The sequence below is a fragment of the Callorhinchus milii genome, unplaced genomic scaffold (genome assembly GCF_018977255.1).
Source record: "Callorhinchus milii isolate IMCB2004 unplaced genomic scaffold, IMCB_Cmil_1.0 Scaffold1, whole genome shotgun sequence".
Classification (NCBI taxonomy): domain Eukaryota; kingdom Metazoa; phylum Chordata; class Chondrichthyes; order Chimaeriformes; family Callorhinchidae; genus Callorhinchus; species Callorhinchus milii.
In genome coordinates, this window is record NW_024704742.1 from 58,406,913 (window position 1) to 58,695,270 (window position 288,358).

The 288,358-nt window shown below is 40.2% G+C and overlaps 2 protein-coding genes across 4 annotated transcripts in view; one reads left to right on the plus strand and one right to left on the minus strand.

Annotated features, from left to right (window-relative positions):
• Positions 1 to 7,601, plus strand: part of dctd (dCMP deaminase) — a 27,037-nt gene extending 19,436 nt beyond the window's left edge. The window contains exons 6-7 of the mRNA XM_042341571.1: positions 4,760 to 4,856; positions 7,024 to 7,601. Coding sequence (XP_042197505.1) covers positions 4,760 to 4,856; positions 7,024 to 7,129 — 203 coding nt within the window. The 3' untranslated portion in view covers positions 7,130 to 7,601. The remainder of the gene's footprint in view (positions 1 to 4,759; positions 4,857 to 7,023) is intronic.
• Positions 7,602 to 49,059: 41,458 nt separating this feature from the next.
• Positions 49,060 to 212,492, minus strand: tenm3 (teneurin transmembrane protein 3). Of its 3 annotated transcripts, XM_042342611.1 has the most exons (29): positions 212,441 to 212,492; positions 203,191 to 203,406; positions 188,285 to 188,522; positions 168,938 to 169,176; positions 157,822 to 157,935; positions 148,765 to 148,979; positions 143,465 to 143,675; positions 142,988 to 143,089; positions 142,367 to 142,561; positions 133,400 to 133,600; positions 125,934 to 126,119; positions 114,682 to 114,708; positions 110,867 to 111,013; positions 100,290 to 100,506; positions 97,582 to 97,701; positions 95,072 to 95,333; positions 92,883 to 93,150; positions 91,417 to 91,560; positions 83,304 to 83,553; positions 82,110 to 82,130; positions 74,586 to 74,818; positions 71,848 to 72,002; positions 68,672 to 69,546; positions 65,227 to 65,402; positions 62,604 to 62,839; positions 60,417 to 60,713; positions 57,692 to 59,303; positions 53,226 to 53,356; positions 49,060 to 50,725 (listed from the first exon to the last, which is right to left on the minus strand). In XM_042342611.1, the coding sequence occupies exons 1-29, from the start codon at positions 212,478 to 212,480 to the stop codon at positions 49,970 to 49,972; spliced, it is 7,884 nt and encodes a 2,627-aa protein (XP_042198545.1). In that variant the 5' UTR covers positions 212,481 to 212,492; the 3' UTR covers positions 49,060 to 49,969. The 3 variants fall into 3 exon arrangements, with proteins under 3 accessions (XP_042198545.1, XP_042198552.1, XP_042198549.1); XM_042342618.1 differs by lacking the exon at positions 133,400 to 133,600; XM_042342615.1 differs by lacking the exon at positions 82,110 to 82,130.
• Between the last annotated feature and the right edge of the window lie 75,866 nt (positions 212,493 to 288,358).

Consider the following 288,358-nt stretch of genomic DNA (forward strand, 5'->3'; position numbering starts at 1 on the left):
GTTGCAGTGCAAAAAGACCTTGAATATATATTTGAAAGATTACTGGGGGAATTATATGGTTGCAGATGGATTTGGTTGGGGCAGCGCACTTTGTGATCAATTTATAAACCGGACAAGATTGCAGTCTTAAATTATATACTCATAATTTCCATACATGCTGTGGTGGAGTTCCAAAAGCTGATTTATTTACAACTATTGTATAATTGTATTCAAGGTTTGAGAAGTTTTGACATTTATTTTGTTAGACTGTAATAAAAAGGTGTTAAACTCTCCTGTTTAGATAAGGATTTTCAAAGGTAATAATTGGGCCTATTAATCTGCTGCTCACATCTGTATTGTTAAACTACCTCCACCCAATTGTCAAAGGATCTTCATCTAACAAAGAGTGCTCTGCAAAAACGAATAAGTAATATTTTTGCTTAAAAGGGTTGAGAAGTCTTCTCTTGCTATGATGATCGATGGCTCTTCCTCCTCTACTGAGGGCATTTAACTCCTTTTCCTTCTGGTGTCTGGTTCTTTTCGTAACTTGAATGCAGGATCATCATTCATGTGTTGAAGTTTCCCGGTGATGGCTGGTAGGCTTCTCGAAGGGCATTCCAGCCTTGATCGTATATACTCACACCTTCAAACAGGGGTCTCCAAATAGTGATCTGGAAGAGGAAACTTGGCTGATTTTATCTCCTTTTTTAGGCCAGAGACCAATTGTGGTACCCCAAGTCTGAATGACTCAATGCTGCATTGCACTGATACAATGATTTTAAGAATGCGCACTTATATTTCCCCCCTTGTATTCTTGGGTGTATCACGTAACATTGGTGCAATGTCAGATTATTCTAAACTCAGTACCTCAGTCCTTGATCTGTGCCATGCTGCTGGTAGACTGGGTTATTCCCCAGAGGTAGAGGGTAGGAAGAATATCATCACTTGCCACCTCATGGTCAGCTGAAGAGTGGTAAGGGTCACAGGTCTGGGTTCTGGTTAAGATCCTTTGGCTGCAGTGGCTTTATGGCTCAACAAAATCTCTATTATGGAAATGGGGGAGCGGAAGGTGGGTGGGGTGGTGGGGAATACATATCTACGGATTCCAGCATTTATTTTGTAGGAAATGTTTGAAGGAAAAAGATGACTAATGTACTACAGTAAAACTGGGTTAGATAGCAGGGCGTGGGACTGCACAGCTGCTGCAGCTCTCTACGCTAGCTTATTTCTAAGTGCTACTTCGTATATTAATTTATTTCAAACAGGGTAAGTTTTAATAAAAAAAAGCTTGGTAAAACATTTATGATCACATATTGAGAGCAGTAGATAATTCGTCCAATATCACAACAACCATCTCTGGATGAGACTTTAAACCAAGGTTTCATCTGCCTTTTCAGGTGGATGTTAAAGATCCTATGGAATTATTTGAAAAGAGAAGGGAGTTTCTCCTGGTGCCCTGGCTAATGATTCCCCCCTAAAATAAAATTTGTCACTCCATAGCTGTTTGTGGAACATTACTGTGCACAACTGGCTGCTGCGTTTCACCCACAAAATATACCTTACAGTATATCCTGTGAAGCGCTTTGATACGTCTCACTGACATTATAAGTTGCTGTATCAAATGAAAAGATTATTATTGTATTAGTGATAATGCCACCAACAGTGGGATCAACTACATTGAAAGATTTTTATCTGCTCCTTTTGAAGTAAGTTTTTTTTAAAAAAATCCTATTATTGAGTAGTGAGGGCACGAGGCAATCATGGAGCGGGTGGTAGACATGCAAGAAAAGCAAACTGCGGTGAGAACTGCGGGGTCAATCAGAATATCACGGCTTCAATCCTTACTTTGCCTTTGTGCACTCAAAGGATTGTAAAATGAGCAGCCTCTCACTGCCTTGCCACTGTGCCTGTGATCTCTCAAAGCCAACAAGAGTAAATGTAATTTTAAAAGGCAGCTTTCACAGCAGAACTGTAATTGTCATCTGCAGAATTTTATTTGAAAACTTGAAATGAGCGAGATCCAAAAAATTATTATAATGGTCTCCCGAAGATCCAGTGGGTAGAGTCCTCACCCAGTGCAGCAGATGGGTGCTGCGTTAGCTGATCTCAGCCTGGGCAGCAAAAGAGGTACAGTAACTGAGCGAGGAGGGGGAAAAGCAGCTGTATCTCTAGCTGCATGGAGCTGCATTTAACTGGACGTCGATGATCCACAGGTTCGATCTCTGCTGTAATGTTCCGCATTCCCTCTCCCCTCTGAGAAATCCATGCAGTTACAGTGTGTGTGTGTGTCCGTGCGTGTGAGCAGTTAACGAATCTGGACAGCTTCACCAGCTGCAGTCAGGATGAAGTTGGTGGAGCACCTACACACATCACAGTCAGTAAACCGTCACTCTGAACTATTGTTTTCCTGTCGTGCTGCATTTTCATCCAGGAAGTGGGGTGCTGTGTGCAGTCTTTGCATACCAATGTTCTCCTCGCTGTGTTGGTGTTGCTTTGATTGATGTCGAGCCAGTAAGTTTGGAAGCTGAACACTGATTTAGACCATTGGATTTATTCTTCTCTGAATGTTATGACATCCTTCTTTTAGGAAACAATTACTTAACACTTTTTTTGTATTGGCAAATTCAAGATTGGGGATAAGATCTCTGTCTGATCGACTTTTTCACTGCAGTAAAAGTGCACAAGGGAACAATGCAGACAGCTTGGTGTGTGAACTGTGTGCATACAAACCAAACGGATACTTAAGCCACCTGTTAAGACAATAATTGCCTTATAATGCTTAAACTTATAAAATTCATGTCAATGGATTAAAGAAATGTTTCCGTTTATTTGATTCGGAAACCATTTTCAATATTTATCATATTTTTCAAGCGATTTTTCTTTACCTTTCACACATTCCACTTTCATACCATTGGTGACTCGAGAACATACTGTTCCAACTACAGGACAGTGTGATAGAACACTCACTGTTCACTTTAGAGGGTGAAGCTACTGTGGACTCGTGCCATGTAGTCCTGGTTTCCAGGTCAGCGGGTCAACACGAAAACCCCTTCCTCTGTATCATCACTTCCTGCATGAGCTATGCAGCGGAAGGGATGCTGATGTCACTTTACAACGGATGTGATGTCAGCAGAACTTCCTGTTCATCCCTGCATCAGCGACGACCTGTAAGTGGGCCATTTTGTTGTATTTCATTGTCACGCCCCCGAGATATTGGAGCCGGACAACATTATCTTAAGTAAATTCCAGCAGCCGTGTTCAACAGTGGAACACTTTGTGGCGCACGGTACAGTTACAGTCTGCCTTTTATACATTTCCTTTTTCCCTTCCTTCTAAAATGTTCTCTTGCAGATGTCACATTTGCAGGAGCCTTAAGCAATGTTTGTTCTGCAAGCTTCCGTGGAATTGCAGTCTGACACTGATGAGAAACTCAGACTTCCACGGGCCTAATTGGAAGTCACACAGAGGTGTTGAACCTACCTGTAAAGAAAGTTCCAGCATTTAGTCAGCCTCTGGTACCCTAGAGAGCTCAAGAGATTGTTTTAATACAGATACATGAGAAATCTCGCCTATTGAATCGTTCATCCAGTAATACCTCAGCAGCCAGGACAGAATTCGCTTCAGGCGCCCTAGGAGTTTTACAGTACACTGAATTCTGACCTATATGTTACTTTGGTAACCATATCTTTTTTAATGATGTGTCAAAGATTTATAATAATAATATGGTGACCCTGTGGAATCTTGTAGCTCAGTGGTTAGAGCACTCACAAGCGAGAGACCTGGGTTCTCTTCCCGGTAGGGCGAAACCTTGGGCAAGTTTCCTTATTACACATGCCTAATAATCCCTCAAGGAAATAAATAAAATAACAATTTGGTCACTCAAACCATGACTGTTTTGAGACACTTCTGTACACAATTGGCTGCCGTGTTTCGCCCACAAATATACAGTCAATTCACTTTACAGTATATTTGAAGCGCTTTGGGACGCCTAGAAGATGTGAAAAGCACTATATCAAATGCAAGGGTTATTATTATTATACTCTTTTTCCCACCCCCAACCCAAAACAAAAATGTGTTGTAATATTTGAGCATTAACGGGTATTAAATTCTAGTGTGGAGTAAGCTGTGGGCTGTACAGATAGTGAGGGAAAAGGCAAGGTTCAATGGTCTTTTGGAAAAACATGGAATCCAAGCTTTTTTGTCAGAATTTTACAGTTTGCTATTATGTGTCAGTCTGCCTCAGTCGGTAACACTTTGCCTCCGCGTCGAAAGGTTGCGGACTCAAGCCCCATATCAGGACTTTGAACTTGTATAGTCGAGACTTGACACTTCAACACAGTGCTGGGAGTGTGCTGCATTGTTGGAGGTTTAGTCCTTCGACTGAGTTAAAACTGAGGACCTGTCTGCTTGTTCAGATGGTGGCTAAAGATCTCATTGCACTATTCAAAAACAGAAGGGCGTTTGCCCTGATCTGGCCAACTATCCACCAAATAAAATTAGTCATTTACTTCATTGCTATTTGTGGGACTTTGCTGTGCACAAATTGCTGCATTTGTCTACAAAATACAATCACTACACTCAAGGCAGTAAAATCCCTTGAAGCACTTTTAGATTTCCTACCATCAAATGTAATTATTATTACCAATTGTAAGTCCTGCGTGTTATGTCAAATCATATTGAATACAATATATTACGAAATTCGCACAGAATGCAATCTGAATCTCCATTTGAGGGTGTATTACATCAGCATTTAATGCATTTTTTTGCATTTTTTGTCTAGGCATAAAGAAAATTATTTACATGTCCGATAAGTATTGTGAAATGGCAGAAATGAAGGCCTCCAAGCGTCTTTTAGATATGGCTGGTGTAGAATGTAGGTAAGTAGAAGATGCAGTGTTGGAAAGCGCAATAGTGACATATGATGAGCTATGAAAATCCTCCAGGTGTTTTTTGAAAGATGAAAATTGTGATATGCACAGAGATACACTTTTGTGCTATTATTCCGATTTGTCTTTTTAGGGAGAATACATCTTCCTACCAATTCATAGTTGTGCAGAGGTGACGTGAAGAAATCCGGAGAGGACCATTTACAGCATGTTCTGGCTGGTTCCTTTTTCTAAAATAACATTATCTTTTCATGGGATGGGGGAGTGGAGTGGAGGGTGGAAAGCTTGAGTTCTGTTTCTTCCTCCCTTCGCTCCCCCTTACTTTGGAAGCAATTTTAGCACCCTGAATCCTGTCCAGCAGAGACCAACAACTTGCATTTGCATCAGTAACCTCACGTCAACCCACAATTGAATTCTGCAGCTCTATATGGCCTTGGCTTGACCTAGCAAGTCATTGATAGAGCCGTACGAGCATTGCTAATGGAGTTTACAGGGCAAACATTTGCCTCTCGTAACTACATTAACATTAGTAACCAGTTGTTTTTTCATTGATTTTTATGGCAGTCTTGCAAGTAAACATTCTTTTTCTTAACCTGAGCTCTCCTCAGTTATCTAAAACAATCTTGTGTCCTGTGTGTCAGTTACATCTCGGCTGCCTTCACTTCCCTTTTGTTTGAGTAGAGGTCATGGCACTGTGCAGTAGTCAGATGAAAGCAAATAGTTTAAAAGAAGCTTTCCTTTTTAGTTGAATAGTAGCAGTGGGAAACTGATCATAAAGGTCCCTAGTTTGATCTGAGTTGGGGGTGGGGCTTTAAATGCTATGATTGCCCTCAGCCTTCCGGGCTAGGGAGAGAAATATCTCCTGGTTACTGGGAAATATGGATGTTGGGTGACGTTCCACAGTTGAACTTTCAATCATAAATCACTTTCTAAGTTTGCAGGTTAATGTTCTTGTCATTTGTTTCAAGAACAAATTAGATAGATTTCTGCTAGAAAATAATATCTCAGGATACAGTATATAGTTAGGGACACGACATGTCAAGCGACTGCCAGGGTGGTGGAAGGCGAACTAAATGGATCTTGGTCTTCTTTCACCTCGCAAATTCTTATGTTTGTATGTTAAAAATTCATTGGGCGGGGGAGGTGATAATGAACTTCATAAGTCCTGACTCAAGTATAAGTTGATCACCATGAGGAGAGGAATAGACAATCTGAGAAATGTCTCAGTGGTGGAACCTATTAACTCCTCATCAGCACAATTGACACTGAGAGCAAATCAGAAGTGATTTTAAACATGGTGCAGTGTGTTAGGTGAGTATGATTACCATCATATGGCTGTAGTACTGTACAACATGAACCATAGTTTTTCGAGCCCAACACTGCAGACTCACTTGCAGCAGGCATGAAAACAATTTGGAAGCAATGCCAGTTACTCAAGATTTTTTTTTTGATAATGCTTGCCTAAGATATTGTTAAGAGATAAGCCTATAAAATAACTGATTCCATTGCACACACAACTAACTGCTGGCATTTTGAACTCGTTTCTAGGCCTCTTTTCTTCAAAAGGTAACCAAGATTAGCCCTCAAAGCATTCTAACCCACTAATAAGTGTTGTTGAGGATACTTTTCCTCTTTGGACTTTCCTCTTTATTCATCTGGTGTAAAGGCACTCTGTATAGGCACTTACCTGTAGCCCGTTTTGGGGGGAGCTGGCTGCATGTGCATCAGGTGGGAAAGGTTATTTAATTAGTTTCACAGAGTGCCAGGATTTGACTTTTCTGCAGCCTAAACTGCTGAGAGATTATTTTCATTTCTGCTATTCTAACTAAATTTCCTACACAAGGAAAAAATTAGGGAACCTTGCTGTTGATTCCTATCGAGCGACACCCCTGCTTGTATGGATTTCTGTTAAGAATAGGAGATGTCTAAGCTTTGCTGCCTCCCAAGATTGGGTAACCTTCTCATTCCCACAAATATGGAATGGCTACTTAGGTCAGGAACCAGAGCAAGTACTTGTGAGTGTCTCCAGATTACCGGCTGTTGCTTGTTGTGTTAATCTTTTCCGTCAATACATGATGAAAAGTGACAAATTTCATCCCATTTGAAATCTGAAATTATTTTGTGTACTAATCTACTTTTTTGTTTTTGTTTAATGCAGTCCATTTACTCCGAAGCACAGAAAGATTGTCATCGATTTTGATTCAATAAACAAGATTGAAAATCGTGACATAACGTGCTCCACTGCCCCTGGGTGTTCCCACTGAAGCCTCAAATCCTCCACTGCGGAGAAACTCAATTGCTCCTTTTTATATCTTGAATTGTATTTTTAAAAAAAAGTTTAAATGTTGGGTTAGGACTAAACTGCTGTTAGATGTACGTAAGGTACTGTAATGTGCTTTTTGTTTCCACAACAAGAATTTCTTTCATACAATATTGTTAACAGAAGGGGTGTGAGAGGAAACTCTGTGAGATTTATTTTTGAAGCTTGTTTTAGAAAGAATTCTACAGAGGCAAATGTTATTGGAGGAGGGTGTTACATGTTGCATATTTTTTAAAACAAATGTATTTGCTAAAACAAGCAAAAAGCACTCCGGGACACTGCCCTGCATGAGGGGTGCTATATACATGTAAGTTGTTGTTGTATACACTTTGGTTGCTTAGGAATTGTATGTGGGAAATTTTGTTTTCGTTTACTTACATTTGACTTGTGGGAATAAAATACAGGTGGAGATAAAATATTTTATTTATTAAATAGATAGGGTGGAGTGGGGGAAGAATCCCCTTCACCTTTGCATCCAGGGGTGGCTTAGATAAGCAATGAGCCCATTTCAGGGCTGTGCTCGTCTCATTGTGTTAACCTCAGTAAGAATGCTCCTTTCCTTTTCAATAGTGCATCATTTTACATTCAATATCAATTGTGGAGTCCTGTAGCTCAGTGGTTAGAGCACTCGCTTTGCAAGCGAGAGACCTGAGTTCAATTCCAGGCAGTGCGAAACCTTGGGCAAGTTTCCTTACTCCACACGCCTAATAATAATCCCTCCAAAAAAAACAAAAACAATAATAAATTGGTCATTTTCAATCTACGACTGTTTGTGGGACATTGCTGTGCGCAATTGGCTGCCGCGTTTGCCCACAAATATACAGTCAATTCACTTTACAGTGTGTTCTGTGAAGCGCTTTGGGACGTCCTCCCGACGTGAAAAGCGCTATATCAAATGCAAGGATTATTATTATTATTATTATATCTGGAAACATCTGTTATAAGCTCACGTGATAACGTGTGTGTGTGTACATATATATCCTCAGAAACCTAGATCTACATATCACTTAGACTTAATTTCAGCTACTAAGTTGGATAGTAATATCCATTTTCTGAAAGTTAATGTAAGTGATTCATTTGTTGTAATCACAGGGACATGCTATTCAATAAAATCTCCGGTGATGGGCCATTTGTAATGTATGCATCACATTTACTCTACAGCATCACTGAGAAGAAAATGGAGGTAATTGTTAATGTTATTATCCGTCTAAACAAAACAAAATCCTGGAGAAGAAGAAAAGGAAACCACATATGGATGGGATAGAACTTGCTAATGAGGAAGCTGAAAGAAATCTATGGGTGTTAGGTGACTAATTGTTCATCATGTCAAAGGAGTGTGAGGCAACAATAAATGAGGCAAACGGGATGTTGGGCTACATCCCCAAATCAGTTTGGGATCAGTTAATTCAGATTAATGAGCTATAAGCTTAGCTTCTTCAGTCTTAAAGGGAGAAATCTCAGACAGAACCTTATATGTGTGTAACATTTTAAATGTGATTGAAGCAGTAAACTTGGAACAATATTTTCACATGCACAAGGATGAACAAGAACTAAGTTTAGAATTCCAAAGAGCAATTTCAGGACTGACATTGGCAAGTATTTCTTTATCTAGAGAGTAATTAACGAATGGAACAGGTTACAGGAAGAGTGATTGGGACCAGGAAGCTGGAGTCGTTTTTAAAAAAACTCAATGCTGTGATGGGAGGATGTAAGGGGAGTATTCAGGAAGGATGAGATCAACTGAGCTGAAGGGAACTACATCCAAACTGATCTTGTAAAGACCAGAAAAGAAACTCTTTCAGAATGTATGACGTCTTTCTAATGCTACTTCTAACTCCATGACCTGTCAGAATAGGTGTCTAGAGATTATGATGGAGCATTTTGTCAATACTGCATGCTGAGAACTTATATTTAAATTCTCATTGATTCAGAATTGATGCTTTTCATAACTAATGTTTAAAGAAAGTGCAGGTGTTTAACCTTTGTTTTATCAATATTATGACGTTGACAATCTAAAAAGGTCAGCAAACTTCAAAACAGCTTTATTTGCTGACAGGCTTTTGTTATAGAGAAACGTGACCTCAATACGTTGGAGAGATACTCAAAAAGCATGTACTTCAACATCTGTCCAAAACTGCAATAGAGGGCTAAGCTATCAATTACCTTCACTTAAAAGGTAATGAAACCTGACTACGGTAAATTAATGACATATATTAGAGGCAGTGATAGCACCAGCAATTATAGCTCCTGTGGCATCTCAGAATGGGAGGTAAACGAGTCAGCAACTGAGTTCCATTGGAATTGTTCTGGCTTACATTTTTTCCTGCCCTTAGGCACAGTTCATATATCATCCCTGCTGCTGCTCTTGATTTTAAAATTGAATTAGTAGGTCACGATGCATACAGTGCAAAGCATACTGACTAGCAGATATTTTAATGGTCTGAGTCCCATAGCCAGACTCACTGAAAAGTTCCTGTGCTTATACCACTATAACATGCTCAGTCTCCACCTATTAGGGAAACCAAATCATGATTTTGGCCTCACAGTCTAGGTTGCTACTCCAATGCTGGGGGTGTGCTGCATTGTTGGAGGTGTCCGCTTTCAGACGAGACGTTAAACCGGGGATCCGTCTGCCTGTTCATGTGGATGCCAAAGATCCTATGGCACTATTCAAAAAGAAAAGGGAGTTTCTCCTGACACTGGCCAACAATCCCCTAAATAAAACTGGTCACTCACTTCATGGCTGTCTGTGGGAAATTGATCCCTGTGTGAAGGGAGCGATATAAATGCAAGTTGTTGGACATTGCTGTGTGTAAATTGGCTGCCAAGTTTACCAACAAATACACAGTTTCTACTATGCTTCACAATAAAATGTGTGGAAGTGCTCTGAGATGTCTTGACGACGGGTTAGCTATACCAAGTGCAACATTTATTAGATTGAATGGGTGGGGAGAGAAGCCTTTTGTTGCTTGAATAAGGCTGCTGAAACTTTAGTGAGAAGTCAGCGGGTTATTGTGGAATACATTGTGCACAAACGGCTCACACGTGTGTTTGAACAAGTCAATACCATTGCCAATAAACTAACAAATGAGCTTTGTACACCGTAACCAGATGGAGGTTATTGCTTGATTCTAGCAGTTCTTTACATTTCTCTCGTCAAACACCAAGCAGCCAGTGGTGTGATTGGCACGCAGGGACTGATCAGCACTTCCAACCTTCTGCTGTGGATTTCGACACACTATATCTTATTTACTCTTTTACTCTTTTGAGAGGATTTTTGATTAAGAGGAAAGGCAACAGGGAAGGCGCTGTAACTTAAAAAGCTTATAAGCCAATGGGAGGAAAGAACTGGCAGTTCAAGTGTGAAGGTTAATAAATAATCCTTACATTTAATAAAGCAAACAATCACATCAGAAAGCATATTGGAAAATATTCTGAAATGTACAGTGACTATAGGTGAGCACTGTAGCCAATCTGAACACAGTTCAGTCCAGCAAATAATCAAAATGATGACAAAATATCTCAGGTGGGGGGGGTGGGATTAATTGTCAGGACATCAGAAGAGAATTCACCAACTAATACACACTACACTTTGCAATGTATCCTCTGTGATGTCCTCCCCATGTGGAAGACACTATATCAAATGTTGGGATTATTATCCTTATGTATAGTGTGACGGGATCTTTAACATCCACTTGAACAAGGAGGCACAAGACATTGGTTTAGTGTCTCATCTGAAGGTGAATGAATTTGATAATGCAGCTTTCTTCCAGCACAGCTGTCAGTCTAGAGTCCAAGAGTTCAAAGATCTCCAATGACACTTTGCGGACTATTGCAATGTCAAATTGGCTGCCATGTTCGCTAACAAGGTACACAGTCACTACACTTACAGATATTCCTATGAAGTGCATTGAGACTACATCAGATATATTTTCACTCATTATTTTCACTAATTATACATATTTTCGCGTTTAGCACAAGGATCTACCCACTTTCAGAAATTGTTCCCTCTGCAGAAATCAGCTTGACTGTTGAAGGAGAAACACTTCTTCAGTCAAACAAAGCAACTCGTCTACAGTAACTAGATTCGCTCAGGGAGGCTAGAAAATGGATGGCTTTGCAAAGTGGCAAAGACTGCTATCACCTTCTGCGATACAGTATTTAAAAGTAAAACAATTGCAAAGTGTTGGATTAATCTACCCTTATTTTTCAGTTGACTAAACTGAATTCTCTGCAAAAGTTATTCAGATACTGTTTTTTTTGCTGCAGGTTCCATTGCTGAATTGTGTGTTTGGATCTTCAAGTGTCAGGGTTAACTTGATCTTTTATAACTTCCACAATTTGTATTTTAGGTTCTCAACAGGTGGGTTTCATGGACAAGCTGTTTTGTGAGAACAGTGCAAGTTCAAGCATTTTAGCACTGTACAGTCAAGGTGGAAAGTTTGAGAGCATCGCACGGGACCACGATCGATTATTTTGCGTTATTTTGCTGCTTAATTGCACAGTGGAACCTCAGCACAGTTTTACAAATCATTACAGTCCATCTTTCAAGCCTCAAACTTTATTTCAAGTAAAGTAGATGACCCCAGATGGTTTGGGTTTGATTGGCTCTGATAGGTTCACTGGGGATTTGGGGTTTAACACAGATGCTTCTTTTTTTTAGTTTTTCAAAAAGACAACTGCTTCTTTGACCAGCGCCTGAGTTTTTGTAAAAGGCTGCCTTTCATCTTAATGAGCCTTGTGTTTGCTTGACTCCATTTATGGGCCTTGAGCTGGGTTTCACTTCACTGAACTTGAAAAGGAAGCTCAGATTCTCCATTGCCTGCTTCTAGGATTGCAGCCGGTTAAAATACCTTTATTTTGTATTATTTAATGCTGTGGTAAGAAAAGCAGGCTAATCTTTAAATAGGCCTCCTAAGATAATTCTGTCCTGTGAGGCAGCGAAAAAGCTCAACAACTGCAGATTCTCAAGTGATTTACAACAACAACAAGATTCCATTTATAGAGCGCCTTTCACGTCGGGAGGACGTCCCAAGGCGCTGATTTAAGAGGCATTCAATAAAAGCTACATCTTATTTTCCTGGGCAGTGCAAATTTTGTGGTTTGTTTCGTAGCTTACTACAAGACGCTATGTCTTTTTGGTGCCAATTTTCTATTTTCCTCCACTGGCACTGGCATCTCTCAGGTACTTTGCTCAATTCTTCATCCTTGCATTTTATATAGTGCCTTATCACACTGTTGGGGCATCTCAAAGCGCCTCAAAGAATATACAGTACTGTGAAGTGAATTGACTATATTTTGTGGGAGAAACACAGCAGCCCAATTGCTCACACCCAAAAACAATTGTGGATTGAATGACCAATTTATAATTTTTTTTGGACACTAGTGGGCATAGCACCCAAGCCCAATACTGTCCTTACTTGCCCTCTACACATATTTTCCAACAGGGGCCACCGATTCATCAACATCTTTGAGGAAAGCTTTCATTTTACCCTTTTTGACTATCATTGTGAATAGTGTAATCGCATTTTTTAAAAGAGTTTTGCAGTTACATTAAACTCCTGATAACTCGACCCTGGCTTAACTTGTCACTACCAACACTAACACTTAAGTCATCATGCTGTAAATATCCCAACATTTATTCATGTATTTACACTTATGCCTAACTCGCCGGCTCAGATAAATTGTCACTGAGTCCTTTCCCCTTGGCGTGACGAGTTATCAAGTGTTTACTATATCATTTACACATGGAAATGTTCCTGTATCTGGAATGTAATGTTCACTCACTCCCTGGAGGGACACCAACAACAACAAATTACATTTGTAAAGCACCTTTCACATCCCAAAGCGCTGGTCAGTCAAAGATTTGGACCCGAGCAGGTGGTTGAGATCAGGAGGAAAGGAGGGCAAGGAGGTTAGGGGTAGAAGGGTGACTGAAGGTGTGATCGAAGAGGAAGCTTTTGAGATGTGCCTTGAAGGAGGCAAGGGAGGGAGTGAGGCGAAGGGACAGTGTGCTGGAGTTCCAAAGGGTGGGGCAGAGAGGCTGAAGGCCCAACCGCCGATGGTGGAGCAGGCAGGGTGGGGGACATAGAGCAGAGCAGAGCAGAGCCTGCTGAGCAGAGGGAGTGGACAGGTTGATATGGGGTTAGCCTGTCACAGAGGTAGGACGGAGCAAAGCTGCGGAGGGCCTTGAAAGCGAGGATGAGGATTTTGAACTCTAATCTCTGAGGAATGGGGAGCCAGGTGAGGGTGGGTTTGGTCGGAGTTATGGAGCCTGGTACGGGAGAGGATCTGCAGCTTGTGGAGGGAAGATTTGGGAAGGCCGACAAGCAGGGAGTTGGTGTAGTCGAGCCTCGATGTAATAAATGCATGGATGAGTGCGGCCTGAGGATAGAGGCGGTGGCAGAGACGGGCGATGTTGCGGAGGTAGAGAAGGCAGAATGGGTCATGGCACGGATGAGGATGCAAATGCAGTTGAAGATCAAACAAGACAGTTGAGGGTTAAACAGAGATATGTTTACCTTACCCTGTTTACCTTACCCTGGAGTGTATTAGGTGCAAGTTGGCAAGAACCAATACTGGAGGATCCCAGAGCCTATGTTTGAGCACTGTTGGAGTTTAACCAACTAAAATCACATGTTTTAGTTATCAGTGTGAAACGGTCATTTTTTGTTCTTTGCCTGACCTGCCCCTTTTTGTTCAAAACTATTTGCAGATGTTTAAAGCAGGTTTTAAGTTGATATTGTTTTTAAAGATACCCACAAAATATACAGTCAATTCACTTTACAGTATATTCTGTGAAGCGTTTTGAGATGTTCTGAAGACGTGATAAGGCGCTATGTCCTGTAGCTCAGTGGTTAGAGCACTCGCTTTGCAAGTGAGAGACCTGAGTTCAATTCCAGGCAGAGGGCGAAACCTTGGGCAAGTTTCCTTACTCCACACAGAGCCTAATAATAATCCCTCCAAAAACAATAATAAATTGGTCATTTTCAATCTACGACTGTTTGTGGGACATTGCTGTGCGCAATTGGCTGCCGCGTTCGCCCACAAATATAGTCAGTTCACTTTACAGTGTGTTCTGTGAAGCGCTTTGGGACGTCCTCCCGACGTGAAAAGCGCTATATCAAATGCAAGGATGATTATTATTATTATCAAATGCAAGGATTATTATTATATTATATTATGCCTTGGTGCTGTGGTGTATGTCCATCTCTGATGATGTATATAGCAAAGCTGGGAGCTCTCTTTTTTGATCTAAATCATAATTTTTTAGACTGAGTATAAGAATAAGGAGACTAAAACTCCCCTTATACTTTATGCAAAAAAACATAAAAATAAGTGCTTAAACAGTGAGTGAATAGGTGAAATGACTTGTAATCCACCTGGATTTAATTCAGCAAATATCTATTACCCTTCTCAAAGTCTGCACTTCAATTGCTTGCAGACGCTGTTTTATCTGACTCTCTGGGTGATCAGGGGCCAGTCTATTTCCTCTGGCAAAAAAAATGTGAGGTTTGCAGAAGAAAATATCTTTCTTCTTCCGGGTAAGTGAAAAAAAGTCTTAACACTGAGAAGTAGATTTAATATATTGAAATGCCATGCATCATTCCTGAAAGACAGTTATGATAACCTGACACCTTCAGCAAGGATAAATGACATGATAATCATTTTATCCTCAGCATCAAGCCTAGCCATTAAGATTCTGAAGTAGGAAATTACTTCCCGAGGGAAATAAATATGTTATACTTTTAGGTTTTGTTTACTGGTTCATTACAATGTGAATGATATACAACCAGGGCCAAGTCTTTGCAATTCCAGCAATCTGTTAACAGTGCTGGGTAATTATCTCCCTTTTTGTTTCCAATGTAACAAGAGCAGAGAAACGAAACCTCTTTGCATATTTGTCAAATCTCCTCAAATTGGCTCCTGGCCTATGAGAGTTTCATTATATACGGCAATTGGCATATGAACTGCTGATAATAGCTTTCAAATTCCATCTAACCTGTGCAATTGCAAAACAGCATTCTGTTCACTTTTCAGTCTTGGTCTAAAGTGCATTTATTTTGTGTCTTATTAATATCTATGTGTTTTGGTGGCAGAGATGAAAGACCAGTCAGGAACAGGGATACTTAATCAAAGAATGTTTGCTTTTTAAACATTTTCTGTATTTAAACGCTCTGAAAGTTCATCTTTTAAACTTACACAATAGCACTTTTGAAATCCTATTGAATGGTGTATTTCTTACATGTTCAGTGGAATTGTGCTCATATCAGAATTAATCTGCAAGGAGCTTCCTACTATTTTCCATTGAATACCTTTTTTTATTTGTACCAGGAAGCTTTCGAAACCTCAACGGCGTCTGTGGACGTTTTGCACCAATTATAAGTTGGATGCGTATTTATTTATTCTGGAGAGAAGTATTTACTGAAAAGGGCAAGAAAATATGTGCAAACATTACTAACCGATACACTGTAGCATTTGTGTCATTTATCCCAATCTGAGCCACGATGTGTTCTAATAGGAAGATTTGGGACTATAAACAAGTTGCAAAGAGTTTATAGGTGCAAGTTTACGAATATGCAGTCACTACACTTCACAGTAAATTCTGTGAAACTCTTTGAGACATGATAAGGCCGCTCCATCAAATGCAAAGATGTTTTATAAGTCACACTATTTAGCAGAGATCAGCTTAGTTTAGGCTGCCTAAAATTAAAGCAATTCTTAGAGTTTCTAAACTACCATCTAAAATACATAAATATGTAAAGCAAACAAGTGAAACAATTTACAGTAAGTATAATATTAAAAATGCAACAGGATATAATGTTAGATTGTATCATCTCTTCAGAAATTCTCAGAGACCTCTTTATGCTTCTGAGTTTATATATAACCCAGGGAGAAATCCAGCTATAGATTCAATGGATAATTTATATTCCAATTATACATTACAGAAAGGATTTCCCCCCAATCACAGCAAATGGGAAGAAATCCACCCTTAAGGTGTTCAGGTTGGACAACCAGTCACTGTGATAAAATAAGTAAAGCTTTGCATAGAATTGAATGTCTACCACCAGAGGTCACTACTATAGCAAGTACTAAATCATTCCAGATTACAGAGACATCTGGTGCAGAACATTATTAATGCATCAACCTTTTCCTTAAAGTAGGGATGAAAATGCAATATTTGTAGCAGGACGTCGCAAATAGTGACTCCTAATGGTAACTAGATATGCTACTATTATTACCTTCTTGTTACAAATATTGCGTTTTAGATTCTGTTGAATCCAATAGTATTAATCATAGCAACAATAATCCGTACATTTGATCATGTCCTCGAAACGCTTCATGGGATTTTACTGCAGGCAAACACGGCACAAATTTGCATGCTATAGTGACCTACAGAGGTCACTAAGAAGTAAGAAATGAATGACCAATTTTATCTGAGGGATCTTGGCCAGGAAGCTAGGAGAAATTACCTTCTCTTTTGGAATAGTGCAATGGGATCTTTATGACCAGCGAAACAGATAGACAGAACCTCAGTTTAACATCTCATCCAAAAAATAAGCACCTCCTGCATCAACAACAACAACAACTTGCATTTATATAGCATTCCTCACACAGGGCAGGATCCCAGAGCGCTTAAAGTCCTGGAACATCAGCAAAGATTATGAGCCTCAAATCCAAACATATTCTGCCTCCACTCTCTGTATTCTTGAACTATATCCTCTGTATCTGTCCTTCAGACGAGATATTAAACTGGGGTCCCATCTGTCTGTTCAGGTGGCCGTTTAAAATCCCATGGCACTATTTGAAAAGAGAAGGAAGTTTTTCCTGGTGTTCTGGCCAACAATCCCCCAAATAAAATTGGTCACTCACTCCACAGCTGTTTGTGGGACATTTGCTACGTGCCACTGGCTGCTACATTTCACCCACAAAATATAGTCAAAAAGCATTTTACAGCAAATCCTGTGAAATGCTTTGAGACATCTGGACAACATGATAAAGTGCTGTATCAAATGCAAGTATTATTATTATCATAATTATGTCTACATCTTGTAGTCCCTCCAACTTGCTGCCTCCCTCCTCTCTCAAGGCATGTCTCAAAGCATACCTCTGACCGTGCTTTCGATCATCTTTACCCTCCCCACATCCACACTGCCACCCCCAACTCAGGTACTAATCCAGCACTGTGAACCAGTTTGAAACATCCTCCTGACATAGATAATTATTTGGGGAGGACAAGTTTGCAGCGCTATGGGAAGAGAGCGGGGGAGTGGGATTGAATTGGATAGCTCTTTTCAAAAAGCCGGCACAGACACGATGGGCCGAATGGCCTCCTTCTGTGCTGTGTGATTCCACGATTTTATGAAGGGAGCTAAATAAATGTAAGTTGTAATAAACCCACTCTTTTTGACTCAGAGGCGAGAGCTCTATCAAGACAGACATTGACTTGGGAATGGATGCCTCATCTAAAAATCCTAACAGGCCTTTCCATTCTACTTGGAATCCTGTAGCTCAGTGGTTAGAGCACTTGCCTCACAAGCGAGAGACCTCGGTTCGATTCCCGGCAGGACAAAACTTTGGGCAAATTTCCTTACTCCACACACCTCTGTTTCCCCAGCAGCAAGTAGGATCCCAGTTGTTAATCGATTAGCGAATCGCTTTTCTGGGGATAATAATTCCTTAAAAAAAATTATAATAATTTGTTCACTTAATCCACGATTGTTTGTGGGACTCTGTTGTGCGCAACTGCCTGCCACAAAATATACAGTCAATTCACTTTACAGTATATTCTGTGAAGTGCTTTGAGACGTCCAGAAGACATGATAAGGCGCTATATCAAAAGCAAGAATGATTATTATTATTTGTTGTACAAGTTGTTGTTGTACTTCCGACTTGCAGAACAAACATTTCTAACAGGAAAATAGTATGAAGTTCAGTCTTACCCTTAAAAATACTAGGCAAACTTGCACATTGAGAGCATTTCCACTACATGCATATAGTGGAGCTTATTCAGGAGTGTACTTCAATATAAATGTCAGATGTAGCTTCTCCCTAGGTTTGGTTTCACTCTTTACTACACATACAAATATGTAAATTTTAGTAGCTTGTGAACCCATTTTGCAATGACTAATTTATTTGCAGATTACTGTTTACACACACAGCCATCAGATTCATGTGCATATTATACTTTCCTTAGCAATAATGGAATTATGTTAATGATACATAATTTCTGAAAAGGGATTTCTGAATAAGGAACAACCCACCAATAAGTGCAAGGTCGAATGGTAGATTATGTATTTATACATATATTAATATTTAGCAATCAGTTTCATATAATTTCTGCCTGCTTTCAGTTTTTCATCAAATTTTTATTATATTAGGCAAGAATATTCATAAATACTAAAAAGGACAAACAGCAATAAATACGGAATTTGTATACAAACATTGCACATAACACATAAATAAGTCCTTTGGAGCCCTGTAACTCAATGATAAGAGCACTTGCCTCGCAAGTGAGAGACCTGGGTTCGATTCCTGGCAGGACAAAATGTTGGGCAAGTTTCCTTATTCCACACCTCTGTTTACCTAGCAATAAGTAGGAATCCGGTTGTTAATCAATTGGTGGATTACTTTTCTGGAGATAATAATTCTTTCAAAAAAATAATAAATTGTTCACTTTAATCCACGACTGTTTGTGGGACACTGCTGTGCGAAATTGGTTGCTGTGTTTCACCCACAAATTATATAGTATATTCCGTGAAGCACTTTGAGACAGTTTAAAGATGTGATAAGGCGCTATATCAAATGCAAGGATTATTATTATTATTATTATTATTATGAGCCTTTTTTAAAAATCCTTCAGGAACAACAACAAGACTTTGGGATTTCTTTTCCACACCTAACGTGTCTAAGGCAGTGGTGGCCAACACGTGGCCCACGAACATTTGCATGAGTCTAGGTAAGTTTGTGTTCGATTGGGAGTGTGTTCCAGTTTTCTCTTCATAAATATTTTCAATTTATGGCATAAATCAAGAAATATTGAATCAAGAAAATTTATTTTGTTGGCCGACCGTAAGAAATTATTTAATTTGCCTTGAGAACGAATAAGCTGCTTGGGCTAAGGGAAGCTGGACCCTGAAGTAAATAATTCATATCGGGAAGAACTGAACGCTTGTTTTCAAGCTGTGAGACTCTATCAAGCCGTGCTACAATTACAAAGATAAATCTATTGGCACACCAGCTACACAGCAGCAGCGAGTGTAATATCAGCACTATTGGAACCCTAGTGACATCAATAAGGCCCCGAAGGACATCAATAGAGCTTTTGTTCCATTCTACAGAGTTTTAGACTAATGCCGTTTCCTCAGGGGATGGGCCAGAGAAGTTAGGGGATCTTGGATTACCATGGATGAGTGACTTATAGAGTACCTTAGTGTTATTGGGCCAGTCGCAAGAAGTAAGATCATAAAGGCTCCTTCACTTTCTGGGCCTTTGTTAAATTCTGAAAGTGCCTTAACCTTCTGGCTGTACTGGCATAGTAATGGAGTTTGGGAGTCTGGTGCACTCTGCAGGGCGCCATGATTTCTCTGATTTATAAGGAGGGCGAGGATCCATTAAACTGGGCCTCCCACAGCTCAATCTGTCTTCACAAGTCTGATGTTCAGACTCCAGCTAAGTTCTTGGCTCCAGCAAATGGAGGGACAAGTTGAACTAGCCTTGGGTTCTAGATGAAACTACCAAAACAAGCATATGGAAGAATTAGGATGAAAAAGATCTTCAATGAACTGCAAGGAAGGTTTCAAACATAATCTGGGCAAAATTAATTTAACATACCCAACTAGATATATGAGCAAAGAAATGAAATTAAACCTTTCAATAATAATAATAATCATCCTTGCATTTGATATAGTGCCTTATCGTGCAGTTAGGACTTCTCAATGCGCTTCACAAAATATACTGTGGGCGAAATGTGGCAAACAATTCTGCACAGCAGTCAATTGGACAAGGCATTTCAAGAAGGGCAATTTGTAATTTTAATTGGCTTCAAGTACCTAAGTTAATGAAAAATTACCGAAAGATATGGTTGAATATTGTAGGTTCCTGAACCCGTTTTAAATGCTAGAATTTTTATTTCTGCCAGGACTATGACTCAATGGTCATTTTCAAGGTGGAGAATTGATCTGTCATTATTCTGTGTATCATTGCAATAATTAATTTGAGTTGGATCAATATTTTTTTTGAAACATTCTAATTCTAAATGTTTAGATTTTGAGCCTGCTTTCACATCACCCTCTATCGATGGCTAAATTTATGATCCTGCTTTTGATCATGCCATCGTTCAGCCCCCTTCCCCTCCCCTCGCTTCTCCCTTCCTGACCCCAGCTCGGGTCTGAAATGCTGTACACTGTCCAGCGCCTTGGGACGTCCTCCCGATGTGAAAGGCGTTATACAAATGTAATCTTGTTGTTGCATTCTTGAACTTTCTCCAAACATCCCTTCACCTTGCTCCTTCTCTCCTGCCTTTAAAGCTTTTGATACAAAAATGTATCTGTTGACCATGTCTTTATTCAACACCCTCAAACTCCCCTCTTTTTTCGAGTAGTGCCACTGATTTTGATCTCAAAGTCCATTGAATAGGCAGTTGAGGCCTTGGTTTAACGTCTCATCCAAAGGTTAGCACCACCAACAGTGCAGCACACCCCCAACATTGCATTGGGGTGACAGCCTAGACTATAGAAAACCCTAGCTGGCCGACTAATGGGGGGTGGGTGGGGGGGTTGAGATCCAATCCGATGAGCCTGAATTTTCAGTTAAGTGTCATTAGAATGCGTAATGCAAAACATGCATATGCAGTGCCAGAAAATACCAGTGATGTATATACCGGTATTATCCGGAACTTGTATATGCATTTCTACCGTTGTGTAAAAAAAATGTTGTGACTCACCCACACGGACACTGGACACTAGAGAAAGGACGGTGAGGCGGGAAGCTGTGAACCACATGGGCTGAATGCGAGGAGAGTTGGGCCAGCGGGAGTCTACTTGCGAGCCCATGGAAATATTTGGTCCTTGGAGCTTTTTAAAAAATGTTTTTGGTTTTGGGCCCAGTCTGGCTAGGGTCCAATTCCAGATATTATATAGGTGTACTATAAGGAGTTCTAACATAGCAAATTAACCTACAACCTTTGACTCAGAGGCAAGAGTGCTACCAACTGAGCCAAGTATTATTCTAGTGGTTGGTGAGTCAGCGACTAAAAAGCATCAATTTAAGATAGTTAGCAAATAAGCAAGCAGTAGGTCAGGAGAATTTTTTNCGGCACAGAGTAGTTTGAATACGGAATGGAGTGCTGGTTGATGCAAAATTCATATTAGCTTCAAAAGGAAACTAGATAAATATCAAACAAGTATTTTATAGTATATTCTTTGAAGCGCTTTGAGACTTCTGAATGACATGATAAGATGCTATATCAAATGCAAGGTTATTACTATTATTAAGAACAAACAAATTATGCGGAAAAGGCAGATAAATAGGACAGGAAGGATTGCTCTTAAAAGAGCAACTTTCTATGGTTCTATGGTTGGGAGAGAAAGGCAGGATATATTACACAGAGGCTGTACACATGGTTACTCTGTTAATGAAAGAGCCAGAAAAATATTAGAGGTTGAAGTAGATCAGATGTTTCTCTGTGTGATACTGCATCTCATAAGCTATCTTTCACAACACATCTTCTTTCCTGTCTGGCTGGTGTTCTGGAACAACAGGAAGTTGTGCATCACAACACTGCATAATGAAATAGGAAAAACACACAAGTCACAAACTGTGCCAGCACGGCAGGGCAGAGCTCCAAATGTAACAAATGGCTGTTTTTACAGATAGTCACAGTTCGGAAGAAGCTATGAAAGGTGATAATAAATATAATCTCGATGATTGCCAGAGGAAAGAGACAAGATGCTCGAACTTTGTGAACTGCGTTCACACATCACTCTAATGTTATGTCAATTTTGTTCACACTTGGCACATTTCCATGTGCATCTTCCTATTGACAGAAAAGATGTATAATTTTGCGCTCCCTCAGTCCCTATTAGCCTATAATGTAAGAAGGTTCACATGTTTGATATTCAGTGCCTTCACAAGCAAGGTACCCCACTGAAAGAGTGATCTGATTGTCTTAGACAACACATCTGTTATTTCCTAGTTATGAACAAACAGGTTGTGGAAAAAAGGCTTTGGATCATGACAGATACATATGGGGCAATAAAATCCCATTGCAGCAGCTATGCTAACATCTTTTCAGTTCATAATGGAGTGCATGATTTATATCCATTATATGTAATGCACGTCCATCTTCGAGGTTGCCATCTTGAATTCAGAAATGTCATCTACAATTGGATAAAATTGCAAATGATATTCAGCCAGCTTCTGCTCTGCAATAAAGTTGTTAGATCTGTGAACAATTGAGAGTGAGCTGTTACTGTGTTAGGCTTTGTTAAACCATTATCATTTTACAGGCGATCCAAGTATAATCTTAATCTGATGTTATTGCTTCTCATATTTCGATATATCATTTTATGTATCTTTTTAAAACAATAATGACTCTGTATTTTTAACAATAATAATCCTTACATTTGACATAGTGCCTTGTAATGTCATTGAGACATCTCAAAGCGCTTCACAGAATATAGCTCGGTGGTTAGAGCATTCGCCTCGCAAGCGAGAGTCCTGGGTTCGGTTCCTGGCAAGGCAAAATGTTGGGTAAGTTTCCTTACTCCACATGCCTCTATTTACCTAGCAACATGTAGGAACCCGGTTGTTAGTTGATTGGTGAATCGCTTTTCCCAGGGTAATAATCCCTTAAAAAAAAGAAGAATTTGGTCACTCAATCCACGACTGTTTGTGGGACATTGGCTGCCATGTTTTGCCCACAAAATATACAGTCAATTCACTTTACAGTATATTCTGTGAAGCGCTTTGAGATGTCTCGAAGACGTGAAAATGCAAGGATTATTATTATTATTTTTGTATTAAGCCTTATCTAGAGATTTAAAGCAGTCTGTGTAATTCGGCAGTTATTGGGGCCACGGCTGTTATAAGACAACAGGATTGTTCTAATGCAAACCTTGATGAGCAGTAAGAATGTGAATTTACATTAATTTGAAGTTGCATATCGACTTCTTGGACAAAGAAAGAAATAGATGCCACAGGTGCTCCATTGTTTGAGCTGATATCCTTTGGATGAGACATTAAACTGAGATCTCCTCTACCTGTTCAGGTGTAAATTAAAGATCCCAGGGAGGCTCGCTCAGTGTCTTGGCCAATAATCCCTCAAATAAAATTGGTCATTCGGCTTTATGGCTGTTTGTGGGACATTGCTATGCACAAAGTGGCTTCAAATTTCAACTGCAAAATACACAGTCACTACTCTTTACAGTATTTCCCTGACCATCTGTGACCAGGGCTCCCTCTGTCTCCTCGTCCTCCTCGACCTATCGGCAGCATTCGATACGGTCGACCACGCTATCCTACTCCACCGCTTGTCCTCCCACCTCAACCTTCAAGGCACTGTCCTTGAATGGTTTAGGTCGTACCTTTCTCACCGTCTTCACTTTGTCTCGACGAATGGCTTCTCCTCCACCCCCCGTACTGTCTCATGTGGTGTCCCTCAGGGCTCTGTCCTCGGTCCCCTCCTCTTCACCCTCTATATGCTCCCCCTTGGTGACATCATCCGCAGACATGGAGTTAACTTCCACATGTATGCGGATGACACCCAACTCTACCTTTCCTCCTCTACTCTCAACTCCACGACCACCGATGTCCTGACAGCTGCCTGTCCGACATCGAGTCCTGGACGAGAGACAACTTTCTTCAGCTCAACGTGCGAAAAACCGAGGCCCTCCTGATTGGCTCACGTCAGCGCCTCCGCACCTCAGGCGCTGACACCATCAGCATCCAAGGCTGCACTCTCCACCTCTCAAAGCCAGTCAGGAACCTCGGCGTTTTGTTCGACCCTGAGCTGTCCTTTCTCCCTCACATCCGCACCACAACTGGCACCGCCTTCCATCACCTCCGGAACATTGCCAGACTACGGCACTACCTCACCTCTCACGCTGCTGAAACTCTGGTTCACGCCTTTGTCACCTCAAGGCTGGACTATGGGAACTCTCTCCTCGCCGGCCTTCCCGGCACCTCCCTCCACAAGCTGCAGGTCATTCAGAACTCTGCAGCTCGTGTACTGTCCCGCACCAGGACCACATCACTCCCACCCTCGCTCGCCTCCACTGGCTCCCCATCCCCCAGAGGATCGATTTCAAGATCCTCATCCTCACCTACAAGGCCATTCACGGCCTTGCTCCCTCCTACCTCTCCAACCTACTATCCCCCTACCTACCTGCCCGTACCCTCCGTTCCTCTGGCTCCGGTCTGCTCCACGTCCCCCGCCCCAACCGCCCTACCATCGGTGGTCGGGCCTTCAGCCTCTCAGCCCCGAGGCTCTGGAACTCCATCCCCCAGTGCCTTCGCCGCTTCCTCCCTTTCCTCCTTCAAGGCCGGTCTCAAAACCTTTCTCTTTGACCGTGCCTTCAGCTCCCCTCTCGACTCTCTTCCCCTCCTCGCTCCCTCCCTTCCCTCCCCTCACCCTGACCATTTCCCCCCTCCTCGCTCCCTCCCTTCCCTCCCCTCACCCTGACCATTTCCCCCCTGCTCGGGTCATGACCCAACTGTGCAGCGCCTTGGGACGTCCTCCTGACGTGAAAGGCGCTTTATAAATGGAATCTTGTTGTTGTTGTTCCCGTGAAGTGCTTTGAAATGTCCTCTTCAAATGAAAGGCACTATATAAAATCTAAGGATTATTATTATTCCCTTACCTCCCTCAACTAAAATATGTTGAAAAGGCACATTTACTAGATCGCCATAGGAACAGATGCATAGCCAGTAGGCCACAATGTAAATTAAACAGACTGGATACACACACATCAGCAGTAATACAAATATATAGATAAATATACATACTGTATATGTGATTTTTTCTCTTCTGAACTTCTAAGGAAAAAATGTACAAATCATTGAGTCACACAAATTCTTGCCATTTTGATTTGAGGTTTTAACTTAATTTGTTCCAGGTGAGGTTAAACCTGATTTAAAATAAAATTAGAATTTAAGACAACAATTTAACATGAATAAGAACTTTAAGTATAATAACACATTATAGAGGCAATATTTTATCTTTGAGATAATATGTGGCAACCAATCTAGATCACAAGCAAGGTTCAGATGAACAAGGCTTTTCAGCCTATTCGATCTCATCCTTCCAGAATATCCACCCAACCATCTCTGAATGACAGCATCAAGCTGTTTCTTAAATGTATCCATTATCCTGCCCTCAACCACTCTTGCTGATAATCCTTTCCACCTTCTCCCATTTATCATTTTAATTACTTCTCTATAAGGACTCCTCTGAGATACTTTTTTTAAAAAACGATTAAGAGCTTGAGTTTATTAAGTTGTTCGTCAAAGTTCATAACAGTGAGCAGTGTTTATAACTTATGAACAATATTCATAAACTCATAACTAATAATAGTGGGGATTAGCCTTATTGTTTTCTTCCACATTGCCTGTACAAGAAATCCCTCCAAGTCCTGGTGACGAGGACTGTTTGCAATATTCAAGCTGTGACATAACAGGTTGAGGAATTTAATTCGATTTGGCAATGTTTTGGCATCTTGTTGGTCTTTATTGCTGCCTCAAAATATTTCGACATGGGATTGTGACAAATTTTAAATCCAGTACCTTAATTCCTTTTAAATGGAAGTTTTATTTCAAAAAGTTTTATTTAAATGTAAGGTTAAAAGGTGAAGAAGACATACATTTATGATCACAGGCTTCACCGAGGTGTAATGCGAGAAGTTTGAGCCAGACTCAGTCAGGGAGTCTGTGGGCTTCTCTGACGGTATGGCGGGACAATGTAAAATGTCATTGTCTGGTGTGTGATCATGTTACCTGTTGGAGTTGTCTTTTGAAGGGTTGAGTTAATGGATTTGACAATCATAACATTTTTTGAAAATGCTCTCTTAAATTTTCTTTTTGTATGTAAATTCCTCCATGGTCTTGCTCTGTGGCATCCTGCAACTCTACCATTCAGCCGCTCCCTCTGCTCAGTGAACACTGTCTTGCTTCATGCATCCTGCTTGACCCACCCGACCAACCACTCAAGAGCTTTGAATCACTCTGCCCCAGTGTTCTGGTTTGCCATCCACCCCGCCTTGTGCCATCCCGCCACATCTTTGAAGTCCATTTTAAGACTTTTCTTTTCAACCATGCTTTTGGTCACTTTTCACGCCCACATTCCTCAGCTCTTCCCAACCCCGAACTCGGGCTCCCAGTCGGCTCTCTTAAGTGCTACGTGACATTCTCACAATGTGAAAGGCAATATATAAATGTATAATTGTTGTCTTTGTTTAAGATACTACTTTGTTTTGCTTATCTGGTCAAGAATCACATTGGAATTCCTAGTAAATTTCTAAGAGCATGTAAAATATTTATAAATTTGGTATTTCTTTTTTTTGCCAGTTGACTGTGGACCTTGAATGGAGGGGAGATCACTTCCTTTGTTACAGAGAAAATTTGGTTATCAGTTGCCTCTAAGCTTCACAAGATCACAAGATTTGTTTGGATGAAGAAGGCCCTTCTACCCATCTGCTCTCATCCCTCAAGAACTCCTACCTACTATCCACCCATCACAGTACCAAGCTGCTTTTTAAATGAGTCTGGTGTCCCGGCCTGTACAAATGACTCCCAAACGAATCTTGATCAGCTCTTTGAAGCATCCTTCAGGCAGTTAATGTTCTTGAAAAGCTGATTGGCAGACTATCATCTTAAAAAAGTGTAATCTTGTGTTTCCTTCTCCAAATTTCTTTCCTGCTGGTAGCCATTTCAAATTATTTTGAGCAGTATAAATGGTGCATTAGAGACAGTTAAGGCCTGCTGCTTTCATAGAAAAATGACAAAACAGCTTGAGTGCTTTACCTTGCTTACAACTACTTGACTTCTCACAGTTGGTTAAGTCCTATACTGTATTTATCTTCCATGTCTAAATAAATCCTCAATTGTTAATGTGTCTCTCTCGCTGTGAGTGCTTGTACTAAGATAGCGTGCAACATGCAGTAAGGCATTGTTTAACAAACAGCTGGAGAGTACATCCTGTTTTATTCTTAACTGAGGCATATCGCTTTGTTAACTTACATAATAAATAATAAAGACATAATAAACTTGCCTAAGTACCTACAATGATTATTACAGATTGGATTGGTTTTATCTTGCAGCATTTAAACACCTTTCAATCCTTCTCACTTAAACACTGGGTGAATATTCCTCCTGTCAATACATTCTCTGAAAAAAAACTGAAGATTCAGTTTTGGAAGAAAGTGTAGATTTTGGTTGAAATTCATATAATTAATTCTGTGTTAAACTGTGAGGAAATGCTTTCCACCTAATAATTAAACCTGTTCTGGGATCCCCAAGCCTTGGTTGGGTCTTGTCAACCTGCACCTCATTCTCTCCATTGTAAACCTTTCTGTTGTGCATTCTAATCCATACACAGGGGCATTTTTATGCATAGGTGACATGAATGTGTGGAATTCTCAGTCTGGTTTGGAAGATCCTGCATGTGCCAGACATCCAGCTGAACCCCTCAAAAAATCTCAGCATACAAATGGGCAATTAGTGACTGAGAACTGAAGGCTCAAAGCAATTTTTTGGCCCAAATCAGTTGAAAATAAATTATTTATGTGAGTATTTGTACAACGTACAGTATGTGCCAGCAACGCATGCAACAGTATGACCATGTGGTGAAACTTTGAGCAGGATTTCGCACCACTTGACTTCCCTTGTCACATGCACAGCTTTGGAGATCAGCATTGTTTCTCTTTGCAAGGTTATACTTGAATTATGCAATTTTAAATAGCTTCTATACCAAAAATCAAAAGAGGTACCTGAAGCCTTTTCCCATCTCTCTACTTATTTCATGTAATTAGATAATATATATATATGTGTGTATTTGTATGTTTTGCCTTTGTTTACTATATTTGTATTCTCTTCTATATGTTTTGCCTCAGTAAAGATAATGCACATTTTCCTTATAAAACTCTATGAGTCATCTTGGACTGGGATTTGTGATTCAGCATTTTATGAATCTCATCAAGTTTTATACTATGATATTTGTAACAATGTACCTTGGTATAGTAATTCAAATTTGGTTTGTGGATATTACACTTTCGTCACCAATATTTAAGGAAGTGGAGATTGATTAGAGTAGTTGTCTTCAATCATGGGCCACTCACTTTTAAAGTAAGTCTTCACAAGATTAGTTCAAATGAAGAAAGCCTTTCATCTTGTCTAATCTCATCCTTCCAGAATATCTATCCTACTGTTCCATTAAGCATTAAGTTATTTTTTAAATGAGTCCAGAGTCCTGGCTTCAACCACCCTTCTACAATCTATTGTAGTTGTTAATTAACTGAAGGGTAAATAAACACCAATGGGTTAATTAATTAATTGAGGTCTGTTCTGAAATTGCTCTTTGCCTAAATCAATGTCCTCTTGTTCCACTGTTTTGATACTGTCTTGATGCATCTTAAAGTTTGTTCCTGAGTTTTCTTTTTCAGTCCTATTTAAAATAAGATACACTTCTATAAGATCTCCATTGAATCATCTTCTCTCAAGACTGAAGAGCCTAAACTTATCTAATAACTTGTCTAATTGTTGCTCATAGCTCATTCCTCTAACAATGAGGGTCATGCACATTGTTCCCCTCTGCACTATCTTTGGGGCTTGGGGAGCCCCTTTATGTCACGGCACTGGAGCAGTGCTGTAGGTTGCCCTGACAAGAGCACTCTTCTGTTATTTTTTTCTGTCCACCTGATATACTTTGATGTTGTTGAACCATTGCCCTCCAATCTTCTGAAGTTCCGCTCACTGTACACACTTTGCTAACTTTCTTTGCAATACATCAACTTCGATGATGAGTTGCAGCTGTTGGCAGTGGAGTTTTGTACTCCAACTAAATCTTGACATTTAACAAACTGACAGACTGACTGATGAGTCACTTCATCAAAACATTGGAAAAATATTGTCTTTCGCTGTGCTTCAACAGTGGATGGCAATTTTTGCTCCTCTCTGCCTCGTGAAGAGTGAGAGGGGGAAGAACTAATTTTCATAGGTTGAGTGGCTCATTTCCTCGAATTGAATCCATTCACTGAAGAGTCATTCTAATTAGAAATCTTATTTTTCCACCAATTTTGATTGCTGCACATTGATGTATTAGAGGATTCTTTTTGTCCTTTTGCATTTGATAATCCAGGGAGACTAGTGAGTGCATTTTTTTCTCCTTAAAGCTGGTTGTTAACTCATGACTTACGTGACTCTTCTCTGTTTTCTCACTGTAGTATTCTGCCACTACACCCCATGACTCCGGAATTCTGAGCTTGAATCCTCTGCCTTGTCCCCTCCTTGTTCATCTTCAGATCACCTTCCTCTTCGACCATGCCTCCCATCTTTCGCTGGCTCGGGCTCAAGTTCTACCATTGTTAAGTGATCCGAGTCGCTAACCCATATGAGCTATATAAATGCTAGTTGCTTTTTGCTTGCTTTTTATTTGAAGCTTACACTTGTATGTTTTATGGTTATTTTTGAAAGATTTAATTTTAGCCTTTACAAGCTGCAGATCGGACATAGAGCTCACAGTCTAAGTCAGGGTGGTCCAACGTTTTAGCTGCTGAGAGTCAGATGCCGAATTTGAGAAACATTCACAGGCTGCATAAGTAATATTTTTGTGTTTCGCTTCCAGAAACATAACCAGTAAGAATCATATAGAAATCCTATGTTTTAAATTGTGTCCCTGTCTCACTTAATTTCACTATATCTTAGTTACAATGCAAACTTTAAATAGGAAATGTAAAAATTCATAAAACTTTTAAAACAATAATACAGCTTTATGAATAAAGTACATTTATGCAAGAATATCATTAAATCCAGAGTAAACAATGAAAGCAGAAGAAATGATTAAATGAATTAAAATGCACATAATTTAATTACCCTAAGAATAAATAAAATAATGATAATCTCAAATGGAAATAATGTATGCATCAAGTTAATTTTTATGTATTAAAATCAAAACACAAGCTATCAATTCAGCATATGGAGACCCCAACAAAGAATGCTCAACAAAACCAAACCTGCTTAATCCATAATAGCAAAAACTAACTAACTAAATAACGATGCACAAAATATAATAATTCAAAATAATATCAAGAATGAAAAGAATTGATTTAGAGTGGATTGTATGAAAAATTGTACATAATCAAATTTTCTTTTACTTAATATCCATTTCCTCGACACTTAGAAGACCATTAATGTAAGCACCAATTCAGAAACTCAACGTGAGTACAGAGCTATCAACCTTATAAAACTGCCAAGACACATGAGAAAATTCTATATAGTGTTGAGCCTGGACCTCTCCTCATCACTGGCCTCTGATTAACCAGTTCTTTTGCCAGGCAGAACCGGAGCCTCTGGTGACCATCTCCTGACTGGCTCAAGGCTTGCGCGTTGCCTGTATTTGCTTATTGGACAATGAAGTTGGCAATGGCTCATGGGCCCGATTAAATAATCCCCTGGGCCGGATACAGCCTGCAGGCCAGTTTGACCATTTGGTCTAAGCTGACATTCCAATACTGGGATGTTAAAGGTGTTGTCCTTCGTTTGCCTCCTGTTCAGTGGATGGTAAACATGCCATGGGTCTATCACAAAAAATAGAAATGAGTTTTCTTCCAATGTCCTAAGATATTGTCACTCCAAGGGAAACGAGCTCAGTGACACGATATCCGTGGTGTCTCTATAGACATGAGTTCTCTGGCATCATTGAGGGGCGCTATGACCAGGTGGACTCACATAGCACAGAGCACAGAGCGAGCAGCTGTCACTGTGATAGAGCGGCCCAGCCCCCACAACTGTCAGTTTATTTGTTAAAATTTGTTTAAGTTAAGTATAGTATAAGTTTATGTTTAGGCACGTGTGTCTTTAAACACAAGTTGTTCAGTTCTTTCATTTTAACCACCTGAATCCCTCAGACTTTAACAATCAGGCAGAACCTCATAGAAAGTAAGGTCTAACATTTCTACTCACAGAGATCTTGTCACAACAGTCAAACTAGCTACCACATGGCTGGCTGAGCCGCGCGCAGGCGACCGTTTTTCCTTGGTATCATTCCAATGATACATAACGATATTTTTATTTACTGGGATGGAGAGAATGCGACTTTATATGTTATAAGCGAGTGCTGAAACAACAACAATAACAACAAAATGACATTTGTAAAGCGCTTTTCACGTCGGGAGGACGTCCCAAGACACTGAACAGCCAGGGATCAGGACCCAAGTGTGGGGTCAGGGTTGGGATAAGGGAGGGCAGAGAGGTTAGGAGGGCAGCTGAAGGCATGGTCAAAAAGGAGGGTTTTAAGTCATGCCTTGAAAGGAGGCATGGGATGGAGCAAGGCGAAGGGATTGTGGGATGTAGTTCCAAAGAGTGGGGGCAGAGAGGCTGAAAGCCCGGCCACCGATGGTAGGGCAGGTTGGGCGGGAGACATGGAGCAGGCTGGAACGTGCTGAACAGAGAGAGCAGACAGGTTGATAGGGGGTCAGCAGTTCAGAGAGGTAGGAGGAGGCAAGGCCATGTATGGCCTTGAAAGTAAGGATTTTGAATTCTATCCTCTGAGGGTTGGGGAGCCAGTGGAGCCGGGCGAGGGTGGGGGTGATGGGGTCACGGAGCCTGGCGCGGGAGAGGACCCGAGCTGCAGAGTTCTGTATGATCTGCAAATTGTGGAGGGAAGAGTTGGGGAGAACGACGAGGAGGGAGTTTCCGTAGTTGAGCTTTTAGGTGATGAATACATGTATGAGGGGAGCTGGTACCTTATTCAGATTTTGCATAGGAAACGGCCAGGATATTGACAGCATGATGATATGTCATGTGATGATATAAGCCAAGGTCTTATTATCAGGAGTTCACCATATTAAAATACAATTTGTTGTTCCATCACGTGCTGATAGTTTGTTTCACACACCAAGTGTGATATGATTGTGCACCATACTGAAATATCATGTTAAGTGGCCTTGGTGATATAAAAGAACACGGGACATTTGGATAACAATTGGGGTGCCAGATTAGAGAGGAATACTTGGTGCATATTAACATGAAAACACACCTTAGAGATATAAAATACAGATGGCTAATGCACCTTTTAGATGTGTACCATTATGGATAGCAGGTGGCTAAGAGTAGCTTAGAGAGATATGGAACACTTGAGGGGGTTTGAGTGATATTCTAAAACCTCATGCGCAAAGCTTAATCACTTTATGATTGTAGCACTGTACTATGAAGACACTCTCAAACACTCTACTTTCAGTTACTCCCTTATAGGTTGAGATTTGGGAGGAAGTCAAATAGAAATTAGAACTTGTTTGGACATGAGTGGTCAGAAGCAGATGGAAAAAATAATATTCTGATTATATGCTACACAGGGAAGAAAATAACAAAAGGAAACATTGCTAGGAAATGGGCAGAGAAGAAGTTGACAAGAAAACCTGAAATGAAAGTGTAAAATAATACTAATAATCCTTGCATTTGATATAGCGCCTTATCATGTCTTCAAGACATCTCAAAGCGCTTCACAGAATATACTGTAAAATGAATTGACTGTATATTTTGTGGGCAAAGCGTGGCAGCCAATTGTGCACAGCAGTGTCCCACAAACAGCCATGGATTGAGTCACCAAATTATTATTATCTTAAAAAATATTTTTCTTAAGGGATTATTATCTCCAGAAAAGCATTCCTCCAATCAACTGACAACCAGGTCCCTACTAATTGCTAGGTAAACAGAAGTGGGTGGAGTACGGAAAATACATTTTCACCCTGCCTGGGAATTGAAGCCAGATCCTCCTCTTGCTTGCAAGGCGAGTGCTCTATTCAATACTCTACAGCGCTCATAATGCAGTATTATGAAAGGCAGGGTCTTCGGCACTAAACCCACAATAACACCGAGTGCAAATGTAGACCCAACACCAAATCCTATCCAATGGGAGGTTCTCATTACCTACATTCTGTATTTGTTTTGCAGCAGCATCCAATTGTAACAATATGCGCAATAATGCTCCAAGGAAGAGTTACAAAAGATATTTGTGGGTAACACAAAATCTGGGGGACTTTTCCAAATAAAACAGCTCAGTCACTTCCTGGCTGTTTGGGGGTTATTGCTTGAGCCAAGTGGCTGCCGCTCTTCACCTACAAAATAAACGGTTACTACACTTTACAGCAAAATCCGGTGTATTGCTTTCAGTCGTCCTCCTGATATGTTAGGTGCTATGTCAAATGAAAGAATTGTTATTATTATTTCCGTTATTCTTATATTTTGCTTTAACTCTCTATCTTGAAATTTTTCAATGTGGAATAACAAAGAGTCACACAGACTACGGGGAAGATAGTGTATGTTGGAACTTTACAATCTGCTGAAACTGTTAGCAACCGATACTGTTGAGGGGAGGCTGCAGCCTTCTCATCATTAGACAGAATGGATATTAGCCACTTGACAAAGGTTGCCCAGCAGCTATGGAGATTGAAGGAAAAGGAGTCAAATGTCTTCATGAGCAATAGAGAGTGTAGTTGAGAGAAAAAAAAATGATGCAGCATCACCATGTGAATTTGTACCTTATTAAAGCATGTGCATAAGTAAAATAATCATTTACTCTATAATTTCCTGCCTTCCCAGAAACCAGTCCATTTATACTGATGTTAGTGAAGACCATTGTGGAAATAATCTAACGGGAAGAATCACTTTTCACATGGGAGATGGCTAATTGTGAATTAAAAAATGAACTCACTTACAGGAAGGTTTGAACTTCATTATGTTTAACCGAAGGAACCATAATAACAACATCCTTATATTGATTTAGTGTCTTTCATGTCTCCAAGCATTTCACAGAATGTGTTGTAGAGTGCAGCAACTGTGTATTTTTAACAAATATGGTAGTTGATTTTACACAGTAAAGTCGCACAAACAGCTATGAAGTAAATTGATAGATTAGGGGTTAAGGATCACTAATATGATTTTTGAGAGCATTCTCAGGTACTGCTTCAATTGCCTGTATTTAACAACAATAACAACAACCTGGATTTATATAGCGCCCTCCATGCCGGACGGCGTCTCAGAGCGCTTCACAGTAATGGATCCCGGGGCCGAGCCAGGGAGAGGGGGAGGAAGGTGAACAAAGGCACAGTCGAAAAGAAAGGTCTTCAGCAGAGACCTGAAAATGGGAAGGGAGGGAGCGAGGCGAAGGGAGTGAGGAAGGCAGTTCCAGAGCCTCGGGGCATAGTGGCTGAAGGCACGGCCGCCGAGGGTGGAGCGGAGGACTCAGGGGACGAGGAGGAGGCCAGACCTGGAGGAACGAAGACAACGGGTACTGTTTGAGGAGAGAGGAGGTCAGAGAGGTAGGGGGTGCAGAGTAGTGCAGGGACTTGAATACAAAGGTGAGGATCTTGAAATTGGTCCTCTCTGGGATAGGCAGCCAGTGCAGTCTGTATTTAGTACTGTATCTGCAGTATATGAAGACACTACAAAAAGTACCTAGTACTATTAGGTTGCTTTACGATTGCCACTGAGTCATGGCTCCATTTCCATTTAATTACCTAATTTTCGTTCTTCATGTTCTAGAAAATTGTTGCAAAATTACTATATAATAACTTTTGATTCATCATTTATTCTCTTCATAATTGCCAGAATCATTGCTGAAAATTTATTCAGTCACCGTTTATCTCCGTTCAATTTGTTTTACATTTTTGCATCTGGCTTTAACCCCATGTCAGGACTTTAAATTCACAATCCAGATTGACTCTGAGTGATGCAATGCTGTGGAGTGCTGCATTTTAGGATGTGTTATCGTTTGGATGAGACATTAACTTGATCTACTTGTCAAGATTCAACGGCACTATTTAAAAAGAGAAGGGCATTTCTCATGTTCTAGCCAATAACCCTCCCAAATAAAAGTGGTCATTCATATGGACTGTGAATTCAAAGTCCTAACATGGGGGTCAAAGCCAAAGGCAGAAGTACATTGATCCAAGTGGAGTTCCCACAGGGTTGATGGCGTTAGTGTCTTTAATGCATTTGTGTGAGTGTGTGTGTATGAGGTGTGTTTGCAGTATGTAAAGTGTGTGTATGTGATGTTTGAATATGTGGATATTTAACAAGAATAACAACAACCTGGATTTATATAGCACCCTCCACGCCGGACGGCTTCTCAGAGCGCTTCACAGTAACGGATCCCGGGGCCGAGCCAGGGGGAGGAAGGTGACCAAAGGCACAGTCGAAAAGAAAGGTCTTCAGCAGAGACCTGAAAATGGGAAGGGAGGACAGTGTGTGTGTGTGTGCTACATTTGATATGTGTGGTGTACAAGATCCCATTTGTAACTGCGTCCTGCAAACGGTGGCAAAATCCTGAGGTGGGGAAGCCTTGGTCCTTTCACCAAAGTGGAGTGCGCAGAGACAACCCACTGCCACAAGGGCAGTGGGTTGTCTGTCAGTGGGTTGTTATTCTGTAACAGAATAATAACATGTTGCGACTTCCTTTCTGTAACAGGTTCGATACTGTCTGAGACAAATAAATATATATAATTTGATTTAAAAAAATCCCTGAAATGACTTCCTGCAGGTGGGGTTTCAGAGGTATTCACTCAATCCTTGGTTACACTTTACCTTTTGTGGTGAAACAACGCCAAAATTGTCATTTACAGACACTGCATTAAAAGAGCCCTGAGTCTTGATTTGTACCAAGCTTCTAGTTGTTTATGTGTAATAAAATAATCGATTGACTGATCACTTTCTGGGGGTAATAATCCCTTCAAATATAAATAAACAAACAAAGAAACATAAATAAATAAACAAACGAGCACAAAACAAATAAACAAATACAAATTTGGTCACTCAATCCACGACTGTTTGTGGGACACAGCTGAGTGCAATTGGCTGTCGCATTTTGCCCACAAAATATACAGTCAATTCACTTTGCAGTATATTCTGTGACGTGCTTTGAGACGTATCAACGAGATGATAAGGCATTAGAACAAATGCAAGGATTATTTTATCCTTTTTGTTTTTATAATTCCTGGTAGCTTCTCTTTACAACTTTTAAGAAGGCAAAGATTGATTGATAGAGAAGCCATTCACCTGGTACAAGGTATAATTTTTTCTGTGTAAGGAAAGGTTATAATTCGTAAGTACATCATTCACAGCTTATGATTTATGTTATGGTATAACCATAGAAAATAATGTTTGGATATGGAGAAGCACATTCTCTGGAGAATTGTAGTGCCTTTGATTGACTGTTAAATCAATGCAGTATACGCTCTCTAGTAAGACCTAACCAACCCTCAGTTCACACCAGATGCATTTGATGCATCTCCAATGTTAACATCAAGTTAGCTAAGCCTTTGTCTACTTTTGCTAAGAATTCAGTTTCAGTGTCAATTGATGGAAAATTCCAAAGTGCTTTGGAGCTTACTCTAATTTGGTGCTCTCACTACATGCAGGAAACAACTCTCAAGAGGTGTGTTTGAATACATTCAGAGTGGTTAAGCAGACCGCAACCCTTTAGATAAAACAAAGTTTATTTTGTGGAATCCTGTATCAGAATGTGCCTCTTAATAACCCTTCCACTTGAAATGCTTAGTTTAAGATTCATAAATATGCCAAGTTATATTGAACCAATTATATGTGCCTTGAGAGAGAACTCCATCATTATTATTTTTTTTAATGGAATCTGCGCACATTATTGCAATCTTGCTCTTATTTCATATGCTCTTCTCATTACTGAGTACCTTACAATGCACGGAAGTTAAATGATTTATGCCCAGAGGACAATTGTAGCTTGTTACCAGACTGGCTTATGCTGACGTGTTGTAGAGTAAGCAAACATGTATAAGGCTTTTCTTGTTCTATCTTACAGCCATTAATTTAAAGCATCTGAGGTGAGGCCTCAACATTGAAATTTCTCAATCTTAGGATAAAGACTACTGTCTTAAAATGTAAGATTATCCAGGAAAATTTAGAAGATTCTGACATTCAGCCTTAATTTGGAAGTTGGTCTCTGGAACTCTGGTGTGTGTGAGGGATAAAGCCAAGTGCTGTGAAAACCATGTTATCACATTGTATAGAGCAATCTGCACAGCACGGATCTGTTAAACACCAAGCTGTTGTAACGTATAATCTGTTTAAATATTTTTATTTGGTGATCTTGACTGGGAGTCTTTGAAGAGTTTAAGAGTTGGATCTCCAGGAATGTATTTTTTAAGGATAAAGAGGAGGGGAAAGTATGAGCATTCCAAATGTGGATGTCTCTAGTACAGGTACAGTTTGGGGTTAGGATTTTTGATATGTAGGCCTCATGTACAGATGCTGAGTCATTTGATTAATGCATTCTGAAGCCCAATGTCTTTCATGCAAGTGAGGTGATTGAATGTTTTTTGTTGTCATGTTAGGGATGCTGTGTCAACCCTGGATTTTATTCACTGCAGGTAACCAAAACAATGCAGAATACGGAGGAGGCATTGGGTAATTGGACATCGTCTTTTCAATGCCTCTCACTGATGGAAGCCTGGATGGGCCTCTGTGGATCACAATGGACTCAGTTTGTGCTAGTATGATTCTAGTATAATTTTGGCCAGAATGTTTATGATTGTGAATTTAGAAGGGAGATTAATCTCTAGAAAGCATTGTCCAATGATTCTTTGCCTTTCTTGAGGATCAGTGAGATGCTTTCAATCTTCTACGTGCTCTGTGTGGTGCTAATGTCAATGCATGGTTGTGTGTGACATGCAGCATTGGTTTAGCTTCTTGTAAGACTCCAACGGTTGCTTGTTCAGGCTGCTGAGGGCAGGGACACTATCATTTTGGATACGTCTTCTTGAAAGATGGAGGAGTTGAGTCATCACTCCTCTCATTTAGGTAAGTGAAAGTTTAGCCAGATTGTGTTCACATGCGCTCAGGTTAATGTATTGAATTCTTGCAAAGTATACAATTACAAAGGGTCTTAACAAATTCCCTTTAATTCTGTTTTGGTATCAGAGGTAACCAAGGCAAAATGAACAGTGTATTTGTTCTGAATGCTCCTACCAGGCTGTTAATTGCATAGGGCAGAGGGCCTGTCTTGCCAACCGGCTTGTGCACAAGGCAGATCAACAGCTCAGCTTTGGTCATGAAGAGGGAGTTCAGTTCTTCCCTGGCTTGTTCCTCTTTTGTTGTAACAGTTTCACTGCAGGTTTGTACGGTTCTGTGATACTCTTCCAGTGTCTGTGAGAGTCTGGAAATTGAATGTGCTCTCCTTTGTACACCAATGAATGATTTCCTGACATCTATTGAGGTCTCTCTAATCCTAGAGATCAAATTGAACTGCTCAGTTACTGTTCATGTTGCAAATAAAGCTTTTCACTATAAGTGCCATGTGAATTGACTTCTGCTTCCTCTGGCACTGCTGTCTTCTACATATCTATTGCCATCTACAAGTAAATTTGTGGGCAAACTTGCATTTGTATTGTGCCTTATCAGATTGAAATATCTCAAATGGCTTTACAGCAATTCTTGTCAAGTAGTGTTTGGGTTTGTATATAAATGTAATAATAAATAAACCTACAACGAGCCTTCCATTTAATATACTGTATCACCTTTCGTGTCAAGAGGATGTCTCAAAGTGCTTCACAGGAAAATAATATTAAATAATAAATCCTTACATTTGATATAGCGCTTTTCACGTCTTTGAGACGTCTCAAAGCACTTCACAGAATATACTGTAAAGTGAATTGACTGTATATTTGTGTGCGAAACTCGGCAGCCAATTGCGCACAGCAGTGTCCCACAAACAGTCATGGATTGAAAATGAACAATTTATTATTGTTTTTGTTTCTTCAGGATTCACTGTAAAGCAAAGTGACTGTATATTTTCCAGGCGTACGCCTACAGTGTACAAATGTAAATTAAGGGTTCTATATAAATGTAAATTAAAGGCTCTATATACATATGTATTGTATATTGTACATATAAAGGTCCCACAAACACAAAACATCTGTTTCATTCACCACATTGGGGCCTAGATAAATTATTGTATTGTCGAACCCAGGATGTAGTCACTATAGCTAGGATTAAACGACCACTCACAAACAGAGTTAGCTCAGAAATATAGTTTATTCAAATACTTGCAGCAAGGAGAGGGAAAGCGAGAGGCAATACAATAGCACGTCTCTCAGAAGAGTCGGTACTCTCCCTCTACCAATGGGGCAGTCCCATTAGTTTATATACATGATTATTTACAATCACCTCATGCTTAACTGGTGTCTCAAACAATTCTTGCTGTTGGTTGACAAGCATTCAATCATCACAAGTTTGATTATACATTTGCAGACAGTACAAGGACACTGGTTCTGCTCTAATTATCTACAGCTGTTGCTCAAAAACAACTCTAATCTTATCATTGTCGAGACACTCTGTACTTTACGTGCTTTAGTCCTTTTACATTCCCACACTATCTCTAAATAACACACAAGTAAACATAGCTTTGAAATAGAAATCAGTGAATGCCCAATTCCTGCTGCTGGCTAAATAATAGAAATAAAAAAAACCTCACACTTTATAGCGCCTTATGAGATAAAAACTTGGTTATTTCAGAAAGGTCCCTCCAATAACCATGCACAATGTTTTTCTGGAGGACTGTTGGCCAAGACACTGGCAGAAACTCCTTTCAAATTTAAAATTCAAATTTTCATGTGAACTTTAACATCTACCTGAACAACAGTCAAATGGGACCTCAGTTTAGTTTCTCATCCAAAGGACTGCACCTGTGACAATGAGGCTCTCCCCCAGTACTGTACTTCACTAAAGTGTCATCACAGAGCTCTGACCTGACGTGGGGCTTGTATCCATTACATTCTGACCCAGAAGTGAGCGTGCTACAAACTGAATCAAGCTTACAGGTATTGCATACCACATGTGTAAAGATGGCCCATCAGGTATGTACATTCTATGTAGCATGGAGCATGAGCATGATGGAAATCCTATGTTGAACTTGCACAGCACTTAGCTAAGTGGATAGTCAGTAAGGGAGAGCAGTTGTGACAATTCATATTCAGCCTCTGATGGCATTCACTTTTGCTCCACCCTTCATCCACTACAGGCACAGCATCAATTTCTCACTTGTGTGTAAAACTTCGAAGGAGAGGATTAATATTTGAAATAAAAATGTCTCACCCCTATTTCATTGCTTCACCACAATAATATTTAGTAATTAGCCAATCGTTGGTATAAGATATGTCATTGTTAACATGTGATAATCAAAAAAAGTACATTTCTAGCTTTTAATGATTGTTAAAACAGTCAAAAGTGTGTTCCCATTTTTTTATCAGCATTGCCAGCGGTGCAAATTTATTCATCCAGAAGTGATCAATCTAAACTTGTTTTACAAAACCACTTAGTCATTACAGTGAGGAGATCTACATGCCATTTGTCTGGCCTAGATTGGAATCTATTGTGGTAACACCAGTTGCTGAATAATCCTTTGCTGTAGTTCATTTATATAATAAATGAATTCTGCTATCAGTCTGGCTCAATTGGTAGTGCTCATACCTCCGAGTTAGAATTCACTGCCACGTCGCCTACACAATAGTCACTATACCTCACAGTAAATGTCCAGTAAAGCTCTTTGAGATGTTTGATGACGCAACAGACTATACCAAATGCAAGGATTATTATTATATTATTATAAATACACCTGGATTTGAGAAGCATATACTGGAAATTCAATGCTGGAAGGAAAGTTAAATACAAAATAATAATAACAACAAGATTACATGTGTATAGTGCCTTTCACATCAGGAGAATGTCCTAAGGCTTATGTCCTAAGAGTACAGCATTTCAGACCTGAGCTGGGTTTGGTGGGGGAAGGGCGGGGAGGGGAAAGGGAGTAGCCGATAGCATGGACGAAGAGGACGGTCTTGAGGCGGGACTTGAAGGAGGCTAAGGAGGGGACGAGGCGGATTGACTGGGGGATGGAATTCCACAGGTTGGGGGCAGAGTGGCTGAAGGCTCTCCTGCCAATGATGAGGCGGGTGGGGTAATAAGGGATTAAATATGAAACAATATTGCTGAAGTTTAATTTCTTAACTTATTTCTTGAGAAACATGCGATGGTTGAATTTTACATAGAATTACATAGAACAGTGCAGGGCGGAACATGGTCGTTCAGTCCAACTGGAGTGTGCTGGTGTTTATACTCCACGTAAGCCTCCACCCCTCCTATCTCCTCTCTCTATTTCCTTCTCCCTCATGTATGCATCAAGTTTCCTCTGAAATATGTTGATGATTTCTGTTTCCAGCAATGAACTCCACATTCTCACCAACCACTGTGTAAAGAGGTTCCTCCTACACACCCTTTAAGAACTCCCAACTCAAGACCCTCCTCTTCGACTGTGCCTTCGGTCACTTTCCTACTCCTACCCTCCTTGCCCCCCATCCCTCCTGATCGCAATCCCCAGCTCAAGTCCAAATCCTTGATTGTCTAGCGCCTTGGGATGTCCTCCAAATGTGAAGGATGCGATACAAATGCAATTTGTTGTTGTCGTTGATGGTGGCTAGCTGAAATTTATCCCAAGTTTTGGACTCACCACCAAACTAAAACAGATGATTAATGTCGGAAATGGCCTTTGAACATTCATAACAAATTTCGTAAACATCGAATATGCTGAAGAATGCATTATTATTATGTTTCTAAAACAGAATTCCTTAACACGTTAGACATTCATTATCTACACATTTCTAATTAAGAAATTGGTTAAAAAAACTACAATTTTGTATCCAATATGCTTCAGAACCTAAAAATCCTTCTGTCCCTTTCCCAGGAAAAGAGACACCAGTCCTTAACTTTAGAAAGTTGGTCACCCCTCCCCACCCCCCGCTATCATGTATAGGTTTAACTTGTGGTTGGAAAATAAAAAACTCGGGAAGAAATCATGATTGCCTTGAGCGTTAAGGCACTATTTCAAAACTCTGAGTCTCCTGGTATATCCATAGAGTTGGAAATTAGGTTAATTAACTGAATCTATCGTGATGTGTCAGAAACCACCTTTAAAATTCTCCTTATATCGAGTTATCTAAAGGTACTGGGTACATGTCGTCTTGTTCCTAATGAGATGGATGATCAGTTGCTGTTGTAAATGTAACTGCTACACATCTCCCTGCACTGTAAGAGGTAAGCTGAGATGCAGAAACAGGTATCTTTGTGCATTCGCCAACACTCAAATGAGCCACCTGGGGCTCATCACCCCAGAAGAGTTGTGAAAATTCTTAAACACGACACATGCTTAATCCCTTGTGTGTTACTTAAGTAGCACATAGTCTGAAGTATCTATAAAAACTAGCAGATCTGCTATTCTCAAATGGATTTACATAAATACGTTGGTGCAGATTTGGCTATCGATTCTTTGTGCAGCCTAATGTGAGATACAAACATCAGTTAAATACATTGCACTTGGAAAGAAAACAATTACATGTACAGTTCATATTATCCCACTCATCTGTAGGTGGCCAACATCTGCCATATTGTTAGAAAAAGCTATTGGTCACAATAGTACTTATGTTTTTTCTTCTCGATTGGCAGAGAGGCACTTCAAATATACATCAACCTGAAACCCACTTTCCTCTCTCCATAGATGGTGCCTGACTTGCCGAGTGTTCCCAACAACTTCTGTTTTTATTTCAGATTTCCAGCATCTGCAGTATTTTGTCTTCTATGAATACTGATGTGTTTGTGAGTGAGCTCCAGCAACACTAATTGAAATTTTGTGACAAACCCAAAGTTTTGAAATTCAGTCAAATTTGTGTGTTTGGCAAATGCATTATTAAGGTCATTGGAAATTGAGTTCAGTGCTCATTGCTAGTACACCTCTTGTCATAAGTAAAAGCTTACTTCTTCTCAATCTCTTGCAGACAACAGGATTCCACGAAAATAGTATTGCTTTAAACCTCCTCTATGAGGTACAGAAGATTACATTTATGGACCTGAAATCCAATGTCAATCTATAGAGATTGCTTGGATTGAAAATCCAGTATCAGTCATTGCACCACAGGCCAATTAAACCACTGGTATCTGCACATAGTTTATTTTGGTACAATGCGTTTCCCATTGGAGGTGAATGCAGGTTAGGAATAAAATGGGAACTGACGTAGGGAAAAGATACAGAATATTTGTTGAGATTTAAGTGTTGGTCCCTGACTCTCTAAGCAATTTAAACCACATTGTGGAGATTAAAAACTCCAAATGCTGCAAATGAGCATCTAAATGTTACAGACATGTTTTTTTGTTTGTATAGCCAAGACCACCCTCGCCATTAGAGCTTCGGTTTGCAGGGTTAACAGGAGCCAAATGGGAAAAAACCCTGGCCCCAATGACCAGACATCTGCTCCACCAATTGTTGTTGATCAGCTTGACTGACTGGTCTGTCATCAGCAGTACCTTGGAGTACTGTAAACCCACCTGACTTAGGAACTGGACTATTGAGACTGCCCAGCATGTTATGTTGGAACCAGTTAGACCCAGCTATGAGAGGCATGAAGGGCGCTATATAAATGCAAGTTGTTGTTGTAGCTTTATTGCGATAGATAGATACTCATTGGTCATTTGACATCTAACAAGCACAGGTTTGAGCCCTCACTAGCGGGATAGCTGGTACCAGGAATTCCATGACAGCCTGTTGGTGATCAGCACTTCAGCATGAAATGGATGAGAGCATTGCCACCATCCTCCAGTTCACAACTCCAATACACCCCGAACCAATCACCAGTTAGAAGTTCGAAGCTTGAGCAGCAACCTCTTTCCTCCCTACACACCAATCAAGCAAGCCCGAGAATCCTGGATATATGAGCATGTGTTCACAAACTTGTACATGAGGTAACAAGTCAGCTTGAGGGATAGATAGACAGAGGGACCTTTATAGAATAGAGCATTAGGCATGACTGGCATCTATTTTAGAGAGATAAAGGGTGGGACTAAAAATATTAACCTATTTTTCTTTTACTTTTTTTCTTCGATTGACTTGTTCTGTATTTCTCAAACCGTCTGGTTTTAATTAACGTGTTAACTTGACATGGAACGAAAAAGAAGACAGCTTGAATGTATATAAATGGACTCATAAGGCAATAAATGACTTGAAATAAGTGACTGTGTAGATAAAACCCAGATTTACAACTGCAGCTTCACTGCAGCATAATGCACATTTTTATATGGATTTTTAAATTAACACTGCAGGATTGTCGATCCAAATACACTTATGTTCTGTTTTAAATTGTATCAGAGGAAGAACTGAAACGCACTGGGGAGATTTACTGGGTTGGAACTTCGATGCGTTCAACCAAAATGTGATTGGTTCATTTACAAGCCTGGCCGATACCAAATCAACTTCTTCATCCTAAAACTGGATTAAAGAGCAAGAAACACAACCTCCATAGCAAAACAGCAGATGTTTATTTCTTACTTGCTGTAATTGGGTTTCACTTTGTACATGGAAGCCTTGCATCTGTTATAAGGAAAGGTACAGAGATGAGGTTTGGAAATAAACTACAAATTAAATTGATTTGCCAAGTATTTATTTATAAGCCCTTAGTGTTTGCTACAATTTCTCTCAAATGTAACAAAATAACCATATGTTACACATTTATATCTGTTTTGCTAATGTTTATGGAAAAGTCTGTTAAATGCAAACAACTGTATTCAGTCAGTAATTTAATGTCGCATTAACAAACCCCCCCCAAAAAACCTAATTCCTACAATGAATTATTAACCAGGCCGTAGCTGAAATTGCTGTCAGTATGTGTATTTCCACACTGCAGCTGTCAGCAAGATGAATAGTAGGGCTCAGCCCGGCACTTGGAAACTGCAATTTCAGATATTTTATTTTTGTAATGAAACTACGAATGTAAAACTGCTAAAATATGACAATTCCCTAAGCAACACACAATGCTCTCCCACTCTAATACTCTGATGAAACTGACAATCTAAGAGCAGTTTATTTTCTTTACACAAGTAACATAAAGCACGTTTAGGACAAGCTGTCACAATGCTAAATTTGTGTGGCTTGTTTGAAGGAGGTGACTCTTTGGTTGAGTTTTTTTATTTCTCTCTTGCCAATACCCCCAAAATACACCCAACAAAATACACAGTCAATTCACTTTACAATATACAGTATTCTCTGAAGCACTTTAAGACATCTAAACGACCTGATAAGGACGCTATATCAAATGCAAGGATTATTTTTATATATATAATTGAACTTTTTTTAATGAAGTTTCACTGGCTCCACTAATAAGTTACTCCTGCAAATTACAAATAAGATAATAATCCTTGCATTTCATGTCATTGAGAAGCCATCTCAAAGTGGTTCAAAAGATTTTGCTGTGAAGTGTAGTGACTATTTTGTAGGCGAACACAGCAGCCAATTTGCACATAGCAATGGAATTGCCGGAGAATTTATTTTAGGAAAAGGGTGAAATAGGATATTGGCACAGCTAAGTGGTGGGACAAGCAAAGGATTTTTGAAAAGGGACTGGATATGTGCCTGTTAACTGAAGGATTAGTGTTATTACATAGAATAATATTGCATGGAAACAGGTCATTGAGCCCAACTAGTCCTTGTTGGTATTTGTACTCCACAAAAGCCCAATCCCTGCTATTCCTCTCTCCCGTACACCTCTATTCCCTTCTCCCTCATGTATGAATCAAGTCTTCTCTCAATGATGCTTTTTGCTGCAACCATATTTGCAACATTCTGCGTGAAAAAATTCCTCCTAAACTTTAGGTCTGCTAGATTTATTAGATTTAGAGAGATAAATTGAAGGAATGCTGTGGGAAATTGGATGATTGAGCTGGAGGGAATGATGGTTTGCTTTTGTTACTGTGTTGCTGTTTATAGTAAGATAGATATCTGTGTGTCAGTACCCATGGGCTCAGTCAACACGCCCTCTCAGTCAAAGAAAATATTGTAACATTTATTTTGAACTGAAATAGATATCAAAATAAATAAATGTTTCCTCCTCTTGCGAAGATTCCGGATAATACTGTGCTGCGAACCCAGAGACACCAGGCAGACTCTTGACATCTTGTTCCGTTAGCCAACCCTCATGCATGAAGCTCGTCGGTGAGGCTATTGAAGCTTAGGAGCATCACAGGAAAACCTGATCCTATCCTTACACAACATCCAGACAATTTTTAGGGTGTGGAAGGCATTGTCAGAAGTGGCTACTGAAGCTGGATCAAATGGATTGGGAACTGGATAAGCACTTGAGAGGTCAAAAACATTGAGGGATATGGAGAAACAGTGGGAATTGTGGGATTAATGAAATGTACAATTTAAAAACAAGTTAACAGTGCCATAGCATTAACGGCCAAATGGTCACATCCTCCAGTTAAATTTCCTATGTTTCTATATAATTTCCGTCAAAGATCACTGGACATCAATCCAGAGAACTTCAGATGAAGTTGTTCTCTTCTTTGGGTTGAAGATGCCAAGGCCATTCTTTACAACAACAACAAGATTCCATTTATAGAGTGCTTTACCACTGTTCTGGTTGAGAACAGATATCTTGGTATGGACCAGGATGTATTTCCTGCTCCTTATTGAGTTTTCAGAAGGATGTAAGAAAGAGACATTTATTTGAAACTAATGATAACTTCCAGATTAAAAGACTTTTTAGATTGCATTTTAAATCTAGACATACAACTTGATGTTGTAGATGATGCAATTGCAGCTACTAACCCAATAAGTTAGTTAATAAGTAATAAGTTAATTATTGACTGGCTAGTTGGGGCTTGAATGAGAGTGACCTCAGCATCCTCATGTGGAGTCCTGTAACTCAGTGGTTAGAGCACTAGCCTTGCAAACGGGAGACCTGGGTTCAATTCCCGGCAGGGTGAAGCCGTGGGGCAGTTTCCTTACTCTACATGCCTGATAATAATCCCTCAAGAAAAAAAATAACAATTTGGTCACTCAATCCACAACTGTTAGTGGGACACTGCTGTGCACAATTAGCTGCCGCATTTCGCCCACAAATATACAGTCAATTCACTTCACAGTATATTCTGTGAAGTGCTTTGAGACGTCTAGAAGATGTGAAAAGCACTTTATCAAATGCAAGGATTATTATTGTTATATGCAAACCACAACTTAATTAATAATAATCCTTGCATTTGATATAGCACTTTATCACATCTTCGAGACGGCTCAAAGCGCATCACAGAATATACTGTAAGTGAATTGACTGTATATTCTGTGGGCAAATTCAAGGCACATCTCAAAAACTACCTCTTGATTGCACTTTCAGTTATCTTTCCACTTAGTACCCCCTTCGACTACCATCCCCAGCTTGGATGGGTACCCATCCAGCAGTGTGAAATGGATTGAGACATCCTCCCGATGTGAAATACGCACTATAAATGTAAATTGTAATAGTTATGTTTGCTCTGTATTTGCAAATGAGCAGAACCTGAACTTGCAGCTTTTCAAAACCGCTTGCTTATTTCACGCCTGCCAGCATAAATTGGGGAAAGTTGGAAGTGAAACGTAAAATCCAGCATCATCCTTCAAACACAGATGTGTGGTGCCAGTACTGTGGATTCAGCTGGAACAAAACAACAGCAGTGAGCAGAGTATGACATTTAGAGGCAGCAGCATCTTAGCCAGTAAAAGTTTACCAGCCAATTGAACTGGGCCATCTGTAGTTGCTGGAAGTGCATTGCATAAAGTGAAGATTAGAATAAGAGGATGCCCTCAGGAATTGATAGAAATGGATAATTATTATCTGTACTGATCTGTTGTTTCCTTTCATGAAGACTGTTTCAGCAGATGTCAGCAGGGCCCCCAGGGGTTTCACACCTTGTATTTGCACCAGTTGTGAAGGATTCGAAGGGGAGGAAATACATTTTGCCAGCAAAGCTGCTTTGAAATTAAAACACAGGTCCATTTAACAAGCACAATGTGCACTGTTGTCCAAACAGGAAGCGTTTAGCTTCTGTCTTTAACCAAACTGATGTAAGGACAGAGAGGTACAGCAAAAGTTGGGGTCCTAATGTCCAGCCCAACCACTCTGGAGTATTAACTGATGCTCAGAGACAAGGAGCAGACGACAAATGGAAATTCAGTCTCCGTTGCACACTCATGCATCTCATTCACTGCATTCTCTCACCTCATTCACTCCATTCTCTCACCTCCCTCCCTCACCCCTCTCCCTCCCTCACTCACCTCCCTTCCTCCCCCACCCAAACCCAACCACCCACCAACCATGGCCACAAGGACACTAGCAGTGATCGCAGAGAGTGTGTGTCTAGCAGATTGGACAAGTACAGCAGTTGTTATGATAATAGTAATAACAATCCTTCCTGATACAGCACCTTTCAAGTCAGGAGGATGGCTCAAAGTAATTCACAGGATATAGTGCAAAGTGTATTGACTGTGGATTTTGTGGACAAACAAAACACTCCCCAACACTACATTGGGTTGCCAGTCTGGACTATAGGAGTTCAAAATTCTGATGTGAGGATTGAACCTACAACCTTCCGACATAGAGGGCTAAGTTCTACCATTTGATCTGAGTTGTTTTCACAACAGAAAACATTTTGTGTCATAAGGTTAGATGATGCGAATGAGTTTTACATGTTCAGCAATGAAAAGACTGACAGGAGGTTTAACAGGAAATATTCCCCAACCGAGTCAGCTTGATAAAGAAAGGATTCGGGTTTAACACAGCATTTGTATTTTAAAGGTTTTATTTTCAAGTATAAACTTCTTTGAAACACTTTACATAAATTAACATCTTTGAGACTAGTATCTGGTGAACAGTAAACTGGAATTCATATAAAAACTCCATAAAGAACTGGTCTCACACATCTTACAAAAAAAAGTTTTCCTTTGCTTTGCTGCATCAGCGATTCTGTACATCGCGTTGTTTCCCAAGGCAAAACATTGTAAAATTGATGATGAAATTTTGTGTCATTATCATGGTCGAGCTACTTAGCACAAAGTGTCCTTATATAAAGCAGCACGGTGAAAAGAGCGGACATTGGTCCACAGTAGAATCTGGGGATTATTTTTCTTGCCACGGGTCCAACTAGTAATATCACTTACTGCGAGGAAAGATTAAGACTACTTTTGGTAAGCAAAGGTCACTCATGTAAATACACAGTTTTTGTATCTGGACACTTTGATTCTAATGCTTAATACAGTGTTTCTTAAACAACAGAAAACAGTCAACAGATTTGGCCAAGTACAAAACAATTAAGCAGTATTTTTTTTAGTTTATTTTACACACATTTCAGTCCAAGCTCTGGTCTGAACCTAGTGGCATCCACTGTAAACGATTTATGTAAAGCAGTCGACAACCCTGTATATAAAGGGAAATTTGTAGAGCTTTTTTGTTTGCAGTAACCATCTTTCTTCCCCTTTTATGGGCTCCAAATGAGTAGAAAAAGAATTCCATCAAGTCCAACAGTTTTAGGAGAGAAATTGTGCTACAGATAGATCTGAGCTTCAGGCTACAGTGACATTTCAGGTTTCAAAGTTTACCCTGTGGTAGCTATTGGCAGCAAAAGTAAAATTCTGCTCCCCTAGAAAGAGAAGTGTTGAGTTTGTCTCTTTGGCAGGTACCAACTAGCCTGTGTGTTACCTCTTTCCTATTTCGTTCTGTCTTAGGAACTGAATATTGCTCACACTGTCTGCCAACTCTGGGTATTGCTCCACAGAGAGTACATAGTACCCATCGTATCCTTGCACTTTTGCAGCACTGAGGAGCTGGCGTTTCTCTCCTTCTGTCCATAACCTGACACCGTCCTCACCATCCCTCACTCTCTGTTGTTCTCTGGCCCAAGCACATCCCAGAGCTCGTTGCCTGGCCTGTTCCAGTATTCGGGCTTTCTCTTCATCCAGGGTCATTCCATAGCGGACGTGGATGGACAAGGCGCTGTACTGCATTTCTATATCGGCAAACCTTCGAGTCCTGCCATTCACCACAGTGGTTGACTGCGAGACAGTAACATTAATGCCATTTTCCAAAGACTTGCGTCCACTGGTCAGCCTCAGCGTTCCAAGATCGTTTTCAGGTGAAGCAGTTTTGACGAAGTAGTGAGTGTCTTTTCCTTCAATGTTATAATGCAAGTTTTCCAGATAATATGCACCATTTAGCAGCGCAGCGACTTTGATGCAGTCCTCATTAGCAATATTAAGCACGTTAGTTATCACTTTTCCTTGGGTGATAGCAAGCATCACCCCTTTGCCGATGAGAGAGTTGACCGTCGCAAACCAAAGCCATGGTTTCTCTTTGCTGGCTTTATGTTTGCCAATTTTAATGTCTGGCATATTTCCCACGCTTATGAAGGCCTTTGCTTGTCTTGCTACTGTTTGCTGTACACCAGACAGAGGCTAAAGATAAGACAGAAACAAAATATATATATGTGAGTGAAGAAAAATTCCCAGTATATTTATTGACGCAGAATATTAAACAGGCTTTGTAACTGTGATGCTTGAGAAAACAGGACACTGAGATACACTTCCAAATTTAAGATAGAATTAGTGCAACACCACGCAGATTGTCATGTATCCAAATCATACTTTGCTAAAGTGTGCAAATTTTTACTCACTACTCCCATTATCTGGTTATTAATGTGATTTAAAATATATATCACAGCAGATGTTTTAATACCATTCAGTGATTCAAACCCGTAAGATTGCTGGTAAGTCGAAGAAAATTCCTGTCTGTTTGGGCCGACTGGTTTTGATTGATTACAGCTCACTCCCCACAATACTGATACAGTATCGATGGTGGTCAAGTGTCAGGTATCAGATTTACTGCAAAATTGACCAAAAATTGTTTTGGAAAATGGAGCAACTTTCCAGTAACTGGGCTTTTCTCAGTTGAATATGAATTGCAGAGGCATTTATTTATGATAGGTTAAAAGACCAGACTTGGGACAAATTTATTCATATGTGGGCTTTTGCTTTTTAATTTCAACCTCCAGAACACCCACCCTCCCATCCGTTCATCACTTTGTCAAGCTGCTTTTTAAATGAGCTATTGGCGATCTGCACTCCTCATTGTAAACTTAACTTGCGCCGCTTGAAAGGGTTAACACATTGACAGAAAATGGCCAGGTACATTAGAGTGTATGTCCTACTTTTCCTCAGAATGCCAGTCACACAATATCTGATGCATAAGATGGAAACAATTTAGAAAGCTGCACGTTTTAATTGAGAAAGAGCAGCGAGGAGTAAAAAAAAAGCCAGAATTCATATCGGGATGCAGAGCACCATTTCTGAAATTGAATGCTTTGTTGTTTATTTTAAACAAAGGGAAATTGAGATGTACTTCTGCATAGCCTTCCTCCTCTACTATGTAAATCTTTACTGAGGAAAACCTGCCACTCACTCACAAGTTTCACTAGTGCAAGAAAGAATATTTCCAGCACTAGTCAAAACAACAGTCTCTGATCGCAAACAATCTGAGACTGCAGTTATATACTATATGCGTATGACTGTAGTTACATACCTTAAACAGTGTGTTTATCCTATGGATACATTTTCCACAATAGTTTTGATGCTGTTTATTTTGACAGAAAGTAAAGGCCTACAAGAGATTTTCACCATCCTAGGATCACATGGTCAAACCCTGTAAATTTATCGTCCCACAGAGATTCATCCTATGATGTTCGCAGTCTGGATTGAATTTAAATAGAGGCCATGGAAAAATACATTTGTGCCACACAAAGAAATAAGCTTTCCCCTAAACAGGACGAATATTTAAAGCAAAGTACAACTTGCATTTTATTCAGACTATGAGCATAGAATGAAAGAAACATTATTATAGGTAAAAAAAATTAACTTAATGACTTTATTATTGCCAATTTATTATTTTTACATGCAATTACTTTGCAAAGTGACCCAGAATTTGCACCGCTACGTATTGTTCAACCTTTGAGAATTTATGTCAATGTTTGGGTTTCGGTTCTCTGGGGAGGCCAACCCAACTTGTAAATCGAAAGACACACAACACTTGATATAATTAATTTCATTTATTAGCAGGTTATCTAACACCTTATTCTCCTTGATAGTAAACCCTCAGTAATGAGTATTGACACTTCAGGGCTAATTCTCCACTTGTCATAAATTTGCTGACTGGTGTGCGAAGAGATCTTATTCGTCGCTGCTTGATTCTAAACTGCACTTGGCAGTGTCATTGTAAAATGGGAAAATCTCATTGCTAACACTGTCTTAGTTGATAAATTTCATAACTCTTTCGTGTTGGTTTGAAATCAGGTTGGGGGCAAAATCTAGTTTGGGTTTTCCTAACGAGTTGAGTTTTAAGCACTCCAAGGCACTGCCCTGCATGAAGAGCACTCTATAAGTGCAAGTTGTGTTGTTCAGAAAACAACCCGAAGTTTACAATTTACATTAAAGAACTAAGATGCTATGTTGCTTATGTATGCAGCTTTCAGCTGTTTGCACTGCAGTGGTACTCTCAATGCACACTCCAAGCCAAGCCTTGGCTCTACCCAGTCTGCACCTGACACTCTTCAGAACTGGGTAAGCAGGAACACAGGAACAGGAGTAGGCCATTCAGCCCCTCAAACCAGTTCCACCATTCTGGTAGATCATGGCTGATCTGCACCTCAACTCCAAATACCTGCCCTTGCCCCCTATCCCTTGATACCGTGACCTAACATAAAATATGTACGTCCCTCCAGAGAGTAAGCCCATTGCATTACAGAACCAGGGAAATTTCCGTGCGTAGGTGGAATGCGTATGTAGAACTCTGGGTTTGGATACTCCGAAGCATGGCGATGGGCTTCCACATGTGTCGGGACATGCGGGTGACTGAAAAAAGAAATAGAATAGAAGGGCTGATTATTTTCTTATGAGGTCTTACCGTCACGTCGTCCCACTCCTGACTCTTTACAAGCTCATATGAAGGTTCTGACACGCCCTGCCTAGGGATGGGGAAACCAGGAATAACGTTGTGAAGCTGGAAGCCAAACGTCAGGAGCCAGGTGTTAACATCTGTAGAAAGAAGGCAATCGGGTGACTTGGAGAATACACTGCTGAAAATGTGATGCGTGCCACAATGTTACGTTCTTTCTGTGAAATACATGTGATTCACTAAATCCTAATGTTCAGTTCATTTGATGGGTGACTGAGCATTTTCCTGTTCAAAATGTATGACTTGGAAATAAATCCTTTCTCACTGAAGGACAGCAGCTCCTCTTATCTTTTAAAAATAACATTTTGTTTGTCCCTCATTACTCGGCTGCACTGCCCAATATCAAGGCAAAACTTGCTTGAGAGAGCAAGGACGTTCATCCCAAACTTTTTCCATTTGTTCTTTGATACTGGTCTGCTAAAGCAGCCTGGGAATTATCTGCATTTGATTCTCCTCTGACTGGAGTTGAGAATCACAAATCCTTCCGCACCACAGCGACATGCCACACACAGTTTAATGTAACAAAGCTACCAGTAAAGGTCATGGAATCAAATTCAGAGCGAAAACAAATCACGACTTGCTCTCAACATGAATTGCTCTCAACATGAATTGCTCTTATGACGCCCTTCTGCAGCGTCAAATGCCTCTCTCAAATCTAGTACCTTGAGCATTTTAATTGTCATTTCAAAATTGCAAATAATAATATTCCTTGCATTTGATATAGCACTTTTAACGTCTTCTAGATGCTTCACAGAATATGCTGTAAAGTGAATTGACTGTATATTTGTGGGCGAAACGCAGCAGCCAATTGCGCACAGCAGTGTCTCACAAACAGTCGTGGATTGAAAATAACCAATTTTTTTTTGGAGGGATTATTATTAGGCATGTGGAGTAAGGAAACTTTCTCAAGGTTTCGCCCTGCCTGGAATTGAACCCAAGTGTCACGTTGCAAGGCGAGTGGTCTAATCACTGAGCTGCAGGATTCCAAATCCTTGCAGGTTTACAAATGGTAGGTAAGCGCTCAGTAAACAAAAGATGTAATAGTGCTGACAAATCTTCAAATATGTTGGCTCCCCCAATTTTAACTTTGTATTCAGTTTTCAGCTAATTTAAATTGTCATCGGGAGGCAAAGGTTGGTATATTATTATTTTTTTTGTAACATTGAGGGTGTTTAATGTGTTCAAAGCACTGCAAAATAGTAATTTATACACGTATATTTTTGGAAGTTTTTGTTCCAACGCATCACCTTCCTCCCAATGTGGTCCATCCCTCTGAGCATCCTTTGTTGTTGCTATCTATCTCTATTGTTATCCATTTCTTTCAAGTGAATCTGGGTATTGGGACATAATTGCAGACTATAGGTTTCCTATGCAACCACTTATCCAGGGAGGGTCAACAATGTTATTGGAGTGTCTCTATACTGAAGCTAGCAATCCTGCCACAGTATCCAGAGATTTTTAGTACAGAGAAACTGAAACATCTCAAGAGGGAGTAAGACCAACTCGACTCACATGGAAATTATATCTCCTACAAAATACACAATCACTGCACTTTAAAGTGAATAATGGATAGAACATTATATTAACAAAAGTTGTTTTTAAAAAAATCTGTCGGGGACTTAAGCCCACACCCTCTTGACTCAAGAGGAAGCTTTAAAGGCTGAACAGATTATATAGAAATAATAAAAACTTGATAAGTTTAAAGATTTATTCCATTTCAGGTTCGGTTGCTAAAAGCTGTAAAGGCTCAACAGATACATTTGATGATACACATTAAATAGGATAACCATTAAAATAAAATGACTGATTTATTTCTTCTGGCAGCTCTGGTAAAAGAATTTCTTTGCAAAATACACAAGGGTATTGTTGTAATGTAATAAAGCAACCTGCTTTTATTGCTTAGTGAAACATTCCTTTCCTGACAGTTTATGCGACCATAAACCTTGTCTAATGCCACACTCTAATGTGAGGGTGTTTTTACAAAGCTCTTCACCTCCCTTTTGACTCAGAGGTTAAAGGCAGCATGAAGTGGTGAGGCAGCCAGAAATGGGCTGCCACAATTGGCCACTGGGTCAAAGAGAGGGGTGGGAGGAGGTGATGTGATTAAAATCAGTCAATGTGCTTGCTCCCATTTGCTACCAGTGACTGGAAACTGCATTTTGTGGAGGTCATGTGAAGAAATAACCTGAATCAGCTGTGACACCAAAACATTTGAACAATCTGCTAAGATTCGGTGTCCAGTCTCACACATGCTAAACAGGGTTAGATACACATGGCAATGGACCAGCACTTGTGGAACTGTAGTCGAGCACCACCAGTCTCTGACTTTCGTAAGAAAAAAGGTGGAGAAAACTGGAGTAAAGGAATGAACAACCTCTTGCCATCATGCAATTCAAAGCTTTACAGCACGAGTGGTCATGAGAAGATTTATCTTGTTTCTTCCAATAGTTGTTCTTTACTTCTTTTATAGAGCATTTACAAAATCTTTCTAGAACCCTGTTGTACAAACTAATAATAAATAATAAAACAAACTGCACATTTGATATGTCAGGTCAGGAGAACACCTCAAAGAGCTTCATAGGACTTACTGTGAAGGGTAATGGCTGCATATTTGGTAAGTGAACTCAGCAGCCAATTTGCGCACAGCAGTGCCCCACAAATAGCCATGAAGTGAATGACCTATTTTATCTGGGAGATTGGTGGGCAACTCACAGGGAGAAATTCTCTTCTCTTTTCAAACTGTGATAAGGGATATTTAATGTGACCCTGAACAGACAGACGGGATCTCAGTTTAATGTTTCATCCGAAGGACCAATGTCCAATCAATGAAGGCCAAGCATCAAGGCTGAGATTTTGAGTATTTTTTAGACGAGGAATACAGTAAACTCCTGGTAATTCAACCCTGTCTTAACTTGTCACAACCACCATCATGCTGTAAATATTCTGACTGCATTTATTTATGTATTTATATGAATGCATAACTCGTTATACCAGGTAACATGTAATATTTCATTTTCAATGCAGTGGTTCATCTTATGAATATTAATAGGAACTGAGAGTCTAATCTGACAATAATGACCTTTAATCCACTTCCAAATGTAAAGTCTAATAGTTTTAGTGACACAGGAATCAAATTTACCAGAACTACTTTAGGAAATTGAAAACATCACAGAATTGTGATCTGGGTTCCCTAAAACAATTTCAGAAATATGTTGATCCAAAGAGAAATCTGCTCTACCTTTCACTAAGACAGTAAGTGTGTGTGCGTGTCTATGTTTAACCAGAGTAACAAGCTTTCTAGAGAGACCCTTAGAGAGGGATAAACAGCTGCTTAGGCGAACCACCAATGCTTTGGTGGTAACAAAAAAGACTTATCGCGTGGGCCAATAGAAACGTGCGGCCGCACTTTTTCCAAGGAACCTGCCACAAACTCCCCAACACCCGGCTACAAACCCACTATAATCATAGTTTCTGGCCCACGGGCCTCCCGACTGTTTATCTGATGTCAGTGTGGGCAGGGTGGCTCCAGACATGCGTGTGCGGTGATGTGCAAGCGGCAAATGGGCTTCACTCGGAGGCCCCGCTGTTGTGATTGTCTGTGTGTCTCTCTGTGTGAGTCTGTATGATTATCTGTGTGTATGTCTCGCTATATGCATTTGTGAGTGTGTGTCTGTGTGTGCGTCTCTCTCTCTCTCTTTGTGAATGTCTGTGTGAGTATGTCTGTGTCACCCTCTCCTCCATGTGTTTGTGGCTGTGCCTGTGTGTGTCTCTCTGTGTTTGTGAGTGTTTCTATGTGTGTGTGCGTCTCTCTCTGAGAATGTGTGTCTCTGTGTCTGTCTCTGTGTTTCTGAGTATGTGTATCTTTCTGTGTCTGGGTGTGTGTCTCTCTGTGTCTGTGAGTGTGTGGGTCTCTCTTGGTGTCTTTGAGTGTGTATGTGTGTGTCTCTCTGTGTATGTGTCTCTCTCTCTGGGTCTGTGTGCGGTCCTGAGCCCTAGAGCTCCTGTCGCCTCGCTGGTGTTTTTGTTAAAGAAGCAATTAAGTTTTTTGCAACAATCTAAAATGTGTTATTTCCTCATGTTTAGTTTTTATCAAAAAAGGTAGGTTGGCAGTAAAAGGTATCTCAATAGCGCCAATCAACCCCCCACCATTTTCTGCAAAATGTGTCAAAATTTTGCACGCAATTTTTGGCAAACAGTTCCACACTTTTCTATTGGCCCAATTTATCCCATCAATTAGTAGATCCCAGCAGGACCCCAATGAAGACATCTATCATCTCCCGCCATTTGTAATTAACACGCTTCTGTCCACAAGAAAGAAGTAACTTTTATCATATCACACCACTGGTACTTTGCACACAGGTATTTAATTGTGTTTGTTTCAATGATTATTATTTGGCTCGGCTGTTCTTTCTTACCTGTGACATAATCCATCACGTTCTGAACTTTGCTGACGGGGTTGTTTTTTCTGAACATGTACAGATTAAATGGTGCAGGATCTCGCCCGATGTTTTTCCAAATGCTAATGTCAGGCGTCGTCCAGCGTCCTGTCAGAATATCGTAGTCTCTCTCGCCAAAGTGTATCAGTTTAGTCAAAGAGTCATAGAGGCCACCATGGAATCCTATTACCAGGTGGAAGTCAGGGTTGGAGTCTAAGTAGATTTCTCCGTAGGCAGTATATTGAATTTGCTTAATCATCAGCCCATTGCTGCTGAATACTGCTAATGGTGTCCCAGTGTTATCAGTAGCAATGTAGAACTCTTCCCCACTGCTGATTTCCATGGCAAACAGGTGCCCCTGAAGGTCATAGTAGAGGGATGTTATCTCAGAGCTGGAATGGTTGTAGACATGAGTTATTCGGTTCGGGTAGTTCAAGTCAGCATAGAAAAACTGAAGGTGTTGGCCAGTGCTGATTTTGCTGGAGACTCGTCGCCCGAGGCCGTCGTAGCGATACTGTATGTTCCAGCCACCAGCCTTGCTGTAAACTCTAGTCAAAAGGCCCTTGGAATTGTATTCAAAAAGATCGCCCCCTCTTTGATGCAGGAATCCGTCTTCATCAAGTCTGTACTGGACGTCACCTAAGCGAGTGATGCGGTCTCTCAGGTCGTATCGCAGTGGGGTCAGACGTGCACTGCTGCCTGGGTTCAGCAAATGTAAGTTGCCATTCAGGTCATAGTTGTAGCGCCACATTATTTTATCATTCAAGTAGACTGTCTGAAGCTGTCCATCAACATCATATTCGTAACCGTATTTGGTGGTGTTAGCAAAGGGCCCAATCTTCATCTCCCGCCGTGTCACACGACCCATGTTGTCATACTGAATGGTTATCCAGTACATGAGTGACCTGAATATTTCATACTGAATCTCCTTGATTCGTCCGTGAGTGTCAAAGTGCTTGGTGTACGTCATTACTGCGGTGGAAATGATCTGGTTGATATCGTAGTAGATGACCCCGAACTTCCCAAACTGCTCAAACTTGCCCGAGATGTCATCGAACTGGTACAGGTCAATCGGCAATGGGGTCTCGTTGATCACGGCTTGCATGCTAGTCACTCTGAAGTTGTTGTCATAGCTGTAATCAAAGCGGGCGTTCACCATCCCGTCTTCGCTGAAACGGAAGATCTGCCTGTCAATCAGGGGGCCGATTTGCCGGTATCGGATGGTGCAGATGAAGCCCTCGCTCTGGAGGTTAACGGTTTTCAGGACCCCGGCGGTCTCATCGTAGGTAAAGCTGACACGAGTGCTGTCGTACAGCAACTCGGAAAGTTTGGACATCCGCTTATACTTGTACAGGATGCGACGGCCTGTACCCAGGTATGCTGTGTGGAGGAGCAGCCCTTCCTCATTGTAGTCCACAATCACAGAGGCATTGCTTTCAGGAGGGTTGTAAATATTGCGATAGTAACCAATGGAGCGAATAGTCTGCATGGTATGACGGGCAACGCTGGGCATGGTGACAGCAGACAAACGATCTAATAAATCATACTCAAAAATGTACTGGCGTTGGCTGTGAAGAAGCAGCACCATGGACTGTAAAGAAGACGAGAAGATAATTGCACGCTTAGGAAATAAAATGCTAATTTTATGATAAAATAAATTAAAATTTCATCCTGAATGATGATGTCTTTGTTTAATTAAGTTATCCTTGACCTACAAATCCTTAGCAATGCTCGGCATAATTTATTTGGACACATATATCTGAAGATTATTAGTTTCAACCTCATAAAACACAACTCCATTTAAGCAAGCGAGGCTCAGTTTATGTGTCAAATACGTTCGGAGATCAACACTGAGTTGAGGTGCTTTGTACGCCAAAATCCAGTTAATAATAATAATAATAATAATAATCCTTGCATTTGATATAGCGCTTTTCACGTCGGGAGGACGTCCCAAAGCGCTTCACAGAACACACTGTAAAGTGAATTGACTGTATATTTGTGGGCGAACGCGGCAGCCAATTGCGCACAGCAATGTCCCACAAACAGTCGTAGATTGAAAATGACCAATTTTATTATTGTTTTTTTTTGGTTTTGGAGGGATTATTATTAGGCGTGTGGAGTAAGGAAACTTGCCCAAGGTTTCGCCCTGCCTGGAATTGAACTCAGGTCTCTAGCTTGCAAAGCGAGTGCTCAACCACTGAGCTACAGGACTCCAGTTAATTCCAAACTCCGCGTCCGCTTACACATCCACACTAACTCTGTACCCCCACCACATCAGTTCCAGCTAGGCTCTGCTGGCTCCCTATCACCGAACGGATCAATTTCAAGAACCTCACACTTGTCTTCAAATCCGTTCATGCCCTGGCACCTCCCTACCTGCTTACTCCGCAACCCACTACCTGTTGCCTCCGTTCAACTGACTCTGGCCTCCTGCATGTCCTTCGTGCCCCCCATTCTACTATCGGTGGCCGCACTTTCAGCCACTACGCACCAAAACTCTGGAAGACTCTTCCTCTATCCCTGCGCCTTGCCCCCTTCTTCCTCATCCTCTGGTCGTGCCTGAAGACCTTCCTCTTCAACCGTGGCTACGATCACCTCCCCCCTCCCCAGCGTTGTGCTCCGCCACTGACAAGCACTTTGGGACTCTACCCCGCGTGAGGGGCGTTCTATAAATGCAAGTTGTTGTTGTTGTCTCATTCCTCACCTTGTCCAGGTACGTGTAGCTCCACGTTTTACCGTCAGCCAGCACACGGGACACAATTCTCCCTTGCGAGTCGTACTCAATTTTCTCACCAAGTGGGCCCCGCTGAATGCCCGAGATCTGTCCAGTGGAGGAATAAGTGATGTTGACGGCAGTGAGGCGACTGCTCGGCAGCCAGAGAGTAGGATGGCCTGATTGATCGTAGAGAATCCGCAACTGAAATTTACGGTGATCATCATAGATCTTCTCTGTCCGGGTCGTTCGATCAAAGTCAATAGAAAGGAGGTTCCTGCCATTCACCTTTGGAACATTAAAAACAAGCAGGATGAATCAATTACAGGCATTTCAGCGCCCACTCACTTATTGCTTTTTAGACAACTTGTTATTTTCTAAACAGAGCGTTCAGAGTGATTGATTCTTCCTCAGTGCAAATTACTTGACAGACTTTTTGATGTAACTGAGCACACGAGTTTAACGGGCTTTCATTACATTGAAGGACAGCTTGGCTTCAGTTCAAACCATTCTGCATTAAAGTGCTGGAAGCTTACTTGGCAATTATTAGCAAAACATCTGAGATTATCCACTTTCAAACCTTCCCAGGGCACCAACATGCCTGAGATTCATTAATATATATGAGAAGCATGATGTTTTCAGACAGAGAAAACCAGGGTGTTCAAATGCCTGATCCATTACTGACTGTAATTCACGCATAAATAACGTGGAGAAAAGAATGCAATTTTGCTTTTTTTTAAGTTACAATAAACCACACATTGCATGATGTGTGCATTTTGTAATCATTGACAAACAGCAGTTTTGGCTTTCACTTAATAACAAAGGTAGAGGCTAAGACCCCCGTCCATAAACACTTAGTATGTAGAATGCAGAAAGGCCTTTTGGCCCATCAATAATAATAATAATCCTTGCATTTAGAACAACACCTTAGCACATCGTCAAGACATCTCAAAGTGATTCACAGGATATACTGTAAAGCGGATTGACTATGTATGTTGTGGACACTTAAGTCTGCAGAGATGTTTTTCACCACATGAACCAATATAATAATAATCCTTGCTTATGATATAGCATCATCAAGACGTTTTAAGGATACTACTGCGAAGTGCAGTGACTGTGTACTTATGTGAAAAATCCCACTCACTCTCGCCCTAAACATTTTTTATTCCTCTTCTTCAAAGAACATAGCATTGATTTAAATGCTGCCTGTACTTTCATAGAAAAGGCAATGATTTGTTACCGAAACTAACAAATATTTGGTAAATTTCACCTGCTTGTGCAGGATTTAAGTACAAGCGAAACATAAATCTGAAAAATACAATCACAAACTTGTTTTATTTATTTTGATCATATTTAAGGTAAACATATCTCATAATAATTCCAAAATACGTTTCACTGGGAATCGTTACAGAACAATTATAATTCTGCTTGTTGCTCTGATTGGTTGGGCACAGTGAGATCTGAAGTGATCTCTTTTGTAGCCTGTGTTAATCACGCTTGGCATATTCTGTAATATCACCGCCAGTTATCAAATCACTGTGTAACCTCCTAAATTCTAGGGCGGCTCGCTCATAAATAACAAAATCTGTAAACTCCGAGAGTCTGTGAACATCACAGTGGTCAGGATGAGGTACATTATCTAGTTGAAACACGCAATCATGTAAATTAATAATAAAAATAATAATCCTTTCATTTGATGCAGCACCTTATCACAACGTTGAGCTGTCTCAAATCGCTTCGCAAAATATTTTGTAAAGTGGATTGATTATATTTTGTAGGCGAAACGCGGCAGTCAATTGAGCACTGCAGTCATGGTTTGAGTGATTATAATTTCAAAAACTTGATATATTTGGATGCCCCCAAGTGACAAGTGGAAACTGGAAGAATTACAAAAAGGTCCCAATTTCTATGATCTGTGTTGACATCCTCACATTTTAATTGTTTTAACAGCTGACTGCTGGCTCTCCAAGCTCGCCTTTATCCTGACTAATTTTGTCATCTCCACAGCAGTCAGAGTCAACAGAAGTGCTCTTTGCCTATTATTTGACATGTAATGTTTAAATTGTTCAATGGATGTTTAAATGGTTCAATGGATTTATAGTCATTACTGGCACCAAAACGGTTTCTGGGAACTCCTGTAAAGACCAATGATTAATTAATTAACTCCAGACTGTTTACCCTCAATTTGCGTCCAAAGACACTGATTTTCCCTCTGATTTGTTCCTTTCTGAAACGCCACTCCACCAGGTTCAGACTGTTTTCCACAGGAAGAGAGATGTTGCGTCTGGCGATGATTGGGTTCACTGTGCCGGCCAGAATGTGGGGCTCCGTCTGGAAGCTGGTGTCCATACCGTTGGCATACATAACCCCAAGGGAGCTGTCATAACCAACCTGGTAACTGTTTTTCAGCTGATCTAAAGCACAAAGTGAATATTAATAATGTTTACATAAGGATAAGTATCCGTATTCGCAAAATGTTAGTCCTGCAGATTTAATACAATTCTGCATTAGCCAGTCACGTGCCGTTATTTTCATAGTCACTTATTTAAAATCAATAAAATATTTAGCAGAATATTTTGGTGTCTCAGATATTCATGTAAAAATAATAATCATTGCATTTGATATAGCACCTTAGCACGCCATTTGAGAAACGCTTCCCAGAATATACTGTAAAGTGAATTGACTGTATATTTTGTGGGCGAAATGTACATAATGGATCTGATAATAGTGGAACCCAGACTTAAACCAAGTACAACAAATCTATGATTCCAGGTCCAATTCCACTGCAACTCCACTACAATAACTTCAAATTACGCAGGTTATTTCATTTCTGCTAGTCTGACAGAAATCTCAACGGCCTTCACCCTCTGGGTGACTCATGAGCCATAATAACTAGACGAGAATTTTCAGACAAATATGTGAAAAAAAGTTCAAAATGACATTTAAAAAAAATGACATTAAAAAAATCCCTAATTTAAAAAAAAACAAATAAAGCCTTAGAGAAAGTACATTTCTGGCTTCAATAATTCCATTTGCCTCAGATTGCAATCTGTAACTTCAAAGCACATTACCATACCAATAGTATTAAGGTACTGGCTACATAGCAACCAAATGCTAAATGTTTTGATGCAAACCTTATGTATTTTATACCCTTTGGAATTCTGAATATATGCCCCCTGTCTTGCTGCGTTGGAGTTTCTGTAAGTATTGTATTGTGCTTTGCAGACTGTATCGATAAGGATCTATCGGGTATCCTCTGCTAGAGTGAAATTAGGAGGTAGTTTTTTCACCCAAAGAGTAATGGAAATCTGGAACTCTCTCCCCCAAAAGGCTGTGGATCCTGGATCCATTCACATCTTCAAGAGTGAGGTGGATAGCTATTTGTCAGGTCAGGATATTAAGGGATACGGGGCAAGGGTGGGTAATTGGAATTGAGGTAAAGATCACACCATGATCTTATAGAATGGTGGAACAAGCTCGAAGGGCTGAATGGCTTAACCCTGTTTCTATGTTCTGTTTCTCTGAGATAACTGACAGTTTTTGAGTCTGAAGAGCAGTATCTTTTCCAATCACTCCTCATAGGAGTCTATAACACTGGGCATTAGGCTTGATACTCTCCTCTGTACTGCCTATCGAGGTATGGGAGGCCTCTTATGTAGCAGGGACCAAATCGGTTTCAAAGCTGTAGATCCAGCCTGATCAGAAGACTGCACAGCTTGAGAATGACTTATGGCAATCTGAATTCAGCTGATATAGAACATAGCACATATCCTATTCAGTCTGTTTATTGCTGCCTTATACTGTTTGGACATAGTGAGTTACTTGTCAGCTAAAATCCTGAGATTTCTTTAAATTAGCACCTCCTATAATAGGTTTACCTTCTCCTGTTTACCCCCATTTTCAACTGTCTTTTGGTCCATTGCAGTTTTCATTTGCTCCCTAAAACCCATTGCTATTGTAACACATTATAACAAAATCAAGAGTTTATTTTCATCAGCTGTTCTCTCTTTTTCATTTCTCGCTCAATCTTTTTTCTACCTGCTTCCAAATACAACAACAACAAATTATACTTGTATAATGCCCTTCACGTCAGAAAGACATCCCAGGGGGCTGGACAATCAGGGGTTTTGGATCCGAGATGGGAGTTGGGGTCAGGAGGGGTGGAGAGCAGGGAGGATGGGGTTGGGAAGGTGGCCAAAGGCACAATCGAAGAGGAAAGTCTTTAGACAGGACTTGAAGGAGGCAAGAGAGGGGGTGAGGTGGAGGGATTGCAGGATAGAGTTCAAGAGTGTGGGGGCAGAGATGCTGAATGCCCCACCGCCAATGATGGGGTGGGAAGTGCGGGGGACTTGGAGCAGGCCAGTGTGTGCCGAGCGGAGAGAAAGGACAGGCCTATATGGGGTTAGGAGATTACAGAGGGAGTGGGGCGGGAGCTCGTGGAGGGCATGTACTCTGCCAATGGATGGCCTGCTCCGGTCCCTTCTCACTATGTGCTTGTTAAGCCTTCGTCTTTATTCTTAATATCCCTTTCAATCAATTAACCTTCTGTTACTTCTGCACACTTCCCTTATTGTATGTCCCTACATAATGTTTCTGACGAGTGTCCATATGAATTTGAACAGTTTTGTGATAACATGTATTTTCTGTGTTTACTATTCCATAAACTGTAATCACACCGTGGTATTGAGGATAGCACAAAATATTTGCCACACAAAAATAAATCCTGCCTCTGTCCCCCCTTTTATATTTGAAGTCATTGGCGTAAAATATTTGTGGTGTCAGCAGTAAATAGAATATATACCTTGAACAATGGTGTAGAAGGCATCCACTGAAGAGAGATTGGTAGTGATGGTGACATCTTCGTCCCGGCTGGATGTTTCAATATTCACAGTGATTGCCTTCTCCATCTCACCATGGAGACTTGAGACCACACCAGTAGGAAATGTAACATTCGTCAGTCGGCCCTCGCTGTCGTAGCTGAATAAAACAATTATCAAAAGTAGTTCTTTAAAACCAGGACACTTAATGCAAGTGCCTAAAGTGAAGAATTAACATTATTTCTTATCTACACCATTCATTAAAACTAAATTTAAGAGCAAAATGTGATCCTGGATCTCAAACAGCAAATTCCTATTAAATTTTAACGGGTGGAAGCCACTTGAGATCAACTCTAGTAAGATAAAATCTCGCTTGCAGTTTTAGAACAGTTACTGAGCCCAACTGGTCACAGTGGCATAAAGCACTACAGTTAAAACCCAGTCTCTGAAATGCAAACCTACTAACATCGGCTGACCGAGCTTATAACCCAGAGGGTTGTTGTTTAAATTATTTAGTTCCCTCATACAACTATTCAGTAGATCCTTTTATGCATATGATTAATCTATTGGCTATTGCTGCTTCCTCCAACATACACTGCACTTTGCAACATACCTGGTACAACCTGACACTGCATGTTCCAATAGCTCGTCTACACCTGAGACTGCATAATCCAACATACTTGTACCTTATACAACCTGCAAAGCACATTCTTATAGATCACTTAAAATGACAAGTTGCATTTATATAGAGCCCTTCATGCAGTATAGTGTCTTGGAGTTCTGAGACTACATTTGAGACTGCATATACCAATACATCACCTACACTTGAGTCTGCATGGTCCAACCTTGAACTGCACATTCCAAGACAACCATATACAACCAGAGGCTGCTGCTACCAACAGGTCATCTACAACCTGACAGTGCTCCTCCCAACAGGCACTTGCTGAAGCTTCTGAAGGGCTGGTTGGTATGAGGATGGGCAGAGGAGGAGGAGGAAGAGGAGGAGGATGGGGATAATGTTTGGAAAGGTTGTGTATGATGAGATGGAGTAAAGCTGTGTAAAACTGTGAAAAGTTTACTGGTAAAAAGTTAGTGCAACATTCAGAATGCAAGCTACCTAGACAAGACACATTGAACAGAAACAGATAGTGATGAGTTTTGAATCTATAAACAACAACAACAACAAAATTACATTTGTATAGTGCCTTTCACGTCGGGAGGACGTCCCAAGGTGCTGGACATTCTGCCAGGATAGCAGTGGTCCTGGAGTCAAGGGTGGAGGCAGAGAGATAGAGTTTGATGTCATTTACTTACATATGGAAGTTGAACCCATGTCTATAGATAATGTCACCAAGAGGGAGCATATAGATAATGAAGAGGAGGGAACCAAGGACAGAGCCCTGAGGAATGCCGCATGAACAGGTGCTGGGGCTAGAGGAGAAGCTGTTTGTGAGATGAGGTGAAGACGGCATGAGAGAGATAGGATCTGAACCATTCAAGAACAGAACCATGAAGGTTGAGAGGAGGTGGTGGAGGAGGATAGAGTGATCAACAGTATCAAAGGCAGCAGGGAGGTCAAGGAAGACGAGAAGGCAGAGGGAGTCCTGGTCGCAGATGGACAAAATTTAATTTGTCACTTTGACCAGGGCTGTTTCTGTGGTGTGGGTGACATGGAAACTTGATTGGAGGGGTTCGTGAAGGGAGTGGCGAGAGAGGAAGAAGTGAAGCTCGGAAGCAACAACTCCTTTCATAAAAGATATGAAAACAAGAATCAAAACTGTCACATTTCATTGTATAATATCTGAGAAACAAGACATCACTGCTTTTTCAATGTGAATCTTTTTGTCGATGATCAGTATATATGCACCAGCATTTGCGATCCATGAAAACATAAACCAAGGATTGAGAAATGACCACTTGCTTGATCAGGTCCATACCTTCAACCACTCAAACATGCAACATCTATCCTATCATGAGCTTCACTCTATCTATTCAATCTCTTGAGGGAAGGAATTGTACACATCCAACACAAGTCCAAAGATGATCAAGCAAAGCATTTCAGAATAAAGAATAAATTTTGCAATTAATACAGTGTCATCACTCCCCAACATCTCAAAGCACTTCACACAATAATGAGTTACTAACCGTACTCTTACGTAGCAGCTAATCTGCACCAGTAACATTGCATAAATGGCAATGGGATGAACAACTCATATTTCGCCCTTCACGTCAGAAAAGCTACATAACAGTCAGTACCAGTTCAAAGTAACTCATTATTGTGTGAAATGCTTTGAGATGTTGGAGAGTGATGATGCTATATTAATTGCAAAATATGAATGTAAACTAAATTGAATTGTATAACCAAAACTTTCCTAAATTCAGTCACCTTATCAATAGGATGCCAGTACACCAGGGAAACTCATTAAAATTGTGCCTCAGGGATCCTTAATGCCCATCTGAACCACTGGAGCAGACAAGTGGGGCTCAATGGAAAGACAATGAATATTATACTGCCTCCACTTTTCAAAATGTGTCCCTTTCCTTACAAAAAACACATCCCGTCACCCTGCTCAGGAGCATAGAAATCAATGTGTCTGGTGAACTATTTGTTCATATCTCAGCTGGCCTTATCCTGACTTCCTTCAATCCTGTTATTGAGCAACAACACAATCAACAAAGCCATTCGTATGCTTTGAACTTGTAAAAATAGAAATGCCGAGCACTCTCATGTCCTCATCACAATGTTCCAGATCGCCGTTCTTCGGTGATCGAGAGAAATGATGACGCACAATTAAAACAACAAAGAGGTCACTGAACATGAATGTGAGTTGAATGTCAGCCACGAACAAAGTATATTGCATTTCTCCTCCATCTGCTTGTGCCCTCAACTAGGACATCTGGGGAAACGGGGAGGGGTGAAAGCGAGAGAGAGAGAGAACAAAAGCAGAGAAAACAGTCTCTTACAGTGCTCGGTGATTGCCCATCCTATTGATAAGGTGACTGATTTAGGAAACATTTTTGGTTATGCAATTCAATTTACATTTACATTTCGCCCTTCACATCAGAAAGGCTTAACAAAGCTGGTTACATTTGGTTTAAAGTTCCCTTTCTTCCCAGCTGAGATCAGCTACCGCAGCCCATAGTGGGGGTAAAACTGCAATTACTCATAAACCCTTTAGAAGCCCTTGACGCTTCACTGGATACAAAAGTGAGATGTGTTTTTAGATGGCATTGAAAGGGAAAACGTAAGAGTAAATGGAAAATATCTGACACCAAAATGTAACATCAAAATCCCAGTTGTAGCACATTTGATCGAAAATGTTTACTTCAGTGATGGTGATAATTTTTAAATTGTACTCATCTGAAATTAAATACCAAAATAATCAGAGTACAAAGAAAATCTTAACAAGAGCATAAAGAAAATCTTACTCGAAAAAAGTTGTCCAACCGGTCTTGTCACTTTTTGTTGCCATGAGCCCACTATAGCTGTGGTAAGTGAATAAAACCAGCTCTTGACCCTGGGCTGTCATGCTTTTCAGTCCTCCATTGGTGCCGATGGTTAGCCATATCACCTGGTTATCAGGGGATACTATTCTCACGGGCATCCGGTTGGGATCCCTTCGGATTCGCAGGATATTCCCGTTGTTGTCCGTCACTGCTGTGATGTCGTTCTCGTTGCTATAGCTGAAGTTGTAGAGGTAGTCACTTGTGATGAGGCTCTGAGTATACTGGTGAGTGCCATTGATATCAAAGATGTACAATTCCTGCTCTGAAGGGGAGGCTATCTTGTAATAATTCAATGAGTTCAGCACTGGCTTATTCTTGGAGGCTGCCCGGATACGAATGTTGCCCATGTCTGCAATATACAATGTGTCATCTGGAGAAACTGCCAGGGAGGACGGTGAGTTGAGCTTGGCTTCTTTGGCGTAGCCATCGCCAGACTGGTAACAGTCACAGCTGACATCATTCTTGCAGTCACAGTCTGAAGGCATGCCTGCAAGCAACGAGATCTCCCCATCTGTAGTTACCTGCCTCACACGGTTGATCTTCTTTTCATCCGTCTCCGCAATGTAGAGGACCCCGCTGTAGGACACTGAGATAGCACTGGCAGACTCGAGCGCCGTGTGAACAGCTCGTTTTCCGAGTGAATATTCCACACCTGGAACCTGACAGTGCATGGGCCGGCCCGCAGCAATACGGACTTGGTGATTCTCTGTAATCTGAAGCACTATGTTGTTGTCTAGTATATAGAGGGAGTTGTCCATTGGATTAATGGTCAGGTCTGTGGGCCATTCCAAGCGAACCTGAAATTGGAAAGGTTTATTTTAATACTGAACTTCACATGGTCATAAGGAGCTACTCCAATCACATTAAAAACACTGGTTATATCTTCATATCTGCAAACAGACATTGACAATCACACTGCTTTTTTTAGACAACTGATGTAAAGGCTTTTTCAATAAACTAATTGACATCTCTATAAGATATTAAATGTATTTTAAACAGTAAAAAAGCACTCCCACAGTTTATGAACTGCTGAATCACTCTCCCAGAAAAGGCATTAATTTTCAACGTAAAGATTTATTGAAGGTAACTAATAGGAGCATTAGAAAAAATAGGACGCCAATACAAAACAGATTATACAGAGTAAAATGAGGAATCCAGAGAATATCTTTAGTTATTTTAGCAATAATAATAATAATTATTGCATTTGATATAGTGCCTTATCACATCAGTAAGACATCTCAAAGCACTTCACACAATTCATTGTAAAGTGAATTGACGTATTTATTTTGGTGGGCAAAACTCGGCTGCCAATTACGCACAGCAGTGTCCCACAAACAGTGGTGGATTGAATGACCAAATTGCCCATTTTTAAAAATAATAATAGGCAGTTTGCTAAAGCACAAACAGATTCTGTTTTGTATACATCGGGAAGCAATGTTACAAAAAATTATGATGTGGCAGATGTACAAACATTTCAGATCCAGTTGGTTGTGACAGATGTAGGCAAACTATTTGACTTATAAATTGTGGGAGCATGATTAGAGGGTCCAGGTTCAAAGGGGGATAAAAATCATGTGGAATCAGACTTTGGAATTCTAGTGTGTGTTGGAACTGGCTAAAACTGCACAGCTCACAAATGAGATCACTGTCTGGCAGGCTTCCTGCTGCTTGTTCAGCTTTGTTCACCCTATTCATTAGGGTTTTGCCTAGTAACATTGACAACAACAACAACAAAATTACATTTATAGAGCGCCTTTCACGTCGGGAGGACATCCCAAGGCGCTGGACAGTCAGGGGTCAGGACCTGAGCATGGAGGAGGGGTGGGGAAGGGGTGAGGGAAACCAGAGAGGTGGGAGGGCGACTGAAGGCACGATCGAAGGGGAGGGTCTTGAGACCGGCCTTAAAGGAGGCAAGGGAGGTGAAGGGACCGTGGGATGGAGTTCCAGAGTGTGGCTGAAAGCCCGGCCACCGATGGTAGGACGGGTCGGGCGGGAGACATGGAGCAGGCTGGAGCCCGCTGAACGGAGGGAGCAGGCAGGTTGGTAGGAAGTCAGCAGGTCAGAGAGGTAGGAGGGGGCAAGGCCATGGTTAGCCTTGAAAGTGAGGACGAGGATCTTGAATTCGATCCTCTGGGGGATGGGGAGACAGTGGAGTCGGCCGAGGGTGGAAGTGATGGGGTCACGGAGCCTGGTGCGCGAGAGTACACGAGCTGCAGAGTTTTGGATGATCTGCAGCTTGTGAAGAGAAGAGTTGGGAAGGCCGATGAGGAGGGAATTGCCATAAGCGAGCCTTGATGTGATGAAGAGTCAAGAGGGAAGAATCCCTGCTCCCAGACTGTACTTCGAAATCCTGACAATGAGCTCGGCTGGCTGGTCTGACATCAGCAATGCCTTGGAGAAGCGGATCTGCCTGGCTCAGAAACTGGGCTACACAGCTTTCCTCCAGGAGATAAAGTGAGTGGGGTGGTCTATTATAAGGGTAGGTTTTGAAATGATTAGTGGAGAGAAGGTGCTTCAAGGCCAAGTGTTTTTCATTATTCTATGCTTCTTTATTACTGTATGCTCTGAAAATCCTATTGGTTTGTATGCCAGAAATTACGTTTGTTCACCATCAGATGGCGCTCTAACCATACTTTTAAGAAATCACTTCACCAATTCATTACAGTGTGTAAAGAATTTGAGCTTTTTCTTGATTATTCAATTTCATCCATGAGGACACAGTTGTCCAGTTAGATTTCTTTTCTCCTCACCACTCACAGCTTTCCAGACCTTAATCCAAGTCCACATTAGTCCTGTCTTGAAAGTTATTTGAATATTACAAGCTAAGCTTCCATTTCCCTAAAGAAGGCAGTGGTAGATTTATGTTGAATAAAACATTATTTACTTACACAATATGAAAATTGGGATATGTCTGTAAGATAACTTCAATAGTTACCATAATCTGTGCAGGAAATAGCTCACTAGAACAATTGTCTTGAATTGATCAAATACTAAAGTACCCCATCTCCCAAATTTTTACTTTTTACTGCCTCAAAAAAGCTGACTTAAATTTCATTGTTATTTAAAACTTCACTGAAGGCGAGAACGGTAGCAAATACCTGGCTTATATGCATGGTGGTGTCACAAGTCAAGGGCCGAGCTGACGTCAGGTCATTGGAGCCCAGTAGGGTGGATATTATTCCGTTCTGGTCCACCTTTCGGATCATGGTTCCATCCACAAAGTACATCAAACCATTCTTGTCGATGGCAATTCCTGGTATCGAGACGAGAGATCACGGTAATAAAACACTGGCTTTGCGTATGGCTTGAACGTAACCCAGTCCGCTCTGTGGAGCTACTTCCCGGTAGTGGAACTCATTTTATTGTGGTAAAAGAAGAGGAAAAATTGGCAGGGTTGACCCCACCCTAACTGCGTGCATCTCCTCGATTAGGAGTGGGGATGGGCACTGATATTAAGAACCCTTACATCGGATGTTGCACCTTATCATGTCGTTGAGGCATCTCAAAACTCTACACAGGGATTTTACTGTGAATTTAAGAACAGCCAATTTAAACACAGTAATGACTCACAAACAGCTATTAATTCAATGATCAATTATATCTGGGGAGATTGTTGGTGAAGGCACGGGGAAAAACTCCCTTCTATTTTTGAATAGTGCTGTGAGATCTTTAGTTGTCCATCTGAACAGGCAGAAAGGACATCTCAAGCGAAGGAAGGTACAGACAATGTAAAACAGCGTTGATCATAATGTTAATAATAATAACAGTTATAACAACAACAACAGCAATAATAATGATTGTAGTGTTGGCTGAGTTCCAAGTAGCAAAGCAGAGTTTGAACCTGACCTTTCTGACTCAGTGGTGAGAGTGCCAGAAACTGGGCCAGGCTCAAACACTGGCTCCCTGACAGCCTGTGGAGACTCTCGTCTGTGTCCACTATCTTGGTGTTGAGCTACAGAATCTTCAAAATGGGGAGGCAACGAAAGAGAATCTTTAAAACAAAAATCTGTGATCTCAGTTCTAACCTGCAAATGATCTCCTTGTGTAACCTCTCCTTCCCCTTTCCCCTCTCCCCCCATGCCATGTAAAACACATCCGAGTTTGGGTTCAGCTTCAAAGCATAACCAAATTCCAAGATATAGTAAATGTACTGACTATGAAGGGTTGACTTACTTTGGCTTAAATTCAAATGATTTGTACCATCGAGCTTTCATGCTATGGCAAGCTGAAATCAATATGTCAGCACAGTTTTGATACATACTAGTTATTGTTACTGAGTTTATTAGAATGACTGAACTTTGCCTATGACTTCTAACCTACATCATAGATCAAAGTCATTGTAACTTAAGGATGGAGAGCAAAACTACAAGATTGAACATGCTCACTTTAAAGGTGAATTACTATTTTTAATCCAAACTGACGGTTTCCCCCTATAATTTCTCTCTTTCAGTCTCCCAGAACGACAGTCTGGGAGAACAAGATGTCAGTGACAGGCATCTCTTCAGCTTCCACCATTTACTAAGAGGCCTTGGAGTGTGACAAAAAGTGAAATCTCTGTCGTCTCTCTTCCTCCTTGGGAACCAGTGGAAAATCATTGTGTTCTTAGTCTTAAAACTGCTGCTTTAAAATATAAGATCTGTGGGATTGTGGAAATATAGACTTCATTTGCAAGTCTTGTTTTTCAAGTCTCGAAAAAAGTGGTTTCCAAATAAAAATTGAATTCAAGGCTGTTTTCCAAATTTACACACAATCTTAACTTTTTAAGACAATTAATGTTGAGCCTAAAGCATGAGGAATTTCAGTCTCTGTGCAGAGATCCACCCAGGTTGCCTGGCTTTCAGCAATTGCTCCCTCTTCTCCCTCCAATTATCCCTGTAAAAGTTATTGAAGTTGCAGACACATTGCAAAGCATAGAGCTCTCAAATGCTCTGGATTCCCCCCCACTCAGAACTCTCTATAATGCTCTATTCAGTGCACACTCTACACAATGAACCTGCAAGAATGGCACAGACCATCTATGAGTGAGCAATTCATGGAAACAAATCCTATCCTCATTATAAAACTTACTTGCAGCACTGAAGGTCTCCAAATGAAAATACATGCAGCAGCACTCTCATTATAATCATCTCATTTATTGTGCTAACTTTGTTTCTCAGTTACCGCACTGTGGCCTCTAACTCTTTCATGTTCCGCAAACATATGAAACTTTCAACACAGTATGGGCCTCATTAGAACACACCAACTTGCTTGACTATTTATGATCGATTCACTGTGAACACAGAGGCACGCACATTTCTCTGCTACCCACCTTCTGCACCTCACTCTGCTCAGTACCAAGATGGCCATTCTTCTTATAAATTCCAGGCTATTTGACTTTGAGGATCAGGGCATCACAGCAGAGCCTGATTCTATCACCAGTCAGAAACACACTTCCCAACAGCGGTTGCTGGGCAGCAATCAGGAGTAGGAACAATAAACGGTTTGACTTCTCCCAGCTCAGAGGAGCTGAGGTCAGTTGTAATGTCTTAACTGCTACCTTGGCTGAGAGCAGCAGACTCTACACAAGGGATCAAACTTGTGACCTTCTGATCTTTATGATTAAGTGGTGGACCAGACAATGACTTTATCTATTGGGTCATTCATTGGTGGAGCCAACCTTTTCGTAAAAGTTTTTCTAAACAGTAACAAACTGGTTGAGAGCAGGTTGCATGCAATCCTATTTTCAGTTTGCTCCAGGCACCAGAACAAGCAAAGAATTCTCGACAACGTTAAGAATCCAGAACTTTACGACTGTGAGTGAATGGGATCGTTTTAGAGAAAGGGGAGGGAAATGTACCTTTCGGACTCATCAGAGAGGCTTCGACAGCTTTGCCACCATCACCACATCGAGCTTCATCGAAGGGCAAACATTGTTCTCCAGTCCCCGCTATCACTTCCACATTTGCCGTCAGATCTTTAGCACCAGTCAGCGACTTTGGGTGATAGATGCGCCGAGTGTTGGTGTCCGAGATGTACAAGTCTCCAGTGACTGGATCAGTTGCCAGGAAATATCTGTGAGCTGGGTTATTGCTGTGAATATAATATTTTTTATGGGGGGTGAGGGGGGAAAAGAGGAGAGAATGAAGATAATGAAGATAAATTGAAGCTGACTGGCTAATTGTTTATGAAAACAATATAATAATAATAACTCAAACAGGCAGAAGAGACCTGTGTGTAACATCTCTTCCAAAGGACACTATCTCCCACAATGCAGCTCCCCCCATCACTATTTGGTCTCATCTATTAAATTTTGGTAAAATGCTGAGCAGAACTCTGGCATGTAGCAATAAAGAGCTGAATGCAGCACTATCAGAACATTACTGCTATGGAGCAGGGTCGCATATCTGAAGCAGACAGATAAAACCTTTTCAGCTCCCCTTCCTATTTGTGGCCAGATGTAATGTAATAATCAACACCGGCAACATGTTACCAGAAAGTTCCATCAGCATTAAAAGAGTGAGACACATCAGGAAAACATTCTAAGAGCATGACTTCTTCAACTGTTAGTAGTGAGTTACATCAAAAAGGTTAAACTTTCAACCAAATGAGCGAGTCCCATCTCAAAGGAGTGACACAAAATAGTCCTGCATTTTCCCACTGCACTCAGGCAATGTATTTTGATTTTCCTGCACGGGTTTCAATGAAGGATGTTTCTATTCGCTCATTTTAAAAAATAAACTATCATCAGTATAATAGTGGACTTTCACTTGATTTTAAAAAAATCTAAAAGTTGAGCTCTTGTACTCAATGTAAGTGTCAGAAAGATTGTTCTAAATATATTCAATAACTGTTACATTCAGATACCCTTATATAACAGAGGTAACACAGAAACAGCAGCACAATCTCAGAATCCTAACACAGGAACAGTAGCACACATCTTAACTGATTAAGGTAAGGTAGGGCTTCAGTCATGGAAGGAGGTGTCTCAGAGGGGACCTTACAGAGATACATAACATTGTAAATGGGATAGAGAAAGAAAACCCAGGACAGTACTTTCAGATATACCAATGCATTAGAGGAAGAGGACACCGATTTAATGGTGAAGGGCAATTTTACAAATTACACAATGAAGTATAGTAGATCTCTCTTTATAACACGATAATTGGGTTTTGTAAAATGCCAAACAGCACTACATTAGGGCGCGATCGCCAGTCAGCACATTCGCATTCACTGTAAATGTGAGCAGAAAGCCTGTTCGTTCCAATGGCTGGTTGGCTATTAAAAGGCTCATTTCCGTGCACTTCTTGCAACACTATAAATGTACAAACACTATCAATGCAGTGCATCCAGCATCAATAGCCCCTTTAAATTTTGCAATGTTCTTTGAAGAACAGGCTACACCCCTGGGTCTAATAACATTAGATCAGTGCTGACTGACAGAGCTCTGTCTAGTCACTTCATTGTGCATGCACAGAATACCATGAAGATCACGACAAGGGAGATTTTGGAGCAGGAAATATAACTACTGTTTCCTCCATCATATCCTTCGACTTCAAATCACTTCTAGCAGTATGCACAAAGACAGGTTGGAGCTGTGAAAATTAGCCATAGCTTGTGAGGGAGTTGGAGTAACAGCAGAACAGTCACTGTGTAACTGAATCAATTTCGCTCTGCAATCCGAGATATGAATATTGTAGAAGAACAACTTGCAACAACTTGCATTTATTTAGCGCCCTTCATGTGGGGTAGTGTCTCAGAGCGTTTAACATTGATGGAGCTTGAATCTGAGCCAAGGAGACAAGAGATGACATTATGCATGGTCAAAGAGGAAGGTCTTCAGGTGTGATTTGAAGACAAACAAGGAGGGGGCAAGGCAAAGGAATCGAGGCAGAGATATTCCAGAGCATATAGTTCCAGAATATGCAATCAATTTTCTATTTTGCACTGTTATACTATTTTTCAAAATCCGAATTTGTACATAATTTCAACATGTTTATTTCAACATTAATATTCAAGATATTCAATATTGCATTTAACTGAAGGTGAAACATTGAGAATAAAGAAATTGTCTATTATTTAGTGCGTAGCTGGGCAAAGAGACTTTCCCCTTTTTGTTTACCTACACATAAAGTCACAGAAAAATAGAAAGATTCTCAAAGACGTTGTCAGGAAACAATTTTGGTGACAAATAGGATGTAATGAGAAATGACTCAATGGTAATTAAATGTGAGTGTGCATTGATGATAGATTCAAATTTATTGAATCATGTTCATTCCAATCATTTATCTTTCAAATCACTTTAATATCTCATGCTGACATCCAAGTGAAATGTGTGGCTTAATGGCTGCAACAAATCATTGGCACTGGCTGACCCTCTGACTATGTAGCAACACATCAGCCACCTACCAAGATGTGAATGTGTCTTCATTTTATTTAAATTTTTTGTTTCTGGAAAATTCTGGGAGTAAGCAAATTAAGTTTTTTGGCAAAGGACTGGCAAGCTGAAAGTTGGGTGCTCATTTCCCACCACCATTTGTATCTGAGTCTGTAGAAAGACCAAGTTCACAAAATCATAAGATTGGATAAAGAAGGTCCTTGACCCCATCTGATCTACTCCTTCCAGAATACCTACTCAACAGTCCACCATCACAGCATCAAGCTTTTTAGAAAATAAATCCTGTGTTATGGACCTCAATCACCTGGCAACCTGTTGTTAATTACCCTCTGGGTTTAAAAAAAAATTGATGTCTGTCCTGAAATTACCCTTTTTCAACTCTAAACCGTGTCCTCTTGTTCTACTATATTGGTGCATCCTGAAGTTAGTGTTCTGGATTGACTTTTTCAACCCCACTTAGAATTTTAATACACCTTTATAAGGTCCTCTATGAGAGTGAAGAGCCCGAGCTCAAAATTGAACGAGTTGATGTGGAAGAGAAAGTGGAACAAGGGTCCTCCCACTTACTGATAACAATACATCTCCAAGTAGCAGAGAAAGCCAGCATCAGGGGGAACGTTAGAAAGAGGTCAACAAGCATCTGTGTCTCTCTCTCTCACCAGGCCTGAATTGATGCAGGATAAGTTACACATAAACATTCAGGAATATTTTCAATTCCTTATCCTACACAAATTCAAAACAGTGGCAGCTAACAATTTGTAACAATCAGTAGTCGGGAATCGTCTGTAGACTATAATATGGGACAATATAAATTCTCACTTTGAAAAATATGGTTTAATAAAGGACAGTCAACATGGATTTGTTAAAGGCAGATCATGTCTGACAAACCTAATAGAATGTTTTGATGAAGTGACTGAGGTTGGATGAAGGTAGTGCAGTAGACATAGTTTATCTAGATTTTCAAAAGGCATTTGACAAAGTGCCACATAAGAGACTTATAAACAAAATAGAAGCCCACGGTATTAAAGGGACTGTGGCAACATGGATCCAGAACTGGCTGGGAGACAGAAAGCAGAGAGTGGTAGTAAACGGTTGCTTTTCTGACTGGAGTGAGGTGTGTATTGGTGACCCTCAGGGGTCGGTATTGGGACCACTGCTCTTTCTGATCTATATTAATGATCTGGGCCTGGATATAGGGAGCACAATTTCCAAATTTGCAGACGATACTAAGCTAGGAAAAGTAGTTAATGGTGAGGAGGATAGCACCAGACTCCAAGAGGATTCAGACAGATTGGTAAAATGGACAGAAATGTGGCAGATTAGATTTAATGTGGAGAAATGCGTGTGTTCCATTTTGGTAGGAAGAATGAGAGGCAGTATAAGCTGATGGTACAATCTTAAAGGGGAATGAACAGAGACCTAGGGGTCCACATAAGCAAATCTCTGAAGGTGGCAGGACAGGTAGGAAAAGCTGTTAAAAAAGCATATGGGATACTAAGTTTTATAAATAGGGGCATAGAATTCAAAAGTCAGAGGTTATATTGAATATTTATAAAATGCCGGTTAGGCCTCAGTTGGAGTACTGCGTTCAGTTCTGGGCACTGCACTTTAGGAAAGATGTTAGGGCATTGGAGAGGGTACAAAGGAGGTTTACCAGGATGGTAACCGGAATAAAGGATCTTAGTTGTGAGGAGAGGTTAGGGAAACTAGAATGATTCTCCTTGGAGCAGAGAAGATTAAGAGGGGATTTAATAGAGGTTTTCAAAATCATGAGAGGATTTGATAGGTTGAACCGAGAAACACTGTTTCCATGTGGGTCAGTAACCCGAGGACACCGATTTAAGATAATTGTTAAAAGAAACAAAGGGGAGGTTAGGAAAAATGTTTTCACCCAGTGAGTTGTTTGGATCTGGAATGCATTACCTGAAAGGGTAGTGGAAGCCGATTCAATAACAACTTTTAAGAGAGAAGTAGATGGGTATTTGAGGAGAACAGGATTGCAGGGCTATGGAGAGAAAGCGAGCCAGTGGGATTGAGTTGGATTGCTCTTTTCGGAACTGGTGCAGACACGATGGACCGAATGGTCTCTTTCTGTGCTGTATGATTCTATGATTCTCTATGATTCTATGTATTTTGCTGATAGAAGGACTTTAAATGGTATGAGAATGAGAATTTTGTTAGACTAAGTGTCTCATATAGAGAAAAACACCAGGGACATGATGGGCTGAATGGCCTGTTTCTATGCTGTAACTATTCTATGATGTACAGAAGCTGGAGATCTGAACTACCAGTAGAGATATTGGAAATCTAGAGCAGGTCAATCAACATCAGAAAGATAAAGACAGGTTAAAGCTTTTGGATGGGATTCAGTTCTTATCAATGATCATACCCAAAATACGACCCAGTTTTTGTTTTTCATTACTGCTGAGCCTGCTGTGTTATGTTTGTGTGGGACGAACTGATGGACTGGGGACGACGACGACTTAAATGGACACAACGACGACTTAAATGGACACAACACTTTGAGGACTTTGAAACTCTGCATTTTGAAACACTCTTTTTGTTTGCCTGTGTAACAACATAATTAGATTTTTAGCACACTATAATAATAATAATAATAATCCTTTGTATAGCTCCTTTCACAATGGTAGGATGTCTCAAAGCGCTTCACAGGATTTACTGTAATGTGCAATTGCTTTGTGTTTACTAGGCAAACCCGTGTGTGCCTTTGTGTGACATTAGCAGAATACATGTCTGGGTAGGACCCAATTAATGTTAAGAGTATGGCAACCATTTGGGAGAAACACACTCCAAATGAGGTTTGGAGCAACAAGCAATTTTGTAGGCTGATTTAATTGTCATACAATAAAACCAAAATGTGCTCAAGCATTAAGCCAGTAATCGCATCAAACTCAATTAACACCTTATGAATGATACTGAATCCATTAACACGGCAACTGAAAGCAGAAGAGGGCCCACTGAGACAGGCTAGCAAGGCCATTAATGGAGGGCAATGATTGGTGCTATGTTGGCATGGGGTCGTTTTCTTTTATTCACACTGTTAATAAAAAACGAATTACAGAGAGAGCAGAATTTTTTAAAAAATGCTCAAATCATTAAAGGTGCATTAATTCCTGACCATCTGAGTTAAAATAAAGTGCTTTATGCAAAATCCAGTAGTCATTTACTGATCCAAGGGGCTCAGCTAAACATCAGCCTGTCTATTTTTGACTACTGCTGTTATGCTATTGTCAGCGCTTAAGAGGCAAAAGGAAAAGCGAGCTGCCTTCTTTTAAAATACATGACAGTCAGGCTTTCCTTTCGTCAAAACCAGAAAAGCAGCCTCCTGCACTGTAAAACGTAGATTAAAAAAACCATCATCTGCAGTCGGCCACTACTCTCAACGGGCGAAACACAAACCAGATGTATTATGAGTGGGTAAAAACAAACAACTGTGGGCCTGATGGACACTATCTCACCGGTGAGGTAAAATTCCACCTGGCTCCAGATTTAATCTATTTCTGCAGCATTTTAGAGGTGCAGTGTTCTGTTGAATTCACTTTTAACTTTGAAGTCCGTTTTCTGTAGTACTTAAAAGAAACTTGCAGAAAAACAGCTTCAAACTAAAAGACTGTATTCAAGAATTTGGGAAACTCTAGATGTTCTGAAATGTTACATTGAAGGAGTATATTTAGACCATGGTGGAATTTTCTACTGTTAGATCTGACACTTTTTCTGCAATAATGTAGCAGAGATGGGGGGGAGGAAGGATCTTTTTGGTGTCTTGACACGCGGAAACCCATCATAATGCTTAAGAATCTCCAAACTAAACTGCTGAGGGTTTCACTGTGTGTATGGTATACAAGGTTTATGTTTGTGACCAGCTCCAATTGCCAGGATCGTGAGTGTTTTTTTCAGATTGTATGTTTGTTCTTTTAAATTGTTGAAATGATTCAACAGGGCAGATAATTCAAATTTAGCCTGGGTTGTACATTTAGTTTAAACGTTACAATGGACAGCCAGGATTGGATTAAATTAAATCCTAAATAGTCATTGTGTAACTGATTAAGCGCTCTGAGATCTGCCCCGCATGAAGGGAGCTATACAAATGCAGGTGATTATTGTTGTTGTTGTTGATTCCGCTCTGTTGAGAGATTTGGGGTGAAACGCATTTCAAAAGACAGTGAAAAACTTTGAAGGGAAAGAGAAAGCAAAAAGTATGGAACTGCGGTCCCCCAGGGATGAACAGAGAGAGACAGGCCAGAAAGATGAGGTCAAATCTGATCTGAAGGATTGCAGGGAAGCACAGGGGAGAAAGAGAGAGGCTGACAGGACTCATAAAATACAAGAGAATGGAAAAAAGACAAACGAGACATGGAGCAATGCAAATGAATAGCACAAAATAAAGAGGCATAATTGAAATGTGGCCACTTCTGAGTGGAACTTGCAAAATTCATTCATAAGATAACAAATTTAGAAGTAACAATTCCTGATTGAAGAAAGCCATGAACAAAAGAGTAGCTAAAACTCCTGCAAGTAAGGTAAGGATTTCCACAAATCCTAATAGTAAAAATTCTACTTTGTTGCTGTTTGGAATGGCGTTGGAAAGAAGTGACTTTTTTGTGCCTTGTTATCAAATTTATCTAAAACACAATATGGTTTTAAAATTTTCCCATGGTCCTCGCTCCTTGACAGATCGACCCCAAAGGATTTGAAAACACTATTTGCACACTCCTTGGTCACTGAATTTGAAATATAATACACCTGAAGGTCTGAAAGGCAAATTCGATTCAGTGCAGATGTCCAGGATTGGGCCACCGCAATAGGGTTATGAAAACCCTTGACTTACAATCTCAGAATCCCTGTTGTTTTTGGTAGGCAAGCAAAATTACAGTCTGCGCATGGAGTAAGTTTAAAAGATGTTAAGCCATATAAGCAGAAACAGACAGCATAAAAAACCGAGATCCTAACATTAGTATTACTTACCTATGTCTAAAATCTTTATTTCTTAGGTAGCAATAAAGAGAAGGAAACAGTGAATTAGGTTTGGATAATAAAAGAGGTCTTCATAAATAAAGTGTATCAACAGCACCATCTCAAAGAAGTTTAAATGGTTAAATTATATCAGACGAACTGCAGTCACATCATTTTAACGTCATGCAAACAGCAAACAGTTTCCAGGCAAATCAGTTTTGCCTCACTGCAAGCATGCACTAATGGAAACCTGCAGTGTAAATCGACTTTGACGTGTGCCTCGGCACATTGACCGGACATTTGTTCATTTTATCCTTCACAAGAGGGCAGACAGACATTTTTGAACCTGATGGGACTGGTGTTAATGTGTGACCAGCAGTGACCTGAATTGCTGTTTCACTGTGAGGTTTCCTTATCAAGTCAATGAACTTTCATCTTCCTGCAACATTTCTTGAAAGGGCACAACAAATGAATACAGTTTAATCGGAAAGAAGTTGTACAATAGTAAATAGCAAATGGATTATTGAAACGATGCAGTTTAATTGGGTGCTAAGTCGGCATTAACTCTAGTAATCCTACATGCTTAGAGAAATAGTCAAATTTCAGAAGTGGTACCACATGAGTCCCGAAAGAGACTGTGCTTTTTAATGTCTACCAATGGCTTCAGTGCAGGGGATTGTGTTCATGTCTGGAACAGGGGCTTCAAGATATCTGTAGCATTTGGCAATCACCCCTTGCCTTAGTCAGCTCCCCATCCCACTATTGCATAATTGAACATTTGGGTTCACGTGGCCCTGTCAGACAAGATTCAGAGACAAGTAAGAGCTGGCCAGGACCCAGTACAGTACAGAGAGCTCCTGCCGGGCACATCTGCCCATTACGGGATTAAGGGAACAGTCTTTCTCTGTAATATTTTTTCAATTTCCAAGACTTAAAAGGGACATAAATGATCTTCACTTCTTCGTCTATCCAAGCTTAAGCTAAACAGTGCTATCAACATTATTCCTGAAACTCTGTTTCAGTTATTCACCTTGTTTTACCCCTGGATGCACGGTTCCTCCTTCCACAAGTACTAATTTACCATGCGGTCTCTCATATTCTATGTATCTTTTTAAAACATGCTCGCTGCTTATTGAAGCTTTGTTTTTTTCAAAGTGATGTAGACACAGTGGCGATGCAGGACAAGTGATATTACTCTGGACCTACCTTAGCTCCAGAATGCTCGTCACATTTCCTGAAGGGTAGATACGACGGATGTAGTTAAAATCACCGACGTACAAGCTGCCGTCAATCCCGCACGCCAAAGCTACAGGTGCCAGAAGCTTGTTCCCATCGGCTTGGCCATTGCAGCTTGGACATGAGATGCTGCGTCTCCGTCCACTACCCATAATGCTATGGATCACAGCTGGCTGCTGAGATATAAATAGGTTCTCTCCATTTCCCTTATACAGGATACCTAATGTGAGAACGATAAGACTAACTTTATCACTGCCACAAACAATAAGGCATTTCTCTTGATTGCAAACTCATCATCATAAATCACAGCGCACGATTTCAATTTCACATTAGACCACACCAATCAAATCAATTGATTAAGACAGTCTCTGCCTCAAGCACTTCAGGAAAGAGAATACAGATTAAATCACCTCCGACTATGAAGGCTGCATCAATCTTCAAATACTAAACTCATTAGACATTCACCTGTTGGTTTAGCCACTGCTATAGCATAAACAGCGAGATTCAATATCAGACATGTTGGCCAAGTGCACTGGATGAAGGTGGCGTTTATATGTCGGGAAAAGGAAATTACATTTAAAATGGTATTTCAATTATGGCTGCTAATTATACGCAGCCTACCAATTAATTGTTCCAGGAAACGCTGTTCTCAAAGCAATGACGGAGAACAGCAGGGCCAAAATTAACTCTGATCGAACACAAGAGTAATCGACTTGGTAAAATGTTTTAATATTCCTTGCATTTGATATAGTGTCTAATGTCATCGAGACAACTCAAAGTACTTCACAGGATTTACCCTGAAGTGTAGTGACTATTTGTAGATCAATACAGCAGAAAATTTGCACTGAACAACCTCCCAGAAACTGCCATGGAGATAATTACCAATTTTAATCTGGACGATTGTTGGCTTGGATAATGAGAAAAACTACCTTCTGTTTTTGAATTGATTCTGTTTGGAATCTTTAGCGTCCACCCGAAAAGGCGGACAGGACCTTGGTTTATTGTCTCATCCGAAGGTCTAACAACACAGCAAATGCCCAGCACTGCACTGGAGTCTCGGCCAGCCCTAGATTCTGACTTCCAAGTCTTGACGTGGGGCTTGAATACATCCTTCTGACTCAAGAGGTGAGAGTGCTGCCAGCCAAGTTTTGTGGTTACTGCTGGACAGGATTTTATTTTTTAAAAAATGTATTAATTTTAGTCATTCTTGGGTTGTGAGCAACACTGGCAGAATCTGCAATCAAGAGGAGAAACTGTGACTTATATTTCCAAACCTAGCCAGATGCATAAAGGTCAAATTGTGTTGGGCCTTACTGGTTGAGATCAAGTAACTCAGCACCGACCAGGTATGAAACCAGGTCTGCATGATTCTGCATCACACTATATGCGCTGTTTAAACCTCCTGAGATCTGTGTGTTGAGGATGTACACTTTGTATATTTTGGAAGTTTTTTTGTTTTAAAAAAAGCTTTTCATTTTCGTCCTATGTGCAATGAGACGTCTGCTGAAAGAGACACGTTATGATTAGTGTCCAACGCAGTTGCTAGCCAAGCAAGCTTCAGCCTGAGAAACCAGTTACCTGAGAAACTAGGTCAGCCGGGGAAGAGAGGGGATGTTGGTGGAGGGAGGGACAGAGAGAGATGAACTGCTGATTGATAACCTGAAGATAGGATCGAACACTACAGAGCTGATTTTAAACCAGAGCACATGCTACAAACATTTCCTCTTTTAAAAGATAGCGGAAAAATAAAATTTAGTTGCAGAATAATTTCCAGTTGTTGACAGTAAAAAAAAATGCTGTGCCAGCAGGATCCCAGAAAGTTCAAATAATAGCTGGTCTTTTCAATGTGCTTTAATAACATTTTATTGGCTGGTAAATCAGACCACATTGGGTGGTAGGATTTGCTTAATGCTAGTAGACGTTTGAACAACTCTTTGAGAGCCGCAATAAAATACTGCATCAAAAATCATTTCCTATACATTTGTTTCCTTGTAGAGATTTAGAAACACAGTAATGTGATGCTGAGGGTTTGCCACAGATTTTGTAAAGATTTTTCTGTTGTTGAGCATTAAATCACTGCCCATCATATTAAGAAAGCTAACAAACACAATGTATTTTTCAGTTGATTTACAAAGTAGTGTGGATGAAGGCATGCTTTGTCGTTCAACGTTTGTTGAGAATCTGGAAATTACACATAAGTATTTTCTCAGGTGATAATAATCTTTGCATTTGATATAGTGCCTTATTACATCATTGATCCATCTCAAAGCTCTTCATAGACTATACTGTAAAATAAATTGACTGTATTTTATGGACAAAATGCAGCAGCCAATTGGTCACAGATATCCAGGGCAGAAAGATTTCTTTTAGCTTACTGAACCAGTTGCAGTGTTTCTCGCCCTGGTTTTTACAGCCCGTCTAAAAGGTTCAACCTCAGAACAGAACAAATCAGAACATTTTGCACATCGCTGCCGTGTGTGCTAAATTTAAGACTGACCATCCTGCCACAGTGCTCAGCATGCAGTCCCTGATCTGTGTAGGTAATAAAAACAGCAGCAACATCAAACTGACTCGAGATGCAAACATCATGTTCACTATGAATTATTTAGCAGTGCGAGTATGGTATTCTGACATTGAAGTTCTCCTTTGAAGACGAGAGAAGGAGCAATCTTCAGAGATGTCTTTTTATCATCACCTCCTGAAACAATTCAGTCTTGTTCCCACAGAGGGTGTGTACCATACACAGAGTCTGCTTTGACCCACAGCTCGTCACTTCCTGATTGTGTAGTTACACTGCTTGCAGTGCATAAAACATTCCATCTCCCTAAACCAAATCTGTGAGTGTCCACAAGAGATAATGATAAATGTTAAGCAATTAAATTGGATGCTATCTCTGGATACTATCTGGATACTATTTGGGTTCTATCTTGCTTTCAATTTATGCATGTTCCAATATATTGAGGCAAGGAATGAGTTTCTTAAGTGAAAGATGCTGCATCAAATACAAGAATTATTATCAAAGATTATTATTATACAGCCTGTGCACATCTACCGAGTCATAGTTTCATTGATTGTTGAATCCAGACCCCCTAAAAAACAACTAATTTTTATATAGCGTCCTTCACAATTGCATCTTGGCATCCCTGAAACCCAGTCTTCTGTACGTGAGCCTGGAAAAGGAGGCAACCAGCGGTGTACTGGTTGTTTCTGCAGGGAAATACATCAGCAATTTAGACAACAAGACCACACAGACAGTCATGAGATGAATGATCAATTAAACTGGAGAATTGTTGATCAGGCAAAACTCCCACTTTTGTTACCAATTAATAGATAAAGATTCAAGGTGCTTATTTGGACCATTTATTGTTTTATAGGTTGCCTACAAATGTACATTCACTACACTTGAGAATAAAATCCTTGTTTAGCACTTTTAAGATGTTCTGGCAATCTTATAAAGCACTATATCAAATGCAATGATTTTTTTTTACAAGTTGGCTTTGCTACAAGGTTAGCCGAAGGCGAGTCACAGTAAAAATCCTATGAAGCACTTTGATGTGTCTCAGCGATGTGATAAAGCGCTATGTCATTGATAAAATGCAGGGATTAAAATAAGGTTATTCCCCAAAAAATACTTTTCACAAAATGGTACAGTACATTGATATAAACTAGTTTTCAAAGCATCTTTCAAAATGTCAAGTGAAAGGTTGAAAGCTGCCAATTAGAGTTTATATTTTCATAGCAAATATTGATAGACTCAGTCAGTTCATGATCAGCAGCCTGTCAAATTTCCTCCCCATTCCCACTCAACGTTTTAAAGTTAATACTCAGATTGCTATTCTGTTTAGATCCCATCAAGGTGTAATGTGTTGCAAATGCTGGTTTTACAGCCATGCATGCTATAAGACCAGGTTCATACTCTGAACACACAGGGGAGCAGAAACCTCATAATATAATTTATTAATTTCTAATCAAACCCATCAGTTCGATGATTCATCCAAGGTGTGAAATAAAGTGTGATCTTCGCAATTGCTGCTGGAGCATCTATAGCCCTCCATTTAGAAAATATCAAGTCTGAAACTGATATCAATAAGCCTACAGAGTCATTCAATAATGACTTCAATTATAAACATCTTCAATAAATTTTCCAAACATAACTTGGTATTATCTGGCTCTGATTTCAAAATTAACTCTGCACTAGATTGGTGTCCGTTAACAGAACTGAAGATTAGTGCTGTTCTAAAAATAATAATTTGAACACAGTACATTCAGTTATTCTGATATTGTATTATTGCCCATTGAAATATTGTTATAATTCCCTTTCAATTTTGTTGGTACAAAGGCCCCCCTATGTAGCACCGCATCGCCTGCGGGTCCTGCTATCTGGAAGTATGATACACCTGATTTGGTGTATTTCCTAAAAAATTGACAATTTCCGGTTTATCAAATCATCATCGTATCACTTCCTGCACGCTATGCGCAGGAAGCGTCACTGATGCCACTTCTTATGCAACTTCCTCAGCAGTCTCTCATTTCCCCCAGTCACTCAACCGTTTAGAGTTAATACTGAGATCATTTATTTATAAAAATCCCAGGTGTAATGTGTTGCCGAAATGCTGTTTGGTGTTACAGCTACAACAATAAATTGGTTTTATATAGCACCTTTCACTCGGGAGGACATCGCAAGGAACCTACTTGTGCTACAAGCCTAAATTCAGACTGTACCTGGAAATAAAATATTGTTTTGTGCCTCTTTTTATAATGCAAACAAAGAGATATCGGACCCAGTCAACTAAGTTATAACAGGGTTTCCCGGTACTTTAATAATAATCCTTGGATTTGATATGGTATCTTTCATGACTATGGTGGTTAGATGATCCATGATTGTCAAGTGATAAGGACACAATAAGTAATCTAGCCAGGAAGTGGAATGACCAGTGAAGGTTGCTGTTCCTGATCACTATCCAGTGACTGCTGCTGCAAACTGTGTATGTGTGGAATTCAAGGAGGGAAGAAATGGTTTTAGGCTTAAGGCCAACACCTTAAAAATTACGATCACGACAAGTATCCATAAGAGCACAGTTTCCAAAATAAGTCAAACTGTAGACTTTCAAGAGTCTGCACTTTCTTAAATTTTAAGATATTGCTTCTTAAAGAGGGGAGAAAATATAACATAATGGAATATTAATTCACGGATTGTTCGTGCACTTCTTTTTTTAAAAGTGATAAATCGGATAAATGACATTTCCACATTTGCTCCAAATAAGGCCTTGTTGAATTAATGTAACCCACTAAACAGCTTTGAAACAGGCTGTGACCGGCTTCTGGTGTACATTCACGTCACCCAACTGTGACCATTACTTTTCTCCAAATAGCTGAGTTCCATAATTTTCAGCAAAAGAATCCTTCATGTCAGCACAGTCCATTATTACACCTGATTCATTCTGTAATTATTATGAAAAATTAGTGCCTTACAAGTCCCCTCAATAAAATATAAATGGGGCAACGAACAATATTTTATCGCCATTAGAATATTTATGACCGCTTCTTCTGGGTGTGAAAACATCTGCCATTTGCTGAGCTTGTCGTAAGAGCTAATCATGTCATTCATTCAATTAGTTGCAATTCACGTTAGAAAGTGATTGCCTGTCATTCAAAATCCCGGGATAATATAAAGCATCCACTTATCTGCGCAAGAGTGAGTGGCACTGCCTTTATGCTCCTGATTTTTTTTCTTGGCGAATGCTCCGTGGGTCAGGATTCATTCGGTGACAAGATTTGTTTGAACGAAGAAGACCCTTCGACCAATTTGATCTTGTCCTTCTAATGTACCCACCCTACTGTCCTCTCATTATAACATCAAGCTGTTTCTTAAATGAGTTCCGCATTCTAGCCTCAACTACCATTCCTGGTAACCTTTTTACATGTGTTAATAATCCTGTGGGTAAAGATTTTGCTGTGTAGCGACTGTGTATTTGTTGGCAAATGCAGCAGTTTGTGGGACATTGCTCTGTGCAAATTGGCTGCAGTGTTTGTCCACAAAACAGTCCACTCCACTGTGAAGGCATTCTCCTGATGTGAAAAGCGCTAAACCAAATGCAAGGATTATAAGGAGGATTATTATTAAAACATTTGTTTAAGAAATACCGTATGTTAGACCCCATTATTGAGCATTCCGTAATAGACATATATACCATGTCAGTAAACAGAGAGATTTGTTGGCGCTGTTTCTATAATAGGACTTCCCACTGTAAACAGATAATGCTAAGATTGTTACTTTACACAACTAATGCACCTCAATATATAACCTCTGATAGCTCAATCGGTAAAGTAACTGCTCTAGGTGAATCTGAAGCAAACAAACTTGGAAGATCCCAAGTTAGATCCCTGAGCTTACTGATCCCAGCAACAGGTTCCCCTACAAACTGACTTCAGGGTCAATGAATAAAGATGGGGTGAAAAATCAGCCAGGATTCATGTTCTGATTACCAGCCAGTGGCAGTGTGGGTGAACATTGGGTGAGGAGAGATGTGAGGCTCAGTGTGATGTTTCCCATGGTTATATAGCTAATATGGGTTATATAGATGAGCTCACATTCAAGAATGCCCATTTGGAGTCGGTTAAAGAGGGTGGCTTGTCTCTGTGGGACTATAACCAGCAAAGAGTCAACATTCTCAGGACAGGAAAAGAGAAACATGGATCTGGAAAATATGTTAGTCATTCGCCCTGTCAGTGAACGCAAAATGTCAGACATGCCTCACAGCAACTTGTTAAGATCTGGCAATATGATAGTGGCAGCTGTGCTGTGTAACACTCCACAGAAATGGGAGTTGGACTCCAAGGTTGCAGGCCAGAATGCTCAGCGCATTCTGGATTGAGGTTCAAATAGCTTATTTTCTTGTGCAAATTTTATGCATGGCGTTATATTGCCAGATTTTACCTAATACGCTAATTGGAGTTCCAACAAAGTAATGCTGCTGAAAACTGCTCATTTAAATGGAAAATAAAATTAGTGGATTTATAGCAGGAACATTATTTCTACTCAGTGGGGTAGGTTTGATAACAGTGTTTTTAAGAATGATTGCCCGCCTGGACCCAATTGAATTACTCCATTCTGACAAGTTAGTGAAAGGCAAATTGAAGTTCTGCCTCGTTTGAGTGGTTTTAATGCACGTAATTAAAATTGATCGCTTTCTGAAAATAGTCTTTGTAACACATTGAGATTGTTTTCCCTCTCCTGCGTTTCTCAGATGTGCAAGAGTACAAGACCCAGCGAATGAGTCCTACATCCATTGGCAACAGCTCCTAGCACTCTTGATCGTTTCAGTAAATTGTATCCACCGCACAAGATTGAGAAAATTAAAAAGAAACAAATGTGAATGCTGGATATTGAAATAATAAATAATAAATAATAATAATGATCTTATATCTTATTTGATATAGTGCCTTTTGGGATCCGTCACAGGATTTTACTGTGAAGTGTAGCGACTGTATTTTCCAGGTGAACGCAGCAGCCAATTTGGACACAGCAATGTCAGTACAGACATTCATAAAATGAATATCCTCATTTTATTTGGGGATTGTTGGCCAGGACACTGGGTAAATTCCATTCTCTTTTTGAATAGCGCCACAGGATCATTAACATCTACCTGAACAAGCAAATGGTACCTCGGTTTAACATCTCATCCAACAATTATGAATTTGAGGGGTAAATCTCTTTAATTTTCCTCCTACTCTTGAAGCCAATCCCAAACTGTGGCTCAGGTTGATTCACCAACTTCTGTCTTACACATGTGTCACTGTAATATATCCTTAGGTGGCATGAAAATTAAAATTGCATGTGCTTCTGAACAGAACTATTGCTTAGATAAGGATCTCCATGTTGGGGAAAGAGGTCAACTTGCATCAAACAAACCGCCCAATGGAAAACTGAAACTTTCAATGACTAAACACTTCAAAGCTACAGAGCCAGGTTAATGAGGCAGAGCTGCTATGAATAAGATCAACAAATCTGCTGATTCTTGCCCATCTATATCAAATGGTACAGATGGCCAGTGCTTTTCAACATTCAAATACAGTAACTTACCATTTTGAACATCTAAAACGTGGTGCTTGTTGATTGACCAGCCGCCCATGTTTGAAGCATCCAGTTCGTAACCCTGGAGAATAGCCGTTCTCTTCTCCCAGAGGATACGATCCAGGCAGGATTCATATTCATAACCAACAGAAACTAGCGGGGGAAAAAGATCATTATTGAACAAATAATATTTTGTGCAAACTTTATAGAAACTAAAACATGACATGATAAAAACACAACTAAAACAGATATATTCAACTAGAATTTCTCCTGGTTAAATAGCACTGTGCTCCTGGTACATGTTGGCATTTCAAAATAAAAACACGCTGGTTTGTTTCTTATTTTTTCACCTCTTTGATCTATGTTATTATAATGAAGACAAGCTAGCCAGCCACTGTTGTGTCCCGAGGCTGCTCTATTTGCCTGCGTTAAACCAAATGCATCTCAAGATCACAAGATAGGTTCAGGTAAGGAGGCACTTCAGTTATTTGATCTCATCCTTCCAGAATTCAAATCCACTACATAGCAGGAGGAAAAGATCAATTTGGACCCATGCCTGTCCCTTTTACAATGTTCCGAGAACCACCTTCCTGACTCACAGGAACTCGCTTCATGTTAGTGCACCAATTTGCTGTCCAAATGAATAGTTCTCAATTACACTGAAGACTGGAGATTGTGGGTCCTAGCCTCCAAGAGCTCCAACACATGAATAATGTAAACCCATTTAATTTGATGCCTGTTTTGTTTTCCAGGAACAGGCCTCAAACTTGCTTTGCAGCCCATATTTTCACACAAAAGCTAAGGGTTGTACTTATCCAACCCATGACAGTGAAGGTAAGTTTTTATTTGATTTATTTATCACGCAAAAACATCCGAACGTCGATGTAGCAGAAATTGAATGGCTGCAAAAGATACTGGTCACACAGTATAAAGATTGTTAATCATACAATACTATGGATCAGCTTCCGGCTGAGTTCATTCATGCCTTCCATTGTTCTTTGGTCAATGATTCCCTAGATTCATCAAACCTCATCTAGAATTGTCTGCCTAACTGCAACCAAAGAAAATGATCGAGCCAGACAGCTGTGGGAACTTGACAGAGAGGTACAGCATTGCAGCAGTAAATCGATTAAAGTCTTCAAAAAAATACTTGAATAGACTTTCATCACCATGAGTTTTGTCTTCTCTGAAAAGGTGCAACGTCTCTTTGGTTCTGCAATCTCAATATTCTGTTCGCGAGTTCTGCAGTATACAATTGTCTGATTTGAAAAGACAGCTACTCAGTTAAAAATATTAAGATCGCCACAGAGATTCTGCAGGCTAGATTCTCAAAGTTCATGCCATTAATTAACATAAATGAGGAAAAAAGGCTCTTTTACATAGCTTTAGGTAATGCTGCAGGGATCTGGGGAAACAGATTTTTTAAAAAATCGACATTATGACTTTTCACAGGAGAAGTTCTCCATCGAACTTACCCACGGCCTCAGACAAGCCGTAGACTTTTTGGTTGTAGGCATCGGTTTTATCCCATGTGAAGATGTACGATAGGTTTGGTGACGCTGGGAACCATTTCTGGAACAGTCGGCCCACTACGGCCACCATCAGGTGAATCTTCATCAGGTTGAAAGGGATCGCATTCTGGGACATGGTGACTTTCAGAACTGGTTTGTACCCAGCAGCGCGTGAACTCAAGTAGGTAAGCTGCAAATCCGTGCCAGGAATCTCCGTCTCTTCATGAAGCACCTAGCGGGTATCAAGTGAGACTTTGTTTACAGCAAAAGCAAAGGCCATGACTACGCACACAATCACTGGGGAGGTTTTAATCCAAAAATCACTTATTACATAGCTTTCATTTCAACTGTGATTTCTCAAGGGCAGGGATTACCTGCACTCCATTAAACAGTACAGATGGGGCTGTCGATATGGAACGGGGAAATTTGATTGAAGAATGTAATTATGTCTGCACACAGTGCCGTGAAGTTTATATTGTATCACAGACCACAGGTGTGTGAACGTAAACCTTTTAATAAAATAAGTCATCAGGGTATGGTGGCGTGGTGATACCGCATGTTGGAGCATGAATTGACTACGTGGCACCACGGCGCAGGAGGATGCAGGTGTAATCCTCTCTCATTCAGTCCAGCACCTTGGGATGTCCTCCCGCCGTGAAAGGCACTATACAAATGTAATTTTGTATTGTATTGACTGAGTTCCCAATCTCAGCCTTGCTGGTGAAGTGCATATGTGTTAAGCAGAGGCCTAGCACCTCCTTACTATGGAGGTAAGAGGAGAAAGAGAGTGAAAAATCACAAGGGGAGCATTATTTTCATGCTACTGTTGTCCAATTTCTAACAGCTGGCTGGGAATGGTACTAGCACAGATAGGCAACATGTTATCCGCATGGTCCTCAGTCACAATGCATGAACGACTCAAGCAGATGAGGGAGAGAACGGAGGAATATAATGTCAAACATAATCACACATTATATTGTGTGTGATCATAGGTAAGGAGCTGGATCATGTCATTAGCAGATAAATCCTCTATCTTTTCTTCATTTCATAAATCACAATATTTTAATACTCATGTAAACTAACTACTTCTACTGTTATATGTGATCCTCTACTACTTTATTTTCTCAACCTCAGTGGTGTCCTGCGCTACAGTACATGATCTTTCACTCATTTCTTTCAGTAAACAAAAGATCCTGGCTGTCCATCACCCCACTGCAAAGCTTGAACTATATTGTGTGGCTTCATGGCATTAGAACATTATTAGCCACACCAGAGTTCATAACTTTTCTTTCTTTCGTGAGATGGAGCTACCTTTTCGCTCAGAGAGTGATTTGGCTGTAAAAGATTTGTCAAGTACTTGGCGAAGGACTTACAGTCAGCAGAGACTAAGCAAAGCTAACACAGTCTTTATCAAGTGGAGTTGTCTTAATGTTTTCATTATTTTTCACTGATTTTTGTGGTCTTTAAAGTCGAAGGATGTCAATTCTGTGGGATAGTGGATTTGCTCTATTTTGTTTACTTACTAAAGCACAAGTCATATACAGTACAAGACTCACTCTTACACTACGTAAATGATGCACCTTAAATCGTGAGCTCAGTGTAACGTTTTTATGGTTCCGACAACAACCAATTGATCTATTTTCCTATGGGGTCAATTGGAAGATAGAGCATTCCTAATTTCTTGTGCATAATTGACAGTGAAAGTGTTACCGAGCTCCCAGGTACTGAACCGGAACAGATTCTTGCAACCCTTGTCAACTACTGAATCATGAATGGGGTCATAGTGAAACAATTGCCTGGTTTCTTCAGGTGGGATTATAGCTCACGTTCCCACCATGTGATCACATTTACATGATGTGCATCAAAACGATCATTTCACTGGGATTTGTTTTGTTTGTGACAGGTAAGCAACTTGACAGAATTCAGATTCGGGAAAATTGTCCTATATTATAAAGTGAAGTAGGATACAAGAAAATTCATCCTAGTTCATCAGATTCCAAATTAATTTTAAACGTGAGTGAGGCAACAAACTTAGTGCCAAATCATGGCAGTTTTGACTTGTGGACTGATGCCTTAAGTGTCTAATTTCACGTAGGGTCGTTCTAGTCAGCCAGCAGGGAAAGGAGGTGAATTTGATAAAAAGCGTTGGATACCTGTGTTTCAGGAATAATGGGGCTCTCTGAAGGAGATGAACGGAAAAAGGTGGATAAAGGAGAGGCCAAGATGATGGGATTTGGCCTCACAAATCCACTCAAGTCACAGCTGGGAATTTCGTTCTCTTCCTTCTTCATGACCATAGTGTCCATAACATAAAAAACGTTCCATGGAATCCACACTGTGCGATATTGGGTAATGAACGGAACACGTTCAAAGCTAAGGGTTAGAGAGGCACCGCCATTTGCCACCAAGTCGAACCTGAACATAAGGAGCAATGAGAATAGAAAATCAATACTTTGCCAGAGACAACCTGCATCACATAACAGAATATACAGTGCACCAATACCTAGTAACATTCCATTACAATTATCTTTAGAGAGGTGGAGTGGGTGGGTCGGGGGGTGGCACGATCAATTTCCTGGTGGATTAATCAATTACCTGGTTTGAATTGGGGTGGGGGGGGGGGGTGGGGAAACTCCTCTTAGGTGTGTTTGCAGGTCTGGTCACCATTTTACAAGAAGGATATTGTAGCATTGGAGAAAGGTCTGTGTAGATTTACAAGGATTTCATTAATTACAGTTAAGGGATACGGCTAAGATTGGACAGGTTGGATCTTTTCTTTCTGGAGATGAGACCCGACAAATGTGCTTGTGAATTATAAAAGGATTAAATAAGGCAGATGTTGTTTCCCCTTGTTGGTGAATCCAAAACAAGGGAACATAAATGTAAGCTAGTCAGCTGCAAATCTAAAAGGGAGTTTAGGCGGAACCTCTTTACGCAGACGGTGATGGGAATCTGGAACTCACGCCGTGAGCGGTGGATGAATCAAAAATCATCTATGTATTTATGAAGAAATGATGAAAGAAATGATAGTAGACAGGTACAGGACAGGGGTGTGTGGATCAATAGTGTATAAACACAGACTAATTGGGCTGCATAGACTGTTTCCGTGCTGCAAAGTTCTTTGTAATTCTATGCAAAATTATGGAAAAGGATTTCTCTCTGGCTGCTCTCTGTTCCTTCCTGCATTCTACTTAGTTGAAAATTGGATAACTTGCTCCTAATGGGAAGGGGAGAGGGGGAAACTGTGAGCGAATGTATTGCCGAACACTGACAAGCCTCAACATTTAAATATAGGCTCAGCATAATAAAACTGTCATTTGTTACCGACGATTGGAAAAAAACATAGTATTTAAAATTGTGGTCTAATTACAGGCAAATCCATTAGTGCCACAATATTTTGATCAGTGCGTGGGAAGAATGGCTGCAGGCTGCACTTCCAGAGGAATTTAGAAAATAATATCATTTTTTAAAAATCTATTGTCTTGAGTCCAGTGCCAGCTGGAAGAGGAGATGGCTGCTCTTTATGCTTCGCTTTGTGTCAAACTTCACATTGCATTCGAACAAAAGACACTTTTTTGTTGTTCTCCGTGCGAGGTTTTAAAATGAGAAAAAACACAAATTTTTAACTTGTAAATACAGATAGGTTTGTATTTAGCTGAAAATCTTCCTGACTTTCCAGCTTCCCAGCAGTGTGAAATGAAGATCAAATGCATCTGCCACAGAAATCTTGCAGTAATACAAAGGACTGTATCCGATATTCCCTGAAGCAAATAATATTGATGCCTTTGCACAAATCCAAACCTGACAATTTCAGTTTGAAATCTCTGAAACTCATCTATTCATATCTGTTGATGAAATACTTCTCCAAATACCAAGAAAGTGAATCCCAGGATTTACTATCCTATTGATAGGTTCACACAGACGTGGGGTATTAAAATAACAGTTGAAAATACTCATCAATGCAAATGAACTTTAACACAATATTTGTTCTATTTTCTTAAAAAAATGTTCTGGAACGATAATAGCAACAACTTGCACTTACAATAATCCGTAAATTTGGTTTACTTTTCACATCAGGGAGATGTCTCCAAGCACTTCACAGAATAAACTGCACAGTTTTTTTTTGTATGGGCAAACACAAACAGTCATTTTGCACATAGCAATTTTCCACAATGTCCCACCATAAAGTGAATGACCAATTTTATTTGAGGGATTGTCGGCCAGGAAACTGAGAGAAACTCACTTCTCTCCCTCATATGGTGTCCTTTATGTAGGATATCATCTGGCAGTGCTTAACAATGAACGGGTTGGATGTTTAGCAAAGGAGAAAGGAAAGGGGTTGGGTGAATAGGAAAATGACCATACCTGTGGTCGAAGAGATAGGTTTTCATACAGCAATTAAGAAAGCAGACAGAGAGAGCATTGGCTGAGGGGTGAAAGAATAAGTTTCCAGAGATTCACCATGAAGTAACTGAAGGTTCAGCCACCAATTGTTGGGGTAGGGGCAGGATATGCACTGAAGTCCCAAGTGAGTCAAGCAGATCAATAGGACTGATATCACTATTCCCAACTGAGCACGTATCTTGTGTTAGGTATATCTAGCTGTTGTATTATTGCTGTCGGGTCGAATCAGGGTTTAATCTGAACCCATGTGCAAACTCACATGCCATCATGCCGGGTGATGGTATAGCCATACTGTGGGTAGTGCAGAAAGGACACATTCACTCCAATGAGAGGGGTTCCATCTGCAGTAAGCACCTGTCCTCTGATGACAGAGCCAAGGCTGTGGAGAGAGAGAAATAAAACAACAAAAGCATCAGTAGAGTTTCAATTCTAGATTGTGAGCAGGCGTGTTCTATCAGATTATGCTGTTTAGCAAAAAGGCCATTAAAAATATAGAGCCAAGGACACTTTGATTGCTCTAAGGGCATTTATCTTCATTAAACACCCCTAATTTTGTTTCAGATCCTTTGATTTATTGCAGGGATTCCCTTGACATTTTATTACGATCAATAATTTTATGATCCACGCTTCAGATTCATAAAGTATACAACTTCTTTAAATCTATGTTTTGTGTTTACACACAGCTTATTTTTCATCAAAGTTTTTTAATTAATAGTGATAAAGCTCGCAGAGGACAGCAAGGGGAAAATTTATAGAATTTCGGGTGAGGAGAGGCGGACAGGAATGTTACATTTTAAACCTGAAGAAAGTGCAGAAGCTAAAATAGAACAACAATTTACATAACATCGTTCACATTGCAAGGACATCTCAAAGCATGTCATACAGTCGACTGGGAGCTTGTCCAAGGGAGGAGAACAGTTGAGGGGAGGTGGCAGTGGTCGAGGGGAAAGGGTTAAATATAGACAGAATTGTGGTGGTTGAAAAGGTAGTTCTTAAGGTGGGTTCTGAAGGCGGGGAGGGGGCAATGCAGAGGGTCTCCAAGATAAATGCCAGGAGATGGTGGCAAAATGTCTGAAAGCTCACCCACTACTGGTGGGATAAGGCGAGCACGACATGAAGCAGCCCAGTGTTTGTTGAGCAGTAGGGTTGTAGAAGGTCAAATAAGTCGGGTGAGGCAGGGCCGTGGATGGTATTTTGTAAAACACGATTGCTCTGGCCACCCCATCAGGAGGATTAGGTCAGTTGGATTCCAGGAGGGTCCCATGCTCTGCAGTAATATGGTGAACTCCAGCTCTGGGAGAAGGTAGACAACTGTTTGTGTTCTCACTTTATCTTCAGGTCATTAGAAATTCATCAAAGCTAATCAAATATAATTTGTGCCTCGTTATTACAGTTGGTTACGATGTTATTAAATTTACGCTTTACTTCATTAGTCTGCTTTAAAGCCTTGAAAGTGCTTTGAAACTTGTCCATGTAGTCTGAAGCTTGGGAATCTACATGAGGATTTGTGGATTTACAGAGGTGGTGCTCTCAGCAGCAATCTGTAGATAAATTCAATTTCTCACATGGCCCTGCCCTGCATTAGAAAACTGTAGTTAGGCTGCTTAATGCTCAACTAAATTATGTTGGCAGTGAAAAACGTAACATTTCATTAACAGATTTGAGGTGATACACAGAATGCGTTATGAACATTGCATTTCTCATCCCTTTATGCATTTTCCCCCTTCTCTCTTTCAGATCTCCTGCTGGCAAGCAGGGCACAGCTTTTCTGGTCTGTATCACATTTACTTTGTGGATAGCAACTCAGAGGTGAGCGAGTGAATGATTGGGTCCAACTTTTTTCTCCTCTATCCCTGTAGGAGAGAGTGCGTGGAACCAATGTTTTTACAACTTCTTCAACAATATGTTTGCAGAAGCTATTTTCACTTAAAAATATAAAAATTGCAATAAAATAATAACAAGCTTAAGACACAGCAGGCATCTTGGCCCTTAGCATCTATGCTAGTGCTAGCTCCCACAATGGAGTTACATGTATCTACTTTTATCAAACCCACCTGCTCTTTTTCTATAACCTTTAATATATTTCTCCTCAAATATTTATACGATTCCCTTTTAAATGTTGGTTTAGACTCAGCTTCAACATCCATTTGTGCTAATACATTCCACATTCTAACAACTCTGTGTTAAAAATAATTTTTTTCTGACCTCTTCTCTATAAATCCTTTGATGTACAATTACCTAAGGACTTGAAAATCATTCATATGCATGGTTCCTGGATTTATACATAACCAGGTGATAGGACGTAACACATTTAAAGGCTACAAGTATAAAAAGAAAATATAACACTGTAACTCTAACAGCTTTTAAATGATTTTCAGTCTGTTAATGGTAAGTTATTTCTCTTTTTGTAACTTTGTTAAAAATGCAATTTTTAAATTTTAAATTTCTAAACTCAGATCAGGAACACTATAATTTGATAGGGGTTATACTCAAAGCTGTATTTCTGATCCTTCTTTAACTGAAGCCAGTTGCATTATATCTAAATAGACATAGCTTGTGTTTGCATAGTAATGTTGCCTTTTGCTCTGTGCCTATTCCCAGTACTGTACTTCCATGTGGACTTGCATTAAAGCCAACTGGAAGGCACTGATGCGAATAAGGCAAAGCCCAGAGTTTTAAAGGAAATGTTCATATTAATGGGTTTTACACAACTCCCAATTTACCACGGAACTGCTTGTATACTGATTGCACTTTCTCTCAGAGCCGTTCTGCCCAGGGGGTGGAATAATTGACAAAAACACTGCCGGGGATTTCTGCGATTTAAAGCAGTGAACTGAAATATGCCTGAAGAACGAAAACACACTGAGAAGTTGTGAGAAATTTACAACTTTTGTAAAACAGACAACACTGAACACAACGATGTGCCATCTAATTTACCTGCACTCATTTCAGCAATAACACACTAACCTTTTGTTGAAAGGATTTTCCCCATGTAGGACATGACTGCTGTCTGGTCCAATAAGAAATTTGATGCGATCATAGAAGGACTTGGCAGCTTGCTGAGAGGGTGGCTGCTGGCTTTGACCAATAATATCTAGCGGGTCAGGAGACCCGCGGCAGGAAGGCTGTTTCTGGCAGGAACTGTGTAAGCAGCAATCAGGATCCATGCAATCTACAAGTCCATCTGCAGAATGGAAATCAGTCAAGGGAGAAATGTATTAGTCACTATTCATCCACCACATTTGAAGAGCCCCAACTGCCCAGTTGGTTTTGTTAACTCACAAAATGCCAAACATCACTAAGGCCAGTGGAAAGCAAACCTTTGTGCCTGTATTCATGGATTGTAAACAACACAATTATCTTTAAGTTGTAACAGAATGTTAGAGAGAGATCTACCTATTTTGAAAGTCATCATTTTGGAAGTGTTTTGGACTCCTTCCTGGTGACACAAAGGAGTAAATGAAGAACAGGGACCCGGCTGAAGCGAGGGTAGCTACCCTAACTACTGGAGTGTCTCAAGTTAGGCTACCGCCACCCCACCCCCCCCACCCCACCGCTCCTGCTGAATCAAACCCCTGCGGCTTCAGAAGTAAATTGTTTCAACCCTTAACACACATTACTCCCACATCCATGCTGACAAACCTAATAAATCAATGCACTTTGCCTCAAGCACAATGCAATCAAAATTGATCAATGGATTCACAAAACGCATTTGTGCATGTAAACCTTTGAATGCCTGATAAAAGCAATCCCCCCCCAAAAATAAAACTGGTTCATGCAACTATTTGATGAAAATTAATGACTACTAATAGCAAGCATTTACCTTTTAAAATGAGCACCAACAGTGAGACACTTTCACAAAATAATGAGAGACCTTCTGATGCCATTTAGCCCATTCAATCTCATATTTCCCGGATACCCATCCTACTGTGTTTCCTTAGCATTTGAAAAGATGATAAAATAATAATAATCTTTGCATTTGATGTAGTAGTTTTCACATCGAGAAGCCATCTCAAAGTGCTTCACACAATTTTTTGTAAAGCGTAGTGGCTGTATGTTTTGTAGGCCAACACAGCTACCAATTTGTACACAGCAATATCGCACAAACAGCCATGAAGTGAATGACCAATTTTATCTGGGGGTTGTTTGGGTAGGATACCAGGAGAAACTCCTTTCTCTTTTTGAATAGTGTTATGAAAACTTTTAACGTCCACCTGAACAGGCAGATGGGACCATAGTTTAACATCTCATCTGAATGGACTGTATCTCAAACATTTCCCTAGCGCTACATTGAATGTCAGCTGACAAAGTGAGTTCAAAGTCCTGACCAATAGATGCCCATTGATGAAACTGGATAGTAAGGTCTTTCTCACTGTACAAATACAATCTCAGTTGAACCTCTTTACCGGATAGAATTGTCTTGCAATTCTGGGGTTATTTCCCCAATTACAAGCTTTAAAGCGCATTGGAATTTTTCACAACAGCATTGTGTTAACAGTTCAGTCTTGTAGTCCTGCAGCTCAGTGGTTAGAGCACTCGCCTTATAAGCGAGACACCTGGGTTCAATTCCAGGCAGGGTGAAACCTTGGGCAAGTTTCCTTACTCCACACGCCTAATAATAATCCCTCCAAAACAAAACAATAATAAATTGGTCATTTTCAATCAACGACTGTTTGTGGGACACTGCTGTGCGCAATTAGCTGCTGCGTTTCGCCCACAAATATTCAGTCAATTCACTTTACAGTCTATTCTGTGAAGCGCTTTGAGACGTCAAGAAGACGTGAAAAGCGCTATATCAAATGTAAGAATTATTATTATTATAAGTGAGGTTGATACTATATCCCATTTTTTACAACAACTATAAAATTGCACAATATTGTACTTTGAAAACTGCTTAGCAAAACAGTGGGGAACAGTATCAATTATTGTGCATACCTTATAATTAACTGGTAATGAATTCAAAGCCAATTCAAGGAAACATTATTTTAATTAAAGTTCAATAGGATGAGGGAAGTGTTTTGATCATTTGGAAGTGTTGTTCAGTGTCCGTGTCTTTTTATCTTTAAACATTGGGAACAGCAGCTGAATTTTGCTTTCTTTTTCTAAGATCCAGCAGAGTTCTTTCTCGGACAAGGGAGTTTCTCCTGGTATCGTGATCAACAATCGCCCAGATAAAACTGATCATTGGTTTCATGGTTGTTTGTGGGACATTACTGTATGCAAATTGCCTGCTAAGGAACATAAGAACAGGAGTAGGCCATTGAGCCCCTTGAGCCTGTTCCGCTATTCTATTAGATCATGGTTGATCTATACCTCAACTTCAATTGAGTGTTTTGGCTACAAAATGCAGGCGTAACACTGTACAGTAAAAACCTGTGAAGCGCTTTGAGACATCCTCCCAACGAGAGAGTCACTTTATCAAATGTAAGCATTATTATGAATTCTTGTCCGGTAACCATTCCCAGGATCTTGTTTTCTGTATACCTGAATGTCAATTGGGAAAAATAGAGTAAAAATGATCAAGACCAAGAATGTGGTCTCTCTCCTCCACCTCAGTGCCATTTCCAGTCAGGGCGTGAGCAAGACACTTATATGCAAACCTTTAGAACTCTAAATCCTGTCAGGTTGCACAATAGCAGTTTGGAGTGATGTATATGTCCTTCAACTTTTACCTCCATTCTTTGTGAAGTTTTGACCTCCACTCATCCGCTGGGGTCCAATGATATTACCATAATAGAGGCTCTGAGAGGGTCTTCTTTACCAGTTTCCTTCCTCTCCACTGTCTAACCCTTTTTAAAAATAGTCTTTCAAAAAGAATAGAGTTGAAATATAAAACACCGGTATTCACTTGATTCCCTTCCTTTGTATTTACAGTGCAGTATTCTGCAGAGTAAATACAATTGCAGAACTAAAAGAGTTAATGTTTTCTTTTAGCACTGCTGTATAATTCCTCCCCCAGGAAATATAGAGAGAAGTACAGAAAGAGGCACGCTGAAATTTAGTAATTCGTCTTTGTTAGATTATGTAAAGCAAATGTACATCTGGTGTGTAGTCTGCAGGTCATAAAACTGCATGAGATTGACACCCTCAGAACTAATCATCTGGAAATGCATTTTTACAAGCTTCTCTACGAACATCAATCAGAAACAAGAATCTCATTTTCAGCTGTTGAGAAGGAGCCTGAAGTGTTTGGTTATTTTGTGATGGAGTTTATCAGCTACTTGCTCGAGTGAGTGACGGATAGCTGCTGAACTGTTTTTTTCTCGAATTGAGAAGCTATTTGTCATTGTGCAATGTGTTCAAAGAGCCCAGAATTATTTACTTGCTTTAACTTCATTGCACTGCTGTTCAAGTAGTTCAGGCAAGACTAGCTGTGCAGAATTGCATTGCAATGGGAGAATTGAGGTTTCTACTGGCTTGTCACATTGTGAAATGCACTTTGTACTGAATAGATCTTATCACATTAGAGCTATCTCCATTACAGAAACTGGTCAAAAAGCCAGGAAACTAATAATAGTAAATCTGAGATCTCAGCATCTCTGACAACAGTGGTTTTCAAATGAAAATTATGGAATAAGATAGGTACATGGAAGATTTACACAAAGATTTTGTAGGATATCGTTACTGCTGGAATGTATGAGGGGCCTTAACTACAAGAAATAGAGGCATAGAATTTTTCAATAACTGCATTACCAGCATTTTGAGGTGATCATGCTCTGTTCTGGTGACTAAACAGTAGAACGCCATATGACTGACTACTTGCATATCCGCTTATCCACATTGTGACCCTGAGATGTGGAAGGGAAGCTGGTGTGTGTTGTCAGCAAAACATTTTTAGTTTACATGTATGGCATGTGACTGTGAGTACTGGTAGGAATGCACCCTGCATACTTAATTCTGGAGAGTATTAGGGGCTGGTTAATAAGAGCCAAGGTTTGGGGACTTTAGAGTGTACATTGGGATACTACCAGAGTTTAACTAACTAAAACTACAATAGCTTGCCATTGAGAGTACTGTAAGGCAAGCTTTCTGTTGCTTATCCTATCCATAAGGAATTTGACTCGCAGAGTTAATAGAAGCTGAGAGGGGAGAGTCCCTGCTCCCAGTGACTGGATTGCCCCTCCAAATCCTGTTGATGAGCCAGACATACAAACACACACAAACAACAGAGGCCGATATATACACTTTTTCCAGTTACCCAATTAGGCCAGTCCCAATTAATGCAGATATGGCATTCACTGCTGCAGTAACCTTTACCTTTACACGTAAGACCTAACAAAACATTCACTGCAGCTGTTGAATATTGTATGATAACCTTTGGTATACTAATATGTTATAATATTGTACAGTGTCACTATTCATTTGTAGTGTGGAGATAGTTGAACCATGCATAGAAATCATTCGAGAAAGCTCCAAGGATTAGTGGCAATTCATTTGTAATACGAAGAACATACACACAGGAGTGAGTTACCAGGCTATAACACATGAGACAACACAATGTCATAAACTGTGAGAGTGAACCCTACAGCTTCTAAGTGTGCTGCCATCGGAATCAAAATATTCATATGAGATTTAGCGCTATTGATTTTTTTTGTAAATGGTGTTGGCAGTGCCAGCAGTGGGAATTAGACTGAGTGGCTGAACTGAGTGAGAATTGGCTGGAGGGATTGGGTGCATTGGCTGTCACTATTGTATGATGTTGCACAAACTGATATGATGTTACTTGACTCAAATTGGGATAGAACACATTTTCTTATTCTGGACTTGCTTGAATTGTAACATTTTTATTTCTACTATAATAAAATATCACCCTTCCCCCTTCTCTCTTGCTTGGCGTCCAACCCCGCCATTGTGAAGCGCTCCAAGACATTACCCTACACGGAAGGTGCTATATAAATCCAAGATGTTATTTTGCTGTTGAAAGGGTAAAAAAGTGCCAGACAAAAGTTTTTTTTTAGCATATCATTCTGAATCAATCGTTTGCAATGACATTTTTTGAGAAAAATGTCATCCCTTCTTCTCTGAAGGAAGTGTCAGTGCTCAATTGAGGTTATCATGCATTGCTGTGAAGCAAACAGCAAAAAGATTCAATACCTTTGCGGGAGAGTGTGCACATTCCAATCCAGCCGGCCCCACAATGAAAAATTTGCTCCTTTGTGGTTTGCATACCAGTATGCAGCCCAAGGTTATAAGCAGGGCAAAATCATTGACAAACTGAAATGCAAAAGCATTTAATCTGGAACAAGTACCGTAGCCCAACCAGGCCTCAGTAAGATCGATTAAAGAGGAATTTGAACCTTGCCTTGAGTATAATTGTGAATCCCTGGTAGTGATGGCTCAGTGAATTAGAATTGTGTTTTCAGTTCTGAAACATAAGTTCAAATAGGATGAAAATCTTTTTCTGACGGATGTAAAAGTTCTAAATGAAATCAGTCTTAAACTTGCTGCCTTCAGCTTGTATATGAAGGGCATGAAGAACAGTGCTTATAGGGTGTTCTAGCTCAAGTATGTAGCATTGGAAAGCAAGCAGAGGTAGGGGGCAAGGATGATTGGTCAGCCGGGTGACTGACACATTCAGAAACCCAACACCATACTTAAGATATCTGAAGATCCACATATGTATGCCACATACACATGGAAATTTCCTTGTGGCTGGATTGGAATGTGCACACTCTCCCTGGAAGGATGTACCCAGAATGTGTGTTGGGGTACTGCTGGAGTTTAACAAATTAAAACATTATATATAGCTTGGAATTGAAAGCACTCTCTGGCAAGCTTCCAGCTGCTTGTCCTGTGAGGACCGCCCAATTCATTGGGATTTGGGCTTGCAGGGTTAACAGGAGCCGAATGGGAGGAATTGCTACTCCTAGTGACATGGAGGGAACATGACACTCTCTTTGGCAGAAAGATGGTTGGGTAAACTGAAGGTTAGAGAGGCCCCAAGACTGGAATGGAAAATAGAAATAGCATACAGGTGCAGTGTCAGCTGCTCTTCTGATGATGTAAATAACAGTTGTTGGACCGTGAAACTCCACCCTCCATCTGACCTATGCTGTACCTGACCTGGATGCACTTAATACAGACAGTGGGTACAAAACGTATAAAAACACATTCCTTAATATTCTTTAACATTTCACTTTCATTGCTTGGGTTTAGTTATTTTTTTGATAAAACAATCCTTGCATTGATATAGTGTGATTCACGTAAGGAGGATTCCTCCAAAGTGCCTCACTGAATTTGTGCAAATCAATGCATGTCTGGACTTTAAGCTTGTGGTCTCATACAAAACCACCTAGTTGAGTATACCTAGTTAGAAGGTTATGCTTGAAGGCTTAGTTGAGGAAGGGCAGGAGGAGGCTCATGTGGAGCATAAACACTGGCATAGACCAGTTGGACCGAATGGCCTGTTTCTTTGCTGTATATTCTAATATATTCTAATGTAATGTATACAAAACGACCAGTTGAATATTTCTCTGCTAAAGTTGGCAATGATATTAATTATTTTGCCCTTGCATAACATTAGCTCACTGCAGTATTAATTTGGCTAAAGATCTGAATAGTAACTAAACCACTAACATTTCTGCAAAGCCATTGATTAATGATAAATTCAACATCCAATAGACATCTGCATTCAGGCAGAAACAATTCTGTTTACCGGGATATCTCAGCAGAGAATAAGTCAATTAAAGCTTGGTAAATTAATTGTCATTCACCTCAATATTACAGTCAATGGATCAGAAAGTCAAAATTGCCATCCCAAAAGTGCAACTGTTCACCAGCTTCTCATTGATGACTAATCCTTGACCTATTTTCAGAGGCTTCACACTTGAATTTGGAGTGCAGTGTCCCATTATTTTTATGCACAATTTGACTGGATGCAATCAAAAAAATGTTCCCTTCACTGCATTGCACAGTGTTCCCTTTAGTGCAAATGCATTCAACTGAGTCAAGTGTGTGTGAGTTATAGGCAGTCCTTTGAACTGAGCTTTGCAACCTTTAAGCTAGGGATGCAGCACTCAATCATGGAGTTCACAATTGTCCTTCAATAGTTCACATTTAATGGTGATAAGTTAAATGCACCATGAAATCCACTACATAAGCACCATACATTTGTTTTTAAAATTATTATTTTTCTAAAAAATATTATCAAGCAGTTATGCAGGAATTCTTGAGTCAAGGAGCATTAAAGCTTGCATGGTACAATTAGGGTTTCATGGTAAACAGATATATATTATCAGGTTTTATATTCAGGTGCACCACTTGTCTACAGGGCTGGTAACACCCCTAGGCCAAACAGTGGAGTGGATAAAATCAGATATTTCTGGTCCATGAACCAATGTGTTACACACAAAAGCAATTACTTTTTTGTTCTTTGTATCTCAGTTGATTGAAATCAACGTGAAAAATACAGCTTTTACACCAGTGCAACCTGAACCAACTTTTCTGATTACATTATAAATTAATTCCGTCTGCCTTGTCATTCAGGAGGAAATAAAATGAATCATCGCACTGTAATTGGCTGCTCATCTCATTGTTGTTTATGGGCTGTTGCTGGAAAAGATTAGCTGCCATGTTTGCCTATTTTACAATATTCACATCTTTCTTATAAATTTTACTTCCTAAACTCTGCGGGATGTTTATTTGAAAGGTACTAATGTACATGAGTGAAGGCTATTATCATTATTACACTCATTTGTAAGTTAGTAAAGTTATGCTACAAAATATTTCAATGTTACCAATACCTGAGGCTATTAATAATCCTAATAATAAGCCTTGCATTTGATATAGCGCTTTTCACGTCGGGAGGATGTCCCAAAGCGCTTCACAGAACACACTGTAAAGTGAATTGACTGTATATTTGTGGGCGAACGCGGCAGCCAATTGCGCATAGCAATGTCCCACAAACAGTCGTAGATTGAAAAAGACCAATTTATTATTGTTTTGGGTTTTGGAGGGATTATTATTGAGCTCAGTGTGGAGTAAGGAAACTTGCCCAAGGTTTCGCCCTCTGCCTGGAATTGAACTCAGGTCTCTCGCTTGCAAAGCAAGTGCTCTAACCACTGAGCTACAGGACTCCACTATAAGTTAAACTAATCTAAGGTGGGGACTACCCCTTGTTTGGGTAGTTAGGACCTCTTCCAAACAAATATAATGGCTGCTGGTTATATGTGTGCACTTAAGTAGTTGATAGTATGCTTCAAACTCACTAATGATGCCTCATGTATTTCTCTTAACGGGTGTCAAGAGTAATTTGCCCACTACTTTAATTCCTTGTATGTCTGGAAATGCTTTCCCCTCAAAGTAGGTCTGAAATAAGGAATGCCGTAAGGAAAAGGGTTGTAAGTAAGTACACCCTCTTAATATGTGAATGCAAACAGGAACGATGAACATACTTTACAACATTCAAAATGGGATTCTTAAATTATGGATATTGCAACTTCAAATCGAAGTCCAAAGAGAATTTATTTTCCATTGCCGAAACATTTTTTACACCTAAATATTTCTATTTTTGCCTTGACTTTACGATTTTTCTATATATTAAACCCCATCCATTGCACTTCAAAAATAACTGCTATTCCTAGTTTTTCTTCATGTCGTCCATCAAAGTGCTGAACACTAGACATCAACTTCACCAGCTAATCACTTCACCAGCACATTGTATTTAATGAAAAACTCTCAGCATGCTACTAAGGTCTGACTGATGGGGTGCCGTGTTTGAAGTTTTCTTTTGCTTATTCATTTTTAAAGGCTTCATTTCATGTGTTCTTTAGTACCAGAATACCACACAATTGCAGATTTTTGAGTGCACAAGGAAGGAAACCTAAATATAGATTAAAGCCAACATGCTAGCCAATTTATTAGCATCTAATGTATTTCTCTATTCACAACAATTGAAGATGAAGTTACACTCAAACGTAAAGGAATACGAAATGAAAGTATTATGAATATTCAAATTGTTCCAATGTTCATGTCCCTTTACTTTATAACCTTCTGTGAGGGTTTTGGAGATGGGAGTTGTAATAAGATAATACTAATCCTTGTGTTTGATGTGGGAACCAATGATGCTGTCGAGATGCCTCAAAACACTTCACAGGATTTACTGTGAATGTATATTTTGCAGGGGAACATGGTACAGCAATGTTCCACAGGCGGTCATGAAGTGAATGACTTTTTCTTATCTGGGGGTTGCAAACACTAACTAATAATTTTTGCACTCTGGATCATACCCACTCATGCCAAAATTGAAACGTATTTAATGGGGACACCCTCTAAGCTGGCAAAGAAGAATAAACACAACTTTCTTCCCATCAAGTCTGCTTTCAACATTCCATCATAAGGGACTTACAGAATCTAAACTAAATGGGGATCATGCTTTTGAGAACAGTTGTTGCAAAAAAAGTTACAAAATATTATATTTTCATCTGTAGAATGAAAAATTAGCAAATTAACAGCCGGTTCTAAGCAGCTACTTCCCGGATCCTTTCTCTGTGTTACTAATTGAAGCCAAGCTGCTGGGACACATGCCCACAATTGCAGATTGTGCTTGTCCTTGCTTCTAAAATACTGTTACAACCAAGTCTCTTACTGTGAAGGAAGTGCGCCTCCTGGGACCGTTTGTACAGGGAAATCTGTCCACAGTAAAGCCAACAGGCAAAGCAGGAAAACAGCAAAATGACAAGATTCTGGCAGAGAAATGGCATGCAGCAAAGAAACCTGGATTCCTTGTTCATAGCGCAGGACACAACTGAAATATATTACTGCTGCAGGGGATTGAGTTTGTAAAAAGCCTTAAAAAGTGAGCTTTTTTTTTAAACAGATAAGAGGTGAGTTCTTCTGTAACATGTATCAAAAAGAATGATCGATGACCTCTCACTCTGTAATGAACAATTGACATTATTAAACCTCTCCCTTAATGTTTAAGGTCTTTAAAAGTAATGACCAAGACTCATTACGTTATCTCCTACAAGCAGAGTTAAGCTGATCCAAAGCATCAAGAAGTTCATTAAAACATAATATTGCTACATACTATTAAAGAGACGTGGATTGCTGTCAACAGGGGTCTGGTGGTATTTTTTGACTCATTTGGTTCCTGCCATCAATGTTTTAACTCCTTGCAAAACAACATAGGACCCTTAACGTAGGTTAACATCTCGGGGTGTTTCACAAGGACGGGGTCGGATGCTGAGCAAGGTAGAAGGGGAAGGGATGGTGACTGTAGACACAGTTGAATAGGTTTTTGGGTGGAATCTGTAGTCGGGTAGAAAGGAACGAGGTGGAGAGGTAGAGAGATGCAGAAATTAAGGTTAAGATTAACAAGTTGCCCCTAGCTTTTTGCCGCTAAGTTGAATTTGAACTCTCGTTTTGTTTTGTCGAATGGTTTGTTAGAATCACATCTCTATTACGGGTCTGTAATCATCAGGATGCTAAACAGCTTTAAAATGCCAGGGATCATTCCATAATTTGCTTTTGTTCATTCAGGAGATTTTCTGTTGACCTCCACTGATGTTTCTACAGGTGAAGTGTTCACGTTTCTTTGCGCTTACCTCCTTCATTGTCCTTGCTGTCGGAGCAAGCAGTCTCCATAGCAACATCGCATCCCGTTCCTCTCCACCCCATCTGGCAGACGCAGTGCCAGCCATTTTGGTCGAGGGTACATCTTCCATTACTATTGCAAAGTCCAGGGCAACCTTCTGCCAATGACAAAAGGACATAGATAATAAATACCAAACACACCACTTATGTTCTGCTCTGTTATGCAAGTAAACAAGAATGAAAGAGCAGCAGCTACAAGCCTTTTTAAAAGCACGCAAATCATAATTTCACATGGATAAACTGTGGCCTTGTACAATAGAAACTGAACATTTGTTCCTCTTTGAAAGGACAAATATCTTACATTTTTCATGATGTACTGCAGAATAGTTCTAAGAGTAGTAATTGCAATAAAATGCCCAACTTTCAATGTGTAAGATTCATGTGAGGGTTTTAAGATATAGAATATTACGGCACAGAAGGAGGCCATTCGACCCATTGTGCCTGTGCCGGCTCTTTGGAAGAGCTACCCAGTCAGTCCCACTTCCCCCGCTCTTTCCCCATACCCCTGCAATTTTTTCCTTTTCAAGAATCTATCTGATTCCTTTTTGAATCTGTTTCCACCGTGACTGAAGAATATAAATGGTCAAATAAGTATTTATGCGGAGGGTAATTAACGACTGGTACAGATTTCCAGGAAGGGTTTAAATCAGTCCAGTGTTCTGTTGAGATCAGGACACTTGACTGATTTAAAATGTAGCTTGATGCTATGGTGGGGTAGTTGTCCTGGAGGGATGAAATGGACTGAAGGGTCTTCTTCACCTGAACCAATCTTGTGATCTTGGATAAGTGGAGAAGTCAGCTTTTGGTGAAAATGATCTCATAAGGAACAGGTTTTATACAGGAAAGTGTCAGATTTCATATTACCCTAATTCTTAGGATAATGTCATGGATACCACAGAGGACTAAATGCTCCAACAACTGTAATAGGGATAGCAGGGAAATAACACAGGAATAATGTGAGTAATGTCATGGAAGGATTGATTTCACCAACTTGCTTCAGTTTGCCTTATTATGATTGTCGTTCCTCGCTGAAAATGGTAGTTAGCATCGGGAATAACAATTCAGACAAACTTAACTCATATCAATTAGAATTTGGAATTAGGGAAACAGTGTGTCTCTGTATTGGTACAGAGTGCCGTCCTTTTAATTGTCGAATCTGATTTCAGAAACAACCCAGACAGAGGAGAGCTCATCACTTTTGATTTGATGCCTGATACAAAATCCAAGTGAAACAAATTTAACCAGTTTGAACCTGATTCCCAGTGGAAATGAATTCCAGGACAGAAGTGTCCCAAAATTGCCAAAACTTTTGTCTTAGAAAAGTTACAAGGACAGGCACTGTACTGTGTGTGGGAAGGTGCGAAGAAGGGTCACATGTTTACAGTAAATAGTCTGCTGAGCTTGATGATGCAGCACAGTGCTAAGTCGAGCACTGACTGCATTTTGACTGACGATATGCTTGACCTGCAACTTCTGGCTGTTATGAAAGAGGTTCCTTTTCGCATAGTCTACCCTTCATTTGCTAATTCCAACAAGTGAAAACTCTTCTTGTGGAATGACTTAATCCATTCTGCATCCTATACACAACTTCAAACTTTCCTGCATAAAGAATATGAACAAGAATAAATTACTTAAAAAATTAAAAAGAAATTTTGTATGCAATAAAGCCTTGTTGGACCTCAATTTAGACAAAATAGGTTTGAGAGCTAGGGTAACATCTTCCCACCCCCTTTTCTCTCCACCCCTCTTGGCTCCAGGCCCCAGCTCAGGTGCAAACCCTTTACTGTCCACCACCTTGGAATGTCCTCCCGATGTGAAAGGTGCTGTATAAATTCAATTTGTTGTTGTAACAGAATGTAGCTTGCATCCTCAGGGCGTCATGATCTTATCTGATGGCATTTGAAGAGATGGCAATTTCCTGAATAGATTAAGGAAGGGGAGAGTGGTGGAGGACTCAGCCAATGTCCCATGAAGCATTTGTGGAGGAAAAAGGCCATGACTGAGCCAAGAAACAAGAAGACAAAAAACTGAAAGGAAAGGAGAGAATAAGGTAAAAATAAACCGAAAGGAACTAAATACAGCGGGCCCATTTCAGGTATCCAAGAAAATCTATGTCTGTACTTTAAGTTTTGTTTTAAAAAAATCTAAGGAAGATACAATAGTTATCTGGAAGAAAATAAGGAAACTTTAAAACATACAAAGGGCAAATCCAGTAGATAGCCACATCTAAAAGACTCAGTTTCTGAGCTCTGCCCATTATGCCCAGTCTCACCAAGTTCTATTTGCTTCCAGTATTTCAGAATCCTTGTTAAGATCTTCTTATTAAGGTCACCTTACAACTCTTCCCACACTATCTATGCTTGCTCCCCATTCATTTTTCTTTGTCTAGTTTAGTGTTGGCCACTTAAGGCAAATATGAGAGACGCGTGACTAATGGAAGCACACACACAATACCTGTGTTTGTCTTCTGCACCCAAAATTCACAGATGGAATCTATTCCTCTTGTAGGTTATGCAAATTGGGGCTTATTCATGTGAAATTATTGTAGCTAATAAATAGATGAACAACATATAGGAAGAGCATTTACTGCTACATTTTATTACAAAATAAGAATTTAAAATGTACACCCTTTTTAAAGGAATAAGCAAAGGCCAGGAAACAAGAGACAAAGCTCAGAGCACCTAACCTTTAACAAATTAGATTCAAGGTTGCAGATGGACTGAAGTGGACAGACAAGGGTTTCAACAGAAACAATAGCTTTGCACGTTGAACTATTTAAGACAAACAGAAGCGTAATACCAGAAGAACCACAATTAACATAAAAAGACTGAACAGAAATAAAATGAGCATTGGAAATAAAACAAACAAACAAAAAAGAACTAATGCTCGAAGACAGAGAGCAGAGAGGGATTGTTCATAACAATCTCCCTGGGGCTTTTGTCTTTACCTTTATATCCTATCTTGTCTGCTATTATGGACAAGGAGGAAAAATTTGGAAACACAATTAAAAAGTGATGGCATATCCAGAATCTGTATTTATATAAATGGAATAAAAAAAGGATGCTTGCATTTGCAAAAATGTGAGTGAATTAAATAAAATCCCTACAGCTCTTTTTAATGCAGAAACTCTACTATCGAAGCTTTCACCTTAAATAGGACAAGTTTGGCAATGCAACTCCACAAACTCTTTTTTAAAGTGAATATATATTTCAGAAATGCTGTTAAAGCACACAAAATACTATTAATGAGAGATGAGGTGCCATGATCGTTAAAAACGTGTATCAAATTTGCTTTAAGCCACTTAACAGTTTCACACAGCGCTTCAAAATAATGTTTGACATTGTTACAATTGATTTCTTCTTTACTGATAAAATTACTCTTTAAAAATGGTGTATTCTGTGACCCATTTTTTCCAGCAGTAACTACAGTAATAGTGATTACCAGGAACTAACTGTTCTCAATTACATTTCAGCGATTTTCAAATATTACAGTATGTGGGTTAGCAAAGGTACCACAATGTGTAAGAGTGCAAATATATCCAAAGCAATTCTATTTCTGCGAACTGACTTGTAGGATATACCGTCTGATAAAAGTATTGCTGATATAATTCAGTATTAAGGGCTTGTTAATGCACCCATTATCGATCCCAGAAACATGGACGAACGAAAGTGAGATGACGATAGAGGGTTAGGTATCTGTTAACTTATTTACTCTATGTGCAAAGACTGCACAACAAACAAGAAGAAAGGAAAAAGGCATACAGTACCTTTAACTATTTTATCCAGAAAGTGTGCTTGAGAAATAAAACACAGACATTTCAGAACAATATTACACAGAGCAAGGAAATCACTGCATTTCTGCCTTTCACATGCAAATGATCCGTGCTGTTGCATTCAACAGGAGAAATCAACATTGGTGTAACCATGATAGGAACAGGTTGCAATTGTATTTAAGACAGTGTAACTTTTTTCATACAGTTCTACATTTGAATCTGCATAGAAGCAGCCTGTTCTCAATGCGCAAGATAGAGACTGACACACATTGCTGACAAAGGTCTTAATCGGTGAAGTAATTCACAGGAAATCCTATGAATGGAGAGCAGCCCTGCTCCTTTCTGTCTTACTCATTTTGATTTAGAAATCAGAAGTGCAGTCTATTATTTTCAGAATAATTCCTTTTCAGAATACAGAGACAGCTTGCTTGGATCTATTCACGATAGGACACCATGGACTTAGAGCCAGTCTGTGATACAATAACCTTTAATACCATACACCAAGCTAATCCTCTCAAATCTCAGATCTCAAAATAGCACATTGGAGTTTTTGGCAGGTTCGGTGGTAGAGACAAAGCCCATTTCTGGTTTCAAGAGGGAAGGAGACAACTATATGAAAGATAGAGCCTCGAATGGGTATGGGGTTAGGACTGAGTAGTAGAATTAAAAGAACAATTTGCTCTGAGAGCCCATGCAGACTCAATGGCCAAATGAAGAAGAACTTGAGGTTTTATACTACTAGATTGTATCAAAATATTTCAAAGTGTCTCACAGGATTTACTTCACAGAAATTAGTATAGTAACTTTTATTATGGGAAAGAATGACAACCATTTTGCCCACAGAATATCCCACGGACAGCCATGAGCCATGAGATCCATTTGTCTGGAGAACAAGACACTGAGAAAATTCTTTTTTTTAATAGTGTGTGGGATCTTTAGCATCCACCAGAAGAACACATAAATGGGTTAGGCCTTGGTTGAACTTTTCATCTGAAAAATGGCATCTCCAACAATGCAGGCGTAAGAGATAGGGAGGATGATGTTAATTCTGTGTATCAGCAAACAACAGACTAGTGATATTTAGGTGCCAATGTTTTGATGGCTAGGACACTGGGAGAAGCTCACTTCTCTTTTGGATCTTTATTATTGGTTAATTTTACCATTTTCATTTGTTAAGGATTATATTATATCATGCTCAGTATCTGAAAGTCCAGCCTCCAATTCATTATATTCCTGACGAGCCAATAAAGCCTCTTCATTAACAATTAACCTCACTTTTACACCAATTCGTTGCAATGAATAATAACCACCATCATTACTGCTCCATTAGAGAAATAAATAGACAGAACTCATCATCAGATCCAGATTATTCACTGTCAAGATATTAATAGGTCTGATGGAATGGTAATAATGTACAACTGGGTACCCATTAAATCTGTTCAAGTTAAATCACTGAGCCCCTAAATCTGACTCAATTGCTCGACCACTGTTTTTTCATTTGTTAATTGTTATTGATTGCACATTCTCACCACTTCACAGAAACAGATGAATTTGTCATATGCAGTTTTTATTTGCATGAATCGGATGATTTAGTTATCGAAAATCTGCAGCGAACCTTTCCAAATTCCTCGTTGAGTTTATCTGTTTAATGTATACTGTAAATATTGTGATCACTTTATTGTCTTTCATCATCAGCCTGGATTCCTATATCAAACATCTCAAGTAAAAATAATTTCATCTACATTCTTTTATCACTCCCAAGTGCCAATTTTGGCTCCCTGCTTGACGTTTACATCCTTGTACCTCTCACGTAGCAGCAGTATTGGTGATTTAAAGCTGGTACATTGAAATTGCTGAATGGATACTTTAATATGATGGGAAAATGGTCAAAGCCCAGAAAGTGAAGGTAGCGGGGGGTGGGGGGAGCTGCTTTGAATTGTAGTACAAAGCTGAACCGCCAGGGGGGTCAGGGTATCAATTGATGACATACTCACCTTTGAATAGGAAGATTGTGGGTTCAAGCCCCAAGTAGTGACTTGGAACAATTGAGTCAGATTTAGGGGTTCAGTGATTCAACTTGAACGGATTTACTGAGTTCCACACTTGTCCATTACCATTAGACCTATTAATTCACATAGTTTAGGCTGATACTCCAAGGAAATGCTGAGGGTATGCTGTATTTTTGGAGATGTTGTCTTACAGATGAGACTTTAAATCAAGGTGCTATCTGTCTGGTCAAATAAACATTAATGATCCCATGGCACTATTGGAAAAGCGAAGGGAGTTTGTGGGCCAACAATCCCCCAATTAAAATTGGTCATTCACTTCATGACTGTTTGTGGGACATTGCTGTGTGCAAATTGGCTGCCGTGTTCACAAAATACATATTAACTACATTTCAAAGTATATTCTTTGAAGCCTTTTATAGTAACATATTATATTGAAATATCTCAAAGCACTCTGCATGTCATAACTGTAGAGTGCAGTGACTGTATTTGCAGGCAAGCATACCAGCCTTTTGTATCAGCAAGTTCCACAGACAACCATTGTATTAATTAAAAAGAATTGTAGAAAATCAGCTTCCAAATGAAGATTGAATTTCATTTTCCAATATTCTGCACAACCTTAGTTTTAAGGGAATGGTCTTAAGGTCTAAGAATATGAGTAATATCAACCTCAGATGCAGAGGGAAGGCAGTTCAGCTATTTTTGTTCATTTGTGGCAACTTTTGCACCACTTGAACATTCTACAAAATTTATCTTCAATCATATAAAAGAAAAATAAGATCACAAGTCAACAAAAAATCCAAGTGGGATTTAGCCTCTCATTCCTGAATAGCTTCATTTTCACTACTGAAGTGAAGTGCCATATTTACACAATCTATTTCAGTGTGGCCTTGAATAAAAATAATAATTATAATCCTTGCATTCAGTATAGCGCCTTTCCATGTCAGAAGGATGTCTCAAGGCGCTTCACAGGATTCACTGTGAACTGGAGTGACTCTGTATTTGTAGGTAAATTCGTCAGCACAGTAGTGCACAGCAATGTCCCACAAACAGCCATGAAACAAATGACCAATTTTATTTGGGGAATTATCAGCCAGGACATGTGGAGAAAATAACTCTATTGTAGTAGTGACGTACTGGATTGGAAATACCTCCTTTCACCTGCAGGGCCTGGATGTGATTGCTATTCAGACTGATAGGATGAAAGTCTCTCCTGTCCGATGGCACTACAGGTCCCAGATGAAATGATGTTGGACAGGCTCATTCCAGTGCTTTGTAGCTGCAGGCTCATAGCACAAACCTGTCTATAATTTGGTACTAAATTGTCATGGTTCATTCCAATAGTGCCACGATGATGGTTCATTGCAGGAAACAAAAAGCCATTCTTTTGACATGAGGGTTTCAGATGGGTTATAATGGGAGTTTACCAAGTATTTAATCTGCGCTACATCTGAACATAACTGATAACAAATTGATAAATATATGAATGAATAATAATTTGACACAGTGCCGTTGACTCTATTTTGTATGTGATGCTGAAACTTGGGTGTTAAAAGTGAAAAAAAACCTTGGATCCCTACCTTAATAAAGCATAAAATTTTGCCATGCCTCTATTCACAAAAAAGGTAAATAGGATTTAGTTCATTGAGATGCAGGGGAAGCCTTTCTTTTATGAATAGGATATCACTTCTTAAGAACTCTTTTGGAAAATGGTTTTTTAATTTTCTTTTAACAAATCTTACCTTGAGTAAATGGTTGAATATTTTTTAATGCATAGCTATTAATCGTTAAATGTTACAATTATTGGCCAGAATGCTGTTAAATGTGATGCCTTATACAAATAATAATTATAATAATTCTTGCATTTCATGTAGTGTCTTTGCCATTGGGAGGATGTCTCAAAGCATTTCACAGGATTTACTGTAAAGTGCTGTGACTACATTTTGTAGGCGAACGGGGCAGTCAATTTGCACACATCAATGTCCCATCAACAGTGCTGAAGTGAATGACCAAACTATCTGGAGGATTGTTGTTCAGGGCATTGTGAGAAACCCTCTTCTCTTTTCAAATAATGCCATGGGATCTTTAGCATCCATTTGAACAGGCAGCCAAGAATGTTGTTTAACATGTCATCTGAAGGATGGTATCTCTGATAAAGGAGTGCTCCCTTAGCATTGCATTGGAGTGTTAAGTTACGGGGCCTGAACACACAACCTGAGAGTGCTATCAACTGAGCCAATTTGTATAAACCAGTATGTCTTGCTCATTTTGATTTAAAAATCAACAGTGCATTCTCTATTATTTTCAGAATAATTCCTTTTCAGAACTCAAACAGCTCACATGGAGGTGAGAGTGCTACCAACTGAGCCAGACCGATACTTATTAATACGTTTTTCTTTCAGTTTCAAAAAGGTAATGCTGGTCTCTGCTAACTGTACTAAAGTTCATGAGTGGGAAATTACGTCAAAAATTCAGTGGCACAGCTTTGCTGGATTTAGTGCTATATTTAAGAATGGAATCAACGACATTTCATGACGTGTACAGCACATCAACAACTTGTACTTATATAGAGCCCTCCATATTATATACATATATATATATTGCGTCTCAGAGCACTTAACAGTGGCAGAACCCGACTCCGTAAGCACAGTTGAAAAGGAAGCTTTTCAGGCGGGGCTTGAAAAAGGGGAACGGGGGCAAGGCAGAGGGATTGAGGGAAAGCGTTTCAGAGTTTCGGGCATAGTGAATGAATACACGATCTCCATTGGTGGAGTGGAGGGCGCGAGGGACAAGCAGGAGCCTGATGCCAGTCAAGAAGAGTGGTTTAGGAGGTCCCAGTTGATTTATAAAACAAGCTGTTTTGAATGGTCAATAATATAGCTTGAGGCTATACATCAACAAATATATACTGTATACTGCAAACACTGCATTAAACTTGTGCATGTTAGGTGCACTATTAATATGCTAGCATTGAATGAATGAGAAAAGCAAAAGGTTTAGCTACATGCTTTGTATACAGACTACAGAGCTGCACTGTAAAACAACAAGCACTTTCAAGGGAGAGAAATTCTACCTGGGTCTAGATTTACTTTATTTGACCAATTGTTGAATTCAGTTCTTTACTTTGAAGTCAATTTTCTATAGTTCTTAAAAGAACTTACAGAAAATGGCTTAAAAATTCAAACTACTTTAACCGCTTACCACATTCTGGACATTATAAATGTTATAAAAATAGAGCAAATCTAGAGCTGGGTGGAATTTCTACTCCCAAAATGTTTTAACTTTGTTCCAGTCTTTCTAAAGAAACTGTAACATTTGCCATGTGCTGGATCACTCTGTGTGGGCTGAAACTAGTTACAGAGATTTTGGATCCCCACCATTTCATTAGCGCCTGAAAGTCATCAACTAGGGATTTCTCATAAATATCACTGTGCGCTTCTACTGTTCCTTTTGACAGTTTTCAAAAGACATGTCAACTTCTACTGCCTGACACTTCTTTGCAAGCAGCAGTACTCACTGTAATTCAGGTTAAGAAAACATGCTCCCCATTATAGCCTTGTTGTATTGCTATTATTTCAGAATTGTTTCAACTACACCAAAGTACATTCTGAAGCCACCATTGGATCAGCACAGACAGCAGAAGAGCTCTTCCTGAGATTGAACACAAACTATGGCAATTGGCATAGTTGTTTTAATACCCCAGATTATAGGGAAATCAAAAGTTTGAACACACCATGCATACTATATATATATATACAGGGGAATTAATTAACACAACATTTATCTACACTTACAGGTTTGGTATTTAACTATCATTTTTATATGCACATATTACTGTATGTATATGTATATTATATATATATTATATTATATATTATAATTCTAGTCAGGATCACGCTCATTCTGCAGAGTAACAATTAAAGAACTACAGTTTGTATTTTGCTTTGTGTGAAAAGGCTCCAGGCAAACACTACAAACAGATGGATATTTCCACCCGTGTTTGATGTTAAAGACTTTCCTATTTTTTAAAGCAGCATTGACAGGCCAGAACAGAAATGTATAGACTTCATGCAAATTGCCCAATTTACATGAAAAATTAGTCAAAAATAGTTTGGCACTTAGACAAAGAATATTACACTGTGCTGGAGAAAAGATCAATTGTGCAATGCTCAATTAGGCTAAAATATTGATATGTAGCAGTTGTTGTTGACAACCACACCCACCCCTCCTTCTTAACAACCAACCTCTTGCATTTGAATTCAGCAAAAGAAGAAAAGAAAACATTGGGCACATTGTTATCTACAGCTGCAGCCATGTCTGTTTACTATATGATTTCACAACTATGTTTATACTAAAAAAAGGGGATTATCTGTCAGGACAGAGAAATACAAGGCGAGTTATTTTGTTTCTCCTTTTGGAGAAGAATTTTGCAAACAGGTAAGGATTTTAGGACAATTTATGTAGGTTCTGCTGGGACTGCTGACCAGGTGTCCCATAGCTCAATTGGTAGCATTCCCACCTGAGGGTCAGAAAGTTCTAGCTTCAAGCATTACATATAAATTGTATTGCATTGTATTGGGACTTCAGCTCATAATTAAGGTTGACACTCAACTACGGTACTGGGGAACCACTGCATTGTTGGAGGTACCGGCTAGGCTAAGATGTTAAATTGTCTGTTCTCAAGTGGCCATTAGGATACCGTGATATTATTTTTCAGAACAACCTTCCAGATAAAATGAATCATTCACTTCATTGCTGTTTGTGGGATCTTGCTGAAAATAAATAATAATAATCCTTCCATTGATATAGCACCTTATTACTCCACTGAGATGTCTCAAAATACTTCACAAGATATACCATGAAGTGGTGTGACTGTATTTTTTTATGTGGGCAAAATGGGAGTTACTTACCAATAATCACTGTAAAGCATTTTGATTTATTCCAACATTGGATGATGCAGTTTTAAGGTGCATGGCATCACCTTCGTGGTAAGGCACTTTAAAAATGCTATTTGCAATGTGTCCTGGAGAATTTCAAGATCATGGAGGCAAATACCTCACTCTCTGTTTTATATAGGAGTCCTGCAGCTCAGTGGTTAGAGCACTCACTTTGCAAGTGAGAGACCTGAGTTCAATTCCAGGCAGGCGAAACCTTGGGCAAGTTTCCTTACTCCAAATGCCTAATAATAATCCCTCCAAAACCAAAACCAATAATAAATTGGTCATTTTCAAGCTAAGACTGTTTGTGGGACATTGCTGTGCGCAATTGGCTGCCGCATTCGCCCACAAATATACAGTCAATTCACTTTACAGTGTGTTCTGTGAAGTGCTTTGGGACGTCCTCCCGACGTGAAAAGCGCTATATCAAATGCAAGGATTATTATTATTATTATATTGAGCTCAATGCAAAGACAATGCAAAGTCTGAAAAGATGAGGCTTTGAAGAGTGTTGGTCAGCACTGTGAGGCAATGTTCCACATATATTGTGAACCTTAAAACTTAATATCCAAAGTTAATATGAAGGGTTTAACAAAAAAAAGTATCAATGGACAATTTGATTTTAGATCTTGTGAAGCCAGCGTGTGAACCTATGTCCTATCATTCTGAGGTGTTATGGTATCTACCAACACGTTACCATTGGACAGCACACGACAGTAAAGAACGGTGGAGATATAAGCAAAAGCGATACCAGGACTTTATTTTTAAATAAAGGCATTGACTTCACAAACAGCAACCCATCACTGTCAGCGCCTCCGCTGGCTGAGCAGCACTCTCTTTGTGTGGCAAGACGCACAGGCTGAACCTAGCATAATGGAATGATCTGTTCAATGAGAAGGCTTCATTCAGAGCAGGATGTTCCTATTAACAGTCTATGACTAGATGATTAGGGTTCTCCTTCCCTTCCAGCTACATGTTACCTAGACAGGAAACATTGAGGTGGCCAAACAGTTATCTTGAGTGAAAAATAGAAAAATTAGAAAATTAAAGCACTGCCTTTGGCAATAACATTTAACACATGCATTGAGGGCACCTTCTCTCCGAATGCCCCAATTCCTAGTAAACTGCTGATGAAACATTGAGCTCTGGAGGCTGTAGGTTATTTGAAGCAAACAGATCAGTACCTCTGTGTTTGTTAATGATCCTGTTCCCCACTGTATTGAAGCATTAGAATGAAAACAAATAGTGTGTTGTCCCCCGCTTCCACTTTGAGAGCAGCTTAAAGGAATTAGAATTTCCCCGAGGCAAGTTTCTGTGTGAATTGCCTAAATGTGTGTACATGAAAATCAATGTAGCTCAATAAACATGCCAGTGTTCAAGGCATTACAGGACGTAAGCACCACAACAATATTATCATTGAATTTTTTTTTCTTTTAGAAAGAAGGTTTAAGAGCTTGATGGCTGGCCTTTCCTGCATGTAGTTCAGCAGAGGCCAGATCATTTGCAGAGAGACATATGCCAATGGGGAGAACATTAGAAAAAATATTTGGGACATGCTAAATTAAAAAACACAAAAATAGGAATACCAAGAATGGAAGAGGAACCAGGAGCAGGAATCCTATCTGGATCTCCTCTCCCAAACCCTTGGAAACCTTGGATTCAGGGATCAGGCTGGCTCAGTTCATAGCACTCTTGGTTCTGGTCACAGTAAAATCATGTGAAGCCCTTTGAGAGTCTTGAAAATGTGATAAGGTGCTATATCAAATGCAAGAATTATTATTATTTATAAGAAAGATAACCTTATGTAATTTTCTGGTTCATCTAACAAAAGACATTCTAAGTCCAATGTACATTAAGACAAATGTGCAGAACTGTAAACGTTTCTGCTACTGCTGTACAATTATAACTGGGCTTCACAGTTTCCAATTTTAATCAGTAAACAGTGGCATTTATTGGATTCTTCAGTTTTCTCCAAATAAAGGAAAATGATTTTTCTACCACTTTTGTTTATTGTTTTGAACAAAAATGGCCAAAGTCCAATCATAAGGTCACCAAAAATATCACGTTTTGCCAAAGCAAATGTCAAAACTCAAGACTACAACTGCCTGCTGGGCAAATCATTAGAAGGTGGAAATATATAATTCTGTCATCTCTATGAGTAAAGCAGGAAGTGATATTAGTGGTGCTGCCTGCATATGTGATGTCAGTGGTTAATTTATGAACTGGCAGCTGAAAAGATCCATAAAAATTCAACTAAAATCCAGGAAAAAAAATGACGGTCAAATAAACATCAGTATCATCTGTCAAAAATTAAGAAACATAACAGTCAAAAAATAGAACCCAAATTATAACAAAGGAGTTAGTTCAGGTTACTGGATTTTTGTAACAGAAATAATTACTCAGATCTCAAATCGTTACAAAATTGTTAAAAAAAAACACAGGAAAAACTGACATTCCTATATAGGCTTCAGCCTGGATATTTAACTTCATGGCAGTCTTCAATAGGGAACGCTCTGTCGTTTTCACAAATTAAATTTAAAATTACAGTGTCAGAAAACTGCTGTGCATTAATTGCACTGCCTTGAACAAGATGTTTCATGAATGTTTGAGCTGATACAATGTGCAGTTGATGACCAACACATAAATTTGCTACACTGTTCACCAACAAACAGTCAGTGCACTTCACAGAAAATCCTGTGAGGTGCTTTGGGATGTCCTGCTGATGTTAAATGGCTCCATATCAATTGCAATGATTACTTTTATTATTATTATTATTCTTAAACACCCCGTTGCTGTTCACTGTCCAACCTCACAAATTCCTTGATAAGGATTCCCATTAAAATTCCCTTTGACCTTCAGGAACTCTGCTCCGGAAGTACATGGTGTTGTGTGCATTCCCATTTGGTCGGTGTGACTGACATCCACTTACCAGAGGGAATCCTTATATGAGAGATTCATTTCCTTATTAAGAATTCTATTAAAAAGGCAAATTACACCCCAATGTCCCTTGCTGATTTTGCTGCTGATGGTTTTGCTGCTCATCCCACATACTCCAAATGTCTCTTGACATTCTAATGATTCAATCGTGAAGTAATGCACAATTTCATTCAATTATTACCCGATGACTTAATGTCGTCCATTCATTCTTGATGTGCAGTCTTTTCTGGGATGGATATTCATTGGGTATAACAAGAATGAAGCTTTAAGTAGATATAACTGTCTTGAGGTCTCCAGTCATACTTCTGCACCATTGCCTAAGAAACTTTCACTTTATTCGGAGATTCAGAAATGACAGATAGCCTGTTAAAAGGCATTGGTGAGGACTAAGGGAAAAATTATACTTCAAGCTTCTCAGGAAATAAAGTTCTCAAAAGGTCATGGTGATAATGGATGTGGTTATAATAACTTGCATGAAGGCTATTAATTGATCATTCTTTTCGGTCGTCTCTGATAAATCTTTGAACCTTCACATTTTCCTTTAATTTTCACCTCCTTTTCTTACCTTGTCACATTTTTAAATGGAGGGATTGCTTGCTCAGAGAAAATATTCATGAATTGGTGCAGCAGCTCAGTGGATAGGATGACAGAATAGAATGAGTGGACAAAATACTGTGGAAGCTTGCTAAGTCACTGCAACAAGGTTAAACATTATTTTCAAAGCTTCTACTTCTGACCAATTTTATTTGGTTCATTGCTGGTCAGGGCATCATGTGAGACTCACTTCTCTTTTCGAATAGCCATTTGGGATCCTGGTTTGATATACTCACCAAAGGACCACACTTCAAACAATGCAGCATTCCCCCAGCACAGCACTGGAGTGTCAACCTAAACTGTTAGACATATATGGGACTTGAAGTCACAATCTTCTGATTCAGAGTCGAGAGTGCTACAAACTGAGCCAAGCTGACACTATGCTATAGCCTTTCATACAATAGGTACTTGAATAGTTCTTTTGCAAGAATTGGAAGGGGGTTCGAGAGAGAATGGAGAAAAAATCCTCATTGTTAAGTGAACTGACTTAGATCTTATGGGATAGAACAAGCTGAATGCCACATCGTTGTCATTCTGCTTAGCTCCATCAGAAATTTCTTGCCACATGCCCTTTTTAAAGCAAACTGATGTGCAGATTGTGGCACAGCCACAATGAGTCGAATGCAGAAAACCTCTAGTTACTCTATGTCAGAAACAGTGTCTGAAAGTGCCTGACAGACATTTTCTATTGTGAGATAGACATTATACATTACTTTTAGGGAATACTATTCACTTTGGTTAAGAGAGCCAAGTCTGTCCAATGTGTGCCTACCTATGGTGCAGTGTTCACCATTCCAGCCTTGGTTGCATTCGCATTTGCCATCCTTGCAGGTCCCATGCTCCAGACAGCGAGGGTGACATACTCTCTGTGCGCAGGCTGAGCCACCCCAGCCTTCCTCACAGCGGCAGCTACCGGCGATGCAAACTCCGCGGGCGCCACAGTCCACGGTACAAATTTCTGTGGAACAAAAATACAGTTGCAGCACAGTCACTTGTGTGCTCAAAATGCTGTCAAAGCACATTTAGTACTTGTGGGACTCTGATGCTAAAGGTTAATATATTCACTAAAGATACTGTAAAATAGAACATTACTACAACAGTAAATTGACATTTATTTCAGATCCGGTTTTAAAAGGACCTCAAATTCACGATAATAAATGTATTTAACCAATATCATTCAATTAATTTACTAAGAAACTACTCCTGTTAGCAACAATTACAAAGTTATTCTTTATCAATCACAGACTTTCATGTTGGGTTGACAAATAAGATGTAAACCTATATTTGAGTTTTCTTTTTCTTTTGACTCATTAAATTCAAGTCTCCCTCCACTTGCATCTGACACCACTCCAATCAGAAAGAGTTGGCTGAACCACTGGAAAGAAGTGAACTCTTCACTAGATGGCTTAATTTTGATACAAAGCTTAGTACGTGGAGAAATGCCAAGACCAGCCACAGTCCTTCCACCACTCCGTGAACTCAGCTTTTATCCAAAAAACCTTATGGGCTCTTGGACACTAGCATATCGATCCCAATTATAATACAATACAAATTTACATTAATGTAGCGCCTTTCACGTTGGGAGATGTCCCAAGGCACTGGACCATCTAAGTTTTGCATTCTTGCTAGGGGTGCAGGCTGGGGCAGTGGCGATCGAAGGGTGTAAGAGGGGAAAGATGGCCAACAACCCATTGAAAAAGGAACGTTTTGAAGCGGATCTTGAAGGAAGCGAATGAAAGAGCGAGTCAAAGGGAATCCAGGATAGAGTTCCAGAGACTGGAGGCAGATATGCTGAAAGCCCAACTGCCGATGGTGGGGTGGGTGGATGTGAAGCAGGCTGAATGGAGGCAGCAACCGGGTTTGTAGGGTTTGAGGAGATCACAGAGGTAGGATGGGACAAGACCGTGGAGGGATTTAAAGGCTTCAGTTGTCATGAAGGTAGAACCAGGGCTAATCAAGAGCCACTGAATTTAGAAATGGTCATCAAATTACGAAGATATTTAACAATATTCAGCTGACTTAAATCTGATCTTTTACACCACACTTTTCGTCATCTTCTCCCCCCACCCCGACTCAGCTCCCCCTCCCCCAGCTTTAGGGTCCAGTCAGCTGTGAATCTCTTTAATTCAATCTCTCAAGTTCCTGCTGTTGATGATAAGTGACATCCTTTTCTATTTTCTATACATAGTTAGTACTTGAATTTTTTTTTGAGAAGGTCAAACAGATGAACAAATTTATAAAGTTGGAGAGAAGCACAGAAACAGAAATAGCTTTGAACCAGATGCCAAAAATAATCCTAACCGGCCGAAAATTTACACAATAACTTTTCTAGAAATTGATGTGACAATGTGCGATCCTGGAAATATAGATTGTACCATTGGAGGCGCCTTTTGAGTCAGCTGCTGTCACATAAAATTTACATGAAGCCCATTACGGCCATGGCTTTACATCCAATTCTACGAATTGACCACGAAAACACTGGTTATGCTGCCGAGACAATCTAATCCTGCTCAGCAGGTCAGGATTTAATGATAATACTCAGGTTCAGAATTTTGAATTTAATCCAGTTATTTCCCCTTGCCTTCTCCATTTTAAAGTTATTTTCTTTTCTCTTATTCCGTCTCTACCTTTCTTCCCCTTTACAATGTTCACTGAATGAACAGTGGGCAGGAAAAGCAAGCTGCTGTCTTCTTTACCACAAGCACTCTGGACTTAGCTTCTAGCGAATATTTGTGGGAATCCTGGGAGAAAGTAACTTTTCCAAGTGTTCCTCCCTTCAACTGGGGCTGGTCTTTGCTCTTTGCATTTCATTGCCACATGAGCAATCATGGACTTGTGGTTTTGCATACTGGACAGCCAATGCACTGCTCTACTGTGTCCTTCACCTAACGGTGATACAATCAGATGCATCAGTTACGGCCCCCCAAAAAAACTTTTGACAAAAATTAAATGGGGTTTGAATTATATCAGAACAGAGTATTCTCAACAATTCTCTGTGGGGAAACTGACAGAAGCCTGTCTCGCTATCTTTGAGAATTTGCACAGCTTGAACCAGCTGTCTCACAGAGCAGGATTATCACCTGAGGTGTGAGGAGTCACACGTGTGCTTGGCTCCTCTCCTAATTTTCCTTTGTGTTAAGACTGAGAAATGAGAAAAAGGGAGCAGCCATTTCCAAACTGCTCCAGAAGCCACCCAGTTAAAATAAAGTATTATGGCATCCCACGGAGTGACAGCCTAGCCTTGAGAGCTGCCTAAGCTGTTACCATAGCAATGTCATTGACCGGGCACCATCAAACATGGTGACAATGTGAGCCCATTGCAGTCTTTACAAGAAAGATGTCTAGGGCATTTCAGTGGTATGATCTTTCTTAGAAACCCTCTCTGTTAAGAGTAGCAATCTTAAGCTTTTCCTACCACCCTGCTTCATAATTCCAATGATGCTTTGCTCTGAATAGATATTTCTGGTTCCCTTTAAATTTGGCAACTAAAAGACCCTGAAGCATTCATCAAACAACTTAAAAGAGTATTCTTCAGGCTTATACCTCATAACAAATAGAAAATTCTATTAAATCAGAGTCTGACATAAAATGGAGCCTGGGTAACATTCAGGGCATTAGTAAGATTTATAAGTGCTTTAATAGTCAGGGATGTCAGTGTTTGGCAAAAAACATCCCAGTGTACAAAGTATCATGACTAAATCCATGGCACAGTGCTGACTGAAACATATCATGTGTTGGGAGAAGAGGCAAAGAAATCAGCAAAGGTCAACAACTGTTGGACTAAACAATAAAAAACAAAAGTTATGTGAAAAAAAACTTTTTCCTAACACAAAAAACAATGATCTGAAAATCTATCTAACACCAACGGGATTAGTTACAGCTTCATCAGTTTCCATCTGCTGGGTTGCTTTGGGACACACTTGTCTGTTCATTTGTGCTCTTTTCAATGATTTCTTTATAGAATCACTTCCCTACTTTCTGAATCAAGCTTTCGATTAAGGGATCTTCGAGGAGCTGATTAACCTTTGTGCTGCAAAATATTAACTGGGCTTTGAGAGGTAAAGTGTTTTTTCATTCTGAGCCCTGTTTCTCCTGCGAATCAATCTAATCAATTTTTCATTAGCACAAAGGTGTTTATCAGCCTTTAACACACCACCTTAAACTAGGGGTGCGTCAATCTTTGCAAGGAATTTATTAATTAAAGTTCGTTTAATTGAAGTGAAATTGGGCAGCTAATTAATAACCATGTTTCTCTCCGAAGATCAAATAATGTTTTGGCAGCATCAATTCCATAAGAGCAAATTGGAAGGGCTTGTCATTCAAGTGGCTTGCTGGTGGGAAATTAGTCTGTGTTAAACCTGTGGACTCCAGCCACCATTCAGTTACGAGCTGATGCCTGCAGAGTTCAACAATCGATGGTGCTCCCAAATCCACCTGTTTAGCATGCACTAGGGTCCCTCCCACAGAAACAGCAGATTCGCTTGATCTCTTTTCATCATAACCCTTAAAAAAAATTGAATAAAGATAATTGATGGCTAAGTGAGTTCATAACACTGCATCCATTAACTTGTTCCAGCCATTGCTTTCCTGATGGATTTGAAAGGAGCCTCTTAATAAAGATGTTATTGTTTGAAGACATAGCCAATTAGTCAAGTGGCTGCCCTTGTGTGATTTTGACTGGTCACTTTTGCTACCCGGCCCCAATGCGCCTGTCCTCTCATTTTAATTGCCCTTCAGTCTCATCACATCACCAACTATTATGTTCACATCTGTCGCCTCATTTGTTGGATTATTTTCTCTATGGTTGGATTTTTTTTACTTTCTCTGAGCCTTTTTTAAAAAAAATCAAGCCAGTTTAAGAACTTAAGAGAGCGTCATTGCCCACAAACACACATTCACTCCACTTTACAGTAAATCCTGTGAAGGCTTTGAGATATCTTCCCGATATGAAAGAAGCTATAACATATTCAAGGATTATTATAGGATTATCATTGCATTTCTTATTTTGTGACTACACAGGGTCCACGGAGACAATTTTCTGCTCCTTGCTGCCTTGGGATACACGTCCACAACCTTGTATTTGAATCAGGAGTTTGACTGCCTCTTTCATGAGCATTTATATCTCATTGCATTCATCAATCTCAAGGTCCACACCCTTACCTATAAATCCCTTCATGCTTTAACACCTCTTTAGATTCCTGATCTTCTCCCACCCCACTTCTCTGCTCGCCCCCTTGGTTTGGTTTGCTCTGAGTCTCTTGCTCTCTCTACGCCACCATCAGTGTCTGAGCCTTCAGAGTCTACTCCTAAATGGAATTCACTTTCTCGACCCTTCTGTCTTGCTCCATCTCATTCTATCTGGTCTTTAATCCCAATTTAAAACTACCTACTTGCTCAGTACTTAATCCTGTCTTTGTATAGCGCTGGAAACATTACCCAACAGTAATGTTGGGTGCTATTTAAACGCAACTTGTTGTTTAGTAACACTTTAAAAAGGAATAGTTATTCCCTGATATTCTTACCTCAAAATACACTCAATTTATTCTGTCTAACAATTCCAGTAAAACAAATCCAACAACTGGACTTCTGAACTTCTCTTAAATGTTTCGCAAATCGTTCGACAGGGGAACTTATAAACCTGTGAGACAACAACGAGAGTCTGCTTCTGCCTTGTGCTTTTGTTGAATTATTCAATTCGGGAGGTTGCCTGCATGAGTCGCACAGTTTGTTGACTGTGCACAGAACTCACTGTCACTATTTGCTGAACGAACAAATACAGGAAATTAGATAATTAAAAATTGGTAAATTAAGTAACAGTTTGGTACATTGAGAGTTTTTCTTCCGAAATCTTTATTGGTTGATGACTGGTACTGGCACCAGTCAAAAAGGGCTGAAATCACCCATGGGACTCACGTTGATCAGAGGTACGCATTCCAGAAATCCATTAAGAACAAAGCAATGTGAAAGATTTATTTTATCCATCAGTATGAAACTTCACACAGTTCGTGTTCAGTCACTGCCTTCATTCAAAGCAGAGTCTAATTTCCCCACAACTGAAGCCTTTTATCACAGGGTTACCTGACTGAGCAGCATTATGATTAATTGATTTTAACTCTATTAATCAAATGTGTTGGGATAAGGTAAACTTTTTCAAATCCAGTAATTGGTTTTTTGGGCACTTGTTTTTCTTCACCTATTCCACAAATGAATTCAAAAATAAATCATATCTGACCTTGGAATTACATTTTTAAAGGGCCATATTTTGTTTCTACTGATTATTGAGCTTCTACTGAGCTGTTTTGTTTCTGCTGAGGTATTAAAAGATATGGCATTGGGATTAAAAGATCTGATGACATCTAATCAACCGTCTGAATGGCCTCTTCCTGTTCCCATTAAAATTCCAGCTTCTAAGAAGCTAAAACTTTGGGGCGGTGGGGGGAAGCAAGGGTGCAAAATTGAAACATACAGGAATTAATGGAAGGGAAATACCAGAAGTAGGTCAGAGGTGACTATATCTGATACTGTATAATCCACTGAAAGTCACCAAAACAAGGGACTGTTGGAAACAAGAAATCTAGGGTTTGTTTTGTATTACTGCCATTTACTGATGTGGAATGATTGAAAGCTGCTTGAAGCACCACAGCATCAAGTTTGGACTCACAGAGGCATTTTTATAATGGAATTTTGATAGATTCAATAGCGTGCAGTGACTTAAAAATAGTAAATGTTGTTGGTTTAAAGGGTCCATGTCACAAACATGTGAGTTAAAAGGCAGACATGTTTACGTAGAGTATGGTGAATAAAAAGTAGTGGGCAGAATTACAAATTCATTGTAGTTTTCACAACAATGTCTTTACCACCCTGCCTTTGTCTTACTAACTCTCTCCATTTATCTGAAGCTGCAGTGGTAGTCACTTGGGCACCTCACCCATACTGTGAGGTATACACCAGGACTGCGAGTCGAATGAGAGAATCCTTCCCTTTCTCCCTAACCCCCACCTCACACACACACACCATTGTGGCCGGGTTCTGTGAACTACAATCAAGAGCAGTCTGGTTGATTATGGAAATGGTGAATTGCACCCAACCAGCCACCTGGCTGAGATAAAACATCCCAGTTTAGAAAATGATTGATACCTTGGAACTTTCTAGCCTGTTTGATGCACTACATTTAGCCAGCAAAGCTTGGGATTCCTGAAAGACTGTTCTTTAGCACGGAATCAAGCAACGTTCAGGCACACAAACAGGCCATTTGGCCTATCAGGCCTACTCTGGTGGTTTTCTCCACATGAGTCAGTCACCTTGTCTAATTCACCAGGCTGCCTGCTCACCATGCCTTTTTGAGGTGTGATTTGCTTGGACAGGGCATCACTTTAGTGCTGCATTTTGCTGGAGATTGGCGCCCTCCACACTAGTCTCCATTGGTTATGCCTGAAAAACTGGGTCCACAGGATTAGACTTGCAGTTTGTTCGCTACCGGTTGGCTGGACATTGGCATTTTGAGTCATTTGTCTATTCTGCTAAGCAACTTTCAAAGGCTACAATCTGTGAGTCAGAATCCCATTCCCCGGCTTCTTCTGAAATATCTTTCAAAAGGGAATTGGATATATATCTGAAATTGAAAACAAATTGCAAGGCTATGGAGAAAGAGCGGGGGAGTGGGATTAATTGGATAGGCACAGTGTACCGAATGGCCCCCTTCTGTTGCTTTAAGATTCCATGATTCTCAGACTTCACAAGAAAATCAAGATTGTCAAGGGGGAGGTGGGAGCAAAGGGAAGAAATGGTTAGACAACTAGTGAGATGTCCAACTCTTACACATTCCACATGATAAATATTAGAGAAACATCACATTTGACTCTGTAATCTCAAGGATGACCACATTTTTGAACCATACCTCTAGAAAATTTTTGAGGTGAAATATGCAAACTTGTGTCTTTCATAATGGTAACTATTTCTGTTTTTTCTATAAGGGAAATTCTGTTCTTCACAACACAACAATTTCCTGAACAGAATTATGCTTTTAAACAGAGGAAACAGCCCACGAAAATCAAGTGATCATTAAAACCCAAGATCAATTTGTTGAGGTAACCCAGCTGCCAATGACATACACCACCGAGTTTGAAATGAGTCTGTGTATCTCAGTAAGTATACTGCTGCTTTAGCCCTCGGGGGAAGAAGGATCTGAACATTTCACCACTTATAGGATGATTTGCAAGGTATCCTCTGTCTACTAACCCACTGAGCAGTCTGGGCCTGTCCAATTTGGATCACAAATGCAGGAACCATTCTCCTGAAGGTATGTCCCATGGCCAGAGCACTGATCGGGGCAGACGGCTTTCGAATTTTCACAGTTGGCACCTCCCCATCCCGGACTGCAGTGGCATTCCCCGTGGATACAGACTCCATGATTTGAACAGGTCGGGTCGAAACAATCCGCTGGAAGAAAAAAAGAAATAATCTTTCGGCCCAAAAGGTGAAAAATAGCAGAGAGCGTCAAGACCTGGTCCTTAATTCACTTTAATGTGCTTCACATTATGAAATCTAATTTCGCAATTTGACTCAATAAAATTTTACACTTGTAGGGTCAACGACCTGAAAATTTAATTTCTGCAGCATAATTGCAATAGTGTATGAATAAAGATCAATAAAATCAATATTTCTGAGGTTTCGGAAATAGGATTTTCCACTTGAAAAATGGACTGCTCTTTCACAAATTCCTCTTTACTACCAGCATTGCACCAGGAAAAAAAAACCCTTATCATTTTTCATCATATTCTACCAGAAACAGCTACTCTCTCTTATTGACTGCATGACTATAAGTGATATACTGCACAGCCATGTATCAATATATTCAATCTTGACAATTATTTGTTCTATACAGTGGAAAAAACAAGCTTCATAGTTTAAACAGAGAATCTGACTCTGTGAGGATTTTCTTATGTTACCATATATAGTTACAGGATTTTTGGCAGCTCTTTTCTGCACAAAACATGACAATCTATGACCTTTCATTCAATGCAAAGCACCCTGAGCCAAATCTGAGCCTTAGCTCTGGGTACCATTTGTTTAAAGCAAATTCTCAGTGCATCTCAGACTTTATCAAACTGCTGGCTCATTATCACTTTCCACTCTAACTCCATATCTGTCAATTTCAGACTTCCGAAGCACTTATAATCACTCCGTTGCTTAACTTGGCAGCCTTTAGCCAAATCTCACAAGGTCATATCTAGGAACGATTTGCTAACAAACTGCATTGTATTACCTAGTTATTTTATGATTATCCCCCTGGGTCTATAATCAGGGACTTTGCCCAGGGTTCCTCACTTAAGAAATACAGACATGCGTCACACTGACTCACAGAAACTCTCTCCAGCGTACTTTCATTTGGAAACCAAATTCATGTGAGTTTGACGTACCACTGGTTAAAGAATTCCCACTTAAAGAATCCTGTTTCTGATCTGTTTTTAGATTCCCATTGCTTGTTTTGTGTGGGGTGGTTTAGTTGTGATAAGAGAGGAACAAATCAATGTTTTAGTACTAGGTGCCTTGATATTTCTCCTAACTCTATCATTGATAAAGAGGAACTGGAGTAAACCACACTGGTTGCGAGCTAGTGTTAGAGCTAATTTATCCCAATTTTTTAATGGGATCCTGTCCATTATAAGGCACAAGACTGGCTGCAAGATTTTCTTCTCTTGTTAACAAAATCAAAGCTTTTACAGACAACTATACGCTCTATGTGACTATGCCCAACTGGTTCTGTAGTATGTCTGACTCGAGAATGGCCAGCAGAGTGGAAGAACCCCTCACCCCACTTGCTACATAAGTATAGCCATAGCTATAGTTTATAATGGCAACTGGTGTTATGGCAGGCAGTCACATTTTGTTCCTCAGCATGAAATCAAAGTGTCTGCGTGACAGAGAACATAAGCTTCATTAAAGTGGATAATAGAGCCCTGCAAGCAAGATTCACTTGCAATGAGTGAGAAGAAAATGGGAGAAGCCTGAGACCTTTCTGCAATTACTGAAACTTCATTACTTTCCATGTTCATTAATGCCAATGAACAGCAGCGCTTTAATGATGCCATTGATATAGGCAGCAAAATACCAGAAGGAAACACTGAAATCTCTAGCAGTGGGGAAAGACAAAACTAACTCATTCTTTAAATTTCTGCAAATATTTAATGTAGCTTCTTTTATTCAAAAGATTAATTTTATTTTGATCCAGTTTTTGAAAACACTAGAATAGTTTGCTTTGGGTTTATGAGAATGACAAACAAGCATCAGCAAAAATGGAATGATGGGTGACTGCTTACAGAAACACAATTTTAAATGTGAATCTGATTCATTGGTGGGGCTGCAAGATCTCACTTGTTAAATTACTGCACAAAAACAGAGCCATTATGCATTTTCAAAGCGGTTTAACAATCTTTAGAAAAAACAGATTCAGAACATCATTTCCACCCTGAACAGATTGTTAGAAAAAGAATATTTATAGCTTTAAACCACACACCTAGCACTGATAATGACATTTAATGCATTGGACAAAGAGCTCCTCAGTAATCAAGTGCAGTTCATTTTTCTGTGAATTAGCATGATAAACGCGGCTGCATTCATTAACTACAGAGAAACACTATCATGTAAATGGTGTGCAGTGGCAGTCTGCATCTAATGACAAACATTGTTGGCACAAAAATATTACTTCAGAAAATTTGCAGTGTATATTACTTCAGAACATTTGCAATGTACATCACACAATAATAATGAGAACACCAGGATGATTGCAAGACAGAGAGATGGGTGGGGGAGGATTCAGTTAATGTTTTCAAACACTTGAGTTTTGATTTCTCAGTTGATGGCCTAATCTAACCTCTCCTCCCAGTAATGATATTACTGACATGTAGTCACTCTCCCAGCTCTGTCATCTGCCCAGAATTATTCATCTGAGGGAGTGGAATGGGAAAAACAGATAATTTTGAATGAATAAGCAATAACAGTCCATAGATGGTTGTAGGAGTGGGAATTAGGAGTGATGGAGGTTTCATGTGGAGCATAAACTCACACACACACTCACACGCATACATGGATTTGTTCGGGCAAAATGGCCTGTTTAGGTGCTATAACTTTCTAGGTAATACTGTGTCACATAGCTTCATAACAAAGCTGAAGAATTCCACCCATTGCAGATATGAGCACTTGTTTTCTACCTTTGGCGAAAACTAAAGTCAAATAACATTAGGATTATTTTTCCCATGAACACTACTGACCCATCATTGTCCCTCCTCTACTTTTATGATGCTCTGGGATCTGTTGCCGTTCTCCCTGCCCCTCATTCATACAAAAGGTGTATTTTGTGATTTTATTAATTTGTTTGGTTATATGTCAAGTACTGATGAAATATAATTGCTTTCTATGTGGTTTTCCTCATTCTTTAAAGGTAATTGATCGATCGCATACAACAGGCAAAACATTGGATATTGAACCTTTAAGAACTTCTCACTTGTGAGCATCTCACAACACACATGATCTCCTATAGCCTAGGGTTGCTGTGAGACCTTGCTCTGGATTCCCTCAGTTTGTTTGATGGTGGGAGTAGAAGAGAGCACATTAATAAGAATGCTCCACAAGTTCAGAGAGATCAGGTGAGCATGCGATGGGACCTTTATATGTGGGTAATAGACTGCACTCAAAAATGAAGAAACCCATGGTGAAGGTCACACTCTCAGAAAGAGGCCATTCAGCCCACTGAGTCTGTGCTGGTGCTAGCTCCCACTTACATCTCCTACTTGCAAAGAAATTGACTCAATAATAGTGATTAGAAATAGTCAATTGACTAGAAATAGTGCAATAACTGAGCTCCATCGAAAGGACACACCCAAAACACTGACCTATCTCTCCTTCAGATGTTGTTTGAATTGCTGTACATGTACAGTATTTTCTGTTTTATTTCAGACTTCCAGACGTCAGTTTTTCCTTTTGTCTCAATGATTCCCTGACTCAATTTGAAGTCCGCCCCATTCAGAAGCATAAAGCATTTATCGTCTTCAGAGGACATACAGGCACAAGTGTCTTGTAAAAGCCTGTCTTCTCCATGTGGAACATTGTCCAGTCCGAGAGACCAAACAAAACCAGAAATTGCCAGTAGCACAGTACAAAAAGCGTTTGCCTCAGTTCACAACCACAGAATTCTAGAAGGATTTATCTTGCCATGGGATGCTTCATTTAAAGCTCTGTTCCCAAATGAAACAAGCAAATAACACCTGGATTGGCATCAATCCTTGATTCTGTTTATACAGAAGGCTTACAACTACAAATATCAAATAATGAGTATTTTCTCTCCCAATTGGAATAACAGGAAATCTGGTACAAATAAAACTTTTACAATTTTAGACAAGAAGCTCAGAGAAAGTCCTGTCCAAATGGAAAACCAAAAAAAGAGAAATCAAATTCACTTTGTCTTCTGCATTGAGAGATAAGAGCAAGAACTAAATTGGCCTGGACAAATGAAAGGTATAAGCTTCTAGGCATCTGTCACAAACATGATTACCATAACTACTCTTTAAAGGAGGGCGATAAGGTTGTGTGGGAAGTATCACAACTGAACAAACAAGGTGACAGACCTTGAAAGGACAAAGACAACAAATAAACTGCTGAAATAACAGAAACACAAGGGTGAATCTTTCCCACATTCTTTTTAAGAGCAGCATTTTTCTTGATTCTACCAACTAGAAAAAGGACATTTTTTGGTGAAAAGACAGAGCCAAGCTAAACAGAGATTGAGTTGAATTGTGCTCTGCTGTATTTGACCTTCCAGCTGCACAACAATAGGCCTTTCCTATAGAGGATAATTGCAGTCAGTTGATATTCGCTGCACTAGGTCGGAATACCCAATTTTCCTTAATCAGTAGGGAGTTACAAGGATCATTGTTGTCCTCTCCAAACAGACCTTCTTATGGATAATCTTGCGGTTGAAAAAACAAGAGAACGTATTCAAGTTTTATCCATCAACACAACAACAACAACAAGATTGCATTTATAGAGCGCCTTTCACGTCGGGAGGACGTCCCAAGGCGCTGGACAGTTGGGTCAGGACCGGAGCAGGGGGGAAATGGTCAGGGTGAGGGCAGGGAAGAGAGGGAGCGAGGATGGGGTAGAGAGTCGAGAGGGGAGCTGAAGGCACGGTCAAGGAGAAAGGTATGGAGACCGGCCTTGAAGGAGGAAAGGGAGGAGGCAAGGGCAAGGCACTGGGGGATGGAGTTCCAGAGCCGAGGGGCTGAGAGGCTGAAGGCCCGGCCACCAATGGTAGGGCGGTTGGTGCGGGAGATGTGGAGCAGACCGGAGCCAGAGGAACGGAGGGTACGGGCAGGTAAGTAGGGGGATAGTAGGTCGGAGAGGTAGGAGGGAGCAAGGCCATGAATGGCCTTGTAGGTGAGGATGAGGATCTTGAATTCGATCCTCTGGGGGATGGGGAGCCAGTGGAGGCGAGCGAGGGTGGGAGTGATGTGGTCCCGAAGCCTGGTGCGGGACAGCACACGAGCTGCAGAGTTCTGAATGACCTGCAGCTTGTGGAGGGAGGTGCCAGGAAGGCCGACGAGGAGAGAGTTCCCGTAGTCCAGCCTTGAGGTGATAAAGGCGTGGACCAGAGTTTCAGCAGCGTGAGGGGTGAGGTAGTGCCATAGTCTGGCGATATTTCGGAGGTGATGGAAGGCGGTGCCAGTTGTGGCGCAGATATGAGGAAGAAAGGACAACTCAGGGTCAAACAGAACACCGAGGTTCCTGATTGGCTTTGAGAGGTGGAGAGTGCAGCCTTGGATGCTGATGCTCTCAGCGCCTGAGTTGCGGAGGCGCTGACGCGAGCCAATCAGGAGGGCCTCAGTTTTGCGCACATTGAGCTGAAGAAAGTTGTCTCTCTTCCAGGACTCGATGTCGGACAGGCAGCTGTCAGGACATCGGTGGTCGTGGAGTTGAGGGTAGAGGAGGAGAGGTAGAGTTGGGTGTCATCCGCATACATGTGGAAGTTAACCGCATGTCTGTGGATGACATCACCAAAGGGGAGCATATAGAGGGTGAAGAGGAGGGGACCGAGGACAGAGCCCTGAGGGACACCGCGTGAGACAGTGCGGGGGCTGGAGGAAAAGCCGTTTGTGGAAACAAAATGGACAGGGCCTAAACCTAAACCTAAACCACTCAAGGACAGGGCCTTGAAGGTTGAGGTGGGAGGACAAGCGGTGGAGGAGGATAGCGTGGTCGACCGTATCGAATGCTGCCGATAGATCGAGGAGGACGAGGAGGTAGAGGGAGCCCTGGTTGCAGATGGTCAATATGTCATTGGTGACCTTGACCAAGGCAGTTTCCGTGCTATGGGCAGCACGGAAACCCGACTGAAGGGTTTCGAATAATGCATGGTGGAGAGGAAAGAGCACAGCTGGGAGGCGACAACTCTTTCAAGGACCTTGGACAGGAAGGGGAGTGACCGCGGAGCGGATTCCCTTGATTTTGGATTCAGGGAAATCCAGCATCTCCTCGCAGTGAAGTTTGGAGGAGATGATCTGCATGGGGTGGCGGGGGGGACGAAGGAGTCGAGATGTGGCAGAAAACAGAAACCTGGGGTTGTTCTTCGCCTCCAGGATTATCCTGGAGTAGAAGGACGACTTGGCCGAGGCTAGAGTGGAGCAGTAGATTTTGAGGAGGTCCAGCCAGATTTGTCAATGGACCGTTAGGCCAGATTTGAGGCAGGTGCGTTCAGCGGCCCGCACCTGGCTCTTCAGTGAGCGGAGGTGGGTGGTGAACCAGGGGGAGGAGCGAGAGTAGGAGACAGTACGGGAGGTGATGGGGGCAAGAGCATCGAGTGTGGAGGAGAGGGTGTTGTGGAGGAGGGTGAGAGCAGAAGAGGAGTCAGTGAGGGTTGAAGGCCAGAGGGAGGAGTCAGTGAGGGTTGAAAGGCCACTCCATTGTCTTGATTTTTGTGGCAATATCTTGGCAACCTCTTGACTTGGAAGTCTGATATGAGACCAATCTATTTTGGTAACCCAAATTAATGTCCTTTGCTTGTCATGGAACTTCTTGTGCTCATTCAGGGAATCAACTGGTATGGAGGGAATCTAAGAATTGTTGAACACAATGGGATAGTAAGTGTCTAGTGTCACTATTGCAAAATATGCAGGGTCTCTGCACAGGGAATAGGATCAAGTCCCTCCCTGTTCAGGTGTTAATGCCTCAGTCTCACGGATTGCCCTTGCATCTATTTCCCAATTAGAACGATTGCATTGCTCATAGTTCCAACCTGTTGATGTGCCAGTTTGTGTCAGAAGTGTTGGAGAAACCCAAACAGGACTATTCTGTACTGGAATCTTTCAATGAAAACATTTTTATCCCTTCAGAAAATGGTTTGCCTTTGAAGTCACTTTCTTCACTACTTAGATAATGTGCTGCAAAATCACCATCTTGAATGTCCTTGTCAATGGATCATTTTAATCCTCTTGTGTCTACTATGGGTTGCAAATATCCTATCTTTTTAGTGACAATGAATAACAAAAGTGTCATTTTTTGACCTATTGCTCAATGGTGAATTGCAATAGAGGACATTTTCTTTATCTCTGAAGACAAAACCTTTTGACAGAGCACTTCCTAATTGCCTTGAGGAAAGTTGTTTCTTGAACTACTCACAGCTTCAGTGACAGTGAAAGGAATAACCCTCTCAACTATGTATTCCCCATGGGAAAGTGCCACTTGTCTGCAATGTATCAGATTCTATACCTCAGTGACAAATCTGACAATCATATCACAGAAAAAGTGACTCAGAATCACTGCTGGGTCCATCCAAATGAAGCACCAACCAGTGGGATGAGCTTCCTTCTGGTTCTCTGTTGTTCTATCTACCTGGGCTTAAATCTCATTGAATCGAACTTATTTTTTCCTCTAAAGGTGAATAGCTATTTGAATGGCTGTCCAAGCACCTTAGAGGCCATACATATGATGGCTTAATGGTTATAATAGTAATTTATAAGAAACCTTCAACGTCTCCTCAACTTATTCCCAAAGAATTTTTTACCTTTAAACTGCAATTCTGGAAGTTTATTTTGTGACTAGCTGAGTGGTAGCTGATTTTTTAAAAAAATCAGAAGGTAAACAATTTCTTAATCTGTATGCATTCCTATGCACAAACTATATTCCTACTGTTGAAATTGTTCTCCCCCAACAAGTGGGAGGGGTGGTGTGAAGGACAACTCCATCCACTGTGACCAGCCTTGAGGCTGCCACATTAGATAATGGGTGTCAATATTTCTCCTCTTATGATCATGGCCATTCGTGAATTTTTTTCTACTACTATCTAAGTAGAAGTGCACATAAAACATACTTTTTCTTTCTGGATGTATAAAGACTAGATATGTAACATGAAATGAAACATTGGAATGGGACAATGGATAAAAAATGCTGACAGTCCGAATTTTGAGGAATCTAAAATCAGATTATGTTAAATTCAAATGTTCTACTGTGAAAACATGAAGGCAGAGGACCCTACACACATTGTCAACATGTTAGAGGGAGACATTCTACCTGATTGTGAAAAAAATGGCCAGAAGTCTAGGCTGATACTGAGAATGAACTGACCTGGCATTCATTGTGTGTTTTGGAAATGACTAGATGTGGGGGAGAAGGTATTGAGAGAAAAAAAAGATGATTTTCTGGAGTAGTATTACCTGTCTGAGGGGTGGAGAAACACATTAGGTCAAATCTAATAAATGGACGAAATCTCAAACAAAATGGTCAATTCTATAAATAGATCCAAGGATTCTGTCTGTGACCCCTGTTAAATTGATAATTATATATCATTTTAATCTACATTTGTATTTAAAACTACTTGGAAACTTTCATTTTACAATAAGGAATAAGAGTGGGTGAATCAGATTTAGTCATATGTTTTTTGAGAAAATTTCTCAGAAGCTTACCCATGAGGTTTAAACCCTGCTAACCTCCAATTTTAAATTAAAATTTCACTGATCACGCATGTGCACCTTTTATACGTCTGTCCATAAACTATTGAATAATATGTATTTGTGGGGAATGGGAATATTGAGTCACAAGCATGCCCACTATAAGTTATCTAACTAGAATATCTCAGCCATTGCTGTACTTCCATTGCATTTCTGCCAGGACACTCCCTGACCTCCCTGGAACCCCTACAATTCTGCTCTGCTGTACCTTGCTCACACATTTCTCCCTTGTAGCCCGAGTTGCAGACACAGGAGCCCATAATGCAGATGCCATGTCCTCTGCACTGAGGGTCGATGCATTGGGTTGAGGGCACGTCACACTCCATTGCCTTCCATCCACTGTAACAAAGGCAGCGTCCTTTGGAGTACTGTCCATTGCCATTACATAGGACAGGACAGGCTGCTGCACAACAGAAAGAAAGAGAAAGACATGAGAACTGGGGATAGAAGAGAACTCAAGCGGTGAGGTGCTCAAAAAGATTTTAAAAACCTTTTATCATCAAACCTCATCAATACGCTTTTCAGTATTTCTAAGAAATATAAATGCTCTGATCCTCGAATATGAAGATTTTATCCATCAGGCTCTTCAGATGTAAAGGTTTTCAAAGAGACTGTGGCAGACTCATCGTGGGCTGCCCCGCTGGGTACTGTGGTCGCCACTGGCAACGACTAAGACCGTCTGTTCTTTGCTATTATAGACGTGCTCCGCTATGCACGTCTCTTATATTAATAACAAACAAAAGGTTAGGATTTCTAAGCTATAGAAATCCTTCCGCCCATACTCCAGCACCACCCTACTTTGGAGATGTAAGAAATACAATTCAAATACCTCTCGCACAATCAGGTCCAAGGAATCCAGGAAAACAATGGCAAGTTCCAGAAATACATTCTCCGCTTCCATGGCAATTTCGAGGACACTCAACTGCAGACTCTGTGTGTGGACAGCAAAGCAAGCTCTCAATTAGTTTCCATGCATATTTCTTACCTTGTACAAGGCTATTGGTTATAACTGTTCTTTATTTGTAAGCTTTAGAGTGTCATGGGTGGCAACTCTGGATGATTTTTCCCTCCTGAGCACATGACTACTGAGAGCAATTGAGAATGACTGCCCTGATATACTGTACTTAGTACAGGCTGGGGTCAAATGTGTGACCTTCTGACTCAGTTTCGCACTTTATCATCTGAGCCATCAGAGAGCCAGAACAATTCTTTATCATCCATCTGAACATTGTATTAGAGGTTCAAATTATCAGTAATTGTCTGAACCAGTTACTAATTAGTCATGTACATGAGTGACAACACTTACCTATGACAATGGTATTGAAGGACACTTGCTCAGCAGTTTTCCCATCATTGTAAAAGGCCAGGTGCCAGACTCCTGAATCCAGATACTGGATGAAACCGGCTTCTTGGAGGCTAACGGCCCTAATGTGTCGGACTCTGTGGTCAGACTCAGCAAGGTTGCGCTTTTCTCTGGCTATCAATCTACTGCCATCGAGCAGCTCCACAAAGTCGTACTGAGAGGTAAGGTACAATATACAATTAGATGTCAATTTGGCATCAAAAACACATTTTACATTCTGTCAAATGCTTGAAAGATGCAAATTTCCAGGACACGGGAAAAATAGGCTCTGCGGATTTAATTTACAATCCATGCATTTGCAAGACTGAAGAGCCCAGGAACACTACCCTACCCTGAAGGACATTATATAAATGCAAGCTGTTGTTGCTGTGTCTGTTACCACTTCCTGGTTTGTCAAATTAAAATAATAATCCTTATATTTCACGTGGATAATCGACTCAAAGCACGTCGTAGGATTCACTGTGAATTGCACTTTTGTAGGGAAAATCATTGCTCCTAGATTTCCAAGTCAGCTGAGTCTGAAAATTGGTCCTGCCAGCAAAATAGGAAGTTGTCTCCCCTTCCCTCACATACTCGAGTCCCCCTTCATCTTTCTACTTTCATAGCCTGCGAATTTCGTAAGGTGGAAGTTACAATTAACTAATGTCACAAATTAAACGACTGCTTCTGATCCTGAACTACAAGAGGCATTGCAATGTCTTCCCATGAATTATCAGACTGATGGTTTTACATGGACATTAAAAGTCTGCCAGTATCGGATCACCAGAGATTGATGATGGTTCAAGATTCAGATATGGATTAAACTTTTCAGAGTGTGAGATTATTTTTAGACTGATTCAGGTCAACGGTATAGTTGCATTTAAAATTATATCTGACTGATTTCAAATCAGAGTCGCATAATAAGGGGTTGCATTATTGAACATAGCATGTAGCAGATGTTTCGAGTGGTTGCTGGGATGCCAAGACACATGTTCTTGCATGCTATAAACCAGAAGTCAGATTGGGTCCACTGTGCAACCTCTTACTATTCAGACTACAGTAAACTGATATATCAGGGTAAATTACTTTTTTTTCCACACCTTTCATTGAAAAGACCTTGAATGCTGCTGAAATTAATGGGAGGGGAAAAACAATTTCACAAAAAAATGCATATTGCTTAAATGTGCACAGATCTCAATTACATAGAAATGAGTTTGACATGGTCTTCCAGTAACGGGCCAGCATTCACTGATATGACCAACTGATTTATTGCTATCCATATTCAACACTGTTCAGAAAATTCAATTTTCACACATTAGACTTAAACTTAATATTTCCAATAGTGCAGGTTGTGGAAACTTTTCGATCTTAAATGTAATATCACACTTAAACCTTCTCAATAGGACAATGTTGCAGGAATTAAAAACCGGGGACAGTAATATCCTTAGCATTCATTAGGATCGGAAGAAAAGATTGAAATAAAAAACAACTATTTGACTTTCAATATGATAGGGGAAAAATAGGCAAATACAGTATCTCCAGTAGTGGGTGCTGGCACCAGCCCAGGTATTATGGGCCAAAAGACCTTCAATGCTAAAGACTTTTAGCACTGAAGCATCCTACCCATACCCACCACGCCCTCCACCTCACCCCTGAGCCGAACACCCTGCTTGGGTCCAAATCCCTGACTGTCCAGTGCCTTGGAATGACCACCCAACCTGAAAGGCACTTTACAAATTTAATGGTTGTTGTTTCTACAAATGGGTGTCACCTATTCATTGCATACTATAGTTCACTTTTTTTCCCTCCTTATATCCACAGCTTCCATTAAGAAGGTCTTGAATGTGACTCAAATGAATGGCTATGAGGAGTGGGGGGAAGAAATAATTTCCCCAAAAATATGCATATAGATTCGTATCTCAATCTGAGTTTGGACTCGCCATTTAACAGATACAGAAATAAGCACTGTACTTTGTATCTACCACAGGATAACAGAAGTGATGAAAGACAAGTGGAAAATTGCTACAAAGTACAGTAAATATTACTACAAAGAGTAAGACAAGTGAAGGTCTCAAAATGGGAACATATGTGCCTGAAATAAACAAGATCTTTTGGATCATCAGAAGGAAAAGCATCATGAACATCACATAGCTTTGATCTTCATAGCCACTAAGAAATATATGGAGCATCCCCATAATGGATAGAGTCACAGTGTGTGATACAAACATGACTGCATTGGGGACTTATCAGAATTACTTTAAACTGTCAATATCTTTTGTTTTTTTTATTGCCAACAAAGCATTACATCGATCCTTTGGTTATACATAAACTGACATTCTCAGAAAGTGATGTGGACAGTTTCAAACATATATTGATTTATACTAAATAGGCCTTCATTGTCAGTTCTGTAGATTTATTCAACAGATTGATAGACAAACCCAGGCGAGAGGTGTTTGTATTTCAAGTGTTAAAGCTGTGTTGTCATTCCTTGGCAAAATTATGGTGAGGAATCTAAATGAACAGTGCAAGCTATTGCTTAGACAGTTATCAGGGTTGTTAAACAGCAGTTCCGACACATAACCATCATAAATCGATTTGCATTTATTCAAACACCGAGTTCTTTTTCCATTCATGTATAAAACCTTGCTCTTCTAGAAAGGTTTCATCATTTATTCGCGTTACCAACAACAGCTTGCATTTATATAGCTCCCTTCATGCAGATTAACGTCTTGGGAGAACTGTACAGTGGCAGGATTGGATGCTGAATAAGGGAGAAGTAAGAAGTGGCTATAGGCTTGGTCAAAGCGGTAAGTGTTAATGTGGGATTTGAAGACAAAGATAAGGCAGAGGGATTGAGGCAGGGAAAACCAGAGGTTAGAGGTGTAGTGGCTGCAGGCATAGCCATTGATGTTTGGGAGATGTGCATTAAGTCTGTGTCAACTGAGAAAAGGGGACAGGAAGAGGAGTAGGGTATGAGCAGATCAGAGAGATAAGAAGGATAGCCAGAGGAGAGGGGAATGATCAGGATAGAGAGGTAGGAAGGCGTTAGGGTGTGAAGGAATTTGTTTGTGAGGATGAGGATCTTGAAATCAATTCTCTCAGAGACAGGGAACCAGTAGAGCCTGGAGAGAATAGGGGTGATGAGTATGCAAAGGTTGGTGAGGATGTGTATGGCAGAGTATTGGATAAGATGGACCTTGTGGATGGTGGAACTGGGAGACCAGTGAGGAGTGTGTTTGAAAAGTGGGAGATGACTTACAAGGTAGATTTAATAGATGTGCTCAAGATTTAATAGAGGTGTTCAAAATTACGAGGGGTTTTGATAGAGTAGATGGGGAGAAATTATTTTCACTTGCAGGTGGGTCAATAACCAGGGGACATAGTTTCAAGATAATTGACAAAAGAACCAGAGGGGAGACAAGGAGAAGAATTTTACACAGAGAGTTGTTAGGTCTGGAATGCACTGTCTGAAAGGGTTGTGGAAACAGATTAAAATAACAACTTTCAAAAGGGAATTGGATAGGTACTTGAAGAGGAAAAATTTGCAAGGATACGGGGAAAGAGCATGGGAGTGGGACTGATTTGGTAGCTCTTCCAAAGATACGGCATAGACCACTATGGGCCGAATGGCATGCTTCTGTGATGTGATATTCTATAATTCTATGATTCATTGATGGTATTGTCTCACCATTCCTCTGTCAAAGCCTTTCTGTACAACTACTACTAGGTGATCTCTGAGAGTTGAGTGAGGTAATTTATCTCTTTTGATGTTTGATTACCTCCATTTGGTAAAGCATCTGAGCTGTGCTTATCAACCCCATATAATGACATAGTTGAAATTGGGAACTCAACATGTGGAAATTGTGCAATTGTGGTGTCATATCCTACTGCTGTGTAGGAAAATGAATCGAGTGCCAAAAGTGTGTGTCCACAAACCCATTTCTGGCTTATATAACGCAGAATTGAATGCAGTATGAATTCAGACAAGTTTTTAGGCATGAGGCTATGGTGGGGTTAATTAACTTGTTAGTGATGAAAAATAGGTTGCTCACAATTGCTTTTTCTAAAATGTTAACTGTGCAACAAGGATAAACAAGTTCCTGATCCATGGATACAATTCAGTGCAGCTCTCCGACAATACGTTATTTAAGAGCTCTCACAGGGATGAAATTCCAATGAATGTTTGCTCATTCATTCCCATTTTATGTACCAATAAAATATTATAATTACATTTATTGAGACTTGACTGCAATGCTGATGAATAAAAGGAGAATATAGTATTGCACAATGGAAGATGCCTCTTGTCACATAGATCTGAGAAACCTGGCAAATTATATTCTTTTATTGCTACCTGAAGGTGATGCAGAAATGTTCTTACAGTCCTCAGGGGGTTAGAGTCTGCAAAACAAATACTTTGCAGAATCCAAAGCAGGGCTTTTAAAGAAACTACAATAAATATATTGTGCAGGGTGCCGAATGTCAATCAGTTCAGTAGAGTCAGTTTTTGAGAATTTCAAATAAAACCCAAAGTCAAACAATCAAATCCATTTCTACATGAAGCATACAGCGGGGAATATCAATGACAAAAGAAGAAAGCCAACCATATTTCACCACTGACTGCCAGGAATTGAAATGTGGTCCTTGTAAAGAGATAAACAATTTTCTGAGAGATCATTATGCACCGACTGGTATTTCACTGACTATGAGAAAATTCGTAACACTGACAAGTAATTTAATTAAACAGTAAAGCTACAAAAAGAGTTGTGGAAAGAGAGAGGGTAGAGAACACTTGGAGATGTTATTTGTGACAAAGTGGAAATGTATGGGTGTGTGGTGAGTAGAGCAGATAGAACACATAGACGTGAAAGTGAATTGAGTGTTTTGAGGAGACACTGAACAAAACTCGAATGCAAAGAGGATGAGATGAGATCAGAAGGCAAACAAATGTAAAAGTGAGAAGAGTGGGAGAAGGTAGTTGACAGGAGTTAGAGGAGGGGTCGATAGACAATAAAAAAAGGTCTGAGGAGGGATAGACAAATAGGGAGCGTTGTCTAAGTAGGAATAAGTAGATAGTGAGAGGGATTAAGTAGACAGTGAGGAGCAAGTGATAACAATAGTGATATGAGGAGATAGTAGACAGATAGTGAATGGTCAGAGGAGTATCAGACAGATAGCAAGTGAGGGAAGTGGAACGGGGGTTGCGGGTTGAAGGAGACAGTAGACAGACAGCGAGAAGGGTCTGCCTAGACAGTAGACAGCATTACCTGGGTGTGTGAAGGAGGTAGCCCTTTTCTGCCATATATTCCAATCAGTGCATCCTTTGGAAGGGATATGTTGAACTTCAGAAACTGGGGCTTGTCAACAAAAAGTTGAGCTCTCCAAAAGATCCCAGGAGGCACTTCCTGGATAGCCCTGCGGCCCAAATCAACCTCACCGGTATCGATAGTGTTGTTTTCCTGATAGGTGAGGCCACCTTTTCCTAAAAAAATAATTTCAGAACACAAGAGTTTAAAACCAACAGAATTTTGCTTGTGCCTGTCTTGTTCCATTGCTCCTTTCCACTGCATAGAAGCCGGGCAATGAACAGAGTATTTGATGTTTAAAGGTAATTACTGATTCTGTATTATTACCAGGACATCAGTATTCAGGATAAACTGATTTTGATCTCTGTGTTTCACCTTGGCTTTAGTTTACTGTGAAACATCATTGCAGCTTGATTTGGTGTTATTTTTTATAAATTGTATTTTAAAACAATACAACAGTGAAGTCAGCGTTCCAGTTTTATCTTTATAATTTGTTTGTTATCCACCTCTTCCACCTAGGCAGTAATGTGTTAACTTTATACACCCTCCTATGACCCATTTCCCACCCCCGTCTCCCCTGGCTTGCTCTTTAATATCACATTATTGCTTGTTGCTGTCCTCCTGTTGAGCATTACTTGACTGGCTGTTTGTGGGACACTGCTGTGCACAAATTGACTGTGACATTTGCTTACAGATAGTCACAGTAAAATCATTTGAGCACCTTGAGATGCCAAACAATGCAGTAATAATAAAAAATAATTAATAGCACTTAAATTTGATATAGCATCTTTCACACTGGGAGGACGTACCAAAGCACTTCACAGGATATACTGTGAAGAGCAGTGGCTGTATGTTGTGTGGGTGAAGGTAGCGCTCAATCAAATGTACTGCCTTTACCCCAAAAATGCAAGGATTATTTATCATTACTCTCAGGAACCCCTTGGCCCTCCACATTTAGTAGGATGTACAGGGAAAGATATTAACAAATTTATATGGTCAGTGGTGAGGTTGGGTGGAAAAAGAAGAGAAACATCCTTTCCTTGTAATTTCCCTTACTCAGAGGACTTGGTTGAGATTCTCAGTTGACTACACTTGCCTTCTGATCCCAAGGTCTGAGATTACTCCAAGTTTTAACCTGAAAGCCATAATTTCTGTAAAATGTACAGAATTGTGAAGGATACTTAAATTCTGTCTTAATACAGAAACCGATTCTTCTTTAATAACTGTGGAAAATTGGCTTCCACATTAAGACTGAATATAAGAATTTTCCACAATTTTGTGCAATCGTTGTTTTTTGATCAGCCAGGGGTCTGACCCATGCAGAAACCCATCACCAAGCTTAAGAGTATCCAAACCAATCTGATAGTTCCATGCATCCCATCTACATGTGGAAATTCCAGAGATATTTATTGGAATGGAATGCACACTCTCTCTTCCTGGAGGGACATATCCTGCTTTCCAATTCTGGAGAGTAATAGGCAAAGGTTAGCAAGAGCCACCGAGAGTCTATGTTGGGGTAATGGTGAAATTAACCAGCTACATTTTCATAGTTTGCCATTTGAGAGAACTGGCTGGCAAGTTTCCTGCTGCTTGTCCAGCTAGGACCACCCTATTCGACAGCTATCGGAACTGATTGGGAAAGAATCCCTACGCCCATTAACTAGTCTACCTGTCCTGTGCTGTAATGGAGTACTGCACCCCACCTGTCTCAGGGAACTGGACCACTGGGACCACCACAGAGGGCTGGCTCGATTCTGACATTCCATTGCCACACATCATCTTGAAGCCAATAGTTCAGCTTCATGACCCCGCTTACCTCCCTTCCAATACAATACCAATATAAAATTACATTTGTATAGCGTCTTTCCTGGGGCGATGGTCACTAGTTGGTTATTTGAAATCCGACAATATAAAATTTTCAGGCAAAATGATTTTCCAGGCTAAGACTGGTGTTCAGGTCCTAGTCATGCCATTTTGGGAATAGTGAACGCACAATCACTTACAAATGTCATTCTTCTCTGAACTCATGAATGCAGAACACATCGTACTAAGCCATCAAAGGTTTCTCCTTTAGTGACATTTCACAGATACCTCACGAGCTTCTAGTGGTATTACGCCTCAATAATAATGTGGCTCTTGCTCAGTTTCCTAAGCATCCAGGATTAGGTTTTAACGCCATTGTAAGATTAGAATGGAGCAGCAGCAGTTTCCAAACATTCTGAGATTCGTTTCGTACAGCAAGAGTAATATTTGCCGTGTAATTCCAGTGATTATCTACACTGTCAATCATCAACCCCCCAAACAGCATATTAAAAATTACATTTCAGGATAAAGATGGCATGAGATTTGTTTAGCTTAAAACCAATTGACTGAAGATATCTTTGTGCATTATAGGAAAATTAAATGTATAGCTTCTATTAGATTTCTTTGGTAAAGCTCTAAAACAAGCAAAAATGGAAAGATAGTACAACCTGATATTTCTGTGACAGTCAAGCTTGCAGTAAATTCCTGTAATTCCTTTTACAGACATTATAGTCACCGTAGAGCATTGAAAAAAATAACTATTATGAAATCTTTAAACATTCAGGTCACTTTAATTTCACAAGCTTTTATTTCTTTCGCTTACCTTGAGTAATTCCAAGGTAGATTTTTCAAAAGCGGTGCCGCACATAATCAGTTCTCATACATGCACGTATCTGATACCCTTGACATAACAAATGCCATCATCTGTACTGTACAATGTGGGATAAATGCACAGCATTTGGGGCATCCTGATTGTGGGTGATGCACTGACACTCGTGAATCAATACTGCCTCTCAATAGTGCCAAGGCTGGAATCACAGAATGCCTTTTATCTTTCTCCAATTCTCTTTCTCTCTGCTCCCACCTTTCCAAATGTTTGTTGCAGAATTCTTTGGTGCATATAACAAATTAAGTAAATATGATGGGTTTGGCTTTTGTGTTTTCTACTGCGCTTTCCTGCTGGTTAATCAACCTGTGCCTAAAGAAGCACACCCGATAGAAGACAAAAGATTAACAACTTTGATGTCTACCGAGCTCAGGCCTCCGCATTACAGTAATGAATGCATTAGCTCATTTTGTGTTTTTTTACTCGTTTCATTTGATATATTGTCTTTAACATTAGGATGACTCTATAAGTGCTTCACAGGATTTATTGTAAAATGTTGTGTGGAGTCTTGTAGTGTACTGGTTAAAGCGCTCGCCTCGCAAGTGAGAGGACCCAGGTTTGATTCGTAGGCAGGGCGAAACTTTAGGCAAGTTTGCTTACTCCAAATGCATCTGTTTACCTAGCAGTCGGTAGGAACCTGATTGTTAGTCGATTGGCGGATCGCTTTTCCAAGTTGATAATCCCTTCTAAATTAAAAAAAATTTGGTCACTCAATCCATAACTATGGTAGGACCCTGCTGTGTGCAATTGGCTGGCGCATTTTGCTGACAAAATATACAGTCAATTCACTTTATATTATATATTATACTTTACAGTATATTCTGTGAAGTGGTTTGAGGCGTCTCGAAGATGTGATAAGGCGCTATATCAAATGCAAGGATTATATGAAGAAAATGACCAACTGAGAATAGTTATTGGAGATAAGACTAGCTCTAGCACATGATCGTGACCAATAGTCCATTTTCCTCTCGACTTACCCCCTGGCAATTCTTGTTCTACATTTTATGTCACTAATGTTTTGCTGAACATTATTGTAAGGAATTCTCACACACATTGAATTCATGAACTGATGGGACAAGGGTCTGTAACCGATGATTCCTCATATACTAACCTCCTCATTTTCACTTTTCTGTCAGTTGTTGAGAGGAGGCTGTAATTTCCTATTGGTATGAGAGTCTTACAGTTTTGGCATAGACCTTTCACTGATGTGGGGATAATCCCCCCATAGAATTCTACTTTATTTCAAGTTAAAACTGAGGGAAATGGCTTACTCACTGTTAAACAAAGCTACAGAACAATGCACATGGTCCTATCCTTAGGATCATTGCCTTAAAATTTCAAACTGCAGAATTTTCAAAAAATCTTCAATTCAGTCTTAATTCGGAAGCCGGTTTTCCTAAATCCAGGTTTTCAAATTAAGGTTGAATTTAACACAAAACTAAGATTAAGATCATGTGAAATTTGGGCTCCTTTTGCAGTCAAATGCACCCAGGCATTAGAGAGAAGGCGCAAGAACAATAAAGGCAGCAGATTGCAATGTTACTACCAGCACTGTAGGACTGAATAATAAACATTCAGGGTCAGATTCCCTCGAGTTAGGTGATTTTAAATGCTTCTGGTCTGTAAACCTCAAGTCTGAGTGGTTTTAGAATCCTCAGTGTGAATGATGCAAGGATACACATTAACATGAAGTGGAGTAAGCAATGTTATGGTTAATCAATACAAATGGAGCTTCGGTTTGATGAAACAGCGCAGCCTTGGATTTGCCCATTTGTAAGATGACAGTACAAATTGTGACCTACAAAAACAAGTCGTCCAGTAAGCTCCCGCAGTGCGAGTAAATACCAATGTCAATCATTCACACCCTGGTTTACTTGCCTCTTTCTCTCCTTCCCCCACTGACCTTTGTCAGAACCAAGCTTAACCTCTCCGCCCCCAACCATTATTGTCATAAAGGAACAGCTAATGAAAGGACAAGCTTAAATGTCTTTAATTATAAAGATCCACATGATGTCCGCAAAACACTGTGGTTTTGCTGATTTAAAACTGAGATACCAGTTAGAAGTATTTAAAGCTAAATTGGATTCAGTTCTGCACTTTTGATTATAATCAAATTGACTATTAACCTTCATTAAAGGTCCAAATGATGAAATATTCCTCCAAAATCAGCTTGTTCCTGCTGTGTACAACATCTTCCTTAAGTTTCTAAATATTATGTGAATGATCTTGATGCAACTACATTAACCGGATTTGAGAAAGGAGAATCCTCCAATATAGGATTAGAATAAGTGGGATGTGGTGAAAGTGTAGGATATGTCAAATGTCTGGGGTAAGGAACCCTGCTCAGCCTTTTGACTGTGGAATTTTACATGCTGTTGATGAACCCAAAGGTAGGAGTGAAAAATTAAGCATGTATACTAAGGTCTGTCTCAAGACCTACCTCTTTGACCGCGATTTCAGTCAACTTTCCTCTCCTATCCCACTCGGCCCCCAGCTCAGGTGCCAAGCCATAATTGTTGTGCCTTGGGATGTTCTCCAGATGCAAAAGGCATATTTTAATTAAATTTATATTGCATTGTATTGCTTTGGGTATGTATGTGCATAGAGGTAGTGAAGAGTAAAATGCTCTTCAAAATGTTCTGAACTATACACTGTCACGTTGTGGGTGCGGTTGCTTAATGCACTGCGCAGTGGATTTGGTTGAAAGGATTGTCAGGACTGTGAGATCCATATACATGGTGTTTATAAACTTAAAGCCATCTCTTCACAGAACTGAGGAGGCTAAACACAGCAGCTAGTTATTTTGCTTTATGAGGAAAATATGATAAATAATAATAATCCTTGCATTTGATATAGTGCATTTTCACATCTTCGAGACGTCTCAAAGCGCTTCACAGAATATACTGCAAAGTGGAGTGACTCTCTGTTTTATGGGCGATAAAAATGATGTAATCATTCTTAGATCTGAGAAGCCTAAATTGAGAAGAATGAGGCTGTCTCCCCCAGAATGTGCTACAAAACAGGAGAGCAAGAAAAATATTGGCATTCACTGGCGATGACTAAGTGCACTGTTATGAGCAGGACTAGTGAAAATAATATGATAAATAAATGATTCTTGTAAAGCATATTTCTCAGATTGTTCGATAGAGAATTTTTGTTGATGAGGAGAAACATCTGAACTCTTGAGCTTCAAATAAAGGGTTGGCGTTCCCTTGCTTGTCAAAATTGGGCACCAGGCCTGGTTAATGAGCTGTTCAAAGAAATCTTAACAGTGTCTGACATTTCTCAGTTCAGAGTGTGAGCATTGTGAAGCTAAAGCACCCAAATGATCCAATTCATTATTAGAACAGGGAAAAAGATTCACTGTATTCAGCTGTGTGGAATTTCGGGTGAAACTGTGAAAACACAAAGAAAGATTCACACAAAGCCCTGTGGGCCTTTCATGGAGCAACATCTTTGGTGAAGCAGGGCAGCCCCCCAAAGTGGGAAAAGGTGGGAAGGATGAAAATCTGCAACTGGTGCATGAATGGACACTACAAATTACTTCTGTGACTGTTTCTATTGCATCTTCCCCTTTCCCCCCCTCTCCCTTAACCCGCTTATTGTGAACTGCTCCGAGACACATCCTACATGAACGGTGCAATATACAGTGCAAGTTGTTGTTGTAATCAATTATGCACATGAGAATTAGGAAGTCAGCAATTTGGTGGATTGTTGCTGCCTCTACAACTGCTCCTGCTGGTTTCTGGTAAGTTGTTTGGTGAGTTATCTGGGGATACAAGGCTTCAGTGACCTTCTTAATGCAGCATTACACAGCAAACTGTTCTCTGAGCCACAGAACCACAGACATTAAAGCACAGAAGAAGGCCATTCAGCCCATTGTGTCTGTGCTGGTGCTTTTAAAGATCCTTTAAGTTCCATTTACCTGCCCTTGCCTCATATTCTGTACTTTACTCCTTTTAGCTAAGACCATGATAACACTTAAAACTTTGGTAAGCATTTGAAGAGAAACAATTTAGAAAGATTTATAAAAGAGCAAGGAATTTGGAATGTAGACGCTAACTCCAGTGGACGAGCTAACACCAGTGCAGGCTTGATGGGCTGAATGGTTACCTGCGATAGCAGGTGCGATAGCCCTCATTGACTGCTACACTGGATCTCACCTAGATTTAAACATTTATTTTTCAACATGTCTAATCAGATGCAGAGTTCTGAATGAGTTTCTCTTGAATAATCTTTACAACAACTTGCATTGATATAGCGCGCCTCATGCAGGGTCTTAACAAAACCTTAAAAACTCAAATGGCGTTCTCTTTCCTTCATCACAAACAATTTTATGTTGCTTGTAAGAGATAGATTTCTACATTTCTGCTAACATTTACAAACATAGGAATTTTTCCCCCTGGATAATTATAGATTGTTAACTTAATGGGGTGACTTTATTGGCTTGACACAGCTTGCTAATGATAACCCTTACGTCCAATGTGTTCTGTGCTCTTCACCACCATGGTATTCACAGTGATGGATTAATGACTCTGCCATCAATATTGCAGCCTAAGCAAGACACAAACTCCAGTTAATTAGCAGGAAAATTTCCAGCTAGTAAAGAAATACCGAAAATGAGTAAAACATAAACAAAAATGAACACTTTGCCTGTGTGGTTCCCAAAATAATAAGGCAAAAGAGCTATGTTTGGAAACTTGCCCACAAGAGTGTTTGCATGGTTCCTTTGTGAGCCATTAACTCCTCAGTGACTGACCCTGATCTTCAGAAAAATAGGTTGAAGATGCCATCAAATTGTAGGAGCTGAGAAGTTGTCGGCGGTATCCATTATGTATTGATACAAAAATGTGTCTGAAAGCTGCTGAACGTATTGAACATAATGGTTTCAAAAGCCTGCAGTAAAGATCTGTACTAACCCTAAATGCCTGCCACATGGTGCTTCTCTATTAATTTCTCTGCTCGCAGAATGTGGGAGCCCAGATGTACCTATCTCATGACGCTCTCCAATCCAGCAATTGTTTTTTGACGGGGGAGGATTAATTTTGCGAAACTACTCACCACGGGAAGTCAGCTTTGAAATTTAAATCATCTTTGGGATGCGAGATAAAAAGAAAACTGGTGAATGCTGAGAAGAGAACACAGCCCATAGGTGCAGCAGTCGGAGGAGGCACATGTAAATTATTCTCACGTAGAAAGCAAGTTTAGGGCTGCAGAGAATTGGTGTGGGAAGAACTGAAAGAGTCAGGTGCTGAAATTGTCTGGGGTGGGGAGCTGTGGGTGGTGGGTGTAATGGGCAAGAGAATGAGTGATGATTCACCTCTCTCTTTCAGACACCTGATGTAGATTTTCAGCAGTTTCAGTTTTTCTTCCAATGTAGTCTGGATTTTTGCTGCACTTTTCCTTCGTTTTATCAAATTTCTCTCCGCATTTTCAATATCCTCTTTTGTGACAGGTTTTAAATTTGAGGCAAATTGTTATGATTTATTTCTCCATTCAAATTTTTTTAAAAATGTCTAAGCTATTGCCAAGCAGAGAAAAAAACTTTGAAATACAAAGTAGAATCTTTGTCAAAAATCTACAGTTGTGTTTGTAAGAATCAATGCTAAAGCGAAGGAAGTGACCATTCAGTCTATGCTGGTACTAGCTCCTCCACTGGAGCTAACAAAATGCATCCTCATTAGAAGATTCTTCATTACAGAAATGATTTATTTATAATGCAAATGGTGTGCGGATCCCGTTCACTGTGGATACATGCAGAGGGCCTGCTAGATTCATGGTGCTGAACAGTTCCCGTGACCAAAATGACTGACTTCCATCAGTTTATCACTGTTGTTCACTTCCTGTGCCATGCATGTGCAGCATACAAGAAATGGCATCAGCAGGGATCTGATGTTCTGAAAATCAACCATGTCCTTTAAGCGCAGGAAGCAAGCTGCCTATATATGCGTAATGAAATGAGGCACCGTGGCCTCACCATAAGACTGTATGCAATTTTATGGATCCCAACCACAGAGTTATAATGGGATTTCATTACACCCTGATTTCAATTCAGTGCTTTATATCCGTGTCCTTTAATATTATTCCTCTTAAAACGGTTTATCCAATTCTTTTTTTTAACATGTCTTTATGGTCTCAGTCTCAAAAAACATTTATATAGAAGCCGCTTGTACAGAACCTTAGCCTTATGATTTATATCTCGTGCTTGACATTTCCAAAGACTTGAGTGTAATCTGCACACATTTCAGAATTGACTCTGCCTCTCAACAGATCGGAAACACTTTCCTCATTTTTTTAAAAAAAATGATAAGATGCTCTTCATTGCTTACCCGACAGTGATGTCACTGGATTGGTTGGTGAGGTTTCAGCTTTCACTTTCCCATTCTCGAATGTGTAACCCCCAGTCTGCTGCAGCTGCCAGTTCAGGCCAAATAGGTTCATAGCTGATAAAAACAAAACATACATCAAAACACCAGGGGCTAGAAATATTGCAAAGCAAATATTCACTTTGCACCCTATGGTATCTTGAGTCACAAACTTCCATTTAAGAAGCAAGTTAACCTTCAGCCTCTCTGACCCCACCCTCTGGAACTCCATCCCACAGCCCCTCCACCTCTGTCTACTTCGAGACCCATCTCAAGACCCTCCTCTTCGACCATGCCTTTGGTCACCCTCCTACCGCTACCACCCTCCACCCCTCCTGATCGCAACCACCAGCTCGGGTGCCAATCCCTGACTGACCAGCGCCTTGGGATGTCCTCCTGATGTGAAAAGCACTATACAAATGTAATTTGTTGTCGTTGTTAACAAGCTCATTACCTCTGCATCTCAGTCCTCTTCCCCACTTCCCCTCAAAACCAAACGAATGCTGAAATGGATGTTGTTCCAACATCTTTTTTGTGAAATATTCTGTGGTCTATCACAACACAGCTTACGCCTTCAGCAGCCAGTATCGTTTGAAGCCTAATAATAAGCAACTCTATCATGTTTGGTCAGACATACATGATCTTTTTGAATGGAATCTAAATATAGCTGAAACACATGCAAGGAGGTGCATCTCCTCATGATATACTGCATATCTAGAAGCAAAGGAAAATACCACACAAAATGAATCATGCAATCATATCACCGCAACACATTTTTGGTATGTTCACAGTTTTACACCACAAAAAGAAACTCTTGTGAGGGTTTTAAAAGGATAAGCGGTGAAAGATTATTCCTGCTTATTGGTGGCAGTCAGGCAGAAACTCAGATTGTCACTCAGAGAGTTAAGCGGGAGATTAAAATAAACATTTTTTTTAAATTCAGAGGATTGTTAGAACATGGAATGCTGTGTCACAAGTGGCTACTGAGGCTGAAATTAAACAACACTTACAAGAGAATTGGATAAACATTGAAGAGGAACAATATAAAACAGTTTGCATGAGAGTCGGCATCAACAGAGGCTGAATGTGACAAATGGCCTCCTATTGTAATGAAATCTCAATGTTTTTAAGTAACATTCTTATGATTCCCTGGTTTGAAGTTACATTCTACACAAATAACTGTTTTAAAATAAAAAAAACTTGCATTTGATATAACCCCAATCATTTTGTTGAGATGTCTCAAAGCATTTCACAGAATTTACTGTAAAATGCGCATTTACTTTGAGGGCAAAATGTGGCAGCCAGTTTTGTGCACAGCAATGTCTGACAACAGCCATGGAGTGAGTGACCAATTTTATTTGGGGGATTAGTTGGCCAGGACACTGGGAATAACTCCCTTCTCTTTTCCACTAATGCCGTGGAATCCATAACGTCCAACTGAACAGGCAGATGGTACCTTAGTTTAACAGCTCACCTGAAGAACAGTGCTTCCAACAATGGAACTTCCTCCCACCCCCCGACTGTGCTCGAGTGTCATCTTAGACTATATGATTCCACGTCTCGATGTGGGGCTTGAATCCACAAATCTGAGTGCAAGAGCACTACACTGAGCCAGATTGACACACAAGATTAGCACAGGCACACGTTTTAGCACAGGTTCAGTCCAAAGGAATGGATCTTTGAATGCCAATAAACTGAGACTTACATACATTTCACAATGTCTGTCAATCCACTTCACCAGTGATTGTCATATCTCCATTTGGATAGTGATCATTTTATAATCCTTGCATTTGATACAGTTCCTTATCACGTCAATGAGACGTCTCAAAGCGCTATCACATGATTTTACTGAGAAGTGTAGTGACTGGTGACTGTGTATTTGCAGGTAAATTTTGTTAGGACGTTGACAACACCTTTGCCAGACATAACAAATGTATTTCAATGAAGAAATTATTTCTAAGATAGCGTCATTTCAAATCAGCTACTTTGTTTTAATAAAATAAGGCTATTTTGTTCTGGGAGTAAATGAATGGACTTTCCAAACAGGATTTACCTGGTGGCATCACATACTGCAATGTCTGCACGCACTGACGTGGGATTTTCTTGACCTGTTTAGAACACATTGATTGTTCGAATACAAATCTGAACCCCATATAATCCTCACATGAACAAATAAAAACCCTGAATTACGATCTTTTCTTTACCTCCCATCGTTTCTTTAACTGTGACAGTTAAAGGAGGGGTCTCCTTTTCCTTCTTCCTGCAATGCGTTACAGGTCTGACTCCACACACTTTGGCAAGTGAGGAACTTTATAAAGAATAATTAACTTAACAAGGATCAGAGAGAGCATGCTTGGACCGACTCAAAATCTGGATTGAAAATGCATTAAAAGACCTTGCTCTGACCGAAGTCTGTTTATCCTTTGGTTTCTTCTTCAAACAGTCCATAGGAAGCATTGTTTTTTTCAACCCCTTTTTTTCTATTACAACAAATATCAGTTAACCCTCATTGCTTTTCCACCTTCTCGAACTACAAGTGAATATTTTGAACATTTTTGCGCTACTGGATTGGTGGTGGGAGTGTGGGGAAGGAAGTCAGTGAGATGGAGCCGAAATGCTTCATTATACTTCTCCTCAAAGGTTAAGAACAATAACTCACAATACAAAGAACCAAACCACTCAATCAAAAGGCAGCGACTGGAAAAGACACTGACAGGGAGGGAAAAAAAAGCACCAAATGGCGCAACGCCAAACGATCTTCAGCCGAGTCATTTGCATGATGATGACAGATAAACGCGGCATCTGATGAAAAGACTTAATATCAAGCACAAAGGGGTCAAATTAATTTAATGCTAAATGACACACTGGGCTGCTGATTTCTCTTTTTCTGTTGTGAAACAGTCTGTGTGCATATTTGGAGCTCATGAATAACTAACATACAGAACAAGTTTACTTTCATGTTCCATATTAAGTCTGACAGGATTTCATACAAAGCACAATGTGCGGCTTATAAAGCTTTGAGCAAAGCAGGAAGCAAGACTTTCAAAATACTCGGAATACTATAATCAAAACAAGAATTGAAGATGAAGCACACAGAAGGGAAGATGCATAGTCATGTTTACCCCCTCTGGGGTTTTTGTGTGATTATGCTTGCATATTTTTCCATAAATTAGCCTTTATCTCAAGTCTCCCGCTGAGTTCATATGCTTCCTGACTGATAGCAAGTAAGATGTGGAGTGAGTTTGCGGACTATTATTGCATGTTGTGCTGTTTCCAATAACAAGGACTTCATGCCACACAACCCTTTTTTTTTAAAAATAGGAGGGGGTTTCGTTTTTCTTCCTGCAATGCATTGCGGGTCTGACTCCAAACACTATCTTCTGGAAATGTGACACAAGAGACTTATATATAAATCTTTGCCTTATTCTTATTGGACCCTCAGGAAATTTAAACTCAAAGAACAGTGGAAATCTTTAAATGAGTCTGGAGAATGAGAGGAAAAAGCCGATTGAAGAAGATTAAGAACTGTCAGCTCTAACACTGCTATTGTTATTAATGTTGCGTTGTCAATTAGTGTAGTTGGTAGAGAGAGACAGAAATATCACTTTGCTTGCAATGAAAAATGCTCTTTAAAAGTAGGACTCAGTGTTTATCAATGTTCTGTGTCCTGGGAAACTAACTGGCAGAAGCCTTATATGCATTATGCCTCATCAACATCATTTCTAAGGTCTGCAGCCCCTTATGAATGGCAAGGATGAAAGCAAATTCATAACAGCATGCAGTCTAGAAGCTTGGAAATGCATAAACCCCACTTTGCATCAGCTGTTTCACTAATAATTTGCAGTCTTCCATGTCTTCCCCAACCTTCCTCCCCTCATTTTAGGTTCCCTGCTGTGAACCTCATTGTCTCAAATGGGAGAGCAGGACTTCCCCTATGAAATCACAAAACTTTTCTTGACACAAGAGGGTTGTGAACATCTGAAACACCCGCATAAAGCTATACAGACAGAATCAACTGGGATTTTTGAACAGCTGACAGACAGATTCTTGTGAAATATTTAAGGGAAAAAGTTGGGAAATGTAATTAGAAAGTCTAATAAATTACCATGATCTGATAAATTGGTTCAACAGGCCTGATGGGCTGAATCGTTTCCTTCCCCCATTTGTTTCTATTTCTATCACATCCACAATCTAAGACATTTCTTCACATGGACTATTTTTTCTACCTTTGACAGATACATTGCAATGGCATTACAGTACAATACAATTGACATATAAATAGTACCTTTCACATTGGGAAGATGTCTCAAAGAGCTTCACAGGATATATTGTAAAGTGTATTTTACTATGTATTTTGTGAAGCGTTTTAGCACTGCTATTTGGGCACTCGAGCTGGGAGTGGGAGCTGAAGGGGGTGGGGAAGGGAAAGATAATTTAAAATGTATCAAAGAGGTATGCCTTGAGACAGACCTTAACCAGGTGAAGGAGGGAATTGGAGATATTCTGGGATGGAGATCCAGAAAGTGGGGGCAAAATGAGCTGAACACCCATCCACTATGGTGGGTCGGTTATTGTGGGTCGTGAAACAGTTCAGTGTTTTTACTAATTCAGAGACCACCATCATGTAATCTCAACATTCCTTGTCCAAACTCTGAATTCTCACTTTCCATATCTCTCTCACACATACATGCATATTTCTCTATCTGCCATTTTCCACCCAGCCTCTCTATCCTAACTAGAACCGAACCCTCTCTCTTGCCACTTTACCTCACAACAACAAACTCTCAACCATGTCCAAATGAAGCTCAATCTTCTTTTTCTCCCTATCCAACCTTACATACTCTGTCTTGTTTGTTTAATTCTTAGCCTTAAAAAGAGATAGTGCACACAGGAAGACTAGCTATCAGTAGATCTTATCCAAGCTTACTGTGGTAATTCCCTGAGCCAGATATAACCTACCTTGAGGCTGAAACACTAGAAAATACACAAGAGGCACTTCCAAACTATGTTTCACTCAGTTTCAAAGAAAGTCATAGAGGCAGCAGTTTTAAGACAAATATATAACGCTTTTCTAGAACTTTTCATATTGGGAGAACAACAACTTTCACTTATATAGCGCCCTCCACGCAGGGTAATGCCTCACAGCGCTTAAAGCATAGAACACTTCAAAGCTGATAGGCCACCAGAGCATGTTGAGAAGGATTAGGGTGGGGGGGGGGAGGGAGGTGATTCAAAGCACAATCAAAGAGATAAGTTTTAAGGCGAGCTTTGAAAGTGAGCGAGGCAGAAGGATTCTGGCATAGAATTCCAGAAGGTGGAGCAGAATAGCTGAAAGCTCATCGATTGAGAATGGGGCAGAATGGTGTTCTCTGAGCAGAGGCAGTGGCCAGGTGGGAAGGGTTTTAGAAGGCCTCAGTGAAGGGTTGGGTGAGGCTATGAATACTCAAGCACATGCTTTTATAGAGGCTCATTCCCCACTGACTGCAATTATTAACCACTGCATGGCTGCTCTCTGCCAGCTGATTATTCACCATCAGCAGAACTATGATCAAATTCCAACTAGACCGTGGCATCAGCCACAAGCAAAACATGAAACATATTATTAAATATAGCAAGTAGTTCATAACTATCAAGGGCCTTGTTCAAACAGAATCAACACGTCACAGTCACGGTGCTTAGTTGTTTATTTTCTTGCGGTGGTGGGGGGGGAGGTGCGGGGGAGGGAAAGAGTGGAAAATTGGCAAATAGCTACAAGTCACAGCAAGTCAGATATGTACGCGGAGTTAAATCCTATGAAGTCAAGGTACACACAGCGTGGCAACAGTTTGAAAATGCAAATAGGTGCAGGGAGAAGTGTGACAGCCGTTGCTTAGAAATAATAATTGGTTAAATGTCTGATCCCTACTTGTTAGTAGAAGTTCAGCTAGGTCATGTTCCCGGGTATCAAAATTATGTTTTTATGCTAATACAAAGCTATTTTGCAAATGTCAAACATGACATAAATGCCAGCAGATGAGGCACTAGAGATCGGAGGGAGTGCTGCAGGTTCTGCTTGGCAGAGCAATAACTAAACAATCCCATTTAGAGAGAGCAAAAAATCTGCTGAGAACTGGCATGCTTCCATGACCAACAGTTCAGCAGAGGTAATAGAGAGCAAATTACAGATCACGTTGTGCAGTAGCTGCCAAACGTTAAATTGTACCCGCTCCATTCAAAAACTGCTATTACTAGGAAACTGAAACAGGCTGCTTTCAGTGCCCGCCTACATGCCTTTGCATCAATGATTGCTCTGCACAACCTCGCATGCAATTTTATCTTGCAATTTTTGCAACTCTTGCAAGGTTGCTTTGAGTCATGAAAGGTGCTATATCAAATGCAGGAATTATTATTATTTTAATTTGTTGATATTATGCAAACGAGAGTCTCTTGCAACTTAGAAAAAGCAGCAGCTAAAAGCATGGCAATACTGTTAGGCCAATGCAAATTTAAAAAAAATTATTTCAGGCTAGGAAGAGGTTTCAAAGGACTTCACAGCAGTGAAGTGACTGTATATTTTGTAGGCATATATGAACTCAGATCAGTTTACTCGAGACAATCTGAATCATGTGAAACCATCTCCAAAGGAACTCAAGAGCTTAAGAGACTATTTTTACAGAGTTCAGCAGCAGGTAGCCTCAGACAAAAAAAAATATTTGCTAAAGTAGGAATAATTAAACACATATATTTATATAATTATATTTTATATAACTAATCCCCGACTGTTCAGCACCTCTGGACGTCCTCCCAACATGAAAGGCACTTTACAAATGTAATTTTGTTGTTGTTGTTTTATAGGCTACAGATTAAAGTGAATTAGGCCGAAGATTGACCAGTATAATTGGGAACCAAAATGTCCTTTTGCATTGCCCACCATCCATCCCTGTTAGAATGATCCATAGAGGGCAGTATATATGTAGTTTTGAAATGCATCATGTTTTGGTAGAGTACACAAAGCTAACAGGGTGCATATCTGAAGTGCACAACCACACCACAAAATAACAATGTGCCACTTTGACATGTTAACCAGCACCTAAATTACAATTTGAAAACTCAGTCCAGCTATAGAAATTCACTTGCAGGAATAATTCATGAGGTTTTCAAGCATCGGAAGTCTTATAAACAGAATTTGCAAGTAAATGTAAAGTTTGAAATTAAGCCCATCAAAGGCTTGCCATGCAGATCCGACTGAAACCTCTTGAGGCTGGGGCCAAATATACCAGAAGTTCAAGTTTGGAACCAGCAAAGTGATTCTGAAGTGCCTTTCGGTATTACAAATTCAGCAGTTATTTTATTAGACCAATTTAGTGGAAAGTAAAAAGCACGCACAAGAAGAATGTATGCCAAGAAAGTATCGAGGCTCTCTCTTGATTGGCATGAATTAATTGACTTGTCTATCACAAGAAAATATGACCAAATCCTTATCTATTCGTATTGGACTTGGATCAGCTTCATTCTGTTCAATCATGCAGATCCTCACTACAACTTGCTTTTATATAGCAATTTTCACTCAGCGTCTCGGAGCGTTCGACAATGTGAGTGTTGGACACTGAGTAAGGGAGAAGAGGGAGGAGGAGATGAACATAGGTGGACTTAAGAAACAGGAATGCTAGGAACTGGAAGAGGAACTGCTTGAAACTAACTTGATGTTTCACCTAAACTGTATAATAATAATAATATTCCTTGCATTTGATATAGCGCTTTTCACGTCTTCTAGATGTCTCAAAGGGCTTCACAGAATATACTGTAAAGTGAACTGACTGTATATTTGTGGGCGAAACTCGGCAGCCAATTGCGCACAGCAATGTCCCACAAATAGTCATGAATTGAAGTGACTAACTTATTATTGGGGTTTTTTCTTGAGGGATTATTATCAGGCGTGTGGAGTAAGGAAACTTTCCCAAGGTTTCACCCTGCCGGGAACCGACCCCAGGTCTCTCGCTTGTGTGGCGAGTACTCTAACCACTGAGCTACAGGACTCCACTTAATCAACTGTATCACTGAACAAACGTAAACAAAAAAAATCTAGAAACAATATTCTTTAAGTTTGCACAAAAATAATGCAAATTCCTGTGGGAGAATTCCCACCTGGGTCTAGTTTTATTCTATTTACGTAGCATTTTATACCGTTCCAGAATTTGGAAAAATGATGAATTCACTCTTACCTTTGCGGCTGTTTTCCTCTTACTTTAAAAAGGAGCACAGATTAACCCAGGTTAAAAATTGCCAGATTCTGGATGCCTTGAAATGCTAAAAAATAGAGTAAATCTAGACTAAGATGGAATTTCTCTCTTGTGTTTCAGAGAAAGTAAACCTCAGCATTGCTTCAGTGGCACCAGATTAAATTGACTGGGTTCTGAGAGGTTCCTAGTAAAGGTAGAAAATATTTACACTTTGGCCTACGTGTATGATGTTATTATCACCTATAAAATACAGTCACTGCACTTTACAATATATCCTATGAAATGCTACGAGGCTTCCTCCCAATGTGAAAGGTGTCATATCAAATATAAGTATTATTATTATTAAGCATATAATGGTCTGAAATTCCACTTGCGAAGGTAAGAGTGAATTCACCATTTTTCCAAATTCTGGAACTGTATAAAATGCTACGTAATTAGAATAAATCTAGAAATTTAACGCACAATTGTCAAATTCTGAAATGCTACAGGAATAAGAGCCAATCTCGATCAAAGTGGAATTTCTCCCCCCCAATAATTTGTTCAATTACAGCAGTTTGGACCAATGGTCAGCCATTCTGAGGAGGTAATTCCAACCACTTTCGAGCACATAAGTCATATTGACCAGTGAGGAGTGTGTCTGTCAATCATTGTCAAATAAACTTGGGCTAAGCTGTAGCTCCTTACGTAAAATGCTTTATGCAAAACACAATGTTCAAGTCACAAAATCTCCAAGAGGATGGCAGTCCACAAAGTATCAACTGTTAAATGAGTTTTAATTTATTTACTGGCTGTCCACAGCAATGTTCATTTTCTTTCCAAACTTCTCTGCTGCATTGCTGGAACGCTGCAGAATGTGTGGAGAGTGCTGGCAATCATTTTTGAAACTTTTGCATTGTTATAATAATAATCCTTGCATTTGATATAGCGCTTTTCACGTCGGGAGGATAATAATAATAATCCTTGCATTTGATATAGCGCTTTTCACGTCAGGAGGATGTCCCAAAGCGCTTCACAGAATATACTGTAAAGTGAATTGACTGTATATTTGTGGGCGAATGCGGCAGCCAATTGCGCACAGCAATGTCCCACAAACAGTCGTGGATTGAAAATGACCAATTTATTATTGTTTTGGGTTTTGGAGGGATTATTATTAGGCTCTGTGTGGAGTAAGGAAACTTGCCCAAGGTTTCGCCCTCTGCCTGGAATTGAACTCAGGTCTCTCACTTGCAAAGCGAGTGCTCTAACCACTGAGCTACAGGACTCCACGGATTCTTCTGGATTTAGTTAAAGTAGTTGGCAGTATAATTACATGAATGCCTCAGCTGTATCCTATTTAATTCCTTCCCATTTCTACTGACGAGCAGTGCAAGGGGTCAGTAAATGGTGAAATCCATGGATCACCCGAGTCCTTGCCAGACTGCACTGGCTGCCTGTCCCAGAGAGGATCGACTTCAAGATCCTCACCCTTGTATTCATATCCCTCCACTCCTCAGCACCCCCTACCTCTCTGACCTCCTCTCTCCTCAAAACAGTACCCGTTGCCTTTGTTCCTCCGGGTCTGGCCTCCTCCTCGTCCCCCGAGTCCTCTGCTCCACCCTCGGCGGCTGTGCCTTCAGCCACTAGGCCCCGAGACTATGGAATTCCCTTCCTCACTCCCTTCGCCTCGCTCCCTCTCTTCCTATTTTCAGGTCTCTGCTGAAGAACTTTCTCTTCGACCACGCCTTTGGTCACCTTCCTCCCCCTCTCCCTGGCTCGGCCCCGGGATCCGTTACTGTGAAGCGCTCTGAGACGTCGTCCTGCGTGGAGGGCGCTATATAAATCCAAGTTGTTGTTGTTGTTCAAACATTGATTCACATTTTGAATCAAAAGGGACTAGTTTGGGAGAACAAGTGGGCAGTAATTCCACCCAGATCTAGATTTACTCCATTTTAGAGCATCCAGAAATTGGCAAACTGACAAATTCAGCTATAAATTTTAAATCCTTTTTTCTGTCATTCTTAAAATAATTTCTAGACGTTGGTTTCAAAAGTAATATCAGAGAGTCTGAAATGCTATGTAAATAAGAGTAAATCTAGACCTGAGTGGAATTACTCCCCAAAAGAGAGATGAGAGCAAGGTTCTATCCAATACACAATATATATTATTTATTATATATCTTCTCATCTCCACAATGTTTTAAAATAGTGTTTTAAATACTAATAATCCTTGCATTTGGTATTGTGCCTTTCAGGTCGGGAGGATATCTCAGAATGTTTCACAAGATTTTACTGTAAAGTGTAATGACTGTATAATTTAACGCTTTGACTGGACTTAGTTGCAGTTCCACCAGTCAGCATGTTGTACCAAGTAATGATTATTCATAACATAAGCGGGTGGTGGGTCGTAGGCTATTCAACAGTGGGGGGAGGCACAGGAAGGCACCACAGCTGATCCTGACCTCATTCAATATTCATATACTTGCAACTTCTGGCTGGGGATTCTAGATAGACACGAGGAGCGAGAGAGACACATAAATAGAAAGGTAAAGTAAAACCCTGAACATGATGTGGGGGGGGCGGAGGGCAAACATTCTCAATGGTTGGTTTACCTTATGCCTAAAAGATAAGGTTTTCTTTTTGAACTATATATTTCATCAGCTCAGCAGACTATCGGGATCCTCATTAGACCCTTTGGAAGAACAGCTAACAAAGTTGATGGGGGAGGAAACTAATAACAGAGGGTCTCATTCCCAAGCAGCACAAGTTCTATTCTTAGGGACTGATGTCACAATTCTTGAGAATGAAACCAGCTTTGGTCTTCCTCTTATTAGGATGAAATAACAGGTACAAGATAAAAGCAGTGCATGTTAACTGAGCACCTACCTATGAAATAAGACAGTAGTATTGCCAGTAAGACTGACACGCCGACTGCACACAGGGCAGTGCATTTCCAACTACAGTACTTTGATGACTTCTTGAACTTAAAAGCACTTCTGGAAAGGGTGTTTCTAGGCAACGGGCGTGGCGGTGGAGAATAAACTGCACTGGAAGCCATGGTGTAACCAGGCGAGGCTGTACTGAACAGCGGCGTTGTTCCTGTTCCAGTCTTGAAGAGAAAGTGCCTGTAATGAAAGAAAACAAAATGTGCAGAAACGTCTCCAAGTGATTGCAGATCACATCAACACAACAGCAAACTTCACGTTCGAATATAAAGGACACAAACAGGGTTTCTCACAGTCAGCTTGAGCCATTAACATGCAGGAGTGCAGCAAGTGAGCATAGCTTAGCATTAACAAAGATAAGAGATAGGGTTGAAAACTACACATGCTAGCTAGGTGCACAGTTTAGACAATGATATTTGCAAACTCAGAATAAAAAGTGATGTACTGACTGAGGTAAAGGTGTCACCTGCCAGTGCATCTTGTATACATGTTCAATGGGAATAGGTACTCTGTACATTGTGCTTGCTCAGAAGGGATGGATGGAAAGAGAAATGTTCTATTACCCATGAGGTAATCCCTTTGAGATTCTTCCCTGGTATTAAGCCTCCATAACCTTTTATTTTCTTTCTATCCAATAGTTTTTACTTACCATTTAATTGTTTCTATTCTCTGAAGACTTAGTTACATTTTGTTTCCAAGTTAAAGCAGGATGCTAACAAGATTGGCAATGATTTGTTTTTTTTAAATTAATTTTCCAGCAGTAATGTTAACGGATTCATTTTATCACTTCTGCTCTCTGAATGTACAAAATCTTTGTGTCAAATCTGAGAAAAATCTATTACTGAACTTGGTTCAGGATGAAATTACTGAATTACACAAATGAATGAGGTGATTTATTGAATTATATAATAAATGCAAGATGAGATTTATTGGGGATCATTTGATTTATAACAAGATTGGGACAAATTTCCATCCATTTTCACCAATGGAAAAGTGTAATGTCCTGAATCGCTAGCCTTCTCAAGTCTACTTTTTCATTTGGATTGAATTAGTTTTTTTGCACTTTCCGTCGCACTCCCTTCCTTTTTCTAAACTGTCCTTATTCAGCAATAGCATTTTAAGGTGATGGTGCTGATAGAATCCAATCCATTTTCAAGAACATTAAATCCTGCACTGTACGCTAGGTAAAGTTGGTGTTGGTGAAGTAATACTATGGAAGAAGTGTACAGAGCAGTAAAACCGGGAGACGTGATAATCCTCCACCCCTTAATCTACATCCAGAAAATCACCAGGAGTGAACCTACCCAAAGACTACTCATCAGTGAAATACCAGAAGCTTGGAGGGATTGATTCATTGAGGTATTATTATTGTGTTTCCCAATAGTTTCATCTGCGGCTGTTGTGGTGTGTTGTGGTGCTGAACCACATAGATCAAGAAGATCTTCGGTTGATCCGTACTAAATTCTCTGATCTCAGTTGGGACAGTGGAGGCACTACAAATAGTCTCAGCATCTTTGGAATAGGAACAAAAAAAACACAGCAAGGTTTTCTGTTTCTAATGACTACCTAGTGAACTGTGCTGGGAATAGTTTAGAAGTGTGGACAGAAATGTGGGGCTTAGCTGCAGTTTCACTCCATACAGATTGGAAAGCTTGACGGCATTCATTGTCTGGCTCATACATGAGGAACAGCCACATGTCGGAAGCAGTGGGAAACAGCTGGCAACCATGGAGCCATAACCCAGTATAAGCCAAGATTCTGAGCGTGGGAGAGTTGGAGAGAGAACAAAGTTTTTATATTAAATATCAGGTCAGCATGGCAGAACTTCCAAAGCTTAAGGAAGTACTGTTGCCTGACATAGTGCCTTGAAAGACATTTTATCAGGTTTGTGAACAGCACAGTCAATGGGTACAGCAAACTTAATTGCATCAGTTTGCCAATGTGTCTACAACTGTGTCCAAAAGCTGTAACATGGACATAAAGTTAACCAGAGCAGGTTGGTCCTAACACTGAACCTTTGCTGAAGTCACTTTCTAGTGCAATGACTGTTCCTTGAAGTGTTCTATTTTCCCTCTTGGAATGCAGGTCGACTTCACTACTATAAATTCATTCTAAAATATACCTGTTTAACTTCTACTTCACATATGTGTCACAATGTCAAGAGAGATTGCAACAACTATACCTCAAGAGTAACCTGGGGGTACTTTCTCAATATGACATGTACTCAGAAAGTAAACTCAGAACAATACTTTCAAATGTGCTGAGTTAGCAAGACAAGGACACAGGTTTAGGGTTGCAAAGGGCAATTTCAGAAGAGACAGCATCCCTTTACCCTGAGGGTAATTAATAACTGGAACATGTTACCAGATAGGGTGGTTGAGGTTAGGATGTTGCTTTTTTTAAAAAAAAGCATGCTGCTGTAATAGGAGCAGAGTAGGGTGGGTATTCTGGAAGGTTGAGGTCAAATAGATCGAAGGGCTTTCTTCAACCGAAGCAATCTTGTGATCTTGTGAGATTGTGCAGTTTTTATTCACATTGCCAAGTTTCTGACACAATGGCTCAAATATATTTGAATTATATTTGTGCAATACAAATCTTTGAATGACCACCATGAAATATGATAAATATCTCAGCTCGTGACACAGACCATAACTCACCTTCTGCTTCATTCACTGTGAGCAAAACAGTTCAGTTTAACGTGAGGGATATTTATCATGTCTCATTTCTGGCTGTGTAAGATTCTCTGTACATTTAACTTTTCTTTAAAAAAGATGTTGCATTGAATTTTGTCCCAAATATCATTTGATGTATACATTCACAATGATTATGAATAATGAGACTATAGTGAACAGAAATTTTCAGCAGCACTCAAAGATAGCCATAAAAAGTTGTAGTTTTCAAGCTTATGGTGAGAGACAGAAAACACAACACAAAATCAGATTAGTTCAGTTGAGCCTTTCTTGTAATATAAAACATGAGGCTGGTATCGGAACCAAAAAAACATAACACAAAAATAACAAAAATTAGCAAAGTTACGCAATTCTCGAGTGCAATTTTTCTTCTCTTTTAGACACTGACGAAAACAAATGTTACATTCAGGACAAGGTATATAAATAGAAAATGATGCAAGCTGTGACACGAGCTATCAGCAAGGTAAAGATCTGATTTGCTTCAGGGTAAAATCAAGTTGCAATTTAACAAATTGTATTCATTTCTAAAGGACTTGCTTTGGTATATTCCAATTAAATTTCACTGCAAATTCCAATCAGTCTGCACCATTATAATGGTAATGTAGGCACTTTCAATGAATAAAACATTTTGTTCCCAAAATCACTTGTCTGCAGGACTAGATGGGATGGTTAGGTAAAAAATAAGATTCAGGTTAAGTTTACACTCTGGTCATTTTACTCCTTTTGCTGGTAAGTTAACCAGCTACTGGAGTGACCACATATCATTCGCCTTTCTCAATCAATTAACTAACTCTTGGTGGTGTGATCTTATAATAGGTTTTCCATTTGCCCAGCCCACCAAGTATTCTTAAATATTACTGACAAGTGAGGATAGATAGGCATCATCACCAAAGATTGGTACATTTACCTACATTGCCAAGAAAAATATGATTTATTTTCATGTATTGATGCTTTCACATATTAGTGTGGAAACAATAGGTGTTTGTACACAATTACAAACCATTGGGCTTTTGAAATTTGAACAATGGAGTTCAATGAAGCCTTGAATATGCCATGTGAGCTTTGTGCACCTTTTAAGTCTTGTGTTCATGCCTCACAGATAGTCCTCCGGTGGGCTGTGGTAAGAAATATGCAAGGGTGTTCATAGTATGTTATTCGTAATGGTGGTGATGGTGGGTGGGGGGATGGGGTGGGGGGTAATTCCAAGCAAAACCAAATATGTGTGTGGACACCAAATAGTCAATGGTCTACAGGGAAACAGATGACTTTGTTTTTTTTTATATATAATCATTTCACCAGGTTGAATGCACTATAATTTTCTATCTCTACTTTTTTGATGGTCATGACTTGCTAGGGTATAGTTCCCACAGGTGTTGGTTGTCCTATGATATTGCACTCAAATAACCAACTCAAATAATAATCAGTTTGGCTGGAGCTGACCTGATCTGCATAGCTATACTTCAATTGTCAGAGAATATACCAATTGTCAGAGACTTCCTTTGATAAATCTGGCAAAGGGCAGCATTCAGTTTGAGGGCTTATAGAGGTGAATTTGTATTCCAAGGTGCAGCATGCAGTTAGATCAGCAAACTGTGCCACTGGTCCACTTCCTCTTAAATATTGTTGATAAAAATTATTTTTTTCTGATTTTAATCCCTTTTTGCCTCATCCTCCCTATACTATCCACAAATCCTGTTGAGATGTTTGGAAAATGACCTATGCCGAGCCCTTTACCAATATGGCTTTTGGGTTGGCGACTTGGAAGTATGAAAAACAACAACAATAATAGTAAATTGCATTTATATTGCACCTTTCTCATCGGGAGGATGACCAAAGGTGCTGGATAGTCAAGGATTTGCACTTGAACTAGGAGTTGGAATCAAGAGAGATGGAGGGCAAGGGGCTGGGAGGATGACCAAAGGCATGGTCAAGTCAAAGAAGAAAGTCTTGAGATGGGCCTTGAAGGAGGCAAGGGAGGGGATGAGAAGTGGGACAGAAAGGCTGAAGGTCCGACTGCTGATAGTGGGGCAGGAAGGGTGGGAGAAATGGAGCAGGCCAGTACCCACCGAGCGGAGAGAGCAGGCAGGTTGGTAATAATAATAATAATCCTTGCCTTTGATATAGCGCTTTTCACGTCTTATAGACATCCCAAAGTGCTTCACAGATTATACTGTAAAGTGAATTGACTATATTTGTGGGCGAACACGGCAGCCAATTGTGCACAGCAGTGTCCCACAAACAGTCATGGATTGAAAATGACCAATTTATTATTGTTTTGTTTTTTTGGAGGGATTATTATTAGGCTCTGTGTGGAGTAAGGAAACTTGCCCAAGGTTTTGCCCTGCCGGGAATTGAACTCAGGTCTCTCACTTGCAAAGCGAGTGCTCTAACCACTGAGCTACAGGACTGCAAAGGTTAACCTTCAATCGTCTCTCTCTTTGCAGAGGTAGATGATACCTGCCTACACTTCTCTTATACCACAAAAGACTTCTCCTTGCTGTGGTTACTCTCCAATGAGAATTTGCAGAAAAAAAATGGTAGCTTTGGGCCTGAATATTATTAAAATAAAAAAACTCTGGATATTTTCGTGATCTGGTCAGGTATTTTAAAAAGAAAAGTAGAGTGGGGCTGTACAATCCCAAGTATAGTTTACGTTTCACGCCAGACAAAAGAAAACTCAAATTCATAAAAGAAAAAGTCTTTGACATAACATAACATGTTATGTAGGAGTAGGCCATTTGGCCCTTCAAGCCTGCCCCACCATTCAATCATGGCTGATCTTCTAATCTAACTCCAGCTAATAGCCTAACCCTGCCTTATCCCTTTGAGTTGGAAATTAGACACTTTGGGAACCTGTGAGAATAATTGAAACAAAAAGATTTAGCGTTCAGAGTGGTTCGATTATCATTGTGCAATACAGTAGTAGTTTGGACCGTCTTTTCTGAATGGGAAATGAATCTTTGTTAGATTGTCAGGCAAGTGATTTTGCTTCACATTCTCCATAGAGTTTTTTTTGGAATCGAAAGAGCTTGGCCAGATTTAAAGACATCAGAGAATCAGTCTTCATTCCCAAAATGCCACTGGAAGAATTAATATATAGTTTTGATTTAAGATTTAATTTCTGCTCTCCTTACAACATAGATTTCTGTGCTTGCAGCTGGCATCACCTTTTCGTTTTAAGCTTTTCAGAGTGACGTACCCATCCCCGTAACCGCCGTCGTGACACGGTGGAGTAAAAACATCCATCTCTATAAGGTTGTCATGCCCATTTTCAAGAACTGCCTGCTTTGCTAATTTTCTATGTACAAAAAATGAGATATAAAAATGTTAACGGAGTCAGGGGAAGCATTTAGTATCAGCATCATAAACAGTTAGTCCAATTAGGGACCAATAATAACAAAAATGAAATGCAGAGCTCCACTTGAATGAGATGTTTTGCACAAATACCATCAAAGTTGAAAAGCTGGGGTCTAATTTGCACCATGCAACACAATTTGATACACCTTTCACATCACATTTGGGAGGATGTCCCAAAGAGCTTGACAATCCTGGCTTAGAACCCAAAATGGGGTGGGAGCTGAGGGGGTGGAAAGATGGCCGAAGGTGCAGACAAAGAGAAGATCTCGAGAAGGACCTTGAAAAAGTTAAGGGTGGGGGCGAGTCGGAAGATCTCCGGGCTGGAGTTCCAGAGAGTGGGGGCAAATAGTGCCATTAGCAAAAGGGAGCATAAGCACTATTTGCCATCTCTGAAAGCCACCAAAGTGCAGGGAAGAGCGAGAGAGTGAAAGGGCTTCTCATAGCCACCCATTCACTCCCTGGATTTTTGCACACATTAACAAGTGGTGGGAAATTACCTGATCCAATCCGACTACTCAGACTGACTGAAGATGCCTTCCACCCTTTTATTTGCAAATGTCACAAATTAGACCTCGCAGGTACAAACATCAAGGTACAAACATCAAGCCTGTTATAACACTGACTGGTCTGACCTAAGAAAGCTGGGGCTTTAAAATCGCCGCAACACTTAACAGAAAGGCTATTTTCAAAGTCTGCTTCTGTTACACATGGTGTAAATAGATCAGGTGGTAGAGAGACGCTGCAATTATCTCCACTTATCAAGACAGACTGTAACTCTCTCCTGACATTCTTGCCCCTGAGACAGGCAGTCAGCTTTATTTGTGTTGATATTTGTACACATCTCACTGCTGGCAAGGACATATCTTGTTATTTATAGCACCTATGGAACTCCATAAATAAATAAAAAATCATGTTTCCACATGAGCAACGGAATGAAAAAGTGAGTTTACCAGTTATTTCGATTTCTTTGACTTCTCTCATTAAATACACAAAACCAAAAGTGTTACAAATAGAATCCGACACTGACTCATGCCTTTTGCTTCCAATCACGATGATGTTCGGCACCTCCTTAATAATAGCACAACACAACAGCTGATCTTAACCAACGATATACCACAAATCCCAAAGAGATAAGTAACTAACTAATTTGAATTTGGGGATAAATTTGGACTTGGAGTGACCCACTGTGTAAACTGGAAGATAGACTCCACATTTTTTTGAAATAGCAACTAGTCAGTGGCCTGATTTACAAGGCAAAGCAACCAAAAATTTGGAACGTGATCAAAAATGGGATGACAATGGAGAACAAAATTATAAAACTGCATAAATAAACAATTTGTTATGTAGGCAAAAGCAGCATTAATACGGTCAACTGAACTCAATTAAAAAAAACACAGAAAAGGACCATCCATTCTGCATGTGCACATTTTATCTGGGTCAGGTTCTGCATTTAGTCTGGGGATGCCGTTATAAGGTTGAATAGCACTTGCGAATTCCTCTCAGACATGAACCAAGCCAGGCAGAGGGCTCAATGAAGCCACAAACTGGAAAAGCTCATCCTGCTTCCGGTTGGAATATATCCCAGCAACAAAGCCTTGTCAAATCAGGAAGGTTGTCTTTTTATTTGTTTGTAGAGATCAACAGATCCGTTTGACACATGTAGGAGAGGCTATATTTCTGGGTCCTTTACCATTCCGTTCCTCAGTAAATGTAACTGTGGGTGTTGTTAAGCTGATCTTAACCAACGATATCCCACAAATCCCAAAGAGATAAGTAACTAACTAATTTGAATTTGGGGGTAAATTTGGACTTGGAGTGACCCACTGTGTAAACTAGAAGATAGACTCCTCATTTTTTTTAATAGCAACTAGTCAGTGACCTGATTTACAAGGCAAAGATACCAAAAATTTGGAACGTGATCAAAAATGGGATGACAATGGAGAACAAAATTATAAAACTGCATAAATAAACAATTTATAATAGTATATTGAAGTTTATAATAAGATACACCCTTTGCAGACATTCACCCACAAAACACACAGTAACTCCACTTTACAGCAAAATATCCTCTGAAGTCCTTATTCTAAGTGCAAACCAGGTTAGTAAATTTACTGATACATAGAGAATAATATGCATTCGCTGTGAGGTTGGTAAATTTACCAAGGGAAGAATTTCCCCTCACCCTAGAGTTTAATCAACAATAACTTGCATTTATATAGTGCCCTTTCCGGGGGCTAACATCATCAGCTCTTTGGAATGGATCAGCTGTTGGGTGTAGAGACCCCCTCTGATACTCCAAATGAAATTTTAGCTGCTAACAATTTATACTTTTGAACGATTGTGTCTGTGCTGGCTCTTTGAAAGTGCAGTCTATTCAATCCAATTTGCTTGCCTTTTCCCCATATCCTGCCAAATTACTGTTTTTTAGATATAACTATTCAGCTCCCTCTCAACCACCACACTCAAGCAGGGCATTTGACATCCTAAAAAAATCCTCCTAATTTCCCCTTTGATAATTATATTAAATTGATATTCTCCAGTTACTGAGTAATTGACCAGTGGAAATATTATAGGCTGTACTGTAAACAGTAAGTCAAATAAATAGGGTCTACTGCAAAACTGAACCGAAATATATTTTCCTTCTCATAGAACATAAACAAAAAAGGGATAAACTGACAGAATTTTTTTTTAAACTATAGTAATTATCTTTGATCTTGAGGTTACGCCTTATTATTTTGCCAAAATATCTTAAAATACTTCACAGGATTTTATTGCAAAATGTTGTGACTGTGTGTCTGTAGGCGAATGAAAAATATAAATGCCTGCATAAAGGACTGCTCTAATTATGTTATACAATGTATAATAATAATAATCCTTGCATTTGATTAATGCCTTATCATGTCATTGAGACATTTCAACGCACTTCACGGAATATACTGAAAAGTGAATTGACTGTATATTTTGTGTGCAAAACGTAGCAGCCAATTGCACACAGCAGTGTCCTACAAATACTCCTGGATTGAGTGACCAAATTATCATTATTTATTTTTGAAGGGATTATTACAGCCGGAAAGTGATCCGCCAATCGATTAACAACCTGGTTCCCGCTTACTGATAGGTCAATAGAGGTGTGTGCAGTAAGCAAACTTGCCTAAGGTTTCGTCCTGCCTGGGAACTGAACCCAGGTCCTCTCGCTTGTGAGCCGAGTGCCCTAACCAATACGCCATAGGACTCCACATGTAATCAAATAATTTTCAATTACAATCTCCTCAATGAGAAATAGCAAAGTCAATGAGTCATAGAGTGCTATCTTGGTATTTAAGCACTCCCAGCTTAAATACGAGTAGGCACAATGATAATTGAGTGCATCATGCGCTCATAACTAAAAATAGCAAATGTTTCAATATCTACATAAATATCCCATTATAAACATAAAGAAACGATCACAACTTTAGGGATCGCCGAACAGTGGACACCAACAATCGTCAACCGAACCCTTTAGAAGTACGTACCCACCAACATCAATGCCACCTCCTGGCTCAACTTCTCAATGTCCTCCTTGCTGGCCCCTCGGCTCAATGATCTACCATCTCAATTTCATCCAAACCTAATGCCAAAATTTCACCTGCTTGTAACTTTACATCTCCATGACTTCCATTCTGGCCAGCTGCACTGGCTTCCTGTCATCCAACAGGTCAACTTCAAGGTCCTTACCCTCAAATCCCTTTACACTCTCACCACTCCCTCCCCCCGCCACACCTCTGTAAGGATTGCTGAATAATGCAAATTTGCAAAGGACCGTCCTGTAGAAACTATCTGGATGCTTTGGCTGCCATATTAAGGTGTGCAGCTGGAGTTTTAGAAATGGAATTAAAATGGATGAGACACAATAATCAAAAATGAGTGCTTGTTAAAACTTATATTGACACAAATTCTACATTTTTGGATCTGACATTGAGTCACCTCATCTCTCATAAGCAGAATTGTAAAATGATCATTAAGGCATTAAAGCACTTTCCAATGTGGGAACATAATAGGGGTCCTTCATCCAGATTACCCTCTGTAACTGGTGGGAGTCGACTGAGAATTTACTGGAGGCTGTCAGAGGCTGTCAACACACAGAGACAGTTAAGCATCCTGCACTAATTTAAATTTGAACTGAGGTTTGCATGGGTGAAAGCTAGCAGCAGTATCTAATGGCTAACTGCACTGCCTATACCCTGGGGTCTCGCAAGGCAAGTTTCTTATAAGTGATGCATCGACAGCTGTGAGGCATGTTCTTTCTGCAGCACAGCACATACAGATGCCTTATTTGCGAAGAAGTTCAGTTCTAGGGTGAAAAAATTACTCACAATGCTTGCAGAGCCTGCATGTTAGAACATTAACTGGAGAATTAAATTGAGATAGCCTAGTTCTGAAACATCTGGGCTTAATTTTGTTTATTTTTTAAAAAATTGGAGTGTCACATTCAAAACCCTTCAATGCCTCATCCCACCGTACCTCTGTGACCTCCTGCAACGTTACCACCCAGGCCGCTCCCTTCGTGCAGTGAGTACAAGCCTGCTTCATGTCTCCTGCTTGACCCACCCCACTATCAGTGGATGAGCTTTCAAACCATTCTGCCCTGCTCTTTGAACTCCATCCCGGAGTCCCCTTATCTCTAGATCTCGCCCTTTCTTTCCCCGTCTATAAAGCCCACCTTAAGACCTTTCATTTTTACCACAACAAAATTACATCAGTAAAGCACCTTTCACATTGGGAGGGCATCCCAAGGCGTTGGACAATCAGTGTTCCTGAGCTGGGGGACGGGATCGGGAATGGTGGAGGGCAGGGGGGGAAGCAAGGTGATCAAAAGCACAGTCGAAGAGGAAGGTCTTGAGATGCTTGTTGAAAGGAGGCAAGGGAAGAGGCGAGGAGGAGGGACTGCAGGATGGAGTTCCAGAGGGCGGGGGAAGAATGGCTGAAGGCCATGAACTGTCTAAGACAGTTTAGAGTCAAACAAGTTGCCAAGGTTCTGGACTGACTCATGAGGTGGAGTGTGCATCTTTAGATGGTGATGCTGTCCGTGTCTGAGATGTGGAGGATCTCGGTGTTGTTGGCGTTCAGCTGCAGAAAGCTGGCTCTCATCCAGGACTTGATGTCTGACAGACATTCTGTCAGGACAGCAGTGGTCCTGGAGTTGATGGTGGAGGCAGAGAGATAGAGTTGGGTGTCATCTGTATACATGTGGAAGTTGACCACATGTCTGTGGATTACGTCACCAAGAGGGAGCAGATAGATATTGATGAGGAAGGGACCAAGGACAGAGCCCTGAGGAATGCTGCACGAAATGTTGCGGGGGCCAGAGGAGAAGCCATTTGTGGAGATCAAGTAGAGATGGTGTGAGAGGTAGGATCTGAACCATTCAAGGACAAAATCATGATGGTTGAGGTGAGGAGAGGCAGTGGAGGAAGATTGAGTGGTCAACGGTATCAAAGGCAGCATAGAGGTCAAGGAAGATGAGGAGGCAGAGGGAGCCCTGGTTACAGATGGACAAAATGTCATTTGTCACTTTGACCAAAGCTGTTTCTGAGCTGAAGGAGGCACAGAAACCTGATTGGTGGATTCATGGTGGGAGAGGAAGGAGCTAACCTGGGAAGCAACGACTCGTTCCAGGACCTTGGAAAGAAGGTTGGAGTTGGGGCGGTAATTTGAGAGCAGGGATGGTTCCAGGGAGGGTTTTTTAAGGATAGGAGTGATGACGACAGTTCTCAAAGGGGTGGGAACGGTGCCAGTGGACAGGGAGAGGTGAGGTTTGAGGTGCTGAGGCCCTGGGTAATCACTAGGTCAAGCAGGTGGTCATGGACATGTTTTCTACAAAAACAATAACAGCTTGCATTTATGTAGTGCTCCTCACGCAGGGCATTTAAATAGTCCAGCCGGGAAGTGACAAAGGCGTGGAAGAGGGTTTCAGCGACATCGGTTGTGAGGTATGGACGGAGGTGAGCAAAAGCGGGTCCTAGTCAAGGAAAGGATGTGGGGTAGAAAGGAAAGCTGGGGATCGAATCTGACATCTAAGTTGCACACGGGATCGGAGAGTCTGAGGGAGAGCCCGAGGAGGTTGAGGAGTTCAGACCTGCAGGAGAGAAGACGATGACGGGAGCCAAAGAGTATGGCTTCCGTCTTGCTGACATTCTACCGTGATATTGATCACCTTCCCCTCTCCCACTACCCCCCACAAACTCGGGTTCCCAATCAGCTCTGTGAAGCGTTTTGAGGCGTCCGTCCGATATGAAAGGCACATTGTTAATGTAAAATTGTTGTTGTAATTTTCTCCCCACTGGCCTCTGCTCCCTGTCTGACCTCCTTTTGCTGGGGTGCAGTCCGCTGAGGCTGGTACTCTGCCCAAGTGGCCATTGTTCAAGGGTGAGTTTGACCTCTGCACCCAGTTGCCACGCAGGTGGTAATAGAGAGGAAGAGGAACCAGAATGAAGAACCCCAGCTATTAATGATTGACATAAAAAAGAGACACGAAGGGGCCCAATTAACAGCGTTCACAGACTGGATTAATTGCCTTAAACACATTTTGTTTGGTGAAATTTGCAGTCAGCAAATCATGAATTCCAAGTCAGCAAAATAGTTAGTTTTGCCCACAACTTACACGGTCATTCCACTTTACAATATATTTTGTGAAGCTCTTTGAGACATCTCAACGGCGTGATAAGGCACTATATCAAGTACAAGGATTATTATATTACATTATTGTTATATAGTAAAGTCCACAAAGAACATTTCCTGCCAGCGACAGGCTTGCTGGCTTTTATTTACACTTTGCTGCTGCCTGTGACTGATGCAAATCTGAAATCCCAAACTGCAATAAAGACAACAAATCCACTTTGTGAATATTGCAATATCAGATCCCGGTTTTCTAGTTATAATCCACCACATGACAAACCACCGCAACAGCCCTATTATACAACAATGTACCTTTAAGTGCCCACGAGAATTTAGACATCCATTCTGCAAGCTGGTTTTCACAATAAGCGCTGTCAAAAGGAGTTTAACCTTGCTCTCATAGGTCCATCAGCTGAGCAACCGCAACAGAATGGTTGAGCACACAGCAAAAGCTCTAACTACAAAAAAAAATCAATGATAATTGAGGCTATCTCATCACCCATAACAACCCGACTGCTCCAGCCAACTGTGGCCATTAAAGCGATCACTAAAGAACAAAAAAAGTATTGTGTGGTGCAGCCCCCAATACAAGGGTGCTGTAAGGCAGCCTATTTGCAGAAAACAAATTAACTACGCTTCGTGGAGTACGACTTTAGTCGCCCTGTGTAGCCTGTATGGCAAATATACTGAAAGAATTATTATTGAACAATATCTCCTTTAAAACTGCAGCCAGTATCCAATCATCTACCTGTCAAGTTCATCAAAAGCAAAGCAGATGAAAATCTCTGTGTATCCAGGGTTGATACAGAGGCAGGGTTGATTGTCGAAGCATTATGAAACACACACGTAAAGAGAGAGTGTATATCCAAAAGCAACCAACATCATTCTTTCTCTCTACTTCTCCACTTCTCCACAAGAGTCGACAGAAAAGCTGTTAAATCTAATAAGGGGCAACGTGCACAGAAACATGCAAATTCCATTGTAAACTAAAGGCAGTTCTGATTTTCAGCAAAGTAATTTTGTTGCAACTAGTGTAGTTTCTTTCTTCCAATTTGCTCCCCTCTGCTGAAGGCAGTGACTCATGATTTCACAAACACTCAGCGGTTTGGCGAAGTACCCATTCTTCATGTGAGAGCTCAGACAGTGAGTGTCAGTTGACTATTCAACTGCGGGTGACGTCCCAGACGGACTTGACCCAGGCTTCACCCAAACTCCACATACCAGTCTCCTTCCCTGAACCACGTGACTCAGTGCTGCAGCACGCCTCGCCTTACACTCTGAGGCACTGGAGTAACTTTCACCAACAATATAAAATCAGTTTGTCTTTTAACAGTGGTTGCTCAGTATTTGCAAATGTGCACACTGTGCTAGTGTTCAAGCACATTGCTGTCAATTTAGGACACTATCATCCTCCTCTCACACAATGGAAGTTTCTGTACTTCCTGCGACGTGTAGTAACTGTGGCGATGTGCGCTAAGACAGAGAACTTTCTCACCCTCTGAGACAGATGTCAAACACTTTGGTTGCAACCTATAAAACATAGCATTCTAATGCCATACAGTTCATCAGATTTCAGGTTCAAATCTTAGATGGAGCACTGCGGTTAGGAAAATTAAATCGGTTTGGTTCCCTCTCCTAACTGAGAGACCCTTTTGGAAAGGTGTGGGGCAGAGCACGCATGACTGTGATGCCCCATGAACAAGTTGTCTCCTGACACTCACTGTCAGACTCACTGCTTGGATTAATTGCCAGAGGGAAAGCAGGGCCCATGGAACAACCAGCTATTAGGAAATAATTGTCAGGTGTACAGTATAGCCTATGTTTACTAGGATAATATCAGGGCTGTCATGTTACCCCTAGCAGGAAAGATTGGATAGGTTTGGTCTTTTTCAATAGAGAAGAGGGGTCGTAGTAGAACAGTTTAAAATTATGAAAGGATTCGATGAGGCTGGCATAAATAGGCTGTTCCCACATATTGGCAAATTCGTAACCAGGGACACAAGCATAAGACAGTGACTGGTTGGATCTAAAAGAGAATTTCAGAGGAACTTCTTCACATAGAGGGAAGTGAGATTTATGGAACTCATTGCCCAAAGCGAAGGCTGAAGCAGAATACAAGGATATGGGAGGAGCAAGGAGCATTGCAGATTCATATGGAGTATAAAACATGGCATGCACTGGCTGGATCAAATAGCTTGTTTCCGTGCTATATAGCCTGAGTAAATCTATGTACATGTGAGTAGGAGACGAGGTGAGAACAGTGGGGGAAGTGAATATTGGAGCCTAATTTGTGCCATCTACAAATCTGATCACTCTACTAATTGCGAAATCCAATTTGCGAATTGCAAAAGCCCCCAAAACACACAGCATTGGCCACAACTGGAAATCATGAGAACTAGTACGAAAAGGAGATGTTTTAGGCCAAAATATGGTTTGTGTGAACAGGACATGGCAGGGGGACTTCTTCAAATAGTGCAGCAGGAGGAAAAGTCACTGTGCAGATTAACTAAATTCTGGGCAAAGTATCATGAATATAATGGGGTGACCAGGCAGAGCTTACAGGAGGCAATATACATAAATTGGACCTTCTCATCCCTGCATCTGGTGAACTAGATAGTTTATCAATAAAAACAGGAAGTTAAATCTCCAATCTGTACTTTTATGGTTTTCTTAAACTGCACTCCACTGCACTAGCCAGCTTCCTGAGGTTAGGAGTACATCGCAGGATAATGAGATTTACTGTTTTAATACATACATTGCTCTATGCCTATTTTGTTTAAAAAAACTCATTCAATTTATATGCAAGCTAAAACAATCCCCAGCTTCCAAATTAAGATTGAATTGAAGGAGTACAGTCACTGCAAGAGGCTTAAATTAGACGCCTTTTGCTAAATTCAAAAGCAGCGTCATTGTCCTTGCTCCTCACCTCTAATTCCAAAGCTTTTGAAGAATGAAAGTGTTTTTCTTTCACCAAAGGTCATAAAATTCAGGAAGCAATAACCACAAAACAGATAAAACATCCAGGTGCTTTAAAGAGTGACTGAATCAAGCCTTGGAAACAGAGCGCAGAGATGAAAAGAAAATCTGTGAATGGTGGAAATTCACAGCAGGATAATAAGCATCTCAAAGAGAAATTAGAGGCTGATGCTTTGTTTTTGTCAGCCGGGTATCTGACACACATGGAAACCCATCATCATGCTGAAGAGTATCCAAAGCAGACTAAGTATTCCACATACATAGAACCCCAGGCAAGTTTTCTTACTCTACACACCTCTGTTTACCTTGCAGTAAGTAGTAAACAGGAGTCCTGTAGCTCAGTGGTTAGAGCACTCGCTTTGCAAGTGAGAGACCTGAGTTCAATTCCAGGCAGAGGGCGAAACCTTGGGCAAGTTTCCTTACTCCACACGCCTAATAATAATCCCTCCAAAAAAAGGCAGTCATAAATTGGTCATTTTCAATCTATGACTGTTTGTGGGACATTGCTGTGCGCAATTGGCTGCTGCATTTTGCCCACAAAATATACAGTCAAATCACTTTACAGTATATTCTGTGAAGCGCTTTGAGACGTCTCATCAACACGATAAGGCGCTTTATCAAACACAAGGATTATTTTTATTAAATAAATGCCACTTAGCATGGAGTTTCCACTATGTATGGAATGTGCTCTCTCTTCGCCAAAGGGGTGCCCCCTGATTACTTAATTCTGGAAAGTATTGGGCAACAACAACAACAACTTGCATTTATATAGCTCCCTTCACGCAGCCTGGAGCGCTTAAGAGTGGTGGAGCACGACTGACCTTAGGCACAGGTTGCTGAGAACCAAGATCTTGGGACAGTATTGCTTTAGGTGAGGCATTTCATCAGGACAGAAGTAAATTTAAACCGAATGAAGAATATCCCCATTTTTTCCTGGCATGGAGATCATTCACTGTTGAAATTCTTTTTTGGATCACTTAAAGAGTGTAATAAGACCATTGTGTTTTTTTTCAAAAAACAATCTTTTGCTAAAAATGGCAGACAGTGAAACCCAATGATTTATACTGCACATTCAGCACCAAGGCAATATACTTTTGTGTCAAATTGGAACTAAAAATGGAGTATAAATCAGGATTTGGGGACATCGATTCAATTCCAAACTCCACTCTCAAACCCCAAACCATAGCAATAGCGTTTGAATAGAATCCTTGCCATCCAATGCAAGATAATTCCCATTCAAAATGCAGCTGATTCCTTTTAAACTTTAAAATGCCATGGCTTTTTAATATCATTAGAGAGTCTGTCATGAACCAGGCTCTTAAATAACTTTACAAATGAGCCTGTGTACCCAACATTAACTTAATCATCTGCAGAGCTCTCCTCTGTCTCCCTCCCCTGATGATGATTGTTAGTGATAACGTATATATATATATATATGGTATAACACATGCTAAGGAGTTAGTAGGTGAATTGTATTCCTTTTTTTTATGGATTCCATGAGACAATGACACCATGATGATGCCTGATGATGTCCACAGTAAAGGATTAACAATTGGAAGGTAATGACTGCATGGTTATCGAGCCGTTTATAGTAAATAACAAGGTTAGTGAGTATGTTAACATTTTCATTCCATCTTCTAAGGCTTTCTGTGTCTTGCTGAAAGGCTGAGAACGCAACCTTCGGTGAAGCTTCTGCGAGTGAAAGTCACCCAAAGAAGTCACACACTTTGAGGAGGGAGACGACTAAAAAAGAAAATTGGCAGAGAGAGAAAACCCCTCACCAGTTCCCTATTTGATTGTGAATTTGTAACCTTTCCTGATCTGTACAGCTCAGTGATACCACAGCACCCAGCAAGCTTTGCTTTTGTCCTTTACAGTATCATTGCTAAGCTGCACTGTGCACTGGAGTCTGCCATTGCAATTGATAATGAAACAAGTGAAAAATCTTCCAACTTTCCCTTTAACTTGCAGTAACAATCATCTCTTCAAATAATACCCTAAAACCTACCCCTTCGACTGTGCTTACGTTCACTGGCCCCTTTCCTCTCTTTCTTGTTTTATGTCTGTGCTCATCATTATTAAGCACTCTGAGGTGTTATACTATGTGAAAGGCACTATATAAATGCAAGTTGTTGTAGATCTTTTCTTAACCGGTTCAAGTAGAAACACAGACTGAATGTTTTGAGTTTTTGCTTGGAACCGCTGTATCTCTTCAACTAAATGGACACCTGGATGGCTCATTCCTGTTGCTCTGACATTATGCATGACATGAACAGAACTAATTGCTTCCTCTGTGTGCATGGCAAACAAGACCTATGTACAACCCTAATGATATATTTTAATTTCCTTCAATTTAATTACGTTACAATATACATACGGCTCTTAATTCCCTTCTAATTGCGCTTGATAAAGCTAAAAAATACTCATTGACTATCCCCTCCAGCACTGACACCACAATAGCCTTTTATAAAGGTTATAATGTGCTATTCTGTCGTCCTGCACATGTTGCATTTTTTGCTTATATAGGACAAAATTCAGCAGAACTGGGGAACAGGACAGGATAATTCCCACAGTCTGCAACCAATACAATACTGACAATGCAATAATATTTGTATGAATTTAATTTTATTGAGCCCACTTTATATACTTTTTAAAAAAAAAGACAAATACCAGAGATATCTGAAGGCTGTAATTTAATCCTGGGGTTGAGATGATGCCTATAAACCAGACGGCCTTCCATCTTACTTTTTACCGTGCTATCTGCAGCCGAGGGATTGAATTGAAGCTTTATTGCTTACTTCCAGCCATTCATAATCTTACACGTCAGGAGTGACGGGCATGACTGCATGAGACACCACATTCTGAAGCTTGCTCTCAGTGAACAGCCATACTGCAACAAGCTGTGGTTCAAGCAAAAAGCATCAACGTGTATAAAGAGAAACGTGATGCACACACAAGGGAGAAGGGAATAGGACAGGGCAATAGGAGGGTTGGGACTCTTGTGGGGTATAAACACTAGTTGTGCCAAATGGCCTGTTTCCAAGCTGTATCATTCTTTCATTCTAAAAATCAGAGCAATTGTGACATTTGCATCATCAAGAAAAAGCTGAAGACATATTACGATCAAAAAAGGACTTACTTAGGGACTCATGTGGATGTTCAGGGGGCTGCTTGATGGCCCGGGGCCACTTCTGGGCCACTGGCCACAGATTGGCTGCCACTGCTTTGCTCAGTTCTGGGTCACTACATTTTTTGCAAAGCAACACAAAAGGCTACAACACAAGGGAGTGGAAAGCTAGGAATCTACTACCTATGTGTAACCTGACAATATACAAAGTGAGAAACATTCCAGAGTAGAAACTTAAAGGTGGCATTGACATTTCCCTGTATTATGATGGACCTGGTGCATTGTACTGTCAGCAAAAAACAATAACCATTCATTAAATACCGAGCAATTCATTCGTACTGGCCGTGCGCATTAACTGAAGTGTTAATTCTTTCCATATTAACCCTTATTTGAGATCGTTTTTTTTTAAAAAAGGCTGTTCTTTGGACCAACAGTATTCTTTGGTCTCATGTGACTAAAGGACATTGCTGCTGCTTTGCAGTACCTGGTCTCCAGGGGCACATTGCTGCCAAGAACCCAGCTATCCTGCAGCTGGACAGATTCGGGCGTGGTGGGCAGCTCGCTGGGCAGCACGGCCGGTGGGGCCGGGCTCTGGTTCCTCCGCTGAGTCAGTGAGTTCCTGTTGAGCGAGGTGACCGAGGGCTGCTGCTGGGTCAAGTGCTGCTTATGCAAAGGTGGAAGTGGCTGTAAGGTCGACTGGCTCTGTTGGTTTGGCGGTTGTTCTAAAAGAAAGGGACACAGAAGAAGAAATCAATTGAAAAGCATCAAGGCTTGTATCAACTCGCCTGTTCATCACAATTGCATTCTGCCAAAATAATGTCAGTTAGATCCATTGAAGATCAGTTGAAAGCAGTTAATCTACTGAACTGGCTTTATATTGGAATCAATTGGAATATATATTTGCCTCCAAATGTACATCAGTATTGGCATGAGGTTAGCAGTATAGCACCACCTAGACTTCTAGCAGATGTTAGGTAGGTTGTCAATTCTGCATCAGCTCCACTGTAATCCACAATGTGACACCACAGCACAATACATAGAATCTGCTTTACTTCTTTACTTGTGCAAGTCTGATTCTCCCCTCCCCAACATTCCTCTAGACAAAACAAATGGGCATTCACTTCATGGTTGTTTGTGGGACACTGCTGCGTGCAAATTGGCTGCATGTTTGTTTATAAAATACACAGCAACTAGACTTTACAGTAAATCCTGCGAAGCTTTGAAATGTCTTTCCAACATGAAAGGTAATATAACAGATGTAAGGATTATTATTACTATTTACATTTACTCTTTCATGTTGGAAGAATGGCTCACAGTGCTTCACACAGTTGACTGGGAACCTGAACGGGGGTGGGGTGGGGGGTTGGAGATTAGGAGAGAAAGTGGAGGAGTGGGAAAGATGACTGAAAGCATGTTTGAAAAAAATAAGTCTTAAGTACTACAACAACGACAAGCCCCATAACTCCAGCAGCACAAATGAGGCAGGCAGCACTTTTTAAAGCATCTAATCACTCCAGTGCCTCAAGGCCTACTATGTATGACAGCACTGGAGAGTAAGTGCCCCCATCAGTGCATTTTTATAAGTTACAAAGAATTATAATGAACGTCCATTTGTTCATTCTTGTTTAATAGTCAGTGTTGATAACATCATTGCAGGAAGTGGCTTGGAGGAGTTACTGAGCCTGACCCTTGGGGAGATGAAATAACACACACTTGAAATGATACAAGCGCTGAAGCACACTGTTGCTCTACTGATGTTAATTCAGTTCTATCACAGTTTCACTCAAAAATACTTGCATTTGAATATAGTGACTTATCACGTCAAAATGTCTCAAGATACTTCAGAGAAAGCACGTTTTGAAGTACAGACTTTTGTTAGGTAGGCAGCTAAACTGCCAATAACTTCCCACAAACAGCAATGTGAGGAACAACCAATTAATTTGTACTTTGGGTGAATATGGAAGATTTGCAAAGACTGACGCAGGCCATTCGGCCCAACCAGTCTATGCCAGTGTTTATACTTCACATGAGTTTCCATCCATTCCTATACTCCCTCCCACATCCTTCTATTCCCTGCACCCTCATGTGAAGATCTAGCTTCCTCTTGAACGAAGAGGGAAGAACAATGACCAGAGCACTGCGAGAATTACCTTCTCTTTAAAATAGTGCCTAGGAAACTTCAACATCTACCTGAATCACCAACACCAGAACAGGCAGAGTGGACCTCAGTTGAACATTAATCCAGTCTTGTATTCCTAACACATTTCACTGCTTACAATGCTTTCTGTCCAAACAAACAATAACTAAACAAAAGAGTTATTGCAATTCTTCACCCCAAATTCTCAAAAGGATTTTGTTTGACAGTCGCTATTATGTTTAAACAGAGAAGTTTGACCTATTTGAAATAACAATACTTGAATTTGACACAGTACCTTACCACATCAAAACATGTCAAAGCACTTCACAGTAGATACTGATAAATGTGGTGACTGTGTACTTGTAGGCAAATGCAATTTATAGGCCAATTTACACAGAACAACGTTCCACAAAAGTGAATGGTCAATTTAACTGGAGGATGTTGGCCAAGACACCAACTCCCTTCTCTTTTTAAATAGTGGCATGGGATCCTTAATGTCCATCTGAACAGGCAGACAGATCTTTGATTTAATGTCTCAGCCAAAGGAGCATCTCCAACAATCCACCACTCCCCCAATGCTATATTAGGGTTTTGGCCTAGATGATTAGATGAGTCTTGAACATACAACCTTCTGTTCCAGCGGCAAGAGTGCTACCAACTGAGCCAGGCTGACATCCAAATGACTCTAATTCACATATTTGTCTCATGCTCACGTGACAGAGGCACACTGTTACAGCTGTGGTCTGTTGAAGATACAGATCTCAATGGTGACGGTTGCTCTCAAGTTTAAACAGAACAGCTCATGCCACCCCTTTGAAATGGCTCTGATTTAGATACTTTGGACCTCACGCTCACATGACCCACAAAATATACGCCCACAAAATATACAGTATATTCTGTGAAGTGCTTTGAGATGTCTCGAAGACTTGATCAAATGCAAGGATTATTATTATTATGACGGAGACACACTGTCAGAGCGGCAGTCTGGTGCAGATGGATTGTGCCTGCAGCTCATGGGACGTTCAGCCGTGCGCAGCCTCCCACTTGTTGAGAGAGAACAGGACGAGTCGCCCTGCAGTGCACCGGTAATGCTTCACGTTCCACTCAGTGAGCAGGAGTATTCTTCACACACTTACTTTGGCACAAACCCATTCTGTAGAGCAGATGTTCCTTCATGCCTATTTTACAGATTGTAGCACAGCTGATCATAGCGCTCGAAACATCATGTACCTAATGACCATTAAATCCATTAGACTATCCATTTCCTCAACTCACGCTGCAGATTTTCTGATCTTACAGGATGCACACAATGGGACGCCTGGATGAGGGTTCAGGAACCTCTGCTGAGCAGTTGGCACCCACCCTAGTACTTACACAGCCGACTCCTCATTAGTACAGATCTACTTTGCCAAGAAAGACTGGCCTTGGATCAGGCTTCTGTAGACTGCTTTAAAGGACATCGCTGACCTCAATCAACAAAAGGATTCTGCAGGGTGGCTCAGTTCCTGAAATAATCAGGCACATACCAGTCTGCACTATTCTGTTGCTACAGTAAATGCAACTTGTAGTAACTAAATGTGAAAGATGCTGTGTCAAATGTGAGTGTTGTTACAGCAAATGACTTTCTTCTTTGCATAATGGCACATTTGCAAACTGACTGACTTTGAAGAGAAAACAATAATTATAAAATTGAGATATTCCCAAATCTAAAACAAACTGTGAAACGGAGATAGGAGGCACAACAATAATAATAATCCTTGCATTTGATAATAGCGCCTTGTCATGTCATTGAGACATCTCAAAGCACTTCACAGAATATACTGCAAATTGAATTGACTGTATATTTTGTGGGCGGAAGCAAATTAAACAGGTACATTCCTTCTACGGAAGAAAACTCTGACATGAGCAGTTATCTCTTTGTATTCCATGGTATCCTCTGATAATGACAATGAGAGAAATGCTGCAAAGGTTAGAGAAACCAAGATGCCATCAGGTCATGTTAACCATGTGTCATAGCAGGCACAGCCGAGTTCATTACTGTGTGTACCTATGCCTGCTGCTGGTTGATAAAGGCCATGCTACAGAAGAGAGGTGGAAGTGCTATTGATCAAGACCTTCTTGGCACTATAATGCATTATATACAGACACTGAAATACAGAGTGAGATGAATCTGAATAGAACGAGACCCTAAGCACCACACAAAGCAAAATTTATGGTATGGTTAAAAATTCCAGTCTTCAATAGAAATGAAAAAAAGATCAGGTTTAAAAGGAGGTACTTAACCCATGATTTTTCAATGCCACATTATCATGTGTGGCCATTAGTAATATGTTATTTCAAAAGATTCATATCCCGTGGAAGAACTAAAACTACATCCTTTACTGTTTCCATTTAATGGGGCTGAGTGGTATCCATTGAATCTTTTTTATAGTCTTGTTTAATTTGAGGTTATTTTTTGCTAGTTTTGTTCTACTTATAAGAACATAAGAACTTTAAGGCAAAAGAAGACCAAGCTCCATTTAGTTCATTTTCCACCATCCTGCAGTCGCTTGACATGTCGTGTCCCTAACTATACACTGTATCCTGAGATATTATTTTCTAGCAGAATTCTATCTAATTCTATCTTGATACAAATGAAATTTTCTGCTTGCGCTGTTTCTCTATGGAGCCTGTTCCATAAGTTTACTACTCTCTCACTGAAGCAGTGTTACCACAAATTTGTTCTGAATTTAACCCCTCTCAGTCGTAGGCCGTGTCCTCTGGTTCTACTGTTCAGTACAAGATAAAACAGCTTATTATGGTCTACATTATCTATTCCCTTCAGAATCTTAAAGACCATAATCATATCACCCCTCAACCTTCATCTATCTTCTTACAGAAGGCTGGTTTAAGCTTTGTTGTATTTCACGTGCTATGATGGTGAAGTGAGAAGTCACATAAAGTATACAACAATAAAACCCATCAAAGCCATCTTCTTCCCCACACGTGTCAGCCTGGCTCAGTTGGCAGCTCTCTCACCTCTGAGTCAGAAAGTTGTGGGTTCAAGCTCCAAGTCAGGACATTGAGCTCACAAGTCTCGGTTGACAGTCCATAACAGTGCTGGGTTGCTACAATGATGGAGATATCGTCGTTCAGATGACATGTTAACCTAGTGCTGACTGCCTGTTCAGGTGGGCAAAAAAGATCCCATGGCTCTATTAGAAAAGAGAATGGAGTTTCTCCTGTGTCCTGGACCACTGTCACCCAATAAAATTAGTCATTCACTTCATGGCTATTTGTTGGACACTACTTGGATAAATTAGCTGCCATTTGAGTGTAGAACAAGTAAACTGCTTTCTCCAATAGACCTGTACACCAAGACGAGTCACTCACTGCTTTTAAAAAAAACAAAAGAAAAAGTATTCATTTTATTTTAACAAAATAGGTTTCCTATTTCTTTTTATGTTCAGAATATTAAAAGACTAGCATATTGAAAGGGTAGTAAGCTACTAAATACATTAGATATGAAGGGAATGTGTTACTCGGAGGGTTAATGTTTCCATCTTCTGTTTCTCTTCTTGTTCCTAGGTTTTCACATATCTCTATTTTCTGCATTTCACTCACTATATTAAATTCCCATTGTTTGACAGGAAATGCAATATATTTCCATGTTTATATGTAATTCCAATTAAAATAAGGAAATTAAACTTTGCATAACAGCTCAGTATGTGGCATCTTTGTGGAAGATTAAGAGGCATCAGCAGCTTTGCAGCTGAGCTCCGAGCTTACTTCATATCCATTTTCTCTTCTTTTCGTATTTTGTGTCTCTCAAACATGAAGCAGTTCATCCTTGTGATATTTCAGGGGGTGCAAGAACAAACTACTTAATTTTCCTCTTGTAGTTCAGAATTGCAATGATTGGACATGATTATGGAATACTCTTTGTTTTTAAGACTAAAAATAAAAGTACATCTCTGTACTAGATATATATTTAAGTAGAACAAGATGAGTGGTATAATTACCTTACACACTATGGCAGAGTTATGGAAGAAAATCACCAACGAAATTTGGTTTCACTTAATATTTTATAGTCATCTTTTCCCTCCTGACTAGCTCTTGGCTTCCAACCCAGCTCGATTGCCAATCCAGCATTGTCCTTCTGATATAAATTTGTATTGTATTTTTTAAAAAAGCAAATGCCAAATCATTACCAGCAAGTAGCACAGTGTAAATTTCAGGCAGGAATAGACTAATCATTTTGAAAAAGCTAGAAAGTGTTTGGTGATAGTATCTTTTTCATAACATTTCCTCACCTTCTCCCCCAAATGTGTCAAAAAAATCATTCTGCATATATCAGACTAGACATTGAGTATTAGAAAGCTATGTGATGGGGTGGGGTGAGGGAAGGCATTGCTGTTAAGTGATCATGAGCAGAATTGATGGTTGTCCCGCCAATTAAGTAGTCTTGTCATTCTGGATAATAAGGACTTAAACAATTTGCTTATTGAATGGCATGCTTATTTTACTTTAGAAAGTTTGAATGGTTTATATGTAAAAACAGGAGCTACAAAAAACTGAACTGTCCCAACACAGGAGTCATGATATAATGCAGATCCACTAAGTGTAGATCATTGGAATCCAAGTCAAAGAAAAACATATTTAAAGACAATTGCTCCATAAAAGATTGATGTTGCAGTTTCGGGAATTATTCCACACCAGCAAGAATGTGGAATGATAACACTGGCAGAGAAATGCTGGTGTGCTCACACCAAGATTTTATTTCTCTTTTGATTAAGTCAGTCTGATTATAGACAGAACATTTCAATAGCAGATAGAAATCTACAAGCCAGAAGAGACCATTATATCCATCTGCCTGGTCCCAAAGTAAAAAAAAATACTCAACCTCTTGTGTCCTTCAATTGATTTCTTCACCAATCAGCTCACCATACATCCCTCTTGAATTAGTCTATTATACACATTATAATAATAGAATTATTGAAAACATTAACCTCTCTCTCTCTGTAAAGTAATCAAAACTGAACTATCTATTCATCTCTCCTCCCGCTTGAGTAGCCCTAACATGCCTGGTCAATATGGTCTTTTGTTAACATTTCAAAATAATATTTTGGAAATTTCTGGAAATGGGAATTGGTTTTCCACAGGTCCTTAAGTACTGTGTAAAACTGGTTTGCACATTAGGATCGAATTTAGAAATGTTCTAAAATTCTCCATGATTTTACATTGTTGACAACTGTCTTAGAGCTGGCAATGGGAGAAATTTTAATCTTCCGAGTTTGAGTCCAGTCTCCTTGTAGTAGATTCATGGATCATGCAGTTTTATCACATGTCATTAGGGTTCATTTATCTATACACTTTAGGATCATAAATAGTATGATACGATCTCCCTGATTATTCTCTTCTCCAGTGTTAACAAGCTCAGTTTCTGTAACATTTCTTGCAAACGCAAATGCCTAATTTCTAGCTATCAATTTAGTTATCTTGCATGATAACTTAGATATATACATGTTTTATTTATAAATGTGTACAAGTATGCAAGCATTTTGTACCATCAAATTGCACATGAATCACATCAAACTCTTCACATAAGCAAACTTGTACCTTTCTATTTGTTCCCAACTTGCCTTCATTCTGGTTCAAATGCATGGTTAATTTCTGGTTAATTTTGAACATTTCTGTGTTTGGTGACCTACTGAGCACCTTACTGTAGATGCCATTGTATCTCCATATAGTCTCGTTCACATTGAGTTTAATTTACATATATCCTCGGGCCAAACAGCAGTGCACCCAAGGAGTCAAAGAGAACCAATTCCATGTCTGAAGGGCACCTTACCATAGGACATCACATTTACATAACTAATGTCCCAACCTTGCGGAAATCATTAATGACATTGTCTCAGTTAGGAAAAGAATAGTAAATCTTAGTTGTGTCAGACTGCTGTACTTTCCTCTGCGTCTCTCTCTTTTTCTCTCTTTTGCTTGGTTTATACTACAGTCCTGCCACCATCACAATTTCTCTAGTTACCAGCTCAAGCAAAGGGAAAAAGAGGCAACCTCTTTGGATGTGACAATGGCGGAAATTGTTCTGTGGTCATATTCCTTGTAGCTGATCAGCCAACTTTTATATTTGTTTGCTTTATGTGTGCATAGAATGTAAATAATCATGCACACACAGATTTTGTAGGCAAACATATGTTTGCATATGTATGCATATTATGTGATAACTTCACATGTTCTTCATAGGACATTGTTCTTCACATCTCTAATGGGAAATCCCTTTTGGGGCAGGGGGGTGAGGGGGCAGCCAGATATTTGATAAGAGCAGAAACTCACCAGCATGCTTACAAGTATCCAAACAGAGTGCCATGCATCTCGCCGATACATGGAAATTTGCAAGTTATTTAATGGAATGGGATGCACATTCTCTCCCTGAAGGAATGCATCCTGCTTACCTAATTCTGGAGAGTCATAAGTGCAGGTTGGCAAGAACCAAGGCCTGGGAACCCCAGACTGTGTATTGAGGTATTATTGGAGTATAACCAGCTAAAATTGCGTAGCTTGCCATTGAAAGCACTGTCTCACTGATTGTCTAGCTCAGAACACCCAGTACTGAGATGCCAAACTAAGCTCAAAACCTGGGGATTAAAGCCTAAAGCTTCTTACTCAAAGGTGACAGTGTTAACAAATGAACCAAACAACTGGGCATAAATATAAGACAGCCTGTAGTAGTTCTAATAGGGAGTTTAGGAAGAACTTCTTTACGCAGAAGGCGGTGAGAATGCGGAACTCACTGTTTGATGCAAATAGCATCAATGTATTTAAGAGAACCTTGATGAATACATGAAGGAGGAGAATAATTGGGAGAGGGTGAGGGAAATTTTCTATAGTGAAAAGGATTAGTGCAGACTAGTTAGGACTAGTTAACTCTGTAAATTTATAGTCGGAAAGACAATTTATTTCTTGTTTTACTGAGAGGATGTGGTTTTGCATTGCTGGAAGGAGAGAAGAGAGGTGGGCAAACAAATCTGTTCAGCCTTCAAGGAAAAGAAAGGGTTAATCCTAGGAGAGGAATGCAATAAAATGCTCCAAGCAGCTTTTAAAATATGCACATGTCATCTTGAAACAGCTGCAGAAATGAGTTTTGGTAAATAAACATAAGAATATATTTTCATCATTGAATTTTCTAGCAATCAGCCTCTAGATAAAATTGCAGTAATGATGCTACAACCATTAATCTTGTGAACCTTTGCCACATATTGAGCAAATGGAGAGAGCTGGCATTGACACTAACAGGTGCGGCTGGCATATAAACTGCAAACCAGAGTAAAGATTCCCCTCCCCCCATTAAATTAATGTAGTGTAGAATGCCACCAATAAAAAATACCCAGGGAACGATTCCAGAGCTTTAATATAATCTCGGCATTTTGACAAACTGCTCCAACTCAGCTTCTTTAGTTGATAGTGTTATCCCAACCTTTTGTTTTGATATCTACTTTATAATAAAGAAAAATCAGATTTTCCTTCGTGCTCATCACGGTGAAGGATGTCACTGCAGTAGAATGGAACAAATTTCCACTTTTGGAATCCAATATAAACATCGTACAATTCCACGTCAGGTCCAGTAGGAACTAAATACACAGTAAACTCTATGGGGATATATCAAGTGGGGAGCTGAGACATAGAAAGCAAGTAGGTGCTAGATTTCACATTGCTCTGTGGGGATTTAGATAAGCTCAGCAAGGGATACATTGGGGTCACTGTTTGGGATTAAAACAGGTAAGGTTCTCAATTTATATCTAACTGTTCTGCTGGCATTGGTAGTACTGTACTTTTGTATGAACTAGAACATTGAGGGTTCAAGGCCACCTCAAGACTTTGAGCTCATAGTCAGCCTGACAATCCACTGCAGTGCTGCTGTGTTTTGGATAAGGAGTCCCGTTTACCTGTTCAAGTGGACGTTAGAGATCTCATGGCATTAATTGAAAAGTGAATGGAACTTCTCCCTTCCAGTTGTCCTGACCAACTATTGGTCACTCACACACTTCATGGCTGTTTGTAGCACATTGTTGTGTGCAAATTTGTACGGCGTTTGCATACAGTCGCTGTACAGAAAACTTTGTGAAGTGCTTTAAGATGATTCAATGTTACAAGATCCAAAACAAATACAAAAATTATTATTAAAAAGGAATGGATGTCTTGTAACCTAATCTCTGGATAAATCAGAATTTTTCTTCCAAAATTATCCTTTGTTATACAGGAAATCTCACATAAATTGTATCAGTTGGGACCATACATTTAATATGATTTATGCGAAATATGAGTTATGTGGAATTTATAAATAATAGGAAATTCAATGGGACTTGGGCAGATGTACGAATTAGGCGATTATACAATTTATACAGATCAGATTTAAGCGTGTTTTATTGTAATCTGAGTAACTGTAACAATTTAGTGTTACTTTGTGTCAAAATATAAGAAGTTTTTATAATGTAAATTTACTGTCACTGGAACTGAGCTGAGACCAAACATTTCATTTTGGATCCTCACAGCAAGTATACAGTGGAGACTTTCACTGTAATTTGGGCTAGATTCAGATAGGTCACAAAGTGCGTTTATATACTCCAGCAGCCATACCCTGGATTACAATACACTAAGCCACTCCAGGTACTCTCCACAATTTACTATTGAACACAACACTGCGAGTGTAGTAATATTAATAATAATCATCCTTACATCTGGTATAGTGCCTTTCACATTAGGATGATAGGCCAAAGTGCTTCACAGGATATATGGTGCAGTGACTACGTGCTTTTGTGGGCAAAATAAAACTTGAAAGGTTACTTCTAAATGAAAGGTGACCAGGCACTTAATGTGGGAAGATGTGTATGAATTTTAAAAGCCACCCTTTAGGAGATTTTTCTCAGAAGAAATCAAACAGATGACAAATCCATTGATTATCATTTTGATACAGCAAAGAACCTACACTATTCTCAGAATATAGGGTCTACAACAATTAATTTTTAAATAGAACCCGCTGTCTTCATTTCTAACTGTTAAATAAATACTAAAACTCTTCAAACCTACCTTCATATAGAGTTAAGGATGTGATCAGGCTGCAGTGCATTTATTGCACCAGCTGGCTATCAATGAACATTCATAGGGTCCCTGCTGAAGTTAGCTGCACAAACACTGCATGCCAGCCCCCAGAAAGGATAACCTGTACCATTCATTTCACACTTAAAAAAGGCACACTGCTCTACACACTTCTTTTCTTTTCCCTCAAGTATAAGAGCTCCGCATGTTTGGCAGTAAATCACTGCAATCTTAGCAGCGTTTCGCCACCCCCACCCCCAAATATACAGGATTAATGTGGGTTAATTCAGCAAACTGTGCTGGAGTCTCATTTCCGACATGACTGAAGGGGGTTTCAGAAGCAGTGTGATTTGTCCCATACAACATAAACTCAGCGGGTAAGAATTACACTGGCCTCTCTCCCTCGTGATCCAAATGATTGCTTGGGAGCATTCAATGAACCATTTTTAATTGTCGTTTTTAAAAGAGCTCATCATACAACCAGCTGTTTAATAATCCTTGCATTTATTATAGCTCTTTATCACATCAAAACATCTCAAAACACTTATCAGAGGTTCCTCTAAAGTGTTGTGACTATGCATTTGCCAGGAGCCAATTTGTGCAGCTATATGCCATAAACAGCTTGGAAGTTAATGACTACTTTTTCATTTGGAGGATTGTTGGCTGGGATAACAGGAGAAAGCTCTCTTTTCTTTATGATTAGCACCTTGGGATCTTTAACATTCACCTGAACAGGCGGAAGGGATCTCGGTTTAACGTCTCATTCGAAGGGCTAGCAAAAAAAAGATGTGAAATGAGAGGAAGAGACAGAGAAGAGAATGAGAAAAAAACAAGTGAGTGATACAGTATGTTGGTGCTTCAAAGTGTTATTATATGGAATCACTTGAAATGGATTTGAGCCCTCAATTTCCTACACTTTGAGCTCCCAATACCGAAATGTGCCATCAGGGGAAGGTAAGCGGACACCATTCATTTCCCCATGGGCAAGTCATTGCAAACCACTCAATCTCACCTCCCGAACAGAAGCTATCTGCAAATAGAGATGGATATTTCCATCCCCCTGAGGTTCAACACGTTGTTCAGCTGACGTAGAGAAAGCTGTAAAACATGACTTTTTTTAAAAAAAGGGAAGGAATTGCTATTTGGGAGCTGACAGTTAGACACCTCATTTAGAAAATGACAATCTGTATGATTGAAGTTTGAGGACATCTCATCTAATTCTCACCTTGGATGAATAGGCTATTAACACATCTAAAAAAAAATTATCTGACTATAATAGGCGTCTAATGGTACAGATTGTATGAATAAAGGTCCTCAAGGTCACTCATAGCCAAAACCTATACTAAATTCATGCGATGTGTGCTATAGACAATGTTCTACAATTTGCTGTAGAGACTGCCCTTCTTTAAAACTGGGCAGTTGTTACATTAACGGATGCACAATTACACAAGAGTGAATACATTTAAAGTTATGAAGATGAAGGTGAAAGTACAAGCTTGTATCAAAATCGCAACTGATGTTTCTTTTCCCCTGAGGCTTGCTGCCTTACTCAATGGGACAGTATGATTGATACAAGTCAACGGAAGCAAATCCCTTCATTGTATTTTATGGAATTGGAGTGAGAAGTGAGGGGTTCAAAAGCTTGGCCACCACAGCATGAAGAATGGCTGCCTCGACATTTATCTTGCTGTGAGAGCAACACATCCTTTCTAAGCATTGAATCACATAGTGCAAAACACAGCAATGGACTGTATTTGAGTAATAGAATCCAGGGGGAAGAAGTGGAGGCTAATAGAGGCAAAGATGTTCTTCAAGCTGCAGAACTCCAAAATTTATATTCTCTGTGTGACAGAGCACTGTTTACACAAAGAAGGTTATATTTAAAGAAACGTATTGATAAGAAGATGAGATCAGTAACCAGTAATATGGGATTTGCACTTTTCCTGGGGCCGTTTTTGGTGTTTGTTAATCACAGAAAAAGGAAAGTGGAGGGCAACAGAATAGGAGTTCACTTCTACTGCTCTCCACTGTTCAAATGTCAATAGATTTAAAACTGTTTGTATGATTTTTCTTTGCTTCTGTCCTTTTCCCCAGAAAAAACACCGTCTGGGAAGCTTCCTGCTGCTGGTTAAGAAAGGGTGACCTTACATTTAGTTTGTAGGCATAATAGGAATGACCAGGAAGATTCCCTGCCCCAGTAATTTTTTTATTTGCCTATTCACGTGGACGTTAAAGATCTCATTACACCAAATGAAAAAAGAAGGGAGTTTCTTCCAGTGTTCAGGCTACTAATCTCCCAGATAAAACTTGTCATTCTCACCATGGCTGTTTGTGCGACATTGCTGTGTGATAACTGGCTGCTGCATTTGCTTACAAAGTATACAGTCGCTACACTTCGCTGAAAAATCCCATAAAACTCTTTTAAGATGTTTAAGAGAGGGTCCCAATAGAGGTGCTTAAAATCATAAAAACAATATCAATAAGGTTAATATAAATAGGTTGTTCCCACTTGTTGGGAGAGTCGGTAAGCAGGGAAGATAAGTATACAATAGTGACTTGGGGATCTAAAAGAGAATTTCTTGCAGAGGGTAGTGAGATTATGGAATATCCTGTCTGATGTGGTGGTTGAATGAAATAGTATAGATGCAGTTACGAGGAAGCCAGATTTGAAATAGACCCATTGCACAAATGGTTGCTTGCCAAGATAGAAATACATGCAGTTGAAGGAGTCGGTGTGTATCATATATCATGATACCATTTCTGCGGGTTCCCTTTTGGTCTCAAGTTTGGTAGTGCTGGATTCGAAAGAGAGATAATGTTGGCCAGGACATGAGAAGAACTCCCAGTTCTTCTTTGAAATAGTAGCGTACCATCTTCAATGCAATATTGAATGCAGCCAGGTTAGTGTGAAACACATTCACCAGCAGCATTCAATATTTATGAATCCTTTGAAAATCCTGCATTGCAGATCTCACTAGAGTACTCAGTTGAATAATAATTATAATAGTAATCCTTGCATTTGATATAGTGCCTTAGACCTTAATTGAGACGTCTCAAAGCGCTTCACGGAGTATACTGTAAAGTGGCTTGACTGTGATTTTGTAGATGCATCTAGCCACCAATGGTGAAAATGTGGCAGATGAAAACTAAAAATTGTAAAAATGCGTACAGTACATATAATATACAGTAAATATAATACAATGTATGCAGTATACTGTACCTGCAATCTGATGGCAACTAGTTCAAATGCATCCATGTATGATAGTATTATATTACAGTGCCAACTTTCACCATTGGTTTCAGCTTGTACCGAAACAGTGCAAAATGTGACCAAAGAGAAGCTACAAGCCTCCTAATATAATATTCAATCTCCATTTTTTTTGTTAACAAAATAAATGAACGCAATCTTACAAATCTAAGTAGCAAAAATGTAGTTAAGGGAGATAATCAGACACTACAATATGCAATCACTACATCCATCGCGGGAAGAAAACAAGATGTGATAGAGGAGAAAATGAGCAAATGCGGGTTATTATTACGTGCTCCATTCAGATCGTATATGTCCTCTGGTGATACATTAAAGTATTCTACAATGGTTTGTTTCCCCAAACAGCAAGCCAATATTCATCTAAGAACATCTTGATTTTTTTGAAGCACCTTGTTTAAATGCAATAGCTGGCAAGCTGCCAATAGAACGATTCTTGAGCACAAATCTCCAATTGAGCAATCCCTGCGTGTGCTCTCCTCTCCACCAGCTGAAGTAAATGTTATTGGAATTTTTTGTACTGGAAAATTGCTGCTTCCTTGTCTACTGCATCTGACAGCAGCAATTCTTAGTTAAAATATCAAGCCAAGAGACTGACTGACCTGGAACTCAGATCTGAATGTGCTTCAACAAAATGGGGGTTAGTATTTGACTGAGCTCTAATGGGTAAGTGACAACAAGATATATGTCAGTGGTTCACTCAGACAGAGAAAGAGGCTTGTCGTGCAATGAAGCCTTTTGTTAGGACTAAGTGCAGAGAGGAGCTGTTTAGTAAAACGCTACAAGGCAAAATATCAAGTCGACCAGCGCTTTACAATCGCTCCCAGAATAGAAGATTTGCTCAAAAGTTAGAAAGTGCTAGGAGGCAGAGAAATTCAGAGAGCAGGCAACTTCTTACCATTGGTGGGGACACAGACTGTGGCTGAACTGGCCTGAGCTAGATATGAGTTTGCATTGTACTCCTCATCATCAGTGTCAGAGTCATGACCCGGATGAGTGGCACTGTTGCCAAGCATCCGCCTTTGGTTGCCATTGACATTGGGTGATGGAAGTGGGGAATTGGATTGTTCAACAGCTGATGGACTGGATGAAGAGGAGGATGGCATGGGAGGACCTGAGGAAAAATAAAACCAGGTTTTGGTGTGCGATGGCAAAGACATCATCTTTCACTGTCATGCATACAGCAAATAAAACATTCAATGGCAAAACTGGATATAAATGGGTATGAAAATCACAAAACAATGAAAAGCAATTTGCAACAATTGTCTCCTGTTATTTAAAGGTGAAGGACAGAACGGAACAGATGTTTTGCGGATACTAATCCTTTCTACCAGATGTGGCTGCATTACCCAGCAGAGTGGTGCTAAACAATTACACATATTAATTATCTTCCGTGAAAAACATTTAAAAAATCACAGTCCATGGATTTCCACAAAGGCAACTGGGGACTGATGAGATATCAGCCGTCTTTCTTGCAACAAGCAGGGAAGTACTTAAGAAATAACACAGAAGGTAGTACCTTGAGATATGATACCGCAATATAATAGGAGAATTTTCACAAGATTACTTCAGCACTGATCTCTTTAACTAGCACACGAAAGGCTTCAAACAGGCAATTGCTCTGCTCGAATCCTAGCACAGGGTCCAAACTGACCCCTTTCTTTCTTCATTAGTGAAAATTAACAGGATGCGTTCTCATGTTCAACTTATATTGCTTCTGCCAAATGTGAAGCACGATCACACTTCTGCTATTTGCTGGGGCGTGTTATTCCACTCAAAAGGAGTTCTCATTCACCTGTACTTCATTTTTCTTTTAAATAGCTGCCCTGTCTGATTCGCTACACAAACTAGGTGCTCTGCCAATGTTTAGCTGCACGGTATCCCCTTTAAAAGCCTGAATCTGTACATGCTATTCTCTTGTCCCATCCCTCAACCACTATCAAATATTTAGAATGCATTTAATCTGGAATGACAACCGTGGAAATTTGCTGCCCTCTAAACTATTGTCAAAATGAAAGCAGCGGCTGCTATACTGCTCTCATAGAGGAAGGAAGATTTTTTTCTTTTTTTAAAAAAAACTTTTGACAGGTTTGATTCAGAGCCATGAGAAAAAAGATCCTGTCCCAAGAGTAACTACCAGTCAGCAAGAATGAACATAAAATCTTATACAGATCACTCCCTTTAACACAGCCACTTTGCTATCAGTACACAAGACAATCATTTCCTAGCTTCATGAATACAGCCATTTTCAATGAGTACATTTTAATACAACTTGAGCAAAAGCAAACACAATTTCCCATCTCAGCAGAGAAATTAAATCACTAAAATTAAAGTAGCAATGATACGCTTAAAAAAAAGTAAAATAGCAATATAGCACACAACATAAACAATAAAATAGCAAGAATGGCGTGTAAGATAACAGTAAAATAGCAACAGTTGCATGTAAAATCGCAATGAGAGCACCTAAAATATAAAGTAAAATAGAAACATTAGTATGTAAAATGTAAAGTAAAATAAGAAAGATAGTATGTAAAATATAAAGTAAAATAGCACTGACGGCATGTACAATATAAAGTAAAAAAGCATTGATAGCTAGCAAAATAAAAAGGACAACATCTGTAGCAATAAGAGTGTGTAAAATTAAAAGTAAAAATGATCAGTTACTTGCTTTTAATTCTGGAGAAAAAAATGATAACTAATAATAATAATATTTGCTTAGCTTTATCCTATCTCCATCTGCCACTTTTCCCAAAACAACAGCAAACTAGGTTCTACATTTCTACGAGGTTAAGGGCTCAATACAGATTTTTTTTTGACATGCTAAAATGCTTTCCAACAACATTTGTTTTGTTAATTAATAATTCGGAGTTGGAAATAATTACCCCTGTGACTAATTATTGTTTCACCTCATTCTGTGATGCTAAGCTGCCACCGATCTGCCACGTATGTGATGTTGTTCACAGCTCAACCTGGAGCAGTGAGAAGCGGCTGAGAATACTGACTGAATACTACGGAAATTACTTTTAACTCTTGCGGAGCGGGGGAAGAGACAGAATTAAAAACAAATGTGGCTCTGACATGACCATCACAGGTGTATGTTTCAAAGATCTTATAGCACTGTTCAAAAAGCAAAAGGGATTTTTCCTGGTGTCCTGGCCAAAAATCACCCCCCCCCCCCCCCCCCCCCGATACAAATTGGTGATTCCCTGCATGGCTGTTATGAGACATTCCTGAGCCAAATTGGTTGCCGTATTTCGCTTACAAAATACACAGTCCCTACACCTTACAGTAAGTCCTATGCAATGTTTTGAGATATTCTCCTGACATGAATGGCACATCAAATGCAAGGATTATTATTATGTGAAAAAACTAAATATTTTATAGTATTGTTGAAAGTATTTCCCTGAAAAAAATCCTTTCTTTTCGTACTTTATATTATAATCATTGACTGCAGTTTTAATAGAAATCTTTCCAATTTGTTAGAATTTTCAGCAGTTCTGTATAACTCAGGTTGTCGTTTCTTAACAACAATTACAATTCTGTACAGAATTATAGCAATCAAACAAGGATGGTTTACTTTTGTTTCCCAAATACTGTCCCAAGGTATAATAATTACTTCATTCCAGATGGAATTCAACCCTGTTGTAACAGACAAAAGGGCCGAGAGATAAAAAGCCACTCCGTTTTAATTAATTTGCATTTTATTAATTCCTGAAACAGCCTTTCATTCAACTGTGAAACTAAACGGTTGAGGAAAATAACAATAAGTGTGTTGGTTTAGAAAAAAGCAATTATTTCTGGCATCAGTTCACAGTAATGTGTGCAAACCAAAAACGAATGCAAGGGGAAAGAAAACTGTCTCAGTCTTCACGCTAACTGCGCTATAAACTAATAGACAAATATTTTGATGTAAGTAACACAGCAGTGTCTCTGTTACTATTTTTTGGACCTCCCCGCTTTTCAAATGCTAAGTTACCTGAAGCAGAAATGGGGAAATACACACAAGTGGGATCTTCAGAGGTCATTGCTGCCTGACCACCCTGTGTTTTAGTTGCTGGAGAGACTCATGTTCTGATCTTCATGTACGTATGTATAGATTCAAGGGATTTTTCTTAATTATAATAATCCATGCATTTGCACATGATATAGTTAGTGCCTTATCATGTTGTCAAGACGTTTCAAAGAGCTTCGCAGGATATGTTTATTGTAAAGTGGTGTGCCTGTGTCTTTTTAAAGGCAAACACGGCAATCAATTTGCACACAGCAACGGCACAAACAGCCATGAAATGAACTCGCTGTAATCTATGCAGCTCAGAATTAAAAATAATCCTTGCAATTGATATACTGCCATTCATGTTAATAATAATAATCTTTGCATTTGATATAGCGCTTTTCACATCTTCTAGATGTCTCAAAGCGCTTCACAGAATATGCTGTAAAGTGAATTTGACTGTATATGTGTGGGTGAAACACGGCAGATAATTGCGCACAGCAGTGTCCTACAAACAGTCGTGGATTGAAAATGACCAATTTATTATTGTTTTTGTTTTTTTGAAGGGATTATTATTAGGCGTGTGGAGTAAAGAAACTTGCCTAAGGTTTTGCCCTGCCTGGAATCGAACCCAGGTGTCTCGCTTGCAAGGCGAGTGCTCTAACCACCGAGCTAAAGGGATGTTGGAAGGATGTCTCATAGCACGGGTAAAAATATTTCCTTTTGCAAATTTTTTTTAGCACTTCAAGTCATAGCTAATATTATTGACTGCGGTTTAATTAAAATTTGTTCGCATTTCTAGCATTCCTGTGTAACGTCTAGAAGACGTGAAAAGTGCTATATCAAATGCAAGGATTATTATTATTATTATTATAACCCATGCTGTTATTACTTATCCACAATTAGTGTGTAGAATTGGAGCAATCAAACAAATGCCTCACAGGGTTTACTGTAAAGTGGAGTGATTGTATTATGTAAGGTTGTAGGCGAATATGGCAGCCTATTTGCACACAGCAATGACCCACAAACAGCCATGAAGTGAAAAAACGATTTTATTTGAGGGATTGTTGGTCAGAACACTGTGACTAATTCCCTTCTCTGTTTCAATCGTGCCATGGGATCTTTAACGGTCATCTGAACAGGCAGAACATTTAACGTCTCTCATGGCACCTCCGAGAATGTGGGGTTTCTGTAGCACTGCATTGAATTGTCAGCGTTGTCTATAAAAGTTCAAAGTCCTAATGTGGGATTTGAACTCAAAGCCTTCTGATTCAAATGTGAGACTCTTTCAGCATTTAGTACGGTTAATCACTTGACCTTCAATAGACAAGGTAATTATTTTAAAGGGGCAGAGGCATGGTTATCATGTGGGGAGTTGTGCAACCCGGCTCAGCTTCTGGAACAGTTTTCCACATATGTACAAAGGTAGGAAGTTTTTTGGTAAACAATCCTCTGCAGCAGAAGCTATTCCCTAGTGGTTTAGTCATATAAACATCTTCAGTTATATTTGTAGTTTCAAAGGGCATAAAGAACTCTTGCCTCAGGGTCAGAAGGATGAGGTTCAAGTCTTACTTCAGGACATTGAACTCGAGGTCCAGGCTGATATAATACAGCACTGGAGGAACGCTGCATTGTCAGTGATGCCGTCCTTTGGATGAGATGTTAAACTCATCCAAGCTGGACATTAAAGATCGCATGGCACTGTTAAAGAGAGTTTTTGACAGTGTTCTGGTCGACAAACCTCCAGATTAAAATTCCTCATTCACTCCATGGCTGTTTGTGGGATATTACTGTGTGCAAATTGTCTGCCGCATTCACCTACAAAATACAGTCATTACATTTTGCAGTAAATCCTTTGAGAGAGCTTTGAGATGGCTTGACAATGTGATAAGGCATTAAATCAAAATGCAAAAAATATTATTATTAAAGCAAAGTACACAAGGTGCCATGATGACATTCTTCATGCACGCAATGCCAAAAAAAAAATATTAAATGCCTTCGCTTTACAGCCAGGTCCCTTTAAGAAAAGCTCTTTAGCGGATAGCAGAAAGGCTATTCGATCTGTGAGCCAAGATTTTACAAGTTCTTCAATTGGTTGTACTACAGCTGGCTTCAAGACACTGAAATTTAGACCCTGGCACTCTTGTGAGATTTCAGGACTCTATCGTAATCCCTTTAATTCCACACATTGATACTTGGAATTCTTCCAAATAATATATTATAAACTGAAGATGACCTGTGTTTGCATTATTGGAGGATGCACATAATTTTTACCCTGAGGTGAAAAGAATTTACACAATTGAAGATTTTTCTTTGTTGAGGTCCGAAGGGTTACGTGCTCGATAATATTCAAAAGATCATTCAGCATTCCCAATAAAGGGATTAACATTTTTAAAGTGGTATAAATTGAGCACACGCTTCTCTGTGCCGAGGGTATAGGGTAATCGGCGATGCTGGTCCGAAGCTTTTAATGAGCAAACTATTGAATAGACGTTGCATATTAATACAAAAAAAACTTACAGTTGATATAACGCCTTTCATGTTGAGAGGACATCTCAAAGCGCTTCACAGGATTTGTGTTTTGAAGATGAATGTGGCAGCCAATTTGCACACAGCAACGTCCCACAAACAGCCGTGCAGTAAGTGACCAATTTACTAAACCACTGGGGCTTTTTGGGCAGGACACCAGGAGAAACTCTTCTCTTTACAAATTATGCCATGGGATCTTTAATGACCTGAAACTACGGTTTAACTTCTCACCCGAAGGACAGCACCTCCAACAATGCAGTGCATTCCCCAACACTGCATTGGAGTGTCAGCATCGTCTATATAAGTTTAAAGTCCCAATGTGGTACTTGAACCGATAACCTTTTAACTCGGAGGTGAGAATACAACCAACTAAACCAGACTGACACATACTAACCAACAGTCAGCCAGTACAGGAGACCCTGAACCTACTGCACTCTTGTATTGACTAAGAGCAACAACAACAACAACTTGCATTTACGCAGCACCCTTCATGCTGGATGGCGACTTGGATTGCTTGAAGAGCAGGTGGAAATGAAGTTCCAAATTAAACCTCTTCACTTGTGCAACAACACAATCAACTCACACCATCAAAGCCTATCTCACAACTCAATTTCCTTCAGCCACAGAGAGCGACACTTGGTTCAGAAGCCCGAGATTGCCATCATTTCCAATCAGGCTGGGTTGCGTAGATCAAAATGACTCTATCCAAGTTGCTTGAAGTGCGCCAGTTGAATTTCAAACTTTTCCAACAGAACAGAGTTGTTTAAAAGCTACTCCAAAAAAAACAATCTTACTAGAAATAGTCTTTTGTCAGAGCAAGCCCTGCAGCCTCAGGGGCTGAAATACTTAAGACAAGATTGTTGCAACTCGCTTTCCTGTACAATGTTTTGAGTGAATTAGAAACACGGATTCAGAATTCTGCTAAATCGCAACACACAACTCCCTGTCTATCTTGGCTTCAGGACTGCTGCTAGGCATTGCATTTAACCTAAGTAATTGATTTCAAACATTCTGTAGCTACTGAAGTATTCAAACTCTACATTCATAACAGCTAAAATGCTTCCATTCATATGTAAGGTCGATTTGGGACAAGCTAAAAAAAATATATATATTATGTAGTTTTATGTTGTATAAAAAATATAAATGTTCCAGGATGGACCTGTCTTAAATAGTGCTATATAATTGCAAGTTTTTGTAATAATAATACTTACATTTAATACAGTGCTTTCACGTCAAGTGGACATCATAAAACACTTCACAGGATACATTGTAAAGTGGAATCACTGGATATTTTATAGGCAAACATATGTAGAAATATATGTACTTGTTACCATATGTAATAATGTCAAAACGTCTTCTAGCCCTTTGTACCTTTGAAGTTCACTGACTGAAGTTAGTTAGGGAAACCCAACAACAATGTTGCACTCACAACACCCTGCAAACAGTGATTAGGTAAATGACCAATTACAATTTTGAGGCAAATTTGTGTGAGGGAGCAACACAAGACAAAAAATAATTAGGTCACCTCAATCCACGACTGTTTGTGGGACACTGCTGAGCGCAATTGACTGCCGCGTTTCGCCCACAAATATACAGTCAATTCACTTTACAGTATATTCTGTAAAGCACTTTGAGACGTCTTATCGACATGATAAGATACTGTATCAAATTCAAGGATTACTATCATTATTATTGGTCATGAATTCTGGAGAACACCCAAAAGAGTGCTGTGGAATCTTTACCAGCCGCATCAACCACCAGAATATCAGGGGCAACCTCAAATTGATGACTCTTACTAAGGATGGCACCTTTAACATTGTTTCACACCCTCACTGCACTTGTGTGTCAGCTAAGTGATGTGCTCAAGCCCTGTTTCAGAGCTACGGCTGAGCCAAATTGACCTGCGAAAACCGGTTACATTTACAGGCTGCAACCAAATAAATCTTATGGGTGCCAGTCCGGGATCACATACACACGTCCAGTTTCAGTGTTGTTTGCTTCCTGATAACAGAGCTTGCAACAGACCCTGTCTGAAGGATGACAGTCACCAACAAACAGGCCGACTCCAAGCCAACCCATCATAACAACAGTCGCCAGCTTTTGTTAACCGCTTGTATTCCAAAGTACACAGGGAGAGGAATTTTACATTCGTTAAAAAAAAACTCACTGGCCTTTTTCAAGTTTCAGGTTTAACATCAAAATAACTTTGGAACACTTTGAAAGCTTCTGAATAATGCAATTCTCCAAGTTGAAAAACACCAATGAACTGCTCATTATTTTTGCTCTCGATTTAGTATATTAATAATAAAATAAACCGCACAATTTTCCGCAACACAAATACATCCTTATTTCACACACCTACCAGTGTCACTGTTATTCACACTTGGTCATATCTTACAGCCAGTTAGATAGACACTGAGCTAATCGATCACTGTACCATCCAACTTTCTCATTCACTCTGTTCCTTTTCATTTGATTCCTCAAAGTGACCTTTTATGAAGGCCATAAATAGTTCCCAGCATCAGTTTTTTGGAAAAATAAGTGGTTGGGTTACGGTGAGTTCTCCTGGTGAAAGGACAGAGGCTACTTACCTAAAGACACAACTGATTTTGAATCAAAACAGCCTGCAACGAGGATGTAATCTCAGTAAAGTAGTTTTCTTTAAAAATCCAGTCTTCGTAAATAACAATCTAGGTTTCAATGCACAGATGTTTATGGAACACACCAATTGCAGAGTTGCTTTCTTCTGTCACCCACTGTGAAAGGGTTAAATCCTCCAGTCTTGCTATCATTAACAGATAAAGTGAACCCGTTCTCAAAACTAGACAACCCCTCCACCGCCCATTCTTAATTTAGATTCTTGGTCAGAATACCTTCGAATAATAATTAACCCACAAAGGGCACTTTAAAGTATGGTCAAAAGAGCTGAGCACAATTAATCTTTTTATTTTGTTCAGGTCATTTTGGAGAAGACGGCAAATGAAGAAATATCCCCGTCTCCATATGCGTTCTGGATTCTCTTTTACAATACTCTATTCAGCAAAAAAATCCACAAGCTGCTCCTATTTAAAATTGGAAAATCAGTGCAGTATGCCGTCTTAAAGCTTTTTTCTGAACTGCAAATGCTTGAAGTGACCACAGCTATTTAATAATAACCCTTACATTTGTTACCCACCGATCAACTGCTGTCTCAGAATGGTTAAACTGAAATTATCCATTGCATTGAACTGTCAAACCTTAAGGTGCATTCAGACAGATGGACACACAATTAACCACACCTATCAAATAATTACCGCCCGCCCCATCACTGCTGACATGATTCTCCATGCTAACCGTGCCAGTGTTCACTTTTTCTTTCAACTTAACCAGCGCAAATAAAAAAGACAAAAATATCTGTTTATAATTAAAATAGATCAAGATGCACAAAATTGACAGGCGGAAAAATATAATGAAACTTAAATAAATGCCAAAGTTAAGAATCTATACAGCATGAAATTGGTGGTAACACGCTGACATTAAAATGACAAGCAATTTCCAGCGTCAATAAAGCAGAACTACACGGCTGGTGTGAGATGTACAGTGGGGAAGAGCAGCTTAAAGCAACTGAGAACATTTCTCCGCAACTCACCATGCTGACAGTCCATTGCTTTGTCACCACTAATGTCCATGGAGAAAAATACAAGGTAAGTTCGCCTCTGGTTTGGGCAGAGTTCGTTGTTCATTTATTCCCTTTTGCCCCCAGGCTGCTATTGAGAAGCACTCAGGTTTAATCCCCACTGCCTGGTGTCAAGCACAACACAAATCCTTTTTTTNCTAATGAACCTGTAGATGACTGGAATGATCAACCCATTTCCTACACTTGTACCACACATGAGCTGGGTCAGCATTTCAACAGGAAGGCAGAGACCAAGGTGAGAAGTAAACAAACAACAGCATCTGGGAAGAAATCATTCCCCGGGAAATTGTTCAGCCATTATAATGGTTTTAAACACTGCCACTTGCAGCTTCTTGGCTCTCGGAGTACGTTTCTTTGAATAGTGAGCACTTAAAGGAGTATCATCGGAGCTTCTGCCATTCTGACTGTCTTCCATTAAGTTGTGTCCTAAAAAGAGAGATGAAACCTTTCTGCCCTGCCAAGCACAAGGCTTGTCATAATTCATTAATAACAGTGCTATGCTCAGGTTTCCATCAACTGAGCAGTCTCGAACTAAACTGCTGAGTGAACAGCAGCCTCTCCCGAGACACTGGGAGCATTCTGCTGCAACGTGCCAGCATCTGTGCAGCCAAGTGACAGGAAACGATGGACAACATCAGCGACCTCTGACATGATTGAAGCCTCCAGGTTGAAGGCAAAGGAATGGGGGGTAAGGCAGGAATGTGCTTTGCTGCACTGCCCCTCTGGCGTGACTGTTTGCCCACAAGCATTCGGTTGCTCACTGTCTGTGAAAGCTTGGGGTGACGGTTATATCACATTACCCTTTTCCCCCGCCCACGCAAGGAATCTTACACAAAGTAGCCAGCATCTAAAATAAACCCCTGCTGATAGGAAAGGCAACTTCAGAAATAAACAAGTCAAGAGGGACTGCAAGTAGCTGAGATTCCAAGACCTGCCTAAATATCATAGCTGTTACTTCATTTGAGCTCCAGACGTCTGTCAGCTGAATACAGTGCTCTGATCTACCGACTTAAAAATCATAATAATAATAATTCTTACATTTGTTATTGCAACTTTCACTTCTGGAGGACATCCCATAGCGCTTCACAAAATACACTGCAAATTGTAGTGACTATGTGTTTTGTTGGCGAATACTACAGCCAATTTGAACATAGCAATCTCCCACTTACAGCCTTCTAAAGTGAAGGACTAATTTTATTTGGAGGATAGTTGGCCCGTACACTTGGAGAAACTACTTCCTCTTTTCAAATAGTGCCATGGGATCTTTAACAGTTACTTGAACAGGCAGATGGATCTTGGTATAAGGTCTCATCCAAAGGACAGCACCTCCGACACTACAATACCCCCACACCACTGAATTATTGAGTCACCTTAACTATACGAGCTCCAAGTCGTGACGTGGGGCTTGAATCCACAACTTTCTGACTCAGAGGCGAGAGTGCTACAAACTGCACCATTGGCTTACAGCTTTCTACAGCATGAAATAACGTGTTTCCATGCTGGTATCAATCCATATTTAAAGAGACATTGCCGTCCAGCTGGTGGGTAGCTTTGAACACTTACAATAATATTTTAAAATAACCTAAGCTGTCAACTAGAATGACAGGGCACTGCAAACATGTCACAGTCATGTCTGTAACATTGTGGTAAAGCTTGGCAGTATTTTTCTTTAACCGATTCCTTGTGTTAATTAGTATAAGGAATTGGTTAAGAAATGCAGCATATTTTACTCCATTATTCATTAAGAGTTTAAAGAGTGCGATTTACAAACTGAAGTGGTTTCAACTGTTTAGAAGCTATGTCATTCATGCATTACGAGCAGCTGGACTCTGCTAACGGGGAGATTGTTCAGGCAGCAACTTGTGCCTTGCAATACAGAAATTCAACTCAATTCTCATGCTTTTACTTTGTAGCTGCCAGAATTACGCCTCCCCCCCCTGCCACCATACACAAATTCTCAATGCCACACACAAACTCTAAGTGCCGTGCACACAAACACGCATACTCTCTTGTAAATATATGCACGCTCACACACATAGTGCTGTGTGAGTGGACTGTAAATGAAACTATCACAATTCAACAAATTTGTCTTTCGATTTGTAATTTATACAACAAAACAAATCAATTGAAAGATACAGTAAATTTTTCCAAGCTTGTTTTTAAACCTCATGGAGTTTGGGACCAGGATTGCAGGAATCATGCTAGTTTGGCTTGTAAACACTGCCAAAGTGTGATAGCTCAATTACACACAGAAACATTATATTAGCTTGAAAAACAGCATTAGCTACAGTACACCTCCCGCCCGCCTGGTTTGTACACAGTTAGCTAATCACAGCCTCAGCAGCAGTTAGTGCTCTGCAATTGGCCTCAGTGACCCCTGGACTAAGCAGGGGTTAAAAAAACAGTCACGGTTCTTCCTACTGATTACCATCAAGTGACCCCATGTTGGAAAGTGCAATGTGTGTGAATGTTGGGTGAGGACAGAATCAAGCTCCGCTGTGATGTCCCTTATGGTCAAAAAGCAACCTGGCACTTGCCATCAAGGGTTTATACATGAAGAGATGCAGAAAGGCTTCCAGGGTCTGAGGAACTATTCCCTAGTGAGACGAGGGAAAAAAAACACCCAAAATATATTTTCAATAAAGTCAATGCTTCGATTGTTTTTCTCTCAGAATAATAATAATTATCATGATTATAATCCTTACATTTGATACATGTCGGGAAGATATCCCAAAGTGCTTCGCAGTATTCACAGTGTTGAAGAAATCTCAGTATTTTTGTAAGCCAACATGGCAGCCAATGTTGTGCATAACAGAATATCCCATACCAGTCACAAAGTGAATGACTAGTTTTATATGGGGGAGTTGTTGGCCAGGACAACAAGTCCACCTAAACAATAAAACAGGCAGATATAAAAGAATAAAATGTACAGATGATTCTATGAAAAGAAACTCTGAATGATCTCATTCAGGGAATAGGTACTCAAGCCCATTGGTCCTCTTGTGACAATTGCAATGGTAGATTTAGGCCCAACCACTGTGCCAAAGTTGCACAGATGGGGGGATAGTTAACACCCACAGACAGTCAACATTTAGTATGAGCAGAATTTTTGACAATATGATTATTATTACTAGTGATAATCATCACATCTTGTATTTTTCACCCCATGGAACCCGGCCGTCTGCTTTTGAATTTGCACTATGAAAACTTGCCCCCCACAAATCTCGTCTACAATCACCAAAACATTTTAAACATCCAGTTATGGTTTGTAAAACCCATTTGCCAATGATCTCAGCTAATCTGGGGTAGATTGGTTTGCCAGAAAAAACAATAAATGGAATGTGGTATATAACGTTTCGTAAAAGGAATTTTTCAATCCAAGCATAAAATTTCTTGGCAAACTGATTTTATATTCATCAGGATTCAACTATCTGTGATACTCTGTGGGCAGTTTCAGGAAGATCAATGAGAAATTGATCACAACCTGGAATAGTCTTGGTAGATGAGGAAGTTTCTAAATAGGAGTGGAGTTGAGATTCATAGATCCTGTGTATTACTATTGATTTGCCTTTCAGTCTAATTTTATTCAAGTAAGGTTGTCAAAAGAATAAGTGGGTTACAAGAAACGTTTAAGCCAATCGTTGCTTCAGGCTATCAAAAGGCTTGAAAATTCCAGATAAAAGAACAAAACGATAGAGGTTTAGAGTTGCAAAAGGCAATTACAGTAGATACCAGTGAGTTTTTATTTACACAGAGGGTAATTAACAACTTTACCAGGAAGGAAGGTTGAAGTTGGAAGGGCAGTAGGATGGGTATTCTGTAGAGATGAGATCAAATGGGACGAAGAGCCTTCTTTATCTTTATCCAAACTTGTGGATAAAGGTCTTTATAGGGAATTTGACCTTTCATTTTCCATTCTAAGATGGTTTATACCCCATCGACCCTTATTGCGCTTTTCCATTTTTACAGATGAAGTGATGAAAATCTTAGCAAGATAAGTCAGCAGTTTAATCTTAAACGTCCCTTCTAGGAAAAAGCTTTTGATGCATTCTTTTATTTTGAAATAAATTAAAAGACGATCTTTTTTGAAGCAATTTCTTTAAAGTTCCATGAGCACCCTCTGGCACGTTGGTCATGTGGCCATCAGTTCATGTGTCAGCCTCCACTGTTGGTGTCGGCTGCTTGACCACAGGGGGATTCTTACAGCTGAGCCCAATGCTTTCTTCACCCAGCTGTCGCTGTTTAGAATTTAGGAGAGTGAAACTCTACCACAGGGGGTGATGAAGCCAATTACAAATGAGATCAGCGCACTCAGCACAGAAACTGGGAACATTCTGGTCTGTATGGCTCAACTACTCTCCAAATGAACTCACTGAACCATCAGAAGCAATAGCGTTTTGTTTTGACTTAACCAACAGCCCTGCCAGTCGGACTATGTAGCTTCATTCACTGAAGCAACTTGTGGTGAATTCTAATACAAATAAACATTGTTGTTCTTTGCCACTCTGGAGTACTTCCTGTTGGACCCAAGTGGTCACAGCGAGAAGCTAATGATCTCTTTTACTTGCGCAAGTTATCATTTACTCAGCAGGAAGGCTTTGCTCAGTTTATTGGGAGCTGCAACAGGCAATTTCAAACATTTGCCTACTAGGAAATGCATTTTCAGCAGTGCACCACAAAACTGCCTACCAGACCCAATCTGTTTATGTTACCGTACTTTAACAAATGATAGGTACACAGGGACACACAACTGGAACTTCCCAGGTTTGTAACTATGACCTTGAAATGCACCGGGGACTAATTCTGCCTGGACCTTGACACATTTTTTTTAGGGTTGAAATTATGTTATATATCCTGAGCTACCAGGAAGAAGTCTGGATGGTGGCGATCTCATTTTAGTAATGTTAAAACAGAAACAGTACAGTATTCCGGCTTCTTAATGATTCAACTCAGGCAGCACCAGCGGAGCTAATTGGAAGGTGAACTCAAGACTGAGGCTCTGATATTGAGTCAACAAGCACAAGAGGATGTCACTTATTGTGACAATATACCCCATGTTGATTGGGAAATGTTGAATGGATTATGCGTTTGAAGAAGCAGACTGAGGAAGATGAGGGCTGGAGCAGAGGTCCTGGCTGTGCTGGCCATCTACATGATGTTAGTTTGGCACACGGTGTATGAGCCACACTGCTGAGGCATTGGAGGAGGACCACGGTTTGGAATCACAAAGCTGTCTGTCTATGCCTCTCACAGCCCTTCAAGTGTTGAAGGCCAGCACAAAGGTAAGAATTATACAGGACAAAGTTCTAGATGAGACCACTTATTTGCTATTATAAATTGTTCTAACTGAGAGGATTCAAGAGGTGAGATCTGTCATTACAGTACTGCAATACTGAACCGTTCCCATGAATCCAAAATAGTAATCCTTGTATGTGCTAAAGCATATAAAGTATAAACATCCCATAGCACTTCCCAGGTAATTGCTATCGAGTGCAGCAACTGTATATTCATAGGCAAATTTGGCAGCCAGTTTTCACACAGCAAGGTCCCCAAAACAGTCATAAAGTGAATTCTATTACTGAACCATCAATGTGGAATGAATAACTATTTCATCTGGAGGATTGTTAGCAAGGACTCTGGGAGAAGCTTCCTCTTTTCGAATGGCATCCTGAGATGTTTGATGTCTCCCGGAAAACATCTCATCTGATCTTTCCCAAAGAGAAATTAAATGTTTCATACCGCAATAGTCAACCATGTATATTAAATACAATATTAGTGAATTTTATGCAAGCATTCAAGGCAAGAATATACACATCAAAAATAAAACAATACACAATCTAAAAATAGTAGTGACACTTAAGATGTACAGTGTGATCGGGAATATTTTCAGACCTTGAGTACTCACTAAACTAATAAGCATGGACGCAGAAGGTCACTGGGACCGCAGACACTTAAAGGGAATTATTTCAAGAGAAGTGTTTGAAGAGGAAGTGTATTCATGTGATTTACCACATAATGCTATATATTTGCAAAAGGAGACATTTATGCACTTACTGGTATTTCTCAGCTCTCCCAGCTATTTTGTGTACTGCTCTTTAAAATTACTGGTCAGAAAGAAAAAAATGCTTTTCATAGCTCTTTAACACATCAAAACATCTCAAAGGCTTTTACAAGTTATTGGTGTCAAATGGAGCCCCATAATATAGTGGTTAGCACACTCCCCACGCAAGCGAGAGAACTCAAGTTCGATTACTGGGCACTGTGAAACCTTAAGCAAGTTTCCTTACCCACACCTCTCCGTTTAGTAGAAACCCGGTTATTAGTCGATTGGCTGGATCTCTTTCTGGGTAATTAATACAAAAATCCTTTCGGAACAAATAAATAATAATAATGTGGCCACTCAATCCATGGCTTTTGTGGGACACTGCTGTGAGCAAATGGCTGCCGTGTTTGTCCCACAAAAACATACACAGACAATCCATTTTACAATATATTCTGTGAAGTGCTTTGAGACATCTCAAATGCAAGGATTATTATTAATTGTAGTAACTGTATTTGTTGGCAAACAATAGATGTTAGAGGTGGTTCAGTGGAGACCAACGGGGATGTTCCTCAGTTTAGATGAATGAGCTGTAAGCAATACTTAGAAAAGCTAAGGCTCTTTAGTCTTGAAGAGATATCTAAGAGGGAACTATATGTATAATATTTTAAATGGGAATCATAAAGTAAACTCAGAATAATATTTTTGGATCCACCAAGATAGTAGAAAAAGTGGATGTAGTTTAGCATTGCAACGTGCAATTTCAGGACAGATACCAGAAAGTTTTACTTTACCCAAAGGGAATAACTGGAATAGAGAACCATAAAGGATGTTAAAGCCAGGATACTGTGATGGGAAGACAGTAAGAGGGTATTCTGGACAGATTAGATAAAAAGGGCTGAAGGACCTTCTTCATCCAAACCAATCTACTGATCTGGTGGTGTGCGTCACATTTTATGTGTTCCCCTCTGCTGGTACAACAACAAAAACTTCCACTTATATAGCACCCTCCATGGGGCGCCTGAAAAGGGAGGAGTTGGGCTCATCTAGAATATAAAAACTGGCACAGACTCATTGCGCCAAATGGCCTGTATCTGTGATGTAATGTTCTATGCAATTCTATGCAAAAACACTAAGGGGGATACAATTCCACTGATTCTCTTAAAAACTAGAAAACAGGTTTCAAAGACTCAATTCAACAAACTGCCAACTTCTGTATACTCTAAATTGTGATATAAGTAGAATATACCGGGATAGAATTTTACCCCACAAGTTTCATCTTTAAGCTACCCCAACACCCTTATTGAGATTGTCAAATTGTTGTTTATAGAGAACAGCCAGTACAAGGCTAAATCCTACCGCTCCTTAAATGAACAGCATCACCAGTCTACCCTAGAAAATCATTAGTTTATCTGAATGAGAATGGATTTGAGACACAATTCATAGATGTTTGATATCTAGACTCCAAGCACATAAATTCATTGCTACTTGTTTTAAAAAAAGCACTTTCAGACCATTTCAGATACTGCCCAGAGGAATCAGATTAAAAAAATCCACCAGAAAATCTTTTCCTAGTGTATTGATCATACTAATGATTTCCACAGGTTTAATGCTGGGATATTATGGATTCAGTGTAGCAGGGACAGAATATCAAGTTCAAGTTGTTCATTTCTTCTGAGAGTCTGTTCCATCATTATCAAGTGTATTCAGTTTCACAATTGATCAAAAACTTCAGACTTAAACGTCCTGCTTTGTGCTGTGACTGGCCAACTGGATTTCACAAATTCTCATTCTGATGATTGCTAGTATTTCAATGGCTCCTAAGTCCTTATACTTACAGCCTTGTCATTGTGTCTGACATACATGTTATTTCCTTTTCATCTTTTGGGGCTCTTTCCTTTTCCTTTCTCTTTAATAACCCATTCATGTATTCTTTGTTTCTCTTGGGAATCGAATGCCATCGTCGATCTCTCCAAGCACTTTTGCCAAAACACTTTGCAGTTTGCTTCAGCCACAAAGTATAAACTGGCACAACTTGAATATAGCCCAGACATAGACTACTGCAGAGGCTACTGCAGTACAGTGATGCAAGCCACATGAAGAATTGTTTTCCAATCTGCAAAGGAGCATATAAATGTGGGTTTAAAGGCCTCGTTACCATTTTTTCCCATTAATCTGCATGATATTCCTCCTTTTCCTTCTCATTTCCTTAATTCCTAAACTCTAAGTTACCCTTCAGACCATTTGTTTTCAGACACATTCCCTTATTGCAACAAAGGTAGAAAATTCTGTCTCAATGAGCCAGCAGCATCTATGACAGGAAATGGCATTCTCCCTCACTATCCAGAAAGATGGGAGCGGTTTGCTCCAGTGGCCCTGGTGAGAATTGATAACATTCAATCACACGAGGGAGAGGGAACCTTGGGACTCAAACTCACATCATGTCCTTCTCTTCTGCTCCTTATAATAATATTCAAAAGATCACAAGATTGGTCTGGAATTAAGAAGCCCCTTTGACCCATCTGACCTCATCCCTCCAGAACACTCACCTACCTTGCCCACAGCACTCCATCAAGCTTTTTTAAACAAGTCCAGTGTCTTGGCTGCCAGCACCTTTCCTGGCAAACTGATCCAGTTGTTGATTATCCTCTGAGTAAAGGAAAACTTCCTGGTATCTGCTCTTTACAACTCTAAACCTATGTCCTCTTGATCTACTGTCATGACACATCCTAAACTATCAATCTGGATTTACTTTTTCACAACCCTTGCATTTGATATAACAACAACTTACATTTATGCAGTGCCACTCACACAGGGTAGCATCTCAGAGCACATTATCACATTGTCGAGACCTCTGAAAGTACCTCACACTGTGAAGTCTGTATTTGTAAGTAAAGGGTCAGCTGATAGCACTCTCGCCTGAGTCAAAAGTTTGTGGGTTAAAACCCCCCATTTACTTGTAATCAAATGCAGTGTGGGAGAGGGGTCATTAAATTGTTGGAGGTGCTTTGGATAAGACATTAATATAGATCACATCTGCTGTTCAGGTGGACATCAACAATGTCATAGATGGTACTATTGGAAAAGAAAAGGGAATTTCTCCCTGTGTTCTAGTCAACAATTCCCACAGATAAAATTGATCATTCACTCATGTTTGTGGGATATTGCCATGCGCAAATTGGCTGCCATGGTTGCCAACAAAAAAACAGCCTCTACACCTGACAGAAACGACTATGAAGCATTTTGAGATGTTTTGATGTTATAGATGTGATACCAAATTCAATTTCTATAAGGAGGCCAGTCTGAGATTGTCTTCACCAGGGATTAGGTAAATCAGGATTAATTGGGGGTATTTCCCCTTTGATATTTTAACAGTTCTTCACTCTTGAATTCCTGGAAAGTTTGCCGACAGTGCTGTTTATACTATTGATTTCCTGAACAAATTGAGGAGCGATGGCTAAAATGACTAATTGAATAATAATCGATTGGGTCTCATAACCAATCAATCAGTAAAATAAATAACCTTCACACCCCTAATGGATTACACTGCGCTCTGGGCAACACAACAGGACATAATGCTGATGGTAATTCTCTCCCTCTGGTTTCAGGTTTCATGTAAGTGCCTCCTAATATGTTTTTTCGGGAAAAATTATTCTCAAATGATATTTCAGAAGATGTCATACTCATGAGAGGAAATAAAAAATCTCATCAGTCCACGGCAAATTCATTTCTAGCTTTTCTGGCAGTTCCAGAATAAAAATAGCTCAACAGGCACGGTATTGCAGTCACAAATTACATGCTCTTTGTTTAAAAAATGTTGCATTTGGCAGCAAGCTTTTAAACCTCCCCAAAATATATGGCTGATATGGCACAGGATTCGACTGTGTTGAGACTCATAAATGCATCAGCATTTGGTGCAAGTTTAATCTCCCCACACAGCTAGTTCCCAATTCCAACCATGCGGCTGTGAGATGCGTTGGACAGATGTTAAATTATTCCCCACAGAGATTATAAAATATAAAATATATAATATAAAGTAGTCTGACCTCACCTGATTCTTTACCTGCCATGACATGGCTTGGCACTGGTGAGAGAACTGTGAACAAGTCGATGACCTGTTTCGTTTTGGCCACAGATTTTGTATGATCTGGAGCAACAAGTACATTAAGAGAGAAATCGAGTATGATTCTCCAGGAAAGTGTTCTTGCCTCCAAGTGTAGCCCCCTTGACCATGTGCATTCATCATGTGTTAATTCACATCATCAAAGTCTCTCGTTAAAGTAGAGTACGGAATTTCTCTTTCACAGTCCCAGGCTAATCAGTCTTGAGATAACAGCTTCAAAGGAAATGAACTTTTAACAACACAACTGTTAAATCTCTCAGTTTTATATTTTCTCCTCATCTCGGTGTGTTTATGTACCTTTGTGGAGAAATTTCAGCTGGCTCCAGAATTACTTCAATTCATTAGCATTTCAGATCACCCAGAATTTGGCAAATTGTTCAATTCAGTCTTAACTTTGAAGTTGTTTTTTCTTCAGTTCTTAAAAGAAACTTACAGCAAACTAGCTACAAAATTGGGGATGTATTTAAGAACGTGCCAAATTCTGGATGATCGAAAATGCTACATAAATAAAGTAACGAAGACCAGGTGGAATCCTGTCTTCCTATCTTTAGCCCCTGTTCCCCTCCTGACTATGTGACACATACTCAGGTATGGCTCCATAGGCACCAAGAACAATGACCAAGTGGCCTTCATTTTGAAGCCTGAACACCAATTGTCTAACTTTTTGGGGGGAGAGGCTAAGGATGAACAGGATCCTTTCTTCAATCCTGGACTAAGAACATCAACTCACTTTAACGTATCCTTGACTGAACACATTCTGGACTGTTAAGGAGTGCATCTACACTGCTCCCTAACCCTGTTAATGGATTTAAAAGCAAACAAACCTGACAAGACATTTGTCAAAATATTGGATATCTGATGTTCTTAGTCTATAAACTGGAATGATTTACTCATTATTGACATTTATTGAATCAAGCAAGAGAGTAAAGCTCCTGCAGTTCATTCTGTTCATGAAATTAAGTTATGTATTACAGATTAAGCATGCTTTGCACAGACTTCTCAGCAGATTAATAAATAATATTTATAATACTTGCATTTGATAATAGCGCCTTATCACATCTTCGAGACGTATCAAAGTGCTTCACAGAATATACTGTAAAGTGAATTGACTGTATATTTCGTGGGCAAAACTGGGTAGCCAATTGTGCACAGCAGTGTCCAACAAGCAGTCGTGGATTGATTGACCAATTTATTATTATTATTTTTGAAGCAATTTCTAACCCCGGAAAAGCGATCCACCAATCGACTAACAACCGGGTTCCTACTTACTGCTAGGTAAATAGAGACGTGTGGAGTAAGGAAACTTGCCCAGCATTTCACCCTGCCGGGAATCAAACCCGGGTCTCTCGCTTGTGAGGCGAGTGCTCTAATCACTGAGCTACAGGAATCCACACAGAGACAAAAATGAAAACTTTACAATGTGTGTAAATGTTGTACTTAGTGGCACATAGGATATTCCCGGTTTGTGCTGAGTTCACTGACATTATAGACTCTAAGCCAGGTTGACACCTAAATATCTCGAACTGGGGAGGCAAGAATGTGCATTGCATCAGGTGAAGATCGGAAACACTTCATTTACCAGTCTGCCACTGCACTCACACACTGAATGATTCCTTGCACTCCTCCATTTTACTTGAAAGTCTCATCATCTCACACCAATTTGTCTAAAACGTCAGAGCACCAAAGACTCATGATGTGATAGTACAGGCAGGTTAATTTGATGACCGGTTCTTAAAATGATAACTCTGGGGCATTACCAGGCGACATGAAACTTAGGAAAAACAGTTAGTTTCTGTTTATATGAGATGCAAATTCTGGAGAATTAAAAGAGACATCAGATGGTGCTAACATTGCACTGCAATTCACTGCACAACCCACTACTAATCCAATGGTTTATATGTAAGCTTGATACCCAAATTAGGTTTTCATATCAGGCACTAACTCTGCCAAAGATACACACTCAAATTAAAGTGGATAAACTCATCAATGCATGTAAATGGCTGGATGAGCACAAATCCCACTCAAATTGATGCCATTTGAAAAATTAAGATGCTTTTAATGCCCTGATATGTTGTGCCACACTGACACATACTTACTGTGATCAGATCAATGTATGCACTTTGTAACCAAGATTTTAGTGCACACGGACATGGAAAGCGGAGGTGCAGTGGTTGGAGGAGGGAGCAAAGTATCAGCTTTTGTACATTTCCAAAGATCTCCTGAGTAGACAGGTGTGTAATACCCATCCATCAGCGCTCCAGAAGGGCAGAGATTTATCCAGAAATCTTAAATCCCTGATGTACTCGTAGTTTGTCAAACAGACACCAGAGATGAGTCATAGTATATCAAACAAAACAATGGAGCAAAAGGTTTGGCTCAGGTAATGATGTATGTTCATGATTAGGTACGTGGAATATAAACCTAGCCACCTCCGCTCCTGTTTTTGCTTTTATTCTTAAAACATTTTGCAAAATAACCCACTTGGAAAATGCTGTAATGCTACTCCTTATAGTGTATTTTCTGTGTGTTCAGCTCTCCAAATTGTCCCCACATGTAGTGATGTGATAGACTGCATTCTACCCACCGTTGACACGTTCACAGTATAAGTCTAAACTACTTAAATCCCCAAAAATCTGTGTAACAGAATACTCATCCGACTTAAAAACTCTAGCCTATATCTGTCCAAATATTTCATTCATAAGGAATGGGTGACAAGGCCACTGGATCTATAGGCAGAAGATATTTCCTTATTGTTGGTGTCAGTACTATCCCCAGAGCAAACATTGCTCTCATTATATGTGTCCACTTACTGTTATAAGGGATGAAGTCATCCCAGCACTTCATTGTCTGTGACTGAGAGCAGCCAACACAAGATGCAAACAGATGGCGAGCAGCTTGGCAACTTGTTACAACTTAAGATTCAAAGTTAATTAGCAATGAAATTTAATTTCAGCTCCTCCACTATTTTATGAGTTTTCTGTTGACCTTTTCAAGAATACAGAAAAGCCAAATTTCAAATCCCGTGTCAGCGCATGCAGATAGTGCTTTGCTGTTCTGACTATTGCTGCTTAAAACAATGTACAAACGGACAGGCAAAGGGAAGCTTGCCAGACAGTGCTTTCAATGGCAATCTGTGCAGTGTTAGTGGGTTAAATACTAACAACATACCAGCGCACACTCTGGAGTCCCCAAGCCTTGGCTCTTGTCCACCTGAGCCAAATACTTTCCAGTATTAGGTAAGCATGGTGCTTCCCTCTAGGCAGAGGGTGAGCAATCCATTCCAGACACAGGGAAATTTTCATATGTTGGTGGCAAACAGATGTGGAGTCTGGTTTGGATACAGTTAAGTATAGTGATGGGTATCCGCATGTATCAGCCACCTGAGCGACCAGAAAACAATTCTATCCAAGCATATCTCCTGTTGCAGTCAGTTTGAATGAGGGGTAAACTTTAGTCCTAGGGATGTTAGTTGACTCGGCACTCACTCTTGTCAAAACACGGTGAGGCAGCAACAAAGAAGGCAAAAAAATGCTAGACAACATTGCTAAATCAGTAGAGTTTAGATCTCCAGATACCATACTTAGGCTGTGCAGTGCCCTGGTCAGACTGTACCTTGAATGCAGTTCTGGTTACCTTAATATAAGGTTCCCGAGCTCCTAGAGGAATGCAGAGGAGAGCAACAAGGATGATTGCCCGTTGTTGGAGGCATGGGCCTCTAACAATGGGCAACAATTAGACAAGCTGGAGCACTTTACTCTTGAGTGAAGACAATTCGGAGGGGACCTCATAAAGGTGTACAACATTTTAAATGGCGTTGAAAAAGTAAACCCAGATCAATACTTTAGGATGATTCAAGAAAAATCTTGGTCAACGAACGGATGTAGGTTTTGAAGCAGAGCCTAGGGTCAAACAGAAAACAGCTTGACCTGACAGCAAGTGTGGCAAATGACGAGAGAGTTTCAATTTGAGCATTTAATCCTGGTCATTTATTCACCATCCTATTTTATGACTGGATTATCTGAATTTGAAAATGGAGGTACTCTGGCAGCAGGTCAAACTGTGTGAAGGCAGAACATTTTCTTTTGTTTCACATTCTGGATAACTGCTGCTTGTATTTGTTTTAAAAAAGTCATCTGCCCGTGTTTGAACAACTACGAACATCCACATAAGATTAGTATTAATTATAGTGCTTGTGTTTGATATAGCGCCTTTCACATCAAGAGGACGTCTCAAAACGCTTCACAGGATTGACTGTAAAGTGTTTTTGTGCTTAGTAGGTGATATTACTGTTCCTTTAAGAACACATCGTAACACAGTGATGGATGACATCCACAACACAATCACCACTTATTTACTGCAAGTTGCTTTTCAACTCACTTTTTCCATTGTTAGTGTTCTGAGGACAGCTCACTGGAGATCTTCAAATATAGTGCTTGTTGCCCAAGGGGCACAACAGTCGACAAATACAGCAAACCTATGTTAATGCTGTGGGGCTTTTGTGCAAGTGAGAGGAAGCTGTCCTCAACCATGTCAGATGAACTATCCTATTCACTCCATAAAGCTTTGTGAAAGCAGTACAGCGGCAGTAGGTAATGTGCACACAGAACAAAAAAACACACCCTCTCTCGCAGATAATTTTTTTTCCTTATGCAGAGCAAGTTGCTTTTTTTAAGCAGTGAAATAGCACTCTGCTCTCAAAATAAGCCTAATTTTGCCAAAACAATTTATAAAGGTCATTATAATTTATAAGTTACATAAGGGTCTTTTTCATTGCTTTACATACTGCACTTATTGCACTGACTGTATAATTTCTCTTAATGTAGTACGATAACAGTTAATTTAGTGAACGCTTAGGAGGTCATTGCCATGGCAAATCTATGCATAGGACACCTGCTCGATTTTGCCATGGTTTGCAGCTTTCTTTCCCACAAGATAAATGGCAGCGGTCAATGCATGAAACAAAACCGAAGGAGCGTCTGAATTCCAAAGGAACATCATTAAAAATCCTGCTGGAAAACTTGATGGAATCATCTCAAGATTCAAGCTGATTCACGGATTTCGCCTTTTCAAAGTTTATTCCGCAATCCAGAATATTTTTTCCCAGTAGACTTGATAAAAAATGATTAAAAAGCTTTGAAGCAAAGGATAGGACAAACTCAGAATGATCATATCCGTCACAAACCATTAATGTTAAAGCTGATAATATTTCCAATTAATTTGATAATTAATCAAAAGTGTACCATAAGTAGGCAGGAACCATTAAAAGGAAATTGAAAAGTCTCCATTGCGACTCAATGTAGAAGTACTTGCTTTGATTAATAATAGAAGCACAGATATAAAATGAATGATTTTGATTCAGTTCTTTTGACCTCAGATAATAATCCTATCTTGGATTTAAATAACGTTAGTTCACGCTCAGTCTGTCTGACTTAATTCAGATCATGTTTTATTGATACTTTTTTGCTCTGTCATTCTGGCACCAAGCCTTTCAGACTGAAACTGTAATAAAGAGAATTCCTCTCAGCATTCTTACTTCGATATAGGCAGCCTTGGCGATCAAAAACCTATAGATAAATGAAGCACCCTTCATTCCCTTTATTATTTTAGTTTGATCCAATCAAATACCCCTCTCCACCTATCAGGGTACAAACAAACCAGCAATATGGAACCCGCAAGGCAAAGTCACCATTTGTCATTATCTTTCGCCCACACACCACCCTGCTTCCCACCACAACCACTCACACGCTACTGCTAGTTTTATAATTATTTTTGATGAAGATCTTTTGAAAATGGTAAAAATCGATCTGCGATTCAGGAGACACAGCCAAAGTTTGAAAGGCTGCAAGTTGCAGTCTTTGGTATCATAAGAGTTGGGAGAGGGAGTGGGAGAGGAATTACATCAGATTGTCATCTTCATCAGATGTACAAATGCTGGTGCCATGTTATTTCGGATTGAGGTCACAAGCTGCACTTGTTCTAAACAGTTTGAGGCACAGAAAACCTGTTTCTTGCATTTATGAATTTTAAACAGAAAAAACGTTAATGGATCAACACCAATGGTTTATAGTGTGATGTAGAGATGTGCATTCGAAAGTGTGACAGTGGCTTTAAATACACGAGTCTTACACCTAAAGCACAAGGCTTGACAAATCTACATCGACATTCCAGTCTTCGCATTAATTATCGTTGATCAGGCTAAATTTACCTGTACATTTTATGGAAGTATTTTTCTACAGAAAAAAGACAAGTTGTCATTGCCATGGCCCTTGAGAGGTCCGAGGCATTCTGATTCCCAACGGACTTTTGTTTCTGAAGAATGAACACAACTGAATTCACAAGTTGGTTAGTGACAGACTCTTCCTGCTCGTAGGGGATCCAAAACAAAGGGATAATCTTAACATTAGACCTAAGTCAATTAGAAGTTAGCTCAGGAAGATTTCTTCACACATGTTGAGCGAAGGCTGTGCAAGGAGAATCAATTAGGTTGTTTAATAGGGAAATAAGATAGGGGGTCAGGAAAGAAGAGTATTAAGGGATATAGAGAAAAAGAGAAGAAATGGGTTCAAAAGATTTACTGTGATTCAATAAATGGCAGACCAGGTTTGAATGGGCAGAATGGCTTACTCCTCAGGAACAGACAGCAGATTTCTTAGTTTAAGTAAGACAATGTTCATGTGTCCCATTTGTACCTAATAAAAAGGAAAAGCCTCTTAGTTGTCTTCAAATCCTTCCAGCTCAAGCAAGTTACATTGCGTGGCACTGTTCAGAGTATTCTTTCTCAGTACATGGACCTCTCAGCTCTTTGTTTACTGATAATAATCTGATTCTATTGACTACAGTATCATTTATAAATATTGTAAGATCAAGCTTTATTTTCCGTAAAGAAAATTTAAATCTCTGTAAAAGAAAATCTTCCAAACAGATTTGGTTCATCGTTTTTCCATTGTTTCTTATCCTTCCTCTATGAAATGCTCCAAACTGTACACAATACTCTAGTTTGGCCATCTAAATTCTTACATGAGTGCAATATAAATTAAAAATGTTAAAATGTGGTCACTCAATCCAAGACTGTTGGTGGGACAATTCTGTGTGCAATTGGCTGGTGTGTGTCACCCACAAAATATACAGTTAATTCCCTTTACAGTATATTCTATGAAGCACTTTGAGACATCTCAAAGATGTGATAAGACACTTTATCAAATGCAAGGACTCTTATTATTATTATCTAGATTGCACTAATTGCAGAGTAATGACATTACAGCTTTAAAGTGCACAGATTAAAGTTCTATCCGAAAATACTTAAAAGACCATATTTCTCACGAACAGTCTATCAAAGACCTATAGGGTGGAATATTGTTTTCGCTGGTAGGTAAAGTTAACTGATCTTAGTGGCATGCGTTTATAATGGGATTTCTCCACCATAAGTCCATCATAAGCAACATCAGTAACTGCACAAATCAGTGCAAGGTCTTTCCTTCAAGCTACCAAGGAAGTCTAATGAAAGCTTTGCACGCTGTACTTTCACCTCTGGTTGACGTTTCTACTATCTCCTTGTGTGATAAGGGAAATGGTTTTAAGTAATCTCAAATCTTTGTGTAAAGTACCAATAATTCAGCATCAACTGGTGCTCGCTCACAGAGAGGGCAAAATGTGAGTTGTTTGGAAGAAAGGTAGCATCACATTTGTGTACTGTGGACTGCTCTTCTAAGATTGAAGTTCCACCAGATTTACTGTATATGCTCAACATTTCAGAATCTCCAGAAATTTGCAAATCCTTGAATTCAGTCTTAATTTTGATATAGGTTTTCTGTGAGTTTATTTTACAAAACTACAGAAAACTGGCTTCAAAGTTAATACTGAATTCAGCAAATTGCCAAATTCTGGACTCCCTGAAATGCTACATAAATAGGTAAATGTAGACCCAGGTGGAATTTCTACCCCTTGGTTGGGTGATACCAGAGTAGCAAATAACTCTAAAGAATGCTGGTACTGTAAGCAAAATAGGGAAAATGTGTCCTTCTATAAAGTAATGACATCCCTGACCTAAGCAGCACAAAAATCCTCCTTCCCTCAAATAATTATGAACAATTTTTTGGCAAAAGATTGATGCAGCACATCTTACTTTCAAGGCTATTGTGCAGTGTGTCAGGTTGGTTGCGTTACATTTAAGAAATACAAGTTACACTACTTTGCACAGTACTTATTTACCAATGATTTTCTGCACTGTAGAAAAAGCCCTGAGTAGATTTATATCGAAAATACTTCCTCTTTAACAACAGCTTATTCTTGTTTGCCAAGTGCTCTGATTCAACAGCAAATACATTTTTAATGAGAGCACTTTTGAAGGCTTGTTGGTTGAAACATTTGGATGCACTTTGTTGAGTTTTAGCAAGGAAATATTTTGAAAGGCACTGTTATGTACATTGGTAAAATGAAACACAAGAAAAGGCATTGCTATTCAAGTCAGACTCCCTACTGCTCTGTTAATATAGCTCTTACTCAAGAAAGCAAGACAGGCACAACATATATTCTGTCAAATTTCAGATAACATCTTCACATTCCCTCACGTTCCTTCCTGCAGGGACCTTTTGAGCTATGATTTTCTCTTGTAATAAGACTGTTAGCTAGAGAGATCTCTACTGGAAAGTACATGGTTCTGGACATTCGGTCAGGACTGGATTGGGCACAGATGTAATATCCCTTCCTCCCAATATTAAACGTTCTGTCAAGACTCACTGTTGACGCTGGCATATGATAATAGACACTTGGGGACCGGTGGAAATGTATCCGAGTAAATAGAAACAAGAAAGCCAAATGGCAAGCCAAGAGGGAGAGGCATTGGAGGAAAAATTATTTAATCATAAACAAAATAGATAGTTAATCAACCTCCATTTGGCTAGCAAGCTAACATGTTTCAGGGCTAATATATTGGCCAAAATGAACTTCAAAAGTGCCAGATTCATTGAATGAAATATCAACCAAACTTTCCTGAGCTTTATGGCCAGAGATAAAAATTAGTAAAATTAACATCACATGGCTGTCAGTACTCAATGCTGGAGCCTTATTCTGAGAACCATTTTGGGTTTACAAGCATTCAATTCACTCGTCCTTTTAAATAAACTGCAGCAATTCTCAATTACAGGACAATTTTGTAAGTTGAAAGTCTCAGCAATCTTTGTGTGCCCTCCCCGATGTAGAAATTAGACCATCAGTAAAACATAAAAATGTGCTTCAACACTGAAATAACCCTTCAAGGAAAAAAGTTAGATTTGAATGATGATAGTAAAAGGGTGGACAAGCACAAGTTATATATTCGGTCGTTTCAGTTCAAAAGACAAAACTGTAATCCACAGTTTAATGTGTCTGAATCAATCATTTTGACAATCTCAGGGTGTAGGTGAGCAGATTTCTCACTTTCAGAAATAAAAGACAACACTCTGGAAACAGCCTGGAATTGAACACAGCAGGACATGTCTCTCCAATTGTTTTTTTTATTTATTCAGGAGTCTCTCTGGTCAATGACTGACTGACGTTTTCGGGGATTCAGCTGTTCTGGAACACAGCTCGGTCTCCGGGGGAATAGTTTAACTAACATTTCAATATTTTCATTGCTGCAGTAAAGATGTTATTCATTCCACAAATCAATACTTACCCACCTCTCTCCCGTGTCCCCAACTCCCCTCCCACCCAAAATTGGTGAAAGACTACGCAACCAAAAACATACAATTTTCTTTCTCCATGCAAATACTGTATATACAATGTCTAATGGCAGTGTATAAATTAAGTGTAGCAAGCGCCAGTTGAGGTGGTGTGTTTATCTTGTACTTTTTTATAGGAACACCACAATTGTGGAAAGCAATTCAGAGCCAATATTATAATAATGCTATAAGACAGTATATCAAATGCAAGGATTATTATTAATATAAATTGAGCCTAATGCAGCATGAATCCTGTTTGAGCTCTGATCCTAACACCACCTAGATGAACAAGATTATCCCCCACTCCAGCGAAAAGGTGGTGGGTGTGAATCTTCTTTGACTCACTGTGCCATAAGTCACTCTTAAAAGGTCTTGGATGCCTGAGATTCAGGCCGACCATTGTGTTAAATGTTATTAAACTACTGATTTTCCAACCGAGTTAAGGTGGGGAGTGTGAATCAGGCTTCCTGCTCCAGGCAGTACAGAGAGGGCACAAATTCAAGAAAATATTAATGGGGGAGGTTGGCGGTGGTTTGAATGTGAAATCTCTGCCACAAGTTAGAAGGCAGAGTCTGAAAATTATAAAGGGAATTAGTAAGAAGCTTGAAGAGGAGCACAAGCGCTTTGGGACGTCCTCCCGACGTGAAAAGCGCTATATCAAATGCAAGGATTATTATTATTATTATAATGTTGAAAAGTATGGGGAACAAGTAGGAAATTATGATTTGATGGTTCATGTGGCAATAAACTCTGTTAGAAATTTTCTAAATTTCTGTTAGAAAATAATATCTTGGAATACAATATATAGTTTGGGACACAGTATGTCAAGCGATTGGCAAGATGGTGGAAGGCGAACTGGATGCAACTTGATCTTTCGCCTAGCAAACGCTTATGTTCTTGTGAAGCTTGTGAACAAGCTTCACAAGTGAGAGGTCCCAATTCTTGGGTAGGGAGAAACTTCAGGCAAGTTTCCTTGCTCCACACTTACTAGCAGTAAGGAGGAACCTCTGAGACACTACCCTGGGTCGAGGGCGCTATATAAGTGAAAGTTGTTGTTGTTGAACCTGGTTGTTAGTTGATTGGCAGATGGCTTTCCACGGGTATATAACCCCTTTTTAAAAAAATTGGTTACTGAAATCACAACTGTTTGTGGGGCACTGTTGTGTGCAATTGGCTTCCACGTTTCGCCCATAAAATATAGTCAATTCACTTTAACAGTATATTCTGTGAAATGCTTTGAGATGTCTCAATGACATGATAATGCGCTATATCATACACAAAGATTATTATTATTAATAATAAACAGCAGCAGAGTTGATGGGCCAAACAGTCTGTTTCTGTGCTATAAAATTCTATGATTCTGTAACATTGGTATAATGCCAGGAATGAAACACTTTTATGACAGGATTATGTTAACGTTCCCTTTAGCTACTCCAGCTCCTAAATCCAGCATCAGAAGAGCACCCCTGCTGCATCAGAGTAATATTTTCATTTTCTGCACAAATGGTTCTTACAATTTCTTCTGAGTAAGAATGCTCCATTAGTGTTGAATTGTATCTAGTTGTGGTTGTCAGACCTTATGGGTGTCAGATCTGTCGGCTGAGAACTGGATTGAAGTTGGCCAAAATAACATCAGACATAGACATTCAGAGAGAAGGTCTGCATCCCATCAGTCTTGACTGGATTCATCTCAGATTCAACGCAAAAACTTGTCCACACTGTCCACATTTTGTTTTTCAAAGTCTGGCATTGTTGACAAAAACATTTCATCTTTCGAGACTAAGAATAACACAGTTATGGAGCTCTCTAGCTTAATTGTTAGAGCACTCGCCTCGCAAGCGAGAGGATGTGGGTTTGATTCCCAGGCAGACGAAACGTTGGGCAAGTTTCCTAACTCCACGCACCTCTGTTTACGTAGCAGTATGTAAGAACCCAGTTGTTAGTCGATTGGTGAATTGCTTTTCCGGTGGTAATAATCCCTTCAAAAAAAAATAATAATAATAATTTGGCCACTCAATCCACGAGTGTTTGCAGGACACTGCTGTGCACAATTGGCTGCCGCGTTTCACACACAGTCACTGCACTTTACAGTATATACATACAGGTAGTTTTTGTTAATACCACAAATCAATTTACACTCCCATCTGTATATCACTCTGATTTGAAGTTTAAACGCATTAAATGGATTATCCTCCCAGCAGGAAAGGTGCTATATAAATGTAATTTGTTGTTGTTAAACACAAGGGAGTTTCTCCCAGAGTCCTACAATCCTTCAGATGAAATTAGTCATTACATTTTACAGCAATCCTGTGGAGCGCTTTGAGGTGACTAATCGACGTGATAATGCACTGCATCAAATATAAAGGTGATTATTATTATAATATCAAATGTAACTTAACAGCATTGCACACTAGCTGGCAATGCAGTTTTCTGCCTCAGTTGACCAAAGTAATCTTGAATAGGTGAGAAGTCAACTGTTCATTCATTTGGGAGTTTTCATCTTAGCAACGTGATTTAACATTAATTCTTCCACTTGATTGAATTTTCAAATCTATTTCTGGGTGGTATTAGCCTAGTTTTTTTTGAACGATCTATGAAAATTTACATTCACAAAGTGCATGTCAAACAGATGCAGCTCAATTACATTAACAATTACAGTATATTCTGTGAAGCGCTTTGAGATGTCTCGAAGACGTGATAAGGCGCTGTATCAAATTATTATTATAATATCAATTCTTCAGTGATATACAGATGGGAGTGTAAATTGATTTGTGGTATTAACAAAAACTACCTGTATGTATATAGCATCCTTCATGCAAAGGGGGGCCTGTGTGGCATCTCAGAGAGCTCAACAATGGTGTAATTTGTGGCCATGCTTGGGAGAAAGGGCAGGTGACAGGAGGCACATCAAAGATAAAATCCTTCAGGTACAATCTAAAGACAGGCAAAGAGGGACAAGGCGGAGGGATTGAGGCAGGGGCTTTGGGATACAGTGACTGAAAGCACAGTTTTTATATGTGACTGACAAGGTAGGGCGTGATCAAACGTAAGAAATTGTCTGCCTCTGATTTGAAGTTTAAACGCATTAAATGGATTATCCTCCCAGCAGGAAAGGTGCTATATAAATGTAATTTGTTGTTGTTAAACACAAGGGAGTTTCTCCCAGAGTCCTACAATCCTTCAGATGAAATTAGTCATTACATTTTACAGCAATCCTGTGGAGCGCTTTGAGGTGACTAATCGACGTGATAATGCACTGCATCAAATATAAAGGTGATTATTATTATAATATCAAATGTAACTTAACAGCATTGCACACTAGCTGGCAATGCAGTTTTCTGCCTCAGTTGACCAAAGTAATCTTGAATAGGTGAGAAGTCAACTGTTCATTCATTTGGGAGTTTTCATCTTAGCAACGTGATTTAACATTAATTCTTCCACTTGATTGAATTTTCAAATCTATTTCTGGGTGGTATTAGCCTAGTTTTTTTTGAACGATCTATGAAAATTTACATTCACAAAGTGCATGTCAAACAGATGCAGCTCAATTACATTAACGTTAATGCAATTCAGTTTAACTTTCTTAAACCAAAATGTTTCAGAGTGATTTGAACAAAAATCTAGATCTTTGTCTACCTGCAACGAATGAGAAAGCCCTAGTTAAACAAATGAATATTAGTGTCCACTGGAAAGTCAGGCAGGAACTTGGCATATGTGGACGTAACTCAGACTGAGTTCATGTGTTGGCAGCACTCTCGCCTCTTGAGTCAGAAGCTTGTATGGCCTCAGCCCTGGAGTCCTGTAGCTCAGTGGTTAGAGCACTCACCTTGCGAGCGAGACACCTGGGTTCAATTCCAGGCACAGGGCGAAACCTTGGGCAAGCTTCCTTACTCCACACGCCTAATAATAATCCCTCCAAAAAACAATAATAAATTGGTCATTTTCAATCCATGACTGTTTGTGGGACACTTCTGTGTGCAATTGGCTGCCACGTTTCGCCCACAAATATACGGTCAATTCACTTCACAGTATATTATGTGAACCGCTTTGAGACGTCGAGAAGACGTGAAAAGTACTATATCAAATGCAAGGATTATTATTTATTATGTTGGAACTTTGAGCTCTACTCAACAGCTCTGCTGAGCTACAGCTGCATTGTTGGAAGTGCTGTCCTTCAGATGAAGATGCTGTCAGGTTGCTGTTGTAGATTCCACTGTACTTTTCGAAAAGAGAAAGAAGTTTCTCCCAGTGTCCTGGCCAACAATCCCCCAGATAAAATTGGTCATTCACTGAACGACTGTTCGTACTGTGTGCAAAATGGCTGCCACGTTAGCCTTCAAATACATTCACTTAAATGTTGTAGTAAATCCAGTGATACTGGTGATAATTATCACATCAGAGATGAATGTGAGCAATGAACCCAGTTAACAACTAAAAATGCCGAGATGTGACCCACCCCCTCCCACTCACCTAAATAATTCCTTCACATTGGCTGGAGGTTAGCAGAACTCACCAAACTCAGAATAAAACAGCATATTGCTAAGTGGGCTGACCACTGTGGACAGTTTTGGGCCCAACAGTTGTAAGAGAGTTGGAAGGAATAGAAAAAGAATTAGCTTTGCAGACAGTCTTCAGTGACTGACTAGTCATATTGACTATATTTATCAATAATGTGATGACTTTTATCCATATGTCAAATTCATTACACTTAATGGCAATCTGTATGAAAACAAATGAACATGGTGCCAGTAAACCAGACGAGCATGGTCGATGATACAACCACAAGATGGAAAAAAAATGTGGATAAAAATAAATATTGTGCCAATGTCAAAATCACCAAAATTACATTCTCTGGGTGCTTATTGGTGCTTGCGAATAACATGAAGTGTAATTCTTTGTGAATGTGAATTCTTTATCTCCTGTTAGTGTCCACAAAAGGGATTGTTCTCATGAGCTTTAAAGGAAACGGTATCCATTTCCTTGAAGCTGGATTTTGCATTCCTTGTTGGAATTATAGGATATAAAGATCATTAAAGCATGCAAAAGCAAGCAAGGGAACACCACAAATGACCTACACAAAACATTCTACACTGTATGTGATTTCTGTATCATTTGTTCATATACTAGTGCATGGATAGACAGGTAACACAAATATAAATTATATCATTGCTTGGGGATTCACTCAACCAGTGCAGGATACCTTACTCAGGAGAGTGGTAGAAAGAACCAGAAAGAACATCCTGAAGATCAACAAAGGCAAGTATGTGCTGAGTATGAATGAACTCATATTCATCATCAGACTGAGTCAGAGATCAAAGTCAGAGAGAAACAAATAGTGAGAAAGAGGAGTAAATAATTAACATGGAGAGTGCCAACACAAATGTTAGGAATTACAATGATTTCCTAGAATAGTATCTGAACTGATGCCAAACCTGCTTACCAGATCAATATTGGGAAATTTAATCAGTGTCAGTGGCCTGTATGAGCAGAAAATGTAATAATTAAAATAATAATAATACTTGCATTTGATATAGTGCCTTATCACGTCATCAGGAAGTCTGAAGCACTTCACAGGATATACCGTAAAGAGTTTTTGACTATTTTGTGAGCGAAGTGGCACAGTTTAAAAAAAAGTATGATATTCAGTGCGCATTCCACCCATTTGACACTTTGTCACAGGTAAAGATTGTTAAAGTTGAAGTGATGCTGAAGTTACAGTGCACCTGTACACTACAATAGCATCAGCTGCAATAACCAAACAGGGGATATAAGCAGATCCGACAGTGATACACAGCATTTCCAAAGACCTGCAACATTATGGCCCCTGTCTTGTCGAAACATGGGAATGAGTGTCAGATTGAATAATGCAGATTTTAATCTTACAATTGGGTTATCTTAGGTGGTCAGGCAGTCATTACAGAGTTTTGGTCTGCTGTCACTCTACCTTTGCTTATTTTCGATTTGTTTCAGCAGATTGAGTGAAGTAAAATTGAGCACCTCAACTCTCGAATCTTCTCCTAACCTACTCCTCTGCTTAAACCTTCCGCCCAGTTAACTTGGGCTTGCTGTGTGCTCCCTGCCCTCTCTGAGCCACTAATCAGTGGCTGAGCCTTTAGTTCCTATGTCGCCAACCTGTGGAACTCCCTCCCTCTACCACTCAACAACAACTTGCATTTATGTAGCCCCACTCATGCAGGGTAGGATACCAGAGAACTTAATTACTCCATCTCACCTCTGATAGTCTGAATGGACTCTATGACTCATATGTTTTTACATTCTATCCTTATTCAATGTTTGGATATATCAGACAAAACAACTGCAATTTTCAGCGAGACATGAAGACAACTGCAGTGGTGTGGCAAGCTCATTAGTTCAGCCAATCAACAAATTCAAAAGAAAACACTTACTGATGTTCGGTTTGACTAGATTTTAAAAAAAGTCACATTATCTGAAAACTGAAATGGTTCTCCATAACCGTTCAACTACAGCAAAGTTCATAGAGATTCATGCTGTGACATACCTACACAAAGAAAAAAAGCAACCTTTGCATCTCTTATCAATCTTGACACACAAAGCAACTGTTTAATTAGATACACCAGTGCCAAATGAAGTGCCTGTGTCAATCTGTCCCATCAGAGACTATGCAGCAATTTATCTCTGTATTATCATACACTAGGACTAAAACAATCAAAATGCAGCCAAGGAACAGATCTTGAATGCTTCACTGCGCTGTTGGTGTGATTTGGGAATATATTATTCATGAATCATTCTGTTATGAGTGTAAACACACCCCGGGTCATGTTAAAATAAACGGAAGAACAGAATAAATTCTTTTGTTTTCATTTACAGGAGAGCTCTGTTAGTGTGAAGGTGATATTAGTACTACTGGTATTTTTGCTTGGTGGGAAACTGCAGCGTTAAAAAGATTCTCAATGCAAGACAGAGCACCTCGGGGTGTAAAAGGCGTCTCATCTGAGCAATCTTGTGATCGTCACACCGATCCGCGACAACTCAGCTACGATCCCAAGACTTTGCCGGAGCTGAGTTCATGCGGAGTTGACGTGAGGTACGTGAGGGTTTCTGGAGGCAACCCACTGTAAGCCTTAGTTACTTTTCATGGAGGTATGCACCATTTAAAGTGTCTGTTTCCCTGAGTGATGTCAATTCCCTCAATTCCCATTTGTGACTTTCCACCATTTCTCTTGTGCTCAAACCAACTGGTGAAAACAATTGCTGCGTTTTAAGCCATGTATTTTTCAAAGTGTCTGGTCATTTGGATCATTTTGCCTTGCAGCTGTGATAAGGCAAAGCTCTTAAAGCAGCTCCACATGCAGCCTTGCAGAACATTAGCTTTTGTCTTACTAATTGCCAATAATCATTTACCCCAGCATCCCGCAATTCTAACGTGTTCCCTCTTTCAGGTGTGTCAGTGGGTGAGCTTCAATCATCCTGTCCCTGCTTTCTGGACAACTCTTAATTCCTTTTGCCTCTCACCCTCGGTTTCTGCTTTTGCTCCCCTCCCGCCACTTCTGATTTTTCATTCTGCTCAGGCCTCCACTTCATTTTTGTAATGTGCTGTGAGACATTTTCTTACATCAAAGGCACTTTATAAATGCAAGTTATTGTTATTTCTTGTAGCAAAGTGAAAGCTCCATATAAACCTGGTATTGATTTATTTGATGAGATAGTATGTGGCTCACACTGGTGTACACACTCTCAAGAACTGTAATGGGATTTTGCATGTGTCAGCCACATGGCTGATCAAAAATAAGGTACAATGATTTATTAACGACTGTATGTGTTTTCCATTCCAACTGTTATAAAAACATCAGCCACTGAAAATAAGGAGAAAAGGAGTCGAAAAGTCTAATTGACAAATAGAGGATTGAAGGGCTGTGGGGATAAGCAAGCTGTGGGATTGAATGAACACCTTGCTGTGATAGCTGAAGCAGACTCGATGGACTGAATGGCCTCCTTCTGCGCTGTATATTTTTATGATTCTATGAAACGCTTGGTGACTTTGGCTTTGTATGGTGACATTTTACACTATGCAGGACTCGCATTTACACAGTCTGTGTGTTCAGGAAAGGTTCACTGCTCTTGTCATTGTACATTATTACCTTGTCTGCCAAAACCAGCTTTTGGAATGCTTTTGCAAAGAAGAACTTTTAACAAGAAAGGACTACAGTATTTATAGATTGTCATGGCATGTGAATTATATTTTATTATTGCACGGGTCAATGGCTCCGAGATGCTGTCCGGCGTGAATTGTGCTATCTAAATGCAAGTTGTTGTTATCAAAAAAATCTTGACTTGTATCATTTGATATGGATACAGGGTAGGTGGGGAGGTGGAATGGGGTTAGGGATCAGCCACCATCTTGGAAAATGATGGGGCAGGCTCGATGGACCTATCCCTGTGTTCCTGTGTCCATGTGCTGAGGCACTGATAAGCATATGGACAGAGAGCTGTTTCACTCTTTCAGCAGATTTAGATGAAAAGATTATTATTTTCCTGAAAAGTTATCCCATGTTTACAAATGCGTTGCTGATGGCTGAGTATGGAACCCCCTCACCCCTGCCCACAACTACTGCACAACTAAAATTGATCTTAGTACATTATCCTTTCATCACATCAAGCCTAACCCACAACCTGGATTATAATAATCCTTACTTTTGATATAGCAGCTCATTGAAACATCTCAAATAATGGGATTTCATTGTGAAGTGACCATGTATCTGAAGGGAAAGCGATCCTTAAATAAAGGTGTGATTCTAAGATAGACATATCTCAGACATAGTAGTTAAAATGGAATGAAAACCTTCGAAGGTTACAATCAGCAGTTAGTTACTGTCCAGGTACAGAGATAACCCAATAGACTGAAGAATGGAAGTTACTGAGTACTTTCTCAACCTTGCCAATCTCTTCGTTGGTAATGTTTGGGCAGCCGGGTCCTGGCAGTATTCAGATCTCAATTGAAAGTGAAGATTAATCTCACTATGACAGGAGTGCCCTTGTAGTTTATGACACGGAAGCTGTTTTTTTTCATGGTAAACAGCTTCAATAAACTAGGTTCACCGCAAAACAGGATTCACGTCACCACACTTGATCACATGCTCATCATACAAATACAGCTTAAAACTTGTCTCTCCCTACGCCCTACTTCATTATAATGGGACATCTTGTTTATTTCTGAGAATGCTGCAGTCATGCACTGGGCACTCTTGACACATGCAAATAACTTACGAAGAGTAAGAGTCACTGCGACTAAGTATGTTATCCACAGGACGTTAACTTTAATCTCCAAAACCAACAAAATGGAAAAGAGTAAATGCTCAGTGAGTGCCTTCTGCACAAACCTTATTGAAACATGTATTTTGCTCATATTTCATGTTTAGAAGGCAGAATGAAGTTAACTTAATCGAGAACCCACAGTGAAATATCATAATGCAAAATCAAGCTCTGGATGATGCAAAGTCAGGTTTGAATTTAATTTCAGTCACTCAATTGGCACTAAAAAAATAAAGAATGATCTGGTACTGATCAAGATTGGGACAAAATAAATACTTTTACGGTTTTTACTTTAAAGTGATAAATCTTAACAGAGTTCCTGTAGCCATGAAGGTGCACACAACAGGAAAAAAAGGCTTAAAAAGCCCTGTTGTCCAAATAATTCTAATGTGCCATGTGGTTTGCAGGAAAAGGTGCTACCTTGAAGCTGTCTTCATCTAGCAACGAACGCCAGCAAAGATGATTCCAAAATATACAGCTCAATTGACTTTGCAGCATATTCTGTGAAACGTTTTGAGACGTCTCGAAGACGTGATAAGGCATTATATCAAATGCAAGTATTATTATTATTGCATCACCAAAGAGGGTTTGGATGAAGAAAGGCCCTTTCGTTCATTTGACGTAATCCTTCCAGAATCCCCAATCTATCATCCTCCATCATAGCATCAAGCTATTTTTGAATGAGTTCAGTATCCTGGTCTCAAATACCCTTCCCATTCCACTTGTTGATTACCTTCAGGAAATCTGGACATCAGGAAGAAATTCTCCCGGACATCCCTCCTGAAATTTCCCTTTGCACCCCTGCACCTGTACTCTTGATCTGTTATTCTGGCTCATCTGAAAGTTGTGTTTTGAGGTTACTTTCTCAATTCCATTTAAAATATCATATATCTCTACAAAATACTGTATGAGACATCTCATTTCAAGGCTGAAGAGCCTTGGCTTGTCTGATTGTTTTTGTAGCTCATTCCTCTAACACTCAGGATCATCCATGCTATTCTCCTTTACACTGCCTCTGGAGCCAAGTCCTCTTGTGTCATGGTGACCAGAACTGCACACAGTACTTTAGGTGTAGCCTGACCAAAGCACTCGAGTATAAACGTTAGTGATCTGAACTCAACTGTTTTGGCAATATAACCCAACATACTGCTTGTCTTGCTTAATGGTTCTTAACACTGTTTTGACGTGGTGAACGATGAATCAACTTACACTCCGAGGTCTCTTTCACCTTCCCCCTTGGTAAGTTCTATCCCATCCACAGAGTACATGTTTCCCATTCTTACTTCCGACATATATTTTTTGGTCAGCTGGGTGTCTGACACGGAAATCCATCACCATGCTTAAGATTATCCAAACCAAACTGTATATCATACCCTATATATCATACCCTGCATTTAACTGCATTATACTTAATTTGCCTGTCATCAGCCCATGGGCATACCCCATCAAGCTCTCTTTGTAATACCTGTATTGCATTCTCTGATTCCACAACATTGAACCCCCCCACCCAGAAAAAAACTTTACCGGCAAATGTAACTGCTATACACTGGGTTTGGGATCCAGATCATTCATTTACACATGGAACAGCAGGAGTCTCTGAATAAACAACTGAGGCACCCTGCTTAATACCTCCCACTATTTTGACCTAGCTGCCTTAACAATGCTTCCTTCCCTTTAGCCAATTTTAATTCCATGTCCATCTCTTGTCCTTGATACCCAATGATTTCAGTTTGTGAAAGAATCTTCCACAGGGACTTTATTACCTTTTGGAAGTCTAAACATACAATTTCATTTAGGTCAAATTGTAGTTTATCAATAGGTATCATTAACTGCAGCTGTCCACTCCTCAAAAGTCAGACAGATCTATTCCTTCTGAATTTGTGAACCTCACCACTAGTGATTGACTTCCTCATAAATGTCCATCAGTGCTTCACAAATTCCCTGCCTTGTCTCCTTAAGTACCCTGAGATACAGTTCATCCGTCCTGGTGAATTTGCTGGTTTTCAGCCCTTTGAGCCTATTTAGAACCACAACCTCACTTATATTCAAAGTCCTGAACTCAAAGAATGTTTGCTCAATGTTGGGAGGGTAACATGTTGGTATCTTTGGGTGATCCTCCTGACATGAAGGGCATTATATAAGTGTAAATTACACGTTTTTTTCCAGGGAGAAGTCATTTGATATATTTCCCATCTTCTGTTCAATCTATTTTTCAACCCACTTTGGGTCCCTTAAGGTTTAACTTCTTCCCTCACTATCTTCTTACCATTATCCACGACTCTTTGTGGGACACTGCTGTGCGCAATTGGTTGCCACTTTTCACCTGCAAAATATACAGTCAATTCACTTTACAGTATATTCTGTGAATGGCCAATTTATTATTAATATTATTTTTTTGAAGAAATTATTACCCCCGGAAAAGGAATCTGCCAATCAATTAACAACCGTGTTCCTACTTCCTGCTAGGTAAAAGGAGGTGTGTGGAGTAAGGAAACTTGCCCAACGTTTCGCCTGCCAGGTCTCTCCCTTGCGAGACGAGTGCTCTAACCACTGAGCTACAGGATTCCATCATCTCCATCATCGAGAGATATCTCGATGATATGATAAGGCGCTATATCAAATGCAAGGATTATTATTATTAACTTCCTTTGCATATACAATTTTACTAACCAGATATTTTCCATGTGTACGGATGGATCAGAAAAGCAGTGCTAATAAAAAAAAGGGAAATTCATTCAGTTGCAGCAGGGCTGTGACCGGAACTTGTCCTTTAACTTCTGTCGAGACGCTGATGCAGTTGGAGAAGACATTAATGAATTAATAATGAGTTTGTATAGTTTCATAATTGCTGCAAATAAAATGATGCCCAAGTACTGTGCATAGACTTTTGATAGAAACCCACATCAACCGGGAATGCAGTCCTGAAAGTTCTTTTTAAAAATGAATGAAGAGGAATAGTTTTCAGTTTAGAGGCAATCAGAGATGCCATTTTATGGACTCTGCGTGAATGAGAATATTAATTTTAAACAGGAGGTGGAGGGGCAGGAGGTGGTGGAGGCTAAAGCGGTCATGTGAGATGGTAAGGCTATTGAATTTGCCAATAACTTCTATTGCCAATTGTTTTTTCCATTCTTTAACAGATTTATCTTATAAATAAATTTAATATAACTGTATAGTTGTAAGTGGTAATACTACAGGTTGACTTTCATTCCACTGCTTCTGATCCCATGGGAGGCCACACAGATAGGGAGAGAAAAGGAGGAGAGGGGGAAATAAAAATATTTAAAAGTAATGTTGAAAAAACTCAATCTCTTCAAAGCATTGAATTAATAAGCAATATTGAACTTCCGCCTTCTGCAATAATTGTAAGTGGGGAAAAACTAATTTGATTTAAAAAAAAGTCTACGTTGTACAGGTAATAAATACATTTAAAATATTATCAATACAGTAGAACTCTGTTATAACCTGGCAATTCCAAACAGTCTTATAATGGGACGCTGTGAGATTGTAGAAAAAATCTTTTATACCTAGGAATAATTTTATACCTTTTAACCAACTATTAGACGAACAAAAAGCAAGTCCTGGGAAATGCAGACTCGGCAATGCCAGCTGCATCCTTATCTGCGCATTCCACAGAAGTAACTTCTGCAAACCTTGAAATGAATAAGACACTGTCTGACACAAACTCCATTGGAGATAAGCTTATGCCTCAATCGTCCCTGAATCCTCCCCTAACCTGAGCCCCCCTTCCTTCATTATTTCTTACTCTGTGTTATAAATTTAAAGGTTGCATTCTTGTTAGATAGCTTTAGAAAATATCTTGTGTACTTTAGACAACAGTATTAATCAGGTACATACTCTATGCCAATTATATTTTCTTGACTCTTAAAAGAATAATCAGCATGAATAGAGACTAATTAGTAGACGACATTTAACCTTGTTAAGAGATATGGATTGATTGACGTCACCATTCGAATAGTTGTTGGAGCCACATGATTGATAATACGTTTTTAATTGCCTTTGTATGTGTTATGACCTTGAGCACCTTTTGGGGATAAAAAGGCTGCTTTAACTGACCATCGGCAGCTCATTCTTTTGACTGTCAGGTGCTCCACTTGGAGACTGTTGACTGCTCTTGAATCAGCTCTTACAATTGTAATAAAATCTTACTTTGGATATATCCACGGTGTATGGTCTGTTTGTAAGATGACGGTTGGGACGAACGGGGAAAAAATTACAACTCAATAACGCGATTGATAGTCAGCGCTTCTGCATCATAACATAACCAACCAGCAATATCATTGTTCACTTGTCAGCTGTATTGAAAAAATGTGCTTCCCACTGGCTGTACATTGCGCAGCGTGCAGCAAATGACGTTGGCTGCGATCTGATGCCTTGGAATTTAGCCATTCATTCGCGCGCGAGAAGCTGGCTCCACAAGAACCCTGGGTTGTAGAGAGGTGTGTTATAACAGGACTTAGTGTATCTGTACAATATTAGTATCTGTCTTCTTATAGAAATAATGTCTTAATTGGCTTTGACGTTTGCCTGTTATCTTTGCTTATTGATAAAAATAACAATTCTATCGATTGATTATAGGTACCTTTCATTTCAGGAAGGCATTTGAAAGTGCTGAACTGTAAAAAGTGGACAGACTTCATACTTTGCAGGCCAACACCGTATTGTTTTACTTTTGTAGAATGGTTTACATGCATCTAAATTCAAGTTGCTTTTCGATTCATGTTTTGCTTGTTTGCATAGATGTCTCATGCAAGATTCACAACACAATAGTTTTATACTGACTGAAGACAGTCTGGGAAACAATTTGCGATATAATCATAAAGCAGATTTAATGCGCTCACTTGCAACTTCTCTTCTGTAAAATTTGTGACCAGTGAACTGCGAATCCCACAGCAGCAAAGCCTGTAAGAACACCACAAGCAAAACAGCTCAGGTGTTTTGTTCGCAGGCCTTTTATCAGACTGTGCTGATCTAGGATTCACAAGCTGTGAAGTTCAGTGCAGTTTTTACAAAATTGCAACTAACACAACAAATCTAATTTGCAAACATTGCAAATTACACCATAACATGGAATTACTGGATCTCTTTCATCCAGCCTTGCTGAAAAGGCAAACCTTTATAAAGATCTTGGGAGCTTTTAAGCTGTAGTATTTAGGAAAAATAAAAATAATTTAACAGAAGCTAAGAGCCTCAGAGCCTAAAGCAAAACAGCGTAAAAAATATACAACTTGCACTGTGTTCTACAAAAAAGTAGAACAGGAATCTTACTGAGTACTTATTGTGAATTGCAACGCTTTATAAAAAGGATATTTTACAGTCTTGTTAATGGTGTTTATTTTTCAATTAACTTACATTAAGAACATAAGAATTACATATCCCAAGTTATATACTGTAACCCAAGATATTATTTCCTAAAATAATATTAACAAATTACCGTAACTGTCCTGGCAAATCTACCCCAGCAACAATGACACTGTTGGGCACAGAGATGTTTCAAGCTACACAATTGGGCACCTTCGATGAAAGGGACGGACAAGATAAACTGCTCCAAAATAAACCAAATTGTGTAGTATTGGTCAAACAGCAGCAAGGCAGAAGTCTAAAATAATGTTCTGGATTTATAAATTGTATTCAACAACAACAAAATTACATTTGAATAGCGCCTTTCACGTCGGGAGGACATCCCAAGGCGCTGGACAGACAGAGTTTCGGACCCGAGTTGGGGGTCGGGGTCAGGGAAGGTGGAGGGCAGAAGGTGGGGGGGGGGGGGAAGCAGGGAGATCAAAAGCATGGTCGAAGAGGAGGGTCTTGAGACGGGTCTTGAAGGAGGCAAGGGAGGAGGTGAGACTGTGGGATGGAGTTCTGCCCGCCAATAGTGGGGTGAGCAAGGCAGGGGACATGAAGCCCGCTGAGCGGAGGGAGCAAGCCGGATAGTAGGGATTTAGGAGGTCACAGAGGTAGGGGGGAGCAAGACCATGGAGGACTTTGAAGGTGAGGACCAGGACCTTGAACTGTATTCTCTGTTTTCAGCAGGAAAAGGTTAAATCTCAAACAATTTCTAGTTAATCGGCCCATTTTCTTTGCCAATAGGATTTACATTTTTTATCAGCTTGCAAACTGAGAGTTTGTGTTTTACCGTGAATGTTTGTCAGGGAATTGCTGTCCTTCCTTATTTAACACTTGGCTCTGCAGTACTCGTTGGCAGAACTTGGAGGAGAACTGGGGGCAGGGATGCTTTCAAAACAGCTCCTATTAACGTACAAGCCAAAGGCCTATTGGGTAGTGTGGTTCTTGCTGAATTAAGTAGCATCAAGTTTGCCAGACAGCGCTTTCAATGGTACCTCTGGTCTTAGTTGATTGAACACCAGCAGTATCCAAAAAGCAAATTTCTCAAACCTTGACTCTCACTAACCTGATACGCTTGGCAACGTATTAGGTAAGGAAGGTACCTCACTCCAGGGAGAGAGAGTACATTCCATTCCAGACACAGGGACATTTCCACATGTAAGTGGCATACATATGTAGATGCCTCAGTTTGGTTTGGGTACTTTAAAGCACGGTGCTGGATTTTTATGTGTCAGACACCCAATCAACAAAAAAAACCTAGTCACTCAGTTCCACTTCTTTAAATTGATCATTATTGAGAATCAAGTATTTATACTGAATACATAATTCTTGTATATTTGGTCCAGATTTAAATAAATTTAATAAAACTCTGAAGCAATGAGAATAGGATATGATCAAGGATTTTCAGTTAAAGCAACTACTTTAAGTGATAGAATGAAACAACCATATTCTTTGGGTTTCCACATGTGTCAGGCACCCAGTTGAACCCCCAAAAATTAACACTTAACTTTTTTAAAAGGTTACAAAAACTATGTAGTCAATATTTCTATCCATATTTAATAGAACATCAGGTAACTAGCTTTTTTTAAAAAAAAGTTTCAATGTCTTTTATTTTTTCATTGCCAAACATTTCAGAAACTAGCTGAAGGTACGATTGATATTTTTCACATACGAAAGCGGAAAAGATATCTTTGATTGTTGCAACAATGTACTTGGGAGTAATTCTAATCTTGTTACTCCAGTTATATATTACATATTGTCTTTTAATATAATGTCACTGCATTTGGAGCCTGGAGTTTCCGAGCTTGAATTCTGCACTTTAGAAGCTGATGGAAAAATGTGGTGTTTATTTTTTCTGGGCAAGGGAGCTTAGCTGGGTGCCTGACACATAAAACAAATACTAAATAATCCTTACATTTGGTATAATACTTTTCATATCAGAATGGCGTTCCAAAGTGCTTCACAAGAAATACTGTAAAGTGGTGTGTCTGTGGGTTTTGTAGGCGAATGCGGCATCCAAGTTGCACACTTTCTTTTGAGTTAGAAAGTTGGGGTTGAAGCCATAAATCGTTACACTGAATTCAGTCTAGTCTGACACTCCAAAGTAGTCCTGGGCAGCACGTGGGTACATTGACGAAGGTGCCAATAATTCCCCATATACATTTTATTTCATGTCTGTTTGTGGGACCTTGTGTATGTACAAACTGGCTGTCCTATTCACCAATAAATTCACAATCAGTACACTATACACTAATCCTGCAAAGCATTTTGAGATGTTCTAACAAAGTGATAAGGTGCCATATCAAATGCAAGGATTATTAAAGTTTAGAGAAGAGCAGAATATTGTGATACAGGGTCAAACAGATGAAAAACACTAAATCTTTTTTAAAAAAAGAGAAATTGGATGTTACCAGAAATGTTCATGTGTAATTAACATTTTCTTCTCTTCCCTAAAGGCATTTGACTTTTTTTCTTTTTTTTCAGTTTGGCTGCAAATGATCATTATAACAAAGAGTGTTGGAGAGGAGACCTGTGCTGGGTGACTATATTTTGTAGAGGAATGCGGCAACGAATTTGTGCACAACACCGACTAACAAACATCATTAAACCCCACCTCAAGCCTATCCTCACACAACAGGCAGCAGTTATTGGATCTGGATGTTCAAACTCAGATCAACCAGCATAGATTCAGGATCGAACTCTGGGACTCTCCCGACCTCTGTTTGGCTCATTTAATTAGTTGTCAGACTTATGTAGTTCTGGTTGACAGGTGGTTCCACCTCCCCTTCTGATTTATGATGATTTCAGTCATGTTGCAATATAAATACAGTAGAAACTAATCCACTATTGGCTGTTAGCGTCAAAAGTGAAAATGAATTTCGAGCTGACACAAGGCAATAGCACAGCACTGCCCATGATCTGGTGCTAATTCTAACTAATTAACAACCTCAAGCAAACAAACAAACATATTTAACACTGTTCATCCCAATGCCTACACTGATAATACGATGATTCACACCTGCTGCCTACTTTCCACCTGGATCTTAAAAATCTAATTTTATTCAAAAGAGATAATCTTTCAGATAAATTGGTCATTCGTTTCATGGCTGTTTATGGGACCAAGCGGTGAGCAAAATGGCTGCAGCGTTTCCCTACAAAAAGACAGACAATTTGTCAGTTGTTACTGTGAAGCACTTCAGGAGGATGTCCCAAAGCACTGGATAGTTGGGTCAGGACCCGAGCAGGGGGGAAATGGTCAGGGTGAGGGGAGGAAAGGGAGGGAGCGAGAAGGGGTTAGAGAGTCGAGAGGGGAGCTGAAGGCACGGTCAAAGAGAAAGGTCTTGAGACCGGCCTTGAAGGAGGAAAGGGAGGAGGCGGCGAAGGCACTGGGGGATGGAGTTCCAGAGCCTCGGGGCTGAAGGCCCGGCCACCGATGGTAGGGCGGTTGGGGCGGGGGATGTGGAGCAGACCAGAGCCAGAGGAACGGAGGGTACGGGCAGGTAGGTAGGGGGATAGTAGGTCGGAGAGGTAGGAGGGAGCAAGGCCGTGAATGGCCTTGTAGGTGAGGATAAGGATCTTGAATTCGATCCTCTGGGGGATGGGGAGCCGGTGGAGGCGAGCGAGGGTGGGAGTGATGTGGTCCTGGTGCGGGACAGTACACGAGCTGCAGAATTCTGAATTACCTGCAGCTTGTGGAGGGAGGTGCCGGGAAGGCCGGCGAGGAGAGAGTTCCCATAGTCCAGCCTTGAGGTGATAAGGGCGTGAACCAGAGTTTCAGCAGCGTGAGGGGTGAGGTATTGCCGTAGTCTGGCGATGTTCCGGAGGTGATGGAAGGCGGTGCCAGTTGTGGTGCGGATATGAGGGAGAAAGGACAGCTCAGGGTCGAACAGAACACCGAGGTTCCTGACGGCTTTGAGAGGTGGAGAGTGCAGCCTTGGATGCTGATGCTGTCAGTTTTACGCCCGTTGAGCTGAAGAAAGTTGTCTCTCGTCCAGGACTCAATGTCAGACAGGCAGCTGTCAGGACATCGGTGGTCGTGGAGTTGAGGGTAGAGGAGGAAAGGTAGAGTTGGGTGTCATCCGCATACATGTGGAAGTTAACCCCATGTCTGCGGATGATGTCACCAAAGGGGAGATTATAGAGGGTGAAGAGGAGGGGACCGAGGACAGAGCCCTGAGGGACACCGCACGAGACAGTGCGGGGGATGGAGGGATAATGAGGCATAAGAATACCCTTGTTTGTTTCAAACAGAAATAGACCCCGAGCAGCAATTTCCAGAAAACTAAAGTATTCAGTGGCATCTGAAAGCAATGCTGTATGTGGACAGTGAAGGGGTTATATTGTATTGATTTCATAGGGTGTTTTCCCTCTCTATCAGCTACTACATGCATAGTTTTGTCTTTTACAGGAAAAAAAGCACTGGGCACCATCTCCTCTTACTTGGGGTCCACTGCAGGCTGACTGACTCCGATTAGATCAGAGAGGTCTGATTTATCTTTGTCGAGATGAAAAAAACTGAGAGCGCTGGAAAAATTAAACAGAAAACGATGACCTAGCACAGTTGTACAACGAACAAAGGCGAACATTGCAGGCGTGGCCCTTCATCAGAAGTGGAACAAACAATCCTTTTATGAAACCGATGAGGGCAAGTCGGACCACACAGAGATAAAATAGGAATTTAAAACCACACTCTACATACGCAAACAGGCAACGACTGCATCTTTACCACAAGTCAAAATGAGACTGCCCCCTCACCCTCTAAACTGGAGGCAAAACAGGGCGTCAAGTGGACATCAAGTGTGTCAGCCTGGCTCAGTTTATACTATACATAATATTACATATTATATATTATATAAAATGCAAGGATTATTTTGTTATTATATTGCCAGTTCAAGCCCCACTCACAACTTTTGAACTCACAGAGTCCAGACCAACTTTCCAATGCAATGTTGGGGATGTGCTACATTGTTGGAGGTGCCATCCCTTGGGTGAAACTTTAAGCTGAGGTCCTCACTGTTCAGGTGGAAGTCCCATGGGACTATTCGAAAAGAGAAGGGAGTTTCTCTCCATGTCCTGGTCAATAATTCCCCAAATAAAATTTGGCATTTGTGTGACTCATTGCTATGCGCAAATTCGTCACTATGTCTACAAAATATACAGTCACTCAACTTTACAGAATATCCTATGAAGAGCTTTCGATATAAAAGTTTCTACTTCAAATGTACAGATTATTATCACTATTTGTTTCAAATAAGGACGAAAATGTAATGAAAGAAAAGAACAAATCCATCACTACGTTTGGAGCAGGGATGAAAAGAGTGGAGTCTCCTTTCAGCAGAGATAACAATTGTTCAGAATACAGCACCTAACCCAGTAAAATGCTTCACTGGCACACGACAAGCATGGGGGTGCAGAATCTAGTGGAAAGTCACCAGGCAGATGATTTCAAGCAATATTCAGGCATCCAAAGCAGGTGAAGCAACGATAACTTGTACTTAAAATAACTTGCCTTTCCTGAAGGATAACATCTCGAAACCGAGGCAGAATGAAAGAATCTCCCACTGTTTAACATCTCACTCTAGAGCTGAACTAAGTCTGGTGTGAAACACATAATCAGCATTATAAAGCATTCCATTATAATGTGCATGGGTTTGCTCACAGTGCAGTACAGGAAAATCCAAAGTGCACAGGCCCACTCCATTGTCATTTCAGATTACCAGCTGGTGTAGGGGAAGCCAAAATGGCTAACTTTTGGGGTCAACAGGTCATTTCCAATGTCGCTTCCTGTGCACTGTGCTTCACTCGCTGGCATTTTGTCATTGTGAATGCATGTGCAGTGAATAACAATCATTGCATTTTTCAGAAGCACCAGCCAATGATTGCAGCCTGTTACAGCACTGATACAAATGTTTTGGATCACAAATATCTCATTGTAACATGGCTTGTAACATGACTCTTGTGAATACACACACAATATATTTCAGGCACTATGTCCTGTCGGGGCTTACACTTTTATGGAGTACAAGCTTGGAGAGTGACCAGTGTGGATTGAGACTCAGTTTTAAAGTGTGTTCCCCTTGAATATTTTAGGAAATCCCTGCTGTATATAAGAATGTTTTTTTCTCTTGCCCAAAAGTTGCTGCTTGTTCAGATTCAGTTTGTATTAATAGCTTCTGGATAAATAAAACTTCTGGCTAATCCATCACACTTACATTTTCATGAGCAGCAAGTGAAGCATGCACTCCCCTCCCACCACCTCTCAGATTTAGGACAAACAAAAGTCAGACTTCTGCACAGATTTAACTGTTTAAGCAACGTTGCTTCAATGAGTTCCAGCTGAGTTTTCTTATAAAAGTTCCCTGCAGTAATCTCGCTGCTTTCCTGGAGGCCCTGACTTTCACTGAGGTGCTCATCCACAGACTGGCCTAAACATACTTCATCAAAGTAACTAAAGCAGAACTCCATTGCAATGCGCTTCATTAGAACATTAGTTCACTTATCGTAACACTTTTGAAGTATGGACTTCAACAGTTACTTTCAACAAAAATTCTACGTGCTTTCTCACGGCAATCAATAGACGCATTCTGGATCGCCATTGATGTCACTTCCTGAGAGCAATATTCAGTAAGTGACATCTGCGGTAACCTGATGACCTGGAAGTTGGTCTTTCTTAGCGTGCAAAAAGCAGGCGGCATTTTGAAGTGACGCAGCTCTCTGCTTGCATACGCAGATTTTATTGATCCACCCAAAACATGGCTCTGCTATATTCCTTACACGTGACCCTAGACAGTGAATATTATCAACACAAGAAGCCCAGTCTGACCATTAAAAATATACACATAGCAATTTCCTGCAAACAACTATGAAGTGAAACGACCAATTTTATCTGGGGGAATTGTTGGCCAGCCACTGAGAGAAACTCCCTTCTCCTTTTGAGTAGTGCATTAGAACATCCATCTAGATTATGAGCTCAAAGGCCTGACTGGGGCTTAAACCTACAACCTTCTGACCCAGTGCTAGGAGTGCTAAGCAAAGTGCTACCAAGGATGCAGTAGCCTTTGGAATCACAATCAAACAAGAAGTCCAATTTGACCAATAAAAATGGTTTAAGTATAGATAATTCAGTCGCTAGGATTCATGTTTCCTCGTCTCGATGACTCCGGTTATTTTTTTTCCTGCTTTCCCCGACCCACATGTCACATTTCTTACAGATGTACATAACCTAATAACCACAGATGCTTTCAATTACTGTATGTCAAGAGCGCTTCCAGAAGCCTTCAGAAAACTTTTGTCAATAAGACGTGTAAGAATTACTGTTGCACAATAACCACAAGACTTAGCCACAGCTCCCAAAACAAAAGGCCACCAGCCAAACAGGCAGGAGCAGATGGGTTCTAACAAGTGTTCACTCAGTGGCTGACAGTCTGAGTCTGCACCAAACTAAAAACCTCTCAAGGGTTTTACATTTACTAGATCACGGAAATGTGGTCTCTTAACTAAACAAGGCCTTTACACTCCGAAAGCTAGAAGATTCACACAGTGAGAGATTTCCTGAAAACATAAGACAAATTTCTGAACAGAAAGATTATTATCTTCCTCTGATTCTCATTTTGATACTAAACACAGTAGTTAATGTGGCAAACCCATGGCCAACACAATATTCGAAGCAATACTCAAAAGTATACAGCAATGCATTAATAATAAATGATGATGTGATAAGGAGCTTTATCAAATTCAAGGATTATCATGATTATTAATAATAATCTTTGCATTTGACATAGTACCTTACGGTACCGAAACATCTCAAAGCATTTCACAGAGTTTTCTATAAACTGCAGTGACTGTGTATTTAAACACAGCAGCCAATTTGCACACAGCAATGTCCCACAGACAGCCATGAAATGAATGACCAATTTTATCTGAGGGAATGTTGGTTAGGCCATCGGGAGAAACACCCTTCTCTTTTCAAATAGGTGCTGCGGGATCTTTGACATACACCTGAAGATAGACAGGACCTCGATTTAATTGTCTCATCTGAAGGACGACACCTCAACAATGCAGCACATCACTGCTGTCATCACCCCCCTCCTGAAAAAACCCTCCCTAGATCCCTCAAACCCCAGTCATTACCACCCTATTTTTAACCTGCCCTTCCTCTCAAAAGCTCTAGAACGGGTTGTGGCCAACCAACTCCGTGCACACCTCTCCTCCCACTGCCTCTTCGAACCCCTCCAGTCCGGTTTCTGCCCTGCCAACAGTACAGAGACTGCGCTTGTGAAAGTCACAAACGACATCCTCTCCATCTGTGACCAGTGCTCCCTCTGCCTCCTTGTCCTCCTGGACCTCTCTGCTGCGTTCGACACAGTCGATCACGCCATCCTCCTCCACCGCCTTTCCTCCGTCATCCACCTCAGTGGGACCGCACTCACCTGGTTTGAGTCCTACCTCACAAACCGCCAGCAGTACATCTGCATAAACGGCTTCTCCTCCCGCTCTCACCCGATTACCTGTGGGGTACCACAAGGATCCATCCTTGGCCCCCTCCTCTTTCTGATCTACATGCTCCCTCTTGGGGATGTCATCCGTAGACATGGGGTACATTTCCACATGTATGCAGATGACACCCAACTCTACTTTTCCACCTCTCTTTGCGACTCCCAGTCCCCTGCCTGTCAGATCTCAGTGGCTGGATGAGCACAAACTTCCTTCAGCTGAACATTGACAAGACAGAAGCCATACTCTTCGGCTCTTGTCAACGTATAAAATCTCATGGTTCTCACGTCCTCCACCTACCCGACCGCCCCCTAAATCTCTCAGAACCCGTACGCAACCTAGGGTCAGGTTCAACCCCCAATTATCCTTCCTCCCCCACATCCGGTCCCTCACTAGCACCGCCTTTCTCCACCTCCGTTGCATCATCCGTCTCCACCAATACCTCTCCCCAAAAGCTGCTGAAACTCTGGTCCATGCCTTTGTCACCTCTCGACTGGACTACTCTAATGCCCTCCTCGCTGGTCTCCCATCCACTACCATCCATAAAGTCCAACTCATTCAGAACTCTGCCGCCTGCATACTCACCCGCATGAAACTCCGTTCCCCGATCACCCCAGTCCTTGCCAGACTGCACTGGCTGCCTATCCCAGAGAGGATCGACTTCAAAATCCTCACCCTCGTACTCAAGTCCCTGCACTCTTCTGCACCCCCCTACCTCTCTGACCTCCTCTCTCCTCAAAACAGCACTCGTTGCCTTCGTTCCTCTGGGTCTGGCCTCCTCCTTGTCCCCCGAGTCCTTCGCTCCACCCTCGGCAGCCGTGCCTTCAGCCACTATGCCCCGAGGCTCTGGAACTGCCTTCCTCACGCCCTTCATCTCGCTCCCTCCCTTCCCATTTCCAGGTCTCTGCTGAAGACCTTTCTTTTCGACCGCGCCTTTGGTTACCTTCCCCCCCCCTCCCCCTGGCTCGGTCCCGGATCCGAAACTGTAAAGCGCTCTGAGACGCCGTCCGGCATGGAGGGCGCTATATAAATCCAAGTTGTTGTTGTTGTTGTCATGTCAGTTGAGACAATGAGCTCAAAGTCCCGACATGGGGTTTGAATTCATAACCCTCTGATTTAGAAGCAATAGTGCTACCCACTGATCCAGGCTGACACTTAGTACTTTAGTTAATATTCCCTTGAAGCAAATGCTAACATTAGCTGGTATGCACTTAGATTTAAATTTGAAAGCTGTCAGCAATATTCTCCTTTGTGCATTCCAGCCTTGACAAAGGGGACTGAGTACTTGAAATAGTACAGGTATATGAAGTTACTTAAATGGCTAAAAATACTTGTTGCCAGTTCATTCACACCATCTTACAGGTACAGATTTACATGCCTTTGTAAACATTATCATCTGCTGGGCTTAATGACTGAAGCGATGGACCTGGTGTCTGCTTAAGCAAAGGAGCATCCTTTCACAACCTTCTTTTCATCTTTTTGTTCAATTTAAATGCTATAGATAGATGGCCTAACCTTTTAAACTCTTTGACGTGTACACTTGTTTCACCTCCTTTCCAAAATATGAAACGCAATTGGAATATTCTATTTCCCTTTGGATGTTTGCTGCAGAGTTCCCCGATGTGTCTTTTGTCAATTCTGTGCCAATACCTGCCGCAGAATCATTTAAAACTCATTTTGATTGATGTGTGTGGTGGGAAAACAGCAGCTTCTCTGTGAGCTTCTCTTCTTTTTCAATCCTGTTGAATATCAGTGGCTGTCACAATTAAACCTTGTCCAAAATCTACTCCCTCGACCCTGTATGCATTAGACTTTGTACCAGCTACATGAGACCTTATAGGTGCTATGTTACACACTGTATGAGATACATTAGATCTTGAAGTTGTTATATTACACCCTGTATGTGCTTTGTGGCACTTGCCTTGTAAGCGAGAGAAACCGGGTTCAATTCCTGGGCAGAGTAAAACCCTAGGCAAGTCTCCTTACTCCACAAGTCTCTGTTTACCTAACAGCAAATAGGAACATGGTTGTTAGTCGATTAGTGGATTGCTTTCCAAGGGTAATAATCCCTTAAAAAAAAATAAAAAATTGTTCACTCAATCCACGACTGTTTGTGGGACACTGCTGTGCACAATTGGCTGCTGCATTTCGCCCACAAAATATGCAGTCAATTCACTTTGCAGTATATTCTGTGAAGTATGTTTTGATTTCTTGCTTTACTTTAGTTCGAAACAGAGAATTGAGACGTCTCGACAATGTGATAAGGCAGTATATCAAGTACAAGGATTATTATGTGCAGTATGACACCCTGCCTGTATGTGTTGTATGACACCCTCTCTAAATATGCGATAGGAAACTGTGCTACTGTATCAGATGTGTATGCAGACACTGTGTACACTGCAGCAGATACCAAATATACTGCTCTGTATGAACTGCAGTTTGGGACATCCTCCTGACGTAAAAGGTGCGATACAAATATAAATTGTTGTTGTTGCAGTAGTCAAAGTATAAGCTTGCTAAAGCTTGAATTGTGACAGGGGCCTTCGTTTTCTCCCATGTTTTGCTCCATCTTTAACATGAAGATGTAAAAGGAAATCGATGGCAGAGCAGATCAGCAATGTGCTGACATGACTGCATCTTTGCCCAATTCTCTGTTTACAACTAAACGAAAGCGAGAAATCAAAACGCCGTGTTCTAGTCAAAAGACTCACGCGATTCTTTTTACGCCACTTTAGTTTTTCTCACAGTAATACTGCAAAAAAAGCAGTCCTATTTTCTGTCTGTCTTTCACTTAAATATTCTAAGTGCTGCTGCGAAATACTTTTCTCCTCTCCCTTGCTCAGTGTCCAACCCTGTCCTTGTAAATTGCTCTGAGAAGTTACTGTGTGAAGAGCCCTATAAAAATGCAAATTGTTACAATACATGACAATGAGCCTAGCCTCCCTTCCTCAGCGTTAGAGCATCTTTCATTGGCGACATTTGACTTCACTGAAGTCCTCGTGCTACTTTCAGTCACCTACAACCATTCTACGTCACAACTGTGGTTACTCTTTGCTTGGGGATTTGGATTGTTGTTGAACAAATCCCACAAAATCCAATAAAGCACTTCTGTTCCATTGGTTCCGATATAATCCTCCAACAGCTTTACAATCTTGCAGGAACACCGGCAAGGGTTAATCTCGGAAATGTAAGTCTGCTTGGCAGTTTTTCATATTGATCATCAAATTTACAGAGATTATTTGATGTATTTAAGAGCGATTAGGATTAGTGGGATTAGAATAAGGGTTTCTTGTGCTGAAAATCACAAGGTAGGTCTGATGGGCTGAATTGCACTCTAACAGTCTAGGATTTCAGAGAAGTTCCTTAAATTTGGCACGTTCAAGGTTATTTTAAAGTGTGGTCAGGTAAGGAAGTGGATGGCAAAAACAGATAATTCCTGTCTTTGAAGAGTCCAAAGTGGAGCTTCTGCAAACTCAAGAGGTTGAATTTTGAATGGTTGCAATGTGATCCTTTATCGGAGCACTGGAACTCAGGCCCAACCAGCAAAAGATCATAAATTATCACAATCTAGCCTGAGGCCTGAACTGCATCACTGGACATAAAACCCCACTCTTGGTCCAAGATATCAATCAATTGATATGACCCTAGGCTGAATTGGTCCACTGGTGATCAGAAACTTCCTCTGCATTCCCCTCTCCCCTTCCTTGTCCAAATTGCGCTGAACTAACTGTGATCAGATATGATCATTTGTGATAGACTTGCTCACTTTCTAACACTTGTTTCTGCACCATAAATGAGACCTTATTGTTCAAGTAAATCTAAACTAAATCACTACAGATTAAATTTCTTCTATTCTTCTAACCTAGGACCACCAATGTTACAACAACAACTATTTGCCTTTATATAACATCCTTCGCACAGGACAGTGTCTTAGAGCGCTACACAGTGGCCAAACATAGGAGAAGGGGGAGAGGGAGATTACCATAGGCACAGTTGAAGAGTTAGGGCGTCAAGTGAGATTTAAAGATTGATAAAGAGGAGGTAAAGTGGAGAGATTGAGGCAACAGAATATTATCTTTTTCTCTATATCAGCACAGCGTACTGTTACAATATATGGTACTGAGTTTCTTCTGATCACCACCTGGTCTTAGCTTTTAATATTAAATGGGTTGGTCAGTACTCCTCCCATCCTATCACACAAAGGAAAAAAGATGCAAGTCACGACAAAGTACATCTGCAGAATTCTGGAAAGAAATGCACCTCACACGAAGACACACGTTCATAAATCCACTATTGAGAGGAACACCCACAGACCATTGAAACTAACATATAGAATACCAACAAACCACAAAATGACTGGGTGGAATAACTGTCACGTAACTAAGCTCAATACTCAAAAAGCACAATCAATGAAGGCAAAAAGTATTTCATAAAAAACAATATATAAAGTGATTACTTACCTCTGCCATTCCCTGGCACATCCAGACACCCATTATTGAAGGGTGAAAATACTTGGTAGTACACCAAATGGCACTGTACATTTTTACGGGCACATTTGGGTTCGCGTTGAAAATATGGCATAATTTTAGCGTTAGACAGGCTTGCCTAATTTAATTTGGATGTGTTCCAAGCACATCCAAATCAAATTCCAATCATTCCAAAAATAAGTGGAATGGACCTACTTGAGAGAACAGGCTGGTTCAGCACTTTCATTAAGAGTTTGTGCTCACCCCAATTACCCATTCCTGTTCAGTCAAGTCAAATGTGCCTCTCGCTAGTACGATCAATAACTTGAGAGCATCTTTGCACTGCGCTGCTCAGATATCCACAATGCCTAGAGCAACTGCAAAACAATGGAATCTGCAAATGATCAGGATTCTCCATTTCAATGGAAAGCATACACTACACAAGAAATGAACCTCTGCTCCGTAGCAATGACGTTTTTGATAGGGGAAATGAACGGGTCAATGTAGTTTGCTAATCACCAGTGTCTTAACAATTTCAGTGTTGTACATCTTCTGAGTGCTGGGAAATGTTAAAGGCTGTAGAGCATGCTGTAAAACATTCACAGTACCCCTGAGGAGTAATGACATAAAGCAGATCAGATTGCACTGCAATATTTGCTTGTGACTAGGGACATGAATAGGCAGGTATGTATGTTCTCAACCACGAAGCAAGTCTAACAGTAGTGTCCGTGGCTCAAAGTTCCTAGGATAGTATTAAAACTTATATTACAATGGATATCTATGTGTAAAGGTATTATGGTGTGTGCTGAGTACAAACAATGGTTCAGTGCAGTGGTTTGGTAGTGCTGGTTAACCCTTTTGATGCATCTATCAACCAACACAGCTTTGAACAAAAAGCCAGAAATAACTTGCAGTTCAGCATTACAAGATTTACATGAAATGTGTGTGGCATGTGGGAGAAGGAGGGGGGCAGTGAGGCTTGTGTCTAATTTCGATTTTTTACTGATTCAACCTAATAAGCAGCGATTTATTTGGAAAATCTGTTCTTTCCTTGGCTCTAGGTAAGTCCCATTGTTAAAATACAGATGTTTCTGCGAGTATGTAAAAGCAAGCTTGAAAAGGGTTCAGAGAGGTTGCAGTTACTTTCAAAAACGATGGGAAAAAAATTAGACTGAAATAAACCACAGCTGCCACTTAGAGCCACAAGGCTAGCTCTTCAGTAGACTAACAATATTGTTCTCCCTTCTACTTTAAATCCATTGAGGATTCATGATAGTTGTGACAATTTTTTTTAGTATGTAAAATTTTAAAGAGCAGGCACTTGCTTACATTGGAGTCATTTTATATTTAAAGCTGCACAACTCTTGCAAACTGTTCCCCAAATGATCCAGTATCCCATTTGAAATGAGACTTTTAAAGCAGATACCTCACGGGAAGCTCTGTTTTCCTCTCTGTTAAGATCAACTTAAGTCACTTCTTTTTAATCCCGCTTTGGGCCACTTTTACGGTCCCACATTCTTCAACTCACCCATCCTTCATTAACTCCCCCCAAGCCCATTCAGCTCTGAGATGTGCTTTGAGACATCCTCCCGCCATGAAAGGTGCTATATAAATGTAAAGTTGTCGTTACCAACACAGCCCGTAAGCACCAATTTTTCCACTTTCTTTCATGCCCCTGAATCAGTTAAACCTGATTATGCCAGGTTTATTTTGCAGGATGATCCTGAACTGGTTCAAATTGTGGTGTGAACAAACCCCAGATAACTTATTCAAATAGCAAAATTCACCTGCGTGAAAGCTTTTCAGTACAGCTTTGTCCTGTTTCTCTAGCAAAACACAGCCTAAATACTAAATGTCAATACCTTTGGAGACAAAGGCTCAATGATGAAAATAATATAGGGTACATTCCCTGTGACAAACCAAGAGAGTTGTCCCAACACAGCGCTCTTTCAATTTCATCACGTTCCTTGCAAGATGTGTGTGTATTATGAATGCACACACATCCATATCAAAATATGCATAATTTTAAACCGCAATACTACAATGCCATGCATAGTTCATTGCATTGAATTTGGATTCGCCTACAACTACATAGTTGCTACACCATAGAGCAAATCCCAAGAGGTGCTTTGAGACGTTGAGTACACGATAAACTGCTGTATGAAATGTACAGATATTATTATTATCATCATTATAAAGGTGGCGAGAACTAAAAATAATCTTGCAGTATCTACATTAGCCTCTGCTGAGAATCTGCCGCACAATAGGACAGTATCAAATTGCTGACCCGATCCATGTGGTACTGACTGGGGATCTGAACTGTGAGTGTTAGTGCTTCCAAGAGCTAAGGATTCTCACTGTGCAGCAAAAGCAGAGCAATAGCTGCACTGTTATCCAAATGCTCATTACTGGTTGCACTGTACAGCAGGCCTTCAAGGGTTAACAAGTCCATGGAAAACAATGCGTCTTCTTGAAGCCACCAACGTCATTAAACCTCAGATAGTTATTCCAATTATTATTCAAAAAGAATGTTCAAAACCAGGAGCATGAATTAAATAACTAAACAACAAACACTGTGGCTTTAAAATCAACCCACAGAAGTGTTCGGTTCTGTAAAAAAATAAAGTTCAAGGTTTACAGCTGTACTTTTTATTATTCTCACTCAAATATCAAACAGAAAAAGGTGGGTCCTGGCATAGATTGCTGCTACATTATTCATACTCCTGTAATTATTGTGACATGCAGAATGAGAAGGCACAATTAGCACAGGTCTTATTTCAAATATAATTAGTGTCTATAACAAAGCAACAATGCACGAATGTGAAGGGTTCAGAGGAGCATGAATGTACAGTTCTTTTACATGACAAGTTAAACGCATTGACACTTCATCACCTAGAGAATGGATGAAAAGAGATAATGTTTAAGGTTGGGAATCCGATAACCTGACATCGCATCAAATAGCCACCAAACTATTTTATGCAAGGAACAAATATGACGCAAAGATCCTTTTGATTCTGAAAATCATAACTGCGCACAAACACAATCTGCTCCTGCCTCGATCTGATTATTTTCTATAATTACCTGAGAATTTACTGGCTGGGGTTTTAGCTCCTGAAATCATGCTTTTGTTGCTGAAACGCAGTGGAACAGAAATTCATTGTGTTGCTAGAAGACTCCCACAATGTCGTTGTTCAAACCTGCACTGGCTTGGGAAAGGGAGGAAGGAGTGGAGGGGTCCTTGAGAGAATATTCCCATTATCTGCTTCTTCTGCTTAAAAGTAAAATATAGGGAAAGCAGAAAGCTGAAGGATGTCAAAGTCGACTGCAAGCTGAGATATTCTGCTACCAAGAGACTTGCCACTGCAGTGTTCTACGGGCTGAAACACGTGATACATCCACTGTGTGTAAAGCTATTAACTTTCAAGTTTTGCTTTACCAGATTTTTTTTCTCCTCCTTCCTTCCTCCCTTGCTCAACCTGACAAAAGCGCAAGCCACTCGTATTTCCCTATTGATCCCGCTCGCGATGCTCCAGATGTTTCTGACTCCACGTTACAACTTCTCCCGGCACTACACACACACTCAGATGAGCGACGCAAACTGTCAATTCAGCTGCTTTCATTCAAGGATGCAACCCCGCTGTGCTATCAGGAGACCTCACAAATAATTAACTCTGCCTTCAGCCTGCTTCAGCCAAGCCACGATGGTACCAGCAGTTCTTCATTTAAATTTACAGAGACAATACCGCCCGTTTCTATCGCCCCATCCAATTTCCTACAATTGAAGATTAGAGCCATTGAAATAATCTAAAAGGCGGCTCAATGTGCCGGCATCTATCTTTAGAGAAACACTAACTACAGCTTTCATTTCTCAAGTGGCGCTCTGTGCCTCTTTTATGATGCTTGAACCAGTGTTGATGTGATCTTCCTTGTATTAATATTTCAAACGTTTCATTTCGCCAGGGCCATTAGGAATATACAGTAATTGCAGCTTAAATATAAATTTCATGTGCTGTAAGCATTTTTTCAAAAAAAATTCCAATAATTGTATTTGTCTTCCACTTGCTTGTGGCGTGATTTAAAGAGGGACAGACCATTGTGGGCAACACTGTAAAAGCTTCCAGTTTGAAGCCTTTAACCCTCTGAGTGCTGAATTTTTCTGGTCATTTCCTTTTCTGCCACACCAATTATGCTTTCTCAATTTTCTCCCCTCTACTGAAGACATTGGTCTGCTTTTCCATCCATTAGGGAACCGTTCAATAGGTGCTAGGCGCCCTCTACTACCATGCCCATTATTCTTGAATGAGCCTAGACATTGACTGCTGTCAAGTAATTCAACTGCAGTTGAGAGTGAGCGGAAGAGATGAGAAGCATTGTAGTATGTCCAGTTTTCAGTCTTCACTCAATTTTCATACAAACACTCCTCTCCCGTCAAAGGAATGGGTAAGGGGCAAGGGTGGTAGTGTCTCTAAATAATGAATGAGAGAGGAACTCTGGCTAGTGTACCCTCCCTAGTATAATAATAATACTTGCATTTGGCATAGCGCCTTGACACGTCAGAAGAACATCTCAAAGCGCTTCACAGGAATTACTGTGAAATGGAATGACTGTGTATTTGTGCTCATTTAAAAAAAATTGTTAGGATCAAAATTGAGATATTATAATGTGTCCATTAGGACAGCTTTGAACACACAATTGCCACATAAAGATCTTTGTCTGATGCGTTTTCATTGATGTTTAGCCTTTCTGCGCACATAGAAGTTTTACAGCGTCCCCTCAACCTTGTCTCAGGACACTCAGAATATCAATAGGAGTTTGATAGGAGTCAGGAACAAGAGAGCATAATTTCACTACTATGATTGAAGAGGAGGGGGGGAGTCAGGAGCAGGTTGGATGAATTTATTCTTCATAGAGGTTGGTTAGAATATGGAATACTTCACTACAAATGGCTGTCGAGACTGAGTCCAATTAAACAGCAATTAAAAGAGAATTGGGCAAATACTTGAGGCAATATAATGTTAAATGGTATGGGAAAAGAGCAAGGGAATAGAATTAGATTAGATAGCTCCAGCGGGAGCGGGATGGAGAAGGAGGGAGGAGGGAGTGTGGGGGGGGAAGAGGGGGTGTGGGGGGGAGGAGTGGGGGGAGGGGTTGGAGCGAATGCCATAACAGACTTGATGGGCAGAATGGCCTCCTTTTCTCTGCTGTAAACCTTCACTGATACTATGATATTCTGAAATGAGCATCAGCAAAATGTAAGTGGTGCAGAAACATTAGGGATGATTTTCCTCTGCCGGTAACTATGAATTACACCTCCTGATCCAAAACAAAATACCGTCTCAGTGCACCCACAACTGTGTGATGCATACTAATTTTTTTAGTCAGCACTGACCACTTCAAGACCACAGACATTTACAGCTCAGAAGGAGCCATTCAGCCCAATGTCCATGTACTTGCCCTCTGAAAGTCCCAACCTCCTGTCTTTTTCCCATATTCTTGGAACACTTGCCTATCAATCGAGAGGACCAAGATTTGATTCTCAGGCAAAACCTTAGACAAGTTTCCCACATGTCTCTGTTAACCATATAGTAAGTAGGAACACGGTTGTTAGTCGATTGGCGGATCACTTTCCAGAGGTAATAATCGCTTCCAATAAAGAAAGAAATGATTTGGTCGCTCAATCCACAACTGTTTGTGGAACATTGCTGTGTTCATCCACTCCTTTCTAAAGCTTTATCAATTACCTTTTGTGCATCTTGGGGTGTTAGCCAGTTTGTCAACATGCCAATTGGAGGTATCAATACATGAGAGCTTGATATATATATCAATAGGAATATTTTAATATGCAAGATACTAAATGAGAAATTTTGAGAAAATACACCCAGCACGTTGCTTTCAGATACAATAAGGTAGCAGGACAGGAGGGCATGGGTTTAGATTTGTGAAGGGCAATTTCAGGGCTGACAACAAAAAATGTCTTTATATAGAGAATGATTAACAACTGGAATGAAATTACCAAGCAGGGTAGTGAGCCTAGGAGAGGCATGATGCTGTCGTGGAAGACAGTCGATTGGGTATTCAAGAAGGATAATAATAATCCTTGCATTTGATACAGCGCCTTATCACGTATTCAAGACATCTCAAAGCAATTCACAGAATATACTGTAAAATGAATTGACTGTATATTTAAATTATCACAGAGCCTTCTTCGTATGACCCTCTTGCGATCTTTTGAATGTGCCAACTCCAAAAAAGGACACCAGAACCAGCAATGTACAATACTGCCTTTAACCAGCTCCCTGCTGAGGGTTTCAGAAGAGAATGCAGACCATTCAGGCACAGTTGTTCCCTTTGATGCCAGGCATTTTAGCAAACTGGATCAGTCTATAACTTGCATGTGGATCCATGTTGGTCATCAGCAGTTATGGGTCTGGAATGACCCCGAGCCACTTGTATGTGTGTGAATATTGCTAGGTCACTAGCAACAACAACTTGCATTTATATAGCGCCCTTCATGCCGGGTAGCGTCCCGGAGCGCTTTACATTGGCTGAGTCTGACCCTGAGCCAGGGGAGAAGGGAGGGGGGAGGTGAATGTAAGCATGATCAAAAAGGAATGTTTTTTGGAGGGATTTAAAGTGGAAACAGAGGGGGCAATGTGGAAGAATTGGGGGACCGAGTTTCAGAGCTTCGGGGCATGGAACGTCAATAGATCAAACAGTCACTAGATCCGTATCTGGGAGCTGGGGCTGGTAAGTAACACTGTGATCAAAGGACATCACTGCCAGTATTGTTTATTTGTTGCAGTTTGGCAAATTATCAAAATAATAATAAACCTAATGTTTTGATGAAACTTCTTTCAAAGCGCTTCACAGGATTTACTGTAAAGTGTAGCGATTTATGTATTTTGTAGGCGAATGCAGACAGTCAATGCCACAAATAGCATGACAAATGTGGAATAGGAACCCTCTGCTGTAAATCTTGTAAAAGGTGAGATTGGAATGAACACGTAAGTATCCACTCAGAAGCTAAAAGAACATGTTAGAGGAGTTAACATGATGGATGTGGACAGATTTCAATTTCTCTTCCTTTATCGGGTATTCACTCGTATCTTGGATATATTTGAAAATTTACTTATTCCTTCATGTTGCTTGCCAATACCATTTACAAATATTCTTAAAGAGGCCAATGAAATTCTTCCAGAAAACACAGTCACTGCACTTTACAGTATACCTTGTGAAATAATTTAGGACGTCCTCCTTACATGAAAGATGCCATACCAAATGCACGGTTTATTATTGTTGTTAAATCTAACATGAATATATTTTTTTCAAAGCACTCCCATTAGAAAATCTGAAGGAAAGAAAAATAAGATTTAAGCAAACTGCTGTAAATGCAAGTTGTCGCTAACTGGATATTCCTAGGGCTGGACAGCTCAGGTTTTGGTTTCGAATAGGTTCAAAGATTCTGGACTCCAATCAACTGGATGGAGCCTCTGGTCTCTCCAGTACATTACTGGATTGACCTAGTACATGGGGCGGGTCCTAGGTACTGTATAAGGTAATAATAATCCTTACATTTGATACATCAGAATTAATGTTGTTGTAATATCTCATAACCTTCACAGGATTGTACTGTAAAGTGTAGTGATTGTATTTTGTAGGCAAACATAGCCTCCAATTGGCGCACGCCAATGTCCTACAAACAGCCATGAAGTGAATGGCCGATGTCAATGTATAAAGCTGTGTAATTCGTAAGCAAAGACATTTCAGTATTTCAGTAGGTATGTGGGTTCAAGTCCCACATTGTGTAGGGCTGACACAGCAATGCAATGCTGAGGACCCACTACATTGTTGGGATTGCCATCCTTCGGATGAGACGTTAAACCAAGGCCTGTAGCTCAGTGGTTAGAGCACTCGCTTTGCAAGTGAGAGACCTGAGTTCAATTCCAGGCAGGGCGAAACCTTGGGCAAGTTTCCTTACTCCACACGCCTAATAATAATCCCTCCAAAACAAAAAAACAATAATAAATTGGTCATTTTCAATCTACGACTGTTTGTGGGACATTGCTGTGCGCAATTGGCTGCCGCGTTCGCCCACAAATATACAGTCAATTCACTTTACAGTGTGTTCTGTGAAGCGCTTTGGGACGTCCTTCTGACGTGAAAAGCGCTATATCAAATGCAAGGATTGTTGTTGCTGTTGTTGTTGTGTCTTTTCAGAAAGATGTTAAAGATTTACAGATTCCCTTTCCGCATTCTTCATGGCTGGTTGTGGGGCATTGCTGTGCATAAATTGGCTGCGTATTTGCCTACAAAATGCAGTACACTTTACAGTGAATCCTGTGAACTGCTTGGAGATGCCTACCTAACCTCAAGGACACTGTATCAAATGTAAGGATTATTATTATAACAAGGCTGCTTGAAGTATTACACTCAGCTGGTCTGTTGTGCCACCTTCTTACCACAAAAGATAGAAAAAGCTAATGAACCCAATGTTAGAATCGGGACCGGCAGTCAGAGGTCAGTGGGCAGAGCTGGATGCAGGCACACTTAAACGCATGCATGAGCACTGCTTTTCCTGATGGAAGAGTGGTGCAAATGTAACCACAGCTGTCCACTTGTATTGCTCACAGAAATGCTTGATGTAGCAAACTGGGGAATTGCACCGCTTTCTTTTTAAATGAATTCTGTCGAATCTATCAGCAAACCAAGATCAAGTCATGTAAACATTTTGCACAGACACCAGCTATCAATCTATTAGCACACTTTTTAAAATCCTGAAAGCTAATTGATCCCATATTAGAACCCAGTGGCAATCCGAAACAAAATTCCTGACTCTAGAAAATCAAATGCTCTTCTCGGTTATTTCCATCTCTTTATACTGTCACAAGTTGAATATGTAACACCAAAAGCAAAGGGGATCCTCATCCAACGAGATCATTTGAGCAGGGAGAGCGTAATATGCGAGTCTGTAAAATTTGACTTTAAATCCTTGAGTGCTTAACATTAATAAGTGATCAATTAGTTGTTGGAATGCAAAACAGTTGCCAGTAGGAATAGCTGGAGAATTCATATTTAAGATTTCTTGATTTCAGAATTAAATAGCAATGCAATGTGCCACACAGGTTAATGCAATGCTGGCGGCATTTTCTCCAGCTGTAAGTAAACAGTTTCTACGGCTGAGAGTTGGTTGAAAAACTACAGCTGAATTAGCCTGATAGCTGCATTGTTAGGTTTCATGCTGTTGACTTGGGAAAGCCAATGATTCCAGTTATAAATGTCATTCCCAGTCAGGTTTTCCACAGTGTCAGGGGGAATGGCTTGGGGAACAGAAGGAAGGAGAGAGGATACAAACTTTCTTTTCTAGTTTTGTGCCTCTAGGTAAAATTATTAATGGTATCCACAGAGATGTCAACCTATTATGCATGTCAGAGGTAGACTGATCAATCCTGTAGACATGCATTGGGTCTGGAGTTATAACAAGAGAAAATTTTGTGTGGGGCGGGGGCAAAGAGAGGGAAATGGAAAGATCAAGAAGAAAAAGAGAGTAAAAAGCTATTCGATATGTCTCAGGATTCAATCAACATTAGCCCTTTGAGAATTATTAGTGTGCCTGCAGCAAATTCAAATGTAAATCAGACTTCAGTCTATAGTAAGAACTATTTTTTGACAAGAATTTTTCTTGGATCAGGATTTTGTTGAATGCCACTTGGCAAATCTTCATACCAGAAGTCACTGAATCGATTGGTCAGCAACTCAATTTGAACACAAACAAGAGCAAATACTCCAATAAAAGAAAAGATTCTTTGAAATGAAAGTGATCCTAAAATTATCTGAGTGAAATATCGAAATAAATGAATGTATTCATTGTGCTGGAAATTAAACAGTTATTTTATTCCAGATCAAAAGGGTACAACAAAAGGACAGGCATTGGAATTAAAAAATCTGACAGTATGTAATAAACTGGTGGAACAGGTTAGCTAGCCTCCTCCTGTTCCTGTTTCTTTGTTTCCGAGAAGGCAGCACAAAACTAAACTTAATATGCAAAATCTCCACCTGACCATTAAGAAACTGGTAATTGATGGGCAGCACTAGATGTTGGCCACATCCACTGTGGCTTACATGTGGTTGAGAGGTCTAAGTTTATACACCCACCTACTGCAACTTAGCTCAAATATTTCTTGAAGGGGTGATGCAGCATTTTCTTATGTTCCTTAAGTCTCCCTGAGCTTCATACTATCTGCTGACAAAAAAGTGGGTGTATGATTGCCTCCTACATCCAGCCTGCAATGATTGGAAGCTGATCACTAGGAGGTGCACAAGTTTACTCTCCTTCAATTCTCCATTTTCTTCCTATGTGAAAGCTCCTATTGCTTAACCACAGCAACAGTGACATTGGGTACTCTGCACATGAAGAACTCTAAGCAGAAATCCTCTTGGTTACACAGTAGAACTGAATTGCAAGTTACCCCCATTTCTGAGACATTCCAAGGCATACAGCCACATTAGATACTGTGCTTGATCTGGGGCATCAAAAAAGTTAAATAACACTGAAGGTGATGCTTCAATCATATCAAAACTGAATAAAATAATACCCGAGTAAACATTTTTCTGCAAAATATATTCATTCTTCTAAGAATTGGATTAATTGAGAAATACTTTGTGGAATTGGTGTGTTTCTCAAGCCTTACTTTTGATCAAAGCACAAAACACGAGCTTCTTTCTGTAGTAGCTATAAGGCAGGGGAAGGACAAAACCTGAAAGCTGCTGAGGACCCACAGCATTATCAAAAAATTCCTTGCTAAGATGTATTGCCGTAACATTTGCAGAGTCTACATTAAGTGACTGTGGAAACACTGCAATCCAACAGATTAAACTACGCTATTTCATTTGCCGTTCCATTTCATTCATAATGAAGTGTATTTTAAAAATCTTGTACTCGAAGCCTGCAGATCATTAACTGAAGATGGATACAATAAAAGGGGCACTGACTGACGCCAAGAGCAAGTCTCAGGCCATGCAGGTCTAGTCTCTAGAGGAGGCCCTGGAACAGTGCCCAAAGTCTTACACACAGATAGCACTTAAAGAGACACAGTAACCCTTCAGCAGGGCTGAGATTGCAATGACCAACACTTAGCAACAGCAACTCAATCACATAGTACACAATACTCAGCTTCATCAACAAGGACTTTTTAAGCAACTCATGATATATTTTCTAAAAGCCAGAGCAAGCCACGATCGAGCCAGGAGCAGCCATGAAATTATTGATAGTGATACTGATCATGACTCAAAGTAATTCAACATATCTTTATTTCTGTATCTAATGTATCCAAGACCTATATACACTCACCCCCCCCCCCTCCCCCACACATACACACCAACACCACCTCATCACACACAATTTTATAGAATCGTACAGCACAGAAGGAGGCCATTTGGTGTCTGTGCCGGCTCTTTGAAAAAAGCTATCCAAATCAATCCCACTCCGCTGCTCTCTCCCCATAGCCTTGCAAACTTGTCCTCCCAAAATAATCATCTACTTCTCTCTTAAAAGTTGTTTTCAAATTTCTCCCCTTCCATTGACCTGCAGGTTTACTCTCAACCCATCTCTGCCTTGTTCTCTGGAACCCTCAAAAATAACTTTCAAAGACTTACAAAGACTGTACAGCACAGAAACAGCCCACTTTGCCCAACCAGTTGTGCTGGTATTTATATTCCACATGAGTCTCCACCCATTCCTTACTCCCTCCCTTACTCTTCTATTTCTATCTCCCTCATGTGAAGGTCTAGCTTCCCCTTGAATGCATCTACACTATCTGATTTAACCAGCGTCTGGTGAAGTAATTCCTCCTAAATTCTTGTTTAGATGTGGAGAACAAGAAGATACAAAGGAGGGCACCAAATGATTGAGAGATTGGAGGGACTGGATTATGAGGAACAACTAAGTAAATTGGGCATGTTCACGCTGGAAAAAAGAAGATTGAAAGTTGACATGATTGCTGTCTTTAAGACTCTAAAAGGGCAAGACAATATAGTTCATAACAGACTGTTTCAACTTGCCCAGAATAGTAAAACCAGGGGACACGGCCTGCGATTGAAGGGGGGTAAATTCAGAACAAATCTACGCAAACACTACTTCAGTTAGCAAATAGTGAATCTATGGAATAGGCTCCCTAGGGAGATGGTTGAAGCAGGAAGTGTTGATTCTTTCAAAGATAGATAGTTTTCTTTTAGGAAATAACATTCTGGGATATAGTACATTGGTAGTTTGGGACATATGTGCATGCAACTGCCAGGAAGGTGGAAGGTGAAGTAGATGGACCTTGGTCTTTTATCGTCTAGCAATTCTTATGTTCTTATGTAGATCCACTAGTCACTATCTTATATTTGTGTGCCCTGATTACTCACTCCCCACCAGTGGAAACACCTATTTATGTTAATCTTATTGAACTCTTATAGCACCTTATCACTTTGAAAAATCTCAAAGTGGTGCACAAGTAAATTATTATCAGGTGTAGTGACTATTTTTTTCAAGCAAACAACAACAACAAAATTACATTTGTATAGCGCCTTTCACGTCGGGAGGCCATCTCAAGACCCAAGGCATCAAAGATGGCAGCTGTTTGTGCCAGCAACGCCCATCAAACAGCCGAGAGGGAAACGACCAGTTAATCTGGAGAATTGTTGGCCTTGAAAATTCCTCTTTCCTTTCAAATAATCTCACCAGATCTTTATCACCCATCTGAACAGGCGTTAGGGACTTTGGTTTAATGTCTCATCTGAAACATGGCGCTTAAACAAGCACATAATGTACAGAAGAAATTATTTTGGGATATGGGTTGAAGAGGTAACACATTTCAGGCAGTTAAACCACTTGAGACCACTTAAGAGAATTGGCAGACTTGTGAGTAATCTGTTTTTGAAGTGGAAGAAGGTACCAGGGAGATTGCACAGAGATTTCAGAGGAGGTAGTGTTTATGATAGGGAGACCTGAGAAGGGGACCTGAAGAAACAGGATGTTATCAGGCAGGAATTAGAGATAGTGAGCAGATGGGGATTCAAAAAAAACAACTGTCAGGACTAAAAATGAGTCAGTCGACAAGCACCAATTTGAAACTCTGCCTTGAAACACTTCGACTGACAACTTATCCTCTGCAGACCAGAGAAGGAATGTGGTGCTGTGTGATAGTGGATTAATCACGTTAGAAAATAACACTAGGGTGGTCCTGGGACAAGATTAATTGTGGGTGCCTCTTTAAAATGTCTGTACTGAGAGGTATAGCTCAGGTATCTAAACACTGGGCACAATGGAATATCACTTCTCCTATAGGAGTGTATGCATACCCACATATTAGACACGAGAGAGACATGAGAAAGGCAGTCCAAAGGAAACAGAGGTGTCACCTTTACTGAGGAAAATCAGAACAAGCAGCCAACTGGGAAAGACACAGCTGGTGTTGCCATTAACACTGACAGTGGCAGTAACAGCAGTTGATCGTCACACTTACATACAGAGAGATGTAGCTTAAACAGAGAATCATATGAGAATTAACCTCTTATGTTAGATAGAATTGGTCAGATTACCTCAATGTAATTCCCTTTACGGACAATGTCAAGTAGCTTAACGGAGTGGTAATGACACATGTTAGAGGGAAGAGCAGCCTTTCAATGGCCTGAAATTTGTCTGTCTTGGATTCATAACCATTGCCTTAAAAATTTAAGATCAGTTGTGACAGCTGTAGAACTGCAGTGCTAAAAAAGAGATGCGGTTTTCCACAGTCCATTTAACATCCAATATAAACTGTGGAAAACCAGCTTCAAAATTCAAACTGAATTGAGGAATAATTCAGAGTTCTTCACAAACACAAGATTGATTTGGATGAAGAAGGCCCTTCGGCTACTTTGATCTCATCCTACCAGAATACCCACTCTACCGTTATCTCTACCATCAGGTATCCTGGCTCGGTTGGAAACAGTTTCGCTTTTGAGTTAGAAAGTTGTGGGTTCAAGCCCCACATCAGGACTTTGAGCTCATAGTCTAGGCTGACAGATCAGTGCAGTGCTGGGGATGTGTTGCGTTGATAGAGGTGTGTCTTTTGGAATAAACGTTGAACAGAGATCCCGTTTGCCTGTTCAGATGGATATTAAAGATTTCCTTGGACTATTTGAAAAAGAATCTTTCCTGTTGCCAACAATCCCTCAAATAAAATTGGGACATTCATGTTTTGGCTGTTTGTGGGACATTGCTGTGTCCAAATTGGCTGCCTTGTTACACTTTAGAGTAAATCCTCCTATTGTGAAAGGCGTTTTATCAAATGCAAGGATTTTCATTATTGTAATCACATTACATTAATAAACTGTTTCTTTAAAAGTATTCCAGTTCCTGTCCTCAACCACCATTTCTAGTAACTTCTAAAAGTGTCATAACTTCTACTGTCATTCAACTTGGGTAAGGAATCAAAAACTATCGGCACCAAGGGACTGCATCCTATCTTACCCTCCCACCACCCCATACACACACACACTTTTAGTAGAAGATGACAAAGGTGTGGGGTGGGAAAAGAACTGCAAAATTACTACACTTCAGAATCCCAGCACTTGAGCAAACAGATTCCGTACTTTTGCTGGAGCATTAGCCACATGCTGACAACTTGCAGGTATTGGTAACATGAGGCTAACTGCTCGTAATAGATTTCAGATGGGATCTAAAAACTCCCTGTTCGGGTGTCCAGCATTATCCTCAGCTCTGATTAATTACAATTAGTCAGAATTTAGTGGAGAAAAGCTCAGAGCGGAACTGTAATCAGTAACATTTGACAGTCGCTCCTATGATAAAGCTGAGAGCTCGTACCGTCATAAAAGTAGGCAAATGGCTTTTTCCACCTCAGCCAAGGTCACACCCTGAGAGCTTAATAAGAATGATGCATTTCAGTGCTTTACCAGCATCAAAGCTTGACCTTACCATTAATCCAAATGGCCTTGTTTAAATAAACCTGCCTTTTAGCATATCCCTAAGTAAAGATTTAAGTAATTGTAGAGATTTGTTCCCCACCGTCCTCCAGCAAAAGCAGCACAACCTGAAGATAAATAAACTGCTTGGCTAAACATACCAGGGGCCCTTCCAAGACTCTGGATAGGTTAAACACTTTATTGGGGAAAGAGGAGGACACACATATTTTTCGTTTCTAAAGTAATTTGATTGGACACATCATTCCTGCACTATCCACGACCAATTAATCATTTGACTGCCGTAGGGCAGGAATTTGATGTAAAACGAAACATACTTTCCTCCTTCAGGATCGCGGTAATTACAAAGCCTGTTTTAGTAAATTTAACGAACGATCCGTAGAAGAAAAAAACCAGAAAAAAACCATAAACACAATGAATATTTTAAAATGTTGCTCCCTGCCAAAGACCGGATGACTGAATGACTGACAATACTTCAAGACTACATTTGAAAATTCGTTTCTGCCTAGTTGATGGATTCTGTTTTCCCTCTATTGAGTGGGAAATGTCACATTGACTTGGCAGCGTGAATAACTGCAAGGTTCGCTACACTGTCCTCGTGTTTAGCTGGTTCGGCAGACAGCTGGTAGAGCCTGATTCACAAATTCAGGGTCTAAAATGCAGAATTTCTAACGGAAAGAATACGAGTCACGCAAAAGGGAACTCTTGGTAACTAGAAATCCGTCATGCTGACCCACAGGTTTTCCAATTCAACACAAATTATTCCCAGAACAGTTTGGTGGGATTTCTAGCACAATTCCCAATCTCACATTTAAGATCCGTATAATTTTGTACATCTCTATCAGGTGCAATATTATTTATAATATTCATTGAGATATTATGGATAGATTCAAAAAGAATGAAAAATAGGTCCACAGGAGGAGAAGAACCTTATAGGGGCTATTTCTTGTACTGACTTATCCTCAATCTGATCCATACATATAGTGCGGCCAATGCTGATTCATATTCTTCAGAAAGATTCAAATCTAAACACCCAATTCCAGGGTGATTTGACATCTTGAGTGTTTCTCAGTGTAAATGTAGTGTGAAACCACTGACACCTCCAGCCTGGTACTCCTTGTATCACTGGTTTACATAGTGGGTTGGCCAGTGATGGCATGCCAACATTTATCCACATCTTGGAAAGTGTATGTGTCTGTGTGGGGGAGGTGGAGGAATTCTATATTGCAGTCTTGTGAGAGCTAGATTAGTCCCCTCCACAGAGGAATAACCTCCAGATGCTTGTTGACAAAAATGAGCAATGGCCTCTAGAGAAAGGTACAAGGAGCGGTTACCCAGTAAGAATCAGCTCCTTCAAGAGGGTTGAGGGGAGAAAACTTATTAAAATGTACTTTCTTACTTACAGGAGTGTCAAAAACCACAATGAAAGTCCCTCCCATGGCTCTGTGGATCTCAAAGTAAGTTACTTTATTGACCAAAAAAGGTCACTAAAGCCCCAGGTTTGTTCCTTGGTCTGTGTTGACAACTTGAGCTACACACACTGAGCTTTGTGTCCCAGGCTGGAAGGAGAGATAAATAATTTATCAGATGACTCCTCGCTTGTGATTGCCATCAACATTGCTGGAAAGCGGGCAAGTGAGAAAGTCAGATGAGGACAAGATGAGGCTTAGCTGTGCCCACTGGATCTCACTGAAAACACACACGTGAAGAGCAATCTCTCGGGTTAATTCCCGGAGGGCTGCTGGCAGATGTGGAAGTGCATCCAATGTGTATCATCGCCTTCAGGGGAGGAGTCAAAGTAAAGGTTATCAGAGGGGCAAAATGAAGAAGAAAAATATTACGACTTGTTTTGGAAGTTATTTGCTGATTTTACATGAGAAGGTGAAGCTACTTTGCTGGCATACAAGAAAAAGGGGACATGGAAGATCCATCAGTTCGGAGGGAGGGGGGATTATGTTTATATGGGTAGTACATGAAGAATAATACATGAACACATTTCGCGTAGCACTGATTCAGTTTTAACAATGTGGATCCCATTCACTGTACATGCGTGTAGCTAGCGCCATTGTGGCTTTCATGCTAAATGGTCAACAGTCATTAGTTCTCCACTGACAGCACTTCCTGATGACCTATATGTCAACCATTTTTTAAAGCATGTGAATCGGCCAGCTGTGCACTCACGCAGTCAAACTGGTAATCGCAACTCAATAGATTGCGGGTTGGGATCTTAAGGATCCCAACAAATGCATTATAACAGTGCTCCACTGAATGAGGCACAATCCCAGCAGTTATTGAGGTTGATAACAACAACAACAACAACACGATTCCATTTATTGAGCGCCTTTCACGTCGGGAGGACGTCCCAAGGCGCTGTACAGTTGGGTCAGGACCCGAGCAAGGGGGAAATGGTCAGGGTGAGGGGAGGGAAGGGAGGGAGATAAAATGAAGCATTCACAAATAGGGCGTTGCACGAATTACAAATTTCTCTTAAATTGCAGGATTTACTAGCAAGTTCACTCAAATTTGCTAAAAAAAAAATTGACAATGCCAAAGGCAGACAAAGACTGCTTTGCAGCCAGTATTTTGCTTTTTGGTGGTACTTTATGAGACTTCTATCAGCTAAGAAAGAGTCAAATGCCTTCAGGAAAGAAGAATATTGTTGACAGGAAAAGGGACTTTCTGCAGCATTTTAGAGCCTTCAAGGGAAGGCTGAAGAGAGATCATGTTGTAAAAGCAAAACTTAATATGAGCACTACCCGGAAGCACAAGAAGAAATTCTTGGAAATGGTTTGACTGGACTAAATAGTCCTTTACTTGGTTAACAGCAGTGAGGCATCACAAGATCAACCGAGAGGTTGAGACAAACAAACCCTTCAGCCTCTTTACTTCACCCTTCCATGATACAAACTTTCCTTTACAATAATAATAATTGCACAAATTCTGAGTCAGAAGTTTGTGGGTTCAAGCCCCATCTACCCATAATAGTCTACCCATATGTGCTGCATTGTCAGAGTGTCAGTCTTCGGTTGAGACATTAAACTGAGTTCCTTTCTGCCTGTTCAAGCGAATTTTAAAGTTTCCACAGAAAAGGCAAAGGAGTCTTTACTGATGTCCTGGCCAACAATCCCCAAATAAAACTGGTTTCTCACTTCATGGCTGTTTGTGGGATATTTCTGTGTGCAAGTTGGTTGCTGTATTCATCTACAAAACCACTGTCACAGTCAAAAATATTTCACAGTAAAATCCTGTGAAGTGCTTTGAGGTGTCTTGACAACATGATAAGCGCTATATCAAATGCAAGGATTATTATATTATTATGATTATTCTCATAGAACCATGGAGAAATATGGGACTATTCAGCCCATATTTACGCATCGGTGTTTGCTCCCTCTAAGAAACCATTTATCCTAATCCCAATTCCCTGCTTTCTTCTTGCATCCTGCAGATAGTTGTAGAGTCCTGTAGCTCAGTGGTTAGAGCACTCGCCTCGCAAGCAGAAGACCTGTGTTCAATTCCCAGCAGGGCAAAATGTTGAGCACGTTTTCTTACTCCACACGCCACATGTTTCTCTTGAACCTTTTGGATTTAAGAGAGACATTGCTATCAACAACAACAAGGCAAATGCTCCCCTTTTCTCTTAGAATTTCTGGCCTCGTCCCAACTGCTATTATCTTGTTCTAAATATACTCGGGAATTAATCGCAGGTCTGAATTCTGCAAGCAATTCTACACTGAAATTGTTATAATCAAAGCGAGTAAAAAGAGGAATAGTTGAAAGACTGAAGGATTGAATTTGTCCCATTCCTTCACTTTATTTAAACAGTTGTATATACAGTACTGCCCTGATGAATAACCTGCTCTACCACAAAACACAGTATGCACCAATATAAATGAAAAACTCCGATCACCAACAGGAGGTTCTGTCACGCTTGCTGAGATATATCTGTACATGCTTATTATTCTAAGAAACCTCATTTACTCCCACGTTTTATTATCTTTGGGATTGGTACACTGCGACCTACAAGTTTATTTTACACAACGCTGCACAAAGACAAGCCAGAGGCAGCTATACGGCCATTAATCCACACATGTTTGGCAGTGATTCGCTACAAAACTCGAGCAAGTGGTTTCAGAAGCATTTGCTTGTCCCCAGCACAGTATAAAGGGATTGAGTGTGATTCCATGTGTCACTGATCTCCTGAAGCCCCTCAAAAAGTTCTCAGCCAGTCAGTCCAAAGGACAACTGAAGAGCTTTCAGGAGACTATCTTTTAAAAAAACATAATCCTTTCATTTAATATTAAGCCTTTCATGTCAGGAGAACGTCTCAAAACACTTCATGGGATATATGGTAAAGTGTATGGTGTATTTTGTAGGTAAATGTAGCAGCCAATTTGCACACAGCAATGTCTCATAACTAGCCTTGAAGTGAATGACTTTGTTTGGTTGATTATTGGCCAAGATATCAGGAGAAACTCCCTTCTCTATGTCCAGCTGTTGAATATATAAAAAGATGCATCTAGTGTGTAAACCTCACAAATTGAATGTTAACATGTTGATGGCCTAGTGGGGTGAAAAGGAGAATATATAAATCAGGCTTCCCACTCCACTTCACTTCAGAAGCATAAATGCAGTAAATACCAGGATCCCAGATTCCAGTTATTCTTAAATTTTTTCAATGTAATTTTATTCCCATTTTGTCCCTCTCATAGTCTTTTAGGTTGCCTAGGATGTCCTCCCAACGTGAAAAGTGATACACAAATGTCATTTGTTGTTGTTGTCTGGCTGTTCTTCAGATGGATATGGATTCCCATGGCACAGAGTTTCTCCCTGTGTCCTGGTTAATTGGTCATTTACTTCATAGCTGCTGCGTTAACCTATAAGGAACAGTCATTACGCTCCACTAGAATTACTATAAACTGCTTTGAAACACTTTGACGTGATCAAGCTCTATAAAATTGCATGTTCTTTTCCAACTCCACTCTATGAGTAGCCAGTAGGGGGAGCTGAGGGACAACTTCAAAAATCAGCAAGGGCCAGCTTTGTCTCCTATTAGTGCAGCAACGGTGCTTCCAAATGAGCTGCTGAAACCAGCAAACCAGACAAAGTGCCGAGTTACAACAGAATCTGGATAAAGCTCTGATAATACAAGTGGCTCTTAGAGCCGCAACATGATTTCCTCCACCCCCACACACCTGTGCAAATTATATGATGAGTTGATGTGTTCATTAAATGAGAGTAACAGCAAGTCCTTCAAAAAAACAGGAATTGGTGGGGGTGGGGGGCACAACGTCTAATTTACATTATTCGCAAAACGGTGGGAAGGGGTAATTGGGATATTAATAACGAGATAGTGGGATAAGTCTATCTCTTTCTGTTTTACTTTCTGATGTTCTTTTTCCAAACTTTTCTTCTTTCTGGCAATGAGGATGTTAAACAGAGGTCCCATTTGCCTGTTTAGATGGATGTTAAAGATCTTATGGTACTACTCAAAAAGAGAAGGGAGATTTTCCCAATGTCACAGCCAACAATTCCTCCAAATAAAATGGGTCATTAACTTCATGTCACTCCTTGGGACATTGCAATGCGTATATTGACTTGCCATATTTGCCTACAAAATACAGTCACTACATTTTATAGTAAATCCTGTAAACGTCTTGAGACCTCTTCCCGAGCTGAAAGGCAAGTTATCGAATGCAAGGGGAAGGATTATTATTATTACAAAAATCGCTGCCCCAGTTTTGATTCCTCACCTGTAAATTAACCCCAGTGAACATACATGAAATGTTCTTAATGGATATATTGTTAGAATCATAGAATATTACGGCACAAAAGGAGGCCATTTGGCCCATCGTGACTGTGTCGGCTCTTTGGAAGAGCTATCCAATCAGTCCCACTTCCCTGTTCTTTCCCCATACCCCCGCAAATTTTCCTTTTCAAGTACCTGTCCAATTCCCTTTTGTAAGTTGTTATTCAATCTGTTTCCACCACCCTTTCAGGCAGTGCATTCCAGACCGTAACACCTCTCTGCGTAAAAAAAAATCTCATCTCCCCTCTTTTGCCAATTATCTTAAATCTATATGCCCTGGTTACTGACCCAATGGCCATTGGAAACTGTTACATCTTATCTATTCTACCAAAACCCCTCATAATTTTGAACACCTCTATTAAATCTCCCCTTAACCGTCTCTGCTTTAACGATAACAATCCCAGCCTCTCTAGTCTCTCCACATAACTAAAGTCCCTTCTCCCTGGTAGAATTCTGGTAAATCTCCTCTGCATCCTCTCCAAGGCCTTGATATCCTTCCTAAAGTATGGTGCCCAGAATTGGACACAATAATCCAGCTGAGGCCTAACCAGTGACTATAAAGGTTTAGCAGAACTTCCTCGCTTTGGTTCTCTATACTGGTGGCAGAATCTTTAACTTGTATTTCTACTACTGACAATGAGAAGGGATGATTTGTTCCAGCTCCTTTAACAACTCAATGTTGTTTGAAGAATAGCCGAGAACAGAGGATTATGAATTCTACACCCATATCTTCAAATAGAATTCATTGCAATACAAAAACGCAAGTGTATGCACACCTCAGTTACCGACTTTATATTCAGCAGGGGCCTCCTTCATCTCCTGCATTATTATGTTGAGTGTTTCAAAGGGAATCAATTAACCAATCCAAATTCAATAGGTTTCGGATTTTGTTTTACTAAACTGTGTTGTAACAGACTGTAAACCTCCACACCCTACCTCGGAAGCTGTCTTTGCTCACATTAACTCTCTTCAAGGCTGAAAAACTAGGGGCTCTTGTCTTTTCAAGTTACACTGATTCTGGAGCATTCATTACAGCAGCACTAGGTCACATAAGGTGCAGAACAGTCGTCTATTCTGACAGAGACGGGGAAGAAGTGGGGTCGAGAGTTGCTGTCTAGTCCCCGCTGAATTGGTAAGACCACTCCACATTTTAGTAATCAATCACTTAGAAACACCCAATAAGAGTAAACATAGAAAATACACTGTTCAAGAACAAACCAATCTGCAACAAATTAAAACATGATCGCAAACCTGTAAATGAACATTGCCGTTTAACATTTTTTGTCCAGAAAGCACTGTGTGCTAATATTATGAAACAAGTTAAACCGTAAAAAAACATAACATCTGCTAAATCTCTCATTTGGCCCCCATAGTGGTTAAAGCGAAAATACCTCCTCACACTTCAGATGAGAATTTAAAAGTCCATTCTGATTCTGATTACTTTCCCATTCTCCCATTTCTCGGAACACTCACCAGGATAACGCGTGCTGGCAACATGAGCTATTAATGACTACACACTGCCAAGAATCACTGTTTATCCTGGCCTGTCTACCAGGTCAAAGAGGCAGCAGCTGGTCACCCACCTTTCTCTGCCGACTCTTCCCTCACTGTATGTGTATGTGTGTGTGAGAGAGTAGCAGAGTGCTGTGTCTTTAGGTTTGTGCACACTACCCTGGATCACATTACACAGGCCGGCTCTTAAGGAGCAGGGACCTGCAAACAGTTAGGATAGGCTACAGCTTGAGCTGTTTATTTCCAGCTATGGGGAGAGGGGCCGGGCTAAGGTACCTTTAACCTTTTATACTGAGATAAAGTAACTTGAGGAGGAGGCACAGCACATCTCCTTTGACTGATGATGACTACTGCAAGAAGGGGGAGAGGAGGTGGGAGGACTGGAGCTTTTTTCATGAGCGAAAAAAAAGATCAATGAATGAGCGTGTCCTGAATAGTGGTGGTGAGGGGGAAGTAGGTCGTTTTTTCCCCTTAGAAAATACTGTACATGTATCACTTTTCAAGTTTAGCCTTTTTCAAAGTCCTCCCATCAACATTCAGCTGGATTTGCCAACAATTTTGTTTTACACGTCTGATTTCAAGTTAATTACTTTGGTCTGCACACACAAGATCAATTGCATCTGTTTGCTCTCTGGGACTGAATTAATAAACTATGAGATGGAATCAGACTGTAGGAATAGTTCGCTCAAATTTGTCTCCATCAGTCTAATAAACCAGTTTATATTCAAAACTCTTCACATACTTCTCTTCTCTGATGTAGAGTTTTCTCAATCTGACGGATCTGAATTAAATTTCAGCTTCAGAGACTTGCACTGAAAACTGCCTCCCATTGTGTTTTATTTTAAGTTCCCTGATGTGTTCATTGCTAATGGCTGGACTCTGGAATAAAGCTGATCTAATGGAGGACACTTTCTGGCTTGACTGGGCCACCATTTGAGGTTGATGTTCATTCGCCGTTCCACTCTCTGGTTACTTGGATTTATAATAATGATGTAATAATCTTTGCACTTACTGTGAAGTGTAGTGACTGTATCACTATCATCCCCACCCAGAAAAAACCTTCCCTTGACCCATCACAGCTAGCCAGCTACCGGCCTATCTCCCACCTCCCTTTTCTGTCCAAGGTCCTTGAGAGAGCTGTCACCTCCCAGCTTCGCTCTTTCCTCTGCTCCCACTCCCTCCATGAGCCCCTCCAATCAGGTTTCCGTGCTGCCCACAGCATGGAAACTGCTACAGTCATGGTCATAAATGACATCCTGAGCATGTGTGACCAAGGCTCTCTCTGCCTCCTCATCCTCCTTGACCTCTCCGCCGCCTTTGATACTGTGGACCACTCAATCCTCCTCCACTGCCTCTCCTCCCACCTCAACCTCCAAGGTTCTGTCCTCGACTGGTTCAGATCCTACCTTTCACACTGCCTCCACTTCGTCTCTGAAATGGCTTCTGCTCCAGCCCCTGCACCGTCTCGTGCGGCGTTCCTCAGGGCTCTGTCCTCGGTCCCCTCCTCTTCACCCTCTATATGCTCCCCCTTGGTGACATCATCCACAGACATGGGGTAAATTTCCACATGTATGCGGATGACACCCAACTCTATCTTTCTGCTTACACCCTGAACTCCAGGACTACTGGCGTCATGACCTGTCCAACATCAAGTCCTGGACGAGGGACAACGTTCTCCAACTGAACGTCAGCAAGACCGAGGCCCTCCTGATTGGCTCGCGCCAGCGCCTCCACACCCCGGGCGCTGGCAGCATCAGCCTCCATGGCTGCACATTCAACCTCACTGAGCCAGTCAGGGACCCGGGGATCTTGTTTGACCCTGAACTGTCCTTTCTCCCCAACATTCGCGCCATGACCGGCACTGCCTAGCACCACCTCCGCAAAATTGCCAGACTCCACTGCTGCCTCACCCCTCAGGCTGCCGAAACCCTCACACATGCATTCGTCACATCAAGGCTCGATTGTAGAAACTCCCTCCTCATCGACCTTCCCAACTCTTCCCTTCACAAGCTGCAGATCATCCAAAACTCTGCAGCTCGTGTACTCTCGCGCACCAGGCTCCGTGACCCCATCACTCCCACCCTCACCCGACTCCACTGGCTCCCCATCCCCCAAGGGATCGAATTCAAGATCCTCGCCCGCACTTTCAAGGCCATCTATGGTCTTGCCCCCTCCTACCTCTCTGACCTGCTGACTCCCTACCAACCTGCCCGCTCCCTCCATTCAGCGGGCTTCGTCCAACTCCATGTCTCCCGCCCGACCCGCCCTACCATCGGTGGCCGGGCTTTCAGCCTCTCTGCCCCCACACTCTGGAACTCCATCCCACAGTCCCTTTGCCTCGCTTCCCTCCTCTTCGATCGTGCCTTCAGTCGGCCTCCCACCTCTCTGCCTTCCCTCACCCCTACCCCACCCCTCCCCCATGCTCGGGTCTTGACCTCTGACTGTCCAGCGCCTTGGGACATCCTCCCGACGTGAAAGGCGCTCTTTAAATGCAATTTTGCTGTTGTTTGTTGTTGTTGTGTATCAGTAGGCAAACACAATAGCCAATTTACGCCCAACAATGCCCAATACAGAATTAAATCCTATACAATTGTGCTGCATGTTCTGCAAAGAATAGATATACACTATAAATGAGGTTCAGTTGAGAACAGGAACGTCTAGTTTTTTTTAGAGCAATCTCCCAAATGATGAGATGTAGGGCAATATTATAAATGTATTGATTGAAATAAGTGATTGTATGGGGCGATAGGGAGACTGCATCTGGAGTACTGCATGCAATTTCAGTCTCCCTATTTCAGAAAAGATATTCAGTTTTTTGAGACTCTGCAGTGAGGGGAGGGGCTACTCAATAAATTCCAAAGTCAGGGGATAGAGCAATGAGGAAAGATTTGCAATGCCTGGACTTTTGAGTAGAGAAGCCTGCGCAGAGACTTGATATAAATATCTAAGTTTGTGAAGGATTTGTGAAGAAACTTTCATTTAAATCAGATTTTCTAGAATGTACAAAATTCAAGAGCAAAGGGTCATATCTTCAAAATAGAACATACAACAATAATAATAATCTTTGCATTTCATATAGCGCCTTATCACTTCTTTGAGATGTCTTAAAGCGCTTCACAGAATATACTGTAAAGTGAATTGACTGAATATTTTGTGGGTGAAATGCAACAGCCAATTGCGCACAGCAGTGTTCCACAAACAGTCATGGATTGAGTGACTATTTAAATTTATTTTATTTATTTTTTTGAAGGAATTATTACCCCCTGAAAAGCGATCCGCCAATCGACTAACAACCAGGTTCCTACTTACTGCTGGGTAAACAGCTGTGTGTGGAGTAAGCAAACTTGCCCAACATTTTGCCCTGTCAGGAAATGAGCCCAGTTCTCTAGTTTGTGAGGCAAGTGCTCTAACCATTGAGCTATAGGACCTCATAACAATAACAACAATATATCATTTATATAGCGCCTTTCATGTCGGGAGGAGGTCCCAAGGCGCTGGACAGTTGAGGGTTTGCACCCAAGTTTCACCCACAAAATACACAGCCAACTTGCTTTGCAGTGTATTCTGTGAAGCGCTTTTAGACTCACAAAGACATGATAAAGCGCTATATCAAATGCAAGGATTATTATTATAAATTGGTGGTTGGATTAGAGGGGCGAGGTGGTGGGGGCGGGAACTGGGGTCCAAGGGAGGTGGGGATGATGGGGAAAGATGACTGAAGGCGTAGTCAATGAGGAAGGTCATGAGAAAGACTTGAGACGGCTTGAAATTATCACTGTCTCACAATGTCATACAATACAAAATAATTTACTAATAAACACCTTTTACATTGGAAGGACGTATCAAAACGCTGCTAGTATCAAATAACTATATGCCATCAAGCTATACTTCCACACACGCCACAATGAGGAATTGCTGTTGAACAAAGCAAAACTTTATTGTTTCTATTTTGGGGGGAAAAAACACTAAGGATGACGATAGTTCAAGTTCAGGTTTGATGGAAACAGCTACAAGAGCAACATGACAGAGGTTCCTATGCTGTGGAAATCTACAATTCTGCCAAATGTTCACAAACTGTACTGTTATTTAAGACAAGCTTAATATTACCAACAATAATGACAAATTATATTTGTAAAGCGCCTTTGACGTCGGGGGGACAGTCAAGGATTAGGCCCCAGGCTGGGAGTTGGGATCAGGATGGGTGGAGGGCAGGGAGGTTAGGGGTAGGATAGGATTACCTTCCCTGACCTATCACCCAGATTAGGGGCCCATACAATCATAATGCAATACCTTGCACTTCCATGCAGTTAAACATCTCAAAGCGGTTTAGTTATGGAGTGTAGGAGTATTAACATGGGGTGGGGGGTGCCTTGGAAATGATGAACACATCTGGATTTTGAACTCACATGGGCTGAACTGACACTCCAATACAATGCTGAGGGTTGAGGTGAGGGGCTGTCCTTCAGATGACAGGTTAAACTGTCTGGTCAGATGGGTGTTAAATTGTGCCATCTGTCCCACAGCAAGCAATGACCAGGTTCAGTCCTGGAATCTAAAGCCTAGGTAGAAGTCATGAGGTCAGATGATCCTCTGTCTGTCTGTTATTTTAAGTGTTGCTGTTGCTTGTGGAACTATCATTTTAATAGCAGCATCTGTGTTTCTCCTGAATGGGTGTGTATGTTAGGTCTAAGTTGCAGCGTTAACTAGAGAGTTGGACCTTCAAAAAGGAGAAATCAATTCATTCGGAAACATTGTACTTTGCCAAACTATTGTTATAACTTCAGCCTTATCTATCTCTGCTCCCAGCACACATATATAAAGCTGAGTCCAGCTTTCAGAAGGAGACTGAACTAATTTACTTAAGACACTCAATTTGAATTAGACAACATAGCCACACATCTAAGTCTCAAGAGAACAAGACAAAAGCTTGATTCAGCAAAATTCCCTTGTGCTTTGCTGCACAGATAAAAAGCCAGGATAATTGTCATCTTCGTCCAAGACTATCAAACATTTAAAAAAAGACTGGGCTTTGAGTCACCTTCAAACATTCCGCTTTAGCAGCCTAAATAATAATGATAATAATAATAAAAAAAAGAGCTGGGAACAATCAAATGCCAATTGAAGTTAATTAGAGGCGCTGCTGTTTTATGGCTGTGGACTTGCAAAGGTCTAACAGTGGGGAGCGTGGCCTGTTAGAGAGCCTATTAGTGATGCATACATGCAGCAGGTGCTCTTGGATTTACCACTCGCCTGGGGCCAGGGGGAAATAAAAGGAATAAAAACCTGAATTAACTAAACAGGTAAAGAGTAGCTGACAGGCATTTTTACCAGTGGTTGCTTAGCCTTCTTTTAATCTGTGATTAATATTCTGATTTTAAGTTATCAACAACAACAGTTTACGTTTATAAACACCTTTCATGTCGGGAGGCTGGCTATTGTTAACATTCCTTTGGTGCTGATTGAAGGGGTCCAGTCAAAATTTGTGGTTGCGTAAAATATATTGGAATTGACCCACAAGATCAACAGAGATATCTGAAAATAGTGCTGGCCATTTGAACAATGGATACTCTGTTAAACTTTCTAAATTTAGTACATTGGTGGGGGCAGAACATTAAAGGCCGAACAAGAACAGTTATAACTGAGGTTAGAAAGTTTTTCTTCTTCACCGAGCGGGTTGTGAATATGTGGGACATTCTGCCCCAGAAAGTTGTAGAGGTGAAATCAATAGGGTTATTCAAAAGAGACACAAATACTTGGGTAGAAGACGTATTAGGAGGTAAGAAGAAAGGGGGAATTTGGATTGAAAGACCTGCCAGAATCCTCTTGTTCCTATTGTCTGATGTTCCTAGTTCAGTTTTTAATGATGCTTTTTGCAGCAATTGGACATCCTTGAGAACAGTTAAAGGACCATTTTTAATGTTATCAAAGAGCCATTTAGTCTGCCATATTTTTGGCAGACTAACTGGCTCTTTGATAACATTAAAAGTGGTGCTTAGTTGTACAGCATGTGAACTTAGCCCTTGACTGAAGGAGCTCAACATATATAAATTAGACTTTGTTTTCTGAATTATTCTTTGTCTGCAAGAGATATCCCAGAGCTTTTACCATTC

Excerpts from the sequence above, each read along its gene's own strand:
- tenm3 (XM_042342611.1), bottom strand. The coding sequence starts at position 212,480 with ATGGACATTAGTGGTGACAAAGCAATGGACTGTCAGCATG. Across the intron at positions 143,676-148,764 it reads TACCTCCTTCACACACCCAG|TACGACTTTGTGGAGCTGCT; the intron begins GTAATGCTGTCT and ends CTTACCTCTCAG. Across the intron at positions 83,554-91,416 it reads CGTTTTAGATGTTCAAAATG|GTATCCTGTATAAGGGAAAT; the intron begins GTAAGTTACTGT and ends TTCTCACATTAG.